The sequence below is a fragment of the Leopardus geoffroyi genome, chromosome D3 (genome assembly GCF_018350155.1).
Source record: "Leopardus geoffroyi isolate Oge1 chromosome D3, O.geoffroyi_Oge1_pat1.0, whole genome shotgun sequence".
Classification (NCBI taxonomy): domain Eukaryota; kingdom Metazoa; phylum Chordata; class Mammalia; order Carnivora; family Felidae; genus Leopardus; species Leopardus geoffroyi.
The window spans coordinates 10,689,974-10,931,689 of record NC_059339.1 but is presented as its reverse complement, the minus strand read 5'-3'; the positions used below and the strand labels follow the sequence as shown (position 1 = coordinate 10,931,689).

The following is a 241,716-nucleotide window of genomic DNA, read 5'->3' as shown; positions in this document are numbered from 1 at the left end:
GTCCCAAAAATAAATAAACGTTGAAAAAAATTTTTTAAAAATATTGGAAACACCCTAACGCCCATACACATGAAATTCATTTAGTAACTGGATCAGCTCCAAGATGGAGTACTATGCAGCTGTAAAAAAAAAAAATAAGGAAATTTTCTATAGATTACTAAGACATAGTGTTCATTGAAAAAAACAAAGTGTGAAAAAGTGTATGTAATATGCGGTCTTTTGTGTAAGAAAGAAGGGCAAATAACATTTACTTGAAGCTTCTAATTTTTGCAAAAGAAACACAGGAGGGATAAACCGAAAACTAATGAAATTAGTTTCCCAAGGAGGTAGGTGAGAAACGGGTGGAAGGGTTAGGAGAGAGAATGACATGTCCGTGAAGACAACTTTTTGTAGTTTTCTTTTTTTTTAATTCCAATAAAACGAAAATACAGTGTTCTCTTTTTGCATAGTTTTGACTTTGGGAAATGTGTTGATATTTTGTGTACTTTAAAAAAATCCGGGGCGCCTGGGTGGCTCAGTCGGTTAAGCGTCCGACTTCAGCCAGGTCACGATCTCGCGGTCCGTGAGTTCGAGCCCCGCGTCAGGCTCTGGGCGGATGGCTCAGAGCTTGGAGCCTGTTTCCGATTCTGTGTCTCCCTCTCTCTCTGCCCCTCCCCCGTTCATGCTCTGTCTCTCTCTGTCCCAAAAATAAATAAACGTTGAAAAAAAAATTAAATAAAATAATAAATAAATAAAAAAATCCAAGTCTGGGGCTCCTGGGTGGCTCAGTCGGTTGAGCGCCAGCTTCGGCTCTGGTCATGATCTCACAGTTCGTGAGTTCGAGCCCCGTGTCGGGCTCCGTGCTGCCGGCTCGGAGCCTGGAGCCTGCTTCGGATTCTGTGTCTCCCTCTCTCTCTGCCCCTTCCCAATCATGCTCTGCCTCTCTCAAAAATAAAAAAATATTTTTTTAGAAATCCACGTCAGCAATATGGGGAAAATCCATAAAAATGAATACAAGCAGAAACAAACAAACCTGACTTGTTTTTTTTTTAATTTTTTTCAATGTTTATTTATTTTTGAGAGACAGAGAAAGAGCATGAGCAGGGGAGGGGCAGAGAGAGAGGGAGACACGGAATCCAAAGCCAGCTCCAGGCTCCGAGCTGTCAGCACCGAGCCCAACGTGGGGCTCGAATTCACGAACCACGAGATCATGACCTGAGCCGAAGTCGGCCGCTTAACCGACTGAGCCACCCAGGTGCCCCATAAAATGTTTAGTTATTTTTGAGACAGATACAGAGCATACACAGGTAAGGGGCAGGGAGAGAGGGAGACACAGAATCCGAAGCCGGCTCCAGGCTCCGAGCTGTCAGCACAGAGCCCGACGCGGGGCTCGAACCCATGAACGGTGAGATCCTGACCTGAGCCGAAGTTGGACGCTTAACCGACTGAGCCACCCAGGTGCCCCCACACCTGACTTATTTCAAATAAATCACATAACTGCACTGAATGAGTCTCAAACCCTGTGTCACAAATTTGGCTTTCCAAAGAGGTATTCTGAAACTTTTCTCCGGGTATTGTAGGACTGAGCAAATGAATAAATATAATGCCGGTTCGGGGTCCGGGTTCGTCACTGCGGGAGGAGAGAAACACGAATATGGAAAGCTAGAAAGAGGCCTCAGAAGATTATCGTGGCATTGGGCTGGATTGGAGGCATTAGCATGAACTCCTGGTTTGTCACTATACCTAGAAATCCACATACATATGTCTTTGCTCTGTCCGATTAAGATGTCCCAGGGGCAATGCCACCCCGGGGGCACCAAAAAGAGTCAGGGCTCCGTGAAGAAAAGGCTAACTCCAGGGCTGGGCCAGGGAAAGGACAAGACGAGCCTGGAACATCTTGTGCCCGAAACCACGAAAGTACACAAAGAAGGAGGGAACTGTGTCCACGGGGCAGGACCCCGGCTGGCAGAGAGACTCCCACTGGTGAAAACCGGGACAGTTTGAGCATCCTCGATAATGACAGCGATGTGTTTAGCAACACTGAATTAAATAAAACTCATGGGGCCAAAACTAAGAACACCGGCACCTTGATCTTGGACTTCCCAGCCTTCAGAACTGTGGGAAGTAAAATGTGTGCGGTCTAAGCCACGCAATCTGTGGTATTTTGATGTGGCGCCCGAGTTGACCCGTGCCCAGACTCATGTGGCGATTTTGGATTTAGCATTTGGAAGATCTGCCAACCCGTTTTCCAAAGCACCTGTGCCATATTGCATTCTCACCACTGGCGGGGGGGGGGGGGCGGGTGGCATCGTCTCCACATCCTCACCAGCACCTGTTGTCTCTCCTTTTAAGTCACGGCCACCCTCGGGGCTGTGAAGACGTATCTGAGTGTTGATTCGCATTTCTGCAACTGACATGGGGCGCATCTCCCATGCCCATTGGCCCCTTGTGTGTCTATTCGGAGAGATGTCGATCAGACCCTTTGCCTAGTTTTTGGCGGGTTATTTGCCCTTTTCGGGTGGAGTCTTCGTTTTTTACACATGCCACGTCCGAGTCCCTTATCAGAGAAACGATTTGCAAAACTGTTCTCCTCAGGGGGGAGGTTTGGAGCAGAGGAAAACGTGATCTGATTTCGTATTTTGGCAGAGCCCCTCCGACAGCAGAGGGTGATGAGGGTAGAAGCAGGGACACGGTGAGGAAGGTCCTGCAGCCGACCCAGCACTCTGACCGGGGGCGACGGCCATATCGGCGACGTGCGGTTTTTGTCACTCTCGGGGTGTGGGTTTTGTTATTCTCCAGAAAGGATTTGCCGAGGGAAGGGCCGGCGTGGGCTGAGAAGGAATCCAGGACGACTCGAGTTTTCCCTGGCCAAAACGCCTGGAGAATGGAGCGGCCGCAGGGAGGGGGACGATTGTTGGGGTAGCAGGACGGGGTGGAGGGGAGCTCCTTGTGAGAATCCAGAGCTGTGGTAAATGTGTCTGTCAGATGTCTTTTGAGCATGCAAAAGCATGTCTGCGTGAGGCCATTCCTCCCCCAGCCTCCACCCACACGCCTTCATCATGCACAGGGCAGGTGCGGGGCACGGAGACGTCACACACACACACAATGGTAAGTATGTGAGGTGACAGGCAGGTAAGTTAGCTTGATGTGGTGATCATTCCACAATGTATATGCATATCAAAGCATCATGTTGTACATCTTCAATACAGACCATTTTTATTTGTCAAATATACTTCAATAAAGCTGGAAAGAAGGAAAGAAAGAAAGAAAGAGAAAGGGAGAAAGAAAAGAAAAGAAAGGAAAGAAGAAAGAGGAAAGAGGAAAGAAGAAAGGAAAGGAAAGGAAAGGAAAGGAAAGGAAACGAAAGGAAACGAAAGGAAACGAAAGGAAACGAAAGGAAACGAAAGGAAAAGCAAACACACCTTCCAAGGCCTTTCCTGGAGGGAAAGGAAACCAGATTCTCCCAGACAAGGGACACACAAGGGTCCTCAGCCCCACTGGTGGTCCAGAACAGCTGTGTCCCCAAGAGTGGCAATTGAGACTTAAATTATTTTCTTATTTGATTCTAAATTTGCTTGGGACAAATTTTTCAGAGCTGGCCCTTGGAGAAAAACTTCGGGGCGGGTTATTGTGTATAAATAAACTTGCCTATGACATCATCATAACTGGCCCTCCCGATGTTCTGTGCTATTATTTGCTGTATGGCCACTCCTCCTTTAATATTAAAAAAAAAAAAACAAAACCCTGTAGGTCTGTCTAAATGTGCATGCCTACATGTCTATGGGCATGCCCATTTATAAGTCTGTAAGTATATCCATTTGTCTATCCGTGTTACTCTGTGTCTATGTCTGTATCTATATGTCTATCTACAGTCCTATGCGATCCATACATCCGTGTCATTATCTGCATCTTTGAGTAGAGCTGGTTAGAGCGATCAAATTCTGGTTTCCTGCAGCTGGTTACTGCCATTTCTCACTTTGGATAGAGTTAGGGTTAGAGCCAAAGAGGGGGGAAAGGAATTCCTGGGGGGGTCCAGCCTGGGCAGAGGCCCAGAGGTGACCCCACAAGGCTGATTCTGGGGCAGTGAATAAACCAGCTTGGCGGGATCCAACGACCAGCCCCATCTTTAGCCTTCTGCCCGCCCAACGAGGACAGAGAGGCAGTTTGGAAGGGTAGGTTGAAGGCAGATGGTGGACGGTGAACTTTGGGAACTATGGGGAGCCATGGCTGGTTTCAGAGCCGGGGAGTGAAGGCAGTGAGAAAGGTAGGGCTTGGGGGAGATTGGCCAAGAGGTTGCTAAGTGGTCACCGTCTGTGGCCTTGGAAGAACAGAAAGGAGGCCAGTGAAGGAGGGGAGAAGGTTGCATGAGATAACGGGATGGTCCTTGATTTCCCCAAAGTACCTCTCTAAAGCTTCGAGGTGCCCTCCTCCCGCTCTTCCCGGCCTTGGTGAGCTGGGCGCGAGGGGGCACTCCAGCTCCCTTCCCATCCTGGGAAGAAAGGAGTCCCTCCCTTGCCACTGACATCCATCAGCACTATCATGGGTCAGTCATAACCTGTGAACGCCTTCTGTTACAGAAGCCTCGCAGCGACCCGAGAAGTCCCCACTACTACTATTCCTATTGTGCAGGTGGGGAAACTGAGGCGGTAGCAGGTGAAGTGACTTGTCCAGGTCACCCAACCAGGAAATGTGAGAACAGGGATTTGAATTCAGCTCCGTGGCGCTGTGGGCGCTGCCCGTGGTGTCCGCCAGCAGAGGGCGCACGCCACCGATTCCCAACCGCTTCCCCGTTTGAGAGCATTTCCGGCCTCCCTCCTAAAGGTGCCAGGGGCACTGGCTAGAGACAGACTGGGCTCCGTGTCCCCCACTCCAATCCTCATTCACTGGGGGGGGGGGGGGGGGGGGGGTCCTTTGGTTAAAGTGACGTCACCATGCTGTGCCTCAGTTTAGCCATCTCTAAAAAGGGGGCAAGAGAGGGACCTCTTTCATCAGGCGACCTACCAGGATTCAGTCAGAGCCTTGCACGGCACCTGAAACGCAGGGGGACTCAGTAACTGTTACTCGTCAGCCCCGGTGCCTTCCAAGTGTACAGTACTTATCTAAAGCTGCTCTAGGGGCGCCTGGGTGGCGCAGTCGGTTAAGCGTCCGACTTCAGCCAGGTCACGATCTCGCGGTCCGGGAGTTCGAGCCCCGCGTCGGGCTCTGGGCTGATGGCTCAGAGCCTGGAGCCTGTTTCCGATTCTGTGTCTCCCTCTCTCTCTGCCCCTCCCCCGTTCATGCTCTGTCTCTCTCTGTCCCAAAAATAAATGAATAAACGTTGAAAAAAAAAATTAAAAAAATAAATAAATAAATAAACGTTGAAAAAAAAAATTAAAAAAAAAATAAAATAAAGCTGCTCCACCGGGAATCCTGGTCCACCGAGAAATTTGGTCCCGGTGCCCACTGTGGACTGACCACGTGGAAGCAAGGGCAGTGGCATTCTCACTAGCCAGACAGCGTGGGGTGAATAGCACCATGGGGTTGGGGATTCAGACAGACTTGGTTCAAATCCCAGTGGGGTCATGTGCCGGCTGTGTGATCTTGAGAAAGTGAACTCACCTCTCTGAGCCCCAGTGAAAAGGGGATAATAATCATTTACACCGTGGAGGCCTGTCCAGAGGTTTGTGTAGTGCTGGGCACTACAGAAGCCTTGAAGTAATGGGACCCTCTCCCTCTGCCTCCTAATGACCCCCCGTGGTGCCCCCCCCCCCCAGCTTGCTCCGGGCCCCACGCAAAGGGGCAGACCTCATGAGTCAGGATCCTGGCCTGTCCCCCACACCTAGCAGGTGCTACCCGCACCACAGCCAGGGTTTGAGGTCTCCACCATCCAAAGCGGCCATCTCTGCCAAGAAAACAGGCTCCCCGGGCAGAGAGGGCACTGCTCGGGCTCAGGGATGGCCCAGGCAGTGCCTGGCAGGCCCCTGCTGTGAGAGCATTGCCCCAGCACAGGGCCTCTGATCCTCCCCATGGGTCATATGACCCCCCCCCCCCCCATGGCCACTGCTGCGGCTCTGCTGTGATCAGTCACTCTGGATGTGCTGCATGTGACCGCGGAGCAATTCTGTGTTCCCGGAGACTCGACCCCTGATAACATCTGCCATCCACCTGCTGAGCGCTGACAAATCCCAAGCATCTGATGTGCGTTTTCCCCTTCAATCTTTTCAACAAGCCTAAGAGATCCAAGAGCCCTTCAGCCCGTTTTAAAAGTAGAAAAAAACCAGAGTCCGAGAGGAGAGGTGACTTCCCCCAGGGACAGTTTCAAGTGAGTAGCATACCTGAGTCTGGCTGAGCCAAGACCTAATTCTTATCCAGGACATAACAGGGGACCTCAAGATGGGCAGCCTTCCAATGTGCAGAGTCTCCCCCAAAACTGGTTTAACAATGTCATTTTGTAGAGGTAACAATGGCAAGACAAGACCCCCATAGAAAAATACTCAAAGGTGCTCAACGTCGCTCCTCATCAGGGAAATACAAATCAAAACCACACTCAGATACCACCTCACGCCAGTCAGAGTGGCCCAAATGAACAAATCAGGAGACTATAGATGCTGGAGAGGATGTGGAGAAACGGGAACCCTCTTGCACTGTTGGTGGGAATGCAAATTGGTGCAGCTGCTCTGGAAAACAGTGTGGAGGTTCCTCAGAAAATTAAAAATAGACCTACCCTATGACCCAGCAGTAGCACTGCTAGGAATTTACCCAAGGGATACAGGAGTACTGATGCATAGGGGCACATGTACCCCAATGTTTATAGCAGCACTTTCAACAATAGCCAAATTATGCAAAGAGCCTGAATGTCCATCAACTGATGAATGGGTAAAGAAATTGTGGTTTATATACACAATGGAGTACTACGTGGCAATGAGAAGGAATGAAATATGGCCCTTTGTGGCAACATGGATGGAACTGGAGAGTGTGATGCTAAGTGAAATAAGCCATACAGACAAAGACAGATACCATATGTTTTCACTCTTATGTGGATCCTGAGAAACTTAACAGAAACCCATGGGGGAGGGGAAGGAAAAAAAAAAGAGGTTAGAGTGGGAGAGAGCCAAAGCGTAAGAGACTCTTAAAAACTGAGAACAAACTGAGGGTTGATGGGGGATGGGAGGGGGGGGAGGGTGGGTGATGGGTATTGAGGAGGGCACCTTTTGGGATGAGCACTGGGTGTTGTATGGAAACCAATTTGACAATAAATTTCATATATTGAAAAATAAAAAAAATAATAAAAAATTAAAATAAATAAAAATAAAAGAAAAATACTCAAAGGATGTGAGCTAGCAGAACATGAAAAGAAAAATGCAAGTAGCCAGCAGGGTGGTGAAAATTTGCCAGTTTTGCCAACAGGGAAAAAAAAATACAAATTAAAGCAGCGATGAGAAAGCATTTTTTTTTTTTTTTTTTTTACCCATTGGCAAGAGTTAGCAAAATTGTTAAAAAAATCAGTCTGGTGAGCATGCAGGGAATGATTTTATTCCCTGCTCTGCCATTGCCGGTGGGAGCCTGGACTGCTGCGGTTTCCTAGGGAAGTATCTGCTGGAGTCTCTCAACGTTTATTATTATTTTATCATTTTTGTAATGTTTGACTTATTTTTGAGAGAGCGAGAGAAAGACAGAGCACAAGCGGGGGAGGAGCAGAGAGAGAGGGAGACACAGAATCTGAAGCAGGCTCCGGGCTCCGAGCGGTCCACACAAAGCCCGACGCGGGGCTCGAACCCACGAACCGTGAGATCATGACCTGAGCTGAAGTCGGACGCTTAACCGACTGAGCCACCCAGGCGCCCCTCTCTTGGCATTTAAATTTTTTTTTTTTCAACGTTTATTTATTTTTGGGACAGAGAGAGACAGAGCATGAACGGAGGAGGGGCAGAGAGAGAGGGAGACACAGAATCAGAAACAGGCTCCAGGCTCTGAGCCATCAGCCCAGAGCCTGACGCGGGGCTCGAACTCCCGGACCGCGAGATCGTGACCTGGCTGAAGTCGGATGCTTAACCGACTGCGCCACCCAGGCGCCCCTCTCTTGGCATTTAAAACACACATGCCTGTTGACCTGCCTTCTGCTTTTGGGAATCTGTCCTACAGAGATAAAAGCACGTGCACCCAAGGCAATGTCTGCAAGGATGTTTATGGAGCATTGTTTATAGGGAGCAAAACCCGGAAGCTTAGCAAGTACCCAGCAACAGGGGGTGTTTGCAAAGTTACAGTGCTTTCCTCTGTCCACCAGAATATTAAGCAACTATTATAAAGAATACCTTTGGGGCACGTGGGTGGCTCAGCTGATTAAGCATCCAACTCTTGATCTCAGCTCAGGTCTGGATCTCAGAGTCATGAGTTCAAGCCCCACATTGGCCTCTGCACTGGACGTGAAGTCCAGTTAAAAAAAAAAAAAAAAGAAAGAAAGGGGCGCCTGGGCGGCTCAGTCGGTTAAGTGTCAAACTTCGGCCCAGGTCACGATCTCATGGTTCGTGGGTTCGAGCCCCATGTTGGGCTCAGTGCGGACAGCTTGGAGCCTGGAGCCTGCTTCAGATTCTGTGTCTCCCTCTCTGTCTGCCCCTCCCCCACTTGCTCTCTGTCTCTGTCTCTCTCTCTCTCCAAAATAAATAAACGTTAAAAAAAATTTTTTTTAAAGAAAAAGAATGATTTAATGATTTTAGACTTAAATGTCCTGGCATGAGGGACGCCCATAAAATGTTATCAGTCTTTAAAAACGCAAGTTATAAGATAACATCAATCTCAGGAGTCTTTTATAAAAATTTAATGAAGTCAAAGTTGGGATCCCTGCATGGCATATATTTACACACACCTGCTCTCAACTGGTTGTCTGGGACAGGGAGGGGGCAGGATAGAGGGGTGGTGGGTCCACCGAAAGGGGGAGGAGGGCAGAATGAATTTCATGATTTATTGTATTGGCTTTCAGACTTTAGTCACTATCCTTCCCGCCCTTCCGATAACAAAAGAAACAAACGGAATGCTATTGTGTGTAAAAACACGCACTTACGCCTCCTTCACACCTGGATCCTTGCTCTGGCCCAAGCAATCTCACTTCTTGGTTTATGACTGTGAAGGTCAAGGTTATAGGTCCGCTTGGCTGGACCACAGTCCCCAGTTGGCTGTTCATCAAGCATTGAGCTAGCTGTTGCTGTGAAGGAATTTTGTAGATGTGATTAAAGTCCATAATCAGTTGCCTTCAAGCAAAGGAGGCTATCCTGGATCATCTGGGTGGGTCTGATCCAATCTGTTGAAAAGCCTTAAGAGCAGACCCAACCATCCCCCAAGAAATTCCACTTGTGATGGCTCATGCCTAGGACTTTCCAGAGCTGCCCTCTGGATTTCGGACTCACCCAACTAGCTCCCACAGTCTTGTAAATCCCTCCTTGCAGTGCATCTCTGAACCCCGATCTCCTCCTGGTTGTTCCTGGTTGAACCCCAGCTGACACAATGCCCTAGGAAAAGTGTTTTGCAAACGCACCAGGAGACGTGTAAAAAAGATGACATTGGTTAGCAATAACCCCGGGGACAACCCACGTACATCCATCAACGGAAAAATGGCCCACAAACCCTGGTACAGTCATGCAACGACTATGACATAGCACTGGGCACACAGCAGCTGTGGCCACACAGGACAACAGGCACGAAGCCCGCGAACGGGAAGGCAAACGAAAAAAGTTGCAGAGGAATATGTAAAATACTGCTCCATTTCCATAGAGTTCAAAGACAGGCAGAAGAAAATAAGTCTCTGCTTAGGCAAACGTATGTAATGATAAATGTATGCATGTATATTTGATGTAGATATAATATACATTATAATCTACCACAATATATATTATCTCTTATGTTATAAGAGATATACAATATCTCTTATGTTATAAGAGATATACAATATCTCTTATGTTATAAGAGATATACAATATCTCTTATGTTATAAGAGATATACAATATCTCTTATGTTATAAGAGATATACAATATCTCTTATGTTATAAGAGATATACAATATCTCTTATGTTATAAGAGATATACAATATCTCTTATGTTATAAGAGATATACAATATCTCTTATGTTATAAGAGATATACAATATCTCTTATGTTATAAGAGATATACAATATCTCTTATATTATGAGCATCAAAGCAAATACATTAGAAATAATATATACACACATTTTATGTTTCATATATATATGAAACAAAGTTTTATATACACGATGGGAGAATGATTTTTTTAAGTTTATTTATTTTTGAGGGGAGAGAGAGAGAGAGAGAGTGGGGGAGGGGCAGAAAGAGAGGGAGAGAGCAACTCCCAAGCAGGTTCCATGCTGTGGGCGTAGATCCCCATCCGGGGCTTGATCTCATGAACCATGAAATCATGACCTGAGCCCAAATCCAGAGTCAGATGCTTAACCCACTGAGCCACCCAGGCACCCCTATGATGGGAGAATGATTTAAACAATCATCAAGTTGATGGTGATTTCAGGGACTCTGAATGTACTGATAAGGTTCTGTTTTTTAATCTGAATGGAGAGTATTTGGGTGTTGATTTTATTATTTTAACTGAAATAAGTAACTATTTTTGCCCCATTTTGCACATAAAATATAGTCCACAATAATACATTTAAAAAAACAAGGCCAGCAAGCAAATAAACGGCAAGCCTCCATTGGAACAGGAAGCCAAGTGTATATGGAGTAGCTTGGTGGAGGTTGACCAGATGTTCTCCAGGAACAGGACCGCGTTCTAGAACACAAGGGTGGGGAGGCACCAAGTAGAACATCACAGAGCCAGCGTGCGCTGCTCTCCGGCCTCAGCCCCTCTCTCAGTTCAGAGTTCCAAGCTCAGCACACCACGTATGATCTAAATTGCTTCCCTGAGGCAGTTGTTAGTGGGTCAAAAGGCAGATTTTATCTCCCTGAAGAAGGAGGAGAAGGGGGAGGGGGAAAGGGAAGAGAAGAAAGAAAAACAGAACGTTAAATGGCTTTGTGGCAATATTTCCCAGGAGATCCCATAAGTGGTCGACCCAACCGGCTGTTGTGGGACCGTTAGGGGTTTCTAATTGTTGCACAACTGTAAAGATTGCTGCTGAGAACACTCTTGCACTTAGTGCATTGCCCATATCTTCTCTTTTTCACCACAGATACCTCTGGAGCATCTCTGGTGGCACAAAAGGCACACGTGTTTTTGAGGCCCCTGGAATTGACGTCTATCCATTGCCAAGTCACTTTCTAGAAAGATTATTCCAATGGAGATCCCCCCCACACACACACACAAAGCCAGTGAAAACACTTCCTCTGGTAATTGGGCTGCTGTTAGAGGTAGTGAGCGCCACATCCGTGGGGGAAGTTAAGTAGGTGTGATGTGACCGTTTGCTCAGGGCTGCTAGGATCAGGAAGCCACTTGGATTGGTTGCAGGTGAGACTCAGGCACCCCGACGGGACCTTCCAGGTCTCTGGGCCCGAGACTGAAATTTCTGATTCTCTTGTTCCCCTCCGATGTTCCACTTTCAGCCTCACCGCTTCTGCCCGCGGTCCCCAGGTATTTGCGCTGTTTCCGGAGCTCCCGCCGTATGCCCCGGGCCCCCTGAACAGGGGTGCGGAGTGCTGGGCAGAGCTGGCCTGACCTTTGGCGTGATGGGGGACGCCAGGCCCAGGGTGGTGAAGGGGACTCATTCGAGGTCCCCCAGACCTAGGCGCAAATCCCAACTCTGACGCTTCCCAGGGAGTGCCTTGGGCCCGGGTCACTTCATTTCCTGAACCTCAGTTTCCCTGCTCTGTGCAAGGGGGATCGCTGTGAGCCTCGACCCCTAGGACTGTTAAACGTGACAAGCACGTGAACACTCAGTGCAAATTAAGTCTTCGATAAACTGTCGTTATTTATCTGGTTTACGCTGAGCCCCGGGCCAGCCTGCCCGTGTTGCTGCAGGCAGCTGTCCACACAATGGGATCTGAGGGTCTTTTCTACTCCTATCCCCAAAATACAATTCCCCTCCCGCTGCTCGGCCGCCACCTAAATATGCACCATTTGACTCCTCCCTCCGTGGAGTCAGGCACGGTGGCAGATTGTGCTTTCCCAGCAGAGCCCACATTGAGCGCTCACGTATCCCACCGTCTTCCTATGAGAGGAGTCTGACGTACCTCCCACCGAGAGGTACAATCTGTTTCTTCTTGAATCTGGGGGGATCCGTGACACAGCATCACTTCCACAACCAGCCATAAAAGGCAATGTGGCCGCTGCCCCGAGCCCCGGAGCCTTGACGTGCATACCCTGAGCTGCCCCAGCCCCTGGCTGTGCCAACCGTGGAGTCCGGCTGCCCGAGGCTGCCGTGCTCTATCTAGGGAAGCCCGGAGACCGGCTCCTGCAGAGAAATCTACACGGAGATGCCCCGAGACTCCACGAAGAAAGAGGAATGTCCGGGCAGCCCCCAGCCGCCCCTGCCCAGCCACCGCACCTGAACAAGCACAGAAGAGCCCTGCTCCTGTACCACCCGAGGGGGCCCTTCCCGAATTCTTGACCCGTAGAAACTCCGACATACAAAAAACCGTGCTTGTTTGCGGAGGGCGGCTATAGGCACCCGATGCAAGCGTGAAATCCTTCATTCGACATCGACGTTTTCACCCGCTGGGTGTCAGACGCTGGGTCAGGCTCTTCCACCCTCAGCAATAATAATGACGGCGATAATGATGATAATTACAGCAACCTCCGTGTGTTCAGCTCTTACGAGTACCGCGCAGTGGGTTATGGGTTTTACTACCGCGCAGTGGGTTATGGGTTTTACGTATATAATCTCACGACAGTCCCGTGAGTGCCGTTAGGTGCTGTTACCAACCCATTTTCCAGATGGGGAAACTCAGTCTCAAAAAGATGAAATGATTTGTCCGAGGTCAAGTAGCTAGTAAATGGCAGAGTTAGAACTTGAACTTGGATTGGGTGATTCCTGAGGCTACTCCTACGATGACTCATGATATCCAAATGGCCTTTCCCAGGGGCGCCTGGGTGGCTTGGTTGAGCATCTGACTTCAGCTCAGGTCATGAGCTCACGGTTTGTGAGTTCGAGCCCCACGTCGGGCTGTGTGCCGACAGCTCAGGGCCTGGAGCCTGCTTTGGATTCTGTGTCTCCTTCTCTCTCTGCCCCTCCCCTATTTGTGCGAGTGCGTGCACTCTTGCTGTCTCTCTCTCTCCCTCTCTCTCTCTCTCTTTCTCTTAAAAATAAATAAAGATTTAAAAAATGGCCTTTCCCAGACTGGGAAATAGGCCTTAACCCTGAACACCGTCCACCAGGGCAAGGGCAAACCACGGGCTGTGTCCCAGGCCCCATTTGTCTCCCCTGTCTGTCCCCCATGAGTCTTTCCCTCCCTTGGCTCTTTCCTGGGGTCTCTCAACACATACCCTTCCTCCTCCCCACCCCCCCTCCCCACCCCCACAGCCCTGGGAGACCAGGAGATAGTGATCCGCTTGCACAGCTGACCTAGATGGTGACACTGAGTTTCTTCTGCTGGCTGGGACACCAAGTACCAGTTAGGGCCCCTTAGGGAAGGAGGACTTTGGTTCCAAACTCAGCAATTTCGGAGCTACTTCTCCAAGCAGCGGGTGCCCCGGGGAACAGCTGACCACAGAGGGGGCGCAGTCATTCCCCTGCCCAGACACTAGCTGTGGGCACCCCTGGCCTGCACCCTGCTCGGATGGACTCCCAGCTGGTGAGGGATCAGGTGTGTAAGCCCCTATATTGCAGGATTCATGAAATAATGGTTGCCACGATGCCTTCCATGGAGGGAGTACTCACTCAGCCCCCAGGCATAAGGCCCAGGCCTTTACGCACAGTGTTGGATTTCATTTTGCAAGGACTCCACGTGGTAGGTACTATTATCAACCTCATTTGCCAGGGAAGGAAAGTGAGGCTCTTAGAGTGTGTTTACCAAAGGTTGCAAAGAAACCAGACGCTCTGAGATTCCAAATATATCATGCACTGGGCCACCGTGTCATCCGTGTCCCAGAGTGGGGACCCAGGGCTATGCTCTTTTTGAAGGTGAGGAACCCGGGAGGGTGGGGGCGACGGAGGCTGGGGGGAGGGTGGGCCAGGCGCATGAGTAAGATTTTTGTCAGGTGGAAAAGGGAAGCGTGGCATCCGGGGAAGGGAGCTCAGAAGGAACAGAGGTGCTGGCCGCGTGTAAATAGCAGGGTGTTCAGGGAATGGGGAACCCTCCCCGGGACAGAGCGGGAGGGGGTGGAGGCGGGGTGGGGGTGGGGGGTAGAAGATGAGGTCAGAAAGGGGCGCGAGGGCTGGACGCTGAGGGGCCCCAAACGCCTCCGGCAGGTGATGGTGAACCGGGGCACCGGGAGAGCCAGGCGGAGGCGTCCGACGTGCAAGGGCGGGGGGCGGAGCGAGACTGCGGAGCTGCCGGGGCGGGGACGTCGGCCCCAGCTCCAACCTGCTGTCCTGCCGCCCAGCCCTCGGAAAGACGCCGAAGACGCGAACCTCTCCAGGGGCTGGGAATCGGGGAGGGGTACGAGTAGAGCACCGACTCCCCTGTCTTGACATGTTTGCCTTCTTCCTCTTTTAAAAGCGATGCTACTAGAGAGAGTGCTGACCCCCATCAGGAGGTCTCGCGAACGGAGGCATTTCAGGCAGGGCAGCCGGAATATCTGCGGGACCCGCCTCTCCTGGGACCCTCTCGAGCGCCCCTTACCACCGCTGATTTTACCAGAAGCATCTAGGAGTAAACCTCCTAATTTCATTCTCTAACTGCCCCTCTCCGGCCTCCTGCTCTCTTTACCCTTCAGGTTTTATCTCAGCTTCCGCCGGAGCCGCTACGGCGAAACCGACAGGCCGGGGACTGAGAAAGGAGGGCTGCTGGCGGGGAGGAACCCCGAGACCTCCCCGGGACCTCGCGGGGGCCTGTGCCTTTAAGGGAGGGGGCGGGACCAGCGTTCGGGGCGTGTCCTTGGGCGGGGCCAGCGAGGGCGGGGCCAAGGTGGGGCGGGGCGGGGCCGAACCGGGGAAGTGCCCAGGACTCTGCAGCGGGCCGGGCGCCCAGGTCGGCGGCGACGGGGGCGAAAGGTCCGGCTGCGCGGGCCGGCGGCCGGGGACCGGGAAGGCCGCGAGGCCCGGCGGGATCGAGGTTCGGAGTTTGCGGGTCCGAGGCCCGGCCAGGGGTAAGCGGAGTCTCCTCGCCCGCCAGGGCGCCGCCTGAGGGCCGGGCACCCGGACTTCAACTTCTCAATTTTCTCAAAGATTAGGAAACACTTTGACGTTCCCGGGGTCTCGCACCCAGAAAGTGCAGCCGCAGATGGGGTTGAAGCCCAACTTCCTGTGCCCGCCTCTTCCTATCAGGACTGCACATCTAATGAGCGTTGGGCTTCGGACAGGCGTACAGAAGGCGCTCGATACACGCTCTCTTTGTGAATGAGTACAAGCAGTCCGTCGTCCATAGAGAGGGAGGTCCTGACCCTCAAGCTGGGGACGCCAGAGATTCAGACATTTATTGAGCTTTTACTATGTGCTCCGATGGGCCAGCATGTGGCTTCATTTTGCAGATACCGAATCAGAAGCTCAGAGAGGTGAAGTGACCTCCCCAAGGCCGCTCGGCTCGTAAGTGGCCGTTACCGGATTGGAAACTTGCGGTGTCCGGTTCCAAGTAGGTGCCAAGTGAAGTTCCCGAAAACAAGAGAAGAGGGGGAAAGTCACCAGGTAAGAAAAGAGCGCAGGGACGGGCCCCTTCTGCCCCCTCCTCTTCCCTTCTTTTCTTCTGGGGTCTCCCCCTCCCCCTCCTGCCTGGCCGGGTCATTGAGAAACATCTGTGTAAAGAATTACAAAAACAAACAAATAAAAAAGCCCAATGTGGTTTTCTGGACTTCGCTTCTCGTGAGGGCAAAAACAAAGCATGCTCGTGTATATAACACGTGGGAGACCAGAAGAAGGAAATCGGTGTGCCCAGGACCTGTTTTTGTTTTGTTTTGTTTTGTTTTGTTTTGTTTTGTTTCCAGTTTGATTTCCTTGGGAGGAAAGAAAGCTGGCTTTGCCCTCGTGTCGAGGTAAAAGGCAGATGCTAGGACCCAGCTCAGCTCGGCTGCTAACAGGCGGTGTGATTTTGAGCAACTCACTTTCCTCTGGGCCTTGATTTCCCCATCCCAGGAGCTGTGTGGGCTTTGGGACCTCCTTGCCATGTGACTTTGGGCAGGTTAGGGAACTCCTCGGAGCCCAGCTCCCTCCTGTGTGCAAGGGGCGGGGACGGTGACCTCTCCACCGCTGTCCTGAGGGCTGGATGAGAGAGGTGAGGCACAGCGGCTGGGGAAACAGACCTGGCTCTGTGCCCAGGTTTGCTCATCTGTAGAATGGAAATAATAACAGTGCCTTCTCTTGGCCAGTTCTGGGAATTCAGTGAGGTCATCTGTGATAAGTGCTTAGCTCACTGCAGGACCTGCAACCGCACTGCTTCTCCGTCCTCAAATCGGTGGCCCAAAGGCCAAGTGCACCCCCACGAGTATGTTTCCGTTGTTTTGAGGGCTTGCCAAGCCGCCACCCCCACTGCCCACTTCCCATATTGTTTCACCCACCCGGTCCCTGGAGCTAAGATCCCCTTGGAGTCCCAGGATTCCTCCTTGCAGCCCGGCTCAGGCTGGGGGGTGGGCGTAGGTGGGAGAGGCCTGCGTCTCCATGGAGACACTACCTGGGGGCTTAGGAAGAAGGGCGTAACTAACCTGCCCACCTGCCCACCTCCTGGTGAGTTGGGTCCCTCCCGAGAGCCTCCATCCAGGGGGTGGGTTTCTACATTTGGCTTTCCTTTGGCGGGGCCAGGACAGAGGGCAGCTCCTCAGCTGAAAAAGTTTTCAGTCCCCTCCTGCTGGGGCCTGGGCTCTTTGGTGACACTGTCCCTCGTTCTCGCCTCACCCTGCAGGCCACTGGAGCTAGCAGCTGTTTGGAAGGGAAACGCTGCGGAAGGGGAAGGGGAGAGCGCGGGCCAGGCTCCGTGGGGGCCGATGACCGGCAGACAGAAGGATCTGCACTGGGTGCTGAGTTTGTTCCTTGTGCTGCGGATGGTGGAGACGGTGTCCGGGGCCAGGGGCCCATTTACAGGGACCCACATGAGCTCCCCGTTTTCGGCCTCAGATGTGAAGCAGACCCCCACGGTAGACGTGTACATCCAGGTAGGAAGCTGGCATCAGGCGGGGGTATATTCACCCAATCAACGAATATTTGTTGCGCGTCTCTGCTATGTGGCAGGTACCCAGCTGAACCTTGGGACATACCAGGGAATGATAAAGACAAAACTCCCTGCCCTCATGGAGCGAACAGTCTTCTGGGAGGACAGATCAAGGAGAAAAACATGTGAATTTCAGGTAGTAAGACGTTAGCGGGAGCTGTGATGAGGAGGGTGTATTTTCAATGAGTTCCGAATAGGTGGTCACAGGTGGCTTCTGTGAGACACTGACCTCTGAGCCAAGCCCCGAATGGAAAAAGGAAGTCACTTATACAGACATCTGGGGAAGACAGAGCATTCCAGACAGAGAGGACAGCAAGTGCAAAGGCCCTGGGGCAGCAGCAAGCCTGGCATGTTCCTGGAGCAGTGAGGAGGCCAGAGTGGCTGGTACAGGGCGAGCGAGGGGGAGAATGTTAAGAGATGAGGATGGAGAGGTAGCCGTGGCCAGGTTATAAAAGGCCTTATAGGCTGAGGCTAGGAGGTGATATTTGTTTACAATAGTTGGGAGTCCGTGGAGAGTTGTAAGCGGAGTGTTGTCAGAATCTGATTTATTTCTTCAAAAGAGCTCTCTGGCTTCTCTGGGGAGAGTGGATTGAGAGGAGTGAGGGTGGCAGCGGGGACAGCAGCGGGGGAGGGGGTGCTTCTGCAGCTCTCTAGGTGAGTAGTGGCGGTTGTGGGAGATAGGAAAGAAGCGGAGGGATCTGGCGTAAACGTTGGGGGCACACTGCGTGGGATCTACCAACGGATGAGGTGGTGGGAGAAAGAGAGATCTCCCGGGGGGGGGGGGGGGGGGGGACGGTGGTGCTGTTGACTCGGATGCATGGAGGGAGGAGAAATGCGGATGTCTCAGTGAGAGGCAGGAAGTCCTTCTCCAAGACAGGGAGGGTGGGGGCCCTTGAGACAGGCTGCGGGAACTCCTTGCATCATGCCATTCTGATGTCTGCGAGCAGGGGAGAGATCAGAGTAGATCCCAAGTGAAAGACTGAAGGCAGGGGACTGGTCACCGTGACCCCTGGAGTCCCCGCCATTCCCCCTTGGGAGAATGGAATTACAAACTCCTCCCTCTTGCACCGAAGAGCTGGGGGTGTTCATCGCCCACGCCAGTTTTGTAGGGCCGCAGAGTACCTTCGTGCCCACCCTCGGAGGCAGGTGAACGGGTAATTGTACCCATTTTACAGATGGGAAAGTGGTTTGTGGTTAGTGTGGTTATAAAATTCACCACAGCCTCTCGGGGCATGCTCCTCGGGGGCAGGAAAACCGGAATAACTTGTGGCTTGTGCCAGACAATCTCTGAGTTATTGAGCACTTAGGCCAGCACCGAGGCACGCTCATCAAATTCTCCCCCAACTCCCCCCCCCCTCCCCCCCATTTAGGGACACATCTCTGCCATAGATGAGGGTGCTGAGGGTCAGGGAGGGGAAGCCAGAGCCAGGAGAGGGCCAAATAACTCCCCTGGGTGTCCTTAGTGACTCAGGGAACGGGGAGGAACCGAAAAGTCCACCCCAGACTCAGAGCAGTGCCACCGTGAATTTGCCACCCCAGGGCAGAGAGCTGGGGACGGGTGCTGCTGGGCTTTAGGGGAGGGCATGACTTCCTTGGGATGGGGGGCAGGCACACTGTAGAAGAATGTGATTCTGGAGGCTGATGTGGGGGACCCGCCTTGCTGGCTCGCTCTGGTGTCAGGGAAATGAAGACAAGCCGGGGCTGGGCCTGTCTCCCTGGCTGACCCTGAGGACAAGGAGGGGGGAGGGGGTGCGGGCTGGAAGGGGAGGCTACCCCTGCCCCACCGGGCTGGTTCCCCAGGAGCTTCAGCTAGTCACTTTTGGAAAGAGCTGAGTTCGAAACCGCCCTTGGGCAATCACTTTGCCTCTCTGTGCCTCCGTTTTCTCATCTATCAAATGGAGACAATTGTACCAACCTCCCAGGTCTGTCACGAAGACCGAGTGCGATGGTGCCCGGCACAGCGTGTGGCAAAACAGTTGCTGAGGACCTACTGTGTGCTGGGCACTGTGCAAGACTCTGGTGGCGAGGTGGGCACTTAACCAGTGTGTGAGCCTACGAATCGCTGGGGACTTCAGAACACATAGGTGCTTGGCAGGGGGGGGGCACCTGGGGTGATGAGAATTTATAACTGGGGGGATCCGCCCTAGGCTGGAGGTAGTCGGGGAAGGCTTCCTGGAGGAAGCATCTGGGGAACCCAAGAATTGGAGGATGAATGTGGATGAACGCGGAGGAAGAAGGCCGCGGTGCAGCGGCCCCCAGGGAGGACATGCGCAGTAGATACAGCAGTTGCCTCGCCTGAGAGCCAGCCAACAGGGGTGGGGCCGTGGCCAGAGGGCTCAGAGACCCGAAATCTCCCCTCCCCCAGTCTGAGGTCGGTGGGAGTTCAGCGAGGGCTGGAGGGGGTGGAGGCGCGATTTGACTACGTGGTTTCTCTTTAAATTACGGTGCAACATACATAACCTCAAGGTCACCGTCTTTTCACTGTAATGCGGCCGCCGCACCCCCATCTGTCCCCTCCCCATCTCCCCCTCCCCCAGCCTCCCCCTCCCTCCCTCCCCCCCCCCCCCCCATCTGCTTTCTGTCTCTACGAATTGGACAGGTCCACGCACCTCCGATAAACAGAGCTGAGGAGCCTTTGTCTTTTCGGTGACTAGCTTCATTGCACCGAGCACAGCGCCGTCCCTTAGGGTCCCCATGCGGCCCGTCCGCCGTGTGGTGGCGGCGGCATTTCCCTCCTTCTGAAGGCAGAGTCCTAGGCCACCGCGTGGATATGCCACACCTCGTTGTCCGTTCATCCCTCCGGGACCCCGGGGTCGCTTCTACACCTTTGGGCGGTTTGTGAATAGTGCCGAGGAACGTGGGTGTGCTCGTCTCTCTCTGAGACCTGGGTTTCTGTTCTTTTCAGCATATACCCGGAAGCGGATTTACCCGATCTGGTTTTTTCCCTGTTTTATTGAGATAGAACGGACATCCGGCACTGCCGCCGTTGAAGGCGTCCGGCATCACGAGTTATGTGAAGCGAGCACAGGAAGCTTAGTTAACATCTCTCGTCTCATACAGATGAAAGCAAGAAAAAGATATATATATATATATATATATATATATATATATATATATATATATATTTTTTTTTTTTTTTCCCCCTCATGATGAGAACTCTTAGGATTTATTGTCCTAACAGCTTTCATACGTCCCAAACAGCAGCGCTAACTCGTCACCACGTGGTGCCTTTCCTCCCTGGACTGGTAATTCTCTTAATTTTGGGGGGATCTGCCCCACTGTTGTTTCCCATTCCCACCAACAGCGCGCGTGGGTTCTGATTTCTCCCCATCCTTGCTATTTTCCAGGTTTGTTTGCTTTATATAGCAGCCCTCCTAATGGGAGTGAGGCGGTATTTACAAAGCTTTTTTTTTTTTTTTTTTTTTTTTAATTCTTTGGGGTAACATTTATTCCTTTTTGAGAGCCAGAGAGACACAGAATCCCAAGCAGGCTCCGGGCTCCGAGCGGTCGGCACAGAGCCGGATGCGGGGCTCGAACTCACGGACTGCGACTTCTTGACCTGAGCCCCCCAGAGCTTTTAAAAGTTTGAGAAGGGGGAGGGAAATCCTAGGCTGCAGACCCGACAAAGGGCAAATATCCATCATACAGAGAGCTTCCAACTGAAAACTCTGGCAGTTTGAAGAAGGAACACACGTGACCGTTCGCGCACGAGAAGGGCACTTGGCAAGTAATCGGGAACTTGCAATTTAGCGACAAGGAGGTTCCTACTGCGCTGGCCTGGACAGGACTTCGTGAGAAGCACTGGTGTGGATCCCATTTGCCACTGCTGGTGGGAGTGTGTATAATAAGTAGGGTCGGGGGCGGGGATTTTGGCCAAGCCCATGGAACGTTTAACGTACTTGTCTCTGCAAGAGACGCGGGCAGGGCCCCGCCCCTATCCTTTGGGCATTACTGTTCTTTGCTGGGCTGCTCTTGGCTTCTAGTTGCCAGCATCTTTTTCTGGAACTGCCCGTAAGCATGGTGGTAAGAAGTGCTGGGGAGCCAGCTAGCGACCGGTAGGAGTCGGTGTCTAAATACCCCAGCTCCCTTGCCGGCGGGATTACTAGTCCGAGGTGGGCGTGGTCTCAGCGGGATTACTAGTCCAAGGTGGGCGTGGTCCCAGTGGAATTACTAGTCCAAGGTGGGCGTGGTCCCAGTGGAATTACTAGTCCAAGGTGGGCGTGGTCCCAGCCCAGGCTCACTGGTAGCTTTCTTTTCCTTCCCCACCGCCTCATTTTGGTAGTTGTATTCCATACAGCTCCCAAATACTTTTTTTTTTTTTCATAAAAATTTTTTTTTTCTTCCAAATACTTACTTATAAATCCTTGTGTCCCGGTTGCCTCCGGAGGAACCCAGACTATGATACACTCTGACTCAGCTCTTTTACTTCTAGAATTCTCTCTTTCAAAATCGTTTCACATGCACTCAGAGAGTCACATGCAAGGAAGTTTATTGTTGGCAATATTGAAAAATCAGACACACCCATAGGACTGCCAGTCGGGAAATGTTACCTCCCCTGTGTATCCCTTCAGAGTATAAAATACTCCTCCGTTGATGTTAAACAGATCGGCAGGGAGAGGCACCTGGGTGGTGCAGTCGATTAAGCGTGCTGACTGTCGATCTCAGGGTGGTGAGTTCAAGCCCTGCGTTGGGCTCCGCCCTGGGCATGAAGCCTACTTGAAAATTAAAGAACTGAAATATATCGGCAGGGAGTCTAGGGGGAGTGTGATGGTTAAGGACAGGGTTCTGGAGGCTCAAACCGACTGGATTCCCACCCTTCTGCCACTGAGTGGACCCCAGGACACTGCCTTCGTGTCCTTATCTGTGCAACGGGCACGATAATAGGGCTTTCCTTGAAAGATTGTGGGGCAGGTTAATTGAGATACATTTTAAGCTCCTGGCCTAGTGCCTGCCTTATAGCCATTACTCAGAACGCTTTGACTTCTATCAGCCTCTCCGTTGTAATGTGTACCGATATATTAACACACGGCATGTATGTGAAGTGATAACAGCACATTGTAAGAAGAAGAGACTGAAGACGGATCCGTTTCTGTAGAACGAGACAAACTGTGTACTAGGATGTATATACAAGGTCATTATGCCTGTAAGGTTACTCGGGAAACTAACGGTGGTGGGGCCTTTGGGAAGAGGGGGGGATTGTGGCGGGTAGGGAAGAGAATGGGGGATTTAGAAATCTGTACATATTTGTGTTGGGAAACCAATACGTATTCGTGACTTACTTGTGTTAATTTCAAACACAAGTTTATTTGAAAAATTTAAAGTGGGGCGCCTGGGTGGCGCAGTCGGTTAAGCGTCCGACTTCAGCCAGGTCACGATCTCGCGGTCCGGGAGTTCGAGCCCCGCGTCAGGCTCTGGGCTGATGGCTCAGAGCCTGGAGCCTGTTTCCGATTCTGTGTCTCCCTCTCTCTCTGCCCCTCCCCCGTTCATGCTCTGTCTCTCTCTGTCCCAAAAATAAATAAACATTGAAAAAAAAAAAAAAAAGAAAAATTTAAAGTATGCGGTTGGCACCGGCGGGGGGGGGGGGGGGGGGCGGTTAGGGGTCGGGCTGAAGGAGCTTGTCTTCAGATGCTTGGATGGTCCCTGTCCGGCTGTCCTCAGGGCGTCTACCCCTGACATGTCCCCCCGCTCCCCCCCCTTCCTGCCCGCCCCTTCCTGCAGTGTCGTGAGGTGTGCGGCCTGAACGTCTCTGACCGCTGTGACTTCATCAGGACCAACCCTGACTGCCGCAGTGAAGGGGGTTACCTCAACTACCTCGAGGGCATCTTCTGTCGCCTCCCACCCAACCTGCTCCCTCTGGCCGTCACCCTCTATGTGAGGCCCTGCCCCGGGGAGCTGGTGAGAGGGGCCGGTGGCCCAGGGCCGGACTTAACCCTCCCTCCCCTCTCCGGCCGCCCCTCCAGGCTGTTTGGCTGTTCTACCTGTTTCTGATTCTGGGAGTCACCGCCGCAAAGTTGTGAGTTTGGCCTTGGGCTCACGGACCTGCTTCTAGATGGGAACAGAGCCCCCGGGGGGGTTGGCATTCGGGTGACCCCGTGTTTAGGAGAAGGAGGTGGGCAGGGACCACCCGCCGGGGAGGCCCACACTGGTGCCTTTCTCTCCGCAGTTTCTGCCCAAACCTGTCAGCCATTTGCACCTTGCTCAAGCTTTCTCACAATGTGGCAGTATCCTTTTGTCCAGGGCCTGCACCCCGGAGGGAGGGAGGGCAGTCCGAGGGGTGGCTGGGAGACAGGGCGGTGTGGCTCGTGGCCCAGGAAAGGCCCGGTCGGGCCGGGGGCCCTGGTCTGTGTCCCCTTGACGCACACCCCCCCCATGGCGTCACCTTCCTGGCCTTTGGGAACGGTGCACCTGATATCTTCAGCGCCCTGGTGGCTTTCTCGGATCCGCGCACCGCCGGCCTGGCCCTGGGGGCTCTGTTCGGTAAGAGTGGCCCGGCTGGGGGGGTGGGGCAGCGGGAGCGGGTGCAGGGCGGGCTGAGCACGCCGTCCTCTCCCCCAGGTGCGGGTGTGCTGGTGACCACCGTGGTGGCCGGTGGCATTGCCATCTTGCGCCCCTTCACGGCCGCCTCCAGGCCCTTCCTCCGGGACATCGTTTTCTACATGGTGGCCGTGTTCCTGACCTTCACCGCGCTCTACCTGGGCAGAGTCACGCTCGCATGGGCCCTGGGTGAGCAGCCGCGGGGCTGGGTGGGTCATCCATCACCCAGGGCTGGCAGGTGGCAGGCCAGTGGGGCACAGCGTCCCTCTGGGTTCCCAAGTGAGGGGAAACCCTGCTCAAGCTGGCCGGAGCAAAAAAAAAAAAAAAAAAAAGGAACATACAGTTCAGATAACCAAAGGGGGCAGGGCGGAGACTGGGGTGGTGTTGCAGACCTTCACGATGTCACATTTTAACAAGCAATAGAGCCAGGGTGCTGACCGTGGCCATTGGGGTCCTTGCTGTGCACGCGTTCCATTCCTGATTCAGGTGACGCGGGTGGAGGCACAATTTATAAAGGGTTACGGAAACCCACGAGGGGCGCTGAGATGCAGAGACATCTGGGGATCAGCACAGTAGGAGCCCCGGAAAGAGCAGGGCATGCTAGCTGGAGCCTAGTGAGGACTGGAGGTCTAGACCTGGTGCCACCAAGGGCGAGAGCGACAAGTCACAGAGGGTCCCGCCCCGCCCCGCCAGAGACAGGGCACCACGCCGGGGAGGGAGCCTGGAAGAGTACCGCAGACCCTCTCCTGCCACCTGCTGATTTGCTGGCGGGCCCCCTGCTGGCCAAACCCGGCACAGCCGGAGCTCGGGGGCTGCGGTCTTGGGGCTCCCGCTTCCCAGGGCGCAGAGCAGGACACCCGCCCTTAGCGCTCGACTCAGGTCCCGAAGGCCACCGTCTGTGTCGGGCGTCTCCTCTTTGATTTCCAGACCGTGGGGGGCAGGGAGGGGAGGTGGGCCAAGGAGAGCAGAGTGGTGGGGTGGGGGCTCCAGGAAATTGCCGTTTCCCTGCGGGCGCGGGGCTAGGTTGGCACAGACCAGCGGCACCAGGCACCGGGGGAGCTGACAGCCCTTTGCTCTGGGCCCGTGGCCAGGATGCCGCTTGGTGACGGCCCGCGCCCTTGTCCGCAGGCTACCTAGGCTTGTACGTGTTCTATGTGCTTACCGTGGTTGTCTGCACCTGGCTGTACCGGTGGCAGCGGAGGAGGTCCCTGGTCTATTCCATGCCAGGCACCCCAGGTAAGGGTCTGGGTCGAGCTCCCGAGAGAGGCCGGCGGGGGCTGGCACCCTCTGTGCCCTTCGCTGCTCCCTTAGATCTCTGGAGGCCAGTGTCATCGTCCAGCTCCTCTGTGTACTTTTTCTGCCCGTTCTCACCAAGGTCCCGCCTCCACGCTTTCGCCGGTGCCGGTGAGGCCTCTCCCCCAGCTGCCTGTCCAGGTTCTCGAGTCCCTCCTGCTCCCTGCTCTTTCCAGGGCGACATCCAAGAGCCGTCACGGCTCGCATCTAATGACGCTGCCACATACACAAATACGCGCGTAACACCCACGTACGCAAATACGTGCGCCACACACGCGCATACACGCACGCGCAGCCGACCCTTGAACAACACGCGGGTGCCGGTGACTCCCCCTACAGGAAGTCGGCCATGATTTTTCCTCTCCTCCCCGGTGGCAACTGAGCCTTCCGATTTCAGCACCCATCACCCCTCTGCCGTCTTCCAGACCCATCATAGCCCATCAGGCTGGAGGAAGAGGGAGAAATGAAGCCCGGAGAGGGCCCTTAAGGTCACACGGAGGCAGAACGAGGGCTGGCCGTGACTCCTCACTTGAGAAAGACCATTTTGATTTTAGGCCCCTCTTTGCCGGGCTCAGGCTGTAAGCGTTCCAGAGGACTTCCAAGGAAAGTTCCAGACTGACAGAGAAACATGGGATGGGTTCCAAATTCTGGAAGGTCCCAAACTGAAGTCAGCAAATGTTTGAATTACCTCTTCCAACGCCCTTACGTTACATTTGAAGATGTTTTTTTTTTTTTTAATTTTTTTTTTCAACGTTTATTTATTTTTTTGGGGACAGAGAGAGACAGAGCATGAACAGGGGAGGGGCAGAGAGAGAGGGAGACACAGAATCGGAAACAGGCTCCAGGCTCTGAGCCATCAGCCCAGAGCCCGACGTGGGGCTCGAACCCACGGACCGCGAGATCGTGACCTGGCTGAAGTCGGACGCTTAACCGACTGCGCCACCCAGGCGCCCCTGAAGATGTTTTTTGAGTTAGACTTTCTCACTCGGTAAGAATCCTGGGTGTGCGTAGGGATTCCGAGAAATCCGAGCTCCAGAGGGCCTGGACACTTGGGCCCTGGACACTGCCCTGTCCCAGGGCTGTCCCGCGCTGGAATGGTGGTGGAGAGCGTCCGGGCTCCCTGGCCGGCTCGTGCGAAACACCCCTCTCTCCTACAGAGGTGCTCTCAGACTCTGAGGTGGAACCAGTGTCGTCCAACAGCTACGACTACAGTGAGTCTGGTCTCCGTGCCCGGCGGGGGTGGGGGTAAAGAAGTGGGGAGGGGAGCGGGGTTCCTGGGAAGCTGAGCCAGCCGCACACTCCCCCTTGCACACCCAGGCGAAGAGTACCGGCCGCTTCTCCTCTATCAGGAGACCACGGCTCAGATCCTGGCCCGGGCCCTCAACCCCCTGGATTACAGGAAGTGGAGGAACAAGTCCGTGTACTGGAGGGCCCTCAAGGTGCTCAAGGTAGGAGGGGGGCCCCCGGGAGCCAGGCTCACGGCTCCACGACAGCGGCAGGGCAGTGGCCGCTCAACCTTCTCCAGCTAAATGACAGGGGAGGGGCTGGAGTCTGCTGAGACCCTCTCAGAATAGAGTACCTGGGACTTGATGGGGGAAACTGAGTCATAGAGCTTGGCTGGGGGCCTGACCTGGGGCTCTGCCCCCACCGTGGAGGAAGGAGAGCCTCTGGGACAGAGGGAGAAGGGGAGGGGACCCCTCCTGACTGGGCAACGGGGGTCTGGGGCTGGGGTGAGGGAGTGGGTCAAGGTGAGCTCCAATGAGAATGAGATTGAGCCGTGCTGACCATTTGCTGCTTCCCCGGGCTAACGTGTCCTGAGGTGTAGACCTGAGCGGGGTGCCCAGGCTGGTTTGCGGCTGCCTTTCACCACCCAGAGCAAAAGGGGCAGGGTCTCACCTCCCAGCCCTGTCTCCTCCCGGAGAGAACCTGGAGGCCGCCAACGCGGAGACATTTTCGACCCCTCTGTTCCAGGAGGCATGTACCACACACTTCTCCGTCCTCCACGGTGGCTCCGGTGGCATCGTGACCTGGGGCCTCTCTGAGCCTCAGTTTCCTCCGCAGCAAAATGGGGACAATGATACAGTGCCCTCCTTCTGGAGTGACTGTAATTGTGAGTTGCTGCTACAGCAATGCCCTACAGGAAACAGCCCCCCAAATCTCACCGACTTACGACGACAACAGTCTTTTTTTCTCATTCAAAGGCCTGAGGGCTGTCTGGGGGGACTTCAGGCTGTGTTCAGAGGTGTAGGTCCACCCAGCGTCTCATTCTGGGGCCCGTGGGTGCTGGGGATGTGCTCTGGTCTCGGCAGAAGAGGCCAAGGCCAACTTTGCAAGCGCGGTTGAAGTCTCTACTCCCATCACGTTCGCCGACAGCCCGTTGTTCCGAAGCTCGGCACGCGGCCAAGTTCAGTGGGGCAGGGCGACGTATCCTGCAGACTCCTATCACTTGGCAAAGCGTGTGGGTGTTGAATTCTGTCGCGGAAAGGGATTGGAGCATCGTGAACAGTATCGAGCCTATCACGGTCGCTGTGACAATTTAATAAAAAGTAATATGCAGAGGGCTGGGTCCGGTGTCTTAACAGGCATGCTCCATTTCATTGCACCTCGCTTTATTAAGCTTCACAGATACTGTATCTTTTACAAGTTGAAGGTTCGCGGCCAGGCTGTGTTTAGCAGGTCTGTGGGCACCACTTTTCTTTTTCTTTTTCTTTTTCCTTTTTTTTTTTCTTTTTAAATTTTTTTTTTAATGCTTATTTATTTTTGAGACAATGTGAGAGACAGAGTGTGAGCAGGGGAAGGTCAGAGAGAGAGGGAGACACAGAATCTGAAGCAGGCTCTAGGCTCCGAGCTGTCAGCCCAGAGCCCGACGCGGGGCTCGAACTCACGAACCGCGAGATCATGACCTGAGCCGGTCAGACGCTCAACCGACTGAGCCACTCAGGCGCCCCTAATTTTTTAATGTTTATTTGTCTTTGAGAGATAAAGAGTACACGAGTAGGGGAGGGGCGGAGAGAGAGGGAGACAGAGAATCCGAAGCAGGCTCCAGGCTCTGAGCTGTCAGCACAGAGCCCAATGTGGGGCTCGAGCTCACAAGCTATGAGATTATGACCTGAGCTTAAGTCGGACGCCCAACCGACTGAGCCACCCAGGCGCCCCTGTGGGCACCACTTTTCCAACAGCATTTGCTTATTCTGTGGCCCCGCGTTACGTTCTGGTAATTCTTGCGATATTTCATACTTCTCGTTATTATTATATTTGTCGTGGTGATCTGTGGTCAGTGCTTATCAGTCGGTGCTTATGACTCGCGGAAATCTCAGATGACAGTTAGCATTTTGTAGCAACAAAGTATTTCCTTAAGTAAGAGATGTACATTTTTTTTTTTTTAATTTTTTTTTTTTTTTTTCAACGTTTATTTATTTTTTTGGGACAGAGAGAGACAGAGCATGAACGGAGGGAGGGGCAGAGAGAGAGGGAGACACAGAATCGGAAACAGGCTCCAGGCTCTGAGCCATCAGCCCAGAGCCTGACGCGGGGCTCGAACTCCCGGACCGCGAGATCGTGACCTGGCTGAAGTCGGACGCTTAACCGACTGCGCCACCCAGGCGCCCCGAGATGTACATTTTTGTAGACACAGGGCTACTGTGCACTTCAGAGGCGACGGTGTAGGGGAAACATAACTTCTGTGTGCACTGGAACACCAGAACGTTCGTTTGACTCGCTTCGTGGCGACATTCGCTCTAGTGAGGTGGTTGGGAACCAAACCCATGAGGTCTGTGAGGTTTGCAAGTCGGCAGCACTCTGTCCGTGTTATTACCTAATTTAGTTACTGGCTGAAAACACAAGGTGTGGAGTCGGTCAGAGCTGGCCCTGTATCCCAACTTCCCATACCCTTCTGTGTGTGTTTGGAGAAGTTCCGTAACCTCTCTGAGCCTCAGTTTCTTCGTCTGGAAGGTGGGAAAAGATGAGTTCCTATGCACGGGGTTGTCGTCAGGATCAGCGGGCGAGGTGCTGTGGTCAGCTGAAGAACGGCCCCCCGCCCCCCGCCCCATGCCTGCGTCCTTCTCCCTGGAAACATGACTATGTTACCTTCATGGAAAAAGGGATTTGCAGCTGTGATTCAGGATCTTGAGATGCAGAGATTTTCTTGGATTATCCAGGTGGGCCTGGTGTCATCACCAGGCTCTTTCTAGGGAAGGAGGGGGGCGGGGGGGACGGGCTCGGAGGAGATGTGATAACGGAAGCACAGCTTGGCGTGACCCGGGTGGGGGCCGCAAGCCAAGGAATGCGGGCGGCCTTGGATGCTGGAAAAGGCAAAGAAACGAATTCTCCCGCAGAGCCTCCAGAAAGAGGTGCGGCCCTGCCGACACCTTGATTTTAGGAGCCTGTTCCCCAGAACTTGCCGGAAGGCACTCCGTCCTGGCAAAGGTGTCCCAGCGGCACTTGGGAGGCTGATACAGGCACTTAGCCTGGGCCTGCCCAAGCCTTCGCGCAGCCCGCTGGGACACGGGCCTCCCTCGTGACCTCCGTCTGCCTTGGCCCACTTGACAGCTGCCCGTGGAGTTCCTGCTGCTGCTCACCGTCCCAGTTGTGGACCCCGACAAGGACGATGGCAACTGGAAACGGCCCCTCAACTGCCTGCACCTGGTGATCAGCCCACTGGTCTTGGCCCTGACCCTGCAGTCGGGCGCCTGTGAGTATGGTCCCAGGCCGGCCCCCCTTCCCCCGCCCCCCATTCCGAGCCACGTTTCTGAAGGCAGAGTTGCCTGGATGGCAGAAGGGCGTCCCCGGTGGGGGGTGCCTGCTGTCCGAATCACGGCCGTCCCCTCTGTCGCCTGCTGGGGCACCTGGCTGGGGAATTCGAGTTTTCTCCCGTCTGCGCCAGGCTGCCCTCGCCTTTTCCGACCTGCTCTGGCTAAAGAAATGCCCAGTGTTATCAGGTGTCTCCCAACTCCTGCTGTGCAGGCTTCCTTCTATTACGTGCTGCCCATCCCTCTGTCCCCTGGGCATCACGTGGAGGTGGGGGGGGGGGGACTCTGGTGACAAATGCATGGCCGGGTGTCAGCATCAGACAGCTACCAAGTTCCCTGGGGGTTTCCTCTCTGATTTGGGTGCGGGGCGGGTGGGGGGGTGCACAGAGACCGTCCAGCAGGGCAAGGTGTGATCCCAGAGCCGAGAAGGGCGCCCCCTGGGGGTGCCAGCCGTCTCGTCCCTCAGCCTTTCATTCCCTACTGAGCGGGAGGGTCTCGTCTTGGGTCAGGGCACCCCCGGGGGCCTTGCTCTCATGATCTCTGTGGCTTCTTAAAAGAGTAGTTCCCAGGCGTCGGTCACTCATGAGCCATCTTCTTGATTGTTCTCCCTCTGTGTACTGTTAAATCTGACATTTTTCTTGAGTCAGCTGTCCTTAAACTTACATTCACTGCAAAGGAAACTGCCGCACCAGTAGGAAACTGGCTTCATTGCCGATACATGCAAGGTAAAGGCACAGCAGAAATTAAGCATCTGAGCCGGGGGCCTTTGTTCCCGAGGGCGTTCAGCAGGTGTCAGAGACGTCACAGACCCATTAGCACCAAGGGAGACTTTCTCTGAAGGAGGAATCCCTCGCCTGAGATGCGATTCTGGCACGACCGCGTCTTGTCCACGTACCGACGCCATCCGGTGATAGCAGGTCCATCCTGGGGAAATTCTGGTTCAGGCTAATGCGTTTGTGACCCCCCCCTGCTGCGCTGAGCACCGCATAGCGGGGCCCCCAGACTCGGCTCCCTGCCGGAGGGGGTGTTGTGTCTGTCGCCAGAGTCTCCCAGCCTCCCTCTCCAGACCACCCCCAGAGCCCTCTTCCTGAAGGGCCACTTGTCATATGTGGTGGTCACTTCTCCACTCCAAGACCGCCATGGCTCCCCAGTGCCTCTTGGTACAAGTCCACACCCCCGCCGGCCATCATTCAAGCCCGCCGCCTTCCCCAGCCTCTTGTGCTCATGCTATACGAACCATCTGCTTGGTTCCTCCCCGGTCCAGCTGTCCCCTCTCCTCCTGTGGCCCTCGTGCCCTCTCTCTGCCTATGACTCATATCCTCGGCGCCCGAAGAAGCCCTTCCTGACCACCCCACATCCAGCCACCTCCTAAAATTCCCCTAGAACAGGCTTCGCCAATACAGAGGAAGGGGCCCCTGACCCAGGCGTCAGGTTCCAAAGCCCAGACCACGTTCTGTCAGAATCGCCTCCTGAGATTCCGGCACAGTATGCTGGGGACACGATTCTGTGTATCCGCTCCCTCGTGTAATTCTGTCGCCAGCTGACGCTGGAGAGCCCGTGAGCTAGACTGAAAAAGAACAGGAGGAGAGTCTGGGTCGCCATACCCTCCACTGCCTTCGAGTGGTGAAAAGGGTCACGTGCGGAGAATTCCAGAGTGTGCTGCCTGCCCGTAGGTGGGGCTTTCTCCTTTTCGTGTTTTGCCAAGAAGCCCCCGGAGCTCACATAACTCTCACTGGGCTCCTTTGGGGAGCGGGTTTGTCGAGAGAGCGGACGCGGGGCCCCAGGGTCAGTGGGTAAGCGGCGGGTTTGACCGCACGGCTCATTTAGTGGAGTGACGCCCATCCGTTGGCAACGTCTGGCTGGCGGGTGCTGCCCTGAAGCTTAGTCTGAAGAAGCATCCGCATCATGGTTGACTAGTGATGTCTGCCACGGCGTGGGAGAGGACGGTGGTGGGGAGCGGGCTGGGCCACTCCCGTCCTAGTCTCACGGGAGAGGGCTGGGGAGAGTCTGTCTTTCACGGGCCTGCTGCCTTTCCAGTATGACTAGCTTGAGGCAGGGGCTCGGTCTTTAATTTCTCTGTCCCCTTGCGGTGCCCGGGACAGCACTGGGCACATTGCGTGTCCAACGACGGAGTGCAAGTGAGTTTTATCCCTGGGTCTCTCTGCCAGCCCTCTCACTCACTCTGGGGAAGACGTGTGCCCTCCAGGAGGCGCGGCCACGTGGAAGCAGTGGTCCCAAGTCCCTTTCTTGCCTCTCTGCAGACGGCATCTACGAGATCGGTGGCCTCTTTCCTGTCTGGGCCGTGGTGGTGATTGTGGGCACAGCCCTGGCTGCAGTGACCTTTTTTGCCACATCCAACAGTGAGCCTCCCAGGTTTCACTGGGTAAGAATCTCCGGTGCTCCGGGGTGGGATGAGGGGACACTGGAATCTTCCAGAAAGATGTGTGTTCGTGCTCCCTGGGGCAGTTAGGCCAGTAATCACTTTCTGTGATGACAGATCTTTAAAGCCACTTTTAAGACTTTCGGGTTTGTTTTTCTTTTTTTAAGTTTATTTTGAGAGAGAGAGAGCACGAGTGGGGGGGCGGCGCAGAGAGAAGAGGGGGAGAGAGAGAGAGAATCCCAGCGAGGCTTGAACTCACCAACAGTGAGCCGAAATCAAGAGTCAGACCCCTAAGTGAGCCTCCCAGGTGCCCCACACTTTGGACAGTTTTGTACCTGTTCAAGGTTCTTTTTTTCTTTCTCTTTTTTGGAGCAGCTTTATTTTATTGAGAAGTAATTCACATATCCTGATGCAACTCACCCCTGTAAAATATGGGATTCGGTGGTTATTATTATATTCACGGAGCTGTGCAGCCATCACCGTTATCAGTTGGGGAGCGTTTTAACACCAAAAAAGACACCCCACGCCTGTCACCCAACCCCTGGCCACTGCCAGTCTGCTTCTGGTGCCTATGGATTCGCCTGCTCTGGACTTTTCCTAGACACATACGTATACAATATGTGGTCTTTTGTGACTTTGCGTCGTGTTTTCAAGGTCGTTCCGGGCATGAGCAGGGATTAGTGAATCACTCCTTTTCGTGGCTCAATGCCATCCATCGTATGGCGATGCAGCACATTTAGCTTATCCGTGCATCATTCACGGACGTTCTTTCTACTTTGGGGATGTTACGAGTAACACCGCTGTGAACTTTCGCGTAAAAACGCGTGGCTGGGAGGTTTTGTTTCTCTTGGGTGTATTCCTAGGCGAAACTGTGGGGTCACTTTTCGAGGGATTGCCAGACTCTTTCCTGCTGCAGGAAACCCCTGTGTCTCCAATAGCCAGGTTCCAGGGACAGAATTTTCCAGTGTTCATGGGTGGGTTTTTTTCCCATTCTCTCCACCCTGCAACACCCTGAGGAATTTTTAGGCAGTTTGTCCAGAGTTTACTCTTAAGAGTTCACTTAAAATATTCTTTTTCTTTTTTTTTTTTTTTTTTTTACTATTTATCGATTTTTTTTTTTTTAATTTTTTTTTCAATGTTTATTTATTTTTGGGACAGAGAGAGACAGAGCATGAACAGGGGAGGGTCAGAGAGAGAGGGAGACACAGAATCGGAAACAGGCTCCAGGCTCTGAGCCATCAACCCAGAGCCTGACGCGGGGCTCGAACTCACAGACCGCGAGATCGTGACCTGGCTGAAGTCAGACGCTTAACCGACTGCGCCACCCAGGCGCCCCATACTATTTATCGATTTTTAAAAACTGCGGATTTTAAGGCATCGGTACACGCTCCAGCAGGGAGCGTACCTTGAAAGACGTGATGCGGAGTGAATGAGACCAGTGACAAAGGACCACGTTTGCGTGCAGCCGTGTATATGGCGTGTCTAGAGCAGGCAGGGAGCAGGGTAGCAGCTGCTGGGCACCGGAGGGAGGTGGGGTGCGCTGGGGAGTCCCTGCTAAAGAGTAACCCTGAGCTAGCATTTTACTGAGCACTTACAGAGTGCCAAGCACTCACTGCTTTCAATCCGTTAACTCATTTATGCTCATGACAATCTCAGGGGGTAGGTACTGTGATCATCCCATTTTACTGATGGGGGAACTGAGGCCGTATCCCCGCTGGGGACCGGCCTTGGGCCATCAGCACACCGTTCCCTCCCCAGCTCTTTGCTTTCCTGGGCTTCCTGACCAGCGCCCTGTGGATCAACGCAGCCGCCACAGAGGTGGTGAACATCTTGCGGTCCCTGGGCGTCGTGTTCCGGCTGAGCAACACCGTCCTGGGGCTCACGCTGCTGGCCTGGGGGAACAGCATCGGAGGTGACACAGGGCCGGATGGGCTTCTGGGATGAGTGCCAGCATTTCACTGTCCTTTGCTCCCCTGGCCAGAGTGCCTCAGGGCATGTGCTCGGGCCCACTGTTGCTCTGGAGTGACCATAACTGGTCATAGGGGTGAGATGGCCTGGACCGTATCTGGGCCAGGAGACTGTAGAAGCCCTCGCCTCTTCCCTCTTGTCCGATGTGTAGACATGGGGCTCCCCATTACAGCCAACCACGCTGAACGTGTACGTGGGGTATGCCACCTACGCAGGCATTCACACACGCACCCATATACCCTTCTCTAACTGCTGCCGCCGGGTAGGGTTGGCCAGGTTGTGCACTGCACAAGAGCATTCAGACAAGGAGTCAGGGGGGCTAAAATCCACATCTCCTTCCATTCACCTTTCGGGGTACCTTTTTCTAATTTGCATAAAGGTGCTATGTGTGCTGGCCGTAATGGCATGTCACACCCCGGGTGGGAGGGAATGGGATAGAAAGAATGAAGGAGGGAATCATGTCGTGGGAGGCCGTGGCCGAGGGCCCAGCCAGCTACTGCACGGCCCAGATGGGCATTCGTGGGTGTTTGTTGACCGAAACGACGGTGGTTAAGAATTAGGGAGCGAATGACCAGAGGGCCAGGGGGAGCCACTCCCCACCCCTCAAGGGGGTCTCTCGTTTCCACGCAGACGCCTTCTCAGATTTCACGCTGGCCCGCCAGGGCTACCCGCGGATGGCCTTCGCAGCCTGTTTCGGTGGCATCATCTTGAGTATCCTTCATGGGGCCGCCCTCCCCTCGGCTCTGGTGGTCAAGTCTCCGAGGGCCATGGGCATGCTCGGCGCCCCACCCCTGGGATTGGCCCTTGCTGTACCCCCTGGGCAGGTGACGTAGCTGCCTGAGCCTTAGTTTCCTCATCTGTAAGATGGGCGTGCTGAGAGGACTGACCTCAGAAGGGCTGTTGTAAGGATTGAATGAGGTGACAGAAATGCTTGGTGCCTGGTGAGCCCCCAGTGGACGGCAGATACTCTTTTTCGTAGACGCCCCCATGCCGAGCTTATGCGGGCCCTTTGGAAGACCCTCTTCCTCTTTCTTATGGACATCGTGGTCTATAGATGTTAGGGGGTGGCCAGCTTTTTCTTAAAGGGCCGGAGAGTAAATAGCTCAGACTTTGTGGGCCCTGCCAACCTCTTTTGCCACCACTTGACTCTGCTGTGGTCGTGTGGAAACAGCCATCGGCAATACGGAAATGAATGGGCGTGGCTCTGTCCCAATAAAACTTTATTTATAACAGCGGCCAGCGGGCCGCTTGGTCTGGGGGCTGTAACTCGCCACGCCCTGGTCTGTGCAGGAAAGACAAGGACGAGCCCCCCCCCCCCCCCCAGGGCCTGAGAAGAAAGGGCTTTAAAAGTAGACGGACTCGGTCCCGGCTGCGGTGCCACCACTCGCCAGCCGTGTGACCTCGGGGCTTTGCACACATCTTACTCTCCGAACCTCAGCAGTCTGTAAATTCAGAATGGGTTGGCGTGGAGACTGATGACGGGGTAAAGCACCCAGGGCGGTGCCCGGCACATAACGTGTGCCCAGCAAACGTGGGCGGGGACTGGCCGTTTGTCACTCCTTGGCCGGCCAGGGCCTTCCGGGGGGTGGCCCTTTGAGACCTGGTCCTGGCTTTCTCGCTGTGGCCTCTCCTGAGCCCTCAGGTTGGGGTGGGAAGGAAGGAGCCCTGCCCGGAGCGGCGTCCCTTGAACGACACCTGTAGATGGCCTTGACCCGTGCTCTGTCACAGGTCGCCTCCCCTAGCCGCAGGGAAGCCCAGTGCTTACCAGGGACCAAGCACTTCTGCAAACTCATTTCCTCCTTGCAGTTTGAGTGAGAAATGTACATTAAAAGGGGCTAAAACTGGAAAGGGTCCCCTCAGGGTTTGGAGGGGATGGGGGTGCATAGACCACAAGGGAAGCCGAGGGGCGTGGGGTTGGGGTTGTGGGGCGTTGTTCCAGCAAACTTCCTGAGCCGGGCCGCAGATATCCTGGTGGGAGTAGGGCTGGGCTGCCTGCTCCAGATCTCCAGGAGCCACGCGGAGGTGAAGGTGAGTGGCCGGACCCCTGTGCAAGGGGCCCCTTCTGGGATTTTTCTTTCTTCCTTTTTTTTTTTTTTTTTTTTTTAAGCAGCCTTCACACCCAGTGCGGAGTCCCACGCGGGACTTGAACTCACGGCCCTGAGGTCAAGATCGGAGTTTCTCTCTCCTCATCTTTCTCCTGTCCCCCAGTGCGAGAACATTCCCGTCTCAGCAGCATATGCTTGCTGGGGAGAGGTGTTCCCTGAACTTGTGACAAGTCAGAATGTGTAGAATATTTTTAAAATAGCCTGAATGCAGGGTTGAAAAAAAATGTATTCCTTGCAAGTTCCCAGGGTAATTAGGATATAGCTTTGTGGCGGGGGTGGGGGGGGGGGTGGGAGTAGGGGGTCAGGAAGGCCCTTGGATTTATGTCCCGGTGACTCTGGGTGAGTTAGGACATCCCTGGGCCTCAGTCTCCTCACCTGGGAACTGGGTGAGATGGCGCCCCCACAAGCTTCCTGGATAGCATGCGTGAGGCAAGGGCCAGGCCGAACCCCTTTGCCCAAACTGCCCACAGAGGACAGGCCAGCCCCAGCAGGGAGCCTGGGAAATTTGGAGAAGATTCTGAGACGCAGTGAGTGGAGGTTCTTAACGCTTCAAGGATGCCCGAGGGGTGCATGAGACCTCCTGTCGCAGGCGTTCCAGCGGGTGGGGGCTGGAAACTGCGTTTTAAAAGCAGCTCCCTGGGGACGGATGAAGGTAGGTGGCTTGAGAAACCCTGTTCCAAACAAGGTTGAAAACGTCAGCCCTTACCAGGACCAGGGAGGCAACCAAAACATGTGGGTGATTCACGTGGGCCTCATGTGGCCAGATAGTCCACATTTTCTAGAGGAGAAATCAGGATTCCCAGGGGAACTTTCTCGAGTCTCAAACGTTGCTCAGGGCAAACGGGAAGCCGGCCGGAGGCAGAGGCAGATTCGACCCCGCCCGGGCCACCAGTTCGCATCGTGCCTCGGGCATCTCTGTTCTTAAAGACCCACCGCCCGGGCCCCCCACGCGAGAGCAGCTGGGGTGCCGTGGGGCTGAAAGGCGGCGTTATCAATGGGAACCGTCACCCATGCTTTCCCTGAGGGGCTCTGCTTGGCGGTGACTCTTGCGGGCGGGGGGCCTGGAATTAGCTGGCGGCAGGGCCAGCCTTCGAGGTAGCCACGCCCACAAGCAAATAGCTACCGACTGCTTGGAAAGTTTGCTTTTCTAAAAGGTAAACACGGGCTGCAAATTTTGTTTAGACGCTTCACGGTTTAATAGGTTTCTTTCATGATCCATTCCCGGGCAGTTCCAGTTAATGAGGATTTAGGGTTGGCTCCCCAAGGGGCCGATTTCTTCCTTTCTCTTGCTCTTTGTGGGGTGTGTGTGTGTGTGTGTGTGCATTCCACTGCCTTTGTGCGGAGTTTAGGGATGGAAGGCATCACGGACGGATGGCCAAGGGCTGGTGTTGGGTGGAAAACGCAGCTGCTCTTAAGCACTACTTTGCCTACGATTCCGTTTCTGGTTTCAGGACGGTCGTGCAGGTCTCCGTGTGTGGATCCACACGCGTGTGTGCATGTTCGTCCCTGGGCGGGGAGGCAGGATAGGGTGTCGTCGTCAAGAGCTTCGACGGGGACGTGGGCTCTGGCACCAATTACTGTTTCCTTGCCTGTGCCTTGGGGTGAAGATGCTCCCCTCACAGGTGGTCGGGGGAGGTCCTTACCTCGACGCACAGATGAGAGGCTAGGTGGAGTGGGTGAAAACACCCAGCACAGCACCCAGTTGTCGAGTCCCCGTGGATGTTAGGTGAATGCTAAGTCCAGGAGGCAGGGAAGCAGGGAGAGGGTCATTTCACTTCTTTTCGCTCTTCTGTATCGCTGGAGAACTTTCCACCACCTGCACGGAACGTGCGTATGTAACAGACCGTGTTAGTTTCCTAGGGTTACCATGGCAAGTGACCACCAGTTAGGTAGGTGGCTCAGAGCGTGGAACTTGAGGGCGGGGCGTGCCATCCCACGGGGCCAGAGCTCCCGCGCCTGGCGAGGGGTGGGTGACGGACTGGTGGCCGCGGTGACCCCGCCTCTCCTCCCGATCCCCCCACAGCTGGAGCCAGACGGACTGCTGGTGTGGGTCTTGGCGGGCGCCCTGGGCCTCAGCCTCGTCTGCTCCCTGGTCTCGGTCCCACTGCAGTGCTTCCAGCTGAACAAAGTCTACGGCTTCTGCCTTTTCCTTTTCTACGTGAGCTTCCTCGTGGTGGCCCTGCTTACCGAATTTGGGGTGATTCACCTGAAAAGCGTGTGAGTGACGCCGCGTGGCCGGCGCCGCCTGGTGGCCGGGAGGTGTCACTGCTGGCAGAAAGATGGAAGTCGGGCCCCGGGGGGGGGGCCCGTGAATGGGGCTGGAGGTTCCCGGCCGCCGCCCTGGGCGGGGCGACCAGCTAAGCCTTGTTTCCCGGACGTCGGAGACCGGGCCTCGCTGTGGACAGAGTTGCAGACAGAAGGCAGACGTCCTTGGATGATCGGCGCAGCCTCTCGGAGGCTGGGGTTGGGGGTGAAGGGGATGACGGAGTGCCTTCCAAGCTGTTATTGGAAGACCACCGGCGTGCCCGGGGCCTGGAGTCACGCCCTGCTGCCTTCCCGCATCTTCTCAGGGCTCACTCAGACCGCTGCCAAGCCCGGGCTTAGCCAGAGTGACTCAGAGGGCGGGCACAACACCACGGGCCTCAGGCCATCAGGGCTGAGTTCTAGAGCTGCACCATCCGACAGAAATGGAATAGGAGACACCTGCCTGACTTTGAGATTTCCAGTCGCCACGTTAATAAAAGCCCAAGCAAACGGGGGGGGGGGGGGGGATTCGTGGTACCATACGTATGGCTCAGTGGCCCCAAACTAGCAGCACGTGGCTCTGGCCCCCTCAGCGGCCACCGTCCTGGACGGCACAGCCCTCGACTCTACCTCCGGGACTGTCGGCCGACTGTCGCAAGCGCCTGTGCCCTGGGCTTGGGTTTCCCCAGCTGTGAAACAGGAGTCGATTGACCGTGGCCCTGTGCCTACCTCAGGGGGAGCCCCGGGCCGGGGTCACAATGCCCGAAAGCTCCGGGGACAGAATGAGTGCTCCCCAGTGCCTTCCCGCTGTCCGCCGCTGTCCTGACTTTCCAAGGAGCACCTACCTTTTCAGTTTGCCCGGCCGCCTTATGCCGGCGGTGGCAAAGGGGTCCAACTGTCTTTTTTCCAGTGAAAAAGTCATTAAATATTTCAAGTGTACAGAAAGGAATACACCCAGCTCTTACCGGTTCTTCCTTCCCTGGGCCAGGTGACGAGCGGCTGGTTCCAGGGCCAAAGGCTCTTGGGCCTGATGGATCTGTGGCACGTCCAGGGGTGGGGCTGGGGTGGGGGGTCAGGGGCAACCATGGACGAGCCCCCCCCCCTTCCCCACAATACGGGAAGCCACGGGACGGCACCTGACGGAAGTCACGAGGCGGCAGCCACGTTTACAAAGCAGAGGCCTTTATTAATGTGCCAGAAATCCGGAGACACGGTGGGGTTTCTTGGGTTTTCTAGGTAACAAAACACCGATGTACAAAACCTTGCAGCGTCGGTCCCGCTATCCATACAAAATGATTGTCACATGGTGTGGAGTAAGGCTGGGTGGGGGGAGGGAAGCAAGGAGGAGGGACCAGATGGCGTCCCCCCAAAGCGGGGCAGGGCACAGTGCCATCGCGGCTGCTGGCAGGTTGCAGGACCCAGGGCGGGTTGGCGAGGTGGACCTCGGTTTCATTCAGCTATGACGTGGGAGGTGAGGGCATGTGAGCTGGATGATGTCCCAGGTCCCTGAGAGCTCACAGTCCTGGGTGACCCCCAGGGGCCAGCCGTCCTTAGCCTCAATGACAAGGGCGCCCACTACCAATGGGAGTCTGGCCCGCGGCATCCATCCCATCCCCCACACCGGGGCCTCAACGACCCTGGCGCCCCTCCCCGGTTCCCCGGGGGGAAGGGACTAGAATGAGGCCCAGGCACTGAGGGCAGGGGACCTATCCTCCTTTGTAAGCTGTCCCTCGACTCCTGCTTCCAAAATACCCATTTCAATACACAAATGCTAAAAGGCACCCAATTGTGCAAATAAATAAAGTTCCTTCTCTGGAGAGGGCAAAGGGTTACGGCCTGGTGCAGGGCTGCCTGGATTGGCTGGTGGCCCTCCAGAGCCGGAGAGGACGATGCCAGTCTCCTGATGCCCCATGGAGATCTCACTGGTTCATTGTTTCCCCAAAGGGCTGTGCTTTAAAAACAAAGCCCCCCCCCCCCACGCCACCCCCCCGGGAGGGGCACAGCTGTGCAGCGTCATCAGGGCCGTCCCGAGAAGGCTTGGCCTTGCGGATGGCCGGGGAGAGACGGGGTGAAGGGGGCGAGCCAGTATGGCACCCCTGGGATCAGGCCGGGGACCTTCTGCCCACCCACCTTCCTAAGTTCTGGAAGGCAGTGGAGGCAGCTGGGAAGCCGGGGGAGGGGCAGGAAGCCCAGGCTGGGTCGGCAGCCCAGGAGAGCTGACCTTGGAGCTCCTTGTGCTCTGACCCCGCCTCTGCCGCGCCCACTGAAGCGGCCCCCCAACTGCCTTCTCTGGATTCGAGCACAGGCCCTACCCCAGCCATGCCGACCTCAGCGAGCACTCCCACGAGACACGGGGGAGCTTGGTTAACCGAGCACTCAACCCGACCTACTTGTGCACCACCCCCCTCCCCCACCCCGCCCCCGTTCTGGCCTCGGTCGAGTCCACGGAGGTGACTGCTCAAGGCGCGGGGGGGAGCGGTCCACGTGGACTGGCAGGGGCCCAGCCACAGGGCTGCTGTGGACGTCCCTGTAGGCCCCTTCCCAGCAGCAGCACCTAATGCACGATGTGAAGGGGCTGCCGCTGTCTTTAGCAGAATCCCGTGTTACCCAAGATGTGTCTCTGCTTGAACAAGACGATCGCAAGGAAAAGGGACTTGGGGGAGAAAGCCCATCTCGGGAACTGGTCCGGGGTGCTAGCCGTCAGCCTGGCCTCTTCTCGCTTTCCTCCTCCCGCTGGGCCGAGGTTCTCAAGGAGGCCATTTCAGGATTTGCAGCAACAAGGGTTAAACCGAAGGAAGCGTGGGATGTGGGAGAGAAGGCTTACAGAGCCGGGATGTGAAATTCGCACAATCTCGCGCTGCCCAGCGCCGGCTAATTGGGATCTGACCACACGGGTATAATCACACCCCTTGATTACTCTTTCCATTAGGACCTAGGCACTGCTCCCCCAAAGGAATGTTCTATTACATTATCATATATATAGAAATACTAACCCCGAGGATGTAGGTTCTTTCCATCCTAAGTGGTTTCGTCCCTAAAGCAGGGCACAGAAACCCCGTGACGCGGGCCACAGGGAAAGTTACTGGGGAAGCTGTCAGCTGGGACGTGAGTGTGAGAGCAGCATCGGGAAGACGGTCTGGCTCTGGCCTGGGGAGGGGCTGGCCCACTTTGAAGGCGAGCCCTGCAGAGATCGGCAGGATCTATCCAAGTGCTCTTCTTCTGAAGAGGCCTTCTGGAACTTTCCACATTAGGAAGAGCTCATGGTGGCCTGACCCACCCCCCCCAAACCAAAGTGACTTCTGGGGTTAAGGAAGACAGGGCAAGGTGGTTGCACAGCAAACCCCGTCTTGTCTTTTTCTCTTCCTATATATAAATATGTGCATATATATGGGTGTGTGTGTGTGCGTGTGTGTGTGCACGCGCGCACACACACACCTTTTTTTTTTTTCTTCAATACATCATAGTAAAATAATACTATTGTGTTATTGCATAGAAGGGATGGCTGCCGCAGGCTGGGGTTAGGTGATGGTCTGGGAGCGCTGGCGGCTGCCTGGGAGCTGCGGGGTGGAGGGGGCCTGGCGGCTGCCGCTGAGCTGTCGCCGCTGTTCCTCTTGCTTACGGGCATGTTCCTCGAACCACTCCTAGAGCAGAGCGCAGACAGGGCGCTGAGCCGGCTGCACTCCTCCCCGCCAGCCCTGCGCCCCCTTCCCCCCACCACCCCGGCACACAGTGGGCAACAGGGGCCTCAGGACGGAGGGGGCGGGGCTGCAAGTCACCCAACAGCGACCGCAGGGTCCCCTGAGCCCTGGACCTACTGGGAATCCGGAATATGGCCCAAACAGAAAAATTACAGTGAAATCTTTCCCTATTGAGGCGCCTGGGTGGCTCAGTCGGTTTAGCGCCCGACTCTCGATTTCGGCTCAGGTCGTGATCTCGCAGTTCACGAGTTCGAGCCCCGCGTCGGGCTCTGCGTGGATGGTGTGGAGCCTGCTTGGGATTCTCTCTCTCCCTCCCTCTCAAAACAAAGAAAGAAAGAAATCTTTCCCTTATTAATTAGAGGCTTGGAGACCTCCTTGGAAACATTCTCCTTGGCACATATCAACTCTTTAAGAGAAGCCCAGGCAGTTAGTAATCATCCTCTGTGAACGCAATCTCTTGTCCTTCACAAAGGGATTCCCCGCTGTCGCCCCTTTTGGGCTTGGCAGGAATGGTGTCCTCGTGAAACACCTGAGAAAAGCGAGGCTCAGAAGTTGCAGAAAAGCCAGGTGAACTGGGTGAAGCACCTCCCCTAACTCCCACGTTGCCTGCGTGCCCTCCAATAAGGCTGTGAAAGCATTTTGGGGAAAAAAAAAATGCCACCTGCCTAAGACCGTTGTCACGTCACCCACGGTTTGCAGGGATGGGTATTCAGGTAATCGAGGAATTAAAAAACCTCCCTTAATGTTTTTAAAGAGTCTGAACCACAGAACTTGACGGCTTAAAAAAAGACTGAGATGGGCTTCTTCTGTGGCCCAGCACTGGCCAGGGGGGGGAAACTGAGGCTGGGAGTGGACGGACGGGCAGAGGACAAAGGACAAGGCCTGCAGCTGAGCGCATGCCCCCGTGAAGCCGTCTCCTCTGCTTTGGGCTGGAGATGGCCCCCCTTCCACAGGTGGGAACGGACCGGCACTCTCCCCCCGGGTTTCGCGAAGCCAAAGCCCCTGTTGGTTTCGCGCCCCCGTGACTCCTGCTTCCTGAGCTGCCATGTGTCTGTTCGCCCCTGACGTTTTCACAGAGAGCGTGTGACTCAGCTCTGGGGACTGCAGCCTCCCTGCCTTTTGGGCGTGGACACTGGTCATCACCGTCCCAGTGAAAACAGGATTTTCAGCTGCCGGAATGCCAGCCACGGCACCGTCACGCAAGCAGCATGGGAGACTCTCCCCCGAGCCCTGGGCCCCGGAGATCGAACAGAAGGCTTTATATACATATAAAACTTCTCCCTTCTCTTAAATGAGAACAAAAATAAGACCCCAAACGGGCACCTGGGTGGCTCAGTCAGCTAAGCATCCAATGCTTGATTTCAGCTCAGGTCATGATCTCGTGGTTTGTGGGTTCGAGCCTCGCGTCCGGTTCTGTGCTGAGTGTGGAGCCTGCTTGGGATTCTCACTCTCTGCCCCTCCCCTGCTTGTGCTCACTCTCTCTCTCTCTCTCAAAATAGATAAACATTACCAAAAACACCAAAAAACCAAAACGCAAACAGCCAAAAGAGCCAAGAGACCCAAGGACACGGCAGAACCCGATGGACCTGAGGAGAGGCGCCCTGGCCTGCGCAGCACGGCCCCCGCACCCCCTCGTGCCCATCTGGCTCCTGCGGGACACACTGCACCTGCGGTTCTGGCTCAGAGCGAGGAAGGGGGTGACGTCCTGGTGGCCGTGCCGTAGGGAAACAGCACACCACAGCTGCTTGTGCTGGGGGAGGACTGAGGGTTCGCGGTGGAGCCCACATCCCGCCCGACCCTGCGTCCCAGACGCCACTGGCGGCGGCCCCAACGGACGGCCCCGATCCCCCCCTTAGCCAGCGCCGCTCCACACTCGGGCCGGGGCCGGGAGGCCCACCCCCAGGCAGGAGCCGGCCGGGGCGAAGGCCGAGGCAGCGGGGGCAGGGGCGCTCCTACCTGAATCTCCTCTTGGTACATCTTTAGGCTCAGGTCACTTTTGGTCCTCGATCTCCGTCCCAGAAACACCACGGAGTTTTGCTAAAGAAGGGCGGAGGCTTAGGGACTGCCCGAGCTGGCTGGAGGGGAGCACGGTGGGGGAGGGCCTACGCGAAGCTCAAACCCGCCCCCTCCGCTGGAAGCGGCCCTGAGGCTCCTCACCTCGTGTCTCTCCATCTGAGAGAGGACCTTCAGCAGCCGGCTGACGTCCGAGGTGGCTCCTCGCACCTCCCGGTAGAGCTCCAGGACGGCAACCAGCTCCTCTTTGGAGATCTCCTTCTCCAGGGTGATGCCTCCGTCAACTGTGGGAGGGGAGCCGGCGCTGGGAAGGAGCCTGGGGCTCAGAGCCCCCGGTCTGCCTTGGTCCGCTTCAGCCATCCTCCCTGCTGCCCCGGGTGGTGGGGGGGGGGGGGGTCCCGAGGTTCTCTCTCTGAGCGAAACCGCACCCCCCACCCCCTGCCGCGTGGCACTCTCATCCTGCCCCTTCCCTTCCCTTTGCTGCGGCTGGCAGGACGGCTGGTTGGGCCAGCAGCTTCTAGGGGACAGAGGTTATGGCAGGGAGTCTGGGCAAACAGCAAATGATCCCGTGGCCTGAGGGGACAGCGATTTGGAGACGAGTAATCGGTATGTGGTGGCTCTGGAGGATGGGGCAAGAATGATCAGTACGCGTCAGCCCTGCACCCTGGAACAGGCGAGCCGGTGATCAGGGCTGCGAGCACCGAAGCTGCAGGAGGAGCCACCGGCGCGACATTTACGCCCCTCAAGTCTAGAACGACACTGTGGACGCAGGTGATAACAAAGAGGGTGACGAGTGTCTGGGAGGCGCAGGGAGGCGGGGCAGAGGGCGGCTGTGCTCACAGGAAGCCTGTCCCTGCTGGGTGATTTTTCTAATCTCAGACACGTAACGTTTTTATTCTAAAAATGAGATCGAGGGCGTTCTTCGGTCGTGACGTGCGTGAAAATCAGCGTGAATGAGGGATGTCACAGGTCAGCCAGACAGGTATCAGCTGAGCTGCCAGAGGCCCGGACAACCAGACAGCCAAGAAGCGGACAGTGGGGCAGCCAGCCGGGTGGGCAGCGGGGGACGCGTGGGCCGCAGCTGCCCGCACAGACCTTCCGAGTCCTGGTTCTTGCGGCTGTAGTTCATTCGGAAGACGAAGGCCTCGAGGATGAAGGCAACGATGATCGTCATCACCACCTGGCGGGGGGTAGGGGGTGTGAGCTGCTGTGGGGCCCGCACTCAGCAGAGCCCGTCGATGCCCGTTGCCCGGCTGGGCCCCTCCTCCCCGGGCTGCCACCACCCTGCAGGGGCAGCCGGAGACTCAGAGGTGAAGGGTGAGGGGCGAAGGGCGTGCTGGGGCCGGGGACCTACCATGGTCACGATGTAGAAAGTCATGAAGTACAGGCGGCTCCAGTGGGAGGTCTGAGAGGTGACACCTTCCTGGGGACACAGGGAGGCGGCCAGTGAGCAGGCACCTGGGCGGGGCCGGGTCTCCGTGTACCCGGGCCCCTCCGTGGTCCCCCACGTGGCCGGCTCTACACAGACCCTGCCTGATTGGCCTTGGGTTGTGGGAGACACAGGAGGGGGACCTCGCTGCCCGGGTCTCAGAACTCCCCTGTGCTGCATGAGGCCCGGATGCTCCCCAGGACCGCGGGGTTTAAGACTAACGCGGGCGGTCTGTGCTCTGAGAGGCAGTGGCACTCGGAAGGGTTTAGGGAATGGGAAACAAAAGCCAACCACCCTTGCCACACCACCCCTTGACCGAAGAGCCCCTGCCACAGTGGGGGGAGGACGGAAACCCACAGGCTAATGGGCATCTCCTGGCCGCCAGGGGCTGTACGGGGGGCAGGGATGGAACCCATGTCTAGCAGATGCAGAGGGGTGGCTCCTGGGGCCCAGCCCCAACAGTGGGCTCTCGGCAGAACCCCAACCCTGTGTGACCCAGGACCCCATCGGGGAACACAAGAGCGACGCATCCCGTCCAGGGCCGGGTAAGACCACGGTGGTCTCAGAGGCTAGTGGGAAGATCCCCCCCACCCCCCCAGGAGCTGACCGAGGTCCTTACCATGATGATGTACCAGTTGTTGACAACTGTGAGCTCGAACAAGGTCACTGCCAAAGGGAAGGGAGGAGGAGGAGTGTTTTGATCAGGCTCGCTTTTTCAAAGTCCGTTTCAGGTGGCCTGTCTCCGCCTCTCCTGGGTGCCGTGCACCTAACTGATGGCATCCCACCTGCCAGCTTGGGCTGTGAGTTCCAGAAGTGAGCGCCACCCCCCACCCCCCGACTCCCACCCCACAGGAAGCGCGGCAAACTCGGCCTGTCCCCAAAAGGGCGTGCCTCCTGCCTCAGCTGCCTGTGACCAACCAGGGCTGGGGGTGGATGGTGGGGAAAGAGCTGGCAGACCTTGCTCGGCAGAGATCTGGGATGCCCCGAGGGGCTCCCCTTCCTCTTGACCTCTGCCCTGCTCCTGCCCCGGCCTCTCCACGGAACCCAGGAGCAGAGCTGTGTGGGCCTGAGCCTGGGTCAGTGCAGGCACCGTGGCAGGTTGGTGTGGCTGCGCCCCACCCTGCGGTGTGGGGTTGTGACAGGGGGTGGGCTCCCCAGCGTCGGGCTGTACCCCTTCCGGCAAAGCGCGGGGCTCTTCTGCTCCCAGGAGCGAGACCTGGCGGTGAGTGAGGGCTCGCGTCTGGCCTGGACTGCACCCCTGGGACCGGGCAAACCACAGGCTCCACTGAGGCTCGAGGGGACTCGGGAGAGTGTGGCAAACGGCTGGGGGAGGGGAGGCCTCAGACAGCTCTGCTCCGCCGTGTCTGGGGCCTGCGGTGACAGAGGCGGTGTGCCCCGGGGACTGTCCTGCTTGGGGCCCCTACACTCACCGAAGCTGTTCAGGATGTTGTCAAAGTTATTGAGATAATAGTAGCCTTCGTCCACAACAGTCCTATTGCCCACGGTGTGATTGAGCCAGCGGTAGGCGTCGGCCACTGTGCTAGTACTGGTCAGGGAAGCAGAGGGAAAGTCACAGGGAAATGGGCCACCTCGACAGAGGACAAAAGTCCAAGGTCCGGGCAGGGAGCATCTGTCCCGGCCCAGCCCCCCGCATCCTCGCCCATGTTCCTGGCTCAAGGGAAGCCCTTGGCTCCTCTCACCTGTTGGGTGCTGGTGGGAACCCCTAGGCCTGCCCCCTGCTTTTCTGTGTCCACTTGGCATTTCTCTGCCACCAGCAGCCTTCTCCCTCCCAGCTACCGGAGGGAGAAGCTGGGAAGGGCTCTCCCCAGGCAGGGATCTGCTCTAGAGCCTGTGTGCGGGGTAGTGCACACAGAGCGGGAGCTCCTCGCCTGGCTGGAGTGCTCCGAAAGGTCGTCCCTGTCTGAGAGCTTATTCTCTGCCTTCCTTCCGGTCCTTTATGGCGGATCTGTTAACATTCTTGCCAGAAATTCTACACGTCTGGTCCCGGGGCCCCCAGGGAACTTATTCAGCAGGCAGTGCCTTGGTGACGGGGGCAGCATAAAGTTTGGGGCCCCGGGGCGCCTGGGTGGCTCAGTCGGTTGAGCGCCCGACTCTGGCTCAGGTCACCATCTCACAGTTCGTGGGTTAAGCCCCGCATCGGGCTCTGCACTGACAGTTCGGAGCCTGGAGCCTGCTTCGGATTCTGTGTCTCCCTGTCTCTCTGCCCCTCCTCTGCTCATGCTCTGTCTCTCTCTGTCTCCAAACTAAATAAAAACATTAAAAAAAAAAAAAAAGTTTGGGCCCCCTGCTATTGGCCTCTGGTTCTGGGCTCAGCCTGACGCTCGGAAGGGCTACCAGCGTCTTAGGAAGGAGTTTGTGCTTGAGGCCTCCCGGGCCAGATTTTAAAGAGAACACTGCGAATCCAGAGTTAATGCTTTCAATGTGGTGGCTTGCAGAAAGGGAGAGGTCGTGGAGGCTGTGCGCTCCACCCCTGTCCCCAGAGGCCTTCCTGCGGGTGTCCACTTGTCTCATGCCAACAGGCCGCCGGAGATGACGTGTCTGCCCAGGCCCCCCCGCCCCCAGACAAGTGGGAGGAAGCCACGGGACTCGAGCCCCAAGCCCCAGGCCGCTCCTGGTTCTGCGGCAGCCTGAACACCGCCTCAGCCCCAAGGGCGAGGTGACAGAGGTCTGCTTGGGGACAGGGATACCTGCTCAGATGTCACTGCTTCAGAGACAGCCCTCTCTGATCCCAGGTCCCTCACTTAGCTACTGCGCTGAACTGAGCCAGTGAAAACAAGGCCAAGGGATTCCCAGGCCTCGAAAGGGTGTCGTGGCTGGGAGAGGTGTGCCCGAGGCCCCTGAGCTGGGGGCAACCTGCTCGGTGGGGCTGGCTCGGGCCCCCCCCCCCCCCCCCCCCGCAGAGACACAGGCTCCCTGGGGGGCGGGCAGGCAGGGCCGGGCCCCGCCGAGTACTCACTTGCAGCAGTTGGGATAGAGGATCCCGCAGAAGAATTCCATGCCCACGATGGCGAAGGAGTAGTAGAAGATGAGCAGGGTGAGGCCCAGGCTGGGGAGGAGGGTCAGAAGGGACAGGGCGACTTAGGGCCAGGCAGGAGAGCCCAGCGCCTCCGGTGGCCCCGGCGTCCTCAGACCCACTGAGCTGACTGACAGACAGGCATGCCCCTAGCCAGGTTTACCAGCTGGAAAGTGCCTGCAGGGAAGGGGCCTCGTGATTCAGGTCTGGGGTCAAAAACGGCTCGGATCAGGACTCTAGGAACAGATGCCCCTTCACCAGAGATTCACCCCTTACCTGTGAAGGTAGACTCACAGGTGACCCCTTACCTGTGAACGTAGACACAGGCGGTAAGTGAGTTGACAGCTCCCTGCCCTCCCTGCTAGGTATTTCAGACAGGTCAGAGGAGAGAAGTGGCGCCAGGGAGACACGTGGTGGCCAACATCTCAGCTCCTTGGAGACCCGTCAGACTCTCCGCATCAGTCCTTTCCAGGCCTCCCCCCGCCCCGCCCGGCCCCCCCCCCCCCCCCCCCCCCCCCCCCCGCCCCGGACGGCCGCCCAGCCGCCCCCTCGGGGGCACAAGCCTCACGGCGCCTGGCCCTGGAGCCCAGAGGCGGGGCAGTACCTGGCCATGCGCGGCAGCAGCTCAAACATGGTGTCCAGCACGTTGCGGTATCTCTTCTTCAGCTTGAACAACCTGAGGGACGAGAGCAGGTGGCGCTCAGGGGCCGGCACGGCCGCAGCCCCGCTCCTCGACCGGGGGGCCTCTCTGCCCCAGGCCCGGTGGCCCTCGGGGCCCCGGGAAGGGGCAGCGGTGGGGCCGGGACACCAAGGCTGGATGGCCCTCCCCGGAGGGACCCGGAACCCGCCGTGTCCCCCCAGTCTCTCGCTAACGGCGATTTGCCCCGGTTTTCTTTTGGAGCCAGGAGGCTCTGTGAGGGGCAAGGCCTGGCTCGGGACGGGGTGGCAAACCTCGGAAAGAAGGGACCGGAAGCCACGCCCACAGAGGAGCCTGGCGAGGGACGGGTCATCGGTAAAGGAAGGACGCCCTGCGTGGGGAGGACACGGACGTTCGCCTGACCCCGGCCACCACCCCCGGGGCATGGCCACAGGGTCTTCTAGAGACGCTGCCCTGGCTGCCCCCACACCTCCACCTCTCCTCCCAGGAAGGCCATGTATGGGGTCGGGCCCCTCGCACCATCAGAGGCCATGGCCTTCTGGTTTATGACTCTGAGCATGTCTGTTTCCGTGGCTACAGCAGATTTCACCGCAGGCCGGGTTCACCCAAGCCGCGGGCCACATTTCTCCTCCACAGTCAGAGACTACTGGTCCCGGTGACGGGAGGAGACAGGCGGGCCGCCCATCCCCACAGGAAGGCGACAGGGGCTGGGTGCCGTCACAGGAGGGTGAGTCTCTGACACCAGGCTTGCGAACCTTCTGGCTCCTTCCGGCCACTTTCCAGATCAGTCCCAAGGCCTTCCCACCCTCCCCCTGCCCGCCTCTCCCCAGCCCCAGCCCTGTCACCTCAGCAGCTGGAGGGGACGCAGGACCACTATGAAATAAAAGGGCTCCATGTTGAAGGCCAGAGCCAGCAGTCCCAGGAAGGCAAACACGGTCACAGAGAAGTCGAACCTGGGAGGGAGAGGAAGGAGCCACGGGCCATTGGGCCTGTCCCGCCCGGAGCCTGCCTCCCTCCCACGGCTCCCCGCTCCCCAGCCCCATTCTCAACGCTCCCTTCCAAGGAGCCCACCCGCCAACCTCAGCAAGAGCAGAGGGTACCCAGCGGTGGCCCGCAGCCGCACAGCTCAGGAAGCAGCTTCCTGCCACCTGGGGGTGTCTGAGGCCGGCCTGGCCAGCCCTCCAGGCATAGCACATACAGCAGGGATCAGAAATGCCCAGAACCACCCCCTCTCCCCACCAAGGTCCTGCACCGGTCTAACGCCATACGTCGGGTTCTATGGGTGACCACTGACCCCGGTGAGGTTATGGAGGAAAAGGGCGGGATTCCCACCTAGAGCCCAGCCAGCCCTGCCCCAGACAGGGCCTCTGTCCTCTGCACACGTGTGTTAAGGCCCTGAAAACAGCATGGTGCACAGGCTACCACTGTTCCTCCTCGACTCCTCTGTTTGTCAAGACTGAGACCTTGTGAGGATAGCCTGATATCACGGGCGAGTCAACTTAAGTGGGCGGGAGGTGGCCTCTGAGGTCTCCCTGGGGACAGGGACAAGGGCCACTCGGGTCTCGTCACCACCCCCAACCGGCTGCTGCTTCTTCTCTGTCGGTATCGTGGTTTCCATGGGGGAGGCAGGAGCTTCGTCGTCAGGGGTGGGTGCAGGGGCCGAATGACTCAGGAAGAGCCAGCCTAAGGCCCCCTAAGATGCCACGTCCCGGAGGAACGGGCCAAGGGACCTGAGTAAGACAAGAGCCTGACCCTGGCGTGTCCCGGAGCCACAGACGGAGCTGTACTGGGGGGGACAAAGGCCTCGTCCTGTCCCCGCCCCCTCCTCCTGTCACCGCAGAAAGGTGTGCTGCGGGTGTGTGGGGAGAGGGCCTCTCTTGGTCGCGGACGTGGGGAAGACACACACTTTGCACTCACAGGTTCCACCCGGAGGACAGGTACTCAACGGGGCCCAGGCCAGCAACCTTCAGGAACAGCTCCACCCCGTAGACTGGGAACAGAAGGAGGCAGTTAGCAGCGGCCCCGACCACAGCCTCTCCCACACCTGGCTTGGCTCCGTCCCCCGCTCTGAGGCCCTTCGGAGGTCTCCAGCCTCTGCGACAGGCCATGTCACACCCACACCGCCCCTCCCCCCGGGAGAGGCCCGGCCCAGAGGCTGGTCAACTGGGGCCACCTCCAGACAACCCCCAGAATGGGGCAGGTGAATGGGGCAGGGCGGTGCAGTGCGCTCAGGGACGTTCAGGCGTAATAGGAGGAGGGGGAATGTCAGGCAGGGGGGGGGCGCCAGGTGGACAAAACAACCTTGGCAGAGGCCCCGGGTAAGAAGGGGCCCCGGGCACGGGGGGGCCGGGGAGTGGGTCGCTGTTCGGGGGGGCCGCAGGCCGGGGCGAGGGCGGAAGCTGAGCGGGCCCCGGGTGGCCAGGCAGTGTGAGTCACGCCCAGGATGGGGACGGGATCCGGAGGGCGGCGGAGAAGCGCAAAAGAGCTTTGGACGGGGGTGGGACGGGATCAGACTCAACTCCTGCTCCATTCTCCCCAGGCTTCCCTGTTTTCAAGGAGAGCCGCGAGGTCCCAAAGCAAATGAGGGTCCTCCCGGCCCGGCCGTTCGGCAAAGCCACCGCCAGAAACCTACTCGTCAGGAAGACGACGTAACTCCAGGGCACGTGCTTGGAGAAGAAGTTCCCGCCTGTAAGACAGGAGGCGGGAGCTCAAGCTCAAAGGCACCAGGTGCGCCCACCCGAGGGCCGGTCGCCCAGCCAGGGCTCACCTTTCAGCGTGAAGGTCTCCACGAGGATCCACACCCCGTTGACGGCCACCACCAAGTCTGCAAACAGACAGGCTCGTGACAGACAGAGGAAGCACAGGCGGGTGTGCGAATCTCTAGCTCACAGACGCAGCCCCCCCACCCCGGCCACCACGTTCCCCGGCAGCCCCGGGCGACGCCCCACACGCCCGTGTGACAGGGGCTTCTCTCCGCTTCGTGCTTTTACCACGTGAGCTACACCAGCCAGGGGTTTTGCGCAGGAAATAGCTATGGATTCCTAAGAACACCCTCGAGGTCACTGCTGTTGCCAAGTCCGTGTAAGAGGTGTTTGAGTATTAAAATGTTTGCTCTTCCCTGGATTTTAAGAATGGCTCCGTGAGGGGCACCTGGGGGGGTCCAGTCGATTAAGCGTCCGACTTCGGCTCAGGTCAGGATCTCACGGTTCGTGGGTTCGAGCCCCCCAGGGGGCTCTGTGCTGACCGCGCGGAGCCTGGAGCCTGCTTCGGATTCTGGGTCTCCCTCTCTCTCTGCCCCTCCCCCACTCATTCTCTGTCTCTCCCTCTCAAAAACAGACATTAAAAAAATTTTAAATAAAAGAAAGGATGGGGCGCCTGGGTGGCTCAGTTGGTTAAGCGTCCGACTTCGGCTCAGGTCAGGATCTCACGGTTCGTGGGTTCGAGCCCCGCGTCGGGCTCTGTGCTGACAGTTTGGAGCCTGGAGCCTGCTTCGGATTCTGTGTCTCCCTCTCTCTCTCTGACCCTTCCCCATTCATGCTCTGTCTCTCTCTGTCTCAAAAATAAACACTAAAAAAATTTTTTTTAATTAAAAAAAAATAAAAAAGAAAAGAAAGGCTACAGGAACCAGTTAGCAAACTTACGCGTTCATTTGATCTTTCACATAGCAATCCCACTTCAAGGGATCCACTCTAGCGAGACACTAGCGAAACCCAAAACAATGTTACCGCAAGCCATTTGCGGGAGAGCTATCTGTGAGGGCAAAAGTCTAGAAATGACCTAAATGACCAACAGGGAACTGGTGGGATCAACTATGACGTGTTCGCGAAATGGTGAAGTAGCAACTCTAAAAAGAAAGGAGGAACGTCTCTATATATTACAATGGGAAGCAGTCTCCCGAATATATTTTTAAAAAAGCCGAAAAGGTGGGGAAGAAAGTGTAGCAAGTATGTGACTGTTTATTTAAGACACGGGGAGAGGCACGTATATGCATCTACTTAGAGTTTTTAAAAACTGGAAGAATAAATCAAAATAAAAGTTACCCATTTGAGGGGGGGTGTTGGCAGGACATAAATGAGACGTCCTTAAACATACTTTGTTTCATAGGTCCGACTTGGAACCACATAGATATTTCACATAAGTATAAAAGAAAAGTTTTTTTTTTTTTTAATTTTTTTTTTTTCAACGTTTATTTATTTCTGGGACAGAGAGAGACAGAGCATGAACGGGGGAGGGGCAGAGAGAGAGGGAGACACAGAATCGGAAACAGGCTCCAGGCTCTGAGCCATCAGCCCAGAGCCCGACGCGGGGCTCGAACTCACGGACCTCGAGATCGTGACCTGGCTGAAGTCGGACGCTCAACCGACTGCGCCACCCAGGCGCCCCAAGAAAAGTATTTTTTAAAAAGGCAATCCTTGAAAATGAAAAATAAAACGAAATAAAGAAACCTAAATATGTCTCCAGTTGGTGACATACCCACATGGGCGGGGGCGGGGAACTACTGTGACCTTGACGCACAATAATCTGAATGTCTATCCCTGGAGTGCCGTACTAGGGTCTGTGTTGTTGGGACAGTGTTGATATCATTTTCTGGAGATGGTTATGAGTCTACCGTGAGGTACAGCAAATGAGTAATTGTGCGAATGGTGCTGGGAAGCAAGATTTTAAGACTGGAAATCTGGATTTGAAAGAATGAGGAAGTTAAGTAAAAACACGGTAGTCCTGAATTGGAATCAGAAATGTCAGGGGGAGCCTGGGTGGCTCAGTCGGTTGAGTGTCCAACTCCAGCCCAGGTCATGATCTCACGGCTGGTGGGTTCGAGCCCCGCATCGGGCTCTGTGCTGACAGCTCAGAGCCTGGAGCCTGCTTCAGATTCTGTGTCTCTCTCTCTCTGCCCCTCCCCCGCTCATGCTCGGTCTGTCTCTCTCAAAAATAAACATTAAAAAAAAAAAATTAAAACATATTCAAGACACTCCCGGGTGGCTCAGTGGGTTAAACATTTGACTCTCGGTTTTGGCTCAGGTCATGATCTCAAGGTTCGTGGGTTCTAGCCCTGCGTCCAGCTTTGGGTGGACAGTGCAGAGCCTGCTTGGGATTCTCTCTCTCTGCGCCCCTCCCCCACTTGCCCTCGCTCTCTCTCAAAAATAAACTTAAAAAAAAAAAAGGATTCAAGAAAAAGAGGGGGGTGCTGGTTGAGCATCGAGTTGAAGGAAAACATTAAATAAACAATAAAGCACGCATGACGGGGATATGGCGAAATCGTGACCATGGTTTTGAGCAACCGCCCCATGGGAAACACTGACTCTGTAGAAATCTGGAATTCTGGGGGCGCCTGGGTGGCTTGGTCGGTTGAGCGTCCGACCTCAGCTCAGGTCATGATCTCACGGTCCGTGAGTTTGAGCCCCGCGTCGGGCTCTGTGCTGACGGCTCCGAGCCTGGAGCCTGCTTCCGATTCTGTGTCTCCCTCTCTCTCTGCCCCTCCCTCACTCGTGCTCTGTCTCTCTCTTTCAAAAAAATAAACATTAAAAAAAAAATTTAATATGGAGAACAAACTGAGGGTTACTGGAGGGGTTGTGGGAGGGGGGATGGGCTAAATGGGTCAGGGGCATTAAGGAATCTACTCCTGAAATCATTGTTACACTATATGCTAACTAATTTGGATGTAAATTTTAAAAAATAAAAAATAAAAAAATTAATATTAAAAAGTTAAAAAGTTAAAAAGAAAGAAAGAAAGAAAGAAAGAAAGAAAGAAAGAAAGAAAGAAAGAAAGAAAGAAAGAAATGTCAGGAGAAACTCCAGAACTCTGGATACGGTTTATCTTCAAAGACAAAATCCCACCTCTGTCCATGGAAAGGCCTAGAAATAATAACCAACTCCAAGCAGCGAGCACTTCTAGCATTTCAAACTGTGGTCTCTAAACACCTTTTCCCGCTAAATGGAACCAGAGCTCCTTAGAAAGTCTCAGTTCAAGCAAACCTCCCAACTAGTACTGCCTGAGAGAACTTCCTGTGACAACAGAAATTTCCTTCTCTGTGCTAATTGGTAGTCATTAGCTGTATGTGGTGCTGAGCACTTGAAATGTGGCTACCGTGGCTGGGGAACTGAATTTTTCATTTTAGTTGCTTAAATATAAATAGCCACACATGGCTAGTTGCCACCACATTGGACAACACAAATCTAGATATAGTTACAGGAACCAAGCAATGGGGGGAATACACAAAAAGAAGACCAAAGGCCAAACAATCCTGTCTCTTCAACTAAATGTCGCAAGAGGGAAAAAGGGGATGGAAGAGAAACCTACAGACTGAGACAGACTTAAGTGGCAGAGCCACTGACCACATCCTGTGGTTCTGAAATCTGTGTCCGAAATCTCCAGGTCTGGGGAGGAGTCGAAGAGCCACAGTGAGGGTACGGACGGACAGAAAGACTGGCCGTGGGGGACCGCTGTTGAAGCCAGGTGACCGTGGATGCTCACGGTGACCGTCGTCTCCCCACTTTTATACATGCTTGGAATTTGCTATAATAAAAAGTCAACAACATGGCTGCAGGGCTAATCTCTTGCCTCTCCACCTTCTGGAACAGTAAAAGACTCAAGCAGGAAGGGGCCCGGAGCTGTGGTATTTCACACTTACACATGAAATACTGGAAGGCCTTGGACTTCACAAGGATATTAATTCCTATTTGAAGAGAATAAGTGTTAATAGCGAAATCTTCACGTCCAAGTACACATTCCCCTACCGCACACTTCACACACGTGAGCAACCAGGGTGTTTAGGCCCAGGGGTGAGGAAGGAACGGTGTGCTGTCAGAGTGACCCCACGCTAGTGCTCAGGCAAGACCACACCGACAACAGCTGCTCTGGGGAGAGCCTGGGCAACCCGGAGCCAGGACGGAGCCTTCACTGCTGCTGGCCTTGACCCCAGACCATTTATTCATCCACTTGAGTGGCTATCATCCCACGGGATGGAAAGAAAACCCTCTACAGGATATGGGATAACAGCTGTGCCCCAAGCCCTAGCTGTGGGAGAAGTCACAAAATAGAACATACCCTCTTTACTCTCATTCATAATGGCCCATAACCAGGCCTCAGCCTTTCTGCACGAGAAATGCCCCGTGAGCTAACTGGATCTTTGAAAGTGGCACTCAACTAAGGGGCAACAATATGGGCGCTTTGATGTTAAAATTTTGAATTTTATGCTATGCAAGCATGATGTAAGGGATCACATACACCAGCTACGTATCCTGTGAGGAGAATGGTCAGAATACATTATTTGGTAAAAAGGCAGGGTTGGGAACCGAGTCTATAATGTAATCCTACTACCTTTTAAAAAGTACACAGAGGGGCGCCTGGGTGGCTCAGGCGGTTACATGTCCAACTTCGGCTCAGGTCATGATCTCACAGGTTCATGAGTTCGAGCCCCGCACTGGGCTCTGTGCTGACAGTGCAGAGCCTGCTTGGGATTCTCTCTCCCTTTCTCTCTGCCCCTGTCCCCACGGGCGCTCCCTCGATCTCAAAATAACTAAATAAAAACATCTTTTTTAAAAAGTGCACAGAAAAATAACCAAACACAGAAGGAAACACATCAGAAAATGAACAGTGGTTACCTCTAGGTGGAAATTTTTCATTTTGTCTGACTTTGTAAATGTTCTTCAGTGACTATTCCACAAAGGTCTTTTGGTCTGGTTTTTAAGTTACTGATTTCCTTCCTAGTCCAACACTTACTTGCCTGCTGGGGTAGCCACACTGTCTCTTGTACACACACACACACACACACACATTCAGACGCGTACGCACACACATACAGCTTATGAATATGCTCTTAAGATGCTCGTCTGTGGTCTCTGGAAACCTCCATCTGTCCCCAGCTGCCGAGATGTCACATTCAGGCCAACCCTACCTTTGAAGATGAGGAACGCTGTCCTGGGAAGCTCATCAAACCAATGTTCCCTGTTTCTCTTTGCCTGGCCAGGAGACAGGGCCATGGAGAGAGGGTGTTAGGACCGGCAACCAGAACCCAGCCCTGGGGGACCAGGACGCCACTTTCCTTCCCTGCTTCCCCAGCTAACTGGGGGAAGAACGAAAACACTCGGGATCTAAATGACAACAAAGACAGCCAGTTTACTGAGCATTTAAATGGAATCATCATGTGCCTTCCTTTTATATGATGCTGGAAATAACTGCAGGGATCATCGTTATCCCATTTTCCAGGTGGGACAAGGCTTGAAAAGGTTCCAACACTTGCCGGATGTCACACAGTAACTACTGCGGTCTACCTGAGATTCAGTGCTCTTAATCGGGAGGCTACAGGGCAAGTGTAAGGGCACACAGATGGCCACCTGTAGCCCTGCAGTTGGGGGGTGGGGAGGCAGGCCGAGAGCCGAGCTGCTCCAGCGGGAAGGAGTCGGGCCGCCAGTGCGCCCAGCCACCACCTCCCCCCCCCCCCCAAGCGATCAGCCCCGCTCCCTCTCTGGTCTTCTGTCTCGTACGAACACTCACCTTCCACTTCAAGGCAGCAACCTCGTAGATATCATAAAAGTCCTTCAGGCTGTTGTAAGCCATGTGGAAAAGTAAAAAAAAAAAAAAAAAAATTCAGAACCCGCTGCTACTGAGTTTCAGGACTCCCTCGTCCACCCGTGGTCACCTTTAAAGGGGCAGGGACACCTGCGACCTTCAGCACCTCAGTGCCCCAGGGACCCTTACCTGCAGGCAGCTGATTTCCTTCCTCTGGGTGCCATGCCCACTGAATCCGCTTGGTCTATACTGACTACTGATGGCTTTAGTCACTAGGATTCTTAGATAGCCAGGGACAGAGCCTCCTCTGGCGGAGGACTGAATGGAACAGCTGGGACTGCGTTCAGCCCAAACAGAGCTCAGCCGCTCGCGTTTCTACAGCTGGCCCGCTTCCTTCCCCGGAAACAAGGGTTCGGATCATCAGCATTCTGGAAGACCAGGACTGCCCACACACATCTCAGGGCCAGTTCTGGAGGTTCTGCCAGGAACCGTGGTCAGAGGGCGCATGTGTGTGTGTGTGTGTGTGTGTGTGTGTGTGTGTGTGTGTGTGCGTGCTCGCCTGGCTCTGTGGCTCCGCTCACATGGGATTACCCCACCTCACTCAGGACTCGAGAGTGAGTGGCAGAGCCGGACCATTTCACGAGACGATACACTCGTTTTTTGTCACACCAGCTGGAACTGGGTTTGGGTTGGACTGCCGTTACTTGTGAAAAGAAACCGGATGAACGATGCCATCTACGTGTGTAAGAATCTCTGTGGAGAAAACTAGTCTCTAAGAAGCTTCTTTGCCCACCCACCTCCTGGGGCCCTTGCCCGCCCCAGCTCCCTCGTGTGAACACCTTGTCCAGACACCCCGCCCCACCTGGCGTCCACTCTTACCTGAGCAGAGATGTGTTGCTCTGATTCAGGGCCTTGAAAGTCAGATAGCGCTCCCTGGCACTCATCCGGGGCCTGTAGAAGCGCATCAGGCCTTCAAATTGCCTGTAGGAGACGCCGGCGGGCCTCTGCAGGGAGAGGACAGAGGGCCATGCGAACACGGGGAAACACAGAGCCCAGACTGCCCTTCCCTTGGGGGCAGCCACTCCGGACGCCCAGGACAACGAGGGACCCCAGGGCATCTGGCTCTTTCGTGTTTTCCCAGGGGCAGAACTCTTGGTTTCTAAAGCTGCCGGCCCGGCCGTGCTTAGGCGCTACTCTGGGCCAGTGAGAGAGAACAGGGACTGGTCCCCTCCCCGGCCCCACCCCCACTCCTCCGTACCCGTTGGCTGACGAGCAGGCGGTAGGCATGCTGGATGGCGGTTCGCTTATGCAGCAGCAGAGACTTGAACTTGCGTTTCTCAATGTCATTGAAGGTGTCGAACACCACGGCCAGAAGCTGTGAGGGAAGGACACAGGACCTGGCTCCCCTGCGTGGCGGGGCCTGAAGGAGTTGGGGAGTTCGTCCTCTGCCTCCAGAGGGTGCTCTCCCAGCCACCCCAGAAGGGGGGCTTGAGAGGACCCTCCCACCTGCCCCTCGGGGATACGGGAAGTTAGTCTCCAGGCGTCTGCAGAGGAAGCCACCCGCGGCCACTTGTAAGTCTCCTCTCTTGGGATGCGTGAAGACGTCATTGTATTTCCCCTGGTCGCCTCTCTCCACCTAAGCCCACGCCTGGCTGGGCAGTGTTCTAAGGGAAAACGGCTAGCGAAGCGCCCTGGATTCTATACCCAGCCTGATGGCCGGGGAGCCGCTGTCCGCCCCAACCTCGGAGCAAGAAGGAGCATCGCGGCACAGGACGGTCCTCCCTCGCCCCCTTGCTCCCTCCCAGTCCCGGTGAGTCACAGCTTCGTGCACAGCCCCAGAAATCTGGGCAGTGAGGTGGCCTGCCCTCCAGGGCACAACAGTGCCGGGCTGCCCAATTCCAGGGCTGGAATGTTTACGACACAGTCTGTGTCGGGAGGGCGGGATCAGATCTGAAAGAAAGCTTTTTTGGAAACGCTTTCTTTTTCTCTTGAAAATATCTTGAGGGACACTCCCTGGTCTTTTCCATCCTTTCAAATTGGTCCCCCATTTTTTCCTCCTTTAGATCGAGGGAGGGGCAGCAAACTTTTCCTGGAGAGGGACATATAGCAAATGTTCTAGGCTCTGAAGGCCAGATGGTGTCTGTTGAAAGTACTCAACCCTGTAGCCGTGGCATGAAATCAGCCGCAGATGATGCGCAAACAAATGGACATGGCTGTGCGCCAATAAAACTTTATTTATAGAAATCGGTGGTGGGCTGGCTTTGGCCAGCAGGCTGCAGTTTGCTGACCTGTGCCCTAGATTCTCACAGCTCGAAATATATTACAAATTAAAACAAGTCAGTTACACAGAATATCTTTTTATGATTCTAAACCGACAACAGGATATAAGAACTATACCACATATAAAGATAGATAGGATTTCAAGTTTTTTAGGAGACTTCCTAAGTCTGCCCCAGGGGAGGTGCTCTCCATTTCTACCCTAGGCCAGCGGAGGAATGCTCTTCAGAAGTATACAAATAAATACAAGCTTTGATAAAAGCCTCTGCCGACAGTCTGGCATTGACGTGTGGTCTCGACACGGACCTAATGGCCTCATCCTAGGGGCCATCTGCTGATGGGAAGAGGCTTTCTGGTGGCCAGCTGGGCCTCCGCAAACACCTCCAAAGTTCCCAGGGTGCGCGGGGACTTGACGTTCTCCTTAGCAGAATGCGTCCTGGATTGCTTTGCTAATGGTTCCCGATCAATGGGGTGGAAACAGACACGTGGGTGCAGTAAGGGGGAGCGGTTAAGGGCAGATCTCTGGGGTCGGACCAGCTCACCTGGCCACCCCGAGCTGTGCAGCTGTGAGCAAGCTGCTTCGTCAGTCTGGCCCTCAGTTTCCTCAGTTACAAGCTGAGGATCATAACAGAACCTCCAGAATTTTTGTGGACAATCATTTAATCCTCACATACGGAGCACTCTGCCCGGTGCCTGGCAAAGGCTTCGTTGGTGCCAGCTTTTAGAGTTGTTGTGACACACATTTGCTGGAGAACGAACGGCCCCAGGGCACCCCGACCTAAGGGCTAGCCCCAGGGCTAAGAGCCGCGGCAGTATCATCCCAGGGTTACCCACCGGTAACCAGCTGAACTCAAGTCCCGCCAGGGCGTCTGCCACCACACCACACTTGACCACAGCCTGGGACCCCATCCCGGACGGAGGCCGACAGCGGGCCGGACTTCTCCATTCCCGCGGTGCCCGGCGCTGTGCCGGCTGGGACGGCTGCTCCGGTGGCGCGACGCACGCTCACTCACCAGGTTCATGATGAAGTACAGCTCGATGGAGAGGTAGACGATGAAGAAGACACAGGACCAGGGGTTCCGGGAGTAGGAGGGCATCATCACGTCTGGGAAACTGGATTTGCAGAGCATCACCGCAGGGCCCCGAGGCTGCCTTCTCCCTTTCTCCATCCTCACGGAGGACATCTCTCCTTTCTGCCTTGCCAGCCCCACCCCCACCTGCCCCTCCTCTCGTCCACGTCCACGAGCTTTGAGCTCATTGGGCCACCCCCATCCCTCACAGTGTCCCGAGCACCTGTCTGCCCTCAGGTGTGGGATATTCTTGCTGAAAAGAGAAGACCCTGGGGCACCAGCAGAGGGCCCGAGCCAACGCAGAGCCAGACTCACTTGGCTGTGGTCAGAAGGACAAAGAGACTGACGATGCTGTTCTCCAGGGTGCTGAAGTACTGGAGGGAAAGAAGGCAGGCTGTGATGGGCCACCTGGCGTGCCCGCCCTTCCCTTCCCCTCCCCTCGCCATCCACTCTCCCTCCTCCCAAGGAGTCCTAATGGATGATAGGGGGGGTGAGTGAATGCGGAGTCCAGCCGCCTCCAGCCTTCTCGAACTCTGCGCTTCTGGCAGAAGCAGACAACCGGTGGGACTGTTTTCCTAGAGAATCACATGTCTGCGCCATCCGTTTGGCGCCCCTCCACCGTCCCTTCACCAAATCTGTTCCAGATCTGATCCTGGAAGCCTGCCTCTCAAGGCAAGGAAAGGGGATTCCCTTTCAGTGCTTAAGGAAGGGACCAGCTCAAGTGTCGTCCCTCAAGGAGCCGTAAGCCGTGCTGAGAAACCTTCCTCATGTGGCCGGGGCGTCAGGCCGGCCCCCTTGTCTGCGGGGATAGGCCCCGAATAGAAGAAGAAACAGATAAACATGGTGACTACTTACGGGGTCCGAAGGATTAGAGGAGAACAAGTAGAAACCTACACGGGGGCAGAAAACACACAGATAAAAAGGGTTAGAGCAGAGGTCCCAAACCCGACATCAAAGGACTGCACAAATAAATGTAAACGAGTGCTGGGGGCAGAGGGAAAGCATCAGGGAGTGGTGGGGACAGCAGCACTCTGGAGAACATGTGCTCTGTCCAAAGGAGCAGGTGTGATATGTGGCCCAAGAATCAAGTCTGCTGTTTAAAGAGGCTGGATGGGGGCGGCTGGGTGGCTCAGTCGGTTGAGCGTCTGACTTTGGCTCAGGTCACGATCTCACGGCTTGTGAGTTTGAGCCCCGCTTCGGGCTCTGGGCTGACAGCTCGGAGCCTGGAGCCTGCTCTGGATTCTGTGCCTCCCTCTCTCTGCCCCTCCCCTGCTTGCACTCTGTCTCTCTCTCCCTCAAAATAAATAAACATTAAAAAAAATTTTTTTTAATAAATAAATAACCTTAAAAAAAAAAAGACTGGACGTCCAGCATGTTGAGTAGTTAACAACACTCTGTTGTATATTTGAAAGTTGCTCAGGGAGGTCTTGAAAGTTCTCATCGGAAGAGAAAAAAAAATTTGCAACTGTGTGTGGTGACAGGTGGTAACTAGATTTACTGTGGTGGTCCTTTCACAATAGACACAAATATTAAATCGTTCTGTTGTGCGCCTACAACAAATACGATGTTGTATGTCACTTATACCTCCGTTTTTTAAATTAAAAAACCCATTTTTTTCAAGGCTAGAAATCTGTATTTTCATGTAATAAATCTAATTTTCAAATGTCGGCTCAACATTTTCAGACCAAATGAAACTCATCCACAGGCTGGACAATTCCAAGTGACAATTCCAAAGAGATTCCCTTGATATAGCCCAGGGTCCTGGGGTGCGAACACCCTCGGTTTCCTCCCTCCTGGAATGGGCTATTGCCCTGAGTCCTTGAAATCCCGAGTGGGAAAAGGGAAAAGTTCTGCCCTCAAGGTAATTTAGCCCCCTTGGAGCACAAAGGAAGTTCTACAGAGAGTGGGGTGGTCGGGTGGAGGGTCGGAGGCAAAGAGGGAGCCAGTGGCCGATGTGTGAGCGTTCACTACAGTGTGACGTGTAATGGTGAAAACGCCCAACAACGGAAGAAACCGCCAAAGAGAAACTTGCAGGAGGGGCCCCGCACACATCATGTAACCATTTCTATAAAATGTTTATTTGTTTAAATTTTTTTTTAATGTTCATTCATTTTGAGAGACGGCGGGTGGGGGGGGTGGGGGGGAAGAGGGGGAGTGGGGGAGGGGCAGAGAGAGAGGGAGACACAGAATCGGAAGTGGGCTCCAGGCCCCGAGCGGTCGGCCCAGAGCCCGACGCAGGGCTCGAACTCACGGACCGCGAGATCACGACCTGCGCCGAAGTCAGCCGCCCAACCGGCTGAGCCATCCAGGCGCCCCATAACATGTTTTGATATGCACAGCAATACCACTTACTTGCTGTTTCAGGAAATATAAAGTATAGCTAGAAAGCTAAGCGTGGCAGTGGTAGGCTTAGGTCGGGGGGGTACCTCTGAGGGGAAGGGACCAGGGGTCATGAAAAGATACAGAGGGGCTTTGCATTTTACTCCTAAGACTTCATTTCCTAAGCCGAAGGTCGTGCGTGTTGCACACGTGTAAAAGCTTCCTGAACTTCTCCAACTGTCAGAGTGAGTTCGTCTTCAACCACGAATTTGCTCCGGGGGCTGGGGGGCGGGGGCCGTCAGGGCCTCGGGGCGCGGGGAACTCACCAAGGATGGCGAAGATAAGCATGAAGAGGAGCAGCAGCAGGAGAATGTCCATGAAGGGCGGCAGAGATTGGAAGATCTGTCGCAGGTTGCTGGGGAGACAGCAGGGCCGGAGGGGTGAGACGGGGAGGGGGCGTGGGGCTCAAGTGGGGGGCTGTCTGGGACTCCACGGGCGAGGCGGGGGCCGGGGCTCCCGACTCACACCACACTAAGGCCCGCGGCACCCTGGTTTGTGACGTCACGCTCGGCGTCTTCCCAGGGGACTTCCGCCCGGGGGCGACGGGGAAAAACCGGGCCAGGTACGCCACACACGGCCCCTTCCTCCAGCTTGCGGAGCCCAAGCAGGCAAGGTCCCTGGTGAGTAGTGGGGGAACAGCAGAAGGCCAAGCGCATGGCCTTGGGCACCGAGCTTCCAGGAGCAGGACACGCAAAGACATTTCAGGGCCACCTAGTCCTGGGACACTCGTTTCCAGCTTTGGAAACAAGCACGGGCCCGAAGAATGAACTGCCCAGCCTGCTCTCTCTCAGCATCTCAGCCAAGAGACTTTCCAGATGGAGTCTGCAGCACTAAGCTCAACTCCAGGCTAGTGGGCAAGTTTGAGTCCAGCCCCCGGGCTCGGGGAGGGGGTCAGCCTGCTGAGTCACTCAGACTTTGTGCAGTTGCCTGCTTTGAGAGGTCACTGCCGCTGTGTTTGGGCAAATAATGTGTCCGAGAGAGGAGCCAGCCCCAGGAGGCTGCAAATAAGACGGGAAAGAGCCCCGGACCCGGAGCCAGGAAACCGAAACCCGAGTGGAGGACCGCCTTCTGCCCTGTGAGGGTCCACTTCGAAGGAAGTGAGCAGGCGTGTGTTCTCCCAGGGTGCAGAACTGATCCCATCGCTACTTGACTCGCTGGGTCCTGCTCCACAGGCCCAGAGGTCCGGGCCAGGCCAGGCCAGGATAGCGACCGTCTCATCCCCCGGGCCTTACCGCCGGACGCCGCCGCAGTACCGACAGTCCACGAGGAAAATGCAGCGCAGAGCCCGGGTCACACGCACGTGGGATGTCTGCCGTACCAGCACCACGATGGCCTCGATGAACTGCACCACCAGCACGGAGGTCTGGGGGTGGACGGGCACAGAGTTCCATCAGCTCCTTCCCCAGCCCCCACCTGCACACCACGAACAGAGGGCTGGCAAGATCCTGCCCACTCTGGCCTCGAGAGGCCCTTCCCTTCTCTCCAGCTCTCTCTCAGCTCCCCCCCCCCCCAGCCCCCCGACATCGAGCAGCCCCTGGACACAAGCCCTCTGGCTGCTGGCACAGATGTATGGCCCCGGGGGGAATGAAGCCCTGCTCCCAGCAGCTCATCGGCCACTCTGCCTGGCCACATCTGCCCACCCTCTGCCTTCAGCCCTCCCCATTCCCACCGGGAAGGCCCCTGACGTCTGCAGGGCATCCTGATGTGCCATTCCTTGGGCACGTTCTCCTGGACAAGCATGCTTTTTACATGGCAAAGCGCACTCTGCCTCATGCCTACTCGCTGCCCGGAAGAGAGGTGTATGTTACTGGTTACTGATCCGCGTGGGCTTGGAGGCCAGACAGACCTGGGTCTGAACCCCAAGCCTTTGGGATTTAGATCCCATTCTCGTCTGGCCAGCAGGGTATAAACTAGGAAGAGTAACACATCTCCCGCAAAGGCTGGTGTGCCAATGCCGGGCACACGCTAGGTGCCAAATCACAGTGGCTCCCGTTAGCATCACCCCGACATCCGGGGCGAGGCTCTGCAAGGCTTGGCAAGGACAGGGCCCCAGGGCTGCAGTGCCAAGTGCAGGGCTCGGCCCACGGGGGATTTGGAATTGAACTGAAGATACAGGCCGGAAGCGGACGTGGGAGAAAACGCCGTTCGGACACGGACACATCACCTTGACCATGGTCCGTCTGTGTCGGATGAAGGTGTGGAGGCCCAGCCACCGCAACTTCATGCAGAGCTCAAAGACAACCACCATCAGGGCGAACAGCTCCAGGGTCGCGTGGACCTGCAACCAGAGGGCAGGAGGAGGTGTAGCCCCACCAGCCCCCTGGCCTCCCGGCGGCGGTCACACCCGGCTACCTTTTCCCCTGAGGTTGGAGACGGTGAGCGGGACCGCAGCCAGATGCACTGCTCCCCTGGAACCAAGGTGTGGCCCACAGCCCTCCATGAGCCAATCAGATGGCGCCCCCCCCCCCCCCGGAAGGAACCAGTAAGCCCAATCACAGAGAGCATTCACTCCAGCAGGGATCCCATGCAAGACTGGCAATCCAATGCTGCTCCCGAGGCCTCTATGATGCCCCCCGCACACACCCAGGCCTCTCTGTTCTAAATCCACCTGGGGCATCTGCTCTACCAGGATGTTCCCTTCCGGGCTGGCCAAGCGGACACTCACGTAAATGCCGAGCCGGAGCGCAGGGACGGCGGGGGCCTCACACAGGGACAGCAGCAGCAGGAGCAGGGCCGTGGACAGCTCCATCAGGTAGAAGAGGTGATTGTGTGCGAAGAGGTAGGCCGCCAGCGCTTTGGCGTTCTTGGGGTGGGTGAAGAACTTGTCATTATTCTCGCCTTCCTGAAGGAACGAGAGCAGTGTGGGCAAACGGGCCTCGAGGAGACACGGCACCAAAGAGGTGCCAGGGGCTGGGGGAGAAGGAGGGCCCTTGGTGAACAAGCGAAGTGTCGAGCCCGGGATGGAAGCCGATGGGAGACCAAAAGTATTATCTTCACCAAACTGCACCCCGGTCAGGTCCCTCAAGAGACTGGCTTCTTCCTCAGGACCGCCTGGAAGAATCAAAGAATAAAGAGTCCCCGAGAGAACGAGAACAGAGGCGGCACGTGTGAGCCCCTTAGGGGCCAAATTCCGGCTCTCAGAAGCGCCCGTGGGTTGTAAACGGCCGGGGTGTGGGGGGGGGGGGGGCGGGGCAAGCAAATACAGCTGAGTCCTGGCTTCCCTGCTCCTCCCTGGACGATGCGGAGAATGTTTCTTCCCCTTCTTCGACTACCAGTGGGCTATAGCACGCGTCCTTACTCACAGGGCTCCTGTAGGGCACTTAGGATGTCTGGCATACAATAGGCTCCCTGTTGATATTACCTGTTATTATGATTATAAATGATACTAACATTGAGAAAAAAAGGAGCCTGAGGCTACCTATATATATATATATACATATAGTAAGTATAGTGCTGAGTTGAGAGCACCTGCCTCTTTGACTTCTTGACTCATCTCATTTCCTAACTCCTCCACAACGACAGGCCTTGCCCTCATTCCTGAGCTCCGACAGTAATGGGACAGGGGCTGACCTTGACCAAGGTGCCCACCCGGCCAGGCACCAGGCTCAGCCCCTTACCTGAGCCCTGGACACTCCTTTACTCCTGACCACATCCCTCTCTGGCAGGGGCTTTCATTGTCCCATTTGACAGATGAGAAAATCGCGGCACAGAAGCTTCAGTGGCCCCTGAGCTCACGGAGCCGCACAATCACCAGATTGTGATGAGCCTCCTGCTGATGGCAGGGCCCTGGGGACGGTCCACTTGTGACAAGCAGATGACACCCTAGGGTCAGTGCTGACCCTCCCTGTTAGGGTCAGCCTTCTGGTGGCTGCGGGGAGGAGTCTTCGCTGCCCCCCTGTAATTGGTGGGCACAGCGATAAGGGTCACCCCACCCCATCAGCTCTCCCCCATCAGCACCCCATCCAGCAGCCAAAGCCGGTAATGTTCCACACACGTCGTCTTTAGTGCTTCTGAACTAGGGGCAACGCTGTCCCTCCCTCCGCTTCCTCCACCCCATCCCGGCCTGGAGACATTTGTTCATCACACCTGGGGGTGCTGCTGGCAACCAGCACGCAAATTCCAAGGATGCCACTAAACATCCTAAGATGCACAGGAGAGGCCCCCGTGCCGAAGAGTTACCCAGCCCCAAACGTCAGGAGTGCTGAGTTGAGGGCACCTGCCTCTTTCACTTCCAGCATGAACACTCAGCAGACTCTTCCCACGGGCTTCACTTCCTGGAGGGGAAAGTCGTGGAGCAGGAAGGGACACCCAGGCCCCCTGACCCAGAGCCCTTCTGGAAGCTCTCCAGCTGTCTTGGAATGAGGTCAGGCCTTCAACTATTCCAACTATTCGGCTCCTCTGGGACGAGACCACCCTCTCCGTCCTCACAACCCTTATTCCGGGGAGGTGAAACACACCACAGTGATTCCTGCGGAAGAGGCAGCCAGGCTGGAGGAAGAGCGGCTCTGGGCCCGGAGGGGCACGCTGTGCGTGGAAAGCGTGGGAAGCACTCTGGCCTGGTGGGCTTCCGTGCCACCCCGAGGCCGTTTCAGCTCACCAAGCCTGTGTCAGGACAGCAGGAAAGGCCAGGGATGCGGTCCAGTGCTCACCCAGCACGATGTCTGGCACACACAGGAGGTGTTTAATGGATGTTTGGGAGGATGATCCACGCCTGTAAGAGATCACCTCTCCAGACCCCAGCCCGTCCTGGGACTTCCCAGTAGCTGGGAGGTGGGGAGCTCTGACCTCGGCTGTGGTTTGCAGGGTGGCTTTGAACGAGTCACTTCCCTGAAGCCAGAGACATCACTAGCTTCATTACCAAAAAATAAAGGCAAACCACAGACTCAACAGGGGCAGGCCAGACAAAGGGAACAAACATCCCAGCAGGCAGACAGAGGGCAAACCGGCAAGCCTCACTCGTAGCCCTGTGATCTGTGCAGGGCTGTGGTTTTTACCACCACCGCCATGGCCGGGGTGGGGGGGGGGGGGGGCGGACACACAGGGTGGCCCGGGAAGCTTCTGGTTCGAATTACTAAAAAATGCAATTCTTGGGTAACATCTTCCAATAAGTAGCCAAGTCTGGCTAGAGGGAACCACCAACAAGGGGGGGTTGGGGGGGGATGCTCAGGCTTTACCTCCAGGACTTGGAATTGCCAGGAGAGCAGATGAGGTCTCCACCAACAAGGATGGAGGAAAATACTACTCACATCACTGGATTCTGATCCAAACCCCAAGGAGAACACTGGCCTTATTTCCTCACTGCGAGGTGCCAGGACCACAGAGCACCCGGCTCCCGAGGGTGAGTTAACAGGTAAAATTTGGGAAGAGAGGAAACCACAGGCCCCAGGTATCTTCAAAGGAGCAAGGGGCCAACTATCCGAGCGTACCCACAGCCTGGTTCAGGGGCCATGCCGCAGCTCGGTGGCAAAGCAGGAAAAAAAAGACCATCTGACACCAGCTAAACCCACCCCACGTGAAACAGCCATGAACTACCGTTCAGAGGCGTCTGAGTTCTGCTTGGATTTTTATTAAAAAAAAAAAAAAAAAAAAAATGATACGTTGTTGGTAAACATAATTCAAATAATACACGGGATTACAAGGCAGTCAAAATTCCGTCAGCCAAAGATAATCACCTTTACGAGTTGGATGAACAACTTTCCAGATGGGAATGGGGATCTACGCACATGTGCGTGTGCACACAGGTGTATGTTGCTAGATACGTATATAAACCCGTGTGTGTGTGTGTGTGTGTGTGTGTGTGTGTGTCTGGATGCATAAACGTTATGTAAAAATTATCATACTATACTTGCAGTTCTGTGGCCTCTTTTTCCACAACGGGAGCCCATTGTCAAGTGGATACACGTGGCCGGGTAAAGAAATAAAGCAACAATGTATAGAAGAGAAGCACTGTTTGCTGTGAGCTGGACACGGTTTACATCCACGCTCTGAAACTTATTAGCTGGGTGGCCTTGGGCTCCGTTAGCCCCTCTGAGTGTTGTTTGCTTGTCAGTGAACGGGAGACGATCAGACCACCTTGGAGGGTTGTTAGACTGACCAGCAGGTGCCCACTTAAAGGCAGATATTTTCACTACTGATGTTCTCACCTGCTTAAGGAGTGAAGGAATTACCAGATTTCTCAAGTCCCCCAAGCCATCCTAACTCTGTGTTTTGATACATCCTGTGCTTAGATAGCGTCTATTCAACCTTAGGGTGACAGTGCACAGAGTGACCCTGCGGCACCCTTCCAGATCACCGACAGGCATGCCCAAGCTTGCCAAAATGTCCCGGAAGCATTTCTATTGTTTTCACCTGAACCAAAATGTATCTGGTGAGGAACACAACTTATGTGATGCTGCATAAAACAAGAGAAGCATAAAGGGAGCTGAGCAACTATGAAATGACTATCCGAATTTAATGAAATCTTTAAAACGCACACACACACACACACACACACGCACACGCACACGCACACACACATGCATACTTGCAATGTGAGAGCTGCTTCAAAGAAAAAAGATTAGGGAAAATTATTATTCAAATGAATTTAAGAAAAATTCCACTTCCCCATCTACACTCTTACTCAGTGCACACAGGAAACTGACATTTTACGGTGACAAGAATGGCAAGATTATAGTGACTAATGCTACAGACGGTGAGACAGGCAGTTAAGAGGCAGTCTCCCCTTTGGAGAATATTTGATAACCGTACATCAAGGGCCCTAAAAATGTTGCTTCCTTCCATCTGGTAAATTCCACTTCTTAGAGGCTTTCCTAATAAAATAACCCTGGATCTTAAAGAGAGAAAGAGAGAGAGAAATAGCTCGATGCATGGATTGTCCTCGGATTATAATTTATAATAGGGAAATGCACAATATATAATAAGGGAAGTGTAAAAGATGGGAAAATATCCAGCCTTTTCAGGACAGTTGACATAAATTAGGATCCATTTATCAGATATAAAGTCATTAAAATTTGTTTCTAGGAATTTTAATAAACATAAGAAAAAAGCTTCTGTCACACACTATAAAAAAAGCAGAGGGGCGCCTGGGTGGCGCAGTCGGTTAAGCGTCCGACTTCAGCCAGGTCACGATCTCGCGGTCCGTGAGTTCGAGCCCCGCGTCAGGCTCTGGGCTGATGGCTCGGAGCCTGGAGCCTGTTTCCGATTCTGTGGCTCCCTCTCTCTCTGCCCCTCCCCCGTTCATGCTCTGTCTCTCTCTGTCCCAAAAAAATAAATAAACGTTGAAAAAAAAAAAATTTAAAAAAAAAGCAGATTATACAACTGTACATATCACGTGACTTTAAAATTACTTTACAAAACACAGAAAACCCCTGTATTATTCTTTTTTAATAAAATTTTTTAAGTTTATTTATTTTGAAAGAGAGAGACAGCATGAGTGGGATGGGGCAGAGAGAAGGATAGAGAATCCCAAGCAGGCTCCATGCTGTCAGCACAGAGCCCGACACAGGGCTCGAACTCACAAAACGTGAGATCATGACCTGGGCCAAAATCCAGAGTTGGACGCTTAACCGACCGAGGCACCCAGGCACCCCTTATTCCTAAATAATGTTGACAGTGACTCAGGTGAATGTTTTTGCCACATCCCCTTTGTACCTAAACTTACTGCAGTGGGCATGTATTACTTCTATAAAGAAAGTATTGTTTTTATTGAAAAAAAGAGGAAAAAACAAAAACAAAAACAAGAACCAAGAAAGAAACAGCAAATGTGAAAGCAACAGCAAATTAGGCAGGAAAGGAATAAAGGTCTATCTCTAAGTTCCCATACCAGGCCGACCAACCCCTGCTACGGTATTATGTTATTTCAAGAACTCCCCCTCGAGAACTGACCGTCAGTGCCTGAGAATGGGGAGCGAGGCAGGGAAGGCCAAGCGGACAGACTCAGGGAACCTTGGGGACAGGCAGGGCCACATTCTGGGAGTCACAGGAAAGCCCACGCACATTGCCCTCCCTGTCTGGGCACGATCGGGTTGGCTCTCCTCACGGAAAGTTGAGACAGGAGCAGGGACAGGACCCAGAGCCGGAACTGAATTTCTGGGCACGCAGCAGAGGCCCGGGCACCCTACTCGACCAACAGGCACCGAGAACAGATCCTGATCGGAGACGCTCACCTGGAGGTAGATTGCTGCCTCTTGATAGTTGATCTCCCAGTTGTGTCCAGTGGGACTCGATGGGGGACTCTCACCCCCTGAGCCTAGACTGGGGGCCCGGGAGTCGTGGACGGCATAGCTGCCTCCATCTGCGTGGGAAGAAGAGAGTGATTCACTCACGACCCAGGCTCAAAAGGATAAAGACACCATTCACCAGAAGAAAAGGCTCGTACGCTCACACGTATATCCCATTATCTACAAGTCAACGCTGGATCCCGTGTGATAATAGCAAGAATTAGCATGGCTAGTTAGAAATGTTTTTCACTCTCTTGTTAAATGAAAAAGGCAAGTGCAAACGAGCACATATAGTATGCTATCTTTTGTGTAAAGAAGGGAGGAAACAAGAAAACATACAGATATCTCTCTTTACAAAATAAAGAAAACAGGAAGGATAAATTAGGACTCACTGAAATCAGTGACTTACAAGGGAAGTGGGGAACAGCGTAGAAGTGGTCGCTCCCTTTGCGTGAGTGATCTTTTTTACACTTTTGACTTTTGGAAGCATGTTAACATTCCACTTCGTTAAAAAATAAAAATAATTGGATTTGTTCCCCGGTGCCGGGTCCTCTGTTGCTTTTCCCTGCTGACACCCATGCCCTCTTTGCTTCCAGTAACACTGATCCCCACCTGCCTTTGAAGAACATCCTCTCCCTACTTTCCACCCATTCTTTGTATCTGGCTGACTCCACCCCTGGCTCTCGGGCAGATGACATAAAAAGCACCTCATCTCCCTGGCCAGGGACTGGTACAGGGAGGGTGCTGTCCCAGGCCCAGCCAGTGAGGGCTGAACTTGGGATCTTTTCCTGGACCACTCAGGAAGGAGGGGCTCTTTCTCTGTTGCTGGAGGTGGCTGAGGAAAGCCTGCCTGAGAAAGGAAGCCGAGAGAGAACAAAAGAATCACAGTGATAACATCAGCTGCACCCCTAGGATCAAGCTGTGCCTGATATCCACCTCTTAGCATTTCCAAAATCTGAGCCCATAAAGATCCTTTTATATTTAAGCCTGCCTGAATTGGGTTTGTCAAAACCCTCAAGTGTGTCTACTGATACATGGTAAGCAAAGGCACCAATCGGGGAGATTTACTATCATCTAGGATAAGAGTTCGGTTGCCCACAATTCACACTCAAACTGATCCACCAACAGGAAAATAAAGAATGAAATATGTTTGGATAAGGAGATAGGCAGAGATGGCAGGAAGCAAATATGTAAAACTCACAAGCCAATCGGAAAGGGCGGGAAACTGGTAGGGTTCCTAGGGCTGCAGGGTCGTAACTGGTCCTTTCTGACCTTGCACTGCCAGCCAAGGTCAGCTGGATCCAACAAAGCTCTTCTCCACGCACTTTCAGAAACCATTTTATTTAGATATATTGGACACACAGTAAAAATGCACAATTTGACATGTTCGGATACATGCACACACTTGTGGAACCATCACTTTCATCAAGACTATACATCCATCGCCCCTTCGTGCCCACCCCGGCCCATCACCCCCAGGCAACCACTGATCTGTTCTGTCACTGTTAGATGAATCTGCGTCTCTTAGAATTTTACACCGATGGAATCATGGAGCACGTATTCTTTTTTTTGTTTGGCTTCTCTCTCTCAGCATAATTATTCAAAACTCATCCGTGTTGTATGGTGTGTGGATGGCTCATCCCATTTTTTTTTTGCTGAGCGGTACTCCCTTGCATGGACCTATCGCGGTTTATCCATACACCTATTGATGGGCACTGAGCTTGCTTCCGGTTTGGGGCTGTTTCAAATGAAGTTGCTATGAACATTCATGTGCAGGACTTCGTAGGGACACATGTTTTCATTTCTTTTGGGTAAGTACCTAGGGGTGAAATAGCTAGGTCGTATGTTTAACTTTTTAAGAAACTGCCAACCTGCTTTCCAAAATGACTGTACCATTTTACACTCCTACCTGCAGTGCAGGGGGGTCCCGATTTCTCCACGCCCTCACCCACACCTGACACGCTCAGTCATTCTTACTTCTGACCATTCTAAAAACTGTGTGAGGGGCGCCTGGGTGGCTCAGTCAGTTGAGCGGCCGACTTCGGCTCAGATGACGATCTCGCGGTCCGTGAGTTCGAGCCCTGCGTCGGGCTCTGTGCTGACAGCTCGGAGCCTGGAGCCTGTTTCGGATTCTGTGTCTCCCTCTCTCTGGCCCTCCCCCGTTCATGCTCTGTCTCTCTCTGTCTCAAAAATAAATAAACGTTAAAAAAAAATTAAAAAAAATAAAATAAAATAAAATAAAAATAAAAACTGTGTGATGGCATTGCACGGTCTTAATCTCAATGCTTTTACTTTGCATTAGGACTAATATTATTGAGCGTCCTTCCATATGCCTGTTGGCCACATGTACGTCTTCGCTGAAGTATCTTCAAATTTTTTACTTGTTTCTTCACTGGGTTATTTTCCTATCTTTGAATTTTGAGAGTTCTTTTATATATACGCATACATATTCTCTAAATATACACAAGTCTTTATCTATTATTAATATACTTACTCCAGCTTTTGATTATTTCTTTTGAAGGGTGATTAGTGTGGCTTTCTCCACTCTTTTAATCTCTTAGCATCTTTATATTTAAACCATGTTTCTTTTTTTTTTTTTAACTTTTAAAAATGCTTATTTATTTTTGAGAGAGAGGGGGCGAGAGCAGGGGAGGGGCAGAGAGAGAGGGAGACTGAGGATCTGAAGCAGGCTCTTGCTGACAGTGCAGAACCTGACGTGGGGCCCAAACCCATGAACTGTGAGACCATGACCTGAGCCAAAGTTGGCAGCTTAACCGACTGAGCCACCCAGGAGCTCCCAAACTGTGTTTCCTGTAGGCAGCATACAGTTTGGTCTTGCTTCACCACCCCCCGCCCCCATCTGAAAACCTCTGTCTTTTAATTGGAGAATTTAGGTTACTCACATTTAATGTAACTGTCAATATAGTTAGGTTTAAATAGATCATCTTTGCTATTTATTTTTATAGTTCTTCCATCTGTTCTTTGTTCTCTTTTTCTGCCTTCTTTTGGATCACTGAGTATTTATCATGATTCTGTTTTATCTCCTTTGTTGGCTTAGCTGCAAGACTTTCTTTTGTCACTCAGAGGTCACTGTAGGGTTTAGAGTACACATTTTTAATTTACCGCAATCTACTTTCAGGTGATCGTGTGCCACTTCATGTACAGTACGCGAACCTTTAACAGGACACTTCCCTTTCTCCCCTCCCAACCTTCAGGCTTCTGGAAGCGCAAGGGACTTCCAGTTCACAGACTTACTCTGGATCCAGCTTTCTCTCCATCGCTAGGACGTGTAAATAGGACTATCTTTCTGGAAGGAACTGCACCAATGAGGCATCTAAGTAATGAGTAACCACTATTGCAGGCTCCGTGCTCCATGCTGATGTAATTTGCACAATCCCAATCTCATCATCATAAATTCTACAACCTGAGGAGGTGAAGCAACTCACCCAAGGTCACACAGCTCTAAGGGGCCAAGTCGGGATTTGACCCGGGGTAGCCTGGCTGCAAAGCAGATGCATTTAACCACTGTGCTATACGACCACCTTCTAAGAAAGAGGAGTCTGGGAGGAAGGACAGCTGCCAATGGTTTTGAACTAGTGACAGCACGCATTTGTTGAGGCTTACTGCATGCCAGAACCTATGCCGTGGCAGGTTTTATTCTCCAAATATAGCCACAGCACGATCTTTCCTCCTACGTGCCCTTCCAGAACCTTTGCCACTTCCCCAGATGGGCGGCGCCCCTGTGTCTGTCCTGAAACCAGGTGAGCCTCTGTGACTGCCTTGACCAGTGTACGATGGAGGACAGAGTGCTGGTGACTTCTGAGGCCAGGTCACAAAAAAGCTTCCGCCTTTTTCTACTGGGACCCTTGCTCCTGGAACCCAAACACCACGTTGTGTGGAAGCCCATGCAGCTGGTGGAGAGGCCCGTGGAGGAGAAGCAAGGCCCCCTGTCCCCAGCCCAGCTGAGCACCCCCCCCCCCCCCCCCCAGCCAACAGCCTGCACCACCTTGCCAGTCAGGTGAATGAGCCAGCTCAAAACCAGATCCCCGAGCCCCGGACAAGTGCCCAAAGTGACACAAAGTGCGTGGCTCAGACATAAGCCCCTCCATCGGGCCCTGCCCAAGCTGCAGACTGCTGCACAGAAGATCTTAAGAGAATATCTGCTCTTAAGGCACTAGGTTCCAGCGACAGATAACCGACGCATGTCTGAGTACTTTATGCCAACTGAGCTGTTTAACTCTCACAACCATCCTACGAAGGAGGTACTACTGTTCTACTTCAGACTTGAGGAAACTAAGGTGCAGGAAGGCTCGGTACCGTCCTGAGGTCAAGCAGCGGGTGGCAGGCAGGGCTGGGATACCAAGCTAGGTGACTAGCTCCTAATCGGTACCCTTCAAGCCGCTCGAGGATGAAAACTACAGCAGCAGGTTCCCTCACTAGATGGAGGTACAAGCAGGAGGTAGGACATCTGGCTGCAGCGTGCACTTGACCATTCTGGTCCTTCTACCCAATGCCGACATTCCCCGCCTCCGATCCCAGTGTCTATTTCTGAAAGAACTAAGCCCGAGGCGGAGACGCAAGGAGGTCAAACCGCCTTCCCGGATGCGCTCACGTGCCTCCCACGTAGAAGCCGCGGGCAGGCCGCTGCGTGGTGCTGTGATCTCGCGTGCCTGTCGTCCACGACCTTCACGTGCCACGGCAGGAGCCTGTGCCCGCGACACGGCAGTCCTAGGTGAAACGAGTGACGGGGCCGGTGCGGGGTGGGCGGCGACGAGCTCGCACAGATGGCAGCGGACATCAGCGCCACTCCCCCAGCCGGTGCAAGACTCTGGCATCTGCGTGAATCCCCGCCTCGGAGGCCCCCTGTGCGAGCTTCCCCAGCCCTTCCTCTCTCTCGGGGGTCTTGGCAGATGGGTCCAGCTTCCTCCGCCCAGCCAGGAGCTCCCTTAGCCCGTTTCCGGTGGGGGAAGGCGCCTGGCCCGCCTCAGTCTCTCCCCTTTGGCCCTCACACTTACACTGCACACTGCTGTGACCAGTCCGTGTTTGGAAACTGCCACAGCGTCCCCCAGCGCAGGCACCTCACTCACACCCACACCGGCGGGTTTTGCCTGGGAGCAGGTGCCCTGCGGCATCCCGAAGCATCCTGCCTTGGCTGCCATTTTCCCCTCGATGCTGCAAACAGCCCCCCTCTGGTCTCTGAAATCCACAGGGACCGCTGGTAAGACACGTGCTCCTCAGCCACAGATCCCACTGGGCTGGCCGGTGTGTGACAGGAGACATGCGACAGGGCTGCGAAGGGCAGAACAAAGACCGGGGAGGGGAGGCCACAGGGAGGGCCTTTCTGCCAAACAGAGTTGCCCAATGACGCCCTGGGCAGGGGGGTCTTTAACTGTCACGCTTGATTTGCTAAAGTAAGTTAATAAATGCTAGGCTCTATTGCAGCTGGGTACATCGCTGTTATCTTATCCCAAATAGGATCTGTAACTTGGAAATAGTTTAGTAAAAAAAAAAAAAAATGTTTTTTTGAGAGAGAGAGAGAGAGAGAGAGAGAGAGCACGTGCGTGCATGCACTGGCGCGCCAGTGGGGAGGGGCAGAGAGAGAGAGAACCCCAGGCAGGCTCTGGGGTGCCAGCGCAGAGCCCGACTCGGGGCTCGACTCCCACGAACTGTGAGATCGTGACCTGAGTCGAAATCAAGAGTCGGATGCCCAACCAACTGAGCGCCCCCTTTAAAATTATTTTAAATCAACAACTGCGTGGTTCATCCACCCGTCTGTTTGATGGGCGTTCCCAGGGGCGAGGGCAGTGCTGGGCGCTGGGCCCTGCGCGGGGACTGGAGGTACCCGGATGGCCCCGGAGGCAGCAAGTGCCCCATCACCACGGGGCCCCGACAAGAGGTTCCACAGCCATCCCACCCCAAATGTGGGGATGTTTCACAGAAAGGAGGTTCCTCCAGCGAGTGGCGATTTGGATTAGCTCCCCTCGCGATTCCCAGCATCTATGTATTCACAGGTACATGGACACTCGGAGGGGACAGGCAGGTAGGGGCAGGTGGCCTTAAAAACAACTCAAATTCATGAGCTTCCCGTGAGGCAGAGCCCAGCCGCCTGGACCTGGCTGGTTACCAGCAGCCTTCCACAAATACCACCTGGCTTCACGGACGGGGTCACAGATTCCTGCCCCTCCCCTGATGAACCGCAGCCCCACGGAACTACATAGCCCAGGGCTCAGCAACTCCGCCTCTGCCCAAATAACAAACTTAGGCACGTCCAGAGCGGATTCCCTGTGCCAGGCGCCCTTCTGAACACCTCACATACAAATGAACTTCATCCTCACGACCTGCCATTACTCTCCCCATTTTACGGACAAGGCAACGAACGGAAGTGAGTTTGAGGAGGATTGCTGTGGGGTTTCCCAGCACAGATTTTTGGATACTTTCTGTTGCTAATCTCAGAAAGAATGACTGTCAGGTCTGGGATGGATGGCAGAGACCACTGAATTCAATGCCCACCTTTCAGAGGTGGGCAACTGGGGAGCCAGGGACGGGGTGGGAGAGCCAAGTCGAGCACTTGGGCTTCCCGACTCATCTAGAGCCTTCCTCAACACAAACGCTGGTCACTCATCCTTCACCAGAGACATGTGGCAGGTGGCTCCGTGCCCACTGGGCACACGGCTGTGAAACCCATCAAAGAGAAGCACTGGGCCTCGCACAGACCGCCATTCCCATGGGCCGGAGCTCTTAGGATGCCCAAGGGGGCCGGGAGTGACTGACGGACAGGCAGAGGGTCTTGGTAGGGCGTGACAGGAGAATATTTTCCTGGACCTAACGTGCTGAACGGAGCAGCCACACCCATACGAATCCCAGGGCAGGAGGCTCCTCGGGAGTCAGGAGGTTCACCCCTCATACGCCCTTCATTCATTCTGCTGAATGACCCCCAGACACTGGCTGTGCCTGGACCATGAGATCCCACAGCTTACCCTCTGCCACCCCCTGCCATGGCCTGAACCACCTCTTTCCCGGGGAAGCACAACCCCTTCTGCTGACTGGGCTCCCTACTTCCCACCCTGCCCCTGTCTAGTCTCTACACCGAAGAAGTCCTCTGTGTGTGTGTGTGTGTGTGTGTGTGTGTGTGTGTGTATTTTAAGTAAACTTTATAGCTCAGTATAACAATAATCCTTTAAAAACCTAAACCAGATGGTATCCCTTCTCTGCCCCAAATAGACCACAGCAGCCAGCTCCCGAGAAAACGCTGAAGTTGTTCCCTGGATTAAAACGGCCTATGAGGCCATGGGTGGCTCAGTTAGTTAAGCATCTGACCCTGGATTTTGGCTCAAGTCACGATCTCATGGTTTGTGAGTTCGAACCCCGAGGTGGGCCCTGTGCTGACAGTGAGGAGCCTGCTTGGGATTCTCTCTCCCACTCTGCCCCTTGCTCACGCATCTCTCTCTCAAAAAATAAACTTAAAAACATAAATAAATGAAGGAAAATGGCCTACGAGACCAAGATCTCTCACCCCACCCACCCTCTCGCTCCTAAGGACCTTTGCACTTCCTGTTCCCTCTGTCCTCCCTGGGCTTCTCGCATCTCTGGAAGTCACATCACTGGCACCCCCTGTCCTCATGCTGCTCTGGGCTTCCTCCTGGGGCTGCATCGCCACCCGGCAGGGCATTTATTTACTTGTTGGCCTGTTTAGTGCCTGTTTCCCTGCCTGGAATGGCAGCTCCACGAAGACAGGGACTTTTGTCTTGTGGTGTCCCCAGAACCCAGGACAGTGCTGGGCATGATGTATGAGTGCTCAACAAACATATCCGAAGTGAAGTGAAATGATGCTTTTCCTTGAAGATTCCAGGAAGCAGGGTCCCAGGCCAGTGGCTGGAGGGCAGGGCCCAGGAGGAATGCACAGAGTAGGCTCCCTCAGGAGGGCAGTGGGGGTGCCTGAGGGTGTTAAGGGGCACCAACTTGATCTCTCGTGTTTTCTAAAAATCATTCTTTTAAGACTTTGCTGGAGAGTCACTATTTTGTATGAGTAATTCAGGGCAGAACCTTAGAAAGAAAGGGAAAAATGGGACTAGCAGAGCCAAGAAAGAAGTCTCCCCTCCAGGGCGGACTTTGTTCTAACCATTCAACCTGGTGTTTGCGCAACACAGAGAACTTGGCTTGCTTACTAGGTCCCCAAAGGCAAAGCCCCACAGCTTGTTTGTGGCGCTTATACTCGGGGAGGGCTGAAAGGCCCTCGGGGCTGCAGGGCTTTTCAAGAAAGCCATGGGGGATTTCACGGAGCCCCCTTCACACCTGGCTCCAAGGGCTGGGCAGCACATTTAGAGATTATACTAGAGATTACAGAAAGGGCGCAAATGGAAGGCAGGGAGCCTCTGGCTTCTCCTGTTCAGTTTATAAGCAGCCCTCACGCAGAGGGGGCGGCCCTGAGGCCAAGTCCAGAGGGATTTTCAGTGCACCACATAGCAAATGAGGGCGGGGGGTGGGGGGTGGGGGTGGGGGGGGCGGGGTGCTGGGGCACCACGTGGGTCCTAATTCCCTGCCTCCAAATGCTGCTTCCCACTTCCTAGGTTGGAAAAGTGGCCACACAGGGGCGATGGAAATGCTCCAAATCCCAAGTGCTTTATTGCTGCAGCATAAGGCATGCTCAAAGGCTCAGCAGCTTCCGAGAGCGGCAGGACAATTATCGTCCATAAAGGAGAAGAAGGCAGGGGTGCAGGGGGCAGGTGAGCAGCGACAGAGTCGAGGAGGCAGCCAAGCCCGGGGACGCAGACTGTGAGCCTATAGTTCCGACAGTGGGGTATCTGGGGGCACAAGGCCCTGCTTGCTGGGGAACAGACACCCCAGTGGGCTTCCTTAGGAAACCGGGAAGTGAGAGGTGGTGCAAGGACTCCTAGTTGCCCTGACTGGTCACCGGGACACGAAGTGCCAGGGATAACGTGTTCCCACATCCTGGTTAAAGCCTACGCATCGTGCCCACTGGGTCTGCCGCGGATCGCCTCCCTGGGGAGCCTCAGGCCCCCGTGGCTGTAAGCAGCCAGCTGCCCTGGCCACCTACTCCTGCCCCCCCGGGCTGAATCTGCCCCCACGCCTCCAGGTGAATGGCTGGTGCTCCCGTGAGTGCCCTCTGCACGAGGAGAGTCCTGGATAACAAAGCAGTCGGGGGGCCTCTCACCACAACACCCCAGGTCCAGCCCAATCCCGGGGGCCGGGATGGCCTCTCACATGGAGGATTATTAGAGACCTCACGAGAATCAACACGTGAGACCTCAGTCTTGGGCACTGGCCTCACCCGGAGCACGGTGGGCTCTTCCTGGAGAGCTGGAAAGGCAAGGTCAAGGCATACCGCAAGGGCCCAGCTGGTGGAGACGAGATGACCTCACCACGGGGCTGTCGGGAATCTGGCCCTCTACCACCTCCTCCAGGAAGGCGGTGGCTGGCCCCCGCCTCTGCATGTCTGCTTCCCTGGGAGGCGGCTGGGCTGGAAGCGGGAGGGAAGAAGGGGAAAGACACACAGCAGGTGCAGGAGGATGGGAGGAGCCTCCACCCTGCCCAGGCCCTCCCAGCAAGCCAGCTTCTCCGTTGGCCCCCAGGAGGTTTTTAGAAGGGCCGGAGGAAGCTGGCCAGGAACATTCTTGGCAAAACCAAGAAGGTCCCATTCTGTGCCTCCGGGGAAAGTTCCCCGAAGGGAAACATTTCGTTCCACACTTCTGCTGCCCTGGGCAGAGAGCTCTCATGCGGAAACCAGGCGGGCGGGCGGCAGCCTCTTCAGGCCAGCAGACCTCAGCCACGGAAGATTTATGCAACACCTGACCCTTAACTACCCTCCCTGAACCTTGGCAATCAGCCCCAGGGAGGTGAACAGAAAATCACTGGCAGGAGGAGGGGAAGGAGCTGAAAGAAAAGGCCCAACGGGCAGGCATTAGGATACGAAACACCAGTAACAAAAAACTGACTCCAAGTAGGAGAGAAGTTCCCCATACAGAGGACAGGCCGACAAGCGAGGATATGACCTGTTTGCACAGATGGTAACGCTTCCTCCACGCTGATGTAACAGGGCCCAGACGCTCCCTGCAAAACAGCTGGCTGCTTTGCATGCAGCCTCTGAAATGACCCTGCGGGGAATCCAAGGTTTCCGTTCGCTGGAGCACAGCGTGCAGCAGCATCCTGGTGGTGCCGGGTAAATAGAAACAGTTTCCATATGCCGCCATAAAGCTGCACCAGGGAGGAGACGGAAGGAGCCCGCAGGAGGGGAGGGCTTCTATGTCCCAACCCCCACCCAGCAAGGGCAGGGTCGGCACAGGCGGGGTAAAGCCACTGCGACCTTCCTCTGGGGCCTTAGACAAAGAGGTCGCCTCTGAGCTCCTGGACGGGAGAGGATGCCAGGCCGTGACCGCTTCCGGGCAGGTTTATACGGGGGAGGGACTCCAGCCCCATTCAATCCTTGCTCCTGTCCCCCCTCCTCTTACATTTCCACAACCTCGCCCATTCTCAAACACACACACCGTCCGCATCCTCTTCGAGATAAAACACCCAGGTTCACTCCCGACGGTGCCCCTCCCCTCCCCCGGTTCACCATCGGAGTCCCCGGAGCCTCAGTTTCTTCAGCCATTAGCTGGGACTGGGGCCAACCGAGCTCCGGGCATCACAGAGACAAATGTGAATACCCACAGAGCACCCGGAGCCCTCCGGAAACCGGTGCCCGCCAGAATGAACAACGAGCAATCGCCCGACCGTTCGCCAGTTGTCGCTGAGAGCCCCACTCCATGGGAAAAAGCTCGAAGAGAAGAGGAAAATAAACCAGAGTGACACTGATGAGTTTTCCGGGCGTAGCGCTGCCACCCGGCTTCTGCGCTGGCTGGCTCTTCAAAGCCCCCCAGATAAAAATTGAGCAAAAGGCCCGATGCTGCAAGAAAGCAGAGTGCACATCTCCTTTGCTCAGGCCTTCCCTTTCTGCTGACTGGCTGCAAGATGGCGTGGGGAGGCAGACCCATGTTGCAGCGCACGCTAGTCGGGACTGCAAACCCGGGCAGGGCCCCGGGCAGACAGACCGACTCCGGAAAGGCAAGAGCTGGCACAGAGCCAGCCTAGTTGAATCACTGGCCTCAAGCCCGAAACCCGTCCTGCCAAAGGCTCAGGCCAGAGGAGGAAAGGGAAAACAAAAGGCTCAACTAGGCCAGTACTATGGGTCATGCACTGTTCTAGAAGGAGAGACCCTGGTTTGGAAGAGGCCAGGGTAATGCCCTGTGCTACCTCTAACTTTGTTTCCGGCCAGCTGACAGGGACCTAAGGGATTCCCTGTAATACATGAGCTCAGCACAGAAGGGCCTTGAACTCGCAGGGGAAATGGCTAGAGGGTTGAGAGCAGTGGCTGGGAAACTGAGTGCCTCTTAATACTTTAGGGTAGTGATCACCGCCCCAGGCGCCCACCCTCAACTGGCTACACAGGGCCCCTGGCATCCTGAGGTTGCAAACACGACCTTGACCGCAACTCTCCAGGCTTAATACGTCATGTCGTGATTTGGGGGAGAACGAGGGAGGGTGAAACCTTAAAAGGCTGGCCTTCTTGATACAAACAACTATGGTTTAATTGAAGGACACATTTATGCAGCACCTACTGTATACCAGGCATGATGCCAGGCGTTGGATTCGGAAAAGTCAAACCCTGTACTTTGTCCTCATGAGGCCCACAATCAGGAGGCAAAAGAAGGAAAGTGATCCTGTGCAATAAAGCCATTTCTTACAACAGCCTAGAAAAGGCTGTCACAGCTACCTTCCACGGGGGCTAGTGGGCAGAGGCGGGGGCGGGGGGATTCAGGGGTGATGTCTGGGCCACTTCTGAAGGATGAAGGATGAAGGAGGTTCACAAGGTGGATGGGAGTGTGGTGAGGGGAACACTCCAGAAACAGGAAAGGTCATGCATAAAGCTCAGAGAAGCAAACAGCAGGGCGTGTCTGGGAGACCGCAGAGGGTTCAGGGATCCTGAGGCTGACACAGGCAGAGACAAGGTGGGAGCCGCGGGAGGGCTGTCCGCCACATTAGGGAGACGGGACCCGAGCCCCCGGGTTCCAAAGGGAAGCACTCTGACCAGGTGCACCAACCAGAAGTCCGCGGGGAAGCGGTTGTCTTGGGCAGCATCATAACCCCATCTGCAAACCAGTGCACAGCGAAACTGCAAGTTCGCTCTCCCAGGGGAGCACAGTGAGCGCACCTGTGTAGGGCGGGTGCCTGGCCAGGAGGCACCAAGCTCGCTTCCACCGTCGAAGGCTCCTCACCACCACCGTCTTGCGACTCCTGCACATCCCCCGCCACCCCTCCTGCCAAGGCAGAGAGAGAACTGTGGCTGCCGGACGCCCGCAGGTAATCTCTTGGTGAGGCAGGATGGCATTTCTCCTTCCTCCGTCCGTGAACTTCAAGACTCGGCTTGCAATTCTACTCCCTGCCCCTGTGTCACTGGCTTCATTGAAACGAAGGGCTTTCGCCGGAACGGATCACTCACCGAAAAGTACTTACTGAGCACCTACCACGCACAAAGTGCTTCGGGTGCCTTGAAAAGAAATGCTGTAAGGTCTGTGCACACGTCAAAGGCCCCTCGCTTCACACACACACACACACACAGTCTGCAAGCCCCACTGTTTACCCAACGAGGAGTGCAGCACCTGTGCGAACATCTGTCCTGCATTCACTCGGAAGCATCAGAAATGCTAATTGTGAACTGCACAGGGACAGGGAAGGAGCTGTGGAAGAACAAATGGGGATGAGAGGCATTTTTCACTGCACGCTGGCACCCCCGGAGCCCCTGCAAGAGGCCAACAGACAAGTGGCGCGCGGGGGACGAGTCTGGCTGTGAGACCTACTCTCCGCGTCAGCTGACGGTCCGCTCAGCACAGATCAGAGGTCTGCACCAGCCCCTGCCCGGGAGCACCCAGGGGGCTGGCTGGACCCAGCCTGCACGAACCCTGGCCTCACCCCAGCATCTGGATCATCTGTGGCTGCCGGCGGTTCTGCTCAGAAGAGTGAGGCGGCCAGAGGCACAGGCCCGTTGGGGAGGTGACAGCGGTTGGAAGGCAACAGCCTGCAGAGAGCTTGAGCCCTGAGGCGTGCCACTGTCCAGGGGCACGGGCTTGTCTGGCTACTACTGCTCCCAGAGGACTGTGAGAGCCTGCACCGTCCGTGGCCAGCCCCTGTGCTCAGCCTCTGCTTCCTGTTTTCCTCAGTCTCCCTTCTTGCCACGTGGGGAAGCAGCCAAAAAGAAGCATCACAGACAAACATACAATGGCGGGGCACGTGCATAACACAGTCAGTTAAGCGTCCGGCTCTTGGTTTTGGCTCAGGTCACGATCTCACTGTTCACGAGTTCGAGCCCCATGTCGGGCTCTGCGCCGACAGCGCGAAGTCTGCTTGGGATCTCTCTCCCTCTCTCTCTCTGCCCCTCCCCTGCTCATGTCCTCCCTCTCTTTCACTATTTCTCTCAAAATAAATAAATAAACTTTAAAAGTATATATTAGAAAAAGGAAGAAACATACAAGGGCAACCAAGAAGCCAAGCTAACAAGTAGCAAGAGACAGAGCTGCTTGAATTAAATTATCCCTGCAGCGCACCCAGGATGGTGGTCAAGGCAGTAAACGTATTATTCCCCCGTTTACCATGGGTACCATGGGTAAGAAAGCGCAAACAAACCAGCTAACGTTCCTTAAGAGGAAGGCAGAGATTTTAATAAGAGAAGACCACGTTCAAGCTCTCAGTCCAGAGTCCTTCAGCTGCCTACTCAGGGCTCAGGAAGGGGCAACATGGCTACTGTGTTGAAACCCTGATACTTTATTATGACTTAGGGCTTCCACTCACCGAGTTGGTCCTAGGAGATGTCGTGTGGAATTTCCCACTTAATCTTTACGTCCACCCTGAATGCAGTTATTCTTATCCCCGCTTCTACAGGAGGAGGAGAAAGTGAGGGAGAAAGTGGTGAAGTTCCTCATCGGAGTCTCCAAGGCCACCAGCAGGTGATGCCGGAATTTCAACCCCATCCTTTGCTGTAGACTGAGACGCTCTGAAGAAACAGTAGATGGGACATGTGCCAGCAGATAAGATCGCCCACCCAACACACACACATTTCTAGTGACCTGAGAGTTCTCCAGGCCACCCCTGTCTCCAGACTGGTGAGTCTCCGTGTACCTTGGGCCAGTGTTTGATCTCTAAACCGAAACAGCACAAAATAACCTACAATAACACCAAACAGGGCAACTGGCCTGGAGGCGGAGTGGACTTTGGTACCGATCGGATCTGAGCCCTGTCGAGGCGACCAGACTGGCCCCGGGGTGCACCATAAAAGCCGTGATTGCAGACGACAAGGCAAGCCAGCCAAGTGCGAACAGCCGAGCCCGCGAGAAGAGGGCACCCTCGAGAGTCACAGAGAGAAGACATCACGCTTGTCGACGACCACCCACAAGTGAAAGCCAACACATCCGGCTGCTTGGAGGGGCTCCAAGCCATTAGCCTGCACTGAGCACAACCACTCTGCCCGAGCTGATTTTCAGCAAGAGCTAAAGGAATGAAAAAAAAAAATCTTTTTTTAAATAAAAACCCGATCTAACAAAAAGAGAGATTAGCAAGAGAAAAAGGCAGCCTTTTCCTCTTGCTAAAGGTGGGGTGGTGGGGCGAGGTGTGGGAAGGTAGGAGCTGAGCACCCGGGGCCTCCGTGACAATTATGGGACGTGTGGACTCCTGGAGAACTGGGAAGGTGTTAAGAAGCAGAGACCTGGGGCGCCTGGGTGGCTCAGTCGGTTAAGCGTCTGACTTCAGCTCAGGTCACGATCTCGCGGTCCATGAGTTCGAGCCCCGCGCCGGGCTCTGTGCTGGCCGCTCAGAGCCTGGAGCCTGTTTCAGATTCTGTGTCTCCCTCTCTCTCTGCCCCTCCCCTGTTCATGCTCTGTCTCTCTCTGTCTCAAAAATAAATACATGTTAAAAAAAAAAATTAAAAAAAAGCAGAGACCTAACCGTCCAAAAAGCTGGCTATTCCCAGGGGCGGTGGGGGTCGGGCCCTGCCTAGACTATTTCTGGCCTGTCACATGTGTTTGCGTCTCCTTGTCACCCCAGATGGCTCCAGGAGCCGGTTACGCTGTGACCCACGGAGTCACCTGGGGCCTTGGGTGTTCTCCGAAGCTGGTGAGTCACTTCCAGATAGGCTACTTGACATCTGTTTATGAAGCGCCCGGAGTGTGTGCAGAAAAGACACGGTCTTTGCCTTTGCAAAACTTGTACTACTAGAAAGAGGCATAGTTGTACACATTAGCACCCACAACAACAGCACCCGCCCAGACGTTACACTGAGTTGGGCACTCCGCCTTCCTGCCCGGTCCACCCCAGCCACCTCAAACGGGCATCCGGAGACACTCGAAAGAAATCCACTGACAGGTTAATCCCTGATTGGAAGGAACGTGGTTTATAAAACCCAGCTCGGCACTGGATGACCTAAGGGGTATTAATCATACTACGAAAGGAAGCTTTGCCAAACTCGGCCCTCTTGCCCATATTTTAAATTATCTACTTCACCAAAATCCCATTTTCTCACAATCTTTAGGAATCCATCATGGCACAAAGCAAACCGCGACTCAGTACATAAGACATTAATCAAACCTATCACATGCAGGTGCCGGGGAGGGAGCGGGCCTCTGGGCGCAGGGAGCAGAGAATGAGGTGCACACAGCATATTCAGAGAATGAGAGGGTGTGCACAGGCGGCCACTACCCTAACCGATTAGGGAGGCTTGCGGAAGGCCGTGTGGAAGAACGGGACAAAGGTCTTCAGCCGGTGGAAAGCTGGAGTGGGAAGAGGTCAGAAGCAAGAGACAGCAGCCCATGGGAGGTTGGGGAGTGAAAAGTGGTTCAAGCGACAAAATGAATGAGACTATATGAGTGGCGCCATGCTGTAAGACTTCTGATCATTGGTTCTGATTTCCGGGGTGGAGGAAAAGAACGGAGGCCAGTCAGCCAGGAGTGTAACTGAGACGAAATTTCTCATGGCCTGGAAAGCGCTGGGGCAGCTGCCAGAGGCTGGGGGCAGGCAGGGAAGGTGGGTCAGAGCATCTGCTTTTCAAGGGCTTCGTCTTTCACTTGACCCGAGAACTTGGCCTACCCTTCACGGAGTGAGCGGGCGTAAGTTTACCGTTTCCTTCTCTACACTGGGAGGCGAGTGAAACTTTCAAGGCCGCTAGGGCCTGGGCAGAGAAGCACACGCGGGGCAAGGTCGGAGAGCAGAGGCGGCAGGGGTCTGCGATGAGGGCCGACCTGCCTGCCCGAGCGCCCACCCGGCGGAACGAACGGGCCCCACTCCTTCATGCCTCCAACTGCTTGTCTGCAAAACGGGGATGCATACCATCGCTGCCCACGGGCCACTAGGCTAAACCAGTTAGAAACGTTATTACACACAACCTTTCCAACCACAATCCACTATCACACCACTTGCTGCCTCTAATGAGAGAGCGTCGACACCGGCTGGGGCGGGGGGAGACACTCATCATGGCAGCATAAAGGACCCTGATTTGCAGCTAGTGGATCCACCGTGGGGCCAGGGAGCAGGGGGTGGAACCCAGAGCGCGCACGGAGGGAGAGGTTTGCAAGTGCGGCTCCATATGCCGGCTGAAGCCACCAAACCTTCACTTCGGAGAATCCCCAGACATAACGGAGTCTTTCATGGAAATACAAACCCCTAAATCGTGCCTAAAAAAAAAAAAAAAAAAAAAGACACTGCTTCTACAATATTATGTTCCATGCTTGCTTTTATAGCTAAAATACACAGAGATAAAAACGATATATATATACATATATATACACACACACACACACACACACACACACACACACACACACACACACATATATACATACACACACACACGCATATATAGGGGCACCTGGGTGGCTCAGTCGGTTAGGCCTCCATCTCTGGCTCAGGTCTCGATCTCGTGGTTCGTGAGTTTGAGCCCCACGTCGGGCTCTGTGCCGACAGCTCAGAGCCTGGAGCCTGCTTTGGATGCTGTGTCTCCTCTCTCTGCCCCTCCCCCACTCACACTGTCTCTTTCAAAGACAAACATTGAAAAAATTTTTTAAAATGTGTATATATATATATATATATATATATATATATACATATACATCTATTTTTTAAATTTGCAATCCAAATACCCCAGTTGTATGCCAAGATATCACTTCCTCAGTACACGAAGGCTGGTTATGAGGACAGAATCCAACCCTCCTTTTCTCCACGGAGGGGAAAAAGCTTTCTTTTCACATAAAAGCTTTCTCGTGAAGGGGGACAGAGTTAGATCTAGCTTCCTGGCTGAGCCGACTGAGAACTTCCTGATCAACCCTCGATTACAATGGATTGTTGAGGGGGTCCTGTCAGTGCTATGGAACAAAGCAGAAACTTATCTGCCGGATACAGCTGGACACCATGCCTTTTTCAATCAGGAGAGTAGGTCCTTTCTGATCGTAAGGGCTTGGCGTGGTGGGGCTAGGAAAGGCATGGCGGCGGGGGGGGGGGGGGGGGAGGGGGGGGCAGGGCACAGCAGAATATACTCATCCCTATCTCACTCTTCCTTCACTAACTCCTTGCCCTTTTGTCAGAACCCGTCCCTGATGTTTCTAGAAGGCCCTCACCTATGCCCCAGGGCAGGGGACCCTGGGCGAGTACTCCTCAGTTCTATTTTGTCCCGATGTTTCCTGAGTGCCTAGCACGAGGCAGGCACAGCGCTCAGCCTCAGGACTGCAGATGACCCGGCCCCGGGGAAGTCCAGAAAAAAAAATGCCAAACCTGGCTCCTGCTGCTACAGAATATCCTAGGAGTCTGTCTCCTCTCCATCCACCGCCCAATCTCCAGGGACAAAAGTCACTGCTATCCATGGCTCACCCACCTCAGGGTTTCTAAGGAAGGATATCACGGTGGCTGGAGAAGGCATCCAGAGTTGGCAAGAGGTCAGAGGGAAGAGGTTTTGTCATCATGTCACCAAACACACACTGTAGCTCCTGTGCCCAAGTTCACAAACTCCTGCTGTTGGCATTCTAGGCTCTCCATAAAATGGGTCTGCCTGCTCTGACCCAAATAATAATGGCCAACAGCCAGCAAGTGCTCAATCCAGCGTAAGCCAGGCACTGTGCTAATCGTCTGATATATGCCATCTCGTTTAACCCACGGCCGTAAACAGCAGAGCCCATTCAAACTCAGGTGGTTTGAGAGGGGCAGAAAGAGAACAAGACACAGAATCCGAAGCAGCCTCCAGGCTCTGAGCAAGCTGTCAGCACAGAGCCTGACACGGGGCTCGAACCCACGAACAGTGAGGTCATGACCTGACCCTAAGTCGGACGCTCAACTGACTGAACCACCCAGGTGCCCCCGAGAGCCTATACGCTTAACTACGGCCCACATCCGACGCGCCCCTAGGGTGCTGGCCTCTGGCCTGCACACATCCTTCCCTCTGCCCGCGCCACTGCCCCTGCCCGTCTCCCCAGCATCCCCGATGCCACCTGTCCCCAAATGCCACCTGGCCACAGGCCCGTCTGCTACTCCCTTAGATGACCCTCCGCTGTCATTTGCTCTCTTGACTCCTGCCACGGTGTCGCTGCTGCGGTAACCTACCACCGAAATTTACTCCAAAGGCAACAAACCCAAACACCTAAGGCCCCAGGCGAGTAACAAACCCAGGAAGCCGGGGTGTGTGAGGCCACAGGGGTTGTGTGCTCATTCTGTGACCAAGCATAATGGCTGCTTGATCACACCACCCCTGGAAACCGTTCAGGCCGAACAAAACAGGTCCCACCGTGTCCCTGGGCTGCCACCATGTTAGCCAGTCTCCACACCCAGCTCCAGCCACTCTCCACAGGGCGGCCTGAGTGAATTCTCCGACAATGCCCCTGAAATGTGACCGCGTCACTCCCCCACCAGAAGCACCCTCTCGGGCTTCTCCATCACCCAGGATGAGGCCCCAACTCCTGAGGTGGACAGGGAGAGACCCTGTAAGATCTGGAGACAGTCTGTCCTCCCCACCCTCCAGCCCAAGCACCTCCCATACGCACCCACTCCCATACGCCTCTGCCCCCTGTTCCCTTCCTCTGGAATGGTCTCCTCCACCACCCCCCCCCCCCCGCCACTCTTACACTAGCTATTCAACTGTTACTTTATTTTTTAATATTTACTTTTGAGAGAGAAGAGAAAGACAGAGCATGAGCGGGGGGAAGGGGCAGAGAGAGAGAGGGAGAGACAGAATCCGAAGCAGGCGCCAGGCTCCGAGCAGTCAGCCCAGGGCCCGACGCGGGGCTCGAACCCACGAACCGTGAGATTGTGACCTGAGCTGAAGTTGGAAACTTAAAACAACTGAGCCACCCAGACGCCCCTTCACTGTTACTTTTTTTTTTTTTTCTAATTTCTAACACCAGCCTGAATCTTTATTATACATCTCAAAGTCAAAGCCAAAAAAAAAAAAAAATTCCCAGCCCCAGTTTGGATCAAATAGCTAAGAACAGAGAAGATGGTCTTAAAGTTGGACAGAATAAAAATGAAGAGAAAGGAAAATGAGCCCCCCAGCCGAGAGTTGCAAGAACTACAACCCAGAGGGAGGAAAGTATAAACAGAAGAAGAAGACAAAGGGGTTTGTAGGAGATGCGCCCACCTGCTCTGCCCTCTCATCCATATGTGCCCTGCCTGGCACGTCCGCCCCCAAGCTCCAGCCTCCATTCCACAGACGGATGAAATCTGGGCTTTCTTTAGGCAAATCACATGGAAGCAGAGAGCGAAATCCCCAGGGCCATTCCAATTCCCACTGAATGCCACCCAAAGGTCAAGAATACTTCATGGGCCGTAGTTCCTTGGTCGGTTTTATACTGTTTCCTTATTTTGAAGTACTTTGTTCTGAACACAAAGCCAAGGCTGAATTCGTGTGTTCCAGCTCAGAGGTCACAAAGCAGCAGCCCAGTGACCAGATTGTATTCGGCCGGCTGTGTTTAAGGAATAAGAACGAGTTACCAATATTTAAAAATCACAAGACTTCCAGGGCGCCTGGGTGGTTCAGTCAGTTACACATCTGACTTCAGCTCGTCACGATCTCATGGCTCGTGAGTTCAAGCCCCGCGTCGGGCTCTGTGCTGACAGCTCAGAGCCTGGAGCCTTGCTTCGGATTCTGCGTCTCCCTCTCTCTCTGCCCCTCTCCCGTGCTCACTCTGTTTCTCTCTCATAAAAATAAACACTAAAAAAAGGTTTTTTTAAATAATAAAAATAGAAATCATAAGACTTCCGATTAAAAATGTAGGTTTGGACTTCTCCTGCAACACTGGAAAATGTGGTAACCTGCCTGTGATCCTGCGTGGCAGTGAGTGACCAGAGTAAAGGGGCAGCCGCCCTTTACACGGTGGCACACACGCTCCCCAGCGTGCCCCAGGCCTACAGGGCTCCAGGCCAGCCGAGCTCTCAGGCCCTATCCTATGAGGACAATTCAGCTGAACCAGACCCTCATGAGGTTCGAGAAGAGGAAGAACCACACGTTTTTACAGCTAGATAAGTCCTTCCCACAAAGAGCAAACAAAGCAAGAGGGACCCCAGTGCCAAAGAGAGCCCAAATTCCAATGACCTAACTCAGTTATCCAGTCCAAGGAACATTCATTCTCCAGGGAGGGCCGGATGTGGGGTCCCCTGCCCCTGGAACCGTGACCTAAGGGGATCGCCCTCCTCACTGAGTCTCACTGAGTCTCATGCTCCAAAGCTGGCCCTTCCTTTGTCCTTCCTGTCTACTTCCCCAATATTGACTCCTAAGTTCTCAATTTCAGCCCAACCACCAGGATGTAAAATTGAGCCCAATGCCTGTGCACAGGAAGAGCGGAGGAACAGCAAACATGGAGGAGAAAGCCACAGTTTTCTACGGGGTAGAGTCGTGGGTGTCCTTCGTGGTCTGGTTTTTCACTTGCCCACATTTTCTGGTCCCCTGTGATGATCCAATACAACTTGTACGATGAAACCCCATCAGCTGAGCTATTTTTTTTTAATTTTTTTATTCATGTTTGAGAGGCAGAGAGAGATACTGTGAGCGGGAGAGGGTCAGAGAGAGAAAGGGAGACACAGAATCCGAAGCAGGCTCCGGGCTCTGAACTGTCTGCACAGAGCCCGACGCGGGGCTCGAACCCACGAACCACGAGCTCATGACCTGAGCCGAAGTTGGACGCTTAACCGACTGAGCCACCCAGGCGCTCCAGCTTGGCTATTTTTACACTATGAAAAGGAGCTCCAGGTACGAAACTCCAATTTAGAATACCATGTCTTATAGGAAATAAAAGTTAAAAAACAAAAAGCAAGATAAAGACAGAAACCAGCTTCCTTTTGGGAAAGAGAATTCAGCCTAAAATGCTCCCTCTTGCAGAGTTCACTTCGTGGCATGTGGCACATCAGTTAAGAGCCTGAGTCCGGAGTCAGAAGACCTGCGTTCGATGCCGCCGGCACTTCTTGGCTGCATGACCTCGGGTACGTTTCAACCTCCAAGAGCATCAGTTTGCTTTCCTGCTGACGAGGATCCTGCAAGCGCTGGGAGCACCCAGTGACGGCCAGCACAAGCGGAGTGCTCCCGGACACTGCCTGGCACATGGGAGGGCCTCAGTACCCGAGAGCTGTTACCAGAAGGGAAGGAGTTAAGAAATGTCCAAATCAAGGAGTTTACCCCAGCAAAGGGAGAACGGAGAGCTGCCTTGTGGGCTCCCCGAACGCAAAGATGGGATGGGGGCGGTCTGGGGACTGGCATCCCTCTCAGCGCTTCCTCTCAAGAGCCCGGGTTCCCTTCGAAGGTGGCCCCAGGGAGAGCACCGCACCCGGAAACCACCAGAGACATGCTGCTGTGAGCCATCTAAGCCCTCCCGGGTGCCCTCCCCAACTCGGAGGCTGAGGAGCTGACGGTTCTGGCTCACGGAGCTCCGGAGCAAACGTGAACTCAGACCTCCCCAAGGCGATGGGTACAGAGCGGGGCTCTCCAGCTCGCACCCAGCTGCCACCGCGCCGTTTCAACGCGGCTGCTCTCTGCGGGCGGAGGGGAGAGATGGCATCTCATGGCAGGGGGGCCCGAGGCAACAGACAGGATCCCCCACGAAGACCGGGAGGGCTGAGGAAGTAAAAGGCTTCAAGTCTGGGTTGGATGGCTGCAACCCAGCATGCCGGGAGCTTGCTCATTTTAATTGGTGCCTCCGCCGGCCCGGTGACACCCGGCATTCTGCCTCGGCGAGGCCCCAAGAAAGCCAAATGCCCAGGCTCCCTGGGAGGCCGTGAAAATCTAATTGCTGCTTGGTCTCCAGCTGCCATGCTGCCTCCGCTTCCTGGCTTGCCGGCGGCCACCCGCTGTGCCAGGAGCGAGGCAAACAGGATTCAGATCCTGGCCTGGGTTCAGGACCCCTATATTCCACAGAAGAAGCCCCGTCTCTGGCCACGACAGTAACGCCTGCCTATGACTAGCCGAACGCTCACCACGGGCGGCACACACGTGATCTCACCAAATGCCCCCCAGCAACCCTCCTGGGAGATGCTAGCATGAGCCCACTCCACAGATGAGGAGACTGAGGCTCAGAGAGGCTGAGATCCCTATTCAGGTAGGAGTGGAAGCCTGGAGCTTGACTCTCCGGAGCCCACGTGCTTAACCAGGCCACCATCCGGGGTATCACGGGTGACGAAAGCTACACGGGTCCCCTGGGCTGCATTCACTCTTTTTGGCAAGCATGCTGGAGACGCTTGGTCAGGGAAAGAACCGTGGGCACAGATTTCTGTTGATGGAGAGCCCACCTTGGGGGTGATCATCCTCGGGCGGACAGCCCCCACTGCTCTTTCCCAGCTCATCCTGGCTACACCTGCCCCCAGGCCAACAGCTCTGGCCCACCTTGCCTGAACGGAGACTATGGAAAAGGAGCCAAGGGTGCCACATGTTGGCCCCTGTGGTGGGTGGGGGGAAGGGGGTGCACCTGGAGACAGGGGAGCAGTGGTCCTCTACGTTGCTAGACCTCACACAGAGTTAGGCAGCTCCTGATGGCATGCCAGGCATCAGGGTGAAGAAGGAAGACGGGGCTCCTCTGCTCTGTCACCTTACGCCTTATCCCTGCATAGCCTGTCACCTGGAAACCATGGGCCACCAGCACCGAAGTAGCCTAGGAAGGAGCGCCTGGCTGGCTCAGTCAGTAGAGCATGCGGCTCTTGATCTCAGGGTCGTGAGTTCGAGCCCCACGTTGGGTGGAGAGATTGTTAAAATAAATAAACTTAAAAAAAACAAACAAACCCCAAAGTAGCTCATGAGACTAAGTGTGTCAGCCCCTCCCCTCGACCCTAATCCTTCTTACACCCAGAGAAAGCAGCGAGTACAGGCCCATCTTAGGCAGCTGTTGGGTTAAAAGGCAATGAGAAGGCAAAAGGTGAGTGTGACCAGAATTCCCTTGGAAAATCCTTTGTATTGCCCACGGCGTTCACCCTCTACGGTCTAATGGCGGCCTAGACCGCTGCCTGATACACAATGCAGACCATGAGCGATTTCTAAACCACGCTGTCACACGTCAGCCCCACTGACCATGTTCAAGGTTATTCCTAATTTCCAGGCTTTAAATACCTCTGCTTATACCTGCCTCCTTTATCAACCTGACATCTTCTGCCTATGAGTCATTCGTTAGCATTTCGGCAGCCGCTCTTATAGCCCAGAGAGATGTCTGAATCTTGGATAAAATCCATTCTTGCCCACAAAGGGAAGAAAAAAATCCCAACCCTCCAATTCCCTGCAGGGATAATATTCCAGCATAGGCCATCCCTAGCACAGGGTCAAAGGTCACAGGCAGCACAGCCAGGCTCCTGCATGGGAGGAGGAAAGGAAAAGGAAAGGAATGTTACAGGCTGAACTGTGTCCCTCTAAAATTCCTATTTTTTTTTTCTGTTGTGTTTTGTTTTTTTACATTTATTTAGTTATTGATTTTTGACAGACAGAAAGAGACAGAGCACAAGCGGCGGAGGGGCAGAGAGAGAAGGAGACACAGAATCCGAAGCCGGCTCCAGGCTCCGAGCCGGCAGCGCAGAGCCCGACGCGGGGCTCGAACCCACAAAACGCGAGATCATGACCCGAGCCGAAGTTGGACACTCAACCGACTGAGCCACCCAGGTGCCCCTAAAATTCCTATGTTGAAGTACTAACCCCCAGGACCCCAGAATGTGGCTGTGTTTGGAGACGGAGCTTTGAAAGCAGTAATTAAGGTAAAATGAGGTCATATGGCTGGGCCTTAAGCCAATCTGACTGGTGTCCTTGTAAGAATAGATTAGGACACAGACACACAGACTCGGGGACAAACATGTGAGGACACAGTCAGAAGGCAGCTGTCTGCAGGTAAAGGAGAAGGGCCTCAGAGAAAAGCTGATCCTGCCGCGGACGAGATGTTGGACTTCTTTCCGACCTCCAGAACAAGGTTCACGGCCTTAGAAAGCTGGCTTGGTTCTCAGTGGCTCATGCCCACGTAGCTGCCAAGTCCGCTGAAGGCCTCCGTCTAAATCCTGCCAACTCCTTAATACCAAAAGGGTTTACATCAGCCACGGACTGGGTGTCGATGGTGGGAGCCTCTAGGACAATCGGCTGTACTGGGGAAAATGAGACTCTGAGTGCCGGTTAGGAGAAAAGGCAGGGGGAGATACCGCCCGCCTCTGACCAGGTCCCTGACACCACTCCCACGAGCTAGCGACAAGGCCCCAGAAAACCCAATTAGGTTTATTTCCACCATGAGCTGTTGAGTGCCTATGTACCGTAGGCATCGAGCTGGGTGATGCCAAGATGAATGGAACGCAGGGCCCAGCAGGTGATCAGACGGCTAAACAAGTCATTACCACGCAGTAAGCTACTTGTAATAGCGGGAGCCTCATCTAGACACCAAAGCAGGAAAGGGCAGTGAGTGATTAGCCCTGTCAGGAAGGGGAGGTCCAGAGAAGGCTTCGAAGAGACGGGAGTATCAGCAGGATCTCCCAGATAGAACTGGAAGCGAGCAACAATGGCAGCAAACCAGAGGCTGGGCAGAGTCACCAGCAAGGCGGAGCGGCTGAAGAACGCATGGGCCTTTCACAGAGCCCGAAGCGGCCTGACACTGTGGGCAAAGGCAGGAAAATGGGACCATTCAGGCAAGAAGGCACTGGCGCACACAAGGCCGAGGGCGCTGGCTAAAGACTTTGGCCCGCATCCCGTAGGGGTCGGCAAGGTCCTGGGGGGCTGCGAGCTCGGGAAAGTACCGGGTCCGATTTGTGGTTCAGACAGACTGTTCAAGAACACAGGGACGGGGGACTTTGGGGAGAAGGTCAATGCCAAAATCCAAGCATGAAACAACAAAGGCATGAACTGAGGCGAAGCAGGTCTCCTCTGAAATCTCTTCTTTCCTCAGAGAGGCCCGACCGATTTGCCAGCGAGGCTTGGTGGGTTACACCCACCAGCTCTTGGAGGCTTGAGCAAATGATCTACTAAGAGGCTGAGAGGGGAAACTGAGGCACCAACACACTGCACGGAAAGTACACTTTCCCTGGACCTTCGCTTTTTTTTTTTTAATGTTTTATTATTTGTTTTTGAAAGGGGGGGTGGGGAGGGGCGCAAAGAGAGGAAGACAGAATCCACAGCAGGCTCCAGGCTCCCAGCTGTCAGCACAGAGCCTGACACGGGGCTTGAACCCACAAACCGCGAGATCATGACCTGAGCTAAAGTCAGGTGCTTAACCAACTAAGCCACCCAGGTGCCCCTATATTTCATTCTTATACAGCCAAAAGGAGCCACCAACTTCACCAAGGTAAGAATAGCTTCACCAGGGGGCGCCTGCGTGGCTACATCGGTCGGCAGTCCGACTTCAGCTCAGGTCATGATCTCGAAGCTCCTGGGTTCAGGCCCCGTGACAGGCTCTGTGCTGACCGCTCGGAGCCTGGAGCCCGCTTCCGATTCTGTGTCTCCCTCTCTCTCTGCCCCTCTCCTGCTGGAGCACTGTCGCGCTCTCTCTCTCTCAAATATAAATAAACATTAAAAAAAAAAAAATAGCCTCGCCAGTGGCCCATCCAAGGTTGGTTTTATCGTCTACTTGGCCTATTTCCCACTCAAGCTCCGTCACTGGTTCCAAACCTGATCCTGACACAGAACTAGGTTGCTCTTCCCGCTGATCCGCAGGAGAGCCGAACACCCCGGCCATCAGCTGACACTATGCAAGGACTTAAAAGCGGCACCCACGACAATGACCAGGATTCCAATTTAGAATCCTGAGCTGGACTATTTCCAGAATGATCCACACCCTTAGCATGTCAACCACCCTCCCCTGTGGTCCATTCCCTTGTTGGCCATGGACGTGACCACCCCTTCGCTAGGGAGTATCCTACTTTCAAGCTGAGATGAGGTCATGTTCATTTACATCACTTTCTTCAAAGCACCTCACACAGGGTGTAGGGGCAGGTATCAGAGGGGCGTTACCACTTACTAACTGTCTGACTTGGGACAAGTCACTTAACCTCTCTGAGGCTGTTTCTTCCTCTGTAAATCTGGAAAGTGACAACACGCACATCTTGATGAGATTAATATATACAAATGCTAAGGGCCAGCACTCGCATTTATCAAGGGCTTGTGATGGAAAAAAAGGAGAGGAAAAAAGGGAGAAGGAGGAGGAAGGGAGTCAGACAGTCCTGGGTTCAAATGTGACCTCAGCCACTTGCTTGGCTGTGTGACCCTGGGCATGTTATTTCACCTCTCTGACTCACGGTCTCCTCCTCCTTAAAATAGGAATAGTGCCTGCGCTACCAAAGGATCTTAGTTAAGATAACAGATAAGAGGAGCTTTCACACTCAGCTTGCTAGCTCTAGGGCATCTAAGAAGTGAGCCTGAAATCAGAGCCACTGATTTCTCAGCCCTGAATGGCGCTTAGGGAAGAGATTGAGAGTCTAACCTTCCTAGACCACCCAGATCTACCATGGGGGGGGGGGGGGGGGGGAGTGAATTTGCCAAGCAAGGAGAGGCCAGTTTACAGGGAGCCAGGCCTCCCGTCGTACTCTCAGCCACAGGAACAATGCTGTCCTTCATCATTTCCAAGGGGACGCTGCTGAGCTCCCTGCAACCTGACTGTGTTCTCTCTGGACAAAGGAGACGGAAGGGCCAGGCTCGTCTTTCCCGGGGCCCAAGTGTGTTCCCATGTGATCTGGAGGACAGCAATAGCCCTCTGTCCTGGCTCAGGAGCATGGCCAGCGGGCAGCACGTCCATTTGGTAAGGAGCTCCTAAAGCACTGACCCCTGACATCTCAGGACCCTCCACAAAACGAAAGTTTATTTGAAGCTCTCCCGGACACCAGGCCTGAGCATGCGAGGGAAATGGCTCCGGGACAAGGACCAGGAAGCTTTTTAAGGTCTCCCATTCTGCCAGAAACACAATTAAAATGTAAAAAATTTAAAGCTCGCCTCTCTTGGGCTCACTTCATGCCAGGCTCTGGTTTAGAGGAAGACACAGAGCAAAACCCCAAACCCTCAAATCAATGGATCACGACAAATGCTTGCCCCCTCCCTGCTTGTCCTGGGCAGCAGCAAGGGCCTGAGCACCCACGTGGGGAAGCACTCAACTCTGCTTTCCTGCCAAAGGTTTCGGGTTGGACAGAGGAGGCCAGGGTTGAAATCGGTGTCTTTTGCTTTTCTTTTTCCTTTTTTTTTTTTTTCTTTTTTAAGTAGGCTTCACGCCCAGCACGGAGCCCAATACGGGGCTTGAACTCACAACCCTGAGATCAAAACCTGAGCTGAGATCAAGAGTCGGATGCCTCACCAACTGAGCCATCCAGGTGCCCCTGTTTCTTTTTTTAACAAGGAATGGGGCAGGGAAGTTAGCCAAAGGGCCAATTTGCCTGAGGTCCCCACCGAGCATCCACAAACAAAGCCAGCGTACCTCAAGTGCAAGGGGGGTAAGGCACTGAGGGAACAGAGAGCTTCGGGAGGGGAGGCTCCTCCCTGGAAGAATCCCTAAACTGGGGGTGCAAGATTAGGACCCCACAGTCTCCTAGTACTTTCTGTGTCAGAACTCAGGGGTCAAATGCAAGGTCAGGCATTGGCATAGGTACATCTATTACCAGACCACCAAGCCCACAACTCACCCCCTGAAACAGAAGAGCTGTGCCCCTCCCCCGGCACCCCCCCCCCCCCCCCCCGCCAGTCTTACTTCTGCGAGGCAGCTCCTCTTGGCCCAGGCCGTTGGAGGGAGCTAGTGGGGCACCGCCACCCTCATCCAAGGTCAGGATGAGGGGAACGTCGTCATCTAAACTCACAGCCATGTTCTCTTCTCCTGCAGCCCTCAGGATGCGATGTCCAGAGCTTTGAATAGTCTCTGCTTTGAGCTCTCGTTCAAAGCCACTGGCCCAGAGGTACTTCCCAGAAACTCCTCCATCAGAGGCATCTTCTAGGTTTCGGGGGGAGGGGGGTAAAAAGAGAAAAACAATTATTAAAATACAACCACTGATGAAAACATTCTGGAATCAGACAGTGGCAATGGTTGCATAACCATGCAAATGTACTAAAAAGTACGGAATTGTACCCTTTAAAATGGTGGATTTTTTTATGGTATGTGAATTCTATCTCAATAAAGGGTATTACAGGGGTGCCCGGGTGGCTCAGTCGGTTAAGCGTCCGACTTCAGCTCAGGTCATGATCTCATGGTTCGTGGGTTTGAGCCCCGCGTCAGGCTCTGTGCTAACAGCTCAGAGCCTGGAGCCTGCTTCAGATTCTGTGTCTCTCTCTCTCTCTGCCCCTCCTCCGCTCCCTCTCTCTCTCAAAAATAAATAAACATTAAAAAAAACTTTTTTTATTTAAAAAAAATTTTTTTTTCAATGTTTATTTACTTTTTTTGGGACAGAGAGAGACAGAGCATGAACGGGGGAGGGGCAGAGAGAGAGGGAGACACAGAATCGGAAACAGGCTCCAGGCTCTGAGCCATCAGCCCAGAGCCCGACGCGGGGCTCGAACTCACGGACTGCGAGATCGTGACCTGGCTGAAGTCGGATGCTTAACCGACTGCGCCACCCAGGCGCCCCAAAAAAAACTTTTTTTAAATAACAAATAAATAGAGTATTACAGTAATAGCATTAAAGTATGGCAGGGAACTGTGTAAGAATAAATACTGAAAATTTAAGCATAATTATGTTTGGAGATTGAGATTATGGCTAATATGTTCCACCACCTCCATCCCTCTTGACCCTTGTTTATGTGTTCTGTGAAGATTTTTGACTTTAAAAAAAAAAAAAAATTAAAATAATAGTAGTTAATACTTATTGAGCATTTACTATGTACCAGGGGTTTTCTAGCAATTTTTAAGTAAAGCTGATTGAAACTTCATTAATAGTAAGTAGGATTTTCTTTTTAAGTTTATTTATTTTGAGAGAGAGAGAGAGAGAGAGCAAGCGGGGTAGGGGTGGGGGCAGGGGGGAGGCAGGTAGGGGAGAGAGAATCCCAAGCAGGCTCCCCACTGTCAGTGCAGAGCTGGACGCGGGGCTTGAACTCACAAAGGGTGAGATCGTGTCCTGAGCCGAAACCAAGAGCCGGACGCTTAACCGACTGAGCCACCCAGGAACCCCGCAAGTTATTAACCCCCGTACTAGCCCCCATTACAGAACGAGAGATTTCAGGCTCAGAGACATTAAGTGACTTGACCAAGAACCCACAGCTCGAAAGCCAAACTTTGAACTACACAGTCTGGCTCCGGACCGGTTATCCTAGCCACCACACTACAATTTCTCCCAGACCCAGCCTCGGTGTTTACACAGCACCTAGCTTCAAAGACATGCAGAGTCAGCGTGCCAGATCACCCACACTTGCCCATATCATTCTTATATAAGCATTACTCTCCCAGATTTAGGTGTTTCAGGAGGAAGGAGACGAGTATTTTTTTAAATGACCTCGCGTCACACAGCAAATGGCGCTCATCCTGGACTCCCCATTTAGAACCCGCAGAACTAGCCTGTTGCGGTTTCCTATTTATACACATTCCCGCTTCCGCTGAGTGGGACCAAAAGCAAAGACTCAGCAGATCTGACGGCAGACCTTTGAACTTGAAGACAGCAGCAGGTTCCTTCCTCAAGCCGAGGCCTTCTGGGCCCCATCAAGTCTGTCTCCAAACTAAACCACTAAATGGCAAGCCGGCCACTTGCTTCTTTCACACGCCACCAGCAAAACCCTGGGCAAGTTCCTGTGCGTCAACATCTTCTTAAAACTAGGCAGTGAAAGTGAGCGCCATTCTATTTGTTAAGCCCGGAGCGCTCTGCCCAGCCAACTTCCTGTGCGACTTTTTTAAGTTTCCCCCAAATCCGGGGACTAATTTTGCTTGGAAACCTCAACAGTGGAGACGCAAGGGAGGAAATCCCAGATGAGACGCCGCCACTCGGGCAGTCTTAAGTAGCGTGTGTTTTATTTGTTTTCTCTTCGGTTTAACTTTTCACCACAGGTATTTTCAAACATATTCGAAAATGGACCGAATATGTAAATGAACTTCCTTGCATCCCTCGCGCAGCTTTGACAGTGATCAACGTTTTCTCATTCTCTCCCTGCCATTTACTTTGTAGGTGAGAGGATCTACCAACCTTCTCAACTCATCAAGAAGAGGTTTCTAAATTTTTTTTTTATCATTGCTACCATAATGGCTAGAGGTTTTTATTTTAACTGTTTAATATATGACTGCTTGCTAACAATGCATGCGGCATGTTAGTTCTGTGGATCTCTACCAGGGTGATTTGGGCCCTCAGGGGACACCAGTAACATACGGAGACATTTTTGATTATCATAACTAGGGGGGAGGGGTGCTAGTAGGTAGAGGCCAGGGATGCTCCTAAACACCCACCCTGCAACGCACAGGCGAGACCTGCCACAACGTAGAAATATGTGGCTCCAATGTCAACAGTGCTGCTGTTGAGAAATCCTATTTAGCTAATATCCCCACTTCACAGATGGGGAAAACTGGGGCTCAGAGGGGCTAATTTAACCTGCCTTTTATAAGCAGGGAAGTGGTAAGAGCCCAGATTTCAACAGCTCAATCTCAGGCTGAATGCGGGGGCCCTCCCCACTCAACCGTTACCATCTACCTCCTGGCAGAACCAGACCAGCAATTTGAATTCCAGCCCATCGTCTTGCAGAGAGGGGAAAAGTGAGGCCCAGAGGGGAGCAGGGACTGGCCCAAGGTCACACAGTGCAGGACTCCTGAGTCCCAGCCCAGTGCTCCTTCGGTGGGCTCTGCTCCTCCCTCTATAGAGGACCCAGTAAGGGTCATCCGTGGGGACAGGTCCCAGGAAAGCGGGCCAGCAGCCATCCAGACTCAGGCACGAGACCCTGCGGGTGGGGCGCCTGAGGGCGCCAGGGAGCTGAGCAGATGGCGGGGTCGGGTGGGGGACAAGGAATGCGGGCTCCAGCTCCACGTGCTCCCGGCTCTGGTCCGGGCCCCAACTTGGGGGTCGCCCCAGGAAGCCGGGAGCGAGGAGAGGGGGCGCCAAGCACCGGCCTGGGCTGGAGGGAGAAAAGCGCGGCGATGGCTTCCCGAAGTCCCTCTGGGCCCGCCCTGCCCGCCTCCCACAGCCCAGAGCGCGGCGCAACCCCTTACTCCATGCCCTCTGACCCCTGGCCCCTGCCCTCTCCGTCAGGCCATCGCTCGCACCCCTCAGATTCTTACACGCGCCGCCCCAGCAACCCGGACCGCGCGCCGGGGTCCGCACCGCGCAGCCCAGCCCGCCGGCGCCGCCGCCGCCGCCAAAGCCCCGAGCCTGGAGCTGTTGCAGCCGCCGCAGGCGCCGCCACTTCAGCCGCTGCCACCACGGCAGCTGCGCCAGCTCTCTCCACCGCCGCTTACCGTCCCTTCAACCCCCCGGCCCCGCCCCATTCCGCCTCTTTGCCGCGGCCTATTGGCTACCCAGGCAGCATGATGAGCTCTGATTGGGCAAGCTTCACGTCCTTCCCCAGTTCTCGCCCGCTGCTGATGCAGGATCCCCTGCCCACCTCCTTGGGAAGAGGTGGGACAAAGAAGCTCCGCCCCTTTCCCCACCCACCCCACCCCCGCCTTCCTCATTCAGCCCAACCCCGGGAGAGTCGCGGGCCTTTTCATTGGCGGAGGGTCAGAGAGGCGGTACTCCTGATTGGTCAGGCCTCAGGAGGTGGGGCGGATTGAGCGAAACAAGGAATGGAATGGTGAAAAAGAAAGTCGGTCAGACGCCGAGTCCCTCCTTCAGTGATTGGCGGGTAACCTAGCAACACAGGTACAACGGAGGTAAGTAACTGCGTTGAGAAACCAGGGCGCTAGAAGCAGGTGAGTGACCCCGCTGGGGAAGGGCCGGGAATGAGCGGGAGATGGGGAATAGGATCCAGTCCGCTATCATTTGGTGCCTGAGGAATCAGTAGCCCGCACCGCGATGCTGTCCCTGCCCCAGAACCCTGCTCTCCAGCCCCTGCCTCTGTCCGGGCCTCCCTCTCCACTGCCTTCAAGGAGTACTGGGCATCTTCTGTGTCCTTGCTTCTACTCTGCCTCCCCGCTCACCATCTTCACATCCCCGCTTCCTCATCCTTTATACGTGGATGATACTAGTCAAGTGGAGTCACATCCTGGTTAACTAAGTTCAAGTCAAACATAGGTGATGGGGATGAGAGGGTAGTTTACAAGTTCCCTACCATTTCGCCCAAAGGCCATGCATTCCAGGATGAGCATGCAAATCATCTCACTTGGGTGTGTTCAGATTAGGTCCTTTCGATTATATCATTGTTTTCCTGTTGTGCTAACGACATAACTTAATTCCCATTCTTGTCCTTAAAATGTGATTTCGTTGTGCATACTTCATTCAAAGGGTTAGTTGTTAAGGATCAAGTGAACTGAGGCAATGAAAAGCTTGGCATGGAGCTGAGCAACGTAGTAAGTGCTCAGCAAACAGTGGCAGTTTTTTTTCTTCCTAAAGCACATTTGTCCATTTGTCTTCCTGCTTCAAATGGATCAGAGGGAGTCGTTTTGTTCCATATCTCAAATATTCATAAGTATTCACCCAGTGCCTACTACTGGGTGCTGGGGTAGAGAAAACAGCAACAACAACAACGAAACTAATTCCTCCATGCATGGAGCTTGTCTAATGTGGGAGATAGTCATTAATCTAGTAATATACAGATAAATGTAAATGTGCACCTGTGGATGTGCATTTCTAGAACGGTGGAGCATGGAGGACGACAAATCCTTTCCTCAAAGAGCAACTGTAGCCCATCAATGGATAAATGGATTAAAAAAAAAAAAAACACGCACAATGGAATATGATTCAGCCTGTAAGAGGAATGAAATTCTGATAAATGCTACAAGGACCATGGAGATCTAATGCTAGGTGAATATAAGCCAAGCACAAAAGGACAACTATGTATGATTCCACTTATATAAGATGCCTAGAATAGTCGAATTCATACAGACAGAAAGAATAGCGGAACGAAATAATGATACATGCTACAACATGGTTGAACCTCAAAACCATTATGCCAAGTCAGGTCCATTGGCACCACTGACATTTCGGGATAGACGATTCTTTGTCGTAGAGGGCCATTCTGTGCAGGGCAGGATGTTTTAGCTTTATCCCCAGCCTCTACCCACTATATATGCCAGTAGCACCCTCTCCCAGCTGTGACAACCAAATATATATCCAAATTATTGTCAAATGTCTCCTGGAGGCCAGAGTCACCCCTCCCTAAAAACTACTGCGCTCGGGCGCCTGGGGGGGCTCAGTCAGCTGAGCATCCGACTCTTGATTTCAGCTCAGGTCATGATCCCAGGGTCGTGGGATTGAGTCCCGAGTGGAGCTCTGCATTGAGCGTGGAGCCTACTTAAGATCCTCTCTCTCTGTCTCTCTTTTTTCCTCTCCCTCTGCTCCCCTCTTCCGCTCACACACTCTCTCTCCCTCACATTGAAAACAAAATTACTGAGCTAAGCACAAAGTCAGATACGAAAGATTTCATACTGTATGATTCCATTTATGTGATTTCATTTGTATGATATATCCAGAAAAGTTAAATGTGGGAAAAGAAATTGTTTGCAAATTAGCTCATGGGAAGTTGGGGGGAAGTGATAGAAATTTTGTGGTGATGCGGCATAACTTTGAACATTTACAAACAAGTCATGGAGTGGTACAATTACAATGGGCAAATTTTAGGGGATGTAAATTATACCTCAATAGAGCGTAAAAAAAATTACACCCATGATAAGTACCATGCAGAAAAGGTACAGAGGGTTTCCACAGATCACAGTGCCCTCTCTGTTCCAGTCTGGGGAGAGGTAGCCATTGAGCTGAGACTTGAAGGTTGAGAAAGAGCTAATCTAGGGGTTGGGAAATGGTTTCTGGGAAAAGGAACATCGTGTGTGAAGATCCTGGTGCTTCGAACACTTTAGAGACCAGTGTGGCTGCAGCACAGAGTGAGGGCAGGAGGGCTTTGAGGGATGGCTGGTCGGGGAGATTGAAGCCAATCAGAACAAATCCCATTAAAAGAGTGAAGGAGTGGGGCGCCTGGGTGGCTCAGTTGGTTAAGCGTCCGACTTCAGCTCCGGTCACGATCTCGCGGTCCGTGAGTTCGAGCCCCGCGTCAGGCTCTGGGCTGATGGCTCAGAGCCTGGAGCCTGCTTCCAGTTCTGTGTCTCCCTCTCTCTCTGCCCCTCCCCCGTTCATGCTCTGTCTCTCTCTGTCTCAAAAATAAATAAACGTTAAAAAAAAAAATTAAAAAAAAAAAAAAAAAAGAGTGAAGGAGCTTCATCCTTCTCGCTCTGCTTGCCCTGTCCCTGCCATGGCTTCAGTCACCATCTGTGCAGTAACAGCTCTCACATTTCTGGGTTTTTCTGGGTCTTTCTTAAAATCTACTCCAGGGGCGCCTGCGGTGGCACAATCAGTTAAGCATCCAACCCTTGGTCTCAGCTCGGGTCGTGAGCTCACAGTTCTTAAGTTCAAGCCCCATATCGGGCTCTGCGCTGATGGTGTAGGGCCTGCTTGGGACTCTGTCTCTCCTTCTCTCTGCCCCTACCCTGCTTGTGTGCTCGCTCTCTCTCTCTCTCTCACCAAAACAAATTAAATTAAAATTAATTAATTACATTGAATAATTAAAAACAATAACAATAAAACACAAAATCTACTCCAGATATCAACCACTCTGCCACATTTCACAGATGTCCCACCCAGGTGGCTGCTAGTCTATACATATATCGTGCCTTGATGTGAACTAGAGAGAGGTGCCCCCTCCAGGCACACACAGCCCCACAGTTGGTAAATGGATAGCAAGTTCTGCATCAGTAAACACCCCAACCCCTCAACGCCTGCTTCTCTTCCAGTGTTCACCCTTTGCGTAAACACCGAAACAATCCGTCAGGCAACCTGAGCCAGGACTCTAGGCACCATCCCTCACTTCCTTCTCCCCCAGCCCCCACAGCCACTCCTTCATCTCATCCCACTGATTCGCCTGCTCGATGTTCCTAGGGCCCGTCCACTGCTTTGTCTCTGGTTGAGGCCACCCACGTCTCTTCCCTAGACACCGTGACAGCCTTCCAAACCTGATCCTTCTGTCTCGTTGCACCTGCCAACCCTTTCGCCACAATTATCCAGGCAGTAGATGTCGTCTCGTCGCTCACTCCCTGCTTAAAACTCCTCCCCCAGCCTTTCATGTCTCCTCTTGAGCAATGAGGGAAGACGCCACGGTTGGATTTTCTAACCAATCAAGTTAGGATGACTTTCTTATTCCCTGCCCACCCCACCCCCCCCCCCCCCCCCCCCCCCGCCCCGTAAGGTAGTCGACAGGAAGTGAAAATAGAAGCATAGCCAGATGACCAGGCTGGGACACGACAAAAAAGTACTGAAAATGGCAGGAAAGGCAAACTTGAGAAGGGGTGAGGTCTGAAGTCACTGTTCATGCCTCGTCTGGACATACACAAGTTGTTGCTAGAAGGCAAGAATCTGCCCCACCATTCCCTCTCCCAGACTGCACCCTCCACCCAGAAAGCCCCAGACAGCCTTAGATTGGAAGCAGTGGGGCAACAGAGACCCAGCATCAGTCTCCCTGCCTACAGGCTGGACAGGCTGTCCAGGGCATTTGCCCTACCCCTGAGCAAGGCATCCCTCCGGAACATTCTAGGCGCACGTGATCAGATGTAAATGCCATGGTTTTAGCTTGGGTTTTCACTTCATTTACAGTGAAAAAATGGAAAAGGCTGAGTCTTCCTTGCTCTGTGCTAAATTCCTCCCCCCACACACACACCTTTTCCCTAGGAGACAAGAACTCAGAGCAGTGAGGCACCACCTGATTTATGCTTCAACATATAATAATTATCACTCCCCTTTGAAGAGGGCTTTTAACCCTCAACAGGGCTTTCTCATCTCGTAGATCAGCGCTCCTCCACCCAGTTGCCTTTTGATGTGGTTTGGACAAGTATTGTATCCTCAGATGCCAGAGAGATAAGGGACGTGCTCAGACTTATTCCAAGAGCTCCAACAGGGAGAATCATGCAGCTGGGTCTCCTGACGCTCAGCTTGTGAACCTGATCTTGATTTCATAACCGATGGCAGCTTTAGATGGCACGGATGTCAGCTTGTCAGACAGAGCTGAGCTAGCCAGGGACAGGCCTTCCTTCGAACCTGGATGGAGCGCTGGACTTGGGGGTGGGGGTGGGGGTGGGGGGGGCAGGAATTTTATACAAGAGCAAGGCCGCTGTGGTCTAGGCCAGTGATTCTCCACCAGGGGCACCCCCCGACCTGCCACCCTCACCACGTGGGGATATTTGGCAATGTCTAGAGACATGTTGTCTCCAACTGGTCAGTATTGGTGATGAGAAAAATGTGCTACTAGCATCGAAAGGGTAGAGGCTAGGGACGCTGCCACAGGGGGCGCCTGGGTCACTCCGTCCGTTAGGCATCGGACTTTGGCTCAGGTCATGATCTCACAGTTCATGGGTTGGAGGCCCACGTCGGGGCTCTGGGCTGACAGCTCAGAGCCTGGAGCCTGCTTGGATTCTCTGTCTCCCTCTCACTGCACCTCCCCCACTCACGCTCTGTCTGTCTGTCTGTCTCTCTCTCTCTCTCTCAAAAATAAACATAGAAAGAAAGAAAGAAAGGAAAAAAGGAAGAAAGAGGGAGGAAGGAAGAAGGAAAGAAAGGAAAAAAAGAAAGAAAAGAAAGAAAAAGAAGGAAGAAAGAAAGAAAGAAAAAGAAAAAAGAAAGAAAAAGAAAGAGAGAAAGAAAGAAAGAAAGAAAGAAAGAAAGAGAGAGAAAGAAAGAAAGAAAGAAAGAAAGAAAGAAAGAAAGAAAGAAAGAAACCCTGTCCCCGACTGATATTTCCATAAAAGGCAAATGGTATTGCATGCGAACAGGTACATGTGCACATAACCCTACCTTTCCCTTCAGGCCCTGGTTAGTGGAACCGAAAGGAAACGTGATTGCAAATCAAGATGATTTGAAATCAGGGGAAAGTATCTCTTTGACCTTAGCTTTCAAATAATAGCAGCAGGTTATATTCTACAACCAATCAAATGCCTTTAGCGAGGGGGGTGGGGGGTGGCTTTCGAACACAGATTTTTTTTCCCTTTAACCACAAACCAAAGAAATACATTTTCCTTCTCTGCTCAGCACACACGTGTTTATAACACATGAATACTTAACTACATGCCATGCACTCTAATAGTTCCCATTCTATTTCATTTATTTTTAACGCCAGTCCCAACTGGCGAATTGATTTCACTACTCACCGAAGGGTCGTAATCCTTGGTTTAAAAAAAGACACTTCTTGAACGTAATCAAGCAGTGAGGAAAAGCCAGTGTTTCGCATTTGATAAGATGAGGATTTAAATATTTTCTTAGGTGGAGTAAGTTTATTTTAGAAGAATCTAAATGCACCACTAGGAAATTCTTCCTTTTGTCTCAAACAGCCACAGTGATACTACCCACAGTTGAATATAACCAGAAATAAACACGTCTAAAATGACATTTAACCAAAGGAGGAATTAAAAATCATGATGAATTAATTTGTAAGGAGGAGGAGACAGGAAACGGGACTCCAGTCCTCTATCACCAACAGAAAAATGAAAATAATGTAGAAATCAGTCAAATTAAAAACAAATAGTAGGGGTGCCTGGGTGATTCAGTCCGTTAAGCAGCCAACTCTTGGTTTCATCATGGGTCCTGATCTCACATTCCAAGAGTTCAAGCCCCACATCGGGCTCTGTGCTGGCAATGTGGCACCTGCTTGGGATTCTGTCTCTCCCTCTTTCTCTGCCCCTCTCCTGCTTGTGCCCTCCCTTAAAATAAATAAATAAATAAATAAACATTAAAACAATTTTTTAAAACAGTAAAAAAGAGTCAAAAGTCGTTCCATTTTGGCACTTTATAAACCCTTCTGCATACTGAGGAAAAATACATCTTCTATTTTAAGAAGTATTCAAATATTAATACTAAACCATAGGGGCGCCTGGGGGCTCAGTTGGTTAAGTATGTGACTTCGGTTCAGGTCATGATCTCACAGTTTGTGAGTTCAAGCCACACGTCAGACTTTATGCTGACAGCTCAGAGCCTGGAGCCTGCTTCCAATTCTGTGTCTCCCTCTCTCTCTGCCCTTCCCCTGCTCGCCTTCTCTCCCTTTCTCAAAAAAATAAATAAACATTAAAAAATACTAAATTATATTATTTTTGAAATCATAATAAAAGTAATAAAAGCTAGACATTTTTTTTTAACGTTTATTTATTTTTGAGAAACACAGAGAGAGAGCGCGCACAAGCAGGGATGGGGCAGCGAGAGAGAGAGAGAGAGAGAGAGAGAGAGGGAGACACAGAATCCAAAGCAGGCTCCAGTCTCCGAGCTGTCAGCCCAGAGCCAGACACAGGGCTTGAACCCATGAACCGTGAGATCATGACCTGAGCCGAAGTCGGACACTTAACCGATTGAGCCACCCAGGCGCCCAAGCTAAACATTATTGAGCCAGGATTTCATGCTGTACTCATGACAGTGCTATTGAGTATGGGTTCCCTTACTGTCCCCATTTTACAGATGAGGAAGCCAAAGCTTAGAGGATTTGATCGACTTGCCTAAAGCCACACAGCAAGGATCTAGAACCCACAAACTTAATCACTGTGTGTGGTAGGCTCATGTTTTTCTTTTCTCCTTCACCAATGAGGAGATAAGGGCCCAGAAGGTCAAGTGAACTTGCCCAGGGCTGTAGCTATGGCCAGTTTCCAGTAGAGAGCATTCATTAGAACCGACAGTTTAGAAATCTGTCCCCAGGAGCGCATTGCCTCCCAGCCTCCGTCACCACTCAGTGCCCTCTGTCTCCAAAGCACAGGGTAACGTTGGAGCCCACAGCCATGAAGTCATCACGGCAGATGAGATTCCGTCTGTTATCTGTTAATACCTCCAGCGTTCACTGCTAACAGCTCCAGCCTGGGAATCTTTTGCAAACCAAATATAACCCACAAAACACAGGTTCTCCGAAAGGACATGAGAGGATTGGGTAATATTTCAAAAGTGGTGATAGAAAGAAAAAAAAAAAAAAAAAAACTACGAAAAAGAAAAAAACAAATTGGATTTAAATCTTTTTATTTTAAAATTCCAAGCCCCGAGTACAGGGATGGGAAACAAATAGGCCAAATGCTGGCCCACAGTTTTCATTATTAAAATATGATGCTATCTTCTGGTTCTAATTCAGGACATGACGTATTTCTTGAAGTAACATTATCATATGATGCCAACATCTCCTTGTGAGGAAATGGGCTGGATTTGCCGTCTCTTCACTTATGCCACAGTGATTTGTTGAGTGTCCACTACGTGATCTTGGCTTGGGACAGCAGTCTCCGTCATGGATTCTCTACCCCTTTCCAGCCGCTCACTCTCTCCGCTCTAGACTTAGAAGGCTCAGATAAAACATACAGAGTTCTGAAGAAAGCTATTTGCATGGTTGCCAGACCAGTGGGATCTCCCGAGACTAAAAGGGAAATTCCTGCTGTTTCAAAGGCAAAACCTCTGCCTATTAACCCAGCAAGTACGTGGTGAAATCAGAACTAAGTGGCCAGGAATCCCTTAGCCATCAAAGATTTCTTTGAATCCCAAGAAGGAGCTCAGGTTAAGAATGAAGCAGGGAGTGTTAGGTCCTAAGGGCCTGGGGTGGGTGGCAATTGTAAAGCTCAGAAACGGGACAGAGCTGTCAAAAGTACATGAAATCAGGGGCGCCTGGATGGCTCAGTTGGTTAAGCTTCTAACGTTAGCTCAGGTCACCAACTCGTGGCCCGTGAGTTCGACACCCACATCAGGCTCTCCTAACAGCTCAGAGCCTGGAACCCGCTTCAGATTCTGTGTCTCCCTCTCTCTCTGCCCCTCCGCGGCTCACTCTCACTCTCACTCAAAAATAAACATTAAAAAAAAATTTTTTTTTTAAGTACTTGAAATCAACTACACAAATTGTGAAATCCACAACATGGTTTTATTCCATCCGAAATTGGGCGGGAACTGCAAATTCTCCACTAGGGTAGGAAGTAAAAACAAATAGCATCTCTTGTGAAAACTTGTCTTTGTCATCTCCACCTCCAACCATATTTCCCACCCCAAACCGTTCCTCCTTAGCTCTCTCCCATCTAAACCACAAGCAGCCTTTTTTGTCTAGTCATGGGAAGTGGCAAGACTGGAGCCAGGAAAGCAAAAAAAAAAAAAAAAAAAAAAATCTCAGTCGAAGCTACGAGTCACTGAGGAAATATTTAGTTGTCTAGGAATACATGTACTAGGAATTAAAAAAAATTTTTTTTCAACGTTTATTTATTTTTGGGACAGAGAGAGACAGAGCATGAATGGGGGAGGGGCAGAGAGAGAGGGAGACACAGAATCGGAAACAGGCTCCAGGCTCTGAGCCGTCAGCCCAGAGCCCGACGCGGGGCTCGAACTCACGGACCGCGAGATCGTGACCTGGCTGAAGTCGGACGCTTAACCGACTGCGCCACCCAGGCGCCCCTGTACTAGGAATTTTAAACAGTAGGCTGGTACTATAAGAGAGGGTCCGTTCAGTTCGTTTTGTTGGTTCAACGATATTTTTTGGAAGAGATGTATACACGTGGCACTAACACCACTTACATCGATTCTCATGGTGAGACGCCTATGCTGAAGATCCTTTCCAGGTCTACTTTAATTCTAATTACATCAATGAGACAATCTGAGTTTGGTGTTAATAAGTCTTTTGTATGTTAGCCTTACATCCGGCAACTTGGCTATAATTGTGCGATTCCAGGAGCGTGTATAGAGATTCTTTGGGATTTTCTACATAAGTAATCATGTTATTTGCAAACAAAGACGGCTTTATTTCTTCCTTCCCAATCTGTATACACTTAATTCCTTTTCTTGTCTTATAGCATTAGCCGGGACTTCCACTGTGGTGTTAAACAGGGAGCGTAAGGGGGGATATTCTTGCCTTGTTCCTAATCCTAGGGAAAAAAACTTCTAGTTCCTCACAATCGAGTATGATGCTAGCTGTAGGGCTTTTGTAGATGTTCTACATCCAGTTGTGGCAATTCCATGATATTCCTCATTTGCTGAGAAGTTTAGTGTCGTCGTTTGTTGAATTGTGTGGGGGTTTTGTCAAATGCTTTTTTTGCATCTATTGACATGGTTTTCCTTTTTGTTGATGTGATGGATTACGTGAATTGATGTTTGAATGTTTTTTTGTTTTGTTTTGTTTTGTTTTTTTAATTTTTTTTTTCAACGTTTATTTATTTTTGGGACAGAGAGAGACAGAGCATGAACGAGGGAGGGGCAGAGAGAGAGGGAGACACAGAATCGGAAACAGGCTCCAGGCTCTGAGCCATCAGCCCAGAGCCCGACGCGGGGCTCGAACTCACGGACCGCGAGATCGTGACCTGGCTGAAGTCGGACGCTTAACCGACTGCGCCACCCAGGCACCCCTTGATGTTTGAATGTTGAATGGACCTTGCAGGCAGAGGAGAAAGCCCACTTGGTTGTGGGATATAATTCTTTTCATACTTTGTTGGATTCAATTTGTGAATATTTTGTCAAGGATTGTTGCATCTATGTTTGTGAGAGATATTGGTCTGTAGCTTTCTTTTATTATAGGGCATTTGTCTGTTTTAGCATTAGAATAATGCTAGCCTCATAGAACCTGTTAGGAAATACTCTTTCTGCTTCTGTTTTCTGGAAGAAATGTTGAAGAACTGGTATAATTTCTTCCTCAAATAGTTGGTAGAATTCACCGGTGAAATCATCTAGGAGTTTTCTGTTTGGGAAAGTTATTAATTATTGATCAATTTCTTTAATATATAAAGGCCCATTGAGATTATCTATTTCTCCTCGTGAGAGTTTTTGTGATTGTATCTTCAAGGAATTGGTCCATTTCATCTAGGTTATCAAATTTATGGCCACAGAGGAGTTCATTACATTCCTTTATTATCATTTTAACATCCATGGGATCAGTAGTGATGGCCTCTCTTTCCTTCCTGACATTTGTAATTTATCTCTTCTCTCTTTTTTCGTATGTCTGTAACATCTCCCTGCCAGTTGCTAATCTCGCTTTCTAACAACAGAGATCTGGGCTCATGCTCATCGTCCCTGAGCAATAGCGTCCAGCTAGAGTGAATTGATATCAGGATGTAGACATTCTTGTCTTCTCTGTGAGGACAGTGATACAGATTTTCTAGTTAGAAAGCTTCCTTTTTCATGAAAGTACTTAAGAATGAAAGTATACTTACACTTCAGGAAAAAAAAAAAAAAAAAAAGTTGAGTTGGTAATAGTACGCTCCGGTCTATAGACTTGGCAGAAATCACAAAGGTGGCATGTTAGTGAGAGAGATTTGGACAACCCTGAATCAGAACTAACCCTCACGAAGGCTGCTTTCCTGACCCAGACCCCACGTTCTGCTTCCCACACGACGGCCTCATGCTGCTCGACAGTCCTGTGTCGTGATCAGTTACGACGGGTGTCTCCGTAATTAGTTTATAATAAGCTCCAAAGTAGATGAATGATTGACTCAAAAACATAAAAGTCAATGAGAGATGATTCAAAGCTCACCCTAAAATAATTCAGCCACTCACTCATTAGCATCCTGATGCGCTCTCTCGAGCGGGGAGAGCGCGATGGGGCGACAGCTCTGTTGTCGCAAACTGTGTCTGATCCCAGGTGTGCCCACGGGAATGCGACACCAGCAAGAACACTGCTGGTGGGACGTGTACATATACCTATAACGACAAATATGAGCATTCATATTGTAGCCGCTAAGTCGATTGAAAGCTGTGGGAACCGGATCTGGGACCCGTCTGTCCACTGGGTCTCTGCTTGACGGGATCCACTGAAACTGGGCCGGCAAAGTATCACTGTGCTTGGGCCACTAGAAAAGTCGATCTGAAAATGGTCAGACCGGACAGTTGGAGTTACGGCGGGGGGGGGGGGGGGGGGGGGGCAGGCTCTCCAGAAATGTTGCCTGGGCTGAGACCCCAGCGTGGCCGCTTAGTAGCTATAAACTCATGGAAACATCTCGCCTCCCTCTCTGCCTCCCTTTCCCTGTCTGTGAGTAGAGCTAATGAAAGCACCGACCTCGTAAGGTTGTTGTAAGGAATGAAGGAGTTAATACACCCAAGGCATTTAGAACAGTGTTGGGTATGGAGTCAGTTGTCAAGAGTTAGTTAATATCAAAATGTAGTTCTTTGCAATGAGATTCCCCCCCCCCCCCCCCCCGCCTCCTCCCCTCCCACCACACCAGTTTTGTTTAACCCCCTCTGCCTCCATGTACCATTGTGAGATGTGCGGGGTAGTTGCAAGGGTCGGGTTTTCTTCCTCTTTTTCTCCCCAAGGGGAAGAAAATGTAATTTCACTCAAACCCTTTTTTTCTTTTCTCAAAATGTTCTGAGAGTGAAAAGTAATAAAATATCCAACAAGCCCATTTGAATGAAGACGAGGTATAATTTGCATGATAAAGATATATTTCCATTTATAAAGTTCATCAGCAGAATTAATGACAAATAAAGGGAAGACCCAATTAAAGTTCCCCATCCATTAACAACCTTGCTTCACTCTCAGGGCAGGAATTTTAAAAGGAGAGGCTTAAGTTGGAAATGATTTAAATATTAAGGTTGGTGGCATTAAAAAGGACATGAAATGATCATATTAGGATTCAAGGGAAAGAGATTCTCCAGTGATTTTTGTCATCAGAGCGAGATGCATTTCCCCCCGATCGTCGTTCCGCTGGCTTCTCCGTGTTCACCCAAATGAGCTGTCAAACACTGATGGGCGTCATCATAATCAAAGAAAACAAGTTTGCCCTTTAAAGCAAAAGAGGTAATTTGGCTGAAAGCAAATTGGAAACATTTCATAGAACGTTGCATTTCCAGCTGCAATCTCTGAAGAGTTCAGGCGTTTTTTGATTTATGCCTGAGAGCTTTGGGGGACAATGGGCGAGCTTCATGAAGCACTTTGTTCATGTTCATCCCGTGGCCACGGAGCGAAGATCTTCAGAGGGGCCGAGGAAGCTCCCTGGCTGTCCCTGAAACATGATCTTCGGGGGGGGGAGCCTTAAGGGGATTCACGAGATTGACGGGGGGAGCAGAAAGTGGGGGGGGGAACAAAGAGATGCAAGGTAGGGCCCTCCTCGCCTCCACTCGGTCAGCTCCCAGAGCCTTCTGACTTTGGGACCCATTTTGCCTGGCCGAGGAAGCAAGCGTCCTTAGCATCTCATCTGGCTGCCTTTCTTCCTTGCTCGTGGTCACTCGAGATGTTCCTCTGATTCCCGCTCTTCTGTTCGTGTACTCCGGTTCGGGAACTGAATAGCTCTTGGGGCTTCAAGGTCCGCGACTCCTCCCTCTGCATTTATGTCTCTGTCCCCAAGGCCTCCCAGGACCCCCTGGATGTGTGTTGTCAGATGCCTAGAGCAGGCTCAGCTAGGCCTCTTTGATTGTAAGCAACAGACACCGACCGTGGCTAAGCACACTCTCTCTTGCTCTCAAAAATAAATAGACTTTAAAAAAACACACAAAAAGGGGCACCTGGGTGGCTCAGTCGGTTGAGCACCCGACTTCAGCTCAGGTCACGATCTCGCGGTTCGTGAGTTCGAGCCCCGCGTCGGGCTCTGGGCTGATGGCTCGGAGCCTGGAGCCTGCTTCTGATTCTGTGTCTCCCTCTCTCTCTGCCCCTCCCCCGTTCATGCTCTGTCTCTCTCTCTGTCTCAAAAATAAATAAACGTTAAAAAATAAAAAACACACACAAAAAAAAACAAAACTGAGGGGCGCCTGGGTGGCTCAGTCCATTGGGCGACCGACTTCAGCTCAGGTCATGATCTCACTGTCTGTGAGTTTGGGCCCCACGTCGGGCTCTGTGCTGACAGCTCGGAGCCTGGAGCCTGTTTCAGATTCTCTGTCTCCCTCTCGCTCTGCCCCTCCCCCGCTCACTCTCTGTCTCTGAAAAATGAATAAATCTTAAAAATATATTTTAAATAAAACGAGCTCTTTGTCCTCCCTTCCACACCTCCTTCCCCCCAATTTGTCTAGTCCCTCAAAAGGGCCCAATCTTTCTCTCCCAGTCCCCCAAACGCAAAATGGTCTCACTCATCAAGTCCTGATGACTCCTTCTTTTTTTTTTTTTTTAAAGTTTATTTATTTTTGAGACAGAGAGAGACAGAGCATGAACAGGGGAGGGTCAGAAGAGAGAGGGAGACACGGAATCTGAAACACGCTCCAGGCTCTGAGCTGTCAGCACAGAGCCCCACGCGGGGCTTGAACTCACGGACCGCGATATCATGACCTGAGCCAAAGTCGGACGCTTAACCGACTGAGCCACCCAGGCGCCCCTTGATGACTCCGTCTTCGAAACATTTCTCGCATCCACAGCAGATGACAAGGAGAAGGGCACAGGGCACCTGGAGGTGGCAGGCCCAGCCCTCGCCCCAAGACGATGTTGAGGTGTTTTTTTCAGTGCCGGGTATGTAGCCGTGATCAAAATAGACAAAGCCCCTGCCTTCATTGGAGCTCACCTTTTAGGGGAGGGGGAAAGACAGACAATAAACAAACAGGCCCATAAATTTTTTTTTTTTTCAACGTTAATTTATTTTGGGGGCAGAGAGAGACAGAGCATGAACGGGGGAGGGGCAGAGAGAGAGGGAGACACAGAATCGGAAACAGGCTCCAGGCTCCGAGCCATCAGCCCAGAGCCTGACGCGGGGCTCAAACTCACGGACCGCGAGATCGTGACCTGGCTGAAGTCGGACGCTTAACCGACTGCGCCACCCAGGCGCCCCACAAACAGGCCCATATATGGATGTCAGACGGTGAGAACCTAGCCAGGAGAAAAGCAAACAGGATAGGGGGAAAGGGAGGGCAGGGAGGGCAGGGAGGAGGAGAGGGTTTACGTTTTAGGAAGGAAATCCGGAGAGCACTCACTACTACAGCAAGATTTGAGCAGAGGAGGAAGTGTGGGAACGAGCTTTGCAGATATTTAGATGAATGCTCCAGCCCTGGGGCTTGGCGGGGGGCAGGGGCCGTGGTGCACAGACAGCAAGTGCAAAGGCCCTGTCAGAGGCTGGAGCACATTTGCCATGTTCAGGGAACAGCAAAAGGGTCGGTCTGACTGCAGAAAAGCAAGTGGTCGCAGCAGCCAGATTACGTAGGGCCTTCTAGGTCGTTGTAAGGACTTTGGCTCTTATCCCGAGTGAGATGGGGAGCTGTTGGTAGCGGGGGGTTCTGGTAAATGTCCAACAACCAGTTTGGTGGGAGGGGGCCCTGATCTGTAGTATTCGCCAATTTCCGTGCGTAAATACTCCCACCATGGCTGATTTCAAACTACTGATGGCTTGGGGCACCTGGGTGGCTCAGTTGGTTGAGCACCTGACCCTTGGTTTCGGCTCAGGTCACCGATCTCACGGTTCCTGAGTTCGAGCCCCACATCGGGCACTGCACGGACAGTGCGGAGTCTGCTTGAGATTCCCTCTCTCTACCTCTCTCTCTCTTTCTCTCAAAATAAATGAAACAAACTTAAAAAAAAAAAAAAAAGTCAAGTTACCAATGGCTTAACAGGAACCTCACAAATACCCTGAAATTTTAATAACCGGTCCTCGTGAGCTGGAGTTTGAACAGAGGAGTAAAAGAATCTGACGTTTTAAAAGGCTCCCTCTGGCTGCTGTGATGAGACCGTGGAGGACGTGGGCGGAAGCAGGGCTACCAGTGAAGAGGTTCTCACAGTCATCTGGGTAAGAGATGATGGACCCTTGGAAGGTCCAGTGGCTGAATGACATCAGGAATAGCATTCCTGCAGTTTCCTTCTCATTCACAAAGTGGCTGCCACTGCTCCAGCATTAAAGCCCAAGTTCAAGGAATGGAGGTGAAGCCAACAATGTCTTTCTTTTGTATGGGGAAGGTAAAAGGTTTCCTAGAAGCCCCTAGAAAACTTATCTATTTTATTGGCTCTAACAGTGTCTATAGCCACTCAGAACTGTAAAGGAGGTTGAGAAGTTGAGCATTGAATATTTCCAGCCACTATATTATAGGCAAGCAAGAAGGAAGGAGGTTGGGATGGGGATGGTGGCTGCCACAAAGAGGCTGGCCTTATAAGAATCAACTCCAAGAATTCGACCCAGCCTGGAAGCCCAGGCAAGTCTTCCCTGAAGAAGTGACACGTGAACTGAGATCTGAGTGCAAATAATTAACTTAGTAATGAGGAGGGAGAAGAATGTTTCAAGAAGAAGAAAAGAGCATGTGCAAAGGCCCTGAGGTGGAAGGTTTATAATACCCCAAGCTCTCTACTTGCCACAACCCTTTCCCTGTAAATCATCCATTACGACCAATCTTTCTCGAAAAACTGAGTTGATCCTGTTACCTGTTTCCCAAAATCAAAATGGATCCCAATCTCCTACAAGATAAACTCCAAAGTCCCCACTCTATGTTGAAAGCTGGGCATGATCTCAACCTATTCTGTGATTACAGCTTTATGCCCTTCCTCCTAGAGTTGTTGAACTTTCACGCGTGCGTGTTTCATATTCCAAACTAGGTTATAAACTCTGGCAGGACAGGAACCATTCCTTGAATCTCTTTTATATCCCCAGGAGCTCAATAACTACCCAGATAGATGACCCTTACTGCAGGGAGCAGGAGCAGACGTAAGCAGACCGGTTAAGAAGCTCTTTAATCATCCGAGTGAGAGATGATAAGGCCCTCACTCGGTGGTACAGAGGCTGCCCAGAAGGAAAGGAAAGGAGGAGGCGCTGTCAGAGAAAGAACGGAGAGACTGGGATGTGGGGGAGGGGGGGGGGCGGGGAGGAGAGTGTGGGGTGGCACTCAGGTTTCCAGCTCGAGCAAGTAGGATGGCAGAATTGCCAATCGCCAGGGCAAAGGATAAGGAAGGAGCAGGGTAAGGGCTGGGGACGCGGTGAGGTCCCTCTTAGACATGGTATGTTGGGAGGCCCAGCCAATCCTGGGCAGGAGGCAGGAGGCAGGAGGCAGGAGGCAAGTCCGATGGTACATCCGGATCTCCGGCCAAGCCCAGACACTCAGACCAGGAAATCACCACAGTCCTGGACCTGGGATCGGGGTTCCCTGGGTTAATAATGCTAGTTATTATTTATTGAGCACTTACCATGTACAGGCCCTGTGCCAGCAACTTCTCACCGAATCTTAAGATCTCTGTTTTATGGCTGAGGAAGCCCCGGCTTAGGAGGATTGGACAAGTAGCCCAGGGTCCTCCCAGCAAGGATCTAAACCCAAGTGGGGCTACTGCGAAGCTAGTACTCAGCCACTGTGCCAGGTAGACCACATCCATGATCGATTTCTGATCGCTGCCACAAATTTCTCAGAGAGTCTTTTCAACTTTTTATTTCGTAATGACCGTATATTTACGGAAAAGTTGCAAAGATAGTTCAGGATTCCCAAATGCCCTGTACTCAGCTCTCCCAACGTTAATATCTTCAATAACCGTGATGGGTCTGTCTGTCAAAACCGAGAAACTAACATTGGTACAATGCTGTTAACGACACCATCGGCTTGGTTTGATTTTACATTTTCCTACTAACGTCCATTTCCCCTTCCAGGATCCAGTCCGAGATACGACATCGCACGTAGCGAAGCAGGTTCGAAAGACTGTGTTTCAAAGTCACTGTTCGCGCCCCCCCTGACTTTTAAAATCCATACTTAAAAACCAGCGCAGATGTGCTGTGCTGGTCCCAGTCCCATTTGCTCGCAGCCGCATTGTTCCCTCTGTCCCTGTGCTGCTCTGTCTCGGGCTGCTGACACCTGCAGGCTGCTGTGCCCACTCGTCTTGTCCTCTGGCTTCCCCCGGGGTTTGGCCAATGGGAGGCACTGGTGTCGGATTGGAGGGTGGGAGGAAGAAGAAACCACGGTATTTCCTCTTCTCTCTGCTTGGGGCTGCGTTTCCAGCGGTGGCCACAGCTCCTGGGGGGGCCATAGCTCCGCCTGGACAGGAAATGGGTGCAGTTCCAGCTTCCCCTGGGTGACCCTCGTCCTCCAAGCTCACCACCAGCTCCTTCTGTGGTGGCCTCCTGCCGTTGACAGTGGCTGGGTGGCTTCCCCTTCCCTGGTTAGCCTCTCAACTCTTTCCATCACCCGTGTAACTGGCTTTCTATATTTAGATGCTTTAAAAAAAAAAATTCAATAGCATTGACTTTTATTCATTCATGTTAAGTCACCCGAAGCGATGTCTGTTGCGATTAAATGCTCATTAATGTAAATGGCTGAACAAACCCATTTCCGGGGACGCTTAATATCCTACCTAGTTAAGTCGCTTCAACAGAATGGTGTCTGCACTCCCGGCTGTGCCCTGCCTGACATCTGTGCCTGAGACCCACCTCTACGCTTGGTCCTCCTTCCCTCGTGTCCGATGCCGTCACAACGCTAGAAACTGCTTTCAGTGCGAGGTTCTGCGTAAAAGCTGCGGGGCACCCGGGACGAGCTCTCGGCGTTGACGGTCTGTGGCCGCTGCGGCCACAGCAGCCACCTTCGTGCAGCACCGCGCCACTAACCGCTTACTCCTTCCTTCGTAGGGTCGCCAGAGCCACTAACGGCAGGAGACCTACGTAGTCTGCCAACGTCTGCGCCTCCCAGGGCGCACAGGGGCAAGGGAGACCGCTCGGAAAATGGCTCTCGATGTCCTCGCCGTGGCCCCTCTCTACCAGGGCCCTGACATCAACAGAATGAGGCTGACGGCAGAGCTGTCCAAAAAGCCGGCCTCCCCGCTAAAACCCTTGGTCCCCTCGAAGTCCAAACTCACCACCATCGAGACCAAGAGGGTCATGTCCGTACTGGACGAGACCATCCACAAGGTGGAGCTGGTGACCCTGCTCTCACACTTGGCTTCCAAGGACGAGGCTCTGGAGGGGATTCTGGGAGGGGACGTCAGGAGGGCAGTGAGAGAGCACGAGGACCTGTGTCGCAGCCTCCTGGACAGTGTCGCTTACCTACAGGATAAGGAGAGGCGGCTGCAGGAGGAGGAAGAGTCTGAGGACGAGGGATGGCTCAGAGACCGCCTCCTCTCCGTGCAGCTGCAGAAATCCAACCTACTGCCGCTCATGGAGCACATCAGACAGTCCACCAAGGATGTCCTGAGACTCTTGCTCGATAACCCGCAGGCGGCAAAGCTCTCGGAGACGCACGCGCTGGGCAGAAGCGCAGAAGCCCAGCGTTTTATTGACTGCCTGATGGAACTGCGGGGCTTCCTGTTCGAGAAGCTACTCACCAGCCCCATGGAAGCCAGAGAGAAGACTCAGTTCATACAGGATGTCAGTAGACAGAACAGGAGGAACCAGGACATCATTGAGGCGCTGGAGAATGAGTTGGCGGCGAGCATGAAGAACAGGGACGCAGAGGTATCGGTCAGACCGTGGAAGGGGCCGCACGGAGAAGCCAACCCTTTCGGTGGTCGGGTTTTTGCCTCGGTGACTTAAACGCCTGCTGTCATTCACTCACCCCACGTGGGCGTACTGCTAGGAGCACTTACTAGGTGCCGGGTCTCATAAATGAGTCCACATTGTCCCTGCCTCATGCAGTTTGGGGGAAGGTAGGTCTTAAAGACCTGATTTCGTTACGGTTTTGAGAAATACGACGGAGGGTAAGCGCAGGGTGCCATAGGACAGTGTTACAAGAGACCCAAAGGGTCAGAGACATCAGAGCCAACACCTGAAGAACGAAAGGGAGTGAACCAGGCAAGAGAGGGAGGAGGAACAGGCCAGGCCAGCAACAGGCGAGCTCTTTCTGCAAAGGGCTGGGGGCCAGAAGACCACACAGTACCTTTGAGGCCTCATCAACGAATGTGATCTCTGTTCGGAGGGCGAGGGGCAGATGGCACAGGTGGAAGCTCTAGAAGGATTTTGAAGAAGGGGGAACGATAACATGATTCCAACCTAATAACCATCCGGGATGCACACCTATGTATTATGCTGTGCATACGTTTGCTCAGAAGAGCCTTACAGGGTCCCCGTGAGGCGGTATCTAAGTATAGGTTTGGCTCCCAAGACAGACCCAAGATGACAGCGGCTTAGTCAAGGTGGAAATGGGTTTCTCTCTAGTGGCAAAGCTGGAGCAGTCACAGAAGCTCTGCCTTGTAAATTCGTCAGGGCTCCAGGCTCCTTCCGCCCGGCCTTTCTGCTGCCCCTCCCCCAACCCTTCCCTCCCCCCCCCCCCCCCCCCCCCGCCCACCCACACAGGGCTTCTAACCGTGGACCCAGAAGACCCCCATCATGTCACCGCTGGTCCAGCCAACAGGAGGCAGAAAGGGGAGGAGGGCCTTGACCCTGGCCCTTTGGGGATGCAACCTGGAAGTAGCCCACGGTCACGGATCTGAGCCACACCCTGTGGCTGGCTTTGCTGGGAAGGGTCGTCCGTGCCTGGGGCCACGTTTCCCAGGAGTATTCTGCTCCACACCCTTGGCACTGCCATTTCCAGCCCCCTGTGATACACAGAGCGCGAGGCCCTGCGCAACTGTTTGCCGCCCGGCTTCCCCCACGCCCTAGCTCAGGCTGAACCTCCTTAGGTTCTCACTGAATTTGTCCTTGAAAGCAGAGTTTCTTGAGGAATGTTTATGCGATTATTTATCTGGTGATTTGATTCGGGTCTGGCACCCTATAAGAGGATGGGGGCCTTGTCTCTTTCGGCCCGGGGCACTCGGTCAGGGGAGACCACGCACAGGTTGGAAGAGCGCCGGCGAGGGACAGGGAGAGGGGCCCCAAACAGCTTAGTGGGTCCCATTCGGGTGGTGGAGACGGCTTGGGCTTCCAAGTTGGACAGATCTGGGCTCGAATTCCATTTCTCTGGGTTGACAAGTGTTATTGTGTCACTTGGATCTCAGTGTGAAATGAGAGGGTGACAGCCTTGGGCTGCCGCGGGGTGAAGAGAAGCTCAGACCCCCAGGGGTCCCCCCTGCCAGTTGACCCCAGCCCCCCAGGCTGCTGGCGGGAGCCAGTCACAGCACTGCTGCGCTCACGGGGAGACTCCGGGGCTTGTGACCAGCCTTTGGAGCTTATTTACAAAATGGCCCCATCCTCCACCCCCATTCCTGTTCTAGAGCCTTCTGAGGGCGGTTTTGTCCCTCAAGCATTAGCGGGGGGCAATCCCCACAGTACGTGTGTCTCGTGCTCTCATGAAACACTCCTAGTGTCTCTGCCAACGGAATACTCCTGTTCTGTGCCACTGTCCCAGACCTGCCCAGAGGCCTCGCCCCAGCTTGCCTGTGCCCATCACTCAAGCCAGGAGACAGAGGGGGTGGCCAAGCACATGGGGTCTGGATCAGACAGACCTGGCTTCAAGTACCCCCACCCCTCCCCGGCTCAGCTGTACAGCCCCAGACAGATGAGTCGATGCCCTTGAGCCTCAATTGCCTTGGCTGTGATCAGGCGGTCTCCGTCCCCCTTGGGCACTGGGGGCAGGGTTCCGCCAGGTAACAGCGCAGGTGGCGGGCTCCCCCCCCCCACCCCCAACCCGCAAGGGAGCGTGTGGTACCAGTTCTCGTGTGACTATCGGGCATCACATAGATAATGATGGAGCCTCTCGTCTTCCTGGCCCAGGTGGAGAAAGAGAACTTCGTGATCCAAGAACTGAAAAACCACCTGCACCAGGTGCTCAGGCTCTCCGAGAACAACCTCCTTCGCACCAAGCAGGAGGCCGAGAAGCAGCAGAAGGCAGACTTCCGGGCCTCGCAGGCCCGGGCGGCCAAGATCCAGCAGGAGATACTGCGGCTGAGGTCACAACACCACAACCTGGTCGTGGAAAACCGGGAGGCAGAGCAGGCACTGAGGAAGGTACGGGGGGACAGCAGGGAGGGGACAACGGAGGCCCCGGGGGGAGGGGGGGGCAGGGGAGGGGGGTGTAGCGGGAGGGCGGGGCAGGGTGGGGCTCCCCCAGCCCGCCAGGGAACAGCTCCCCTGAGGAGGAGGGCTTGGGAACAGGGGAAGTGCAGGAATGAGCCAGTGTCTACCCCCCACCCCCTGTGCTACACATGGGCCTGGGGGCTGGGGCGGAGACACTGGTCCTATCCTCCTGCACGCTGGCTGTGTGACCTGGGGCGAGTGCCTTAACCACTCTGGGCCCCAGAGGGATGATAACACCCACCTCGTCGTGCAAAGGACCTGAAGGAGGCGAATTTCGTAATTCCCTCCAGCCCGTGTTGCCATCTTTAAAACGAAAGTGAGCAGATCGGTCTAATGGGTCATTAGGAGAATCGAATGAGACGGTAGGTGGAAAGTGAGCGCATTAAGTGCTCAGGACACATCGCTTCTCTTGCCTTCTCCAGCATCTCCTCTGGGCCCTGGGCCTGCACACACCCAGTTTGCTTCCGGATCTCTTTCCTCATAAAGGAATTCTCTAATACTTGTTCCCCGTTTTCATCTTAGTGTCATGACTCTTGAGCATCTGATGGAAGCCATGGGCCTCTCCTCCGGAGGAAGGCACAGATACACCTGCACGTCCGGGGGACGGTTCTGGGGGGCACAGGCCCTCTGCAGCCAGCCCGTCCATGGTGCCCAAGTCAAGAGCTCTTGTCCCGTAGGATTAGGGAGTTGGTTTATTTGTTCTTCACTGAAATTCACATAACATAAACTTAACCACCAAAAGAAATTTTTAATGTTTATTTTTGAGAGAGACAGAGAGACAGAGCGTGAGCCTGGGAGGGGCAGAGAGAGAGAGAGAGAGGGAGACAGAATCCGAAGCAGGCTCCAGGCTTTGAGCTGTCAGCACAGAGCCCGACGCAGGGATCGAACCCACGAACCGTGAGATTGTGACCTGAGCTGAAGTCGGACGCCCAACCGACTGAGCCACCCAGGCGCCCCTAAACTTAACCATTTTAAAGTGAACAGTTCGGTGGCATTTAGTACATTCACAGTGTTGTACAACCACCTCTATCTAGTTCCAGAACGTTTCCATCCCCCCTAATAAAACCCCGTACCCGTTAAGCAGTCACTCCCCATTCCCCCTTCCCTCTAGCCCCTGGCAACCACTAATCTGCTTTCTGTTTCTATGGATTTGCCTGTTCTAGACACTTCATATAAATGGAATCATAGAATATGTGGCCTTTTGTGTCTGGCTTCTTTCCCTTAGCTCACATTTTCAAGGTTCATCCACGTAGCATTTGTCAATACTTCGTTCCTTTTTATGGCTGAATAACATTCCGTTGTAGGTAGGGGAGCTGATCTTTAAACAACAGATTATGTCCCTCTCCTGCATCAAAATCCACCCAATGGCTTTCCGTCTCCTTTACCCTAGGATCCAAATTGCTTCCACTGCTGACACTCCCTTCGGTGATGCAGCTTCTCACTCTGACCTCCCTGGGACCCCGCTCCTCCTCAGCCACTCCATTTCCGGCCACACTGGCTCAATTTCTGCTCTTAAACACCGCAAGCCTGTTCCTACCTCAGGGCCTTTGCACTGGCTGTTCCCTCTGCCTAGAGTGTTCTGGAGTCAGACACCTGTGGCTTCAAATTCAGGTTCTACCTCTCATTCGCTCTGCGATCTTGGGCAAGTGAGTTAGCACGTCTGATCTTCAGTTTCCTCGTCTGTGAAATGGAGAAGCTACCTTGTGGGCAAGGCACGTTAAAGCTTGTTGCAGAGTGAGCTCGGCACGGTTTGTTGTTCCTATGAATCCATCAAACAATGACTCGTTGACTTTTTTTTAGAAGAAATACAAAGTGGAGACGGAAATCGAGAACTGGATCCAGAAATACGATATGGAGATGGGCGAGAAGCAGGTATTTGTGCTGTAGTCTCTTGAGTGCGTTTCCCGTGGTCCTCTAGGAAAGGCCCATGGTCTGTGCCAAGCTCCGGGCCTCCCCAGACAGGCTTCCCTGCCCCTCACCTTAGGCTCAAGGGTTTCTCTGGCCTCGCACAGCGTGGGGAGAGGTGGGAGAAGAAGGAGCCGGAAGCCGGAAGCCGGAAGCCACTAAGCGCTTGTCACTGGGCCCAACGATCTTGGCTCCATCTAGTGTCCACATCCCATACTCTCTGTCCCTTCCGCACGCGGCTCCTGCCAGCAGCCTCATGAGCCAGGGCTCCTCCTGGGCAGACTCAGGCACGGGCTTGCCTCCCCTGCTTCCCTCAGTCGCGCCCAGGTTTCTCCTGAGGGCCTGAGATGTGCCGCCTGCTGGGACAGCGCAGTGAAGCTGGTCCCTGTTATCATCTGGAGCTTCTACTCCAGTGTCCCTTACCCGCTGTGTGACCGGAAGCAAGGGGCTTGACCTTTCTGAGCCTGACTCTGCATGTGATCGAGTCATCCCCGTGCTGGGACCATGAAAGGGATACAGTGAGGCACCACGGTCACAAATGCTAGCACCCGGCGCAGGACGCGGCCTGGAGGAAGCGCTTAGCGGACGGAGACCTAGAAAACAGGGTGCCCTCAGGCCCACCTCCCCACAGCTCTGGGACCGCAGGCGGCACTGCCGGGGCGGAAGCCCCTTCGGGAAGGGCGGGGGTGCACGCAGGGGAGGGTGGCAGGTGGCACCCCGTGCTCGGTGACCCCCACCCCCTGCCCCCCCCACCCCAGGACGAGTACGAGGAGCTCGACATCATCCACAAGGAGGAGAAGGTCCAGCTGGAGGAGCTGAGGCAGAGGTACAAGGTGCTCGTGGAGGAGTTCGCCCAGATCCGGGCCGAGCGGGAGGTCAATGCCAAGAAGAAAACGGAGGCCGAGCAGGAGATGCTGCGCATGGTGCGGGCCGCCACGCTCATCCAGGCCGTGTGGAAGGGCTACCTGGTCCGTTCCGTGCTCAGGTCCAGGAAAAAGCGAAGCAAGACCAAAGGGAGGGGCAAGAAGGGCAAGGGCAAGGGCAGGAAGTGAGTCTCCCCCCGGGCGCCCCACTCCCCACCCGTGTCGCCGTGCTCCTCACTTCTCGGAGAGCAGGCTGGGGGGCCACGAGGAGGGGGAGCCCAGCCATTCCTGGCTGGAGGGATTTTTCAAAGTTAAAAACCATCTCAAGTCCCATCCTCCGAATAAACGTCGCTTTGCCCGGGGCTGCTGGCCGCATCTGTGTCATGCTCGTAGATGCCCTTTGCGTGGGGAGGGCACACGCGCTGGGGGCCAGCACACAACCATTCCTTCCTTTAGCCTCAGCGGCAAGCCGGACCCTGGCTCCGGGAGGATCAGGGTTTCAGGCTGCCCTCAGACCCCGCTCTGGGGCTATCCATTTGCCCCCAATTTCTCCCTCATCCAGCGCCATGAAAGCTCGAGGGCCTCCAGCCTTACGCCGCTGGCTTTATTTGGTGCCCAGGTAGTCGAATATTCGTATGTATTTTTATTCACTACTGGCATTTAAAAAACCAGGGGCTATCATAGAGAAATCTGGCTTTTTCTGGAAAAAATCTCATCCGGATAGCCTGGGGCCACCTGTCGTCCGAGCCGAGCAGCGCACCTTTGAGATGGCAGACACCGCAGGCTGCCCCGCCCCCCGCCACTCCTAGCTGCCCTCCAGACACACGGCCTCGCTGTCGGCTGCCCAGTATCCTCCCACGTGGGCGGTCACCGTCTTCAGTGCAGCCGGGAGGAGAGGCCACAGAGAGGCCAGAGCCCAGCCCCCACCCCAATCCGGCAGGATCGTGGGATTCCGGGTGCAACTCCATCGAGCAAAGGCTTTACCGTTTCTCATCAGTGCTCCGGCCCAGGGTGGCCAATGACAAGCAGCAGGGCTGGAGAGGAAGGAGCTCCCGGCCGGCTTCCGCCTCTCTGTCCTGAGTGCTCTCCAGTCACACGTCTAACTTTCTGGCCTTCCTGGACCCCTCTACTCGGCAAGGTCCTCGTCACTGTTCTTTCGGCAAATGTGGAAAATGCATGAGGCCCATGTTCCCAAACTTCAAGTGGCCAACTCGCCACTGTCGTGATTTCTGCCACTTCCTTGTTATATTATTTAACTTTGTTATTTAATTCAACCCGGGCCTGTGGTGGCCTTTCCCCTAAGGAAAATCAAATTAGTCAAAGTCGTGGTTTTGATACGCTACTGATATATTTCATACATGGAAACAAATACATGATTATTAAAGTTAAAAAATGCCCACCCGCATGTCACCCAGATCCTGTTTCCCACGGTCCACACGCTGTGCCTGGGAAAACTCCAGACTCAGCTGGAAACTCATCCTGAGCAGGAAGCTTGGCTTGAAGAAGAAGGGACCTTCCAGGTTGGCGATCGTGCTACTTAGTCACACTTGGTGGCAAGACGTTATGGGAGTGATGGGGGAGCGGCGGGCCCCTCCCAGGGGCACCCCTGGGTTGGCACTCATACGGCCTGTGGCCATGGCAACACCAGTACAGGAATCTTAAGGGGCGGCCGTCAAATCCACACGACGGGGTAAAAGGTAGGAACTGGCGATTGTCAGCACAGAGGCACGGCCCGCCCTCGCTGCGTCTGCCCCCACGAGCGCTTCTCCGATGCCTCGTGGTTACCTAGGAGACCCCGGTTCTCCAGAGGCGCCCCCAACCAGTGCCCTCCTCTGAAACCGTGCCCCTCACTGTGACCCACGAGCAAACCTGAGAACCAAAAAACTCATTTCCAAGGGGGCTTTGGTTTCCGGGTGGCCCCACCTCGCTGGGGGGCGGCTGGCACTGAAACACGGACTGAGCGAGCCCTGGGAGTCACGAGAGGGCTCTGGAAGGTCACCCCCGACGGGGAAGGCCTGGGATCCCGAGGCCCATTGGCGTGGGAGGCACTGGTGTGTGGGTGACCCGTGCCGGGGACGGTCAGGTGTGTGAGGGAATGGGAACGTTCTCGCCTCGGAGGGCGTGGAGAGTCTAACCCGTCCACGGACAACTTCCGGGTATCTGCCGCCACCTTGGGCTCTGCCTTCAAGGGACCAGCTGGGTGAATGGCTCGCAGTGGGGTGTCCCTGGGCCGGGGCGACTGGCTGCCCCTGGGGGTGGCTGGGGGTGTCCAGAAGAGGGCATGGAGTTTTGCAGCATCCCCCTTTGCCATCCACGGGCCCTCCCAGCTGGTGCCCTCGGGTCGGGAGCCAAACAGCGACTCATCGCAGTAAGAAGGAGTGTGGCTGATCAGTCTGGCAGAGGGGAGAGAAATGCAGTGAGCTGGGGGAGTGAACAAAGCCTGAAACCCGTAAGCCCCTACCCCCCCTGCTGGACACCTGCAGTAGCACAGAGCGCTGCCTGCAGACGTCGAAGTCCCTGTCTCCCAGCCTGGCACCCACAGGGAGGCCACAGCCCTCCCATGTCCCACCACTCCCATCTCTGTCGTTTTTTCCCCTGCCGAGAATCCTGACCCCAGCCTTTCCAGGCCCGGCCAATTTGCATATTCCATCTTCCCCGCCACACTGATTGGCTTGGGATTGGCCACATGACCCATCCTATCCAACCAGAGCTGCCGTAGGACCCTTGTTCAAACTTCTGGGAAGGATGTTTGTCTGCCAACCTGATAGGCCGGCAGGATGGCAGGGCCAAGCAGCCGGTCGCTGGCTCAGCTGGAACATGGGGGGAAAGGTGCGCTAAGATAGAGACAGAATCCAACAAGAGTCCGAGCCCCGGATAAACAAGCCCCAAGCATTACTTTTCTGCTGAAACCAGTTTGTGTTAAGTTTTGTCACTTGTATCCAAAAGAGTCCCAGTTAATATGACCTTTTTGCTTTCCCCCCCCACCCCATTCTCCTTTTTCCTAGTGGCCTTGTCAGCTGAGCCCTCTGCAGCCCTGTGGCCCGTCCCACTGTATTCGAAGTGACACAGCCCAGTGCCTGGCAGACAGAGGGCGCTCAGTCTGAACTTGTGTTATAAAGCTGGCCTGGCCTTACTACCAGAGACACTTTTTAAAATGTTGGATGTTTACTGAGGGCTTTTCATGCGCAGGCCCAGGACGCAGCAAGTCATGTGCATTAACCCATTATTTCTCACAAACATCCACAGGAGGGAGATGTGATCATCTCATTTTACAAACAAGAAAACGGAGGCTAGGGAGGGTAAGGCCCCAGAGCAAGGAGGAGGGTAGAGACAAGATTCACATCCAGCCCGGCTCAAGGGCCAAGCTCTGGGATCAGTATATCAAATATAAGTGACTTCTCAGCTTTAAGTAGATTCACTTAGCAATTTTCTTTTTTTATTATTAGTCTCACAAATATTCATGGCACACCTATGAGGTGGCAGCTCCATGGTTTTTGGCCAGGCAACTTTTTGCTGCCTGAGTTCATTGCTCAAACCATATCTGCTTGTTGCCTCTGTCTGTCCAGTGTCAAAGGTTTTACTCAATAGTATCTCTCTCTCTTATGACCTTTTCACCTGACACCCTCTACTTGTCAGCATCCTGAACAAAATTCTATCCTCCAGGAGAGCATGGGGTTGACCTCCCCTGTCCTGGACACCATACCTCTGTTAACGTGGCCTACATTTACATCAGCGTTTTCAGCTATGTTATAGGTGTCAGTGCGGCTAATGTCACCCGACCCTACCTTAAGGCTCCTATGTCAGATGCATGGCGCTCAACCCGGCATAATAATAATAATAATAATAATAATAATAATAATAACGAATCTTGGTTCTATCTCACTGAATCTTATCTCCTTAAATAGGCACTATTCCCATTTTCACGTCTTTCCACCAACCTGTGTCCTCCTGGCTCAGAACGGACCCTTAAATATGATTGGCTAGTTGTTATGGATTGAACTATGCCCTCCCAAAATTTCACACGGAATTTTAAAGAGATGATTAGGGGGGCGCCTGGGTGGCGCAGTCGGTTAAGCGTCCGACTTCAGCCAGGTCACGATCTCGCGGTCCGGGAGTTCGAGCCCCGCGTCGGGCTCTGGGCTGATGGCTCAGAGCCTGGAGCCTGTTTCCGATTCTGTGTCTCCCTCTCTCTCTGCCCCTCCCCCGTTCATGCTCTGTCTCTCTCTGTCCCAAAGGTAGATAAACGTTGAAAAAAAAAAAATAAATAAAAAAAATAAAGAGATGATTAGGCTTAAATAAGATCATAAGGGTGGGCTCTAATCGAATAGGACTAGTGCCTTCATAAGAAGTGGGGAGACTCCGCGAATGTACATGCTCACAGAGATAAGGCCATGCGAGAACACGGCAAGAAGGTGGCAGTCTTGATCTTGGACTCGGAGCCTCCAGCACTCAAATTAATTTGTTGTTTAAGCTCCCCGGTCTATGGTATTTTGTTATGGCAGCAGTAAACGACTACTATGCCAGTCTCTTCTCTGTTTTTGTCCAAACCCGTGACAAAATAAACAAGATAGAGCCCTGTGGCCTACCACGAGACACCTCCCTCCAGGCTGATATTAACCTGAAATACTCCAAACAATCTAGTTATAACCTAATCAATTTACAATAAGAAACGTCTAACTAACTTACGACAATGTTAGCATCAACTCTGTTTTTCTAACTTGTTCAAGCAAGAACCATTTCCAGATGACTTGTCATTTCGCGGATCAACCACACGCAAATTGCTCTGTGACTCTGTGCAGATCACCGGACCCTTCTGGGTCTCACTTGCCTGGTCTGTGGCATTTGGGAACAGGTGTTCCACCGTCACCACTGTCACACTGTACACACCTCACCTCGTTTACTCTCAATAATCCCGCTTGGTCCCATCTTCCACATATGGGAACTGCAGCTCTGAGAGGTCAAGGTGCTTACCCAGGGTCACACAGCATGTGAACAGAAGGGCTCCAACAGGAACCCAAGTGGCTTCACGAGTGCAGGAATGCACCTCCCCATTCGGTTACCTGTATTTGTTCTTCTTCCTCGGTGTGAGGGTCGGGGTGCTGACCCTGGAGGAGGTGTTCTCACAGCTCCCGTTGGCCCCCAAGGCCTGTGATGTCCCTGTGCCCACTCGACTGGTTCTGTTGGCCTTCTCCACCCAAGGTGGGTCAAAGTCTGGTGGTGTGGGCCGGGTACCCGCAGGGCTGCCAAACAAAGTCTCATCCACATAGGACGCCCTGGCCTTGACCCGATAGCCACCCCGGCAACGGTGCTGAAGGTGGAGGGTCTGCATCCCACTGACGGCCAGCTCCACGGGGGTTTTCATGCTGCCCATGGTCCCCAGTGATACCGGGCATGCTCTGCCTGCCAGGCCCTGCCTCCAGGACTCCCTGTGAAAGGGGATCAGGCAGGCACCCCTGTCACGGGCAGTGCCAGCAGGGGAAGATGGGCCGTCTCTTAAGTTCCCATCCCAAGGACCAGGTCCTCCCTCAACCAGTCCTCCTCAAACGGAGCTTCCAACCCCAGGAGACATTTCAGAAATTCGTTCAACTGTCTTTTGGCTATATCACAATAGGGAGAGAGGTGCTCCTGGCAAATATTTAATGAATAAATATGCATTCTCAGCATACAGTGCTCAATATAGAATGCTAGAGGGATGAAAAAGAGATGGGGTCTGTGTCTATTTTGGCACCAACAAGAAAACTTGGCATGATGGGACGGGGGAGACAGGGTTGGTCTTTACACGCTATAAATATTTACGGGGTGGATACAATAACCAGTATCATCTCATGCTTACCTTGTGCAAAGAGCTTTACAAACATTGTTTCATTTAATCCTCTTAACAGTCCTGCGAAGTGGCTTCGGTTATGTCCATTCTACAGATGACAAAACTGAAGCTTCAAAAGCTGAAGTCACATATGTAAGCCACACCTAATAAATAAAGCTAAAGCAGTGGAAGAGAAATTTGAAGCTGATAAGAGCCCAGAGCTTATGCATTTAACCATTATACTACTGACAGATCACACCCACCCCTCCAACTACACCCTATGCCCCGATCCCCAAGTCAGTGTCCCAGTTGATGTCCGAGATCCCTGCATTCTTGTTTTCCTACCTGAGCATCTCGGCTCGCGGATGTCGGCTGCAACCTCATGCTTCTTCCCCACCTGGTGTGGATTCCTCCGCGGGTGCTTCCGACACCCCAATTTACCTGCGGCCTGGACCCCGGGACCCCAAGCTGCTCGGGCAGCCCCGGGCACAGCGCGAACGGACGCGCCGCCGCAGCCAGGCCCTAGCGACGTGGGCTCGGCGCGCGCAACCCGCGGCAACCAGAGAGGGGCGGGGCGGCGCGGCCGGAACCATTAGCACCGGGGGTGAGGCACCCCGTTTATGACGCCCCCGGAGTTCTCCAAAACCTAGAGAGGGACCTCTCACGCCAGTCGGGGGAGGGTCGGTGTGTGCGCCCCAAGCCTCCCGGGACTGCAAAAGGGGAGGCAGCGCAGGCGGGGCCACGTTGACGCGGCGCCCCCTCCTCGGCCGCGCCGTTAGTACGTCCCCGCGGGCCCGCCCCCTTCCCCGGTTCCCTGCGCCGGGGCCCGCATGGCGGCCGGCACGCGCCCGGCGGCCGGACCTCGGTCCCGTGCTGCCATGGCCCAGTGGAGGAAAAAGAAGGGGCTGCGGAAGCGCCGAGGCGCGGCCTCCCAGGCTCGCAGCAGCGACTCAGAGGACGGCGAGTTTGAGATTCAGGCGGAAGATGACGCCCGGGCCCAGAAGGTAGAAGCGCGGGGCCGGGACACACTTTGGAGCCCGAGCCCCAGCCCCCCGCATCGCCCCGCGCTTGGGTTTCCCCAGCTGGGGAAGTGGTCACAGCTGAGGGTGGGGAGAGGTCGGCTGGCCGGGGGTCGGGGGCAGGGCCGCCGGCGTGAACACGTGCGTCCGTGCCCGTCACGCCGCGGCTCCGGATGGCCCAGAGCCTCTGCGTTCCGGGGTCCGGGGCCTGCGGGCCTTCCTGGCCGGCTTTTGGTCGCGCGCGCCTTATTGGCTACTTCTCGCCCAGGGGGCGGGTCCTCGCTCCTTTTGGCCCAATGAAAAGTGCGGGTGCCGAAACTCCGACTTGGAGAGTTTGCGGGATTCTTGTGAGGTTAAATTAAGGGGAGGCTGGGCCGCGTGGTTTGAGGCATTGACGCCGCCCTGGGTAACCAATAGTAAATTAAACATGCGTTTGGCTGGCCAGGCTCCATGTGCCGGGCTCCTTGCTGAGAACTTTACATGCCTTATTTATTTAATCTGCACCCCAGCCCCTTGAGCCAAGTGCGGCCTTCCCCATTTTCCAGAGGCGGACCCTGAGGCCTAAAGGGGTTCAGGAGCTTGACCAAGACTTCGCAGCTTGTGAGCGGGAGAGTCGGGATTCAGACCTCCGGTTCCAGGGCTTGTACTGTTTCCGCTACTGAGTGCCAACTGTATGCAAATGGAGGGGGCGGGTGTGAGCACCACTAATGCGAAAGAGCTAAAGCCCATTATTTCCCACAGCCGTGTGACCAGACGGTGTCTGACACAGAGCAGGGTCTGGATAAGTAGATGAAAGAGTGCATGTTTATATGAAGAGAGGGATCTATGCTCCTCCAGGTCAGGGACCAGACAGGATCTTACTGTGTTGCCTCACCCCAGTGAACCCAGTGCTTGGCATACAGTAGGTGCTCTATAAATGTGGAGAAATTACTAAAGCACAGGAGGGCACAGAGCGCAGGTGCCAAAGAAGAGCCCATGGATCTGGTTCAGACAAAGAGCTTCGCCCTGTGTTCAAATGTGGCCCAACCCTGTACTGGCTGTGGAACTTCAGAGACATTGCTTAACCGCTCTGTGCCACATCTGTAGAGGGCAGAAGTTTCCACATGCATAGGAAGCAGATGATTATATGCTGCCCAAAGACTGTTGCAAGGATGAAATTACAATGTTCGTGCATTCTGCTCATTCAGTAAACATTTCGGGGGCCCCAGTGTGTTCTAAGCACTTTATTTTCACAGGCCGACAAACTTTTCCTATTCAGGACCAGATGGTAAATATTTTAGGCTCCATGGGGCCACGTAAGGGCACTGTCTGCTTTGTTTGATTTTTTTTTTTTAACCTTTTAAATGTGTAAAATCCATTCTTAGCTCACAGCTCTGGCCCAGACAGTTGTAGGGACGATAGAGGGTCACAGAGGAAAGAACCTAGACTCTGAAGCCAGGGTTCAAATCCCTGCTGACCGTGTGAGCCTGGGCAGGTCACTTCATGGCTCCGTGCCTCAGTTTCCTTCTCTCTAAAATGGACAGACTAATAGTACCTACTTCCCAGAGTCGCTGTGAGAGTTAAGTGAGCTAATTTATATGAATGCTCAGAGCAGCACCTGGCCTAGAGGGAGCACCACGGAAATTTTAACCATTATCATGAATTAGTGCTCCAGAAATGTTTTTTTTTTTTAATTTCTTTTAAATTTTTTTTAATGCTTTTTATTTATTTTTGAAGGAGAGAGAGATAGAGCATGAGCAGGGGAGGAGCAGAGAGAGAGGGAGACACAGAATCCGAAGCAGGCTCCAGGCTCCAGGCTCTGAGCTGTCAGCACAGAGCCCGATGTGGGGTTCGAACTCACGAACCGTGAGATCGTGACCTGAGCTGAAGTCGGACGCCTAACCGACTGAGCCACCCAGGCGCCCCCAGAGATGTTATTTCTGAGAGCCAGGGGGACAGTCCTGTGGTCTGAGAAGGCTCCCCAGAGGAGGTGTCTGGGTTGGGTATAGCTGTGCCAGGACAAGTGAGAAGGTTCTGGATAAGCGGGAAGAAGGCCAACAGGAGAGAGAGAGCAGAGTGGGGACAAGTGATGGACCAGAACAGGGCAGCTTGGAAAGTCTAGTGCCACACACACACTGCATGATTTGATTGACCCTCTAGAGTTTTTGATTTTTTTTTTTTTTTATGTTTTATTTATTTTTGAGACAGAGAGAAACAGAGCATGAGCAGGGGAGGGGCAGAGAGAGAGGGAGACACAGAATCTGAAGCGGGCTCCAGGCTCTGAGCCTTCAGCACAGAGCCCGATACGGAACTCGAACCCATGAGCCACGAGATCACGACCTGAGTCAAAGTCGGATGCTTAACCGACGGAGCCACCCAGGCGCCCCTAGAGTTTTTCATTCGGGCTTTGAATGACAGGCCAGAATGACGATGATGGTGACACCCCAGGCATGTGTTGGGTGCTGTTCTAGGCTTTCTACTTAACCCATTTAGTCTTTACAACACTGAGGGAGGCGTGTGCCATGGTCTGTCTTCCACGTTTCCCACATGGGGAAACACAGACTCAGGGAGATAAAGTCTCTGGTCTGAGGTCTCACAATTGGTAAGTGACAGTTGGGATTGAAAGCTAGGCAGTCCGTCTACACAGCCCACTCTCTGACCCTTTCAGAGGTTGTAGGAGAGCCCTTTTGCAGGGAAGTCACGTGATCTGGCAGGGGCGACATCGGCCTGAATGTGGGGGGGACGTCCGCAGCAAGACATTCCCTGTCCCCCGTGGTCTGTTTGTGCCTGGAGTGACACCGCCTCTCCATTCCTCCCTCCCAGCTGGGACCTGGCAGACCCCTGCCCACCTTCCCCACCTCGGAATGCACCTCAGATGTGGAGCCCGACACCCGGGATATGGTACGAGCCCAGAACAAGAAGAAGAAGAAATCCGGAGGCTTCCAGTCCATGGGTGGGTGATCATGCCAGGCATCCGGGGACAGTGGGGCAGTAGGAGCAGGGGCTCGTCATGCCCTCTGCGGTCCGCGACTGATGTCTGCTCTGGGCCCAGCACTGTGGCATCTGTTCGGTGCACTGAGGCCTGGCCCAGCGAGAGAGCCGTTAAAGCAGTGCTGGCGACAGAATGGCCCAGGACATTCGGGGATTTGCTGCATGACAGAATGCGTTTCAGAGCAGAGGGAGGGAAGGTGGAATAGCTGGGTGGGACTGGGACACCTGGCTCACTGGAAATAACGCTAAACCCTCTTGCTTGCTCTTTACAAATCAGTAGCACCCGGCACAAAGATTTAAATGTCAAGGTGAATATTTTTGTAATTCTAAAAAAAAGAAGCCCTTTGTGAGTATGATCTGAACATTGTCCAATTTGACTTGTTTTCAATCAGACATATGTATGCCAAAAAACGCTGTAAACTGAGTTAAAGTAAATGCTGTCTCAGGGATATACTTGCAACCTTTCGGACAGATACAGGGTTGATATCCTTGATATACAAAGAGCTTTTACGAATCAATAAGAAAAAGATACCCTGATAGAAAATCGGGTGAAGGAAATGAATAGTCGGCTCGCAAAAGGAATTTAGACAGCAGGTTCATGTACTAAAACTGTGCTAAATTTCATCAATGATTAGAGAAAAAGCAAATAAAAACATTTACACGTGGCTACTTTCTGCCTTCCTGAATTGTAAAATGAAGGATTGACCAAAAACCAGCTACGACCACGGTACTTCCCTGTTCCCAGGCCTCCTTTTGCCGTCCCATTGCCGCAAGGCCCGTCCCATTCAGTCTCTAAAGGCCACCTCCCCCACACGGGACCACGTGCTTCATTTGCCAGCACCCACGCCCGTGCCCATCACCGGCCCTGGCAACTTACCACCCATTCTCTTATCTATAGAAAATTTCAAACGTATCAAAAACTAGAAAACAGTGAGCTCCCGGTACCCATTGCCAGTTTCAGCAGTTAGTCCTGCGTCCTCTGTCCCCGTCTTCCCGGAGGATTCTGAAGCGAATCGCAGACCTCCGCTCCGGTATCCCTGAATAATTCCCACATGCCTCCAGGAGACGCAGGAGCTTACGACGCCTGAACAGGCACAGCTCCCCAGCACCCTGCGAGCCCCCGCCACTCTCAGACCCCAGTTGTGTGGTGGCACTAAGTGTGTTCAGAGCAATCCCCAGGAGGTTCATGCCCCCCCCCCCCCGCCCCAGTCAGCAGGTGCATCTCCCGAGTCTCTCTCAGTTTTATTCTGTCGCTTTTCTTTTCTTCTGGCTGTTAATTCGTTGATGACACAGTCATTTGTCCCGTGTAGTTTTCTGTAACGGGCCCTAGGGTCTCCCCTCCCCCTGACCATCCCTGTGTCTTTCCCAGGCTTGAGCTACCCAGTGTTCAAGGGCATCATGAAGAAGGGCTACAAGGTGCCAACACCCATCCAGAGGAAGGTATGAGATGGGGCAAGTTAATGGAGTTGGGGAGGAGGGGATGACCGACTTGGTCCTCCTGTCCAGCCTCTTGACACCCACCCCTTGTCCCGGCTGTCACGATGATCCCCTCTTAGTCTGGCTGAAGCCCCACACAGCTGGTCCGTTTCACAGGTGGAGAAAGTCAGGCCTCTTTGCCATTTGAGCCTCCCCCTGGCTGCCTACCGTTGAGCCCCCGCCCGGGCAGCTCACAGGCACCCCATTGTCACCCCCTGCTTGTGGGTGTTGTCCTCAGACATTTAGCCAAGATGTAGACAACGATTCTCTGAGGTCCCAAGGAGGAGGAGGATGAGACAGGGAGGCAGAGTCTGGCTTGACCTAAAGAACGGCGTTTCAGCCACGGAAAGAGGTGGGGGTAGTGAGCTGCCTGTCCCTGCAAGTGTACAAGTAAGCCTTGGCAGGAATGGGCTCGGGACTGGGCAACAAGCCCCTTCCCACTTAACAAGAACCCCAGTTCGCCCACACCCCGGGGGACTCGACACTTTGGATCGCGTGGAGCTGACCCTACCCTTCCCCTGCTCATGCCTCTCCAGACCATCCCGATGATCCTGGATGGCAAGGACGTGGTGGCCATGGCCCGGACGGGGAGCGGCAAGACGGCCTGCTTCCTCATCCCCATGTTTGAGCGGCTCAAGACCCGCAGCGCCCAGACTGGGGCCCGTGCCCTCATCCTCTCACCCACCCGTGAGCTGGCCCTGCAGACCATGAAGTTCACCAAGGAGGTGTGTTGGGGCCGGGGCCGCTGGGCTGAGCTGGGGCCGGTCAGGGAGGCCTGCGCGGGCTGAGTCATCTCTCTCTCTCTCTCTCTCTCTCTCTCCAGTTGGGCAAGTTCACAGGCCTCAGAACCGCCCTGATCCTGGGCGGGGACAAGTAAGTGTGCCCTTGCCCCGTGCCACAGTCACCACCATGAAAGCATACCCCGTGTCTCCAGGGTATCAGACTGAGCCTGGGTTGCTCACCAACAGTGTCCCTGCACACTCCTCAAAGGAGGGAAACGTGCAGTAAAACACCAGGAATTTCCCACACAACTCTGACCGAGGTTCCGGAACTCGGACCGAGGATCCGGGGCTCCCGAAGGAGCCACCAGTGCGCAGGGTCAACTAAGTGGGTAGCTCGGTTGTACGTGTTTTAATACACGCACGTACTTGTGAGCTGTTGCCCAGACATCAGGGAGGTCTGTAATCGCCCCTGTGTGCAGTCAGCACACTTGTCCCACAGATGAGCACCCTGGGGAAGTGGGGGCTTGTCATCGCCAGAAACGCCTCCCTGGGCTGTGCTAGGCCACACTCAAAATTCTGGCTCCCCCAGGGGTCCCGAGGATGTTTCAGAGGGGGACTCAAGTTAGGGCCGTGTGCCCAGGGGTCTGAGGGCAAGGACGGGAACCCGGTGGGAGTTCTTTGTGGTATCAGTCCTTCTGTATGTTTGAACTTGTAAGTCTTGTCAGGGCAGTGCCTCTGCCTAGTACGACAGCAATAGCCTTTCCCCGCGTCTGAGCCTCGGGTTGGGGTGTGGGCCTCGCCTGGGTGTCTGGTTATGGAGAGGGACTAAAGTGACCCGTTCCGTCTCGCTCGCACCTCCTCTCCCCCCTAGGATAGAAGACCAGTTTGCAGCCCTGCACGAAAATCCCGACGTGTGAGTTTGGGTTGGAGATGGCGGTCTGGGGCCCCTTCCCCGATGGCCGACTGCTGGGGAGTGCAGGGGGGGCTCTGCCGGCGGCCCTGGCCCTGGGTGACCCAGCCCGCACCCCCCCCTTCCAGAATCATTGCCACCCCCGGGCGCTTGGTGCACGTGGCTGTGGAGATGAACCTGAAGCTGCAGAGCGTGGAGTACGTGGTGTTCGATGAGGCAGACAGGTGAGGCCGCGGGTGCCCCGCCGTGCCCCCGCGTCAAGGCTGGCTCCAGGGCCGGGAGGAAGGACTTTGCCGGGAGAGACCTGCGTGGCCTGCCCAGAGCAGTGCTTTCCCAAACGTGGGCCACAGACCCGAGGCGGCACCGGAGCTGACACGGCCTTCTGGTCTTTATTTTGCGTTTGCCTCCGGCATTCCCTGTTAGGGGCACCAAAGAAAACAGCAAAACAACCAACAGGCGGTGTCAGAGAACTAGAAAGGAGCACAGGGCTGGGAGCGCAGATAGGGGTGGGATCACATAGCAGCCCCGTGAATTCGGGTGAATCTGAGGGTCCGTGGGCCTTGGCGGGCTCCTCCACGGGCTGGGGACCCAGCGGTCTGTGCGGGCAGGTGCTGGGAGGGTCGGTACCCGAGGACACGAGACGGGGGCGGGGGCTGCCCGCACTGGCGTCAGCGTGACCCTGCGCATTCCTGAGAACAGACACAGTTTTTAGGTCGGTGCTGCTGGGGCTGAGGAGGTCACGCGGAGAAAAGGGGAGCCGGAGAGCCAGTCGAGCTCGTGGGCCGCACGCCAGTCCGCGTGGCAGAGTGCGGTGGGGGCCGGGGCGCGGGTTGGGGGCTCGCGGGAACGGAAGCCCCTCTCCCGACGCCCGCCCTCTGTCCCCCAGGCTCTTCGAGATGGGGTTTGCCGAGCAGCTGCAGGAAATCCTCTGCCGCCTCCCCGGGGGCCACCAGACGGTTCTGTTCTCTGCCACGCTGCCCAGGCTGCTGGTGGAGTTCGCCCGGGCCGGTGAGTGAGCCGGGCCGCCGCTGGGGGTGGGGGCCGGGCATGGGGGAGGGGGTCTTGGCTTTGTGACTCCCTCCCCCCACCCCCCCTTCCCTGTGCCGACCGACCGCAGGCCTCACGGAGCCCGTGCTCATCCGGCTCGACGTGGATGCCAAACTCAACGAGCAGCTCAAGGTGAGGCTCCGCCCGTGCCCCTTCCTGGGCCCGCGGCCGAGGCCCCGGGAGCCCACCCTCCGCCGCCCCTCTCCCCGCAGACCTCCTTCTTCCTTGTGCGCGAGGACACCAAGGCCGCCGTGCTGCTCCACCTGCTGCGCACCGTCGTGCGGCCCCAGGACCAGACGGTGGTGTTTGTGGCCACGAAGCACCACGCGGAGTACCTCAGCGAGGTGAGAGGGGCCCTGAGGGAGCTGGGGCGGGGTTGCCCAGGGCCCCCTCCCCGGGGGCCAGCGCCTCCTCCGAGGCCCCCCCTCCCGGAGCTGCAGCTCCGTGTGCGGCCACCAGAGGGCAGCACCAGAGCTGGACGCAGGCCAGGGCCGGAGCCCTTTTGTTCTTTAACTTTTTATCGTGAAGAATTCTGAACGCACACTAACATCGGCGGATGGCGTGACTGACTCCCAAGTACTCGGGTATCAGCTCGCAGCCGGTCTTGAGTTCTCTGATCCTCCCCCGCATCCAGGTTGCTTGGAAGTACATCCCCCACAATCCTACCGTTTTCTTGTAGGTTTTCAGTGTCCCCCAGATCTCACATTTTAAAGTGGAGACGTACCCTGCAAGCTGGAAGCTGTGTAAGGAAGGCGTTCTAAGCTCACGAGAGCAGCTTTTTTTTTTTTTTTTAGTGTTTATTTTTGAGAGAGAGAGAGACAAGAGACAGAGAGCAAGCAGGGGAGGGGCAAAGACAGAGAGACACAGGATCCGAAGCAGGCTCCAGGCTCTGAGCCGTCAGCACAGGGCCCGACACGGGGCTCAAACCCACGGAGCATGAGGTCATGACCTGAGCCGAAGTCGGATGTTTAACCATCTGAGCCACCCGGGCACCCGTTACGGGAGCAGCCTAATGAGTTTTTCCATACATATATACCTGTGACCCTTGGCGTGGGGCAGTCTGCGTGCCCCGGAGGCTGCCGGGGCCCCTTGCCAGTCGTCACCACCTACCCCGGGTCGGCCCCACCTGGGGTCTGTGTTCTGAGGACGCAGCTCACTGGGTTTCACTTGGCTGACGCGCTTTTAACGGTGGTTCCTCCGTGCAGCTGCTGGAATCACTGATGAGTAAAACCAAAGTAGTAGTTTTTGAAGAGCAGTTCACACCGTCACGGCCCTTCTTGCGTTCCAGGCCCTGCGCTCAGCCCTGTGTGCATATTTGCTCATGTAATCTTCACAGCAAGGCTACAAAGAGGGAACTCTTAGTCTCCTCATCCTACAGATAAGGAGAGCGAAAGCACAGAGAGGTTAGGTAACTTGCCCAAGGTCACACAGCTTCTTAGCGGCAGAGTTTGTGTCCTGGGCCGGTGCTTCTCTAGGGGAGACCTCAGCACCTGTCCTCTGCTTCGGTACTCAAAACAGGCCTGCAGAGACGTGGGGTGAAGTCCCCTTTGTGCTGATGAAGACACCGGGCTGGACCTACCCCCAGAGCTGGGACTCAGACCACAGGGACCCGACCCCAGAACCCTTGGTCCTACCACCACACCGTGGCACCCCCGCCATGGCCTGGCCTCCTCTCCCGCCTCCCGCCTCCCGCAAGCCTCCTTACCCCTCTCCCTCCCTCTCGTCTTCACTCCGCGCAGCTGCTGACGACCCAGGGGGTGAGTTGCGCGCACATCTACAGCGCCCTGGACCAGACGGCCCGCAAGATCAACCTCGCCAAGTTCACCCACGGCAAGTGCTCCACCCTCATCGTGACGGACCTGGCGGCCCGCGGCCTGGACATCCCGCTGCTGGACAACGTCATCAACTACAGCTTTCCTGCCAAGGGCAAGCTTTTCCTGCACCGCGTGGGTGAGGAGTCGGGAGCTGGATCTGGGCCCCGGGCGGGGGCCGCGACCGCGGGGCTTGGAGCCGCAGCTGGAGAACTCGAGGGCCCATGGGGAAGGGCCCATGCGTTCGCATCTCCGGGGCACGGCGCGGGCACGATTCCCACGGCTCTGAGCGCCGATCTTCCTCCCACTTTGACTCCCCGTCCTGGGCTCGCTGCCTCCCTTTGCTGTCATGGTGCCCGATGACACGTCCCCTGAGCCCCTCCTCCTCACAGCCCCCTCCCTGCAACTCTCACTTTGTCTGGTCAGCTCCTCTCTTTTAAACCTTCGCACGATTTAAACACCCGCAGACCCCTCTGCCTCCTGTTCACCCACGGTGGACAGGAGCTCCTGACTGTCGCGTCCGCGCGTGGGGCCCCCCTTCCTCTCAGCCCTCCCGGGCCAAGTACTCTTTAATCTCCAGTGATAAAAGTAAGGCACGCACATAGCAGGAAAACTACAAAATGAAACAGAGTAATGGAAGGCAGTAAGTCACGTGCCTCTCGTTAGTGATGTGATGGCCACTCGATGGTCCCCCAGCGCTCCTGCGGGGCCAGGTGCCAATGTTTTACTCGCTCTTTTTGTCTTTGTGACAGCCCTACGTAGCGGGTGTCAGCGGCATCGGCTGTTTCACAGATGAGGAAGCTGAGGCCAGGGAGGTTAATAACTGGCCGGGGGTCATACAGGTAGCAAAGTGGGGCGGCTGGGGCTGGAACCCCTTCTTCACCGCCATCCCTTCTTGCCTCCCTGGTGACATGGCTGTCATTTTGCTGTGTCCCTTGTCACTGCTGTCTTTTTAAAAACAGCGGTAAAGCGTACATAACACACAGTTACCGTTTTTAGGGGTGAGTTCAGGGGCAGTGAGTACGTTCGTATGGCTGTGCACCCATCACCACCAGCCACGTCCAGAACCTTTCCTTCTTTCCAAACTGAAGTTCTGTTCCCATGAAACACGAGCTCCCCATCCTCCCTCCCCCAGCCCTGGCCACCATCATTCTGCTTTCTTGGTCTCCTCTTCACTCACGAATGTGCGTGTTGCATTTGTAAATGCCGGTAAGGTAACCACGCGTCCGTGAGAGAAGAATCTGGCCGGCAGGTTCCGTGTATTCAACCTCGTTGAATGAGTAAACGGTGGCCACCCGTGGTGGGCCCCGGGAGAACCGCCTCCACCTCCAGTCGGGGTGTGTGGGAGGCGCCATCTGGGTCCCCTGCTGCGGGACAGGGGGCCTGGTCTCCCTTTCGTTGCTGCTTGTGGTGCCCTGGTTCCCATGGCTCTGGGGAGGCGTGGCTTGCAGGTTCCTTGTGGGGTCCACAGAACCCCCAAGGGGACTTTCTCCTGTGCTCTGTGACCAAGTGTGAGTCAGACCACCCCAAATGAACCTCCTGAATATGGAGACACTTTGTTTTTACGAGAGGCAGAAACAAGCCCAAAGTAGGGTCACCCTGGGGTTCACTTAACACAGAACGAGAGTCGCCGGATATTCCTTCCTGTAACCTGTTTCTTCCATCAGTGTACGTCGTGCATGTTTTTCGCTCACCATTAAGCATCATTCTGTGATGGGTGGGCAAGTTGTGTTTGTAAAGGACCAGAAAGTAAAGATTTGAGGCTCTGGGGGCTTATAGTGTCAGTGATCTCTGCCATTGTAGCGTGAAAGCAGCCCTTGAAAATACGTAAATGAAGGAGCGTGGCTGTGTGCCTGTAAAACTTTATGTATACAAATAGGGGTCCGGCTTTGGTCACCGGCCACAGTGTGCTGGCCCCTTTCCTCGCCTGTATAAGTCCCACCGTGGGGTTTCCAGCTCATTCATTTAGCCAGTTCTCTGTCAGGTCTTTGGGGGAAGATCTCCCAAAATGGGGACACTGCACACTTCTGATACTGACGACGAGCAAGCAAGGTGCCTTATCTTTGTTTCTGCCGACTTGCCAGAGCGTGGCGTTGACTCGTGCGCTCGTGCAGGGAACCCCGGTGATCGTTGGTGCCCCTTCTCCTTTTGTAGTTGGGCACAGAGGCTCGGTGAAGTGCGGCCTTGGCCTGGCTTGCTGCTTTAGAGCGGGGCCAGTGGGACTCATGCTGGGCCGTGGAGTCCCTTGTCTTTGCTTCAACTTGACCTTTTCTTCCCACAGGCCGCGTGGCCCGGGCAGGCCGAAGTGGCACAGCCTACTCTTTGGTGGCTCCAGACGAGGTCCCCTATCTGCTGGACCTGCACCTGTTCCTCGGCCGTGCCCTCACCCTTGCCCGCCCCCATGAAGGGCCCTCAGGTGAGCAGAGGCCGGGGCACCGGGACAGGAGTTCCCTGTGGGTCCCCTGTGGGTTGCTGGTGCAGCCCGGGGTGACGCTGTCCTGGCTTGGGGAGGAGGTAGGGCTCGATTTGGCCCCGGGGCGAGATCCCCGTGTTTTAAATTCAGGATTTCACATAAAAATCCAGGTTTGTGATGTCTTTTGGAAAACAGGTCTGGCTGTGCTGAGTCTGCCTTTTCCTGGGGTTGCTGTACAGGCAGTGCTAGGCCACATGCCTGGATAGATGCCCCCCTCCTCTCCCCCCTCTGCCCCCGGTTCACTGCAGCCTTCACCCCCCACTTCTCTTGTGTGCCCAGCTGCTGGAGGTATATATTTGAGACCCTGCACTTAACTGAGTTTCTGGGGCAGTCTCAGGCAGGTAGAGGGAGACTCGGGTTTAGGCCGAGCTCACAGAACTTTCCTTCGCTCTCTGTGGGGTGGGATCATGTAGGGCAGGAAACGGCGGTCACGGCAGCCTCCACCTATGGGCCTGCCACCCGTCGAGCCCTCAACGCACACGTTCTCGTGCGTTCATCGGAGAACTTGTGAGGCCAAGCCATGCATCCCGCGTTCCTTGTTACCGAGCAGGGAGGCGGGAGGCCCGGTGTAAACGGACCCTGTGCTCAGGGCCTGGACACGGCATACGGCCCTGCACGTGCTCGCCGGGCACCCACCGTGCGCTGCCTCTGTGCCTCGGAGCGTCAGGAGCCCCTGCGGCCGAGCCCCTGGGCCCAGCACCCAAATGCCATTCTGGAGCCTGTGGCAAACCCGGATCGACACCGGGCGGCGGGGTGGGAGGGGCAGGGAGAGGGAAGGAGCCCCCACAGCAGCGTCCCAGCAAATGTCACCCACAGAGTGGTTGGCTTTCAGTGGAGACCATCCTGCGTCTGCCTGAGTGCCAGCCAGGGTGGGCGGCCTGGCCCGGGGCCGACTTCGTGCAGAGGAAGGCCGGCCGGCAGGCTCCTGACTCAGCGTGGGGGCTGAAGAGCTGCTGGGCAAGACTCCCGACCCCTGCTGAGCCTCAGTTTCCTCCTCTGTAACGGGAGTGTCGTGGCGATTCGGTGGTCTTGTGGGCGAGTCGGCAGAAGGCCAGTAGCCAACAGCTTGGGCTTTGCAGGTCATACGGTCCGTGGCACCTGCTCAACCGTGCCCTTGGAGCACAAGTTAGCCAGGGGCAGTGAGAAAACGGATCGCTGGGGCCGAGTTCCAGTACAACTATATTCGTAAACACAGGCGGCGGCCCTGGGGCCGTAACCGTGGGCGCGCGGCTGGCGGTGGGAGCTGCTCTGTACCTGCAGCTTATTTCGTGATTCTGGGGCCGGTGAGGGGAGGGCCGGCCGCAGGCCGGGGCCGGGCCGGACGGGCTCTGCGTGTGTGCTGGCAGGTGCGGTCGGTGGGGACGGGGTGCTGGGCCGGGTGCCGCAGAGCGTGGTGGACGACGAGGAGGGCGGCCTCCGGAGCGCCCTGTCAGCGTCGCTGGAGCTGCGGGGCCTGGGCCGGGTGGCCGACAACGCCCAGCAGCAGTACGTGCGCTCCCGGCCCGCGCCCTCGCCCGAGTCCATCAAGAGGGCCAAGGAGCTGGACGTCGCGGGGCTGGGCCTCCACCCCCTCTTCAGTGAGTCCCTGCTTGGGGCACGGGACGGGGGGCAGAGGGTGGGCCCCGCTGAGCCTCCCGCTGGCCTCACACCTCCTCCCCACGCCCACCAGGCTCGCGCTTCGAGGAGGAGGAGCTGCAGCGGCTGAGGATGGTGGACGCCATCAAGCGCTACCGCTCGCGGGCGGTGAGTAAGGGGGTGAGAGCACACGGGGGGGCGGGGTGAGGCCCTCTGCGGCCTGGGGTCACGCGGTGGCCGCCGTGGAGCCGGGACTCTGGCCGAGCCCCCCCACCCCCAGCGGGACCCCAGCGGGGCTTTCCTTCAGAGTTTGCAGGTTCTGTGTTCCCAGCTCTGGTTCATCAGTATCTCTAGAGGCGCCTCCCGTTCTAGAACCATCCCGGCTGGTCTGCAGTAGGTTCACCATGTGGTAGCCATCTCCTGCCACTTCCAGAGGGGTAGACTGAGGCTCACATAGGGGAGTGATGTGTCAGAGGCCCGGAGCTGGCTTTCAGTAGCCTCTCATCCCCTCTTGACGCCCCCTTAGCACCCCACCTGGTGCCTGTGCGGGGCACGCGTGGAAACACAGAGAGACCTTCCCGGGAGTGGGCAAGCCAGGGAGCCAGTATCAGGGAAGGAGAGCTGGAGAGTATCATGGTTACGAGCACTGGTGTCAGAGCCACGTGAACTGGGCTTGAGATCCCACCCTGGCTTGTCTCAGCTGTGTGACCTTGGGTTGGTTACTTGCCCTCTCTGGGCCTCCCGTTTCTAATGGTGAAACGCAGGTAATGAGAAGAACCACCTCGTTGAAAGGACTTGGAGAGAAATGCCATAGGGAGCCCCCCAGACTGGTGAGGGCAGGGCCAGGGAGGAGGCGGCCCGTGGGTGAAGGACTCCTGTGTCCCCTCCGCAGACCATCTTTGAGATCAACGCCTCCAGCCGGGACCTCAGCAGCCAGGTGATGCGCACCAAGCGGCAGAAGGACCGCAAGGCCATCGCCACCTTCCAGCAGGGGCGGCAGGGGCGGCAGGAGGGCCCAGCTGGCCCAGGCCCAGGCTGCCCAGCACCCCAGGAAGAGAGGCCTGAGGAGGAGGAAGAGGCAGCGGGAGAGAGTTTGGAGGTATGGGCCCCACCCTGGGGACCCTGGATTCTGGGCCTGGGGGGTAGGGGCAGAGGTGGGGCTGTTCTCAGGGCTCTGATCAGTCGCTGCGGGTGGATGCCGGGTCCCACCCCTGACACGTGCAAATCGGTAACTCGGAGCCTCAGCCTCCCCGTCGCTGAGTGGTCCCTGTGCCTCACCCAAAAGCCCGGTGCCAGAGGTGTCTCAGGATCCAGGATCTTCAGGGTGGGTGCCCTGTGTAGACCTAACACCCCACGGAGGTCTGGGGGGGTCACTGCTGTCAGAGGCATCGGAGGTCCTGCAACAGGACGTGACGTGCGGCCCCCACGCCGAGGTGACAGGCAGCCTCTTGGTGGCTCAGCTCGGCCTTTGCCACCAAGTGCATTTCAGGGAAGCTCATTCTGAGAACCTTGTGGACCAGAGCACAGCAGCCAGTTGACAACGGTCCCTGGTCTTGGGCCCGCAGGGCAGATTCACGGCGGCACCCAAGGGTCCCTAGTGCTGGCCGTATCATTGTCATCGTCACTGTGACCGTCTCAGCCTGAGGCCCGGGGCAGGAGGAAAGGGGCAGAGGGGACTCTTGGGAGCAGTGGGGCATGACGCGGGCAGTTCAGACGTGGGACCTTTGTGCCGGAAGGCAGGCCGGGGGGACACGGACAGCCTGTCCACCTGGTGGGCGAGGTCCTGGATCTGCTCGTCCACCAGGATGTCCCTCTTCTATTTGATTTGGACAGAGGGCTCAGCAGCCAGAAACTACAGGTGAAAACCCTGGGACTAGTCCATACTGTGTAGAGCCAGGCCAGGCCCAGAGAGGGGCAGGGCCTTGCCTTGATCACGCAGTCTGAGAGACCAACCTGGGGCTGGAAGGTGGGTCTTGCCCCGCTTGGCACCACAGCCCCCCTCTCCCCCACCCGGTCTGCTCTGCCGGTGCTGAGGCGGTGCCGGAACGCGGACGAGGAAACTGAGGGCGTAACTGGCAGTACCAAACTTTTAGCCCCTGGCTCTGGACTCCGGCTGGACTGGAGGGTGGAGAGGCCAGCTGGGCTCCCCGGGGGCTGCCGGTGTGACCGGGGCCTCTGTCCGCCAGGATGTCTTCACAGAGGTCATAGGCCGGAAGCGGCAGCAGCCGGGACCTGAGCGGGGAGCCAAGAGGCGGAGGGAGGAGGCCCGGCACCGGGACCAGGAGTTCTACATCCACTACCGGCCCAAGGATTTTGACAGCGAGCGGGGGTCAGTGGCTGGCTGGTCCTGGGGTGCGGCAGGTCGGGCCTGATGGGCTCGCCGTTGACCCTGTGACCTGTTCCCCCCGCCCCCTGCAGCCTGAGCATCAGTGGGGCTGCGGGGGCATTCGAGCAGCAGGTGGCTGGTGCTGTCCTGGACCTGATGGGGGATGAAGCCCAGAACCTGACCAGGGGCCGGCAGCAGCTCAAGTGGTAAGCGAGCGAGCGAGCGAGCGCCCTCCGTGCCCCCCTGTCTGCCACGTGGTCCCACGCAACAGGCACGTGGCCCCCTGCCCATTCTGACTCCTGTTTGATCCTCTAGAGCGGGAAATCCCCCCCCCCCCGTTTGATTGTGCATAGCCTAGATGGTGACCCCCCCCCCCGTGTTGTCCCACGTGATCACACATGGCGAGGACAGTGACCCCACCCCCACCTCCCGCCCCCTGAATTTCATCATACACAACAGGGTATGACCCATCTTGACCCATCTGTCCTTTTTGCCAGCTCATCTTTCTAGACAGAGCTCGTGACCCATTTCTCCCGTTTGGACTCTGGTTCCAGAGGAGTGATAGGACCCCACCCAGGGTCGCAGAGCCAGGAGGTGGCAGAGTAGGATTGGGAACCCTCCCAGAGGGGCCCCTAACACTGTTCCAGGCCCCCCAGTTCCCGGTGACCCCACACCTGGGCTGCCAGGAAGAGACGAGGAGGGGCAGGGAACAGGCCTTTACTGAGCACTTGCTGCGTGCTAGGTACAGGCACGCTGCCTCCCTTGAGTCCTCTCAGCCACGCAGTGAGAGGGCTGGGGTGGAAACAGGCGCCGAGGGCAAGCGGGCCGCCCCGGCCCCCTCCCTCCATGGCAGCCCTCCCAAGTCCCTCTCCCGCAGGGACCGTAAGAAGAAGCGCTTTGTGGGACAGTCAGGCCAGGAAGACAAGAAGAAGATCAAGACGGAGAGTGGCCACTACATCAGCAGCTCCTACAAACGGGACCTGTATCCGGGGGGTGGGGCCGGGGGGTGGGGCCAAGCGGCTTCTATCCAGCGTGCCCTGGAGGTGGGAGCTGGGTCAGGGGTGGGGCCCAGGGGGTGGGGCCAAGCGGCTCCTGCTGCCCCCGCCCCCCAGAGGTGGGACCTGTGTCTGCCAGCAGGGCCGGACCTGCTACGTAGGTGTCTAGGGCACCAGGGTCCAGCACGCAGCCTCCTTAACACCGTTTGCCAGCTACCGGAAGTGGAAACAGAAGCAGAAAGTCGATGATCGTGACTCAGAGGACGAAGGGGCATCCCAGCAGCGAGGCCCAGAGCGAAGAGGGGGGAAGCGGGGCAGAGGCCAAGGTAGGACAGTCCTCAGAACAGACTGGCAAGTGGCCCATTGGGTCATCTGGGCATTTGATTCTCTTTGATCAGGGCCTGAGCCCTTGGGCCGGCGCCAGGCTGCAGTGGGATTTGAACGGGCTGTGTCGGCAGGGCCTGCGCTCCCCAGGCACAGTGTGGTCAGCTACCCTGCACGCCAGGGCCGGGTCAGCCCTGTGGGGCAGAAAGGCCACCTGGTGGCAGCACTCAGGACCCCTGCCATGGCCTGAGGGGCGATGGCCCCCGTGCTCCCCCCACCTCTGGGAGTGAGCTTGCTGTCAGAGGGCTCCCCCTTGCTCTGGGGGAACGGCCTCTATGCTGGGCACACCACACGTGACCTGGGGGCGAGAAGATGCAACGTCTTCTAGGCGAGGGCAGCGACCCAGCCTGGGTGCTCCCATCCAAGGCCTCCCCGCAACCCCACAGGGCTGGTCACTGCCTCTTGGGTGCCTCTGCATCCGGGCCCTGTTCCATGTCCCAGCTGCTAGACTCGTCCCCATCCTCACTCCGGGCCTCCTGGAGGCCGTGCTCCCTCTCTGTCGGCACTCCTCCTCCTGGGCTGGGCCTCCCCTGTCCGTCCCTCTCCGTCTGTGGTTTTCTCAGAAGCGTCCTCTCTCTGGGTCTCAGTTTCTGTCTTTCCGTCTGTGACTCTAGATCCCTGTCCCTGCTCCTGTCTCTTCATTCTTTCTCTGTCTTCTTTCTTCGCATCTCTCGGTTGTTCTCTGTCCTCTTTGTCTCGTGCTGTCTCCCTCATTGTTTCTGTTCCTCTCTCTACACACACATCTCCTAGTGTTGGTCTCTCCCCCTCCCTGTATCTCTGTGTCTCTTTCCTCTCCGTGCCTCTGTCTGTGTCTCCATCGCCCTGCGCCTCTGTGATGTGGCCCTGCCTCCGCTGGGCTCTCTCAACCCTCGCTGCCCAGCCCCTGCCCACCTGGGATGGAGCAGACCGCTGTTCTGGGCTTGCGGGTGGGCAGCTCGTGGGGAGGGGAGGATGGCCTGGGGGCCTTGGGAAGGAGCAGCTGTTCTCCCTCCAAGCTTTGTCCCCATAGGAGGTGACGGGCCCCTGTCAGGCGCCCCGGCCCCAGTGGAGACATCTGGGGCCGCCTTAATGATCATCTGTGTGGGAGCCCTGAAAAGGTCACTCTCGTGGGAAGGGAGGAGCCAGGCAGGGAGAGGGAACATGGTAGAGGAGGGGGACCCAGAGCTTCGTGGGGAGCCAGGAGGCAGGGGCTAAGTGCCCTTCTGGAGACCTGGGAAAGCAGCCCGGGTGAGGCCATTGACCTGGGCTGCTGCCACTTTGCTGTGTGACCTTGGGCAAGTCCCTTCCCCTCTCGGGCCTTCTGTGACTGCTCTGCTACCAAAGGAAGGTTAAGCTAACAAGCCTAAGGCATGCAATCCAGGGAGACCAGGATTGGAGTCTTTGTCCACCAGTGCTGGATCCCCAGTGCCCGCCATAGAGCACATGCTCAAGAAATCTTTGTTGGATGATCTGTAATCGTGATAATTAACCTCAGGAGGCTCTTCCTCTGGGCTAGGCCTTGTTCTGAGCACTGTCCACATAGTAACTCGTCTGCTCCTCGTTGGGACCCAGTAGGCAGGTGCTGTTATCTGTCATTCAGAGTGGGGAACTGAGGCTCAGAGAAGTTAAGTGACTTGCCCGAGGTCCAAGAGGTCCCAGCTGGGATTTGAACCCTGGCAGGGTTGGCTTGCGGTTCCGTGCTATTGACCACAGCAGCAGACTGTGTAAGCTTTATTGAGCACCTACGACATGCCAGACCCTGGGGCCACAGCAGTGAGCACAGCACGGGAGTGGGGCCCCCCGAGGGGTGGTCTGGAGGCCCCCGGAAGGGGAGGAGCCGGGAGCCATCCCGGAGGCTGAGCTCCTTGGATCCCTGTCCTGGCAGGCGCGTCCCAGCCCCGCACTCCAGCTGGCCCTGCAGGCCGCGTGCGCTCAGAGCTCAAGACCAAGCAGCAGATTCTGAAGCAGCGGCGCCGAGCCCAGAAGTTGCGCTTCCTGCAGCGTGGGGGCCTCAAGCAGCTCTCCGCCCGCAACCGGCGCCGCGCCCAGGAGCTGCAGCAGGGCGCCTTCGGCCGGGGCGCGCGCTCCAAGAAGGGCAAGGTGAGGAAGAGCATGTAAGGAAGGTGGCCCGGCCCCCCGGCCCCTCGCCGGGCCCAAGCGCGGACATCGGCAGACGTCCCCTGTCTACACCGCGCGCCTGGCCCGTGCCGGGCGCTGGCGGAGCTCCCCGCGGGCGCCGTCATCCGTGAGGAGTGTCGTGCGGCCACGGAGCGCCAGCAGCCTCTGCCCAAGACGAGACATTTAAACGGTCTTTGAGGGCGCACGGGAGTTTGCCAGCGAGGTCGGGACGGCCAAAGCCCGAGTTGGCGACCCCACCGCTGCTGCTTCCCCGCGTTCTGGGTGGTTCCTGAGCCCGGAGGTGGCGGCCACACGGGCCCGAGCCCTGAGTGCCTAAGGCCCGGTGATGTATTTTTAATGTAATAAACCTTTATCAAGCACCCCCCGTGGAGCGGGAGCGCAGTTGGCCCAAGGAGCTGGAAGGGACAGGGCCCTGATGAGCTGCGAGGGCATGGGCTGGAGGAGAGGAGGGGAAGTGGGGTGAGGGGCAGAGGGCTCAGCTGTTCCCCTCCAGCTGTGAAAGGTTAACACGTCCCCACCGCACTGCAGAGGTCAGAAGCTGTCCTGGCCTCTGCCCTTCAAGCCTTGGGGTCCTGGGAGGGTCAAGGCAGCCTCCGGCAGCTGGGTTCTCACCTGTACCCGTCCGCAAGAGAGCCTTCGTGAGCAGGCGCCCCGCGAACGGGTGTTTGCTGTGTGGCTCTCTTGCCAACGCTGTTTTACTCACCAAACACCCGCCTAGAATTTGCCAGAATTTGCACCAGGCTTCGTTCCAAACACCTGACAGACATCACCTTGTTTAATGCCGTGACTGTCCTGGGAGGCAGGACCTGGTGCCAGGCCATGTGGTGGATGAGGGACTGGTGCCCCCCAGCTAGCCCACATTTATTTAGTTCTTGCTGTATACCTCTCATGCATTTCCCACGGCAGCCCCAGCGGGCACGGCCGTCCCATCTTTCCAGTGAGAGCCACTCAGCACATACCCCGCAGGAAGTGTGCACTTCCTTTCCAGGGGGCCCCCCTGTCCCCCAGCTTACCTGGGTCAGGGCTAGCAGGCAGGTGTGGGCTTGGCCTGCCCAAGACTGGCCAGCATGGCAGAGAGGTCCAGAATGAACAGCTTCACCTAGGGGTCCCCAGCACAGCCAGAGTCCCATCCCAGCCCCCGGGGGTCCCGTCCCCACCCTCCACCCCAGGATGCTGCAACGCAGGGTTTGGGGGTGGAGACCCCTATTAAAAGCCAGCAACGTGCTGGTTACCAGCAGCCGGCGAACCTGCCCTAAGCTGTTCTCGGTTCTTCGGGTCTCCGTTCCAACCCCCGAAATGGTTTGTGGTTGTCAGCAGGTACCCTCATAGTTTCCTAGCTGGCTATCACTTGTGTTACAATTAAAAGTATTTTTATTTGCAACGATTTGTTTCCCCCCTTTTAAACAGATCGGGCATATTCACCGGTGTCTGGTCTGCTCTCCTCTCCAAACACTCCCAGATTTTGTCCTAATTAAACTTATTTATTGATACGAACTTCATGAACGCCCATGGGTCCACTGCCAAGAGCTAGAGCTTGAACGAACTTATCTTTGGGTTCTCCCTTAGCGTTTGTCACAGAGAGGGAAACTATATTTCTAACAAAAATTGGAGAGAGTTAGGTTACCCTTGTCGTAAGTGGAGGACAACTGGAAAAATGCTACAATGAACGCAAAACCCAGTCTCTGCATTCTGGTTGGCCGCTGTCGCCTCCACGGGGTGTGAGGCCCAGGCCCAGAGACCAGAGAGCACTACAGGGGTTAAAGGTAGAGTCGCCCCCACAATGAGCCTTTCTCTTTGGTAGAATCGGGGTTGGTTGAAAAGGGACGGGCATTTGCCTGCTACGTCATAACTGAGCCTCTGTCCCTCCTGGAGTCGTGCACCGCAGGGTGCTGGGCCACACTTGGGAGAACCGGAGACATCCATCCCTCTCCGGGTGTGGAACAAAGGTAGGCTCTCGGGGCCCCAGTTCCTGGCGTTTGGTTGGGGTCGAGGGTGCTGGGTGCAGGACAGGAGTGGCAGGGGCTGGGGTGCCTCCTTTTGTGTTTCTTCCGCTTAAAGGAACCATGCTCTGGGTCCCCATTAGGAACAACAGAGGGGTCCGAAACCCCCTCTCTCTGTAAGCCATGTCACATATCCTGCAACTTTGCAAACCTGAACGACTTGGGCCACAGTGCCATTGGTGGTGCCCTTGTGCAGAAAGACGAGGGCACGGCCCCTCCCTCCCTCTCCCTGGGGAAGCAGAGGCCTGTCTCTGCCAGGAGCAAGGGTGAGTCTCAACCTGGTTTCTTATTGATGTCACACTTGTTAATGCTGTCTGAGCCTGGGACGAAAGACAGACTCTTGGCCTAAAGTACAATATCGTCACACACCTCGGCCCTTGGGCGCAAGTGAGAAGCCTGGGACCCAGAGAGGGGCCTGGCGGCTTGCTTCTGGCCACAGAGCAGATGACCCGCAGAGCCAAGACCAACCCAGCCTCCTAGGCAGGGTTCCCAGGTGGCCACAGAGCCCACGTCCCCCCCCACCCCCCGGGGGGTGGGGGGGGGCTGGAAGTGTGTGCCCTGATCACAGAGGGTCATACTGAACCCGGAGACTTCAGGCACTGTGAAGCTCTGAATCTGGGGGTTGGAGGGCACGTAAGGAGGGAGCTCACCTGCTCCAGCTGCCCCTCAGTGTCCTCGATGTCCAGGGCAGGCGGGTGCGTCTTGTGCCGGCACACTAGCTGGAACAGGTTGAGCGCTGCTATCCTAGTGCGTCCCAGGAGAAGGGTCTTCTCTGCCCCGGTGTTCTGGATCTGAATCCACTTGGATTCCTGCAGAACACCCCGCCCCCTTCCCCGATCAAGGTTTGGGCCTGCTGAGGAGGGTGGGGGGAGCCTCCTCCCTTCCCTCCAGTCTGGCGCGCCGGGGGAACCTCCAGGAGAGGAGTGCAGGAATTGGGCGTCAGGTTGGGCTAGGACTGGCCTCCTGTGTCCGGAAGCGCGTTCGGATGCTGGAATCCGCCCGTTAGCGCAGCTCCCCTCTGGGGTAACCATTGCCTTCTGCTCTTAGCACTCGTGGGCTCCCTCTTGGGTAACCACTGCCTTCTGCTCTTAGCACTCGTGGGCTCCCTCTTGGGTAACCACTGCCTTCTGCTCTTAGCACTCGTGGCACTCCTCTCCGGAGGTGGGAGGCTGGGGTCCCGGGCGCCCACCTCCTCCCTCCCGGCCGTACCCAGCGCAGCGTGCGCTCCCTCGCGGCCTCCAGGCGCTCCAGCAGCTGCACTCGCCGCTGGCCCTGCCCGAGCAGCTCGCTCTGCCCCGCGTCCCGCAGCCGCTGCAGCCGAGCGCGCGCCTCCTCCAGCTCGGCCAGCCGCTGGCGCTCCGTGAGCCTCAGCGCCGCCTGCATATCGACCAGGCCGTCGAAGCGCGCCACCAGCTCGGGGACCTCCTGGAACTAGGGTGCGGTCAAGATGGGGACTCAGCCGGCCCGCAGCCCCCTCCCCTCCCCCCGCCATCCGGCCCTCCGGCGCCTCCTCGGTTAGCCCACGTGCAAAATGAGGGTATCGCACGGCCCCTACCCCAGAAACGAGGACTGCTCTCGCCCCTCCCCACTCCAGCATAAAGCCTAGCCAACTTCACTGCCTGTGATTAGTATTCATGTAGTGTTCATGTATTGTTCAACGGGTATCTATTGAGTGCCTGGGCACACCCCCTCCTTCTCCTGTGTGCCCCTGAGTGAGAGTTACCATTCTGAGCCTCAGTTTCCCCGTTTGTGAAAATGGGGGGGAGGGGAGGGGACCCGGGTTTCCCCCATGCGGTTGGCAAGAACAGGACTTACATCACCGGGCGTTGAGGAGAATTCAGAGCAAACCTTGTCCCTGGCATACAGTCAGTGCTCAATAAGTGGTGATTCCTGACATACAGTCAGCGCTCCAGTAGTGCACACCCAAAGGCTTTCCAGAGCCCACCCGACCTGGTAGCCAGGCTGCATGGGGGCGCCGAGCCCCAAAGCCTCCGCAGGGTACTCACCTCCGGCAGCTGCTCCAGCACTCGCCCCAGCAGGCGCGCGCAGGGCTCCAGGCGCTCCAGCCGGCACCGCAGCCGCGCGCGCTCCCGCTGCAGCTCCTCGAACTGGGCCCGAAGCCGTAGGGCCTCCGCCTCCCGGCGGTCCGCCTGGAGCCGCTCCTGGGCCGCCCTCCGCAGGGCGCGGCTGCGCCGGGCCTCGGTGTCCTGGGGAGGCGGACAGAGCGGAGGCGACCGCCCTCGGGACCCGGGAGCCCGCGGGGCTCGCTGCTTCCACCGCCCCAACTCTTGGCGTGCCCAGCCGTGGTAGCAGACAGGTGGCCCGTGGGCAGAGTGAGCAGTAGCTCTGATTTTGGTCCCTCTCCTCTCCCCCACGCTTTTTGAAAACTCGAATACGACAGGCGGTGCGTGTGTATTTCCTACTCTACAACCTCTTGTATTAGTCAGCACACTTTTAAAATTCCCGAGCGAGGCTGCCCCTGCAGGATAGAGACTCCGTGACCCGCTGACCTGCCTCCCCCCCAGCAGTCTCCACCTACCTGCAGGAACTTGTCAAAGCGGACAAAGGACCCCTTTAGCTCCTGCTCCTTCTGTTCCAACTGTCCCCAGCGCTCTTTCAGCGCTGCTCTCGTGGTCTGGAACACCTGGGGGAGGTGAGGAGTGGGTGTCTGTGTGTTTGGGGGTCCAAGTTATCCAGTACTTTCAGGATCCTACTTATCTGTTGTTCCTGAGCTTGTCCGCACGCCCCTGCTCAAACCCGCCCATGGCTCCCACCACCCCCGATGAAGCCCAAATGCCCCCCCCCCCCCCGCAGCCAGCTTCCCTGTGCGTCCTTCTGGCCTCATCTCACCCGCTCCCTCTGACGCTCTGCCTTCCAGACGTTCATCCACCTGTGTTTTGTCCTTGCCTTCCAGTTTTGCATGTGCTGTTCCCTCTGCCCGCTTCTCCTTCCTCACCCCACCCTCCTTTACTGGCTAAGCTGACTTGCTTGCCCTTTCCCAATCCCCAAGACATTACTTCCTCCAGGAAGCCCTCCTTGACCACCCCTTCGTGGAGATAGAGGCTTCCTCTGGGCTCCCGCAGCGTCTTCTCAGTGCTTCCCCACCTGGACACTTGTGGGTTTTTCGGTCTGGGGTCCCAAAACGTCTCAGGGACTGCAGTGGAGGCTCACCTCCTTCTGGGCCTGCAGGCCTCGGTCCGCATCTACCAACTCCTGCCTCTTCTCCAGGAGACGCAGCACTGGCGGGAAGTGGTCCACACTTTGCTCCGGGATCTTCCTGGAGGAGCTCCAGGAGGAGGCAGGGATGAAGGAGGCAGAAGGTGGGGCCCCCAACCCCCCCCCCCACTAGTGCCTGAAATACCCCCATTAACCCCACACTAGCTGCTGAATTTATTGAATTCATTCAATAAATTGTACCGAGCACCTACTCTGTGCCAGGCATCTTTCCAGGCACTGAGGGGTGCAGGTGTGCACAAGGCAGACAAAATCCCCACCTTCCAGAAGCCACCAGGCTGCTGGGGGGGGGGGGGGGCGGAGCACACAGAAAACAAACCTAACAATAAATAAGGCTAGGCCGTGGTAGGTGCTCAGAGGAAAAATTAAGCAGACAAAAGGAAATCTTTTCCTTTTTTAAAATTTATTATTTACTTATCTTTATTTTTATTATGTGTTAACTTTTGAGATAGAGAGACAAGGAGAGAAAACGAGCAGAGGAGGGGCAGAGAGAGAGAGGGAGACAGAGGATCAGAAGCGGGCTCCGAGCTGACAGCAGAGAGCCTGATGCGGGGCCCGAACCCACAAACCATGAGATCATGACCTGAGCCGAAGGCAGTCGCTTAAGCACCTGAGCCACCCACGTGCCCCCTTTTTTTTTTTTGAAAGAGAGAAAGTGTGCACACAAGCGGAGGGGCAGCGGGAGGGAGGAAGAATTTTTTTTTTTTTTAAGTTTATTTACTTATTTTGAGAGAGAGAGAGAGAGCGTGCATACGAATTGGGGATGGGTAGAGAGAGGGGGAGAATCCGAAGTAGGCTCCAAGCTATCAGCGCAGAGCCTGACACGGGGCTCAATATCACGAACCGAGCGAAAATCAAGAGTAGGAGGCTTAACTGACTGAGCCATCTAAGCGCCCCAAAAGGAAATCTTTCGATAGGGAGATGAAAAAGTCTCTCAGAGGAGACTCTGAGGTCGTCTGGGCAGAGACGCGAAGGGCAAGGGGGAGTGAGCGTGTGGACACCTGCAGGGAACAGCCAGTGCAAAGGCCCTGAGAGAAGGATCTTGGTTTGTGGAAGAGCTGGAGGCTGCTGTTGGGGGGCAAGGGCCGTAAGAGAGGCAGGGCAGCCGCCGGGAGACCGGTGATGGGGTTCCGGGATAACAGAGATAGTGTGGTGCTGGTCAGGTGGTTGTAGGGGAGAGGTGAGGAGGGTAGGTTCCAGCTACAGCATGAGAGCAGAGCTGCTGCTGCGATTGGGGGTGGGGGGAAAGGAGAGAAGGATGAACTCAGAGCCGGAAGGCGGGTGCTGGTGGAAGTCTGGATGGGGCGCAGGGGAGACCAGCTCCTTGCTGCGGCCAAGCTGCGTCGGGAAGGCTGTTCGGCCTCCCTCAGACGTCCCTGGGAGGGCTCCAGAAGGAGCTGGGATCTGGAGGCATGCTCTGGGGGGGGGGCGGGGCGGGGGGGGGCACAGTGCTGCACACAGCCCTCCACGGTGCTGTGTAGAGAGCAGAAGGGAGGCTCCAACAGAATGTGCTGGAGGGCCTTCCTGGCACCGGTCCGGTCCAGACCGACACTGAGCTTGGGCCCCTCGGTCACTGCTGAGCACAAAGCAGGCACCCGACAAGCTTCCTCTACTCCTCCTTTAAAGCGCAGAGCTTTGCAGGGATTCCCATCTCAGTGCAAAGGATCTAATCGCAGCCGGATGGCAGCCAGGGGTGGGGATCCGGAGCAGAGGCTGTTAACCCAGCTCTGCCCTAACTAGCCCAGAGACCGATTTCCTCTGAGCCTCAGTTTCTTCCTCTGTGAAGTGGGGACAGTAATACCCCAGCAGGAGTTGCCCAAGGAAGCCAGACGCTTCACCACCAGACGGTGGGCGAGAGGAAGGCACGGGTCATCCCGCCCGCTTCTGCCCTCCTTCCAGCCCTCCCTGCCATTCCAAGACACTCACGCAGGCAGTTTCTCTTGCAAGGCCAGTCGGAAATATTCCTCCCAGGGCACTGCCATTGTGCCAGCATTCACCCCGGGCTTTCTTTCCACGGATGGAGTTTTGCACCAGCCCAGGGGGCCCTGGGAGTTTCTGATGTTCTGATGGAGGGCCGTGTGGCAGCGGGTTCTGTGCTCCGAGAAGGCCGCCACCTAGCAGGCCTTGGTTGCCGGGGCAACCAACCACACAACATTCCAAGGCCGGCCTGAGGCCTCGGGAGTCCATCCTGGGAGGGGAGAGGGCAGGGGGCCGCCCAAGGGGGGTAGGGCGGGGAGCAGACTCTGCCTATTTCAGAGACGGCTTTAAGTCCCAATGTAAACTGGGGTGCAGTGGAGAGGAGGTGGGTCCTTCAGCCAAAAATTTACCCATTTGGTGCCACGTGTCTGGTCAAGCCTCTCCCTGGCCGGGTGGGATGGGACGGGACGCCTCTATCATGGTTGTAACGGTTAGTTGTCTGTTCAAAGAGTAATTATTGGGCACCCACTGTTTGCCAGGTCCTGGGCAGGGCTATTCACTCCCTGGCAAAGTGCTGAGGGCCTACTACGTTCCATCCCTCTGAGGGTCAACACCTTTTGCTGGGGATGGGGCTACCCTGGCCCAGTCTCATGGAGCCCCCAGTGTGGTTAAGGGAGATCAGCACCACCCAGGGGAGGCCGGGTTGGAGGAGCCCCAGATTTGGGGGATGGGGAGGAGCTGACATACCTTGAGCGATTACTGTTGTTCAGGCACTGTGCTAAGAGCTTTCTGTACAATGTCTAAGTTAATTCCTAAAAACGGCACTCCAAGGGACGGTGTTAGAGAAAAATGCCCAGACCAAAACTGCAGATACCCATGGGTCCTCCACCCAGAAATAATACACGCTAGCATCTCATCGTCTGTGCTTTCGATCATTTTATTTTTCTATTTTAAGTAATTTTTTTCATGTAAAGAAATATATTTTCTTATTGCAGAATAACACTGTTAGGAAAAACCATGCTTATCATGCCTACGTTGCTTAAAGCAACTCCTAAGCATTTTGTCAGAGCACAAATTTATTTATTTATTTATTTGTTTGTTTATTTATTTGTTTATTTATTGTTTATTTAAATGTTTACCTATATTTGAGATAGAGACAGAGCATGACTGGGGGACACAGAATTGGAAGCAGGCTCCAGGCTCCGAGCTGTCAGCACAGAGCCCCACACGGGGCTCGAACTCACAAACAGCGGGATCATGACCTGAGCCGGAGTCGGACGTTTAACCGTCTGAGCCACCCAGGCGCCCCTGAGGGCATATTTTTAGAAAGGAGCTAAAATAATGTACATTTTCTCTTGGATCATTTTGCATTAAATTGCACATATATCTTTCTGCACACATTGACGTGAAGTTATAAGCTACACGACCTAATTTTTTTCTTGGTTTAAAAATGTTGAGGTATAATTTACATAATGTAAAATTCATTTTTTTTTTTTTTCACGTACAGTTCTATGGGTTTGGCAAATGCAGAAAGTCATGGGTCATCACCACCCACTATAGTCAAGGTACAAAATGTTTCCATCACCCCCAAAAGTCCCCACGCTTCTTCATAATAAACCCTTGTCCCCACCCTAGCCCCTGGCAACCGCTGACCTGCTCTCTATCCTGATAGTTTTGCCTTTCCCAGAATATCAGAAATGGAATTCTATACTTTGTAGCCTTTTGAGTCTGGATTCTTTAACACAGAAGTGTTCATTTGAAATTCATTCCCGTTGATGGGTGTATCCATAATTTATTCTTCTTCATTGCCGAGTACTACTTGATGGTATACCATGGTTTGTTTATTCAGCCTCCCGCTGGGTCATTTCTGGTTCTGGGCAATGACAAATAGAGCCTGTGTATTCATGGACAGATTTTTTGTGTGAACATAAGCTTTCATTCTGCTCCGTATAAATATGTAGGAGCAGGATTGCTGAGTCATATGGTAAGTATGTGTCTAACTGTATGAAAAACTGCAAACTTTTTTCAAAGTGGCTGTACCATTTTTAAAAAAATAAGTTGCTTTTTTTAAAGTGTATTTATTTGGGGTGCCTGGGTGGCTCAGTTGGTTGAGAGACTGACTTCGGCTCAGGTCATGATCTCATGGTTTCTGAGTTCGAGCCCCGCGTCGGGCTGTGTGCTGACAGCTGGGAGCCTGGAGCCTGCTTCGGATTCTGTGTCTCCCTCTCTCTCTGCCCCTCCCTCACTCATGCTCGGTCTCTCTCTGTCTCAGAAATAAATAAACATTAAGAAAATTAAAATAACATAAAATAAAGTGTATTCATTTATTTTGAGAGAGAGAGAGAGAGAGAGAGAGAGAGAGTGCAGGGGAGGGGCAGAGAGAGAAGGAATCCCAAGCAAGTTCCTCACTGGTAGTGCAGAGCCTGACACAGGGCTCGAACTCCCGAACCGTGAATTCATGACCTATGCTGAAACCAAGAGTCAGACGTTTAACCAACTGAGCCACCCAGGTGCCCGTGGCCCTACCATTTGTATATAGACACCAACAATGCATGAGAGGTCTGATTACTCCATATCCTCGCCAGCAGCCGGTATTGTTGGGTATTTTTCAGGTCATTCTAATAGATGTGTAACCCCCAGATGACTCTTTTATTTAGAGAGCCGTGTAGACATGCATGCAATTTAAGAAGTAATATAGGGGCGCCTGGGTGGCTGAGTCGGTTGAGAGCCGGACTTCAGCTCAGGTCAGGATCTCGCAGTTCATGGGTTTGAGCCCCGCATCGGGCTCTGTGCTGACAACAGCTCAGAGCCTGGAGCCTGCTTTGGATTCTGTGTCTCCCTCTTTCTGCCCCTTCCCAGCTCACGCTCCGTCTCTCTCTCTCTCTCTCTCTCTCTCTCTCTTTCCCTCTCTCTCTCTCTCTCTCTCTCTGTCTCTCAAAAATAAAAAATAAATAAATAAATAAATAATTGAAAAAAACTTTAAGAAGTAATACAGAAAGATCCCGTATCCCTCCACCCGGTTTCCCCCGATGGTTCCATCTCGCACCTGACCGCACAGTATCACAACCAAGAAATTGACATCGATACAATCCGCCAGCCTTAATCAGGTTTCACAGTTTTACATGCACTCATGTGTGTGTGTATTTAGTCCTATGCAAAGTTATCACATGTGGACCCCTGCGACGGTCACCGTCAAGCTGCAGAACGTTCCTCGCTGGGATCCTTCATGCCGCCCTTTGATAGCCAGGACCCCTTCCCTCCCTCCTGCCTCCCTAACCCCTGGAGACTGTTTATCTGTTCTCCATCTGCATAGTTTTGTCACGTCAAGGATGTTAGCTAAGTGGAATTGTACAGTATGTAACCTTTGAGGCTGGCTTTTGCACTCCGCTTTGTTCTCTGGAGACCCACCCTACTTGCTACGCATCAGTGTTTATTCTTTTTGATCGCTGAGAAGCGTGCTGTGGGATGGATGGCCACAGTGTAACCATTTAGGTAGAAGGACATTTGGGTTATTTGCAGTTTGGGGCTCTCTTGAATAAAGCCGCCGTGAGGATTCACGTCCTGGTTTTTGTGTGAACGTAAGCTCTCACTCCTCTGGGATCGATGCCCGTGAGCATAACTGTTAAGGAAACTGCCACAGTCTTTTCCAGAGTGGCGGTACCATATTCCCACCGACAATGCACAAGTGATCCGGTGTTTTGTTTTGTTTTTTCTTCATCCTCGCTATTCTCACCACTTCTGTTTTAGCCATTCTGATAGGTGCAGTGATGTCTCCTTGTGGTCTTTGCACTTCTCTACTGGCTGTAATGATGAGGAACATCTTTTTGCATACTTCTTTGCCATCTGTGTCTCCGCTTCAGCCAAATATCAGTTCCGCATCTGTCGCCTGTGTTCTAATGAATTGTTTTTAGCCGTTGGGTTTGGGGAACTTCTTTATATATTCTAGATACACGTCTGGATGTTCCAGATAGACCTCTGTTGGGTATTTTCTCCCAGGCTGTAGCTTGTCTTTTCATTCTCTTCACGTGGTCTCTCGCAAAGAACAGTTTTAAACGTTGACGGTCCGATTTGCTGCTTTTTCCTTCATGCGATGTGCCAAGCCCGAGGCGGGACTTGAACTCAGCCATCTGGACGTGGAGCCCACCTTCTTAACTACAGTACTTCAGATACCCTTGAGCCCGTCTTGGATCTCTCCCTCCTCAGGCTCCATTCCCTTCCTTTCCTGCTCGGAGGGTGTCCTCATCTTGAAGCTGCTAGGCGTCCTTCCCTTTTTAATCTCTATTCCCTTAGAGGTGGTTTGTTTGGGTGTGGGGGGGGGGGGCGGGAGGGCAGATGTTTATTGAGCACTTACACTGTAGCAGGCACCGTGTGAGGATACAACAGTGGTTAAGGCAAATCCTGCCCACATGGGACATACAGGCTGATGGGGCGGTCAGAGGCCTCAAATGACTGCAAATATGTCATTATGCTCTGGAAGGCCTCAAGGGAAGAAGCCCAGGGTGCAAGGAGCAGGGAGGGAAGCCTCTCTGAGAAAGTATCATGTGAACCCAGACCTGAAGGATAAAGAGGGGTGAGAAGAAGAAAGGAAAAGTATTCCAAGGAGACAGAACAGCATGTGCAAAGGCCCCGAAGCAGGAGGATATGGCTTCTTCCTACAAGAGAACAAAGGTCTGTCTGTCAGTGTGCAGAATTCAAGGATGATGGGATGGGTCAGGCTACACCCCTCCATGCCCCAGGCCTTTGCATTTCTGCTTTAAATGGGGCCTTGCTTCCAGGTCCTCTTGGGGCTCCCCTGCCACGCTGCTGAGGCAGAGGTCCCAGCCCCCCTCCCCCCACCTCTCTGTCCCCTTGGCCTGGGAGACGGGTTGGGTCGGGCTGCTGAGTGACAGCAGGACACAACTTCTAGGCTGGCCTTGCCCTTGGCCACAACCCGTAGCTCTGGAAATATCCACTCTCCCCGCCCCCAGATCTCATGCCTGGGTGGCCTCCCCCTGCCTACTTCTCCATTCCAAGGCAGGGGTGGGGAGGCCACCTTAGGGAGAAGGGCCGAGGAAGGAGGAAGCAGGGCGTCAGACTGGCAGCCGGACACCGTGTTTCAGGCTGTGGGGGGAGGGGACCTACTGCTTCCTCGGCAGCCAGCCCACAGGAGGGGTTTGGGAATCCTGCCCACTCCTCCCACCGCTGCCTCCTGTCCCACGTGGCTCTCTGCCCAGAATCGTGCCCCGCGATCACAAATGGGGCTTTGTGCTCCCGAGACAAAGAACGCACTCCTCACCCCCAACCTGGGCCCGGGGTTTGTCCGCCTTGCCCCCAGCCTTGGCCTCAGAAGGGATGGTGCCACTTCCAGGAGGGGAAACTGAGGTCTGGAGGGGCAGACAGGTCTGTGGAGCCAGAGGAGGGGTCTGTCCCCGGTTTGGGGGCGGAGGTGTAGCGGAGAGGGGGTAAGTCAGCACCGATTAAGCTGCCACCCTGGGCGCCGCAGGGAGAAAGGAAGTAAAAAAATAATATGACTATTATCACGACGAGAGAGGCCAGATTCCAGCCCTGGAGGGGAACAGAATTCTGTTTAACCCAGCGAGTGCGTTCTGAGTCTTTCTTAATGTGCCACGCGGTGTGGGAGGCGCGGCATGAATCAGACATTGTCCCTGACATTTAAGAGATAAGACGAGTGTGTAAAATACCACAAAACCAGCGAACAAGAGACCAAGGTCACAGAACGGTGCCAACAGGCAGGGGTGAGGGGAGTGGAGGGGGGTGGTCGTGGCTGCCTTCCCAGCTGTCCGGAGGCCGTGCGCCAGCCTCAAAGGCCAGCAGCGCCTTCAGAACCTGGAGGGCGCATGCATTATTTTTCTGATTTAGGAAAGCCCTGGGGCTCCTGCCCCACTCCGATGCCCGCTTTATCATCAGTGTATCACTTCCTACCTCCTCCCAGGAGTGATTTCGTTAGCTGCCTGCTACTTCTGTCAGCTCCCCACTCCACCGAGAGCCCCAGGAGAGCAGGGCTGGGCTGTTTTATACCTCACTGTATCCCCACTGCCTGGGACACGGCAGGCACTCGATACGGATCCGTGGAGTAAAAAGAATATTATATATATATATACATATAATATTTTGTGGCATCAGAATCATGCTGTATAGCTGGTCATGTGTACTGTGTTTTCCCCATTACCTACGTTTTCTTTTTTAGCCTTTTTCCCGTCTCTGAGAACATCCGTTTTAACAGCTTTGTAGTAGTCTATGACATTGACATGACATTGTCTATCCTTTGTTCACCGCCCCCCCCCCCTTAATCTTGATTCAGTTGAATCAGTAGGTCATAAACAAGGAAACAGGTAGAAAAGGGAGTGGAAGGGCTTTCCTGGTGGAAGGAACAGACAGGGCAGGGACAGTATGGGGTGGGATGAGGGGACGTGACTGAAATCTTGAGAGTGTTGAGTTCGGGAGCGGTGTGTTATTAAACTGACCCCCCCCCCCCCCCTTGTAGCATCTGCCAACCTGCATGGTGTAAATTCTCCCACCGTGGACGATCTCAAGTTCCCAATGTGGCATGGCTGAACAAGGAGTCAGAAAGCCATGGGCACAGCCAGCCCTCAGGAGCGGTCACCAGTGCCCAGGCCTGGTCCCTCCTCTGACATGAGAAGCTCTCTCTGCTGTGTTTATGAGCTCTCCCTGGGCCCCAGGCTCAGCCTTTCGGATGCAGTGGGGGGCGGGGTGGGGGGGGAACTCAGCCAGTTCTGGGCAGTAGGGCCCATCAGGGTACAAGAACCTGACCTTGGGACTTCTCTTATCAGATTTTCTCCGCTGAGATGCAAACTTCCAGATTCCCCCCGCTCAGCAACCTGCAGCCGCCTGCAAGTGTGGCTGTTCCATCCCTCCCTGGAATTCGGGGTGGGGCCTGGGGTTCCACAGGCCACATCCTCAAGATCCAGCCTCAGAACTCAGCCACCCAGTGGGGCTCAATGTCAGGCAGAGCAGGGGGTCAGGAGGTCCCATGGGCACTTACTGAGCCCTTGCTCTATGCCAGGCTATGCTAAACACCTGATGTTTTTTTCCATCCAGTCCTCACACCCAGGCTATCAGGTGGGTGCCATTATGATCCCCACTTTACAGATGAGGAAACTAAGTCCCCCAAAGGGTAACCCACCAAGAACACCCAGCTCAGAAGTGTAGGTGCCAGGACGCAGTCCCGGGTTGGCTTGGCTGGATGCTAACACCTTTGCTCTTAACTCCTGAGCTCAGCATTTCTTCCCGCTTATGGGTTTAGGGAGCCCTTGTTGCATGCACCCCATGGGTGCTAAACAGTGAGCATGGAGATGATCATGGGCTTAGCGGAAAGGGGAAGGGGAGGAGGCTAACCGTTTCTCAAGCACCTACTATGTGCCAGGAATGATGCCAGGTGCCTCCACTGCCTCTTGATTACCTCTCACAACAGCCCGTGAGAAAGGTGAGCCCCTTCCCACATGACAGCCCAGGCTTGGGTGCTCATGACCCACGCTCCCCTCTCCTAGCTGGGTAGCCACCAGTGGGTCCCACCCTCCTCTCGGCCACCGTCTCCCGTTGGCCCCTTGATAGGAGCTGCCCTGGGAGACCCCAAACCCTATGCCAGTTTCAAGTCAAAGCTTCTCACAACAACAGGAAGTGGCCAAGCCATTCGGAACGTTTGAGGTCTGTGGCCACAGCCCCAGGCGCATTTCAGGGTCCAATGCCGGATACTGGACAGGTGACAGAGTTAGCTCCCTGGCGGCCTGGCTGGCACAGTCCGTAACCTTCATAACCCCCCTGGGGGCCTGGGGAGGGGTGTTCGGGAATGTGACTTCCTGCTCGGCTCCGGAAGACTGGCCGAGATGGCTGGTGGCGGTTTGGCTGGCATCCCAGGTGGCCCAGGACTAGGTCCCTCAGGTTCCATCAGGGGTCCCTGGGGGCTGGATAGCCTGTTTGAGATCTCTGCAGGGTCTCGGAAGACAAAGCATTAGCCAAAAGCTCCCCCCCTAGGTGGGGGTGGAAAAAGAGCCTGTCTTGAAGTAGCTCTCACGAAGCACGTACCAGTTGCCCCTGGTGAGGATCGGGGGTGACTGGTAAGGCTCAAGAGTGGGGAGGGTGGGTGTTTAACACTCCCCTGGGGCTACTACTGCTCTGGATTCAACCCTCTCGTACCCCGCTGTAGGATGTTGCAATACTTCTAAGCCCGGCTAGACCCACACCCCAGATGGGGTAACTGAGGACCTGTCTTTGGAGGTTGCAGGACTCAACAGATCGTGGCCAGCTGGGGGGGGAGAACTCCAGGGATCTGAATCCCTTACCAGCCCGGCTGGAGTCGTGGGTGGGAAGTCAAGGAGGGAGCTTGGGAGGCTGATGGCTACTCCGGTGGCCGGGCAGGGCTCCCCTGGTCCCGCCGGTCTGGGCGTTGGCTGCTGCAGTCATTCCGTGGGGGCCTTCCCATTGGTGCCCAGCCCTGGGCTGACCCAAGTGAGTCAGGCCTGGTGCCAGCTCTTCCAAGAACCCTTAGGCGGGTAAACAACAAACTCATGGCGGGGGGAGGGGGGGGAGAATTGGGGGGAGGGGTGGTGAGAAACCCTGTGTGTCAGGCGCTGCCCCGGGACAGGCTCTTCCTGTCACATTGTTTCAAATGTGCTTTTCAAACTGCAAGTTTTAAGACTTGAAAAATGTCCCAACCTGGAGCTTGAGGAGCAGAGAAAAGAAGAAAGCCTGTGTCTGGGGTGGTAGGGCATCTTGGAAGTCTTCCTAGGAGGGCTGATGTTTGAGTCATGTCTAGGAGGACAAGAATAAGGACAGCAAGCCGCTTCCGGATCCCCCCCCCCACCCCTACTGTTTTGAGACCTGTGTCTGCTGCTTCCACAGGTGCTTTATCTCACCTAATTCTCGCAAGGCTCTGGGAGCAAAGTTCTATGTGATTCCCACGGAGCAGACGAGGAAACCAGACCGAGGCGCAGAGAGGCTAAGTGACTTGCTCAGTGTCACGGCTACCAAGTGGTTGAGTCAGGCTTCAAACCCAGGAAGGCAAACCAATTACTGACCGACGCCTTCATGAGCCGTCTCATCCCCCTGAACCTGTTTCTTTATCCATAAAATGGGGGCAACGGGGCAACGGTACTTAGTGCGTGGAATCATCTTGGGGACGGACAACGACGACAGACTGCCTGCAAACCGCTTAGAACAGCGCCTGGCGCACAGTAAGTGTTCCAACGATTGGGGACGACTTGTCACCGCTGTCGTGGTTGTTATCTTCAGGCCTCCCCTCCCCCTCCGGCCGCGGCTGCCTCCCCCGCAGTGCCAGCCCGTGACGTGGGAGCTGCCGCTCGCACAGTCTGGGTTTAATTGGAAACTAAACGACAGGGAAGGGGATGTTCGAGGCCCCTCCCTAGACTTTGAACGGCACCCCCCCCCCCCCCCCCGGGAATGTGCGACTCCCTCTCTAGCGACGCCTCCCGCCGACCGCGGGTACTGCTCCCGGACAGGACACGGAGGTGCGATCCAGGAGGTGGCGCCGGGATGGTCGGCAAGGAAGGGCCGGGGAGGTGTGAGTGTGTCGGAGGGAGGACAGGCAGGGGACCTACTGTGTCTTCTGAGCCCCATGCCAACTCACCGCGAGCCAGCGGCCACGCCCGCCGTGGCCGTGGGCCGCCCCCACCTGGCGGTCCCAGCCTCCGCGCGCCCTGGTCTCCGCCGCCGGTGCGCTCAGGCGCGCTTGGCTGGGGTTCCGGCAGAGGGCGCGCGAGGGGGCCCGGGGACGGGCTGGGGACACGCGGGAGGCGGGATTGGGGGGAGGGCCCTGGGCTGCCCCTCCGCCCCCTGCCCGCCCTCCCGGAGCTCCAGCCTACGAGGCGAGAGCCGCCGGTGGCCCCTGCGCGCTCTGTCTCCTCCGCGCACAGCTCCTACCTGTAGAGTCCGAGGGGCGCCCCCTCCCCAGACACCTATTCTTCTCCCTCGGAAACCTCCCCCCCAGCTACCCGCGTCTCGGACGGGCGGCGCTGGGACCCCGAGACAGGGCGCCAGGCTCGCAGCTGGTGACATGTAGACGCCCCCTCCGCGGTCCAGCCTCGGCGCCTGGGCACCCTTCTGCCCGTAAAGTTTGGGGCTGGGCGCCATGGCCAAGAGCAGCTCCCTGAACGTCCGCGTGGTGGAGGGCCGGGCGCTGCCTGCCAAGGACGTGTGAGTACCCTGGGGCGGGTCGCGGGTGAGGGGCGCACCGGACATGGGATGGGGCGGGGGGGCACCCGTTCCGCATGCCAGGGAGGGTCGGTGACGTGGGCAGGGGCTTCTTGTGTAAGACACAGTGTTGGGGCAGATCCGCCTTCACGGGGCGAGAGGCCCCATGGCCATCGCTGTCCTAGTGGGAGGGGGTGCCCAGACTTAGCAGACGCCCCACCCTGCCCCCAGCAAGAGGGATGTCTTTGTTCCTGGGATGTGCTAAAAGGGGACTGGACGGTCGGATTCTGTTGGAGCTGGGATTGGAGCGGGGGGGGGGGGGGGGGGGGGGGGGGGGGGGGGGGAGGGGGGGGTCTCTTCCTTAGTGCCAGCAGGTGCGGGAGGTGGGGCTTCTCCAGGCCTGGGTGGGTGCCTATCAAAAGAAACCTGGGAAGGAGGCCCAGAGGGCTGGGTGGCCTCAGCATTCTTCTGTTCGCATCTGGTGTTATCAGGTGGCCCATCAATCAGGCCTGAGGGAAGCTGGGGTCCTCTTAACCCAGAGCCCTGAGCTCCCCAGCTAGGAGTTCCCTGGATGCTGAGCTGCTGGAGGGGGCATCCTCTCCCGGGAGCCCCCTCCCCAGCCAGGTGTGATGGGGCAGGAAGACCCTTGGGCTCCCCTTAGTACCCGTCCTTGGCTATGCTTCCCCAGGGGCTGAGTCAGCAGTTGCCAAATCAGCAGAACGGCAGGAGGGGTCCCCCTCCTGCTTGGCCTGGAGCCCAGAAGGGGCTCTGAGGTGTCAGCACCTGGACAGGTGTGGGATCCTTGGCAGGATGTCAACTGTGTGACCTTGAACCTTGTTCCTGTTGGGTCTCCATTTCCCACCAGGGCATAGGAGCTCTGGCCAGGAAGCGCCCAGCCCCATGCAGCCGTGGGGGTGGGGGACCTGTTAGGATGTGTCCCGTGGCCAAGGTGAGCCGAGATCTGGATTCCGAGGCTTTGCCCAAGTTGAGGTTGGGGCTTAGCTATGCCCTGACTCCCCCAGCTGTGGGTCCCCAGTGAGGAGTATCCTGCCTTTGATTTCGCGAACCTCGCCCCTCCCCAACACTGGGCTGCTTAGAACAGTTGTAACTTCCCCTCATCCTCAACAGCCACCCCAAATAAACATGCACCTGACATAGAAGCAGAGCGCATGCTGTGTGAATGCAGCATCTGGACAAGCCCCGGCTTCCCTCTTTCTGGGACACCCTCTCAGAGCCTCTGAGAATGAGATTCTGGAACTGTGGGGGCAGCGGGGCTAGAGTGGGGGCCTGGAAACTGCTGGAGGGCTGAGGGGGGCCCCTCCAGAAACCAGGCGTCCATCTCACAGTCCTGAACGAGGGCCATGAGGGAGTGGGGGGCACCGCCCTGGCCCCTGGACGTGCCTCGTGGGGCTCCTTCTGCCTTTCCTGCGGAGGAAGTTGACTCATACCTGGTTCCTACATCTCTCAGCCACGCCTCCTTTCCCAAGTTCCCGGGCCAAGGTGAGCCCCAGAGCAAGGGGGGAAAGGAGTCACTAAGCTCTCATTGGGGATCCAGCCACCCTGCCTCAGTTTCCCTGGCCGTTGACTCCCTTCGTCAGAAAGGCTCTCTTCAGAGCATGCTGGGATCTCCAAGCCCATGGAGACTCTTAGGTGGGATGTGTTCTCTCTCGTCTCTAAGAGAAAGGGCCCAGACTCTTCCTGAAGCCTCGTCAAGTTTGAGGGCAGTGTGCAACCTGACTCTGGAGAGTTCTCAACTGATAATTCTTGAGTATTACTATTATTATTATTTTTTTTAACCTAGCCTTCCTGCCTCTCTTTTTTTTTTTTTTTTAACGTTTTTTTATTTATTTTTGAGACAGAGAGAGACAGAGCATGAACGGGGGAGGGTCAGAGAGAGGGAGACACAGAATCCGAAACAGGCTCCAGGCTCTGAGCTGTCAGCACAGAGCCTGACGTGGGGCTCGAACCCACGGACCGCGAGATCATGACCCGAGCGGAAGTCGGCCGCCCAACCGACTGAGCCACCCAGGCGCCCCTACTATTATTTTTTTAAGTTTACTTATTTTTGAGAGAGACAGCAAGCACAAGTGGGGGAGGGGCAGAGGGAGAGGGAGACACAGAATCCGAAGCGGGCTCCCGGCTCCGAGCTGTCAGCACAGATCCCGACGCGGGTCTCGAACCCACGAACCGCGAGATCGTGACCTGAGCCGAAATCAGACGCTCAACCGCCCAACGGACTGAGCCGCGAGGCGCCCTTGGGTGTTACCATTATTAGTGATAGCAACTATAAGGCTTCCTCCGGGCCAGGTCCTGCACTTAACATTTTCTGTAGGTCCTGTTAGCAATTCCATTTATAAATGGGGAAACTGAGGTCCGGAGAGGCAAAGTCTCTTGCCCAAGGTCACACAGCTAGGATCTGAGCCCTGACCGCTCCCACATATAAACCAAACTGGGCAGGCAATGGCTGAGAGGACTTCTTTCCCACACTTGGGTCGGAGCAGGGGCCACGGGAGAGGCCAAGGGTCTGGAGAGATTGAGGGTCGAGGGGCAGCCTCCTGCCACTGCCGCCTCCTACCTGATGGGAGCCTGATAAGGCCCTTGTGCGTCAGAGCTGTGGAGCTGACGTGCGAGCCTGGCTCCCAGGAGGGGCCCCAGGGTCATGTGTGGTTGACAGAAGGGGGCGTGTCTCCCGGCTCTTTGCTCCTGGGATCCCAGCCAATCTTCCTCCGAGTCTGCGGTTGGGGAAACTGAGGAAGGGGACTCCACTTAAAAGAAGCTCGAGGATAGAGAACCCAGGGAGAGAACTGAGATACAGGGGTTAACCCAGCCACAGGCATCCAGGGCGGTAGAACCAGGGAAACTGAGGCTCGAACCCAGTGGCTTTGAGAAAGATTCAGAAGGGGAGACTGAGGCCTGGGGCGCTGCTCGGAAGGGGGTTCGGAAGTAGAACCCAGAAAAGAATGCCGGGACACAGGCCACCACCCAATCTGAGGTGTTCAGGGATAGAGGCCAGAGAGGGAAATGGAGACACTGGAGCACCCACACAGAAGGAGTTAAGAGAATGAGTCCAGAGAGGAGACTGAGGCACAGGGAAGGATTCATCCAGCAGATAAGGCTCAGGTTGGCTCCTGGTGGCCAACATCCCCTTCTCTGAAACCCTGTGGTGTTTGTGGATTAGCGACGTACTGAGCTGGGTGGGGGTGGCAGGGAGAGAGGGTGGGGGCTGGGACATCAAGAGAGGGGGCCACCTGGGGAAAGGATTGTGAGGTGGGGTGGAGGTGACATCGGTTAAGAGCATGTGTGCTGAGCCCCATCGACCCGGGTTTGAATCCTGACTCAGGCGGAGGGTTGTGGGAAAGAGGATACAGGTCCTCCTCCAAAGAGCTCACAGTTCAGAAGTTTGGCGGGGGACAGATACTAAATAGAGAAACGGGGGAGCAAGATGCCTTCAGGGGCTCAGAGGGATCGGAGATCAATTTTACAAAGGACAGAGGTGATCAGGGACTTTGGGGTGGAGGTTTGAATGACAGGACAGAGCCAGCCATGACCAGATCGGGGACAGAGTGTCTTAAGCAGACATCAACAGCAAGTGCAAAGGCCCTGAGGTCAGACTGAGCTTGGTGGAAGGCAAAGGAGGCCTGTACAATGAGACAGACGGGAGATGAGGGCCCTAGTGGACAGCTTGGGATGTGGCTCGTAACTCTTATTATGAAGGGGAGATAGAGCGGGTGTTGGTTGGCTCATGGCAACTCAAGGGGCTGCAGCATATCTGTGCTATTGGTTGAGCTTTGAGATCTGGGTGCCCTGGTCTATGCCAGCAGGGGTCCATCCCCACTGAAGGCTGAGTGTTGGGAGTCCTCTCCCCAGCGTAAGCCTCGTGGAAATGAAAAGCTGGGGAGGGCAGTGCCTCCCCCAGAGGGTGGCGTTAAGGCTCCTGGGGGGAGCTCTGGGGTCAGCCCGTGATGCATCTCACCGCGCATTATCTCCTTTAGTCCCTCCAACTGCCCCAGGAGGTGTGTGTTAACATTAGAGAGTGGAGAAAGCGGCAGCCATGGGGTTCCGCAGCTAGCGGGTGGTAAAGCCCAGATGCCCCACCCCCACCCCCCCGCCAGCCCAGCCACAGCTCCGGGCCTCCTGAGATCAGCGCTGGGAACTTTCTGGCCTCATGCCTCAGTGTTCTATTTCTGTGAGTGGAAGCCCAGAGAGCCCGTGCATGGTGACTCAGGCATGCAGCGGGTAGGCTGTGCACCCAGGACATCGCCTGCTGGGCCCCTGCCTTCTTAGCTGGACCTGCCGTGTGACCCTCCTCTCTCTGGGCCAGTCCCCTCCCCTCTCTGGCCGGCAGTTGCTGCCCTCTGTATGTATAATGAAGGTGGATCGGGACCCCCGCTCATGGCTGCCCTCTCAACCTCCTTCCCGAACCCCCTTCTCCTGCAGGTCTGGGAGCAGTGACCCCTACTGCCTCGTGAAGGTGGATGACGAGGTGGTGGCCAGGTGAGGTGGAGGGGCCAGACCCGGGGAGGGAGCCACAGGGCAGGGGACGGAGGAGGAACTCCTTCTAGACCTGGGGAATCCAGGCACAAGAGGTCACGTTGAACAGGAGCTGGGGGAGGGCAGTGCTTACCCCGAGGGTGAACATGCGGGGCTGACGGAGGATGCTTTGTGCTTGGGCCCCTCTGGGGACAGACAGCTCCCCTCCCCGTCCTGCCCCACCGACGGGCCGACACCTTCCCCCTGGACCTGATGATGTCCATGCCGGTGTCCCAGGGCTGACTCAGCGGCTGGCGGCCTGTGCCTCCCATTGTGGCCTCCCCGGAGGCGGGCATCTCACGCTTGGCCGGGCTGGCTGGTTCCAGGCCTGTGCTGCGGGCACCAGTGTGTGTGTGTGTGTGTGTGTGTGTGTGTGCGTGCCCAGCTGGGCCTGCTTGTGAGTGTGCATGGGGGTGTTGGAGGGCTGGACGTGAATGCCTGTGGCCACACGTACAAGTCCCTGGGGGTGTGGGGGGGTTGGGGGCTGCCCTGCATATACCCGTGAGCACCGGTGCCCGTCTGTTTGGGTACACGGGCGCCGTTGTGAACATTTGGGAGGATGTGAGGGTGTTGGATGCAGGTGAGTTTTGGGTGGGGGTGGAGGGACATGGGGGCTGGGCCATGGTTGGCTCCCACCCCCACAGGCCGAGGGACATCTCTCAGCCCCTGCAGGCCCGGGTGGGTGGCTGAGGCCGGGGTTCCTATGGAGACGGCAGGATTCAGGATGCTTCTGGTGTCAGTTCCGGTCCAGATGGGCTGGGAGCTGGGGGCGGGGAGCCCGCGCGGAGGAGGGTCAGCCTGCGGCACCCCAGCTGACCCCCCCCATTGTTCTCTCTCTGCTCGTGCTGCCCCCTCACCACATGCTGTGATGCTGCCCCCAGACCCACACGCAGATTTTCTGTGTGACCCCAGGCTGCTGTCTCCCCATCCCTGGGCTCTGAAGAGGGACTTCCAGCCGGGAAAAGGCCCCGGGCAGGGGGTCGAGGGTGTTTGGGAAGAAAGGTCCCTGTGATGGCGGTGCCCTGGCCTGGAGCCGAGGGCAGAGCGTGCATCTGCGTGTGCGTGCGTGTGTGCGTGCTCACGCTCTTTGCTGGGGAAGGGTGTGGGGAAAGGGAAGGAAGGAGCGGCAGGCGTGCGACCAACTCTTGCAGTCGTCGATTCGGATGTGTCTTCACTGGGCAAAGTAGGCTCTCTGTTCCCTGCTGGGTAAAGGGAAGTGCTTCTGCAGGGGGGTCAGGGTCAAGATGCTCCATGTGCGTGTCTGTTTCCGGGCTTGTCTTGGTCCCTAACCCTCCTGGGGCTCCCCTCTTGCTCCCTGAGTGCTCTGGCCCCTGCTGACTTCGTGGTCTCTTGACCCCTCACTCTTCCCCGTTTCTCATCCAGCACCTTACTGTTCCTCGGTCTCACCGAGCTCATTCCTGCCTCAGGGCTTTTGCACGTGCTGTCTCAGCCATCTTGGCCTCCTCTTCTCTTCCCCCTTTGTGCCTGACTAGCTCCTGAAGGAAGCCCTTTCTGGCTCTTGTGTCCACACCCCCCAGACCCAGCCAGGCGCCCCTGAGCCAACCCCGATCACGGGACTTCTCTCACTGTGTCATAAGAGCTCAGGAGAGAGCACCCATCCACTGAAGGGGGCTCTGTGGGGGCAGGAACCTTGGCACCTCTCCCTCTGATTCTCCGCAGCCCACGAGGCTTGACACACAGGGTATTTGTGGAGCGAACGCACGAGTGAATGAGTGGAATTGCGCATGTCGTCGCGTTTGTGGGGTTCCGCGTGCGTGTCTCTGCCCTCTGTCACCGCCCGTGTGTGAGTGTGTGTCCGGGCATCTGTGTGAACGTGTCTGTGTTCCTGCGTGTGTATCTGCATGTGTCTGTATGTAGGAACACAAAGATGTGTCTTTCTAGAAAATCTTGAGGATGCACATGTGTATCTGTGTATGTGGGGATGTGTCTCAGGCTTCCTTGGTGATCTGTGTCTCTCTTTCAGTGTGTACCCTTGTGGGAGTGTGTGTGTGTGTGTGTGTGTTTGGGTCCCCAGGCGTCTGCCACCCATGTGGCCCACGGGTCCCCAGCCCCTGTGCCCTCTGTTGCAGGACAGCGACCGTGTGGAGGAGCCTGAGCCCCTTCTGGGGAGAGGAATACACCATCCACCTGCCCCTGGATTTCCACCATCTGGCCTTCTACGTGCTGGATGAGGACACGGTGGGGTGTGTGTGCTGGGGACCGCGGCTTGGGTACCGGAGGGAGGGTGGGCTGCCCCGAAGCAACGTACCCACCCGCCAGCCCTCGATGCCTGGGACCGCAACTTGATGACGTGGACCCTCACCTTGCCTACCTCGCCACAGGCATGATGACGTCATCGGCAAGATCTCGCTGAGCAGGGACGCGATTGCGGCTGACCCCCGAGGTGGGCGAGGGCAGCGTGCTTCAGCCGGGCGGAGGGCCTAGGGGTGGTCGTGCCTTGGTGGGGGGGGGGGGTGGGGGGGTATTTGCAAGCGCGTAGCCAGAGGCGCAGGGAGGCACGGGGCCTTCAGTGGAAAGTTATCTCAGTTGATGATTTTTTTTTTTTTTTAATTTTTTTTTCAATGTTTATTTATTTTTGGGACAGAGAGAGACAGAGCATGAACAGGGGAGGGTCAGAGAGAGAGGGAGACACAGAATCGGAAACAGGCTCCAGGCTCTGAGCCATCAACCCAGAGCCTGACGCGGGGCTCGAACTCACGGACCGCGAGATCGTGACCTGGCTGAAGTCGGACGCTTAACCGACTGCGCCACCCAGGCGCCCCGATGATTTTTTTTTAAATTTAATTTAGTTTATTTATTGAGTGCTGTGTGAACACTTTCCAAGTGTTCTTACAGGAATCAGCTCATTTAATTATTGCAATAACCCCGTGAGGTAGGTATTCTTATTGTGCCCACTCCGTAGGTGGACATACTGAGGCACAGGGGATTGGTTATGGGGCTTGCCCAGGATCACAGAGTTATTCAGTGGGACGTCCAGGATTTGAACCGACATTGGCCAGTCTTGTGCTCCTGAGCCCGCACTGTGTGTGTTTTGTTCTCTGCTCACAGGAGTGGCATCCTGTTATTTTCACTGTACCCTATTTTGCCTTTCATTCACCACATACCTGGGAGATCTTTCCGTATCGGTGCCCTAAGAGCTTCCACATTCTTTGGTCTTTGACTTCACGGCACTCTGTTGTGTGGACGCACCATCATTTCTTTGGCTGGTTCCTTGTTGGTTGGCACTTGGGTTGTTCAGTATCTCTCCCTAGTTCAAACGATGCCACAACGAGCAGCCTTGTACAAAGACGACTTCACCCACGAGCAAGTTGTATCAATCAGTCTGATAAATTCCTAGAAGTGCATTTTCTGGGTCCTAGAGTACCCCCATTAGCACATCTGAGAGTTATTGCTAAGTTACTTTCTATGGAGGAGGTAACAAGTTGCCCACCCTGTACCTTTGCCAACGATTACCAAACTTCTGGTATTATATCTGATAGATAAAAAAATGTCCTCTTCATGTAGGTTATTTTGTAGTTCTCTATGATTGAGACCGAAAGCCTCTTTACATATTTAAGAGTCACTTTATTTCCTTTTTTGTTTGTCATTTATTTATATTGTATGTGCATTTCCCCCCTGCCCCACACTGGGTTGTTTGGTTTTTCTTATTGATGTGTAGGAGCTCTTTACATATGAGGCAAATTTAACTCTTTGCCGTAGTAGCTGCAAACATGTTTTTCTCCCTTTGTCACTTATCTTTTTGCTTATCATTTCTATCTATCTATAAAATATGTTTCTTTTTCTCTAGTTAACTTTGTCTTTTTATTTTATTATTATTTTTTTTTTTTGGCCCTTGATTTTCTGTGACCCCTAAAAAGGCCTTCCCAAATCTAAGGTTAGATAATATTTTTTACACGATCCCTTCTAGCAGCAATTTGTTTTCCCTTTTTACATTCAAGTCTTTGATCTATTTGGAACTTACCCAGATTCAAGGTATGGAGAGGGATTGAGCTTTATTACTTTTTATCTAGGCGACTACTAATTGTCTCAACATCAATAATTGAATAATGTCTTTTTTTCATCAGTGGGGATTCGTTGAACACCTATGTGCTAATCATCATAATCACGGCTCCTATTAATTGAGGGTGTACTATGTGCCAGGCATGATGCTAAGAACATTGTATTTAGTCCTCACAATACCAAGTGAAGTGTGCACTAGAATGATCTCGAATATATGGCTGCTGGGAAATTAGGTTTGGAGAGGTGAGGAGGGCCCTTGCCCCTCCTAGAAGTTGCAGCGGTGGGAGTTGAGTTCAGGCTGTGCCTGCTTCCAAAGTCTGTGTTTTCAACCTGTCTGCGTTGTACCCACTGCGCCCCAAACATCCACCCAAGAGGGTGGCATTAGATGATTGAAGTACGAGGCCAAGCTTCAAGGAGCTTATGGGCCAGATAGAAACACAAAACACATTCACACAGAACAAGGGCAAGAAAAGCAAGGGAAACGGGCCATGCGTCTGCATGTGGGTGCTTTTTATTTATTTATTTTTTAAACAGGACAGAAATGTAGGGGTGGAGGCATGTGGAATATCACCGGCTTGACCGTGGATGAGGATAAGAGGGCAGTGAAGGCTAGCGTAGTCAAGGAAGCTTTCCTGGATGAAGGGGAATGAGTTATTTCTTGTTTTTAATGTTTATTTATTTTCGAGAGAGAGACAGAGCATGAGTGGGGGAGGAGCAGAGAGAGAGGGAGACACAGAATCCGAGGCAGGCTCCCAGCTGTCAGCACAGAGCCCCACACGGGGCTGGAACCCATGAACTGTGAGATCACGACCTGAGCCGAAGTCAGACATTTAACCGACTGAGCCACCCAGGCACCCCGGGAATGAGTTATTTCTTAAAGGTGCTTTGGCAAAGGCACTAAGGTGTGTCTATAGATTCTCTCCTGGGGCCGGGCCAGATGGAGTACTTGGTGGGTCTTGACTGGAGGGGGCTGAAGGTGCCAGGCCAGAGTCTAGACTTTCTTCTGGGGGCACTGAGGAGCCACGGATGGTCCTTGAGCAAGACAGTGAAGAGACTGGAGCCATATGTTCAGAGGGTGGAGTGATGGGAGAGATTAGATACATTTTCAGAAGATCTCTGTGCTGCTTTGTGGATATTGGATCCCAGTGGGACAGGAGTACATGTGGGAGATCAATTAGGAGTCTGTTGCAGTACTCCAGCGAGAGGAAGTTGATGGCATCCTGGGTTTGGGGGTAGCAGTGAAGATAGAGAGAGGTGAGGTGGAACTTTTATTTCTAGCAGCACGGGGCACTGGATCCTCCTGCAGCATAATAGGGACGTCCTGAAAGAAGGAAAAAGTCTCACTATTCTCCACGCTCCCCCCCACCCCAACCAGGAGCTAAGACCTGACGGGGAGTGGGGAACAACAAGCAGGGAGGTGGTAAGGAGAGAGAGACTGAATCTTGGACCAGGGATGCGGCACATGTGACCGACCCTGAAATGTTCCCATTTGATTGAGGCCCTTAAAGTGTCCCAGAGTGAGCTCAGACAGACATGACTTTGCAGTCAGAGGTCACCACACACACAAGGCAGTGGGCCACCATGAGCAAGTGTCAGCAGAAACAGTAACTACCAGATTTGAACCCACAAGGGCTTTAGGTTTTGCAATTAGGATACACAGAATTTTTAAAGGGATAAGATATTTAGGGGCACCTGGGTGCCTCGGCTGGTTGAATGTCCAACTCTGGATTTCTGCTCAGGTCATGATCCCAGGGTTGTGGGATTGAGTCCTGTGTTAAGCTCCAAGCTGAGTGTGGAGCTTGCTTGGGATTCTCTTTCTCTCTCTCTCTCTCTCTCTCTGCCCTTCTCCCCCACTTGTCCTCTCTCTCTCTTTCGCTCTAAAATAAAATAAAAACATAATAGCGACAACGAAAAGGAATAAAATATTTAAATAAAAAAGGCAATCACCAGAAAGGGCCAGCAATAATCATAATAAATGAAAGCCATACATTAAAAAGATAGGGACACCTGGGTGGCTCAGTCGGTGAGTGTCTGGCTTTTGATTTTGGCTCAGGTCACGATCTCGCTGTTTGTGAGATTGAGCCCCACGTTGGGCTCTGTGCTGCTTCTGCAGAGCCTGCTTGGGACTCTCATTCTCTCTCTCTCTGCCCCTTGCCTGCTTGTGCTCTCTCTCTCAAAATAAATAAAATAAACATTTAAAAAAATTGATTGGAAAAGAACTAGATCAAAGTTTTGGAGATAAGGAGTAGTCATTGAAATTTAAAACTGAGTGGCCGAGTTCAACAACAGAGCCAGAGCTGAAGAGAGAATTAGTGAGCTGGAAGAGAGATCTGAAGAAATGATTGAGACTTTAGCCCAGGGAAACAAGAAGGAAAATATAAAAGAGAAGTTCAGAGACCTAGAAAATTGTGGACAAGGTCTGACGTCCATTTTAATTGAAGTCCTATGAGGAAAGGATGGAAAAAGTTGGGGAGCGGAAGCGATTAAAAGAAAATGATGACCTGGAATTTTCCAGAATGCAAGGAAGGACATGATTCTGTAAGTAGCAATAGCATGACCTGCCCTAAGCAGGACGAAAAGCAACAACAACATACACACACACACACACACACACACACACATACACACACACACACACACACACATACACACACACACACAAAACCATCCTTACCTACATATGTGGTGAAATTGCAGACCATCAAATACATAGTCCTTAAAACTAAAGAGAAAAGATAGCCCATTTACACAAGATCAGTTATCAGGCTGAAATGACTTCCTAATAACTACAAGGGAAGCTAGAAGTCGGTAGCTGATCTCTTCAAAGCGTTGAGAGAAAAGAGAGACAGGGAGGGAGGTTGAAATTGACTTGACTGATTCTGGCAGGGAGTTGCCTGGACGGGGGCTGAGAGGTAGGAATGCCCAACATTTTTTGGAGGGGAGAGTACGTTGGGATTAAATGACGGAGGCTTTCGTATACCAGGGTGAAGAGTGTGATAGTACGTGGTTAATGGCATTGAACTTTACTGCTCGCATTCAAATCCTAGCTCTGTCCCTTACCAGTTGTGAGATCATGGGCAAAGCTCTTCGTTCGCTGTGCCTCACTTTCCTTCTCTGGAAGTGTGGGTAATTACAGTACCTACATCAGAAGGCGAACATGAGAAGCCCATGGCTTAATATATATTTCATGAGGTTTTTTTTTAATGTTTATTTTTGAGAGACAGAGACAGAGAGCAAGATGGGGGGCAACAGAGACAGAGGGAGACACAGAATGCAAAGCAGGCTCCAGGCTCCGAGTCGTCAGCACAGAGCCCAGTGTGGGACTCGAACTCATGAACCGCGAGATCATGACCTGAGCCAAAGTCGGACGCTTAACCGACTGAGCCACCCAGGCGCCCCTATGTTTCATGTTAATTGAATTTTTAAGTTAATACAATGCCAGAACCTGGCAGGTGCTTAATAAATGTTAGCGCCTGTGCCCTCCAGGAATTGACAGCTGGATCAACCTGAGCCGTGTGGACCCGGACGCAGAGGTGCAGGGTGAGGTCTGCTTGGATGTGCAGATGCTGGAGAACGCGCGGGGCCGTTGTCTTCGATGTCACGTGCTTCAGGCCAGGTACGGTCGTGATAGGGGATGGGGTGGGACTGGTCTGAGAATGAGCAAGAATGTACCGGAGATTCCCCCCAGCCGTCTTGGCTTTTGAGACCACCTCACTCCCGGGGTACTTCTGGGCTCACGACCAGGATCCCCTGTGGGCAGACAGCCCCAGGGTTGCCAGGTTGGCAAGTTCCTGCGGTCAGAGCACGAGCAAAATCCTTGCTGGGTCCCCAGCGACTAGCAATGAAAGGCCAGGTACTCAGGCTGGCCAGGGTGTGCGTTAATACGATTGTAAGTGATACATACCCAATTCCTACCAGCTTAAGCATGTTGGTTTATATTAATGACGTGCGGCTTCAGGCATGGCTGGATCCAGGTACTCAAACAGTGACAACAGGAATCCACGGACAGCGATTTCTCGGCTATCTTTTGTGTTAGCTTCGTTCTCAGGGAGTCTCTCTCCAGGTGTGGGCGAGCAAAGATGAGGCCAGCAAGTCCCAGGGCCTCCTACCAGTTTGGCAGGTCCAACTGACTTTCTCCTGTCATTTCCAGCCGATGTCCTGGGACTGATTTTTATTGGCCCAAATCTGGGGCACGTACCTATCTCTGAACCAAGGGCATGGGCTCTGACTGGTCACGCCTGAGTCCCACACCCATCCCTGGAGTGGAGAGGTCAGCCTACCTAACTGATGTGAGCTGGGAGCGAGAGAGGGGAGGTCCTGTCGCAAAGAAACAGGAGAAAGAAGACAGATGTGGGACCGGCGAAACCCACAGATGACTGTCCAGGGGCACCAGCTCATGGGATGTCCATCCTCCCTCCTGCCTGTTTGTCACCCTGCAATCCCCTTCTCTCTCCCTCAGCTTCCCCATCATTTGCTTCCTTAAATACTGCCATCCCCTTTCCCCTCTCATCTCCCATCTTGCCTTTCTGCCTTGTTTTCACATCTTACTCCCACAACCCTCCCTCTTGGACCGCTCCTCGCTCAGGTCGGGAACGATCTCTATTTCTAGTTCACTGTGTGACCTTGAAGCCTCTTCTTGCCCTCTCTGTGCCTCTCCCACCACCTCCAGATTTCTGTCTCCACCTGGGGCTCCCTGGGTCTGGATGGAGTACCAGGGTGGCAGAGGACAGACAAGAGGGCTGGACATGGGACAGGGGCTCCTCATCTGCTTTGTGCTAGTGGCCTCCTCCCCAGCCACAAGGCTGTGCAGGATCCTTGCGAGCAGGAGAGGGACTGATTGCTGTCGCTTAGCAACTGGGCTGGCTCCTAGGAGACCAAGGAAGGCTCTGGATGCCAAGCAGGGGTGGGAAAGGAGCAGCAGGAAGAAACAAGCAGCCCCTGGTGGGGGCTGTTACTGGATTTGGGCGACCTCAGTAAGGAGGGGTTGGGGCAGCTGACGGAGGTGAGACTTTGGGGTTGTCATGGCAACCAGAGACTGGAGATCCTTGCCCCATGCCTTTTCTTGGGTCCTAGGCCAGGCGTGGGTATGAGTATTTGTTGAATGAGTGAATGAATGAATGAGTGAATGAATGAATGGGCTGAGCACTCACGTCCTGCCAGCTGCTATGCTAAGCCTTTTATATACTCAGGTCATTTAGACCTTGGCCCTCTGAGGTTGGTCTATCATTATTTCCATTTTCTAGATGAAGGGAGGTGAAGTGACTTTTGTCAGTGTCACCCAGCCAATGAATGGCGGAGCCAGGCTTTGAACCCTGGCATCCAGTCTCCTATCCAGGGGCTCCAGGGAAACTGAGGCTCCCTTCCCACTTCCCACAACGTCTTCACCTCCTGGGCTTTGTGGTTCAGGATGCGACCTTTTGGTGCCTCCATTTCCTCATCTGGAAAATAGGGGCGCAGGGTAGCCCTGGTCAACAGGAAGGGTTTGGAAGGGCGGGATGGGGGGTGTTCCTTGCTGGGCCCCTACAAGGGAGCAGTTCATCGCCTTGCAAGCCAGAGGCATTTGAATGGTCTACCCTGAGCCCCCTTTCCAAGGTCCAGCCTGGGTGTTTGTCCTTGAGGGTCCTGCGGCCCTCACCCCTTTCCTCATTTGTCTCCAGGGACCTGGCCCCCCGAGATATCACCGGCACCTCTGACCCGTTTGCACGTGTGTTCTGGGGCAGTCAGAGCTTGGAGACTTCAGTGAGTGGTGGTGTGGGTCCAGGGAGGGGCGGGCCTCAAGATGGGCCCTCCTCAGCCCTCCCTCACTCCCCCTCCCCCAGACCATTAAGAAGACCCGCTTCCCACACTGGGATGAGGTGCTGGAACTTCAGGAGATGCCAGGTGCCCCGGCCCCGCTGCGGGTGGAGCTCTGGGACTGGGACATGGTGGGCAAGAACGACTTCTTGGGCATGGTGAGCAACCCCCCCACCCCCCGACACCCTGGCTTCCCTCTGCCTCCAAGAGGGAAGGGGAGGGGAAGGGGCCGCGCATCCTGGGATCTGGAAGGATAGATGTGAAAGCTGTCTCGACTGGCTCCTTGGCCAGGCCCGAGCGATGGAGTCCCAGCTCCCCATTGTACAGGTGAGGAGACTGAGGCTCTCCAAGGGGCAGGAACCTGCCCAAGGTCACGGGGCAGGCCCAGATTCTCATTCTAGGGTGAGAGTACCCAGGATGACTGCGTGCTAAGTAAGTACTTCCCCAGCATAATCTAATTTCCGTACCGGTAGCGGCCACCCTATGAGGTGGGGACTCTTGTCTCCATTTCATAGATGGGGAAACCGAGGGTCATTCAGAGAAGTTGAGTGGCTCTCCCCAGGCCATATGACTAAGAAATGGCAGAGCCGGGACCTGAGCTCAGGTTTCTCTGACACCACACTCTCAGCCCTTAACCCCTACCCCTGGAGGCCCTGGGCTCAAGGTCTTTCTCTTGGAGCCTCAGTTTGCGCATCTGCAAAATGAGTGCGATTATCCCTGCCTCTCGGTGGTAGTGCGGATACAGTCCGGGCTGACAGTTTTTCAAAGGAGACGAGATTAGAGCAAGTTACAGGGAGGCTTGGTTGCACACAGCCTTGGAGGGGGGAATGTCAACGGTGCAGCTGCTTTGGAAAAGAGTCTGGCCGTTCCTCAAACGGTTAAAGACCGTTGTCACATGCCCTGGCGGTTCCACTTCTAGGTATGCACCAAAGGGAAATGCACGCATTTATTTGTCCACACAAAAGCTTGCTAATGACAACCAAGTGTGGAAGCAAAACCCAAATGTCCATCCCCAGGTGAATGAATAAATCAAACGTGGTGTATCTTACGAGGGACTAGGGCTCAGCCATAAAAAGGAACGGCACACTGGCCCCTGCGACCTCGTGGATGAATCTTGAAAACATGCTAAGGGGAAGAAGCCAGGCCAATAAACCCACAGAATTCTGTGATTTCATTTCTGTGAGCTGTCCGGAGGAGGAGACGGTGTAAAGACAGAAAGTCTTTGTGGTTACAGGAGCCGGGGCTGGGGTGGGAGCTGGGAGGGACATCTAAGCCTATGGATACAGGCTTTCGGAGGGGGGGGCTGATAGAAAATGTTCTGAAACTAGTGATGATGGTTGCACAGCTCCGCGAGTGGACCGAAAACTTGTATGGGATGCAAATTACATCTTTATAATATTTTAAGAGAGAGGGGGTGGGGCTCGGGGGGCCTCCCGGGCTGTCTTTAAGCCTCTTGGCAGATGTGATTTGTGTCCCCAAACAGAGCGGAAAAGGCTCTCGGTCCAGATATGTTGCCTCCGGCAGCTGTGTGACCTCGGGCGAGTCGCCCCGTCTCTCCAAGCCTCAGTTTCCCCAACTGTAAATTAAGTGTCCCGTGGAAGCCCTCAGGGTCCTGGCAGGAGCTGATGATTTGGGACTGGGGGAGGGAGTGTGGCTGCCGTTGCGCTGATAGGGTATGGTAGGGGAGAGGAGGTGGCCCCTGCCAGGCTGTGCCTCCCCTCCTTGGGTGGGCAGCCCGAGCCCTTCTAGGGCTGGGTGGGGCCTGGGCCTCGGTGGGCAGGGCTCAGCTGAAGGTCTGTGTGTCCCCCCTGCAGGTGGAGTTTCCCCCACCGGTCCTGCAGCAGAACCCTCCCCGTGGCTGGTTCCGTCTCCTGCCCTTCCCCAGAGCCGAGGAGGATTCTGGGTAAATGTAGGCTGAGCTCGTGTTGAGTGCTGTCTTCAGCTTGCGGGCACATCCTCACGGGTGCCCCGGTCAGCCCACAAGCCGTCACCACGTCCCTTCGTTCACCCATTTAACAAGTGTCTGTCTCGCAATGTGTGTTTTGTATGTGCAGATGGGTTCACCGTATACCCATCCACGTGTTTGCGTGTGAACGTGTCAGTCCCCACCAGTCGATGTGCGCTCGGAGCCCTGGGTCCCTCCACACCTGTCCACATCTTCTGTTCTTGTACACTGTGGACTGGCCACGCTGTTTTTATTTGTATTTATTTAAAAAAATTTTTAAGTGTATTTATTTATTTTGAGGCAGGGGGGGCGGGGGGAGGAGGGGCAGGGGGAGAGGGAGAGTCCCAAGCAGGCTGGTCAGCGCAGAGCCTGAAAGGGGGGGTGGGGCTGGTCCAAACTCACGAACCCGTGAGCTCATGACCTGAGCCGAACGCAAGGGTCAGGTGCTCAACCCACTGAGCCACCAGGCGCCCCGTGACTGTACCCGTCCCTTCCTGTCTCTCCGTGTCAGTATCGGTTCGAACCTGCCCACATCTGCCTTGTTTGGCTAACGTCCATGCTCCTTATATCTGTGTTCACCCCTGCCTATCCTGGCCATCTGCCCCTGTGCACACCCGCCTGATGCTCTTACCCCTGTGGCCTGACCCTGGTCAGGGGGCAGCTGGGTGCCCTGCGGCTGAAGGTGCGCCTCCTCGAGGACCGCATCCTGCCCTCCCACAACTACCGGCCGCTCACGGAGCTGCTCACGGAGGCTGTGCGGGGGCCGGCAGAGGTGGGTGCCTCAGTCCCCCCGGGGCCCGGCACCAAGGCCTCTCCCTGCTTCGGAGATCCCTACCTGGGCTCTTTTGCCCTCGGGACCCTGGGCCACCTCTCCTGCCTCCTGTCCCTGCCCAGGAGGATGCCGCTAGTCCCCTGGCCGTGCTGGAGGAGCTGACCTCAGGGGACTGCCGCCAGGACCTTGCCACCAACCTGGTGAAGCTCTTTCTGGGCCAGGGCCTGGCCGGGCCCTTTCTGGACTATCTCACTCGGCGCGAGGTGACCCGGACCAGTGAGTTGCCTGCATGAGCCCCAGATGTCACTCCTCAAGGAAGGGGCTGGCACAAGGTCTCTGAGGGAGAGACGGGGAGCCTCAGGCCGAGGTCAGGGGCTCCTATGTGTGTGGATGGGGGGGGGCAGTCCGTACACTGTGCACTGCCAGCCAGTGGGGACGCAGTCCCCGGTTCGGGCCCCGGTTTTGCCGCTCTTGAGCTGTGTGACCTTAGGCAGCTCATCTAACCACGCTGGGCTCCTCCACTGTGCATGGAGTTGATATTACAGCTCTCCTTGGTTCCTGAGGCGGGAACGTCATGACTCCCTCCTTGGGTGGGCGGGGTGGGGTGGATCCAGCCCCCCGATCCCAGCGGACACTTCCCTCTGCCCTCCCAGCCGACCCCAACACCCTCTTCCGCTCCAACTCCCTGGCATCCAAGTCAATGGAACAGTTTATGAAGGTGAGCAAGAGGCCTGGCGGGGCCCAGAGGCGGCTCCTTCGAGGGGACTCTTTTTCCAGTGCTTCCCGGGACCCCGGAGCTGGGCTGGCCGAGCTGGGGTGCTGGTGGCTGGTGCCTGGCTCTGCCCTGAGTCGCACCTGGAGAGCGCCCCCCACCCGCGCTCTTGGGCGTGCCTCAGTCTCCCTCTGAGCCTCTCCCCGCGTGCTGCCCCCCCCCCCCCGCCCCTGGCTCATGGGCACGGCTTAGCCTCATCTTCAGCTCCTGCCCCACGCGGCGCCCCCTGCCCTCAGCTCGTGGGCATGCCTTACCTGCACGAGGTCTTGAAGCCCGTGATTAACCGCGTCTTCGAGGAGAAGAGATACATCGAGCTGGACCCTTGCAAGATAGACCTGGGTCGCACCAGGTGAGCGAAGCCCGAGGGGTGAACCGCGACCCTCTGACAGCCCCCTTGTCCGCCCGGAGCCTTGTCCGCCTGGGTCTGTGCCGACCACCTCCCCCTCCCTCTGGCCCGGCCGCTGGGGAGCCCTGCATTCGGGCCGAGAGCCTCAGCCGTGAGCACCGAGCTCCTCCGGCTGGAAGGGGTAGTGGTCGCGGGGGGGCCTCCGAAGCTGAGCCCCCGGGTTCAGATCCCGGCTCTGAGGTGGGCGAGACGGACCCTACACCTGTGTGGGGACGAGAAGGAAGGGGAAAAGTGCTATCCCATCACCCCCTCGGTAAAAACAGCTGCCGAGAACCGACTAGGCGCCAGATCCTGGCTGAACGCTGATGCCCCGCGGGGAAGAAGCGGATGCAAGTCCGTCTTCTAGGGGGAGGCTTGCAATATTCCCTAGGGTGGTCACAGGGAAAGCCTCACAGAGAAGGGGACGTTTCAGCAAAGACTGGCAGGAGGTGAGAGAGGGAGGTGTGCACAGATCCAGAGGGGAAGTATCCCAGGCAGGGGGAACAGCACGTGCAAAGGCCCTGAGGTGGGAGCGTGTGTCCGGCATGTCCACGCTGACAAGGCACCGAACCGGGGTGTGTGATGACGTGTGACGGGGAAGGGATGGCCTCTTTGAGGCGGGCACGCTGAAGCTAAACGTGTGCACAAGAGTGTCCCAGGCAGAGGGAACAGCAGGTACAAAGGCTCCGAGGCAGGAATGAGCTCAGCGTGTTTTTTTAAGCAGCAACAAGAACCCGGGTGCGAATGGTGGGAGGGGAGGTTATGGGGGTGAGAGGGGAAGGTGGGTGCTCTGAGCTCGGTGGGGGCTGGCGGAGGGTTTTGAGTGGACAGATGCTGGACTCTGAGGCACGGCCACTCTGTTTCCCCAGGAGAATCTCCTTCAAGGGCGCACCCTCCGAGGAGCATGTGAGGGAGGCCAGCCTGGGGCTGCTGACGGGCTACCTGGGGCCCATCGTGGATGCCATTGTGGGCTCCGTGGGGCGCTGCCCGCCTGCCATGCGCCTCGCCTTCAAGCAGCTGCACCAGCGCGTGCAAAAGCGCTTCCCCCAGGCGGAGCACGAGGTGGGCCACCCGTTCCCAAGGAGCAGATGGGGAGACTGAGGCTGGCGAGGAGCAGTAGCTTGTCCAGGGGCGTACAGAGAGGCGGGGCAGAGGTGGGACAGAATCTGGGTCTGTGGGTCTGGGATCCAGGGGCAGTAATAATGAAAATGATAAAGATAATAATAATAATAATAATAATAATAATAATAATGGCAGCAGCGAATGCTGTATCTAGTCCTTACCCTGGGTGGGACCTCCTCTTCCTCGCGCATTACCTTACCTCGCCTTCCCGTCCACCCTATGGGGTGGGTACCAGTATTCTCCCATTTTACAGAGGAGGAAACAGAGGCCCAGAGAGATTAAGTTAAATGGCTAGGAAGGGGTGTTGCTGGGATAGACATCCATCTAGGCATCTGGCTGCTGAATCTGCTCGAAACCACCAAATAATAGAATCTGGCACAAAGTAAGTGCTTCTTAACTTCAGCTGTCAGAGGGAGAGAGAGAGAGAGAGAGGGCATGTCGGCACACAGTAGGTGCTTTGTAGCAGATGCCCCAAGTGGTCTAGAGATAAATCCCTGCATGTGTTACTGCTTTGCCAATGTTAATATAAAAGTTGCGAGGGCTGCAGGCCTCAGGAAGGTGAGATCAATGAACGAAGCAGTCAAGGTGTGGGGCAGGCACTAGGGCGTCGTAGGGACTGTGGCAAACTGGAGCCCCCACAGCTTGTCTTAAGGGGGCAGCTGCAGAATTCAATCCCTTATTGCCAGGCGGGAATGGGGACCCGGCATGGCCAGCTCTTCAGAGTTTGCTTTCTTTCCTTTTTTCTTTTTTTTTTTTTTTAATGTTTATCTTATTTTTGAGACAGAGAGAGACAGAACACGAGCAGGGGAGGGGCAGAGAGCGAGAGGGAGACCCAGGATCCAAAGCAGGCTCCAGGCTCCGAGCTGTCAGCCCAGAGCCCGATGCGGGGCTCGAACCCCTGGATCGTGAGATCGTGACCTGAGCCAAAGTGAGCGCTCAACCGACTGAGCCACCCAGGCGCCCCAGGGTTTAGTTTTTAAAGCCAACATTCTGGATTTTATGTGAGGTCGCTCATTTTTAGAAGGTTGACTCCAGGGCGCCTGGGTGGCTCAGCCGGTTAAGCGTCCGACTTCAGCCAGGTCACGATCTCGTGGTCCACGAGTTCGAGCCCTGCGTCAGGCTCTGGGCTGACAGCTCAGAGCCTGGAGCCTGCTTCCGATTCTGTGTCTCCCTCTCTCTGACCCTCCCCCGTTCATGCTCTGTCTCTCCCTGTCTCAAAAATAAATAAACGTTTAAAAAAAAATTAAATAAAAAGATATCCCCCCCAAAAAATAAAACGTTGACTCCAGTTCACCTAAAAACAAGAACAACATGACAAAACTTTGAGCCAGTTACTACGCGTTGGCAGCTGGCCTGGCCTGTGGGTTACCAGTTTGAGCTCCCCTGGTTTAATGGTCAGTGTGCCTCCCAAGGTGGCTGTTGGCCTCACTTACAAATGACATCAAATCAGGCCAGCTCTTAATGGAGCGCTGATGTAATGGAAATGTGGGCGGGGCGGGGGGTTCACTCTGCCGAATAATCTAAGACCTGCTAAATGTTGGAGATGTAACGGCCCAGTCCCTACAGCTTGAGCTAAGAGCCCTTGATTATGCCATACTTCTCCCCACTCTCTGCTTACAGATGGGGAAACTGAGGCCCAGAGAGGTTAAAGAGCCTCGGCCAAGGGTGGTGGACTCAAAGTTAGGCCTCTGGTCTCCCAGCGGGGGTCCCTTCCTTCTCCTCTCAGCCTCCGCTGAGGAGTGAGCTCTCGGCCTCCAAACTGGGACGTCGCTTGATTTACGCCCCACTTTGCCAGGCTGTCGCCTGGACTGGAGGTGCTAAGTGGAACAGAGCTGTGATGGGGGGAGGGAAGGGGAGCGGGAGGCCAGACAGCCTGGCCCTTGTGGGGAACCCAGTATCGGTGACACCCAAGTGTCCCCCGGTCCTTAGCTCCCACGGAGGGGCGGAGGCCATGGCACGGAGCAGGGACTTCCTCAGGCCCATGAGGGTGGATGGGGTCATGGAAACCCAGGGGAACCCCTTTCTCTGCCACCCTGACACCCATTCCTCCTTAAGAAAGGAGGAAGTCAAAGAGCTGATCTCGAAGACTAAACTTACCCTGGAATATGGCAGTTGAGGGGGTGGTGGCCTCGGGGGCAGCTCAGGGGTCCAGAGGAGCGGGGCTGGGGGCAGAGACCCCCCCTTCCGGGCAGTGTCAGGCATCCAGCTTTAGGCAGGGTTCACCGTCAGCGCAGAGGAGACGGGGAGAGTATTGTCTCATGTGTGAATACAACCCCTAAATAAATACCGGAGCACATTTTTGGGCTAAATACAGCTGGGCAAGTGTGAAAGGTGGGTGGGGAGTGATCTGGGGAGAGCCAGAGGCACCCAGGATAAAGGCACGCCCTCTCTCTGCTTTCCCTCCGCTGGAGCTGGAGGAACCAGCCTTGTCTGCGGGTGGGCCAGGCCCGGGACTCACACAGAGGGGCCAGCCAGACCGGGTTCTCTCCTGAACCTCCGCTTCCTCATCCAGAAAATGGGGATAATAGCACCTACCCCCTAGGACTGTCGGTCGTTCAGAGTAGTCCTGACACTCAGCACAGTACTGGGGGTCGAATGCCGGAGGGTGTGATGGAGAGCTGCGTGTTCAGATCCTGCCTGGGTTCAAATCTCGGCTCTGCCACTCCCAGCTGTGTGGCCTTGGGCAAGTCACTTGGAGTCTCTGAACGTCTGCTTCCTCATCCGTGAGCGGGGAATGATGATGGTGCTTCCTTCACGGGGCTGGGCCCTAAGCACGGTGCTTGCAGTGGAGGATCAGTATTGTTCTTCTGCTTTCCAGGGGAGGAAGCTGAGGTCCAGAGAGAAAAAGCCGTCTTGGCGGACCAGTGTGATCTCCCGGCCCATCTCCCATCCCACTTTCCCTTGCCTCAGTTTCCCCGTCTGGGATGTGGGTTTCGGGGGGCTCTTCTCACCTGCGGCTCCTCTTGGCAGGATGCGAAGTACCTGGCCATAAGTGGCTTTCTTTTCCTGCGATTCTTTGCCCCTGCCATCCTTACCCCGAAGCTGTTTGACCTCCGGGACCAGCATGCGGATCCCCAGACCAGCCGCTCCCTGCTACTGATTGCCAAGGTGCTGGAAAGGGAGTCCCACATCCTGGGTGTTCTTAGCCAGGGAAAAGCACAGGAACGGAGCCGGAAGGCCAAACCTGCTGAAATGGCTTGAGACCCAGAGAAACCTGTCTGAAACACCCATTAGCCTTCCATCCTGAGTGTGAAGGCGTTCATTCCATTATCCAACTTCTTCTCTTGAAACGAAAATTCTGCCCTTTCAGGAGGAAAGTGGGAAGCAGGCTAGTCGTCCTATGCACCTTAGTATGAATTAGGCCATCATTGGCGAAGTGGCCATGTTTTGAAGTTCTTTTCCTTTTTAGGTTTTTTGAAAGTTCTTATTCGTTTAAGCAATCTCCATAGCCAACAGGGGGCTTGAACTCACAACCCCAAGATGAAGAGTCGTGCCCTTTTTTTTTTTCCTTAGAGAGAGAGGGAGAAAGCACAAGTGGGGGAGGGGCAAAGGGAAAGGGAGAGAGAGAATCTCAAACAGTCTCCACGCCCCGTGCAGAGCCTGATGCAGGGCTTGATCTCACGCTTTTCTGACTGAGCGAGCCAGGAGCCCCAGATTTTGAGGTTCTGATGGGCTCCAAAGTGTGCATGATAGGGGTCAGGCGGTCCTGGGCGGGGGAACTGAGCTCCGGAGGGAACAGCGTAAGGGTGCTGGGGGTGCGTATCTGTCCCCCAGGGAGGGGTAGATATGACTCAAAGCAGGTGCTGCTATGAGTCTCCTTGCACTGAGCACTGATTTGGGAGTTAGGACTTGGGCGCTCCGTCCTGGGGCCACGGAAGGCCCTTCCCCCTGAAGTGACCCTGGCCCTGGCGTCCCCTGCTTCTTTGTGCCAGGCTGTGCAGAGCATCGGAAACCTGGGCCAGCAGCTGGGCCAGGGCAAGGAATTATGGATGGCCCCCCTGCACCCCTTCCTGCTGCAGAGCATCTCACGTGTGAGAGACTTCCTGGACCAGCTGGTGGATGTGGACGGGGAGGGTGAGTCCCTGTGTCTCTGCCACATCTGGCCTGTCACTCTCCTTGGCCCTTGGGACCCATCCTTGCTCTACCCCTGCCCGCCCCGGCACTGAGACTGTGGACCTGTGGGTCAGCTCGTCAGTCAGCTAACACTCCCTGGCCCATTCTGTGCCGGGTCCCAGAGATGAACAGAGCCCAGGCCCCGTCCTCCAGGCCACCGCGGCCGGTGTGGTGGGTGGATACCGTCACGTGGTGTCGCGCAACCAAAAAATATCTATTAAGTGCTTACTGGACGCCGTTCCAGGTGCCGGGGAGACGGCAGTGAACGAGACAAGAAATTCCTGCTCTCGTGGAAGTTTTATTCTAACGGGGACCACAGAATTTGAGTTAGCGAATAACATAGTGTGTTGGGGATAAGTAGAAAAAACAAAGGAGGGAAGGAAATGTTGGGGTGGGGGGTGGCAGGGTGAATTTTAGGTAGGATGACCAGAAGTGGCCCCACTAGGGTACTATTAGAGCAAAGACCCGAAGGAAGACCGAGGGCAAGCCATGAAGATCCCCGGGAAGAGTATTCCCGGCTGGGAACCGCATGTGCAAAGGCCCTGAGGTGGGGGGACAGAGAGCAACAGTGAAGAGCCAATGTAGAGGAGTGAACGAGGGGGAGCAAAGGAGAGGTGGGGGGGGGGGTGGATTGTGTGTGGCTTCAGAAGCAGCCGGAAGGATTTGGGCCTCGATGTGGGGTGAAATGGGGCATGGGACACGTTTTGGCACAAGAGTTGGGGTTAAGTCTGTATCACAACATGGGGCCCACGTCAAGAGACAGTTGGGTGTGAGTCACACAGGTGCCCCGTGTCAGAAGGCGGAGCCCTGGTCGTGACATAGCAGGGTTCTTGTGTCTGGGCTCCCCAGGCGGCTAGATCCTGGGCCCTCCCTGGACTGACTTCATAAGACACGCCCCCCACCCTCCCACCCCACCCCCACCCCCGCTGGCTGCCTGCCCCCTGTCTGTGGGGCTCCAGGGGAGGGCTTCTCCAGGTCGACTTTGTGCTCCCCGCCCCACCTTCAGTGACACCCCTCCTCCCGTTCATCCCCCTGCCTCCCGGGGGGGAGCAGAGAATCCTGCTCCTGGGCGCACTGGCAGGGCAGGATAAGAGGGGTTCACTGTCCCCCCTCCCCGTTTCCCAGAGGCTGGGGGCCCAGCCAGGGCCCTGGTGGCCCCCTCGGTGATTGTTCGTGAAGGTTACCTGCTGAAGCGCAAGGAGGAGCCCGCCAGCCTGGCCCCACGCTTTGCCTTCAAGAAGCGTTACTTCTGGCTCAGCGGGGAGACTCTCTCCTACTCCAGGAGTCCTGAGTGGCAGGTGGGGCCCCAGCCCACAGTGGAGGGCTCTCCCTCACAGAGCTGCCTCTTTGTAGGCAGGGGGAAACTGAGGCCCAGGAACGGGGCAAAGACTTAGCAAGTCAAGCTCTCAGGCCAGGCTCTGCTCACGCCTTTGGGCCAGCGTGGGCCCAGGACAGGCACAGGCCTATACCTGCACACGCTCCCCATCAGACGTGGACACGCACGGGACACGGACCGTGCTTAACCGCCCTGAGATGTTCCCGCCCAGAGGCACATGCCTGGCCGTGTGGGCACGCACGGGCCGACATTCGTTCACTCAGCCACTCATCAAACATTTACTGAGCGCCTACTGTATACCACACAGCGTTCCAGGCACTGAAGTACAGCAGTACACAAGGCCCAACGTCCCTGGTCTCACGGGGTTGCCGTTCAAGTCCAGCACCGGCTCGAGCCCGTGCTGGGACGCGTTTCTTGTCCGCACGCCCATAAATGACTGCGAACGCTGGAGAGGGTGCGCAAGCGTATCCTTCCTCCTTTGTCCGCAAAGCATGGATTCCAGAGTTCAAATGCCTGGTTCCCAATTCTGCCTCCACTGGCTGAGTGGCCTCGGGAGGGCCAAGTGACCTCATCTACACACAGGCTCAGCCTCAGACATTGGTGGCAGTTGACAGGCTGGAGTGCGGGAGGCACGCCCCAGCTGCTGTGCGGGTGATTGCTCTGACGTCTGGTGATGATGAGAACTGATGCCCAGCGAGGTGGTGGCTTACCTAGAGAGTGATGGGGCAGGGCTGGGGGGGACTCGCGGCACAAGAGCGCGGACACACACGCACAGATCGCAGATCACAGAGACGCAGGCTTGAGTGTCCCCCCCCCCCGCGTCCCCCGCCTCATTCCCTGAAGCACGCCCCCAAAGGAAAGCTGCCCCTGGGCGCCCCGCACCCCGACCCACCCTGCAGCCACAGCCCTGTCTCCCAGATGCGCTTCTCCATCCCGGTGTCGCACATCCGCGCCGTGGAGCGCGTGGACGAGGGCGCCTTTCAGCTGCCGCACGTGATGCAGGTGATGGCGCAGGACGGCGCCGGGGCACTGCGGACCACCTACCTCCAGTGCAAGGTGAGGCACCGCAAGGATGGGGACGGAGGGCGTCCCTTGGGTCCCCCTCCACCCCTGACCGCCCCCCCCCCGCCCCGACTCCCTGCAGAATGTGAACGAGCTCAACCAGTGGCTGTCGGCCCTGCGCAAGGCCAGCGCCCCCAACCCGGACAAGCTGGCCGCCTGCCACCCGGGTGCCTTCCGCGGCTCGCGCTGGACCTGCTGCCTGCAGGCCGAGCGCTCAGGTGAGGGGGCGGGGCGGGCTCAGGTTCCGCCCTCCCCAGCTGTCAATCAGCGGGTGCCCCGCCCCCCCCAAGGCGGGTTACTTAACCTTTCTGTGCGCTTCGCTCTCCTCAAGCCGGGAACAGTGCCTGCCTCCTAGGGTTGTTATGCGGACTGAGTGTGTGTTCTCAGCACTTAGAACGCCGGCCGGCACCTAGGGCGCATGGCGTGTGAGAGATTTTGTAAAGCACCTTCTATGGGCCCAGCATCCGGTGGTCAAGGCTCGCTCTCAATGAAGACCGGTGGATAACCAGACAAGTGTCCCACGGTCTTATAAGTACCAAAATGAGGCTTTTGAGGCTCCAGAGACTGCCTCTGAGCCGGCCGCAGGGTTGGAGATCAAGGAGGGCTTCCTGGAGGAGGTGCTGTTGAGACACGACCTGAGAAGAGTAGGCGATAAGCAGTGAGGGTGGAGAGACTGGGATGGGGTCAGGAAGGGTCGTAGGCAGAGCAAAGCGCCCGAGCAAAGGCCTGGAGGGGGCGCGGGGAGGGCTGAAGGGTCGAGAAGGGCCTGTGTGGCTGGAGCCGGGCCTGTGGGAGGAGGCTGGAGGGAGGGGACGCTCCTGCTCTGCTGAGCCAGGGCGGGGGAGAGGCAGCGGGGCTTGAAGGCAGTAGGAGGCGGGAAGAGTGATTTTAGACGCGGAAGGGTCTGGGCTTGGCGACCCTCTGCCACGGGGGCTCCCGGAGGGGCGGCGGGAGGCAGTGCTGACAGCACCGCGTTCCCCTCAGCTGCCGGCTGCAGCCGCACGCACTCGGCCGTCACCCTGGGGGACTGGAGTGACCCGCTGGATCCCGACGCTGAGATCCAGATGGTGTACCGGCAGCTGCTCCTGGGGCGGGACCAGCTCAGGTGGGCGCCCCCACCCATTCCGCTTCCCCCGTGGTGACCAGCCAGGCCAGCTCCGCGCCCCCCCCCCCACCCCAACCCTCCCACGGCCTCCCCGGCTCATTTATTCATTCTTTCCCTGTGCATCAGCTGACTTCCTGGCCGGGCAGGGCGTGCGGGCCCCAGGCGAGGCGGGGAGGCGTCCTCGGGCTGGCCCTAGTGCAGAAGTGGGTCCGGGATCTTTTACCATTCCGGGCTCCTGGGACCCGGCCCAGACCGTGGATGTGCTCCTTTTCCCCCCTGGTTGGCATCACCACCGGTCAGTGGCAGAGATCTGCTCCAAGTCCTTAGAGAGCGGGTTCTGAAGCTGGCCTGACCTGGGTTCAAAGTCCGAGCCAGTCGCTTACTGGCTGTGTGATCTTGGGCCCGTTGCTTACCCTCTCTGTACTTGTGTCTTTTCATCTGGGAGGTAGGGACAGTCACAGCGCCTGCCTCTTGGACTTGTCCCGAGGGTCAAATGGGCTAATACAGGTGAAGTCTTTTTGTCGATGCCTGGTCGCAGTTAGTTTTCGGTAAATGGTAACAGTTACTATGCTGTGCAGCCTTAGGCGAGTGCTTGACCTCTCTGTGTCTCAGTGGACTGTATAATGGAGCCAATAGTAAGTACCTACCTCAGATACATCTGTTGGGATCGCGAGGTGAGTTAATACACGGGAAGGGCTTATAGTAGCGTCTGCACTCTGTCTTTGCTGTGATGACGACAATGGTCGCGGTGGTGGTGACGACCGGGAATCCGTAACGCCTCCTGCAAGCAGCAGAGAACCTCTGGGGTAGAGAACGAGATTGGGGATCAGGGACCAACCTTGTCTTTTCTCTCTTGCAACTTCCAGGATGAAATTCCAGGAGGATTTCAACATAGATACAAGCCCGGAGGCGGATACAATGAGGGCCTCGGGGGCCAAGGAGGGTAAGGGGTCAAGAGGCTCCCTTTTCTTTGCCTTCTCCGCCGCCTCCTACAACTTGTCAAGCACGCCCCTATTTCCTCCCCCCGCCCCCGCCGACTCCCCCTTTTCCGGTCCACCAGCAGGTGCGGTGAGTGGGGAGGATGGAGTGTGTGGGTTCTTGGGGGCACAAGGCCGGTCTGGAGCCTGAAAAGCCACGGGGACTGGGCTCCGGGAGCCTGCCCTGGCCCGGCTGAGCCCCCGTGGCCCCTTGTCTCCCTCCCAGGGGCCTGTCCTGAAGCCCTGGCCCGGCAGAGAGAGGCAGCTGGCCGCCTTCTGGAGGTGCTGGCAGATCTGGACAGAGCCCACGAGGAGCTCCAGCAGCGGGAGCAGCAGAAAGCGGCCCTGGGTCCCCTGGGGCACTGAGGAGATGCCAGAGTCAGCCTGGAAGGAGGAGGAAGGGGCCATCGGGCCCCTCTCAGGGCACCCCGGCCCCTCTCGGCTGCCCTGTACCTCGTCGATGCTGCGGCGCGGATGCTTCTGGAGATCTCCCCGTCTCTGTGCCCCAAGTCCAGAACCCCAGGCACGGAAGCCCTCTGGCAGGGGGCTGGCCTTGTACTGAATGAGTCTCAGTCTCTGGGCTGAGGCAGCTGGGAGTGGACGGGAGAGAAGGAGCCTGACTCATCCGGTTCAGCTGAAAGTCTCTGCTAAACCGGACCGGCCTCTACTCACACCGACAAGGCCATGGCCCCGAGCTGCTGGATACAGCCGGACGTGAATCCCTGATGCCCGCGTGGCCTTGTTGCCCAGACAGGCACGAAAGAGGCTCAGCCCTTCCTGTTTTCACGTCTGCCGATCTGCGTCACCTCACTGATCCTCCTGAGCCCTGCCTTGGCCGAGAGTCCTAACCACAAGCTTCCAGAATCGGGTTCCCTTAGGAATAACGGGGGCTGGGAGCCCAGTGCGCCAGACTCAGACCCCTGGAGCCTGGGATACCTTGGGCTAGGCTCTTGTCCCCTCTTTGAGCCTCAGTTCATGCTGTATAAAATAAGGAGGGAGTGTCTAGATGTGTGGCTGTCAAACTGGGTTCCACGGAGGTGGCTCGGGAGCCAGGGAGGGGTTTCTCAGACTGTGGTCCAAAGCTCATCCCCTAGGTTGTCTGCTAGCGATGCAGATGCTTGGACCCCACCAGCATCTGCTGAATGAGAATCTGAGGGAATGTGGGTGCAGGGATCAGGATTTTTAACAAGTTTCCCAGGTGATACGGATGAACACAAGATTCGAAGATCATGGGGCTGGGAGATTTTGCATATTAGGGTTTGAAGTGAGATCTTGAGAATGAATCACAGAGGGTAAAATGAGAACACCCACTCTGGGAAAACCGAAAGGCTTCCAAGGACTCATTTCTGGTTTTGTGTGACTAGAGGGTGGGACAGAAACCAAAGTATATATCTAGGGATAAGGGGGACCAGGAAAGATGCAGCGCTATCCCGAGAGTGGCCAGCAGGTGTCGCCTGGAGCCGCAGCAGCCGCCACAGCCACCCAGCATTCTGGGACGTTGCTGAGGCTGATTGGAAGCGTGTTGCAGATCCCGGGCTCTGTCTCTAGACAGAACCGGGCCCTCCTCCCTTAGGGCAGGGGCTGGGGCTCCAGGAGCCGATCACGATGTCGCCCAGCTCCTCCGTGTTTTCTCCGAGGCTCTCAGCCCCCCAGCCCAAGTCCCTCATTCCTAGTATTGTACCAGGGAGCTGCTGTGTGCATTGCCTTGGGCTGTGCTCGAGAAGAGCACGTTCCGCCCTGTCCTCTTGGGTACCCTCTGCCTCGGCCACCTTCACACCCGCTGCGTACCCGGGGACAAGAGAATTATGGAGACCCTCCAACCCCAGCTGCCCAAGACCGAGAGAGGCAGTGGTCCTGGGGTCATCGTTTTGTTGCAAGCTCCCCGGGAGGGTGGGCCAGAGGCCCCCCAGGAACAGAGCCACCCACCCAGCCCCCGTCTCGGCAGGAAAGAAAACTGAGTGAGGAGGAGAAAGACCATTTATTTCTCCACCCACAGTGGGACGGGTAGGTTTTCCAAAGAGCAATCGCTGGCGTCCCTTTAAATCTTGGCTGACTTCCACCGCGGCAGCCAATCAACAGAGGCGGAGCTGGTGAGTTGCCTGGGCAACAGGCCCCTGGTTGGCCAAGACCATCAGCCACCCCACTGGCCACTCCCAAGAAAGGGAAATGGACTCTTTGCTGTCCGGTCTGCTTTTTTAGACCCGAGGGCCTAAGCTCGGCCTCATCCAGCCTTTGGATCTCGGCGTTGGGAGCGATTTGGCGGAGAGGACAGGATGGGGAGGAAAGGAGAACAGTGCCTTTATCTGGGACAGACATAAGGCCTGGGGACGGGAGGGGAGAAGGAGGTGAGAGTCCCAGAAGGATGAAGAGACACAAGCACAAAACAAGGTCCCTCTAGTCCCCCTCTCTCTGGCCTGCCCCTTTGCAAAACTGCTGACTAACCTGGGGTTCTACCCCCTGGGCCCACAAGTGCCCATCAGTGGGTAGCAGAGGGGGGCCCCTTTCCCCCAGGCGCTTGAGCTGAATCCCGCCTGCAGACAAGCCTACACAGATATGATAGAGACGCGGGTGGGAGTCCACATGGAGTATCACAGGGGTCTTCTGTCTCTTTCCCCCCAGCCTGGGGGTAAGTAGAGGCACGTGGGTGTGCGTGCGTGTGTTCACCAGGACACGTGTGTTTGCGCGAGGGGGTGGGGCTCTGTCTTTTCCGTAGGGAGGTTACTGTGGTTCCGGTGTTCTCTCCGCCACCCTCTCAGGGAGCTGCGGGTCGGAGCCGGCTGGCCTGCCATCCTCCTCCCATCGTTCCAACCGCCATCAGCCAAATCCCCAGGACGCTTCTGGCTCCTTCCGCGGGCTCCTCCCCAGCCCTGAACCCGGGCCACCAGGACGCGCCTGGCAGAGGGAGGCAAGTGCCGGACCAGGGGCAAAGCAGGAGGGAAGGTGGGCCGCCCCCGGGCCTCAGGCCTTGGCTGCAGCCTCGGACACGCCCTGGGCTGTGAGCTCAGCCAGCACATTGTCTAGGTAGCTAGCGTCCGGGTAGCCGTGGCCCGTGAGGTTGGATCCAAACTCGGTCTTGTGGTGGATCTCGTTCCACACCACGGTGTCCGACTCGCCTGTGGTGTTGGACGTGCCGATGGTGAAGATGAGTCTCCGCTCCCAGGCGGTGATGAGCAGCCTCAACACCTGGGGGACAGGAGTGGGGACAGGAGGGGCGGTGAGCGGAGGGCGCGGGCAGCCCCGCCCCTGTGGCTGGAGCCCCTCCCGCCCAGCCTCCCTCCTTCCTTGGCCGAGCTGTGGCCCTCTCACTACCTGCTAAGCCCTGCGGCATTCCCGCGGGCGCCCAGCCTGGCCGCTTCCTTCCCTAGAGGGACCCCCCCCCCCCCCCCCCCCCCCCCCCCCCCGCCTCCCGCCCGCAGTGAGAGCTCTTTCCAGACTATCTGCCCGTTTCATCTGGGTCTCCAACTGAAGGCCCTCGGCTGTGTTCACTTGACTACACAGCCATCTTGTGACTTCTTTGGCAATATTCAAAGGCCTGGGGATTTCACGTGAAAATCAGAATTTCTTGCTTCTCTTGAAAAACAAGGGAGGCAGACGATCCGTAGTGTACCAGCTGTGTGATCTTGGGCAAGTTACTTGCCCTCTCTGAGGCTAAGTTTCTTTATCTGTAAAATGGGGTCAAGACCTTGACCTCCTCAAGCTGGAAATGAGCCCAGGTGTGTGAAGCCACCTGGCGGGGCTGGACATGCACTAGGAGGTGATGGTCAGTGTCGGTGAGGGCAGGAAACAGGGATTGGGGGTGAGGGGGGTCCCCGGCCTGCTCCCACACCCCCGCACCCTCCCAGCACCCACCTTCCGGCCCTTCTCGTTGTTGGGCAGGTAGCAGTGACGCGGGAAGCCTCTTGCGGTGAACTTCTTGCCTGGGTTGGGGTGCTCAGGGCCCTGTGGGGGTCAGGCAGCAGAGGCTTGAGCCACGGACAGGTGTGGGGGACCCGTGCAGGGTTCCGAGGGGTGGGGGCCAGGGGCACGGGGGCCTCACCTGGATGCCTGTGGGGATGTCGTAGACGATGCGGATGGTCTGGGTGTCGGCGAAGCCAGGCAGCGAGTGCGGGATGAGGTGGAACTGCATCTTCCCGGGCGGCTGGGTGCCCGTCTTCTCTCCGTAGATGGCCTTGCACGTGGGGCACTGCAGGCTGCCGTCCTGGGGCAGGGGAGGCCGGCGGTGAGGCCCCACCCCGCGGCGTCCCGGCCCCGCCCCTTGCCCCCGCGCCGCCCACCTTGTTGCCATTGGAGTACATGGCCACGAGGCACAGCAGGTGGTACATGTGGCCGCAGCGGCCCAGGCGGCCCACGAGCTCGGGTCGCACGCCCTTGTGCCGAAGCACGCCTTCGTAGCCGGATGCTGTGACCAGCCGCTCCATGCAGATGGTGCAGTCCTGACGGAGGGGGCCAGAGGGGACACTGACGACGGGCCAGGGCACGACACCCTCGGGCCAGCGCTGCCCCTTGGCGGGAGCCAGGCCCCAGGCCACCAAGGGTGGCGGACGGCCCCCTCTCCGGTGCCCCCTTGCCAAAGGGAGGGAGAGAGAGGACACCCCCATACACTGGCGACACATGGCAGAGGTAGAGATGACCCCCCACCCCTCTCCAGGGGGATTACGGCAAAACTTAGAACGTTGGGTGGAAAATATGGGTGCAAATAAGATTCGAAAGCCGTCAACCATCCAAAGATCGGTAAATGTGATTCTATTAAACCTAAGCGTTTCTGTCCATCAGAAGACACTGTGAAAAAGGGAGAAGGCCAAGCCCGAACTGGGGGGGAGAGACTGTAACACACGGGGCCACGGGAGGAGAAGGGAGGTCAGGGGCTGGGCCCTCGGTCTGCCCAGGCCAGTACCCTCCGCTGGGGGCTCACCTCATCGGGCGGGTTCTTCACCTTCTGCATGTACCTTCGAACCACATCCTCGGGGTTCTTACCTGCAAGGACACAGCGGGCGGGCTGGAGGGTGCCCAGGGTCTCCGCCCTGAGGGCTTGGCTCGGGCGAGGGGTGGGGGGCACAGAGGGGTTGGCAGGAGTCACATGCCAGCGGCTCATGTAATCAGAGTTGGTGGCGGAGGGGGTCAGGGGCAAGGGAGCGGAGATCAGGAGACGGAGGTGGAGGCCTAAGTCCTAAGAACAGATGGGAGTTGAGGGGTCAGGGTCAAGGGTTAGTTAGTGGGGCCAGGGTCGGCCCGGAAGGCGTACTCTTCTTGAGGTGCTTCTTCTTGGTCTTGCGGCACACCCCGGGCACGCCGGGCACGGGCTTGACGTCGCTCTTGCTCACGGGCGGCGGGTGCAGGATGGGCTTGGGGGCCCGCGTCAGGCACACGGGCAGGCCGGCGGCACACAGCAAGATCCCGGTCATCCCTGGGGACGCGGCCGGCGGTCAGGGGGCGGAGCGCTCTCCCGGCCCCGCCCACCCAGCCCTCCCGCCGGCGGGAGGACGCCGCAGGCCTTCCCCCAGGCCCCGCCCACCTTCTCCGCCCCGCCCCCCGCCCCCGAACGCGGGGGCCCCCGGGTGGCCCTGGGCCCCACCCCAGCTGGAAGCCGAGTGGAGCGCCTTCTGCGGGCCCCGCCTACCCCGGCGTCGGGGTCCAACGGTAGGGGGCGTTTCCTCTGGGCCCCGCCCACCAGCCTCGCCAAGGGGCGGGGCCACAGGGCAGACAGGTGGGGCTGCCTCCTCGTGCGCCCCGCCCTTCTGCCCCTCCGGGGCTGGATCTCACCTGCCAGGGCCGGATGGACGGGCCCCGTACCATTCAAGTTCTTCACCGGGAGCGCGGGGACCCTGAGGGGAGAAAAGAGGCCGCAGCTGGACTTCAGCCCCACACACCGGAAGATCCGAGGGCTCTGGTTTGGCTTCCGGACATACCTGCACCTCTGTGTCATTTAGAATATGACCGCCAGGGACATAGACATCCTTCTCTTATGGGGTGGGGTGTCATTGGGACCTCTGCCCCAGTTACAGTGGAATGAGTACTGACTCTTCCCTACTCCCTTGTGAGAGCTTGGGGGGCCAACAGTTCCCTTCCACTGGCCGCTTTGCCTGAAACCCAACTCCTAGTGACGTAGCCATTCTAGCATTTCTCCAAGTTTCCTATATGGAGCACTAGTGCCTATAAAAGGTTCTGGGAAAGAAGGATTCAGGGAGCAAATGAGTTATGAAACACTTCACTGCCTCCTTGGAAATTCACAACATATATGAGCATCTTAAAGGCTCTGATAAGTCCTGCATAAGGAACTATGATTAGCAATGATGAATCCAGGTTTTCCAAAGACATTTCACACGGAACACTTTCGTCCCCCCTCTCGAAGATCTACTGATGACAGTTCCTGTAACTAAGGCACTGTCCCCTCCTCAGATGAAAAGGCCCCAAGAAAACATAGCCTGCCTCCCCTCTTGGCCTTCCCCCACCAAAGAGCTCTCTGGCTTTTGAAATCAGCCAGAGCTGCTCTCACATCTCAGCTTAATAAGCACTAACCGTCTGGGTGACACGCAGCCCATCAGGCACCTCTCAGAAGCCCGTTTCCCATCTATAAAGCAGCACCTCGTGTTTGCCCTGAGGAGTCAATGACATTCTGCCTGTCAAGGGTCCAGAATTCCTGGCACCTAATAAAGACTCTAATGGCGTTAACCACCACCATCGCCCCGTTGACGTGCAGGCCTGGCTGAAGAGTTCCACCTCCCCGCACCTCGGCCCACTGAGTCACGGAGTGTCTTCTCTTCACCTGGGAGAGGAAGCCGTGCAAGTGTTGCCGTGACGAGCCTGGGCGAGTCACTTCACCTCTGTGGCCCTTGGTCTCCCTACCTGTAAAATGGGGATAACGATACCTCACCCCCAGGGCTGTTGGGAGGGCTGACTGAGAAGATCCGCGGTGACCTGGACAGTGTGCCTGCCTGCGTCTTCGTGACTTCAATGCTTGGACACGCAGGTGAACTACTGTCTTGCCGTCGACGGGCACAAAACGCTGGATGGATGTCTTGATGGACAGGAGTGTTCTCAAAGGCCGGGACGCCAGAGGGGCCTGGGGGGTGTGCCGGGAAGGGACGGGGGGCCGCGACAGCTGGGAAATTGCTGCAACTCCCTCTGCCTGGCTGCTCAGGTCTGAGCCTGGCCGGGGCTGCCTGGTCACCTGCCCCTGGCAGGCACAGAGGATACTAGGGAGCTGGCTGGGAAGCATCTTTTAGCAAATGGTATGCTTGGCAGGCTTGGGTGCAGCCACAGTGGATCCAGAAACGCACACACACACACACAGACCACCCCAGAGGCATGCACACACACACACCTCCACGCAGACACACAAGCACACAGGCGTGGGGAGCAGATGTCAGGGTCCTCGAACACTATGGTGACCCAAGGCCACCGAACACCGCTCCTGCACGGGTGCTACTGGTGGGCGGGCACCGCGGGACCCCCAGCGCCTGGCCAATCGAGGTGTGTGTGGGGAAAGGTGCTGTGCCTCCGTTTCCCCACCTGTAATGGGCATAAAGCCTTGTGAGGGTCCAGTGAGGTAAAACACGCAAAGCTCATAGTTTGAGGGCAGGGCTGTGAGTGGAGGACGACTTTCTCCTTCTAGCAGCCTGCTGGGAGCCCAGAGATGGGGCTGAGTTTCCATCCGACCCTCTCGGGGTCTGTCATAATCCTCCAGGACCTGCCTAAAGGGTATCACCTAATCTTACGCCTCCCCATACTCTTCCAGGAAAGCAAGGAGGCACGTACCTCAAGCTTCTCCTCTTCCCTGCCCTGTCCTTCAAAAGAGTTCTAGTGTAGACACTCTGTTAAGGTCTCGATATATTTAGGTCTCCCCGACCTCCTTCCTTCCCCTTCCATCTCATGGAAAAAAATCCTTTTCTCCAGGGCTATCCGTAAAACGGGGGGCACGGACAATACGTAGCGTGCAAAGCACTCCTCCTTATGGCCCACCTGCGGCAGACATCACTAATCCATCACTGCACGCTCTCAAGCTGAGCAGAATCCTTCAGGTCAGGACGGCCCCTACCGATCAGTGAGGACAGTTCGCTACCCGAGGTTTACCTCACGCCCAATGTCTGGTCCAGCTCATGCCCCTGGTCTTGCTGAGTCTTTGGCCTGGGAGTTAGGGAGCGGGGGGGCGGGGGGGAGTGCTCAGAAAGGGAAGGTTTTAAAAATCTCAGCTGCCCTACAATTCCTGACACCCCTAAAAAACCACAGGGCTCGATTTACAAAAATGAGACTTGTTCCCAAGAAGAAGGTTGTGAGTAGGCTGTGACGGTGGGGGCTGTTTTTTTATTTACTCATCAAGAGCTGGGGAACAGTCTCAAGGCAGCCCCCAGCCTCTCTTGACGTGCAGGCCCCCCTGAGAGAACCCAGGGTAGCAGGGTTCCCACGATGCCCGAGCGTGGGAGCCACCCGGGGCCTCCTTTTGATGTGGGATGCGCTGTTTCCTCCCAGTCAGCAAGAACATCCTTCTGTCCTGGACAAGAGTCTGCTGCCCGCAGGCCTCCCGGAAGGGGGGTCGGCCCCCACGCTGCGCTCCACCCTCTCGGGGCCCAGCCTGGCAAAGGGTAGGAGGAAGCCGTCAGCACCCGCTTGAGGTCTGCTCTGACCAGGAGCCAGGCCTGGCCACCCCAGTGTGGAGAAGGGTCCCGCTGCCACGCTGGTTTCCCTGCTGTCGCACCTACCTCTGCCTCAAGGCCTGTTCCTCCTCTGCCCTCAACTTCGTTTGGCTCCTACCTTGCTCAGAGAAGAACCCGACCCCCTTACCCTATGTGAGATAGCCGGTACCTAGCCCTTTGCCCTGGGCTCACCCCTCGCCCCTTCTCCCCCAGCCCCCCTGGTCTCCCTGCTGTTCCTCGAACACGCCAGCCATATTCCCACCCCAGGGCCTTTGCACCTGCTGAGCTCGCTCTCCCAGAATGCTCTTCCCTGGATGTCCTCAAGCCTTGATCCCTCACTTGACACAGGTTTCTGCTCGGGTGTCACCTTGTCAGAGACCTGCTCTCCCATTTTACTCCAGAGAAACCTCTGTCTCGGCCATTACCTTATTGATTGATTGATTTAGCGCTAACCATGACCTGATGATAAAGTCCGGTCTGACCAAGCCTTCCCTGCCTCTGTGACCTTGTCTCCTACCCCCTCCATCTCTCTCCCCTGGACACATCTGCCGTGGCTCTAACATAGTCTGAGGCTTCACTTGCTGTGCTGTCTGCCCAAAGCCCCCCCCCCCCCCCCCCCGGTGCTGAATGGCTCACCTAGGTCCCTGCCGCAATGCCACCTCACGAGAGAGACCTTCCTAGGCCACCTGACTTCAACCCCAGTATACGGCACATAGCAGATGCTCCATAGAGCCCTGTTGCATGAAGGGAGGAGGGTGGGCTGAATTTTGTGGGAACGTTCTGCGCGGACGACTCACGTGTACGCGCTCAGGCACCTTCTCCCTGTGTGTTCTGTGCCCACGGGTGAAGTGAGCCTGGAAGCACATGTCCCAGAGAGACACCCTCTGTGGCCTCCAGTCCCCTGGAGGCTCTCTGCCAGCGTTCCTTTTGGAGTGAGCGTGCTCAGTGGGCACCCTGCACGACAGCACAAGCAAACCGACAGAGTCCCAGAAATGCTCCGCGTCCCACCCGAGGGCAGAGGTTCCCTGGCGCGGTTCCGGGGAACCCGGGCATTACACGGAACCGTCTTCCTGAGTGTGCCATGGACAGGCATGCGGGGGGGGGGGGGGTGTTCTCCACGGTCAAGAATTCCAGGTACTCACTATGTGCCCGGCATCATTGTCACACTTCACTTCCTCATCTAATCGTCCCCCAACGTCTGTGACGTCCCATCTAGAGAGAGGGAAACTGAGGCACAGAGAGGTGAAGTAACTTGTCAGGGGTGGGACCAGGATTCCAGCCCAGGCTGTCAGATTCCAGGGTCTGTGCTCTTAGCCATGCCACGCTAACCCAAGTTCTTTTTCCATGGCTTAGGGGCCTAAGCAGGAGGCTCTGTCTGGGAAAGAAAAGAAAAGAAAAGAAAAGAAAAGAAAAGAAAAGAAAGAAGAAAGGAGGAAAAAGAAAAAAAAGAAAAGAAAAGGGAAGGGAAGGAAAGAAAAAAGAAAAGAAAAGAAGAAAAGAGGAAAAAAAAAAGAAAAGGGAAGGGAGGGGAAGGGAAGGAAAGAAAAAAGAAAAAAGAAAAGAGAAAAGAAGAAAAGAGGAAAAAGAAAAAAAAGAAAAGAAAAGGGAAGGGAAGGAAAGAAAAAAGAAAAGAAAAGAAAAGAAAAGAAAAGAAAGAAGAAAAGAGGAAAAAGAAAAAAAAGAAAAGAAAAGGGAAGGGAAGGAAAGAAAAAAGAAAAGAAAAGAAGAAAAGAGGAAAAAAAAAAGAAAAGGGAAGGGAGGGGAAGGGAAGGAAAGAAAAAAGAAAAGAGAAAAGAAGAAAAGAGGAAAAAGAAAAAAGAAAAGGGAAGGGAGGGGAAGGGAAGGAAAGAAAAAAGAAAAGAGAAAAGAAGAAAAGAGGAAAAAGAAAAAAAAAAGAAAAGAAAAGGGAAGGGAAGGAAAGAAAAAAGAAAAGAAAAGAAGAAAAGAGGAAAAAAAAAAGAAAAGGGAAGGGAGGGGAAGGGAAGGAAAGAAAAAAGAAAAGAGAAAAGAAGAAAAGAGGAAAAAGAAAAAAGAAAAGGGAAGGGAGGGGAAGGGAAGGAAAGAAAAAAGAAAAGAGAAAAGAAGAAAAGAGGAAAAAGAAAAAAAAAAAGAAAAGAAAAGGGAAGGGAAGGAAAGAAAAAAGAAAAGAAAAGAAAAGAAAAGAAAAGAAAAAAGAAACAACCAGAATTCGCCTGAGATACAAGGGATGGAGGACGTGACTTTCCTCCTTGCCAAGAAAGGACAAGCAGAGATGCTTCATATCTGCACTGGCTGGGAGGCGATGTTCAAAGACAGGATGAGATAATGTGACATTTTCCTAGCTGCTCACACTGTTCCTCACACTGTTCCCTGCCCTTTTCCGGCCTGGGTACCTCTGCCACACTGTTCCTCCTGCCTGTCCATACTGTCTATTCCCAATTCACATCTGTCCTTTGAAGACAGGCCCAAAGGCCACTGTCTTTCTTCACGAGGCTTTTTTTGATCTACCTCAAGTGGATTCCTATCTACCCTTTCTTTTAATTCCCTAGAGACCATGGATGATGTTGATCTTTTTTTCTTTAAGGATACAGACATTTTCTATCTCACTTTCTAGTCGTGTGGTTCCACGCCTACCTCCTCCACCAGATTGTGAGCTTCTAGAAATGTGTCTGAACCGGCCCTGTGACCCTGGGATGGCAGATGAAACTCCGTGCACGTGGGTTCTCAGGAAGTACTGAATAGAGGAAGAGATTGGTCTACTAGCTCTGTGGCCCCTTCGGTGCGGGGGTGGGGGGGGGGGGCTGGTGCCCTTAGAAACAGCAGTTCTAACACCAAATGTCCCCCTGGACACAAGGTAGACACAGGGGTGGCAAATGCATGACGTGAGTGCTATACTTCCGCACCCACGGCAGGCATCACCAATCAATCCCAGCACTCCCTTCCACTGAGCCAAAACGCAACTCCAGACTCCTCCTCAGGAGTGCTCCAGGAAGACGTTAGTTACCATTCAAGCGGAGATGGTGCAGGAGATGAAATCTGTTTGTCATCTGTTGTGAGGGACTGAGGCCAAGAGAGGGGAAGTGACTTCACTAAGGTCACCCAGCTGGTTAGGGGTGCACCTGGCACCAGTTCCTGGAATTTCTGAGTCAGCGGCCAGGGCAGACCCCTCCGGGCTGATCTGCGGGGCCATCTGGAGTTGAGTGGGCTTTCTGAGCCCACTGTGCCCTACAGGCCGGTTCAAGTTTTTGACCGGGGCCCTGGAGCTGGCTCAGGCCCAGGGAGGCGACATCAGCTGCACAAGTGGACCCATCTGCTTGCTCTGGCCACTCCTCCCTGTCCCAGGAATAAAGGGGCTCAGGACCCCCACATGGACACGCCCTTTAGCGCAGCCGAGTTTCCATCTCTCTGCCCACATCTGGCTCCTGTCCTCCCCCTGCCCCCATGGCCAGGGCAGGCCCCAGGCACGTCACATTCTCTGATGATGGTTTCCAGGTCCCATGACTGGCCTCAGGTGCCCTCAGGACACCTGGCACTTGCCCTGGAGTCCCTTGGGAGGCTCCAGCCTCAGTCATTCGGGTCCAAGTGGGTGACGAGGGAGCAGAAGTGAGAGTGCCATGTCACGGGAGAGGGAAGCTGAGCAGCACCTGGGGATCGCCCACGTTCCTTGGGCCTGCTCCCCTCGCCCGCCCCCATTCAGTGGCCCACTCCACCTGCACCCGACCCCCTGACGCCCACAGTCCTGGGGCCAGCCACGTCCCCACTCTCACCCCCTCTGCAGGGCTTCAGACATCGAGGACATCACAGTGAGCTCCGGGGGCCCCATGGGCCCAGCAAAACCCACAGGCCATCAACGGCTGCTGTGTGGAGGCCTTGCTCACTTCCCCTTTCTGCCTGGACAAGCCTCTGAGCTTCTATGGGCCTCAGTTTCCCCTCTGTCAAATGGGATCCCTCATCCCTGCCCCCTGTCCACTCCTAGGGGAGAAAACGGTGCAGAAGTCCCCTAGAGAGACCTTATGAGGGGTGGCCGCCATTTAGGGCCAGATTTATCCAGGGGCCTGGGGGCTCAGCACCACCCTCCTTCAAACCCCGGGTCCCCTCAGGCCCCCAGAGCAGTGCTCTGTCAGGAGAACCCAGGCAGGGGGAGGGGGACGGGGAGGGGAGGGCTGGCGGTTCCCACGGCCTGGGGCTGCTGCTTGCAGACAGGAGCATGTGGTTTGGCCTCCCAGGGAGCGGGGCAGGAAGTGCTTCAGGTCTGGGGCTTGGGGGTGTTGGGTTTGACCTTGTGGTGAGGCGCCCGCCGCCAGGAGGGAGGGAGGGGAGACTGCACACCAGCGAGGCCAGGAAAGGGGGGAGGGTGGGCAGGCCAGAGGCCTAACGGGGACACGGGGACGCGGTGAGGGTGAGACTTTTCATGTTGTATCTTTCAGTCCTTTGGTGTTTTTGAAGCACCGAAATGTAATGCCTATGAAAAAACCGGAGAACGAAATACGAGTTCTTTAAAATGAAAACGTAGGGGTGCCTGGATGGCTCAGTAAGCATCGGACTTCGGCTCAGGTCATGATCTCACGGTCCCTGAGTTCGAGCCCCGCGTCGGGCTCCGGGCTGACCGCTCGGAGCCGGGAGCCTGCTTCGGATTCTGTGTCTCCCTCGCTCTCTGCCCCTCCCCCGCTTACATTCTGTCTCTCTCTGTCTCAAAAATAAATAAAACGTAAAAAAAAAAAAAAAAAAAAAAAAAAAAAACAGGAGGAAAACACCCAAATACACGTATATCGCCCAGACCGTCTCCTGTCACCTGCATTGGTCCCGCCTATAGCATATTCCCAACATCCAGAGGAAACCTGTTACAACAAAGTCACAGCCTGCTGGCTTCCATTTCACGCAGAATAAAAGCCAAAGTCCCCCCGCCCCCCACCCCGGCCTCAGGGCCCGATAGGACTGGCCCCATTTTCATCTCTGACCTCTCCTATCACCACTCGCCCTCTGCAGCGTCTCTAGCCACACTGACCTCCTCAAACATACGGGGCCTGCTCCTGCCTCAGGGCCTTTGTACAAGCTGCTTCTCTGTCTGGAATGCTCTTCCCCCAGTTCTCCGCGTGGCTTGCTTTTTAACCTCCTTTGGTCTTTGCTCAAATGTTACATTCTCAGTGAGGCCTCTTCTGACCACTTTATTTAAAATTATATCCCTGTCATCCGTGCTTATGTGTCTTCCGCTATTTTTCCTCTGCAGCAGTTACTTCTCCCTGGACCATGTTCTAGAATTTATTTACTTAGTGTATTGTTTGCCAGTCACTAGACTGTGGTTCCGGGAGGGTCGGGATTATCTGCCTTATTCACCCTTGCCTCCCCAGGGCCCCAAACAATGCCTGGCACACAGGAGTTGTTCAATACATAGGGGTTAATTCATTAAAACAAACAAACAAACAGATGGACGTAGGGTATAAGGAAGGTAAAAAGAAACAGCAAACTGTGACAGGTAAAAACATGATGGATAAAGGGTTAATCGGCTTCATGCAGAAGGAGCGTGTGCAAGTCAATAAGGAAGCAGCAAATAGCCCAAGAGGAGGTGAAGCAAAGGGAATACACACGTAATTGGCCAAAGAAGGAGCCACTGGTGGCCAGAAAACAGGGAGAGGTTCTCAGGCTTACCGAGAACCAGAGGTAGGCAACTGCCACTCGGGCGGCATCTCTGTGGCACAGCTCAGGTTGACGTGATGTACAAGTCTGACAGGCATGGAAGGGAGCAGCACGGCTCCCCACCACTAGCGGGTGGTGTAGACGGAGGAGACTTGAAAACGCAGGCACTTTGACACCCGGCCTCATGCTGGACAGCGGCCTGGGTTGCCGGCCCCGCTTCACAGGTGCAGACACTTGAGGACCAGAGGGGACAGTGAGTCCCCCTGGGGTCCCACAGGGAGAGGAGGTGCCGAAGCCGGGCCCGTCTGAACCCCGGGGTTCCCCGACACCCTGTGGAATCAGGACCGGGTCTCTGGGGCCCTGGCAGGAATTGTGGGGTGGACAGACAGGGAGGGGTCAGGCACCCCGATACCCTGGCCAACTGGGGATTTTGAATCAGTCCTGACTGGGGGACCCGGAGCGAGTGTCAGCCTTTTGGAGCCTCATTTCCTCACCCGAAGAACGGGGGACATCGGACTTGCCAGGTTGGGTTTCTGTGGGCATTAAGACAGGCAATGCCTGTGTGTCAAAGGCGAGAAATGAGGCCTGGGACAAAGCAAGTGCCCAGTAAATGGAAACAGGCCTGCAGCTGTCCCCTCTCCCCTCCACCACGTGGGGTGGAAACTCTGAGTCTGCCCCACAGCTGTGTTCCAAAGTGCTGGACGCTGCCCTCTCAGGAGACAGGGCAGATCGTCCCCACCCCTGCGTGTCCCCCAGGCCCAGGCTGCCAGCTGGCTCCCCGCCCCGTCACAGGGGCAGTGGAAAAATACCCAGGCCAGAGGGACACTCTGTCCCCACTGGGCAAGTCGGTGCCCCTCTCTGGGCCTCTTGCCCTGTTCCCCACCCAGGGCTGAGATGCGGGTGTGAAATGATCCTACGGGGTGGGCGACTTTAAAGCTTTGCATGTCACGGGCCCTCCGGAGCCAGCCAGCACGCATGAGTGGTGGAAGCTTTAGCTCCGTTTGTCAGATGGGAAAACTGAGGCTAGGGGAGGGAAGCCATGCCCCCAAGGTCACCCAACCGGGAAAGGACTAGACTCTGGGTTCGTCTCAGTCCTGAGGGACAGAAGGAGGTGCAGAGGAGAGAGCGGAGAGGAACAAGAAAGGCAGGGAGAAGGAACGACAGACAGATGGACACAGAGACACAGGGAGCCACAGAAACACTGTTACCAGTTGAACCGTGCCCTCCTAGAACATCTATGTTGATGCCCCCCCAGGCCCTCAGACACTTTGGAGACGGGGTCCTTGGAGAGGGGACAAGAACGAGGTCCAACATTAGGGTGGACCCTAACCAAGGACTGGTGTCCTCACAAAGAGGAAACCGGACACATAAACCCAGAGGCAGAGGGATCGTGCAGAGGGCCGTGAGGGCTCTGGGCTGTGGGGGGCCAGGGCGGGGCGGGGGGGGGGGCTGGCTGCCTGGCTCCTCAGAGACCCCCATCTCTCCCCTCGTAGGCTATGCCTGGGCCTCTCTTGCCCCGGCAACGGAGGCCTCAGCCTGGGGGAGCCACGCTCTGCTCCCCTGTTCACACGCCCCTCGTTCCCCCTCATTCCCAGGCAGACTCCACTCGGAACCAGGGTATTTTTAGCTGGGGTTCCTCGGAGAGGAGGCCTGGGGGCCTTGACACAGGCTTGTCTGGCTGGGCAGGGTCTGTGTGGCTGGGGACAGATGAGAAACCCCTCGACAGTTTGCACACCGCCCCCCCCTTCTCAGCCAATGTCTGTTCTCAGAGAGGGTAACGACCATTCCCAGGGGGAGGAGGAGGGGGGCACGTAGCTGGGGAGACCGGAGGACACGTTTAATGATCAGCACAACACCCCCAGGGAGAAATTCTTCTTGTCCCCACAGCCCTCTTGAGCTCAAGCACACTCTATAGCTCCCCACTTAGGCAGCACCAAGCCCGGGCTACCCTAAGGCCCCCACAATCTGGCTCTGTAACCCCCCCCCCAACTTGGGAAACACCCCCTACCGTTCCAGCAGGAAACCCCCCTGCTGGATTCATTCCCCCCTCCACTCCTTTGCACCTGCATCTGCCTGACATGTCCTGCTCCTTCTGACCCGCCCCTCGCACCTCCAGCCCTCCCAGGCATGTGCCATGTTCTCCGAGCCCCGCTGAAATCGCCCATGCTGTTCCCTCTACCCGGAATAGCCTTCCTCGGATCTGGCTCCCTCCTCAGAGGGGTCTTCCCTGACCCCCCCCCCCTCCCCGTTCCCTCGCCACCCTACCGCCCTGTCCCGCTATCTCCCCGGCACTTCCCTCTCTCTCCAGCCACTGTGTTCATTTATTCCTTTATTTGCTTGCTGCATATGCCTGTCTCCCCACCAGTCTGGGCCCCATGTGTCTTGCTCAGTTCTGTGAACACACACCCTCGGTACATATTTGGAGAATTAATATCGGGCCATAAAAGCTGAGCGATTCCCAGCCTGCTCTGGAACCGTGGATGGTACGAATTTCATCAGCGGCTAAGACGTTCACTTCACCTGGAAACCCGCTGAACACGTGTAGGAGAGTTGCACAGGGTTCCCGGAGCAGTTCTTATGGTCACTGTGTAGGACACGTGCCAGTATTTTCTTTTCTTTTCTTTTTATCCTATCCTTTCCTATCCTATCCTATCCTATCCCATTCCATTCCATCCCGTCGCAAGACAATTCTGGTCACAACCTTTTGATTTCATAACCCACTACTGGGTTATGACAATACAGCCCCCAAGAGAAGGTTCTCAAATTCTTGCTGCAGAGGTCCCTGAACCTTCCTGGTCCTGCCCCTCCCTTCTCATAACAGAGCCACAAGGAACGCTCCAGTCCCACGACCCCTGGTGGGTGAGTCCCTCCTGCAACGCCTCCCCAAGAGGACTTCTTGACCTCCCCGGGGCTCCTCCCTGTTGGCACCGGACCTGCTTGAGGCTGGGGCCGCACAGGGTGCCCCTCTGCCTGTCCCCATGGCTCACGCCCTCCCCCCCAGAGGCATGACCCGAGCGGAGGGGGCAGGGAGGCAGGCGGCCGCTGCTGCAGTCTGCCTGAAGAATTGGGAGGCATTCTCGGCTCCTCTGGCCCCCGCACCGACCCGCTCCCTGGATGACCAGGGTCCTAACTGCCATTGCCACACCACTGCGATGAGCAGGGGCTGTGTCCAGGTACAGCGTGTCCCCACGCAGTGGAGATTCCGTTCGCATTTGCCAGATGGGGAGGCTGAGTCTCCGTGAAGGGCACGCCCCTGACCTCACAACTCGGAAGGGGCTGACAGGGGGTCTGAACGTGAGCAGTCACTTTCAAAGGGACAGAAGGCGGACAAGGCAGCCAGCTTTGGGGTCTCTTCCCTTCTCCAGGCCTCAGTTTCCCCTGGTGAAAAAGGAAGCCCGGATGTGGTGACCTCAAAGGTCGTGTCCAGACCCGACCTTGGCTGGTCTTGCCTGGGCCACCCCACAGGGATCTAAGCAGAGCTGGCACGTCAGGGGCACCACGACCCACACCCCAACCTGGTCTTCTGGTCTGGTCTTTACTCTTCCTTCTTATCCCCACTGTCTCAGGCTGATGGAGACGGGGCTCCGGGGCCGGGAGCTGACCCGCTGGGTCTGGGGGCCTGGGCTGCCTTCCCCGGAGGGTTTCCATATTTGGTACGACGGGGGTTCCTTTCCTCAGTGAAATCCTGCTGGGAAAGCCAGCAGATTCCAAAAAGGGTTGCACTGGCTGAAACAAGACCAGAGAGGCTGGCTCTGGTGCCCCTGACTCCGCCACCCCCCCCTGCCGCCACCACCCCAGGTCACCTGGGCCTCTCCTGAGCTGTGAAACACCACATTCGCCCAAAGTTAACGGTGCCATTTCAGGCGCGGCCTATGGGGAAGATATTCTGAGCCAGTGGCTAGTGCTTGCTGGGGCCTCGGCGCGAGATGGGCCTAGTCTAGGGGAGGGGCTGAAACCCTCTAAAAACTCCAAGACAACACGACACAGACTCTGGAATCCTCCGGCTCTGAATTCCACGCCCCGCTCTCCAGCTGGGGGACCGTCAGAAGGGAGCAGACCACTCCCAGCCTCAGCCTCCCCAGCTGCAACACGGGCCTGGTGGAGCTGTCTGGGGGTAACAGACGAGGCGAGGCAGACAGGTTAGCAAGCGATGCACAAGGAACGCACACCGCTATTGCCGCTGCAGCCCCAGGGCTCGTGAACTGGGTGATCTGGGGGGGGGGGGGGGAGGGGGGTCAGTTACGAGCCCTCCCTGCGCTTCGGTTTCCTCGGCTGCGAATCGGGGCTGATGGCGGTACCTACCTCGTACGTAGCGTCCCTGCGCGTGGACGTACGACAGCGGGAACGCGCTAAGGTGCTTTAATCACTGCCTGGCACCAAGCGAATTATTCACTAGACGCTAGAAATCGCTTACGACTGTTCTAAGGACTGTGACCGTGCGCTCCTAGCCCCGGAGGGCAGCCACCCTGCGCCCGGGGCCCGTCTTACCCGGGCGGGATGGAGGCGCGTGCGCTCACGCCGGTGGCGCGCTGGGGCCCGGGCCGGTTGAGGTTGTTCTGCCCCGGGGTGGGCGCGCCGCCGCCGCCGCCGCCGCCGCCGCCTCCGCCGCCGGGGGCGCTCGGGCTCCGCGGGGACGCCCCGGGGGGCTGCGCGGGCTCGGCGGGGCCGGCGGCGGGCGCGGCCCAGAGCGCGGCGCCCGCGAAGGTGGCGCTGGGGCGCACGGCGAGCGCGCCGGGCGGCCCTCCGGGAGGCGGCGGCGGCGGCGGGGCCGCGGGGGGCGCCTTGCGGCGCTGCGAGGCCAGGATGGCGTTGGAGGCGGCGCGCGTGCTGTTGACCAGCAGGCACTGCTGGCACGAGCAGGGCTGGCCCGAGCTGGCGCCCACGGGCCACGACTGCGACTTGGGGATGGAGCCCACGGTGAGCGGGTAGGCCAGGTCCAGGCGGCGGCGCAGGCGGCGGCGCCGGCGCGTCTGGCGGTTCATCTGCGACATGCTGTTGAAGTAGATGAGGTAGCAGAAGCCGAGCGACGAGAGGTCGAGCCACGGGTGCTGCTTCTCGTAGGCGTTCTGGATGGTGATGCAGATGTCCATGTCGTAGGCCGTCCACGCGCCGCCGTCGTTCTCCCACTCCCACACGATGCCCTTGCCCGGCGCGGACGATGGGTCGTAGAAGTTGCGCCGCACCGGCCGCATGGTGCCTGCGCTCACAAGGGGGAGGGGCGGTCAGAGCGGGCCCCCCTCCCCCCACCCCCACCCCGGGGGCGGCACAGCGGGGGGCCGGGCCGGGCGGGCGCGACGGGACGGGACGGGCAGGCACCCCACTGCCCCGGGACGGGACGGGACGGGAAGGGCCAGGGGGTGGTGGGGGTGGGGTGGGGTGGGGACTGTTCGGGCCAGTGGGGGGCGTGCCGGGCCCCCCCGGCCTCCGCGAGCTCACCCATCCCAGACTGCCTTCACCCATCCCCCTCATGGGTGCTTGAATGCCAGCGCTAATTCCTCTCCTCAATCATTCTTCCATTGGCTCCTTCATTCATTCATGCCTTAGTTCCTGCACTCCTATCCTCCTGGGCTCGTTCACTCGCTCCTTCTTTCCTGAGATCCTTCTCCTGCAGCCATCCCGGATGCTCCTCATTGATACATTTTTTTTTTCCTCACTCGGTAATGTAATTCAAGCATTCAGTCATCCCCTCATTTACCGCCACCCTATTTAAAAATGTGCCACCCCTCCACATCCTTCCTTTTCTCTCTCTCCAGCCCCGCTTGGCTTTCTCCATCTGGCATAAGTTATATTTTACCTATTTATCTTGTCTTCTGTCTCCTCTCGCTAGAATGTCACCAAGGCAGGGACTCGGTTTTACTCCCTGCTGTATCCTCAGCGCCTGCGCACAGTAGGTACTCGGCAGACATCTGCCGGACGCATGAGCGCATTCACTGGTCCAGACACCGATCCGTTTGGGGCTTGGTTACTCCCCCTTGCATTCCTCCACGCCTTTTGCTAATTCCTGCATCTGCCCATCCCTTCGCCCACCAATCCTTTTGTTTTCCACTCATCGGTTTGTTCATTTGTGCCTTCCCTTAACGCGCATTGGCCCACTGCGCTTTGGAGGGCTCCGTGCTGAGTGCTCATTCAGAATGCACATACCCACGTGATAACCCCAGCCAGGTGAGCATTGGTGCCCCCATTTTATTTTATTTTATTTTTTTTTTTTCAACGTTTATTTATTTTTGGGACAGAGAGAGACAGAGCATGAACGGGGGAGGGGCAGAGAGAGAGGGAGACACAGAATCGGAAACAGGCTCCAGGCTCTGAGCCATCAGCCCAGAGCCCGACGCGGGGCTCGAACTCACAGACCGCGAGATCGTGACCTGGCTGAAGTCGGACGCTTAACCGACTGCGCCACCCAGGCGCCCCGGTGCCCCCATTTTAAAAAGGAGGGCCCTGAGGTTTTGCTCCCAGTCACTGCTTCATGTCTCCCAAAGCTCTAGGCGATCCCCAAGAGCCAGGCTCCACGGGACCCTGCGTGAAACAGAGAGAAGGCAAGGTCCGGGCTGCAGGACTTCTCAGAGGCTTTAGCCTGCTCTGCGCCTCAGGACTACAGTGGAGGGATCATTTTGCTGGGTTCACTTGGCACACCTGTGGGAAGGCTGTGCGCTCGACTGCTCCTCAACTGTGGGCAGGTCCCTTCGGCCTCCCTACGTCCCGGGGGGGGGGGGCCCATCTCGAAAACGAAGGTGCCGCTAACCCATGACCCACCCGCCCCCTCACACAGAGCTGCAGGCAGGAATCGGCGAGAATAGCCACAGAGCCCAGGGTCTGGGTTGGGCTCCAGGGCCGGGAGGCAGACAGACTTCGTTTCAAGGCCCAGCTGCCCAGCTTGCCAGCTCTGTGACTGTGGCCAGGTGACTCAACAGCCCTGGCTTCGGCTTTCTCATCTCCAAAATGGGCACCAGCAAAGCCCAGCTGATTCCTTGGCCCCCTTCCTGAGGCGGTCCAACAGGCATCTCAAACTCAGCTCTGCTAGAGCAGGGCTCTGATCTCTCCCCGCCCTGCATCTGCTCCCCACGAAGTGCTCCTCCTGGCAGTTGCTGACAGCTCTGTGCTCCCGGCTGCCCCCAAACGCGGACTCATCCCTGACTTATCTCACACCTCACATCCAGGAAAGCCAGTCACCTCCTCCGCCTTCAGACAAACCCCACACCCGACCACTTCTCCTCCCTGCTTTGATTCTACCAGGTCTAGACCGTTGGGTCTCTCCTGCCTGGACTGGTGCAGTAGACTCACGACTGGTCTCTGCTTCTCCCTTTGCCATCTGCAGTCTGTTCCCCACATGGCAGCCAGCGGGATCTTGTTCAATGCAAATCGGATTACATCTCTCTCCTGCTCAAAATCCTCTCAGGGCTCCCCCCTCGCTTGGAGTAAAAGCCAAAGTCATCGCCATGACCCGCAAAGTCCCACGTTGTCTACAAAGCTCCTACCAAGCCCCGTGGGGCCACAACGTCCCGTCTTCCTCTCTGACGTATCACCTACCACCTCCCTCTCTCTCACTCCACTCCAGCTACCCTGGCCTCCTTGTCATTCCTCCAGCGCCCCAAGCACTATCCAGCCTCGGGGCTTTGTGTCTGCTGTTCCCTCCACCTGGAGTCTGACTCAGTGGGTCCCAGATGTTCTCATAGTTTCCTTCCTTTCAGGTCTCTGCTCGGATGTCACCTCTTCAGGAAGGCTTTCCCAGACCACCTTTCGAACACGTCTCGTTGCTTTCTTTTTCTTCCTAGTACTCGGCACTGCCTGATATGATAGATTAATCTGCATACTTTCTTTTTTCCTTGTCTCTTCCCACTAGGCTGTCAGCCCAAGAGGTCAGGGATCTTAGTCGACTGCTTTGCTCACTGCTGTATCCCTGGCAAGCACTGAGCCTGGCAGGCAGTAGGCCCTCACAACACGGAGGGCATTTCCACTGTTAACGGGCGCAATTCCAAGGTGCCTGGCCCAGGGATCTACAACCAGATGGGTGGGGATCCCCCGTGGACCTTCCTGAGGACCCCCACGTCCCCCTGCCTTGTTCAGGCTTCCCTCTCTTGAGCTGTCTGAGGGATCCTCTATCAGAACCCAAGGGCTATGGACTGCCCCTGCCCGGCCAGACCCTGAGAGCTGGGGAAATCGAGGCACAGAGTTGTAGGCATTGACGTGAGGGTGATGTCCCTGGACGCCTGTATTGGTCAAGCCAATCATAGGAAGACCTCCCCCCTGGGGCCTCTCGGGCTGCCTCATTCTGATGCCTGATTTATCATCTCAATCGAGTGCGCGCATATTGATTTTTTCTCCCGGACAATGGTGTTCCTCTAGGACAGGCCTGAGAGGGGTTGTAGGAAACCTTTCTGGATCCTGCTCCCGCTGTGCTCCTGAGTGAGGGCTCACGACATGATCTTCGGGTCTGGTGGGCCTGAGGCACCACCGTTAGCCTCCTGGGAGGGTTGAGGCACCGTGCTGTAACCCCTGGGATGGTAAAGGAAAGGGTGGGAACTTGCTTTATTTAACCACCCCTGTGCATCGTGACTTGAGCGGGGCAGGGTAGGGGCAGAGGTGGGAGGTGTAGAATTAAGCGGTTGAGAGAAACAACTCAGAAGTCTCACAGGCCATTGCAGATCCTGGCTCCACACATAGCCTCAGTGTCCTCATCTGTGAAATGGGCGTATTAATACATGTGCCAAAGAATTACCGTAGGACAGAACAAGACAATGCCTGTCAATAGGGGCTCAGCAGAGTGCTCGGCCACAGCAAGTGTTCGGTGAATGTTAACCGAGACGGCTGTTATTATTACATCACACATTACCCCCATTCCCCCTCTCCCGGCCCTTGTTCCCTCGGTGAACTCCTATTCATCCAACAAAACCCTCCATGCGTCTACCTCCTCCCGGAAGCGCTTTTGTGTTTCTGCCGCTGCGACTGGCACATGCAGCTGTATATTGCACACCTGTCCTTGCGCTGTCATTAATTCGTTTTTGTGCTTAATCTCCCTCGCCGGTTGATGACCCTCAGGAGGACAAGAACCAGGTCGGACCCACGCCTGCGTTCCCAGCGCCAGGCACAAAGCCTGGTGCAAAGGAGGCGTCTGCAACAGAAACAGGCAACCTACTTGGCACGAGTCAGGGAAAGAGGAGGAGAGAGGCTGGTTTTAAATGGACGGGGAGCGGAGGCTTCAGGAGCCAAAGCGCACCCGGGGTCCCCGGGGAAGGGGGGGGGGGACAGGGTTCCAGAGGCCAGTGTTGGCCAGCTCTGCAACAAAGGACTCCGACGGCCCCTCCCAGCAGGTCAGGACCAGCCAGCCCAGGCGTCCCTCTCTCCAGGGCTCTATTTACCAGGTATCGATTTTCCTGCCTGTTTACTGGTAGTTATTAAAGGCTGCGTCCCTGGAGTCCTTTTCAAACGAGATTGGAACCTGGAGAGCGGGAGTAATTAGGGCAGCTGCTGTCCTCCCCGATGGGCCCTGCACCCTGCGGCACCCACTGCAGCCCGCCCGCCCATCCGTCCACCTCGGGCTCCGGCTGGCCGTGGACCAGGCCGAGGGGGGCCGGCTGGTTCCCCAGTGACCCGTCTGGGCCGCGATCTTCAGATTTCCAAGGGAGCCGGAGCGCTTCTCCTGCCCAGCGGCTTTGGCCTAGATTTTTGGCCAGAACCATGGGTCTAAGATGGGGCCCGAGGTTCTTCAGCCTGGGAAACCAGGGGGCCTAGAGGCATAGCTGGGCCGTCTCGAGCAGACCGCTCCCCTCTTGGGTCTCCAGGGCACCCAGCTGTGCCGACCACGAGGGTCTGTGCCCCCGTGGCGGTTTAGGAAACTGTGTCAAGCTTGGACCATTTCTAGGCCTGTTTCTGTGTGTCTGCTTTGGTTACCTGTCCCCCAAACTCCGCTTTGTTTCTTAAGAATGTTCGATTGAGGGGTGCCTGGGGGGCTCAGTCGGTTGAGCGTCCGATTTCGGCTCAGGTCATGATCTCGCATCCGTGGGTTTGAGCCCGGCTTCGGGCTCTGGGCTGACGGCTCAGAGCCTGGAGCCTGCTTCGGATTCTGTGTGTCTCTCCCTCTGCCCCTCCCCTGCTCACACTCTATCTGTCTCTCTCTCTCTCTCAAAAAAAAAAAAAAAAAGAATAAACATGAAAAAAAGAAATTAAAAAAAGAATGTCTGGTTGAAAAACTGCAGTCTTGTTCCAGCTGAACTGAGGGGAAAGGGGCCTTGGCCAAGTGTCAGCTGGAGAACTGTGGGAGCTAAACACACTGAGACCGGGCGTGGGGGCGGCCACGGCCACTGCGACCCATAAGCAGCTCACGCCTGGGACAGAGGCCACGAAAGAGATGGAAACACAGAGCAGAGCGAGAGACAAGGGGGAAAGAGACACAGAGAGACAGAGAGAGAGAGAGAGAGACATGCCCAGAGAGACTGCCGTAGGGAGACCAAGATCGAAACGGGAAATGCTGAGGCGGCGAGAAGCCGGGGGTGGGAGTGGGGGCAGAGAGGGAGGCCGAGTGTGAGAGGCGTAAAGAAACAAAACCCCAAACCTAGACACTGAGACAGTCAGGGAGAGTCAGGGGAGACAAGAGACAGGGGAGAGCAGGGAGCGGAGAGGATGGGGGCAGACGGTAGCTACAGCCAGAACGACAGAGCTAACATTTATTGAGCACCCACTGTATGCCGGATGCCACACCCAGCACTTTCCTTCACTAACTCATTTTATCCCTCCTTCCAGGGAGGGACCAGAATTATTCCTGTTTTACAGATGAGGCAACAGAGGCCCAGAGCAGTGAAACCTCCGGAGGGCCGGGACTGATGTTCCATTCGTGAAGTAATGGAATGGCCAGGTTGCACTGGTTCTCAGGGGTTCAACTCAGCTAAGTGGTAGCCCCGGCCAAGGATACCTCCCGCGATGGGGAACTCACTACCTTACCTCAGCTTCACTCACTGTGTTTAGCTGTGCGAGGTTTCTGCCCCAAGAACGTGGTACTGATCTGACCCCCTTCTTGGAGGTGGGCCGTGTGGGCATCTCAGCACCCAGCGTTTGGCATTAAGAGGCAGCTGACTCTGGAGAGAAGGGAGGGTCCCATGCCCTCCTGCCTGCCCCTCAGACTCCAGAGGGTTCCTCCCTGGACTGGGCCAGCCCCAAGGCCCAGCAGGGAACCCCTCCCTGGGGCGGGGGCCGGGGGGGGGAGTGGAGGTGGCTTCCCGGAGGGAAGTGATCTCAGGGTGGGGGCACCCAGACCCCCACGGGAAGGAGGGCTCGGTGGGAGAGGGAGGTAGCCATGGGACTTCCTGTCTGGCGGAGGGAGTCCTGCCCCAGGCTGAGGCCTGAGATCAGGGGTTGGGCAGCGGGTTGAGCCTGAGTTGAGCACCCACTGGCTGCCAGGCCCCGGTGAGGGACTTTACTGACCCCTCCACCAACCCAGAAGTAATCATAACACCCCTAGGACCCAGTCAGGGAACACAGTCGCATGGCCCAGGTTCACGTCAACTTGGGTAATCCTCATGACGGCCCCATGGGGTAGGGATTTTATTACCCCACGTGAGGGGTGAGGAAGCAGAGGCACCCAGTGGTTTAAGAACATGCCCGATATCCCATGCAAGCGAGTGGTCTAGCCAGACCCGCACCCTGACTCCCATCACTGCTGCCTTTACTGCCCTGCTCCCACCAGCCCATTTTCCAGAGGAGGAGACTGACGCACGGAGGCGGGGCACGGCACGCGGCGGAGGCTCCAGCCTGCCGTTTGACCTTCCAGGATAGAGGTCCTCTCCCTTGGCCCTCCCCGGACTGTCCGCACGGCTGGCCAACTCCCTCTGACAGCAGCAAGAACAGGCAGCTACAGGCGGCCCGATTTATCCAGCTCCTGTGCTGGCGGTTTCCGTGCACACCCGGTCTCCACGGCAGCCCTAGGGCTTTCGAGCGCTCCGATTAGCCCCCCACCCCTTGGAAGATGGGGAGACTCAGGCTCCCTGGGAAGACGAGGAGGCGTGGCTAGGGCACAGGCCTGGCTGGGATTTGAACCCCCGGCAGGCAGGGGCCCCAGGGCGCCCCGCCCCTCCCCTCCCACGCTGTGATCGATAATCCCGCCGTGTTCTGTTTCCCTTCAAACTCTCCCAGGGGACTCGTCAGGCTTAGCCGTGGCCCATTAGCGGTTTCCTCACGTTTGAAGCTGGCGCAGGCTCCCCAGGGTGGGCCGGCAGCCAGGCCAGGGCAACGGAGAGGGGAGGGGAGGGGTGAGGAAGGCCGAGGGGCCGCGTGGCACTCAGGCTACTGCCTGCGAATCGATTTCGAAAGGCCCTTGTCCCAGAGGCTGCTGGCAGCTGGATGTGCCCACGTTATGGGCCGCGTGCGGGGCCTCTCGGTCACCCGGCTTCTAACACACTGGGGTTCAGACCCCCTGATACAGCAGCAAGAGCTGCATGCGGGGAAACGAGGGGACAGGGAACGGGAAGGAGCAGTCCGCATCTCCCAGACCGCTGTGTGGCCCCGGGGGACTGACCGGACTGCTCTGAGGCTCTCCTTCCTCGTCTCCTTCCTAACCTCGTAGAGGTCACTACGGCAGTAACCTCTGCTCCGTGTCCCAGCTTGCGCCCCCTGCACCCTGCAACGCATTCTCACGTGGCAGCCAGAGCCAAACTCAAGTCTGACCGCATCACTCTTCTGCTCAGTACCCATCAATAGCTCCCTAGTGCCCTTAGGAATCAATCTAAGCTCTTCAGCTCATCTCTGACCCATCACAAGCTGTCTGTGCCGTCTCACGCTCTCGCCACACCCAACTTCTAGTTCTTTTCTGAACACATTGTGCGTGGCTGTGCCTCCGAGTATTTGCACGTGCCATTTCCTCTGTCTGGAACGTCCTTCGATTCCCCCAGCCCATTTTCCCCCCTGCCGGTTCAGCGCAAGCACTGTCCTCCTGGGATCTTCCCTGCCATACTGAGGGAGAATCACACCCTTCTTGGGGCTCCCACGGCACCTTGCAACTGCAGTACCCCCACTAAAGCACGTAGCTCGCTGAGATATTGAGACTGCGTTCCCTCCAGCCTGGGCGCCTCTCTGAAGCTGGGCTGGCTTTCAGCCACCTTAGCATCCCCTGATAGCCGGGAACACACACATAGGCCCTTGGAAGATGCTAGCTGAGGGAAGGAAGGGAGGACCGAATAAATACACACGAGTGAACCTAACTGAATGCTAGAAACGACTAGCCTGAAGATTGCAAGTTAGTGGTGGATGTGTTTGTTGTGGTCGGCATGCTATTTACATCGAAAAAAAAAAAAAAAAAGAAAAAAAGAAAGACAAAAATGACCCGCCTTTGAAAACTGGGGTAGGCTCACTCAAGTCTGGGTTTCAAACATCCCAAAATATCCAAAGATGTGGCCAGAGGGACTGGCCTCCTTGGCAACCGTTAGCAGAAACTGAGTCGCGGTCACCGCATTCATGCTTTGTAGTATTTATTGAACACCTACTGTGTACCAAGCACTAGAGAACAGCGGTTGGAAACCTTTGCCTTCCCAGCCACTGCACACACTTTTACTAGCTGCCTGGACTCTGTAAGCATCTGAATTTTCAGCCACTGTCAAGAAGGGGGAACTGGGTCCCAGAGAGAGACAGGGACTTGGCCCATATCATCTAGAAATCAGAGCCCAGACCCTTCTCTTACGTCCACGGTTCCGGGTGACTCACGCGTTGGCATGAATGAACCTTCGTTCCCTAGAACAGAGGCGCCTAGGAGGGCCCCATAATGGTGTGGTCCCAGGTAAGCCGTATGCTTCCTCTGGCGTGTCCTGCTTGCAGCTGGAGGGAGAGGGGACAAAGGCCTGTCACCGGGAGAAGAGGTGGCCGTGCTGCAGCTGCTGGCAGGACTGTCCTGGCCGCCAGCGCTGCCTCCTTTGATTGCCTTGTCCTTTGTTCTGCATTTCAGGGCACTCAGCTCCGGGGCCGGGTGCCAGACTCCCTCCCATACCCCGTCATCGGCCTGCTATTACTGCCTGGGCAGGTGGAGGTGGCAGCCTGGAGCCACTCCAGAGCCCAGAGAGGGAGAGGAGCTTGGCCAGGGGAGCAGAGCAAGGACACAGCCACAAAGGATCCAGAGGAGACTGAGCCCCCAGCCTGGTAGCTCCTGGGGCCCCAAGGTCAGGAACAGCCCCACATCCTGGGACCTCCGTGGTGCCTGGCCTCCTGCGTCACACCAGACAGAGAAGGGCCTTGAGGAAGAGGGCTTGTCTGTCCTGTTTACTGCTGCATCCTTAGGGCCTAGGACAGTGCCTGGCATATAGTAGGTGCTCATGACATTCCTACTGCATGAATGAAGGAATTAATACTGACCGCAATCCCATGTGATAGGTACTGGTGTCGGGGCCCACATTCCAGAGGAGAAAGGGAGGCTCAGGAAGAAAGTGCAGCTTACCCAAAGTCACAAGCCTGCACCCCCCCCCCCACTCCCAATATCAGAGAGCTGCTGGGAAGGGAACCTCACCTGCAAGGCTCCCTGAGGCAGCCAGTTCCAGGTTTGGGGCCCCACGTCCCCAACCGGCATCAGCCAGGGGCAGCCAGGGGCTGGTGGGGGTATCTGTGTCAATCAGGAGGCCGCGTGGGGCTGGAGGCTGTCCTGGGAGGGGCTACCTGGGGTGTGATGCGGGAGTAGTGGGAGGGGAGGCCCTGGGAGACACAGACGTTGGGGGAGGGGAGGCTGGGAGGGCCCCGGGCACGCTCCACACCCTGAGAACTCCACCCTGGGGAGGGGAACTAGGGACCCCACCGTCCACGGCCTGAGTGGGCACCGCTGCTGTGACCAGTCCTACCCCATCACCTCCCCACCCTGACCTTTCCTTATTACCTTCCAATCGCGTGTTCTATTACCTCCCCACTAGAACTCCCATGCCTCCCCGCTCACTGCTTATCAGCTTCTTCCCACCCTCCATCACGGCCGACGGAGCCCCTGTCATCCCCACCCCCTCCCCTCCCCAGGACCCAGGACGGCCACCGTTACCCTCCCTGAGGGCTTTATCAAAGCCCCACCCCACCTTACTGGTAATAGAATAGCGCCAATCGGTCTCATCCCCTCCCCCGCCACAGCGCTCATCACCTCCCTCACCTCTGGGTTAGACTCCACAGCTCCCTTGGAAAGAGGAGGCTGGGGGGTTGGGAGAAAGCAGGGAAGGATGGAGAGGGGTGAAGGAGGAGCAGGGAACAGGAGAAGAGAGAGAAGGAGGCTGGCTGTGAGCGGGATCCGACCCAGGATCCCGGGGACAACCCCCCACAGGCCTGGGCAAGGCGCTGGTGGCGCTGTCCAAGGTGCTAGGACCGCCCGGCCTCGCATGGGGTGGGCGCCGCAGGCCTGGATCTGAATGTCCCTCCGTCTCTTCCGAGCTCTGGCAGGAGGCTCCCCACCCTCTGAGCCTCAGCTTTGCTGTGTGTAAAATGGGGTGACGCCCCCTGGCTGGGTGGAGGGAGCCCGATGGACTGCAAGGATATGCTTGCATCAGCCACCCTCCCCGCCCCGGCCCCAGCATGCTTCAGCTCTGGCCTCCAAGGGCCCATGATTAACGAGGCTGGTCCTTCAGCATGGCTCTGGGTCCCCTGGGGCCCGCCCGCTAAAGGGCAGCAGCTGGCAGCCTGGCGATGCCCAGTGGGACCCAAGAGGCCCCCTTTACCCCTCCCCTCTTCCAGCACAGCCTCCCTCCTCACCCCAGGCCTGAGGCTTCCTCCAGGACCTTCCTGATGCAGCTCCCTCCACCTGGAAGTGCTCCTCAAACAATACAGACTCTTGGAGGACTCTTCCTTGAGGAAGTCCTCGCTCTCAGAGCCCCCAGGCACACGCTGCCCGCGTCACTGGCCCAAGGCAACCCGCACCTCTCCTATGAAGCATGTAACCCTCTGTCCTACTTGAGTGATAACTACGTCCAAAGTAATATTCTTCCTGCTCTTACCTATATTATCTCATTTAATCCTCACGCCAGCCCTCTCAGGTAGGCACTATCGTTACTCCCCCCCTTACAGAGGAGGGAACGGAGGCTCCCAGGTTAAGAGGTTTGCCCAGGGTCACAAAGCTAGCAAGGGGCCAGCCTGCAGTTCAGCTCTATATCCGAGTCAGAGGGTTCGACCGCTATTCCCATGCTATGTGTCTGCCTCCGCCTTCGCAAAGCTCTGAAACCACTCTGGCAAGGGTCCTGTCTCTCTCTCTCTCTCTCTGCCCCTCTCCTGCTCACTCACGTGCACGTGTGTGCATGCTCTCTCTCGAAATAAAGAAATAAACGTAAAAAGAAAAAAAAAAGAATCAGCAGCTCCTGAAGCCAGAAAAGCAGCCAGGGGCCAGGGGGTGGGTCCGTAGCGGTGTGAATATGGGCCGTGTGACAGGTGATAATGACAGACACCCATGAACAGATTAGTTGGACCTGCTGCTGCCATGGGATGGATCCCCCCCACCCCCCTGCCCAAACATACATCATCCTTCTGGCCTCTGCTGTCAGGCCCAGCCACAGGAGCCCCCCCCACACACACACACATATTGGCTGGGAGAGGGTCCCCAGGGGTCCTGTGACTAGGGAGCCGGTGCTGGAGGCCTCTGGGGTTACATAGGCCGTTCCGACAACAAGCCCCAGCAGAGCTCTGGAGGGAGAAGGGGGAGGGGACTCTGTCAGCCCGGCACCGAAGGTCACCTTGTTCTCCATCCCTGAGACCTGTCCGAGAGGCCTGGGTTCCACGCTGGGGCTGGCTGGCTGTGTGACCTCGGGCCCGCCTTCTCTGGGCCTCAGTCTCTCCATTGACAATAGCCTGCCTAAGAGCCTGATTTCTGGCGGTGCTTGCCCTGGTGATGGCAGCTTCCCTCTCTGGGCAGCCTCACTGGTTTCCCACAGCCTAAGCATGTCCTCAGATAGGACATCCACATGAGGGCAGTGACCAGGGCTGAGTGGAGCCCAAGCTACCCAGAGAAGGAATGATGTGGGCTTGGTACCAATCAGCCAGAAAGCTGGCCCGTCCCTCTATCCCCAGCCATGGAGGTCCAGGGAGGAATCTCGAAGTTAGCTGGGAAGTGGCTATGTCATATCTCTGTCCAGCTGTGGGGACTGGGTGGAAACTCTGGAGTCTGGGTGAGCTGTCACCCCGATGGCAGGATGGGGGCCAACGAACCTTCAGGGAAGCTGTGGCCTTGCCAGGGGGGCAGCAAGCGGTTCCCGAATTATCTCCCGGCTGCTGGCGGGAGCCGACCCCGGATGGCTCCTGGGTCCAGCTCTGCCACCGGATGCTGCAACCACCTGGGCGAGCCCACTGACCTTGGCTTCGCATTTGTGAACGCCTGGTTTGCCTGTGGCAGGGGGCTGCTCAACACAGAGAAAGATGAGGAAAGCTGGGGGACACAGCACGCGATACAGCAAGAAGGTCAACATATTGCGGAGCACACGCCTGTGAAGAGGGCGCCCGCCTTGTGCTTTGCCTGACTCTGGCTCTCCCTTCCAGCCTTGTGCCTGGGACGCCACGGTGAGTGCTCGAACATCACGTGGCCCAGGGTCACAGCATTCCCCTCCACACGTGAGCTTGGACCTGCAGGGCTTCAAAGGGAACCTCACCTCCCGCGGGGAGTGATGAAAACAGCCCGGCAGGAAAGAGGTGAGGGGGCACCGGCTGAACAAACAGCAGCCCCCACGGGACCGGGCCTGGCCTCTCTCCTGTGGTCCAAGCCTCACACCTGGGCTTCCTTCCGCCGGCTGCGCGACAGGCACAGAGACAGGGCGTTTGGGCGTCGGTGGTATACTAGCGGGTTGGTGCCGTGTGCGTGGGTGTGCCCACGCGTACGCACCTTGGCCCACACCGCGAGGCGTGTATTTCAGTAGAGGCTCTGACGGGTGTCGCAGGGCTGTGTTACCCCATGGGCAGGTTGAGAGCACAACAGGGCAGGGGTTGGTGGGGTTGGTGAACGGTAGCCTGTGGGCCAAATCTGCCCATCGCCTGCGTTTGCACAGTTCGAGAGCTAAGAGTGGCTTCTACACTTTTCAATAGTTGGGGGTGGGGGGGACGAAAGAATATTTCATGACTTGTGAACGTTATACAAATTCCAGTGTTAGGGTCCCTAACGAGTTTCATTAGAACGCGGCCACAGTTGTTCCTTTTGCTGACTGTCTGTGACTGCTTTTCTATCGCCAAGGGAGAGGGTGGCGCTTACAACAGAGACGGTATGGCCCACAAAGGCTAAGATATTTACTGCCTGACCTTGTCAGAAAGCCCATCGGCTCCAGTGTTAGGGCACTGGCAAAGCTGAGGCACACTGCCCCTTCCCTCCCCCCAAAATTAAAGTTCGGCTTCAGGGAGCTTATCAAGAATTTTACAATTAGAAAATCTAGATAGAAGCTGTGTTCATTTCAGTACATGTATGTGAGCTTTTGGTTTTATAGCTTTATACTGTTTTGCGCGTGTGTGATGGTGGGAGTGGGGTGGGGAAGAGGGAGAGAGAGAGAGAAAGTGCATGCGAGGGAGAATCATAATCTTTTCCAAGATTGAGGACCTCCTACCCACTTCTTGTGCATCTATCGTATCTAGTACATGCGAGGCACATGGCGGGGGATTAGTCAACGTTTGTGGGATAAAAAAATACGCTTCGTTCTCTCCATCAACCCAAATGAGTGATGCTCTCACTCATTTCACAGATGGAAAGTGAGGCCTAGAGAGCTGAGGACACCTGCTTGGGGCTCTTTCCTGGGCCATCAACAGCGAGGACAAGATGTCCTTTCTTGACTTGTGTTACTTCCGGGAGAAGTGGGGAACACAGAATAATGTGTCTGGTGGGGAGGCATTTTGCCCCTCCCTCCAGCGGCTTTCCACAACCAAGGTGCCCCCCTCCACCCCACAGGTTTCCAGGCCTTCCTCCCTTACTGGGGGGTCTTGGCAGGCTCCCAGGAGCCTGCTGAGGGATGAGTGGTTTTTTCCCTTTTCCGGCAAACAGGGGGTAGGTGTGGGTGAACAGCCCTGGGGAGGAGGCGTAGGGGAGTAGCTGACGCTGAACTTCTGGGGGATTCAGCAAAGCTGAACCATAAACGGGCTGCCATTGAGACTAAGGGGCCTGCTGAAAGGGGGAATGGAGGGAGTTTGGGGAGCTACGGGCCCAAGTGGGGGTGCTGGGATTAGGAAAGGAAAGGGGCCTGAAACAGCGGGCCAAGGACCAGGGGGCCAACGTGGCAGCCTTGGGTGGGGTTATCCCTGCCTCCAAGTGCCCCTCCCCACCCCCAGCCAGGCCCTGGAAAATTTCCACACCCAGAGCTGGCTCTGAACCTGCAGAAAGCCAAACACCAAGCCAAGGAGAAAACCCACTTCCTCCTGATGTCAGACCCCTGCCCTCCAGCAGAGAAGGTTAGAGAATAAACCAGATGAATAGGGCAGGGAACGCCTAGCATTTCTCACTTCTCCATCTGGGGCTCAGCGCCTCTCTGGAAGAATGGGCATGAGGGTTAATGGTGATTTTCTCCACCGTCAGGAGAAAATTCAAAGCCCTTTTCATGGCTGTCCAGGCTCTGCTCCAACCTCGGCTTGCACCACTTCTCCCTCACTTACTGCACTCTTAACACAGCGGACTTGAATGTACTCAGCTCCTTCCTGCCACAGGGCCTTTGCACGCACGGCTCCCTCTGCCTGGAACACTGCCCCACTCACTCATTCTTCATATTTCCGTTCAAACATCTCTTCCTGAGGTTAATCGTCTGTCACCCCCCGTACACGGGGTTCATCTCATGTTCTCAGACCTGCAACCGGTTATCTGTGCATTACGTGACTGCTTGCTCCCTGGGACCTCCAGTGTAGGTCCTCCAGTGACCCGGTCTGTCTTGGTCCATGCGTTTTTCTAGTGCTTAGCACAGGGTCTGACGCCCAGCGAGATCAATAAGTGATTGTATGACAGCATGAACGAATGCCTGGCACCACCAGTGACCACACTCAATGCTGGAGCTGTGGAATCACAGATGTGCCGAAACCACGTGCTAGGAATTCATCTGCGTCTCCACACTCGGTTAGCACCACTCTGTTAGCACCAAGCGATGTTCTAGTGCGTAGCTACCCACTAGAACTTTCTGTGATAATGACGGTGTTCTGGACCTATGCTGTCTGTCCAAGATGGTAGCTCTGAGACGCACGTGGCCATGGAGCACTTGAGATGCGGCTGGTGGGACTGAGGAACCGAATTTTAAAGTTTAATTTTAATTAGCATACATTTAAATAGCTGCCTGTAGTTAGCGGCTACCGTCTTGAACAGCTCTGGAGAGCAGGGAAGTGTCCTACTATCTCCACGGCTGTTACGTGCGGTTCTGTCGAGCAGGGATTCGCAGGAACTCCCCCAAACCTCCCTCAGCCGGCCCCTGGGGTCAAAGGTGCCAAGGATTCTCTGGCAGCTTCCTTGAGGCAGGCACTCACCACCCCCCACTGCCCACCAAGCTGGTCGGAGACCAGCAAGCGACGACCCCCAGAGACCTCCACAGGGATGGCATGCTTCCAGAACATGAATGCTGAGCGTGGACCTCACCATATTTGTCACTATCATTACCTATCACACGACCACCAAGACGGCCACTAACCTCATTCTCCCCATCATTATTGCCCCATCACGCTACCCCCCCCCAAGACAACCACCAAATCCACAGTCAATACTATCATTGACATTGCCACCGACACTGTCTCCATCACAGCCACCTCACCCCCTCCCTCCACCATTACCAACCGCCCTCACACCCATCCCAACACCACCAACATCTGGAGCCAGTACAGGAAACCAGCCAAGAGTGTTGGCTCTGGAACTCAATTGCCTGGGCTTAAATCCCCGCTCCAAATTTTTAAATCACTTGGTTTCTGTGAGACTCAGTTTCTTCATCTGTAAAATGGGACTCCTAATAATAATAGTAATAATAATAATAATAATTCAGTAGTATTAGGATCTGTGATTGTTGGGAGAGAATCCAATGAGGAAGTGCATGGAAAGCCCTTTCCCGGAGTGCTAAGGTTTTCTAGGTTCTGGGCTCAGTGAGCGCGATTTTACTCGATCCTCACACAGCTGTGGGAGACACTGGCCCACCAAGGCTAAGAGAGGAGCTGGAGCTCAGCCAAGGCCCTACCACGCATAGAAGAGGCTGGACTGGAACCCAAGTCTTGAGCTGGACTAGGCGAGGCTATCCCTTTTTGGGGGGAGGTGAGCAAGGCTGGGTCAGCAGAGCAGTCTCCCAGGCTCCCTCCTCGGGGATGCCGCGGGGATTTTAGCATCCCACCACGAAAGGCGGTGTTTCGTAACAGTGATGGTGACACTGTCCGTCTCGGCCTGGCCGGCCGGGTGGGTGGGGCGGGGTGGGGTGGGGTTGCTCACCTGTGTCCTGGCGAAACTGGTGCATGGACTGCAGGTCGATGATGTAGGGCACCAGCTGGGTGTCCACCTGCCCCAGGACCACAGAACCACGGGCGTCCTCCTTGAGCACGTTCTCGATGTGGTGGCACACGGTGGCCGTGTAAGGCCGCCAGCGGCTGTGCTCATTTAGCCACTCCCACACCACCACCCGGGCCACATTCTGCGGTGGGAAGCCCAGCCCGTTCACGGGCATCATCACACCCTGGCCTGGCCTTGACATGGCCACTGCTGCAGCCGCAGGGGCCAGGACCCCGAAGGCCTCCTCGCGAACCCGGGGGTCCTCTGTGAGGCCCAGAGGCCCCAGTTAAAGGAGCGTGGGGTGGGGTTCCAGGCCCCAAGGACCCCCGCCCCCAGCGCTGTCTCAGATAAAGGGTGCTGCTCTGGACAGCAAACGTCTTTTTCAGGACGGGGAAACGCTGCTCTAAATTCCTTGGTCCCCGGGGCTCAGCAAAGACAGCGAGGCAGCCGCCCCTCCTCTAGGTCCAGTCTCTTTCCTGCAGGTCTCCAGTCACTTCTTCCCAGCCAGCCACGCAGGGCCTGTCACCCAGGAGGCCCGGGCCAGCCTGCTGGCTCTGCGGCGCCCAGCCGGCCCTCTGCGCTCCCGACTGCGTCCCAGACCCTGAGCCTGGCTCCTGCGGGGCTGCTCGCCTGGTCTCGGGTCCGCCCCTCCGACGGCTCCTGCTGAAGGGGGCGTCCCTGTCCCCCCTGTTCCTGCTTCACACGGCGTCCTGGTAGGCCTGGCTGGCTGAAGAACGCACGGGAGAGGGTGCGCCGCGGACCCCTGGCCCGCCGGCCCGGCTGCGGCTCCGGAGCTGGGCGGGGGGGACGAGGGGGGCGGGGGCCCGTGGGCACGCCCCACCCCACTCGTGCTCGCGACCTGCCGGGAGACAAGAAGGGGAGAGGGCCCTTTAAGAGGAGAGCGCAGCACCCCCTCCCCCTTCCCGGGAGAGCGATCGGCTGAGAACAATGGGGAACCGATGGGGGGGCTGGCAAGGGGGGCTCGAGGGGTCACCGCCCGCGTTCCCTCGGGGTCGGCCCGAAGGGAGGGCACGGGCCGCGGGCGCGATTTTCCGAGGCTCCACGCCTGCGGCGCCCCCTCCTCAGCTCCCCGAGCGCGCCCCTCCCCCGGGGCCCGCGCCGGGGCCGGGATGCAGGGCGCGCGGGGATGCGCGGGGATGCAGGCGCGGCCCAGGGCCCCTCGGGGGTCGCGTCGCCTCGTAGGCGAAGCCGGGAGCCGGATGGTCGCGGCTTCCCGCCCTGGGGGTACCAGCGCCCCCCTTCCCCAGCCCAGCCCTCCCCCGAGCGCGCGGCCGGCCCCCCGCAGGAGCCGGGGGTGGGGTCCATAAGCGCCCCGCGCTCTCACCGCCTCTCCGCTGTGCTGCCTCCTTCTCCGCTGGCGCTTCAGCACCGCCGCCTCCTGGGCTCCCCCCGGAGTGGGAGGGAGCCGCGGTCCCGCCTCCGCGCCCTTTCCCTCCCAGGCCCCGCGGCCGCCGCACGCCGGGGCGCTGGGCTTTCCGCGCGGACAGACTACCCGGCCGACCGACGGACGCACGCGCCGGCTCTGGACGCCGGGATCCCGCGGGTGGGAGGTGGCCGCGGCGGAGCTCCGGGGAGGGGCGGGGAGGGGGCGGAGAAGGAGGAAGGGGAGGAGACAGGCCGGGCCCAAAGCGCCGCGGGCGCTGACAAGCGCATCCCATCCCGGGGGGGGGGGGGGGGGGGGGCCCAAATCCTTGGCTAGCCGCCCCCCTCACTTTGGGACCCCAGGGGGTCTCCTGACCCCATGCGTGAAGCCAGGCTGGGAGAGGGAGGTGTCTGTGGGTCGCCTGCTTGAATCCTAGTCGCCTCCACGTTCCAACTGCCCAGTCCAGGGCCTGGCACCCAGTAGGTGGTCAATAAAGGCTTGAATTAATGAATGCGATCTGCCTGAAGGAAGATCTTTGCACATTCTAGGGCATAGCTTTCTCTTCTCCTTCCGTTATTCTGGGGGAGGGGAGCGGGGAGGGCTAACAAGGCCCATTTCAGAGCCGAATGGAATCTTTGCGGAATGGGAAGTGTACATACGGGAAGACTGAGGGCCAGAGAGGACAAGGAACACGGCCAGGATCACACAGCGGGTTCAAGCAGTGCCCAGACACCAACCCGGAACTGATTCTTCTTTCCGCACCGCATTAGCCGGTTCAGAGGTCACTTCCCCAAAACACCCACCTGCTCCGGGTGAGTGGGATAGCAACAGCATCTTGCCCCCAAGGGGAGTTTAGGGGCCCCAGGCCGGGAGGCAGAGACCTTGGAGGGAAGGTAAGATGAGGCCCTCCCCATCTCCTTCACAGATGTCTGCAAACAATAGGTGCTTCATAAATGCTGGGTGAAGGTTGGCTGGCTGGAAAGGAAGGCCAGCTCTCCTTCCTCTGGCAGGCTGGATGCAGCTGAGGACGCGCATTAGCGGCGAAGGGGGTGGACCACCCCTGTGGCCTGCGGGTGTTTAGATTAGGGAAGATAAAGGATGTGTCCGGGAACTCCAGCTGGGGGCGGCAGACCGGGGGTCAGCGGCCTGTTTGGGAGCCTGCCCAGAGCGGCCCACACTCCTCTTCCTCCCCGGGGCTGATGGCGATAAACTAGGTGAGGTCAGGGGCCGGCTGCTCAGGGGCGCTTTCCCAGAATCAAAGGCCGGTTCCCCAGCCAGCTGGAGTGACCTCCCCTCCCCGGGCCCCTGCTCTGTCCTGCAGCCCAGTGTCTATGGACTTTCCCAGATCGAGTCAGTGATTGTCTGCTTGGGCCTGCCATAGACTAAAGGGAAAAAGCTCTCTGTGACTGGGATTTAGTCTAGGGTGGCTTTATGGGGGTCCATGAGGGCCCCCCTCCCCCGTCACAGACCGACTGATGTGTCGGTGCCTTTTTCTGGGAAGCAGGGCTCTACTTAGATTCCGAGCTGGTGCTCAACAACCCTTCTGTTACAGAAGGGGATCTGGGGACCCCAGGGTGGGGAAGCAGCTAATTCAAGGTCATATGGAAATTTAGCAGCAAGTCAGTCGCGTGACTCTGGGACTGTACAATGCTCTTTAAGATCTGATTGAATGCCGCGTCCTCCGGGAAGCCTCTCCTGAACTCACCCTGCCTTCTTCTGTGTTCCTTTGCCCCTACCTTGATGTGACCAGTCTCTATCGCAATTAGCCACTTCAGTGCTGTCCCTGCTACAGGGAGACATCCATGAGATCAGGGGCCGTGTCTGATTCGTCGTGTGTGGTGTGGCCGGTGCCCATTACATAATGGTTAGCATTTATCGAGTGCCTATTGTGTGTCTAGCACTTACATAATGCTAGTCTTCATAATTGCCCCACAAGGTAGGGAATATTGTCCTCCTGTTACAGATGGGGAAAAAAAAAAACACCTCCTGAAGCTCAAAGAGGTTAAGTGGTCTGCCCAGGTTCCCACAGGAAAGAAGTGGCAGAGCTGGGGTTTGAACCCCAAATCCTTTTGCAACTCCCCCAGCACCGCGCTGCCTCTGTGTTTGTTGAGTGACTAATGAACGGCATCCGGCTAAGGATCCGGTGTGGCACGGCCCTACTGGCCCCTCTCCGCTGGGCTGTGGAAAATCCGAAAGTGCAAAAGCCCTGCTCCCAGGGAACCCTGGGAGAAAGGGATTTCAAGGAGGGGAAAGGAATTTGGCCTTCCGGGAGCCACCATCCGCTGGGGAGGTGGCTCAGACACCAGTGGAGAAGCCAATAGGACAAAAGCAATTAATCACAAGCTCTTTCAGGAAAAAAAAAAAAAAAATTTGTATGTATGTATTACATCCCTCGAAAAAGCATTCCAGGGTTTTCTCTTCTGCGTGTTTTTGTCTTGCGTGCTCACGGCCACGATCCTAGCCGAGGTCGCACAATGAGATCAAACTGAAGAGTTGGAGGACGTTATTCTGCCACTTTTCTAGATCTCCGAGTTGTACATCAAGTTTCAGGCCAATCGCACTGTTTAACCTGCGCACGAGGTTCACCACGATTTCCTCCTTCTGTGATAACTAGGATTTCAAGTTCTCCGACACAACCATGCTTCACCCTCACGGTTAGGAACCAGACCATGACTCTGGAGCATGGCAGGCAGGAACTTGTGCTTTGCCTTTCTTCTTCGCCTTGTTGGCGCTCTTGAGAGCACCATCCAGGATGTTCTTGCGCGCCATTATGGTGGCACGGGAGGCTGGCAGCTGGAGTTGAACTCAGTTTTTGTTCTCTCCGTCATCTGTTCATCCATTCACCCATCACTCTATCTATCATCTATCTACTTATCTATCCCTCCATGCGTCCTATTCATCCATCATTTATGCATTCATCCCTGCAAGTCTTCCTTCCTTCCTCCCATCTTTCTTTCCTCCCCTCCTCCCTTCCTTCCTTCCTCCCTCCCTTCCTTCCTTCTTCTCTTCCTTCCTTCCTCCCTCCCTCCTTCCTTCCCTCCTTTCTTTCTTTCGTTCTTCCTTTCCTTCCTCCCTCCCTTCCTTCCTCCTTTCTTTCTTTCCTTCCTCCCTTCCTTCCTTCCTTCCTTCCTTCCTTCCTTCTTCTCTTCCTTCCTTCCTCCCTCCCTCCTTTCTTTCTTTCTTTCTTTCTTTCTTTCTTTTGTTCTTCCTTTCCTTCCTCCCTCCCTTCCTTCCTTCCTCCCTCCCTTCCTTCCTCCCTTCCTTCCTCCTTTCTTTCTTTCCTTCCTCCCTTCCTTTCCTTCCTTCCTTCCTTCCTTCCTTTCTTCTTCTCTTCCTTCCTTCCTCTCTCCCTCCTTCCTTCCCCCCTTTCTTTCTTTCTTTCGTTCTTCCTTTCCTTCCTCCCTCCCTTCCTTCCTCCTTTCTTTCTTTCCTTCCTCCCTTCCTTTCCTTCCTTCCTTCCTTCCTTCCTTCCTCCCATCTTTCTTTCCTTCCTTCCTTCCTTCCTCCCTTCCTTCCTCTCTTCCTTCCTTTCTCCCATCTTTCCTTCCTCCCTCCCTCCCTCCCTTCTTTCCTCCCTTCCTTCCTTCCTTCCTTCCTTCCTTCCTCCTATCCACCTGTAACTCTATCCATCTATCCACTCAGATATCCATCTGTCCATCTATCTGTCCAAAAATATTCGCCCCTGCCTATGGGGCAGACACTGGGCTATGTGCTAAGACACGGGAATAACCAAAACAGAATTGGTTCCTGCTCTCCTGCATCTCAGAGTCTAGGGCAAGACTGAGACATGAAGCAGAGAGTCATACAAAGTGTGATCACAAAATTTTGCAAGAGCCATGAAGGACAAGTTCAGGATATCATGAGGGTCTCTCACAGGGGTTCTACCAGGTCTCAGGAGCCAGGGAGGGCTTCTCAAAGGAGGTGACATTTCCAGCTACTCCCTGAAAGATTCAGAGTCTTAGTGTGGTTAAGTGGGGTGGGAGGGGGAGCAGAGGGGACACGGTTGTGCAAAGGCCCAGAGGTTAGAAAGAGCTTAGTGTGGGTGGGTTGCGATGTTATTTTAGACCAACAAGGGTGAGCAAGAGGAAATGGCAGGGCCATGATGTAGGGCCTTGTAAGCCCCAGCATGGGGAATTATGGGAAGGGAAGCCCCACCCTCAGAAGCTCTGACTTAGGTGGCCTGGGGGCCCAGGCATCAGTAGTTTTGGCCAATGGTCGTTTCCCTGGACTCAGGGGATTGAAGCAGAGAGAGAGTCAGCCTATCTCCAGGAAATTGATAATAATAATAATAATACTCCAATAATATCTAATATTAGTCCTCAGATCTTGTTTTGGGCCATCCATTTGTTCAATCAGAAAATATTTATTGAGCACCTCCTATGTGCCAGACACGGTTCTAGGCACTGGGGAAAGAATAGTGAAAAAAGAGACAAAAATCCCTGCTGACATGGGGGTGCAGGTGGAGAGAGCTAGGACACAAACACTCAAGTAAAATGCATAGTAGATCATGAAGTGTAACTACTATGGGGAAAGAGAAACCCCTCTTCACACCGCTGGTGGGGATGTGAGTGAGTGTGAAAGCAGTCTGCTTTTATCTTTCAGAGCTGAGCGTGTGCAAATCATAATTAGGACCCAGCCTCCTCCCGCGAAGTATGCACCCCGGGGAAATTCTTGCCTGTCCACAACAGGAGACACATGGCAGAATATTTCTAAGGCCTCTGTTCACGGTGGCCCAAACGGAGAAACCTCCAAGCGCCCGTGTATGGGAGAGCAGACGAATAAATTCTCGCAATGCACTATCACACGGCAGTCAAAACGGAGGGACCATCGCCCCACATCACGATATGAACGGATCTCTGAAACAGAACAGCCGGTGAAAAATGTCCCATCACATAAACGTGGTTTCCTTTTCATAAAGTTAAAAGCAACTCAAGTTCTCCACGCGTGTTTGCAATACTACATTATGAAAAGGAAGCGCGGGAAGAATAAATATGGGATTCAGGGTGAGGATTTGGGTGGCAGGGTAGGATGCTGAGATGGGGGACGTGTGGTCAGATGTGGGTCGCCATCGAGATTCTAGTTTTTGTTTTGGGTGGTGAGTTCATGGGTGTTTGTTGCATTGTTAAAAAGGATCATTAAAAGCTGAGGAGAGCGGGTTATGAAGTCTTCTTGGATTTCGTGAAACACTTCAGTCTCCCTCGGGTGGTACCACATACACAGTGAGCCGCTGAGCCAGAGAAAGCCCAGGTCTGGTTGACCTTGAGGCCGTTGCGTCTGGGATAAGGGGTCTCGACCCATTTCCGTTGTGGTGTCCTCTCGTCTTTGGATAACCGGGGGCAGGTGACTCCTGGCCGCTTTTCCCTCTTCTCCAGCCCCTGGGCAGTCTGGAGGCAGGGCGGGCACACTCCATCCACCAGTCACTGTGTCCCCAGCACAGAAGGAAGGGACCCAGAGGAAGAACGAGGTCAGAGTCAAGGGTGAGCGGTTTGTGGTGGGAGGGCGGTGCAGCTCTGGGGCTGGTCCGTCGGGGAAGGGAGCAGGGAAGAAAGAGCTCTAACTTTCTCCAAGACTCTAGTGTTCTTGGTTTTTTGTTTTTTTTACCCCTCTAGAAACCGCCAGCTCCTTCTGTGGAGGAGAGAAGGGGAATGGCTACACAGCGCCCCCTGGTGGCCCGTTTTGGGCCGTTGCTCTCCTGCTGGAAGGACTACTCCCAGGGAATTCATTTTACCTGTTTTTAATGTATTATTATTGCGGTAAAAATGCACACCATAACATTTATAATCAATCATTTCTAAATTTTTTAAATGTTTATTTCTGAGGGAGAGAGAGAGAGAGCAAGCATGAGCGGGAGAGGGGCAGAGAGAGAGAGAGAGAGGGAGATACAAAACCCAAAGCAGGCTCCAGGCTCCCAGCTGTCAGCACAGAGCCGGACGTGGGGCTCGAACCCATGAACCCCGAGA

The 241,716-nt window shown here is 55.6% G+C and overlaps 8 protein-coding genes and 1 long non-coding RNA gene across 25 annotated transcripts; 4 read left to right on the top strand and 5 right to left on the bottom strand.

The window, feature by feature from the left end:
• The first annotated feature begins 14,976 nt into the window (after nucleotides 1–14,976).
• Nucleotides 14,977–39,429, top strand: SLC8B1 (solute carrier family 8 member B1). Of its 4 annotated transcripts, XM_045458806.1 has the most exons (19): nucleotides 14,977–15,158; nucleotides 15,540–15,693; nucleotides 15,990–16,037; nucleotides 16,901–17,150; nucleotides 19,129–19,233; nucleotides 22,925–23,077; nucleotides 23,167–23,219; nucleotides 23,370–23,427; nucleotides 23,578–23,683; nucleotides 23,762–23,929; nucleotides 24,869–24,976; nucleotides 26,191–26,244; nucleotides 26,351–26,481; nucleotides 29,582–29,723; nucleotides 32,043–32,164; nucleotides 33,920–34,073; nucleotides 34,760–34,840; nucleotides 36,093–36,157; nucleotides 38,258–39,429. In XM_045458806.1, exons 4-19 carry the CDS (start codon nucleotides 16,983–16,985, stop codon nucleotides 38,453–38,455), a joined length of 1,866 nt encoding a protein of 621 aa, XP_045314762.1. In that variant the 5' UTR covers nucleotides 14,977–15,158; nucleotides 15,540–15,693; nucleotides 15,990–16,037; nucleotides 16,901–16,982; the 3' UTR covers nucleotides 38,456–39,429. The 4 variants fall into 4 exon arrangements, with proteins under 4 accessions (XP_045314762.1, XP_045314761.1, XP_045314764.1 ...); XM_045458805.1 differs by lacking the exon at nucleotides 15,990–16,037; XM_045458808.1 differs by lacking the exons at nucleotides 15,990–16,037; nucleotides 38,258–39,429 and adding an exon at nucleotides 36,240–36,472.
• A 214-nt stretch (nucleotides 39,430–39,643) lies between these two features.
• On the bottom strand, nucleotides 39,644–103,621 carry TPCN1 (two pore segment channel 1). Of its 4 annotated transcripts, none has more exons than XM_045458802.1 (28): nucleotides 103,438–103,621; nucleotides 99,949–100,182; nucleotides 71,711–71,838; nucleotides 66,211–66,387; nucleotides 65,710–65,823; nucleotides 64,778–64,908; nucleotides 63,812–63,900; nucleotides 62,022–62,056; nucleotides 61,482–61,540; nucleotides 61,110–61,209; nucleotides 59,078–59,194; nucleotides 58,699–58,823; nucleotides 57,805–57,853; nucleotides 57,206–57,269; nucleotides 55,940–55,984; nucleotides 52,078–52,134; nucleotides 51,943–51,996; nucleotides 51,228–51,300; nucleotides 50,156–50,263; nucleotides 49,257–49,328; nucleotides 48,596–48,685; nucleotides 47,049–47,164; nucleotides 46,238–46,284; nucleotides 45,544–45,612; nucleotides 45,285–45,369; nucleotides 44,334–44,473; nucleotides 44,133–44,213; nucleotides 39,644–42,119 (listed from the first exon to the last, which is right to left on the bottom strand). In XM_045458802.1, the coding sequence occupies exons 2-28, from the start codon at nucleotides 100,058–100,060 to the stop codon at nucleotides 41,997–41,999; spliced, it is 2,460 nt and encodes an 819-aa protein (XP_045314758.1). In that variant the 5' UTR covers nucleotides 100,061–100,182; nucleotides 103,438–103,621; the 3' UTR covers nucleotides 39,644–41,996. The 4 variants fall into 4 exon arrangements, with proteins under 4 accessions (XP_045314758.1, XP_045314759.1, XP_045314757.1 ...); XM_045458803.1 differs by having other exon boundaries at nucleotides 99,949–100,185; nucleotides 103,423–103,584; XM_045458801.1 differs by lacking the exons at nucleotides 99,949–100,182; nucleotides 103,438–103,621 and adding an exon at nucleotides 81,108–81,748.
• A 231-nt stretch (nucleotides 103,622–103,852) lies between these two features.
• On the top strand, nucleotides 103,853–128,218 carry IQCD (IQ motif containing D). 3 transcript variants are annotated; one of them, XM_045458265.1, is made up of 5 exons: nucleotides 103,853–104,028; nucleotides 121,771–122,592; nucleotides 124,786–125,019; nucleotides 126,889–126,960; nucleotides 127,752–128,218. In XM_045458265.1, the coding sequence occupies exons 2-5, from the start codon at nucleotides 121,864–121,866 to the stop codon at nucleotides 128,043–128,045; spliced, it is 1,329 nt and encodes a 442-aa protein (XP_045314221.1). In that variant the 5' UTR covers nucleotides 103,853–104,028; nucleotides 121,771–121,863; the 3' UTR covers nucleotides 128,046–128,218. The 3 variants fall into 3 exon arrangements, with proteins under 3 accessions (XP_045314221.1, XP_045314218.1, XP_045314219.1); XM_045458262.1 differs by having other exon boundaries at nucleotides 103,853–104,067; XM_045458263.1 differs by lacking the exon at nucleotides 103,853–104,028 and adding an exon at nucleotides 120,807–120,840.
• Nucleotides 120,567–123,400, bottom strand: LOC123588046. Its single transcript, XR_006707666.1, has 3 exons — nucleotides 123,014–123,400; nucleotides 121,998–122,184; nucleotides 120,567–121,362 (listed from the first exon to the last, which is right to left on the bottom strand). It is a non-coding gene; the product is annotated as an uncharacterized LOC123588046 (long non-coding RNA).
• Nucleotides 128,219–129,182: 964 nt separating the features above from the next.
• Nucleotides 129,183–134,328, bottom strand: RITA1 (RBPJ interacting and tubulin associated 1). Of its 2 annotated transcripts, XM_045458270.1 has the most exons (4): nucleotides 134,005–134,328; nucleotides 133,690–133,836; nucleotides 132,917–133,282; nucleotides 129,183–130,249 (listed from the first exon to the last, which is right to left on the bottom strand). In XM_045458270.1, the coding sequence occupies exons 3-4, from the start codon at nucleotides 133,225–133,227 to the stop codon at nucleotides 129,742–129,744; spliced, it is 819 nt and encodes a 272-aa protein (XP_045314226.1). In that variant the 5' UTR covers nucleotides 133,228–133,282; nucleotides 133,690–133,836; nucleotides 134,005–134,328; the 3' UTR covers nucleotides 129,183–129,741. The 2 variants fall into 2 exon arrangements, with proteins under 2 accessions (XP_045314226.1, XP_045314227.1); XM_045458271.1 differs by having other exon boundaries at nucleotides 132,917–133,836.
• Nucleotides 134,329–134,489: 161 nt separating this feature from the next.
• On the top strand, nucleotides 134,490–153,844 carry DDX54 (DEAD-box helicase 54). Its single transcript, XM_045458254.1, has 20 exons — nucleotides 134,490–134,663; nucleotides 137,481–137,610; nucleotides 139,018–139,088; nucleotides 139,661–139,849; nucleotides 139,948–139,997; nucleotides 140,718–140,759; nucleotides 140,885–140,980; nucleotides 141,643–141,764; nucleotides 141,874–141,935; nucleotides 142,016–142,147; nucleotides 143,543–143,753; nucleotides 145,896–146,030; nucleotides 147,434–147,664; nucleotides 147,757–147,830; nucleotides 148,555–148,761; nucleotides 149,849–149,991; nucleotides 150,081–150,194; nucleotides 150,866–150,970; nucleotides 151,197–151,309; nucleotides 153,232–153,844. Exons 1-20 carry the CDS (start codon nucleotides 134,490–134,492, stop codon nucleotides 153,462–153,464), a joined length of 2,634 nt encoding a protein of 877 aa, XP_045314210.1. The 3' UTR covers nucleotides 153,465–153,844.
• Nucleotides 153,845–154,389: 545 nt separating this feature from the next.
• CFAP73 (cilia and flagella associated protein 73) lies at nucleotides 154,390–160,876 on the bottom strand. 4 transcript variants are annotated; one of them, XM_045458269.1, is made up of 7 exons: nucleotides 160,646–160,862; nucleotides 158,657–158,762; nucleotides 158,025–158,129; nucleotides 157,492–157,692; nucleotides 156,695–156,916; nucleotides 156,136–156,294; nucleotides 154,390–154,584 (listed from the first exon to the last, which is right to left on the bottom strand). In XM_045458269.1, the coding sequence occupies exons 1-7, from the start codon at nucleotides 160,699–160,701 to the stop codon at nucleotides 154,510–154,512; spliced, it is 924 nt and encodes a 307-aa protein (XP_045314225.1). In that variant the 5' UTR covers nucleotides 160,702–160,862; the 3' UTR covers nucleotides 154,390–154,509. The 4 variants fall into 4 exon arrangements, with proteins under 4 accessions (XP_045314225.1, XP_045314224.1, XP_045314222.1 ...); XM_045458268.1 differs by lacking the exon at nucleotides 154,390–154,584 and having other exon boundaries at nucleotides 155,980–156,204; nucleotides 158,657–158,771; nucleotides 160,646–160,876; XM_045458266.1 differs by lacking the exon at nucleotides 154,390–154,584 and having other exon boundaries at nucleotides 155,980–156,294; nucleotides 158,657–158,771; nucleotides 160,646–160,875.
• An 8,439-nt stretch (nucleotides 160,877–169,315) lies between these two features.
• Nucleotides 169,316–200,059, top strand: RASAL1 (RAS protein activator like 1). 5 transcript variants are annotated; one of them, XM_045458257.1, is made up of 23 exons: nucleotides 169,316–169,827; nucleotides 170,074–170,172; nucleotides 170,601–170,806; nucleotides 175,241–175,297; nucleotides 177,424–177,537; nucleotides 177,676–177,737; nucleotides 182,840–182,969; nucleotides 185,011–185,092; nucleotides 185,173–185,304; nucleotides 186,961–187,049; nucleotides 187,746–187,863; nucleotides 187,986–188,139; nucleotides 188,517–188,581; nucleotides 188,872–188,984; nucleotides 189,890–190,082; nucleotides 193,113–193,250; nucleotides 194,075–194,216; nucleotides 195,381–195,553; nucleotides 196,510–196,647; nucleotides 196,736–196,871; nucleotides 197,638–197,758; nucleotides 198,625–198,701; nucleotides 198,962–200,059. In XM_045458257.1, the coding sequence occupies exons 3-23, from the start codon at nucleotides 170,742–170,744 to the stop codon at nucleotides 199,099–199,101; spliced, it is 2,439 nt and encodes an 812-aa protein (XP_045314213.1). In that variant the 5' UTR covers nucleotides 169,316–169,827; nucleotides 170,074–170,172; nucleotides 170,601–170,741; the 3' UTR covers nucleotides 199,102–200,059. The 5 variants fall into 5 exon arrangements, with proteins under 5 accessions (XP_045314213.1, XP_045314215.1, XP_045314212.1 ...); XM_045458259.1 differs by lacking the exons at nucleotides 169,316–169,827; nucleotides 170,074–170,172; nucleotides 170,601–170,806 and having other exon boundaries at nucleotides 175,278–175,297; nucleotides 177,424–177,532; XM_045458256.1 differs by lacking the exons at nucleotides 169,316–169,827; nucleotides 170,074–170,172; nucleotides 170,601–170,806; nucleotides 175,241–175,297 and having other exon boundaries at nucleotides 175,304–177,537.
• Nucleotides 200,060–200,694: 635 nt separating this feature from the next.
• On the bottom strand, nucleotides 200,695–235,937 carry DTX1 (deltex E3 ubiquitin ligase 1). Its single transcript, XM_045458261.1, has 10 exons — nucleotides 235,718–235,937; nucleotides 234,316–235,231; nucleotides 217,467–218,175; nucleotides 204,496–204,557; nucleotides 203,978–204,139; nucleotides 203,648–203,709; nucleotides 203,010–203,168; nucleotides 202,772–202,933; nucleotides 202,585–202,674; nucleotides 200,695–201,918 (listed from the first exon to the last, which is right to left on the bottom strand). The coding sequence occupies exons 2-10, from the start codon at nucleotides 234,572–234,574 to the stop codon at nucleotides 201,694–201,696; spliced, it is 1,890 nt and encodes a 629-aa protein (XP_045314217.1). The 5' UTR covers nucleotides 234,575–235,231; nucleotides 235,718–235,937; the 3' UTR covers nucleotides 200,695–201,693.
• Nucleotides 235,938–241,716: the final 5,779 nt, after the last annotated feature.

Bases quoted from the DNA above. Each gene is read 5' to 3' on its own strand.
- SLC8B1 (XM_045458805.1), top strand. From the start codon at position 16,983: ATGACCGGCAGACAGAAGGATCTGCACTGGGTGCTGAGTTTGTTCCTT. The intron at 17,151-19,128 runs GTAGGAAGCTGG...CCAACCTCCCAG, and splicing joins CGGTAGACGTGTACATCCAG to GTCTGTCACGAAGACCGAGT. The intron at 23,078-23,166 runs GTGAGGCCCTGC...CCGCCCCTCCAG, and splicing joins CTCTGGCCGTCACCCTCTAT to GCTGTTTGGCTGTTCTACCT.
- TPCN1 (XM_045458801.1), bottom strand. From the start codon at position 81,498: ATGAGAGCTCTCTGCCCAGGGCAGCAGAAGTGTGGAACGAAATGTTTC. The intron at 71,839-81,107 runs GTATGCCTTGAC...CTTCCCACGCAG, and splicing joins CCACCAGCTGGGCCCTTGCG to ATGGAGGCAGCTATGCCGTC. The intron at 64,909-65,709 runs GTGATGTGTCCG...GTCCACCCCCAG, and splicing joins ACAGACGGACCATGGTCAAG to ACCTCCGTGCTGGTGGTGCA.
- IQCD (XM_045458265.1), top strand. From the start codon at position 121,864: ATGGCTCTCGATGTCCTCGCCGTGGCCCCTCTCTACCAGGGCCCTGAC. The intron at 125,020-126,888 runs GTACGGGGGGAC...ACTTTTTTTTAG, and splicing joins CAGAGCAGGCACTGAGGAAG to AAGAAATACAAAGTGGAGAC. The intron at 126,961-127,751 runs GTATTTGTGCTG...CCCCCACCCCAG, and splicing joins TGGAGATGGGCGAGAAGCAG to GACGAGTACGAGGAGCTCGA.
- RITA1 (XM_045458271.1), bottom strand. From the start codon at position 133,227: ATGGGCAGCATGAAAACCCCCGTGGAGCTGGCCGTCAGTGGGATGCAG. The intron at 130,250-132,916 runs GTAACCGAATGG...CCCCTCTGCCAG, and splicing joins AGGAAGAAGAACAAATACAG to ACTGATCAGCCACACTCCTT.
- DDX54 (XM_045458254.1), top strand. From the start codon at position 134,490: ATGGCGGCCGGCACGCGCCCGGCGGCCGGACCTCGGTCCCGTGCTGCC. The intron at 141,936-142,015 runs GTGAGGCTCCGC...CTCTCCCCGCAG, and splicing joins AACTCAACGAGCAGCTCAAG to ACCTCCTTCTTCCTTGTGCG. The intron at 142,148-143,542 runs GTGAGAGGGGCC...CACTCCGCGCAG, and splicing joins ACGCGGAGTACCTCAGCGAG to CTGCTGACGACCCAGGGGGT.
- CFAP73 (XM_045458266.1), bottom strand. From the start codon at position 160,701: ATGGCAGTGCCCTGGGAGGAATATTTCCGACTGGCCTTGCAAGAGAAA. The intron at 158,772-160,645 runs GTGAGTGTCTTG...CTCCTCCTGGAG, and splicing joins TTGCAAGAGAAACTGCCTGC to CTCCTCCAGGAAGATCCCGG. The intron at 156,295-156,694 runs GTACGGCCGGGA...GGTGTTCTGCAG, and splicing joins GGGAGCGCACGCTGCGCTGG to GAATCCAAGTGGATTCAGAT.
- RASAL1 (XM_045458256.1), top strand. From the start codon at position 177,248: ATGCACATGTGTATCTGTGTATGTGGGGATGTGTCTCAGGCTTCCTTG. The intron at 193,251-194,074 runs GTGCTGGAAAGG...TCTTTGTGCCAG, and splicing joins CCCTGCTACTGATTGCCAAG to GCTGTGCAGAGCATCGGAAA. The intron at 195,554-196,509 runs GTGGGGCCCCAG...CCTGTCTCCCAG, and splicing joins CCAGGAGTCCTGAGTGGCAG to ATGCGCTTCTCCATCCCGGT.
- DTX1 (XM_045458261.1), bottom strand. From the start codon at position 234,574: ATGTCAAGGCCAGGCCAGGGTGTGATGATGCCCGTGAACGGGCTGGGC. The intron at 202,934-203,009 runs GTGGGCGGCGCG...CCCCTGCCCCAG, and splicing joins TGTACTCCAATGGCAACAAG to GACGGCAGCCTGCAGTGCCC. The intron at 201,919-202,584 runs GTGGGTGCTGGG...CCTGTCCCCCAG, and splicing joins ACAACGAGAAGGGCCGGAAG to GTGTTGAGGCTGCTCATCAC.